At 40.0% G+C, this 233,960-nt stretch overlaps 7 protein-coding genes across 10 annotated transcripts; 5 read left to right on the top strand and 2 right to left on the bottom strand.

Annotated features, from left to right (window-relative positions):
• Positions 1-17,234: 17,234 nt before the first annotated feature.
• LOC130082534 (voltage-gated potassium channel subunit beta-3) lies at positions 17,235-96,457 on the bottom strand. Of its 3 annotated transcripts, none has more exons than XM_056247401.1 (15): positions 96,373-96,457; positions 95,467-95,829; positions 40,341-40,384; positions 40,042-40,079; positions 38,873-38,952; positions 25,384-25,428; positions 25,072-25,116; positions 23,142-23,185; positions 22,968-23,054; positions 22,783-22,868; positions 19,830-19,950; positions 19,209-19,303; positions 18,952-19,072; positions 18,632-18,720; positions 17,235-17,468 (listed from the first exon to the last, which is right to left on the bottom strand). In XM_056247401.1, the coding sequence occupies exons 2-15, from the start codon at positions 95,754-95,756 to the stop codon at positions 17,379-17,381; spliced, it is 1,275 nt and encodes a 424-aa protein (XP_056103376.1). In that variant the 5' UTR covers positions 95,757-95,829; positions 96,373-96,457; the 3' UTR covers positions 17,235-17,378. The 3 variants fall into 3 exon arrangements, with proteins under 3 accessions (XP_056103376.1, XP_056103378.1, XP_056103377.1); XM_056247403.1 differs by lacking the exons at positions 95,467-95,829; positions 96,373-96,457 and adding exons at positions 70,922-71,167; positions 71,725-72,101; XM_056247402.1 differs by lacking the exons at positions 95,467-95,829; positions 96,373-96,457 and adding an exon at positions 70,922-71,357.
• Positions 21,279-142,841, top strand: rnf167 (ring finger protein 167). Of its 2 annotated transcripts, XM_056247405.1 has the most exons (11): positions 21,279-21,288; positions 134,023-134,127; positions 136,238-136,345; positions 136,551-136,631; positions 136,737-136,883; positions 137,076-137,163; positions 137,505-137,595; positions 139,144-139,249; positions 139,724-139,817; positions 140,226-140,306; positions 142,061-142,841. In XM_056247405.1, the coding sequence occupies exons 3-11, from the start codon at positions 136,256-136,258 to the stop codon at positions 142,498-142,500; spliced, it is 1,218 nt and encodes a 405-aa protein (XP_056103380.1). In that variant the 5' UTR covers positions 21,279-21,288; positions 134,023-134,127; positions 136,238-136,255; the 3' UTR covers positions 142,501-142,841. The 2 variants fall into 2 exon arrangements, with proteins under 2 accessions (XP_056103380.1, XP_056103379.1); XM_056247404.1 differs by lacking the exon at positions 21,279-21,288 and having other exon boundaries at positions 133,862-134,127.
• slc25a11 (solute carrier family 25 member 11) lies at positions 107,639-126,577 on the top strand. Its single transcript, XM_056247406.1, has 8 exons — positions 107,639-107,825; positions 109,387-109,539; positions 109,867-110,073; positions 114,159-114,249; positions 114,889-114,979; positions 117,516-117,615; positions 124,329-124,380; positions 125,990-126,577. The coding sequence occupies exons 1-8, from the start codon at positions 107,749-107,751 to the stop codon at positions 126,143-126,145; spliced, it is 927 nt and encodes a 308-aa protein (XP_056103381.1). The 5' UTR covers positions 107,639-107,748; the 3' UTR covers positions 126,146-126,577.
• Positions 127,557-133,591, top strand: spag7 (sperm associated antigen 7). The gene is made up of 7 exons (XM_056247407.1): positions 127,557-127,693; positions 128,158-128,225; positions 128,312-128,400; positions 129,095-129,179; positions 130,528-130,617; positions 130,806-130,962; positions 132,733-133,591. Exons 1-7 carry the CDS (start codon positions 127,564-127,566, stop codon positions 132,849-132,851), a joined length of 738 nt encoding a protein of 245 aa, XP_056103382.1. The 5' UTR covers positions 127,557-127,563; the 3' UTR covers positions 132,852-133,591.
• An 8,073-nt stretch (positions 142,842-150,914) lies between the features above and the next one.
• On the top strand, positions 150,915-165,763 carry wasf3a (WASP family member 3a). Its single transcript, XM_056247400.1, has 9 exons — positions 150,915-151,075; positions 153,570-153,748; positions 156,116-156,250; positions 157,050-157,203; positions 158,885-159,002; positions 159,235-159,419; positions 160,388-160,651; positions 162,180-162,481; positions 165,500-165,763. The coding sequence occupies exons 2-9, from the start codon at positions 153,616-153,618 to the stop codon at positions 165,655-165,657; spliced, it is 1,449 nt and encodes a 482-aa protein (XP_056103375.1). The 5' UTR covers positions 150,915-151,075; positions 153,570-153,615; the 3' UTR covers positions 165,658-165,763.
• Positions 165,764-177,175: 11,412 nt separating this feature from the next.
• On the top strand, positions 177,176-182,853 carry gtf3aa (general transcription factor IIIAa). The gene is made up of 9 exons (XM_056247398.1): positions 177,176-177,370; positions 177,595-177,695; positions 177,770-177,866; positions 178,864-178,952; positions 179,096-179,169; positions 179,819-179,899; positions 179,978-180,207; positions 182,264-182,311; positions 182,431-182,853. The coding sequence occupies exons 1-9, from the start codon at positions 177,248-177,250 to the stop codon at positions 182,776-182,778; spliced, it is 1,191 nt and encodes a 396-aa protein (XP_056103373.1). The 5' UTR covers positions 177,176-177,247; the 3' UTR covers positions 182,779-182,853.
• A 47-nt stretch (positions 182,854-182,900) lies between these two features.
• mtif3 (mitochondrial translational initiation factor 3) lies at positions 182,901-188,617 on the bottom strand. The gene is made up of 4 exons (XM_056247399.1): positions 188,466-188,617; positions 187,225-187,700; positions 186,970-187,121; positions 182,901-183,137 (listed from the first exon to the last, which is right to left on the bottom strand). Exons 2-4 carry the CDS (start codon positions 187,697-187,699, stop codon positions 182,901-182,903), a joined length of 864 nt encoding a protein of 287 aa, XP_056103374.1. The 5' UTR covers position 187,700; positions 188,466-188,617.
• Between the last annotated feature and the right edge of the window lie 45,343 nt (positions 188,618-233,960).

Below are 233,960 nucleotides of genomic sequence, written 5' to 3'. Positions count from 1 at the left end.
CCTTCCACGAGATGGCGCTCATCACCTGTGCTTCCCTCTAAAGCCTGCAGAGCCACTTCAAGCTTTCACGCCCGCGCTTACTCAGCCGCCGGCCAAGCAGCCTCTGCACTTCACTCCATGTCCGTCCTTCAGATACTACAGGGTGATTTACTTCGTGAATGGGACGAGAGTGGAAAAAATCCCCCCACAGTCGCGGATTTGAGGAGTGCCACGGACATTGCTCTTCGCGCTACAAAATCTGCTGCTCAAGCCCTGGGGAAATGCATGGCCGCCATTTGTGTGTCTGAAAGACATTTGTGGCTCACACTCGCCGACATGGGAGATTCTGAGCGCGCCGCCTTTCTCAACGCCCCGCTCTCTCCATCCGGCCTCTTCGGATCTGCTGTCACGGGTATCGTTGACCGTTTCTCCGAAGTGCAGAAAGCCTCCCAGGCCATGAATCTTTTTCTGCCTCGTCGCGCTAGCTCCTCTGCAGGCCGCTCACGTGACCAGCCTCCTGCACGAGCCCCACTCCAGCGCCCAGCTCAGCACAGTCAGACTTCTCAGCGACGCCAGGGCGGCCGCCCTCGTTCTCGCTCTGACAGCCGCCACAGACCGCCGCCTCCTCGGGGGCCTCGGCCTAGGACCACCCTGAAACCTGATCACTCGAAGTCTGCCTAGCACAGCTGAGGAAAAGACGGCGCTCTCCCGCCGCGGCCGGACCGCCGTCAAAGTTTCGCCCTCTGTTAGTCCCCGCTCACGCGGCTACTACAGCAGTGTACCCCGCCATTACCAAGCCGGTCCCCTTTCCCGCTTGCATGAGCACAAACGCCGTTTTCACGGCGACCCAGAGAAATCTCAAAAAGAGCATAAAAGCCTCCTGTGTAGAAAATGTGCCCACAACACTGTGTTCACTCATACACAAAAGCATTTCAGTTCCCGTGTTTCTCACAGAGCCCACTCTCATAAAGCGGTTCCAACCCGCTCGAGTTTCAGAGTGCATAAGCGCGCCCTCTGCTCACTCTGTTACACGGCCCTTAAACTCCTCTCTGAGTGTAAGTCCCGCTGTCATAAACACTATGAGCGCGCCCGCGCAGCCCGCTATGTGCAGCAACGGGGACCATGTAGCCATTCACCCCTTAGCGTTACGCTTCAAAGCGTGGGAAGCTATTCCGGGAATTTCCCAGTGGGTGCTAAACACAATAAGGCTAGGCTATCGTTTACAGTTTCACCGCCGCCCTCCACATTTCCGAGCGCGGCTAGAAACTATTGTGAACCCAGAAGCAGTGACACTGCTCCGTTCAGAGATAGCAAAACTATTGTGCAAAAGGGCTATAGAGAGAGTTCCTCTATCTATGAGCGAGTCGGGGTTTTACGGCCGTTATTTTCTGGTTCCAAAGACAGACGGCGGCCTCAGACCAATTTTAGACCTCAGATTTCTGAACAAAGTTCTCATGAAGAGACCGTTCAAAATGCTCACTATCAGAAAACTCCTCGCGCATGTGCGCCAGGGGGACTGGTTCATTTCACTAGATCTGAAAGATGCTTACTTTCAGATTCAGATAAATCCCCTTCACAGGCCATTCTTAAGTTTCGCCTTCGAAGGCCAGGTTTATCAATACACCGTCCTTCCGTTCGGCCTATCCCTAGCACCCGCCACGTTCACAAAGTGCATGGATGCGGCGCTCGCCCCCCTGCGGAGTCAGGGGCTGCGAATACTGAACTATTTGGACGACTAGCTGATTTTGGCGCCATCACAGAGAGAGCTACTGTCTCATCGTACAGTTCTCCTCGACCATCTGAAAGCTTTGGGCCTCTCTGTCAACTGGACAAAGAGCGCACTACAACCCAGTCAGACTATCTCCTTCTTGGGTATAGAGCTAGACTCGGTCACGATGACGGCTCGTCTGTCAACACAGCGCGCGCGCCGTGTTCAGCGTCTCGCCGCATCTTTTCAGATGAACAGACTCACACCTCTGAAAACTTTTCAGAAGGCGTTGGGTTACATGGCCTCAGCCTCCGCGGTGCTCCAGCTGGGGTTACTGCGCATGCGCCCGCTTCAGCTCTGGTTGAAGAGCCGTGTGTCTCACCGTGCGTGGACCACGGGCCGCCAGCTGATAAAATTAACGCAGACCTGTATCACAGCTCTGCAGCCATGGACTGTGGCAGAATGGTTTCAGCGGGGCGTTTCCATGGGGACCTTTTCTCACGGAAAAGTCATCTCGACAGACGCATCCAACACAGGTTGGGGTGCGGTCTGCGAGGGCTCACCGGCCTTCGGCCCCTGGTCAGCTCAGGGGAGCCTTCTCCACATAAACTGTTTGGAGATGCTGGCGGTCGAGAACGCACTCACGCGCTTTCTTCCGCGCATTCACGGTCACCACGTGCTGATCCGTTCGGACAATATAGCCGTGGTCTCCTATCTAAACCGTCAGGGCGGAGTCAGATCCAGGAATCTCTTCCGGCTGACAGAACGCATCTTAGTTTGGTCTCAGTGTCACCTGCTCTCGCTCAAAGCGACGCACGTGCCGGGTCATCTGAACGACGGTCCAGACAGTCTGTCCAGGAACCGGGAATGGTCCCTGCACACTCTTACAGTCCAAAAGCTGTGGCGAATATTCGGCAGAGCAGAGGTGGACCTCTTCGCTTCAGATGAGAACACCCACTGCCCAATATTTTTCTCAAAGAGCGAGGACGCGCTAGCCCAGACCTGGCCCAGCCGCCCGCTTTATGCATTCCCTCCGGTTTCTCTGCTACCACAGGTGCTTCAGAGAATCAGGGAAACACGCCACTCGGTGCTCCTCATAGCCCAGCGTTGGGAGGGTCAGACTTGGTTTCCGGAGCTCACTCAGCTGTCACAGACAGCCCCGTGGCCCATTCCAATCAGAGCAGATCTCCTCTCCCAAGCTCGCGGCACGATCTGGCATCCCCACCCAGAGCGCTGGGCGTTACATGCATGGGTGATCAACAACTACCCGTTGCTTTGCCAGAGGGAGTGTTAAACACGATCATACAGGCTAGAGCGGCTTCTACTAGAAGGCTCTATGCGTCTAAATGGTCTGTGTTCTCTAAATGGTGCACCGACAGAAACTTGGACCCACGGTTATGCGAGGTTCCTTCCTTGCTAGTTTTTCTCCAATAGATGTTGGACAAGGGCAGGTCCCCGTCCACTCTCAAGGTGTATGTGGCAGCCGTCGCAGCGTTGGTTGAACCCCGGCGCGGCCAGTCACTGGGCAAAGATGGCTTGGTCATCCGCTTCCTCAGAGGAGCTAGGAGGATGAACCCCCCACGCCCCCCTTCGGTGCCGATTTGGGACCTTTCCATAGTTCTCGAAGCTATAAAAGCCCCTCCATTCGAACCGCTAAACACCGTGGACCTCAAATACCTTTCGCTCAAAACAGTCTTTCTGCTCACGCTCGCGTCAGTAAAACGTGTGGGAGACCTTCACGCGCTGTCCATTAGCGCTTCCTGTCTCGAGTTTGGGCCCAATGACTCCTTAGTCGTTCTCAAACCTAGACATGGTTATGTCCCAAAAGCGATTGGTACCCCGTTCAGGGCACAAGTTATTTCCCTATCGGCTCTGCCGGCATCCGATAGCGAATCTGACTCTAATCTCCTGTGTCCGGTCAGGGCCCTGAGATTATACATTACTCGCACTGCTCCGGTCAGACGATCCGAGCAGCTTTTTGTTTCGTTCGGTGGGCGCACCAAGGGGTTGGCAGCCTCGAAACAGACTCTATCCAGATGGATAGTTGATGCCATTGCAGCCGCATACGCATCAAAAGACCTGCCATGCCCTCTGGGCATCAGGGCTCATTCCACTAGAGGCATGGCCTCATCGTGGTCGTGGTCCAGCGGAATTTCCATTCATGACATTTGTGTGGCAGCGGGATGGGCTTCCCCCTCCACCTTTGTCAGATTTTACAATCTGGAAGTTCCCGCCTTGCAGGCTAAACTACCAGCAGTCTAGTATGTTACAGCTCTTCTGGTTGAGCTGCACTATGGGGAGTCATTCACACAGACCGGTTTCGCTCTGTCCCTCTCTATCATGTGCTTATGTACTACACAATCTCCGGCCCGCTTTGCTGGCCTTTGTCACAGGTACATATAATTATTCCCACTCATAAGGGTTCCCTGGGGTCTCCCCTGGGACTCATAGTGGATGCTTAGCACGCACAGCGTTGACCAGGTGTTCCCGTAGCGCAGCGTTTCTCAAAGTGTGGGGCGCGCCCCACTGGTGGGGAATAGAAACATGACAAGTGGGGCGCGACAAACGGGAGAAAATGTGGTAATTGTTGTGCCCATCTCTATTAATTCCTTTATTTATTGAGCATAAACTCAAAACAAAACAACGACACATTTAAATGGAAGCCTTACTTAACCTTTTCACGCGTAAGTTTAAAAGTTTTTAGAGGCGCCCGTTATTTAGATCGTATCCCTTTATGGTTTCCATGGTGACGCGTCATTGCTTGTCACACCGCAGCCATGCTGAATGACTGATTATCTGCTTTTATTTTACAAGTGTTGGCTATAGCAGGAAATATCTGATATTCCGATTGTCAAATATGAGCAAGTGGATGTGTTTTGTTGTTTAAACACCTTAGTTGAGCTATACGCGATGGGCGTTAGTTTATGCCGGATTTTAGAGAATCGGCTCATTTGGATTTAACAAACGTCAATTTATCCACTTCTCCCGAAATGAAAGTATGAAAGTAAGTGGCTGGTGAACTGAGAGAAGCATAGAGTAAACTTGAAATTTACTTACACGATGTGTTTTGATATGAATAATACGTGTCATCTAATTATAATGGAAATAATTATTATTCCCGCTTCCATAGACATTAGTGTGTATTTGACAAACTCTAAATGTATTGCTTTTTTAATAACTTACTTATGTGAATTTAAATGTCTGAAACCTAAAATAAACATTATGTGGTTGAAAACACTGAATAGTTGTGATGTCAAGCGGTGAGCGGCGATTTTCTGGTTCAGAAAATATGTGTAGCCTACTAAAAAACAGGCTCATTGCAGACACTAAATTAGTTAATCACTTAATTTTGAACTTTCAAAGTGCACCATATTTATGAATTTATCTTTAAAACGTACAAACTTTTCTTCCGGGGAGCATGCCCCCGGACCCCCCTAGGGGTGCAGAGGTCCACACCACACACAAAATACTGTGGGAAACACAGTAGCTTATATGATAGTCTTCGAAAAATACAAAATACAATTATTATTATAAAAATACCTAAAATACGTACATTATTATGATTTGACCACTTCTGCCTCGTTTTGAGCCAGGAAAAACCCTGAGATTTTTATTATTCTTTTTCAATTTTGTTTGTTCTTTTTGGATGCAGTTTGCGAAGTGACAAAATAAAGCAAAGCACATTTAGTCCACACTTTTATTTTCTCCGTTTCTGAATTTGATGTTATCAGAGGCAAAATACAAACACAATTGCATTATTATTTTTATCTACTGTCATGTTTATGTTTTTAAAATGTCATGATAATAAAATACATTTTAACTTAAAGCTTAGTTTATTAACATTTTGTTGGGGCGATTGCATGAGGACAGGTGGGGCACGAACCCTTCCCTACCTTCAAAGTGGGGAATGGCAGAAAAAGTTTGAGAAACACTGCCGTAGCGTAAGCTAGCTTACGCAATACGAGAGAACCTCTCGTAAGAGAACGAATCGGTTACCTAATGTAACCTCGGTTCTCTCTAGATGAGGGAACGAGTATTGCGTTTCTGGCGGTGCTTGTGCTCCTAGCGTTCTCGCTTCATTCTATAACCAGAGTTTACAGCCTGGGACGCTATTTATACTCTCTGACCACGCCCGTTTCGGCGGGTTCTGACGCAATGAGAGCAGCTCAGACTCTCATTGGCCGAGAGTTCATTCGCGTCTCCTCATAGGCTTAAGCAGTTCTCTGTGAGCGAACCAATGAGCTGCTAGCTAGCCCGTTCATGGTCTGCTGCAGCTGAACTGCGTTGACAATGGATACAAAATTATAGGATAATTTTTTGGCTTCAAATTCTCAGAAAAGATGAATCTTTCCCGTAGCGTAAGCTAGCTTACGCAATACTCGTTCCCTCATCTAGAGAGAACCGAGGTTACGTTAGGTAACCGATTCGTTAAAGGTGCAAAAGGTGGTCTAGGAAATGCTAACTTTAGCCTGCTAGCATTGAAAGCATGAGATCCCACCCTCTATGGATCCCACCCTTACTGCTAATCGCCGTCCAAAGCCACGGTTCTCAAAACACATGAACACACACACAGACCAGAACCGAGACGACACGAGACCACGTTATTGGAGTACATGTGTCATTCACCGGTGAGAAAACATTACTGTACTCGGTGCCAATACTACAATAATGAATGTAAACAACGCGCTGATGACGTGTAATGTCTGCGTGAACAGGCTGCTCTGTGGTGGTGTGCAAACATGTGACTGAAAGGAAACACGTTATTATTATTTATTCGGACCGAATGCAATGATTGAACGAACATTTTATGGTCACATGCCTTCCACAGACGATACAAATACATTTAGACCGCTTAACATAGTGATTGCTATCGGGATATGAAACTTTAAACCACCATAACAAAATGTTTTTGTGGAAAATCACTAATTGCACCTTAAGCATCCGATCGTGATGTGGATGTTTGCACGATCTGTGCAATGCAGCACTCCAGTCATGCCATGTCACGTTTATTTATAGCACACAATAGATCACTTTAATGGTGAAGTATGCACACTTTTTTTTGTTAAATGCATTTTCTTAACCCAGTTTATTGTTCATTGACTAATATTACTATGCCATTCATTTATCTCCACAAAAGTGTAATCATTGTGCCTCATAGGCGCCATCAAAACTTTGAGAACTGTGTGCTTAGCAGGCGATCTATGCATTTACCATTCAAAGGGATGGAAACCGACACAAAAAGATCCTTATCCAACATTAATATCTTTTGGTTGAAATGGGTGGTAGTTTAGAATTTGCTGTTAACCAGAGAATCATAAATAATAAAACTAAGCATGTTTGATCAGAACATGCGCTTCTCTGTCCATATATTCACCCAGTTTTGAGAACTGGACTGCACATAGAAATAATAGTATAATAGTCATAAAAAAAAAAAAAAAAAAATTTTTAGAATGGTGGATAACTTTTACAGAAAAACATGAACATGATGAATACTTGTTATGAAATAAAGCAAGGATTCAGAGAAAAAAAAATCTTACTATCATTTTACGAATTTTGATACCATCATGCAATTATTATCATTTAGCGAAGTTGCTTATTATAGCGCCACCTTGTGGCCGATTTCCATAACATTTGGTGCGCATATTCATTTTCACACGATGTATGAATGTGTGTCTATTTTAAAATAGGCCATTCAGATTTAACGTTATTAGACGCTGGAATTAGCCTACAGGTGAGCTAAGAATGCTGTTGCTATAGTAGCCTATACCATCTTTACCATAATGCTGTTTAAAGAGTAGACAAAGTACGATGCAATTTTAAATTATAAACCTTACAAAGTTAAACTGTTTTGTTAACAACCCTCTGTCGATCCGACTGTCTGTGGGAAGAGGTACAAAAATGCGGAAGGACAGAAGGGCGTAGATTTGGTTTGAACATTGGGGGGGTTGAAGTTTGGGTATGCCTCCTGATATTGTGATCATGGTATAAATAATGGGGGGGGGGGGGGGGTTGTAATGCATAGACTTAAATATTGGGGGGGTTATATCCCCCCCATCCCCCCCACAATTTACGCCCCTGGTCTAGTCTTCAAGAAAGCTGGAGCTGTCAAAAGTTTTGCTGACAAATAAACAGTAATTTCTCGGTTCAGGTAACACGGAAAAAGAGTAAAGGTTGATTTACATATAGCTACTGTAATATATGATGGCTGCCAATCTGAACACACATCCACTCGCACTCTATAGAGCCAAAGCTCAAGAAACTGTTCATTAATAAAGCAATGGGCCACCGTGACCTTCATTTTAGAATTAATTATACATTATGCATTATTCACGTTAATTATGAACATGTATATGGTAGTTCTTAGTAGTCCTCTGGGAGGTATAAAAAATAAATAGTATGCCTAGTAGTTAGCTAATAGTGAACTACGGCATTCAAATGAGCGCTGTTACTTACTAAGCCGTTAATCAGAGTTTCTTGTTAGTTATTAGTTATTACTTGAATGTTAATATTGCGTTACATTTGTTCTTGGTGTAGTTATTTATTAATGATGGAACAGTATTTTAAAGTGTATAATGCTGCATACTAATGCACATACATAGAACCATTCTTGCTAACCCTCTTTCTCTACTGTAAAAGGCACGAAATTCTGCACAATAATCTGTAGGCCTAATTTATTTATTTAGGTGATTTTTTAGTGTCTAAAGCTGTGTTAGCGTGAGTGTGTCTGTGTGTGTACTGTATATGTAGGCTAGGCCTACTGTACCGTATTATGCACATTCAGCACATTATGAGACGCAATGATCATCATAACAACTGACTCTCATGGGACATGAGGCACATATTTTACACCAAACTCACAGCACACATTCATCTACCCACTCTCTGCTTTCTGCATGGCTATTTTCAACCCTTCGCGAAAGAACGGGGTCAACTGTGTCATCTGGGGCTGATCACATTCAAGCTGAATATTCACTGATATATACACTCACCGGCCACTTTATTAGGTACCCCATGCTAGTAACGGGTTGGACCCCCTTTTGCCTTCAGAACTGCCTCAATTCTTCGTGGCATAGATTCAACAAGGTGCTGGAAGCATTCCTCAGGGAGTTTGGTCCATATTGACATGATGGCATCACACAGTTGCCGCAGATTTGTCGGCTGCACATCCATGATGCGAATCTCCCGTTCCACCACATCCCAAAGATGCTCTATTGGGTTGAGATCTGGTGACTGTGGAGGCCATTTTAGTACAGTGAACTCATTGTCATGTTCAAGAAACCAATTTGAAATGATTAGAGCTTTGTGACATGGTGGAAGTAGCCATCAGAGGATGGGTACATGGTGGCCATAAAGGGATGGACATGGTCAGAAACAATGCTCAGGTAGGCCGTGGCATTTAAACGATGCCCAATTGGCACTAAGGGGCCTAAAGTGTGCCAGGAAAACATCCCCCACACCATTACACCACCACCACCAGCCTGCACAGTGGTAACAAGGCATGATGGTTCCATGTTCTCATTCTGTTTACGCCAAATTCTGACTCTAACATCTGAATGTCTCAACAGAAATCAAGACTCATCAGACCAGGCAACATTTTTCCAGTCTTCAACTGTTCAATTTTGGTGAGCTCTTGCAAATTGTAGCCTCTGTTTCCTATTTGTAGTGGAGATGAGTGGTACCCGGTGGAGTCTTCTGCTGTTGTAGCCCATCCGCCTCAAGGTTGTGCGTGTTGTGGCTTCACAAATGCTTTGCTGCATACCTCGGTTGTAACGAGTGGTTATTTCAGTCACTGTTGCCCTTCTATCAGCTCGAACCAGTCTGGCCATTCTCCTCTGACCTCTGGCATCAACAAGGCATTTCCGCCCACAGAACTGCCGCTCACTGGATGTTTTTTCTTTTTCGGACCATTCTCTGTAAACCCTAGAGATGGTTGTGCGTGAAAATCCCAGTAGATTAGCAGTTTCTGAAATACTCAGACCAGAACTTCGGGCACCAACAATCATGCCACGTTCAAAGTCACTCAAATCAACTTTCTTCCCCATACTGATGCTTGGTTTGAACTGCAGGAGATTGTCTTGACCATGTCTACATGCCTAAATGCACTGAGTTGCCGCCATGTGATTGGCTGCTTAGAAATTAAGTGTTAACGAGCAGTTGGACAGGTGTACCTAATAAAGTGGCCGGTGAGTGTATATCTGCTACTCGTTGCACAAACTACACAATGTTTATCATTGTTTTGTAAGGGATTTGAAAAAGCTTTTTTTCCCGCTACGATCCTGATGACGCTCTTTGATGTAAGAGATATTTATACTGTACTGTATATTCAACAAGACAAAATAACCTTTTATAATATAAGTAAACATGCAGGTTTTTGAATCCCTCATGAAACAATAATAAATATGGATGTAGTTTCTCCACGGGGTTTGTAAACTTCTTCGATGAATTCGGTCTAATGTCTAATGTGTTAGAGGTTCAAGTATGCAGTTGTGTATTTGTTTCATCAGATAAAATCAGTTGTATGTTTTTTATCACAGCTGCTTCATACAGTCTGACAATTTTTTTTCTTTTGATAGGCTATATCTAATTTTTATGGAAGCTTGTTTCCACCACAGAATAAAAAATATGAAAATATGAAATGGTTTCATTCCGTGGAAGAGACAAGCTTCGCGGTAACACTTTACTTGAAGGGGTGTGCATAAGACTGACATGACACCTTCACAAGGGCGTAGATTTGGTTTGAACATTGGGGGGGTTGAAGTTTGGGTATGCCTCCTGATATTGTGATCATGGTATAAATAATGGGGGGGTTGTAATGCATAGATTTAAATATTGGGGGGGTTATATCCCCCCATCCCCCCCACAAATTACGCCCCTGCACCTTCATAATCATGACATGACACATGTTATGAATATGAAGGAAGTTTCATGCATGTTTATGACAACTGTCATTAAGTGTCATTCGCTCAATTATGACATTTTTAATGCAAATATGACATTGTTTGAGATGTCTTTGTTATGACAACTTGACATAAACCAATACATCATAACCTGTCAGTGTCTTTGTCATGACAACTTGACATTACTAAGACAACACAACCTGTCATAAACATGACATAGCAGATTAATTATCAAACTTAAGAAAGCACTTAGCTTTATGGGTTAACATTACATTAAACTCATATGTGGTTGGTTTTGACATTGGCTGTCATGAAGCCATTATAACTGTTTAATGACAAATTCAATTTGTACCACTGTAGTTGAGGTCAAGAAAAATATTCATGACACAGTTATAATGCCTCATGACAGCCAATGTAAAAACCAACCACATACGAGTTTAATGTAATGTTAACCCATAAAGCTAAGTGCTTTCTTAAGTTTGATCATTAATCTGCTATGTCATGTTTATGACATATTTATGACAGATTGTGTTGTCTTAGTAATGTTAAGGTGTCATAACAAAGACATCTCAAACAATCTCATATTTGCATAAAATAAAATGTCATAATTGAGCGAATGACACTTAATGACAGTTGTCATAAACATGCATAAAAACCTCTTACATATTCATGACATGTGTCATGTCATGATTATGAAGGTGTCATGTCAGTCTTATGCACACCCCCAAATAGGTTTTTGATTGGGATTGGCACTAAAAGTCTTCCTTTATTTTCTGGATTATGGGATGAAATTTATCTATAACATGTTTTGGGCAGTTTTTGCAAGATTCACTCAGCCAGAGAATATCCTGAATATCATATCACTTTTAAAATGTTGGATTTCTTCAAATGACATTTTACATGTGAATCTAAAACGACAGTGTGCTTTAATTATATGAGTATTGTGTGCTGTGAATTTATCCTGTTGGATGACATTCACAACATACTTCAACGTGTGTGTGTGTGTGTGTGTGTGTGTGTGTGTCATGCAAGTGTTGCTGTGATTTTCATGACATAAATGACACCTGTGACAATAGTTTTCTCCACACATTTTAAAGGCAAGCAAGATACATTCAGTACAGGGCATGTTTCTTGTTTGTTTGTTGTTGTTTTTTGTTCTTTTTCATTTTTTCTTGTTGCATGACAAATTTAACATATTCAGGCAAAATTACCATATGAGGGAGTGCACTAAATGTATATATACATTAGTTCAGGTTAACTAATGATAGTTCAGTCTTACTAATGATTATGCATGTTGATTTAAAAAGATCAATCATTTCGATGCCTTTCCATCTTGCCAAAAAATGTTTCATGAACCAACTCAGGAGCAGAACTTACAGAAGTCATTGAGCACGATAAATACAAAGAGACATTAGAAACAACCAAAGCTGAATACAGAAGTGAACTTGGATTAGCACTAACCCCATTCAGAAGTGACACAGGACCAGCTTGACCATTCGCCCTTTACCTTTAAATATGCTGAGAAAAACTGATCTCAGATCTGACATGCTCTGCGTTCTCTGTTTCACAGAGTAAAGCTGCGTTCACAATACCAGCGACACAATACCATTCATTTAAATTTTTGGGCGACACATTTCTTTGTAAGCGTGTCCAGCGATGCGACAAAGTTGAGATATGGTCTGAAACACTTTTGTAGGCCCAAACCCTGAAACGAGTTAACAATTTAGCACTTCCATTGTCCTGAAGTAAATGGTTTTTTTTGGTTAAATGGCTGAAATAAGGTCAGCGGTTAAGACACTTTCATGTTTTATTCTACGACATAAAATACATCAATATTACCCCACTCGTCGTGATTTTTTTAAGCTGTTACTTGTCTTGAAAAAGACGGTTGCTAACAAGTGTCTAAATGTGACTCCAGAGGTTGTGGAGGAGATTAAACGTCATACAAAACGTTTTACAGCATCGTTATGTACGGAAGGGGATTAGGGCCAAGCAATAATAAAAAAATAAAACCATCTCGAGATTAAAGTTATTATAATGCGAAATTAAACTCGTTACATTTTCGAGAAAAAAGTCGAAATACAATCTTGAGAATAAACTCACTTTTAATGCAATACATTACTGCTAAAGTTGATAGTATTTCTTTGTTACTGAAATAAAGTCTAAAATATAGCTTGACTAAGTGATCCAACTCTGCCATGTCCTCTATCAGTAGGCTATGCAATGAACACTGATCGAATGCGTTATTCTCTACATTTCATTTCGACTTTTTTTCTCGAAACACAACGACTTTATTCTCGATATTTAATGAGTTTATTCTCAAGATTGTATTTCGACTTTTTTCTCGAAATTTAACGAGTTTAATTTCGCATTATAATGACTTTAATCTCAAGATGGTTTTATTTTGTTATTATTGCTTGGCCCTAATCCTCTTCCGTACTCTTCCGTACATTTTTGCTGATCACAGAGCTTTTTTTGTTGTTGTTGCGATAATCCAAAAGCATATGGGGAAATCCTATTGGGTTTTTAGCGAGGGAGGGAACCAGTGCGATGCTAACTTTCAGGTTGGCCTACACATTTTCGTCATTCCTGTAGCACTCTATATGTTTAATTTTATGCAAATGAAGAGCGACATCTGGGAGTGACAACCAATAGGAGTGAAGTCAGTGAATGCCTGCTAAAGTCTGTGTGATTTCAGCAATACGATCATTACAAATCACACTGTACGACATGGATCTAATAAACTTGTGTACGACATGTATGTAGACTCTACGATGATGACACCTATTGAATCTTAGGCGACGAATAAAACGTTATCAGCATGAGCTAGTGGTAAACAAATAGAGCAAGTCGAGATGAACTGCACTTTGGCATCAGAGGAACCGAAAGAGGAGAATATGGACGTGGTCATGGCTAGGGAAAAGAGGCAATGCCAATTTTGCAAATGGAGCTTGAGGAAAGTAGATTTAAGTTTTAGCGCCATCATGTCGTGTTGATCAATACACAGTTTCATGTTGCATTTTCATTTGCTAGTCAGGAGATGTAGACAGCCATCTTTGAACCTATCTCACTGTATGACGAAGAACCACCGTTTAGGAGCCGCGACTACAGAAATCTCCACGATTGGTCATCTTTCGTCTGGGACAGCCCAAAATCACACAATGAGTACCGGGCATAAGGCCATGTTCAGACTGCAAGCAAAAATTTCATTTTTTGCATATCCAGATTTTATTCATATGGGTTTTTGAAAGTCTGGACAGAAAGAAAAAAACAAATGAAATTGGATTTTTTTTCCAAATCTGATTAAAAGCACATATGGAGGCGGATTTGAAATGCGATTCCAATCAGATTTTTACAGATGCGTCTCAGTCTGGACACTCTGGCTGCTTTTGTGTCACTATGTCTGGACACACAAATCTTATTTGATCACTTAATAGTGCGGACTGTCTGCCTGAAAATATCAGATTTGAGAAGAAATCTGATTGGCCTGCAGTCTGAATATAGCCGCTGGCGCTGGCAGTGTGAACGCAGCACGTAGAGGTTTCCAATAAAATTTCAAAAAAAAAAAAAAAAAAAAAAATTGTAAGTGTAACAAATACAGAATCTTGCTAACTTGCGGGTCTGGTTTCTCAAATGCAATGCATATTACTCATATTAAAAGATTGCAAAACTGATCTCAGTTCAATATAAAGGGTCTCTGTCTGTGCCTGTTGTTTGGGCTGAACTAAATGTTTTTGTCTTTTTGTTTTGACTGGGTACTATGGAAGCTTGTTTCTGCCACGGAATAAAAAAATAAAAAAGGTAATTACGATTTATAACTCACAATTCGGACTTTCTCAGAATTCTCAAGCCAGAATTGTGAGTTATAAGCTCGCAATTGCAAGGGAAAAGTCTGAACAGTTGTAAAAAAAAGTTGGTCAACTTTTGAAAATGCGAATTTGTATCTCACAATTCAGACTTTTTTTCTCGCAATTCTCAGTTTATCTCTCACACTTCTGAGAAATTGCAAGTTATAAACTCTAAAGTGCGAGATATAAACTTACAATGGCGAGATATAAAGTCAGAATTACGAGATAAAAAGTCGCAATTAAATTCTTTATTTTTTATTCTGTAGCAGAAACAAGTTTCCATGGGGTTCGGCACGTGCTGTCAATTACAACAGAAAATAGTTTGAGCTTATGATTTAGTTTGCATTTTTTTACAAATGCAATTGTGTTTTTACAGTAATGCACTCGCAATAGTGGAAGTGTATGGGGCAAGGCATTGTACTATGGTAAATGTTAAAATAAATACCATTTTGAAAATGTAACGACAAGACTAGACAAAACTAATGCGAGAAAATCACTTCTCTGTGCAAAGAATCTGATTTTTCAGCTGAGCTTCACATTTTAGCTTTAAACCTTGCGTTGCGTTTGCCCCCAGATGTCATTTCAAATGCATTACTGTAAAGAACATTTTTATTTTTACAAGCTGAGATCGGTCCAAATGATTTTCTGTGGTAACTGACAGCATACCATGCGATGAGTTTTGGGTTATGGAATCATTTTGGTTCTGAGACACTGCACATTGTGATATTCAGTAATGACTGATGGGAAATTAACAATAGATATTAAATCTAGCAAATCTGTGTCTTTCTCTCTGAAATAATGGAATGACACAAACACTTTAAAAGTGAAGCGCTTCGCTTTTCATTGTCACTGACGCAGCTTGTATTTGTCAAACACACAAAGCAACACTAGCACAGTTCTCTGGTCATGTTAACCTATGACCCTTCATGACTATTTGTGAACTATGATATTAAAATTATGACTCTGTCCACTTAGTGCAAAGGATGCTGACCGCTCAAGCCAAGCCCCACACATATGATGCCTTGCAAAAGTATTCAGACCAGGAACCAAGTTTTAAATTATGATGAATCACAAATCCTGCATATAAAGGTGAAGTATGTATCTTCTGCACCACCAAACAGAAAAACAGATTTGCAAAATTAACAGTCCCTGCTATATCAGCTCAGTCATTCCCAAACACGTATATGAGTGAAATGGAACAAGAACAAAAAAATGTAGGGTGGCACTTGATTTTGTTGTGGAAATTGATTTGATGTTTGGATGGGTGTGGTTTGCTATTGGTGGATCTCATGTGAGTGACAGGTTCCCCCGCCCTCGAGCCAGTAAACACTAGAGAATGTTACTACTTTCTTTTTATCAGACTTTAACAGTGTTCAAGATTTTTTTTTTTTTTGATTTCGAACTAGAGTAGGCAAACGCTGTTGCTATACTGTTGCTACAACCCATTCTCATGGCATTTTATAACTTTTTTGCCAAATTATGATTAATTCATTCATGTTGTCATACGATCTGCTTAGGTTTAGGGGTGGGGTGGGGTTAGGGATCATGCTTATGCTTTTTCTAAAAAATACATAGCAATAGTAATACTGACTAAAAGACTTGTTTTTAAACAAGTGAATTGGTGAAGGTCTAAATATGTTTGCAAGGTACCGTATACACACTCGCACGCCCCTCCCATAACTGCACGGGTTCTCTTAAAGGGACAGGTGCACTGTTGTAAACACAAGGAGAGATGGAAAGGAGGGAAATGGAGGAAGACTTGTGATGTGTCCAAACAGCTGTTTGCAGTTGCTGCATGTTGTTCCCGTCACGCGCCGGAGTCTTTGCCACGCTCTCCTGCACCGCGAGAATGAAACGTGACAGGCAGCGAACAACGCCCCAACACACGGGGACAGGCACCTCAGAAACTGCTTCGCTCGCGTCAAGTCCATTTTTCCGAGTCACTCAGGTGCAACACCAGCAACCGAGAGTTGGATCGAAAGAGTCACTGCATGCACACACACAAACACTCGCTCATACTTTCTTGAACACACATCCGCACATCCAGGCCCACGCGGAATCTGCGCAGAGTTCGGCAGGATTCAGAAACTGCTACACATCGTTCGCCCCGCACATCTTGGTTTAATAAATATTTGATAAAGTTTCCAGCTGCCAATAATAATGTAGCACTCTTAGCTTCCTTTAACTCATTTTATCACGTTTGATCCATTGCACAGAATTCCGTAGTGGAAACAGTGGAATTCCGTAGTGGAAACTGGAATTCCGTAGTGGAAACTGGAATTCTGCAGTGGAAACTGGAATTCCGTAGTGGAAACTGGAATTCTGCAGTGGAAACTGGAATTCCGTAGTGGAAACAGTGGAATTCTGCAGTGGAAACTGGAATTTTGCAGTGGAAACTGGAATTCCGTCGTGGAAACAGTGGAATTCTGCAGTGGAAACTGGAATTCTGCAGTGGAAACTGGAATTCCGTAGTGGAAACAGTGGAATTCTGCAGTGGAAACTGGAATTTTGCAGTGGAAACTGGAATTCCGTAGTGGAAACAGTGGAATTCCAGAGTGGAAACTGCAAGAAAGTCCAGATTCCGTCTGGGCCTGCTGATAAAGAAGATTTGTGACACTCATTCACCTCCTTCAATCGGCAGTACTTCCTCCTGGAAGACTGAAACTTCAGTCTCTCCGAATAAGGAAATGAAAAAGTTGTTGTTCGTGGCATTTCTGTGATGACAGCCGTGTCCATGTTTAATTGGTAGGTTATGTTGGGATATTTGAGTAGGGTTACAGAGAGCGGTGTGGTATCGGTATGGGCTGGAAGCATGTTGCAGAAGGCATGCAGGTGTTGTAATATACGGGAGAGCAGGAAAGCAATGGTACGCCGTGTTCCGTCTTTTCCACCTTGCTTTCTTTGTCTTTTCAGGCTGCACATGTTCATGTCATCTCTCTAGTTCCCTCACGCACGTGACTCTTTCTTGGAGTGAGGCTTGTTGCCCAGGAGAGCATCCATCTCGCTCACAGTCTGAGGTGTCATTTGAGACAGCACCTGAAGAGAATATGAAAATAATGTTATGAAGGCTGAGTCTCATTGTTCAAAAGTGTCAGTAAAAACATGCTATTTGAAATCAATGCTGTTCTTTTGAACTCTCCAATCAGTCATCGAGGAAATGTATCGCAGTTTCCACAGAAATATCAGGCAACACTAATATTTTCAACATGGGTAGTAATAAGAAATGCTTCTTGAAGATCAAATCAGAATATTAGAACACTTGTAAAAAAAAGAACACTTTAGCACTTTATTTATTGATGTAAATAATATACTTCAAAAGAATATACTCAAGTGTGAATTGAATGTAACGCCTTCTGACACTAAATTGCATGTTATTTACAATTAAATGAAAATATATTATAGTTTACATTTATATTAAATGCAATTAGTTGAGCTTAATGGTGTTTTTACCCACTTTAGTACAGCTTAAGTACATCTTCAGTATGTCAACATACTCATAATTGTCTTTGAAATATGGTTAAAGTGTACTGATTAGCATTCATGGTAAACCAAAATATCCTTTAATGTCATGTCTATTGAAACTTAAATGTCATGTATTTAAATATATTTGTAATTACACATTTATGTGTAATGATAAGGTTGCAATTTAGTACATTAAAAAATATTTACAAATAACACGCTACAGTTAAAATCTTAATCCAGTACTTTACATGTGCTAGTATGTTAGTTGCTTCTTTAAAGCACCACAAAATACTTAACTTTTAATTTTACGTTATTATAAAACTGTACTTAAGTGTGTTAATAAAGACACAGTAGTCATGAATGTGAACTTTCTTTACGTACACTTAAGAGGACTTTAATTTAATATTATATCACCTGCAAATAGTATAGTATAGTAGAAAAAAGTTACACGTTTTTGTTTTAATTTACTTTTAAGATTTAAAGTGCACTACGAGTGCACATGTAATACAACTAAGCACACTTCTTTTTTCACAAGGGAATGATTTCTGAAGGATCATTTGACTGAAGACTGGAGTAATTACAATTATACTGTAAACATTCCTTCCTTGACCTTCTTTCAAAAAACATTACAAAAAAACTTTTGAGCGGTTGTGTGTGTGTGTGTGTGTGTGTGTGTGTGTGTGTGTGTGTGTGTGTGTGTGTGTGTGTGTGTGTGTGTGTGTGTGTGTGTTTATTACCCGCAGGGCTCCGAGGTTCTCAATAAGCTGGTCTGTATTGGAGACACCAAGAAGTACAGAACTAACCCCTTCACTGCGCAAACACCATGCTGAGTGAGAGATTTCACAATATCTTTTTTTTATTAAAGACATTTGAATGAACAAACCGTTTAATGACTGACTTTATTAAAATGGCAAGCACTTTCTCAGTCTGGCATGCTCCAATATTGACTCCAACTTAGCACATATACATGGATGATTCTTGGCCCGAATAAGCCTGAAAGTCGATCAGACCATTAGCAACAATAGTCAAAATCCAGGCTGAGCCGAGAGACACTCACCAATGGCGAGTTGAGCAGCCGTGCAGCCCAGCCTGTCAGCCACCAGGTGGAGCTCTTTGATTTTTGCAAGCTGTCTGCGCCCTTCTTCACTGTACACTCGCTCCTTTAGCCACTGATATCCCTAATACACAATCAAACATTGAGATATAATATCAATGTCATTGCATTAGATGACAAAATATCAAATCAACTGACAATGAGAAATTGAAAAGAGGGAGGAGAGAAAATCTACTGCTGACAAATTCTTCATGACTCACTTTCATTGCGGCTCTTGAACAGTCTGGAACGCCATCGCTGTATTTTCCTGTGATCAGCCCACATGCGAGAGGAGACCAGGTCATCGCTCCAACGCCTGGCAGGACATGTGACAGTCACAAGACATGGGGTTTGAGTTGACATCTGTCCTAATTAAACCTCAAATCCAACAATTAAAATCATGAAATTAAGTAATTATTAAAAAAAATAATCATAATTTAAGAAGTTGGGCGTCGCAAAAGTCATAGTACTGTGGTATGAACGACTTCTTCAGTACATTTTGTCCTTCAGCACAGCTATTTTCATGCTGAAACTTGAGGTTAGTGTCATTAAACAGCCCTTGCCGGTAGATTATGTACTAACAAAATATATTTTTATAGCATAAAATGTTTAAAAACCAAAAAAATATTTCATTATATCATGGTAGATGCTTCATCAGTGACTGAGCTCTTAATAGCGTGAAAAAGACTGCAAAGCGCGCTAATATACAGTAGAGTGACTACGGCCCGTGCCACGTTGCATACTACATATAACCTACAATCTGAGCAACTTCCATATGGTTTAATGGCACATTTTTTTTTTTGGTATAATGAATGATTTGAAGGTAACTTTTGTGGACTGACCGATCTTGTGGTAGAGCTCTGGCAGCTGCACCTCCACTTTATCCCTCTGGAAATAGTGATACTCGGCCTGCTCGCATACTGGTGGGATTAAGTTAAACTGCCTCGCTACGGAGTATGCCTCCTAAACACACAAACACACACACAGAAGACAAGAAAAGGTTAGACTGTCCTTTCTGTGGCCGAGATGCTAACAACCAGTGATGTATAAAAGAAGTGACATTACAAATTTAAAGGTATTTAAACAAAATTTAAATAATGCATCAATAATCCTTCTTCCAAAAGGTGTTTTGTCTTACCCTGATTGACTATGGTAAGCTTATTATATAAGTGTTTATGTTTTAGACCAGTCAGGATGGTTTTCATGGGAAATTGCGCACATCATTACTCACATTACTCGTCATATCTAGCCTGGGTTTCCCCATACTACCTTGCCGCAGCGCAATTTTATTCACGCTGCTAGGTAGTCTGGATACCATGGACCAAATTTTCGCCTCATTTAGGGAACCAATCACAGAACGGGGAGGGAGCAGCAAGACGATGACGCGTCTATGCGACACACCGAAGCAGTTTGTTTATACCTATGGATCCAACATGGCAGCAGACGCGAAGTTACCTTTCGATGCAGCTTTACGGCCGTTTCACACATAGATTTCACACCGCGAGCGTGAGCGGCACTTGAGCAGCGCGTCAGCGTAACTACATCGTCACGGCAGCTGCAGACGCGCGAGAGTATTCACACTGGAAGCGTTTGTACAGTCACAGCGCGGCTCCAAAGCTACATAAGCGAGCAATTCTTTACAAAGACAACTAGACATTTGTTTTTAGAAGTTGGTAATTTATAACATTGATAGTCTTGAAAGTTTGTAATGGGGAGGTGTACAACATTCGCATATAAATGTTAAACTACAAAACAACCCAGAAAACGGCTCCTATCTATTAGTTTCAGTCATACTTTCGATATGTTTACAAGACTGCAACTCCGCGGATAAAAAACAAAACACAAATAAACCACACACTCGGGTTTGATTTGGGTTGTGCTAGCCTATAGCTAGCTGTCTGTGTGTTACATAAACTAAAAGAACGTTTATATATAATATTTTCTGGCTAGTTTATTTTAGTTTTTTTATATATATAATACACAACTTTCACCCAAACTGAATAATTAAAAACAAGTTTTTACCGGGTAGCCTAAATCTTCTATAAATATTTCTGAGTCTTTATTTTCTTTTATTTGCTAAAACTCACTAGACATGCTTATTCTGTGCATTTTGGGCACTTTTTGTGTGAAATCATATTTATTTTTGTCCATCAAAAGTGTACTTTCACTTTAGTTGAGCGTGAGCAGTGCAAAAACAGATTCGACGCCGAAACCCCCGCTTCACTGCTGCTCACGCGCCGCTCCTGCTCCCGGTGTGAATGCACTCATTTATTAACATGCATGCCGAAAAAAATAAGCGCCGCTCACGCATGCGGTGTGAAACGGCCGTTAGATACACGCCATCGTGTACACATAAATCTCTGACCCATCGTCTTCTTCCTCGTCTAATTTCTGTCGCTCTACATACGTCATCTGGTATAATTGAAACGATTGGCTATGAGCTACGTACAGGCGCATTTGATAGACATTCGTAACACCCAATAAACGGCTCTGGGTATTCGTAAACCACGCCTCAAATACGAGAAAATGAACATGTGGTTCCCAGACCCAAGTCTCAATGAGACTTGGGTCTGACGTTAGCCAGGCTACGTCATATCCGTAAATAGAGAAAAGATGCTCCGGTTACTTTGATGTGTGTGTGTTACGAGCGAGAAAGGTTGACATGGAGTCACTAAATCTCCAACCTCACCCGTGTTACAAAATAACAGCGAACAGAGGAGAGTCTGCTGGCAAAAAGAGAACGAGACAGAGCTCGTAATAAAACAAGAATCAACATCGGCTTGGCTTTTCGTGGATGGAAAGAACTAAGGAAACTGAAATGCGGAGATTGCGTTTGTATTACTCAACAAGTGTGTAAGGTATTTTATTGAACAGATAAATTGCCATATGTATCTCTCTAACAGAGTTGATTGTAAAGCATCATCTATTGTGAAGGGTCATTTCATTATGGTTGTTGTAACGCTGTGCTGGAATTTATTCTCAAGGAAGTAGCGTGTGTATTAATGGGTAAAGCTACAGTAACGTCTTCAGCTCGTCAGCTTGAGATCCTTTCCATCTAAACTGGTTAAATCTTAAGCCTATATGTTTTATGAGCAGCAGAATAACTATATTCATCCGCACAGTCACGCAGAGCCGACGCACAACCAAAACAATGTTCTTCCACAAAATGCATGCAGTTTTGTTTTTAACCACTAGAGGGCCAAAAGTTACACAGTGTACCTTTAATCAAATTTTATATTGTGTGACAGTAGTTCATTTATATTCATAATAGTGTAGTGTTTCCAGTAACAGTATACTTTTTTTTCAGTGAGTAGAAGTGTCACAAACAAATGTTACATTGCTTTTAATAATCAAACACATTCTCCTACATTGTTTTTTCATATGTAGCGTTTGAAAGTCCAATGGACCCGGTAAATTGGACAAAAACAAAAACGTTTTGAGTTCCCGAATCTTCTTATTCATAGACAGCGAAATTTTTAGTTTATGTATAAATATGTTTGTTCAAGTTGCAGATGCATGTAATATAATTGAGAAACTTATAAAATAAAATTATAAATGATATTGCTGGATAGCCTTATATTTCAAATGCCATTATGCCCTTGGGTCTTGGTGGCTTGTAGTGTAACAAGCTTTCTTTTATAGTTGAACTACTATAAATTGACAAGCTACAGATTCAATGTTGCCCAACACTGGTATCCACTTATTTCATTACAATGGCAAATGTGATATATTATGAAGAACAGATGGTATGCTTATGGAATGAACTTTGGTATATTAAGGGGCGATAGATCCTACCATGATCTCCATGGCGCTCCAGCGGGACGTGCCCCAGTACATGGCCATACCCTGGTTTATAACAAATGTCATCGCACGTACTACCTCTGAAAGAACACACACACAACAGTGCTCGTGATAAGCCATATAGCATAAATTATTCATTCATAACACATGCCATAAAAGATGTAAAAGCGAAGATAGACCTTCCATGGGGCTGTTGACATCGTTTCGGTTGGCAAAGACAATATCCACGTAATCCAGCTGTAGTCTAGACAGGGAACCTCTGAGACCTGTGGATACATCACCATCACTGTCTCTCCGATTAATTATTATCGTCATAATCGAGAGAGAGAGAGGTGGGGAGAGCAGCACTTTACCTTCTATGATGTGTTTTCTAGACAGGCCTCTCTCTGTCTCTGCCCTGAGGATTATGAATGCAGATGTCAGAGAGGAGAAGATATGGAGATATGAAGAAAATGACTAAGTATATTCACTGAGTATTAGCATGCTGGAGTACAAGAAGTTAATATCGAATAACTTACATTTTAAACACAATATCTTAACTGTACACTTACATAATTATATATTCTATATACATATATAGAATTAACAATTAATAAATGTAAAAAAAGAATATAAACAATTTTACAGATATTTATATATTAGTGCTGTCAAAACGATTAATCGTTTTTTTTTGTATAATGTGTATCTATATATTATATATATATGTGTGTGTGTGTGTGTCATGTGTGTGTGTATAATATATGCATATACATATACACACACACATATAGAGTATATATATTTATATATATGTACACACACATATAGAGTATATATCTATATATATATATTTATATATGTACTCACACATATTATATAAACACAAACTTCTATTTTAGATGTGATTAATCGGGATTAATCATTTTGACAGCACTAATATACACTCACCGGCCACTTTATTAGGTACAGCTGTCCAACTGCTCGTTAACACTTAACTTCTAAGCAGCCAATCACATGGCGGCAACTCAGTGCATTTAGGCATGTAGACATGGTCAAGACAATCTCCTGCAGTTCAAACCGAGCATCAGTATGGGGAAGAAAGTTGATTTGAGTGACTTTGAACGTGGCATGATTGTTGGTGCCAGAAGGGCTGGTCTGAGTATTTCAGAAACTGCTAATCTACTGGGATTTTCACGCACAACCATCTCTAGGGTTTACAGAGAATGGTCCGAAAAAGAAAAAACATCCAGTGAGCGGCAGTTCTGTGGGCGGAAATGCCTTGTTGATGCCAGAGGTCAGAGGAGAATGGCCAGACTGGTTCGAGCTGATAGAAGGGCAACAGTGACTGAAATAACCACTCGTTACAACCGAGGTATGCAGCAAAGCATTTGTGAAGCCACAACACGCACAACCTTGAGGCGGATGGGCTACAACAGCAGAAGACTCCACCGGGTACCACTCATCTCCACTACAAATAGGAAAAAGAGGCTACAATTTGCAAGAGCTCACCAAAATTGAACAGTTGAAGACTGGAAAAATGTTGCCTGGTCTGATGAGTCTCGATTTCTGTTGAGACATTCAGATGTTAGAGTCAGAATTTGGCGTAAACAGAATGAGAACATGGAACCATCATGCCTTGTTACCACTGTGCAGGCTGGTGGTGGTGGTGTAATGGTGTGGGGGATGTTTTCCTGGCACACTTTAGGCCCCTTAGTGCCAATTGGGCATCGTTTAAATGCCACGGCCTACCTGAGCATTGTTTCTGACCATGTCCATCCCTTTATGGCCACCATGTACCCATCCTCTGATGGCTACTTCCACCATGTCACAAAGCTCTAATCATTTCAAATTGGTTTCTTGAACATGACAATGAGTTCACTGTACTAAAATGGCCTCCACAGTCACCAGATCTCAACCCAATAGAGCATCTTTGGGATGTGGTGGAACGGGAGATTCGCATCATGGATGTGCAGCCGACAAATCTGCGGCAACTGTGTGATGCCATCATGTCAATATGGACCAAACTCCCTGAGGAATGCTTCCAGCACCTTGTTGAATCTATGCCACGAAGAATTGAGGCAGTTCTGAAGGCAAAAGGGGGTCCAACCCGTTACTAGCATGGGGTACCTAATAAAGTGGCCGGTGAGTGTATATATATATATATACAGTATATATATATATATATATTATATATATCTGCAAATATAAATGTCATTTGTAAATTACTTTTAGTTTATATGTTCATTTTGACACTATTCTGATTTATTCATGTTAATCTATATGATTGTAGAACTGAATACTCACTGTCCTCCCCAGTAGATCTTAGTCGTTACTACATAACTGGACCGTCTGAAACAGATTTTTTTGGGGGGACAATGTTGGTTATTATAGTGAGATCAAGCCAAATCCTGTCCTATAATTTTGTTCCATTGAATCCAGATAGCAGCCACATTTACTCTGAACTCAACCTGACAAAACCCAGAGCACAGGAAGAAATACAAGATATGATGTAAAAACTTTTTCCATGATTAATGTCTGAGAAGAAGAATATGTACACTCAAACTGATTTGCCACAAAATTAATCCAAAATGAGAAGCATAAGAATAAAACGGTCACCTCCAGCCTTTCTTCTTAATGATGTTGCCTAGAGTGATTTCAGCCCTGCAGGAAAAGAAGGACACAAAATCTGAAAACCTATTTTTATTATTATTATTTATACACTTGAAAAAAATACAGGTGAAACGCGAAAAATTTGAATATCGTGCAAAAGTTCATTTATTTCAGTAATTCAACTTAAAAGGTGAAACTAATATATTATTTAGACTCAGTACATGCAAAGTGCAATATTTCAAGCCTTTATTTGTTATAATTTTGATGATTATGGCTTACAGCTTATGAAAACCCCAAAGTCAAAATTAGAATATTGTGAAAAGGTTTTCATAAGCTGTAAGCCATAATCATCAAAATTATAACAAATAAAGGCTTGAAATATTGCACTTTGCATGTAATGAGTCTATATAATATATTAGTTTCACCTTTTAAGTTGAATTCAAATTATTCAATAAATTCATATATATATTCATACATATTCATCATATATTCAAATTTGTCAAGTTTCACCTGCATCTAAACATCCTTAAAGCACTTTTTTATTTTTTACCTGAGAACCAAAACTGCTTAAATATATTACATAAATATATTACAATGGTCATATAATGTTTTTAATATTATTATATTATATTATATTACTCATAAATATCACACCATATTAATTTATTTCTTATTCTCCATACATATTTTTTCAGTATATTAACTCGTATTTATACTGTAAGTGAGGAAAAAGAGACGAAAAAGAATGTGGGAAAGACTGAGAATGAAAGAAATGAGAGAGGGGCAACAACATGATATGAACAAACTCTATTAAACTTAAGCATGTAACTTGTCCCACATTGCTTGTGCATGGGAATGATAGCTTATTAAAGGCAGATAAAAAAAATGTATTTCAATAAAACATACTAAATGTGTTGAAAATGAAAGCTTCTAACATGAAATAAGAAGTAAAGGTACATGTAAACCAACGACCTTGTGATTACTTTTAGAATTTTGTAATATTCGTTCTTATATTTAGAGTGATTATGTTTTTGATAAATCTGTATTTTGTGTTATTTGTATTGTATCACGTGACTTTGACTAGTTTCATACATGATACGCATGCGTAACAATTTTGAAGAAGAATAAGGAAGAAAGAAGGGTTGGTGCTAGACAGTCTTTTGACCGTGGAAAAATTCATGTTTTTGGAACGTGAACAAGTGTAAAGTAGTTCTGAGTTTGATCTGTCTTATAATGTAACAAGACAAAGAAAAAGTAAAGCTTTACAAGACAAGTTATGGATTCAAGCGTTAAATCCTTTGTGCAACACCCTTATGGAAATGGCAGAGAACGAAAAATGGCTTAGATTGCCATGACCCTTGTGGAAAAAGTGTGCTCTTTTGTATTGAGTGTGCACTTAAAATCGTATACATATACATAAAACAAAGAAAGTACTTAATTCCTACTTAAGTGGGTCAAAAAACACTCTTAAGTTCAGCTAAATGCATTTAATAAAAATTGAATCTATAATACATTTTCATTTAAAGGGGTCATATAATGGTACATGCACTTTTACAAGTTGATTGTACTGAAATGTGTGTTGGCAGTGCCTGTACTCAACCATCATATAATGATAAAAATCCATCCAGTGGTTTTGTTTTAATCTCCTTATATGTTTTCCCCTGTCTCAAATTGAGCCGTTCGACTGTGTGACGTCACACACTCGGAAGCCCCTCCCACGATTGTTGATTGACAGGAGCGTTTCAACACAGACCCGCCCTCGCTCGTGAGCCAGCTGTCAATCATAGTGCGCGCGGACCGGCGCGGTCATTGTTGATATGCTGGAGCACTGTCTATGAGCAGAATGGCGTCTAAGCGATTGTGGTGTTCTGTTCTTGGGTGTAATAACGAACACAGTCATTTTAATGTTCCTAAATCCGAACCGCTGAAGACGCAGTGGCTGTGTTTGTTTTCGAAGGGAATATTCCCCACGAGCAACGTCAATGCTCTCATGTTTGCGCGAATCATTTCACACACCAGACTGCTTTATAAACGAGCGTCAAGTATAAAGCTGGATTTGCTAAGAAGCTGCTCCTGAAAAAAGAATCGGTACCAGATATTCGTGTTCCTGCTGAACCTCTTGAACAACTGAAGTGAGTGTAACGTTTTATTAAATTTTATATTAATATTTATATTAATCTTTGCAAATCGCTAGCTGCACGCTTCACAATGAATGCGTCTAAGGTTTACACTCAGGGTAATGTTACATTACGGCATGTTTTCTATGTATGATGTTCTCAATATAATTCATAATCCCACGTTTAAACTGAACAACGCGTTATGGTTATTGTGTTACAAACGGTGTACGCACAGAACAGAGAGGCGGGGTGAGCAAAGCTCATTATCATTTAAAGTCATATGCACTGAAACGGCGTGCTGAAAACAGAGCTGTTTTTGACCAAGTAAAATAAGTGTTTTCTTACAATACTAAAGAGAATTTTTAATTAAAGTATATTACAAACTTTTAATTTATACCCTAAAGAATCATACTAGCTTGTACAAAAATGGCATTATATGACCCCTTTAATTTCAATTACCATGCAATAAAGTGTTAAAAACATTACATTTAGTTCACAATTAAGTATATTCTTAAAGCCCCCCTGTGGTGAAAATCTAGCTTTTAATGTTGTTTATATGTATATGTGTGTGTTTTAATATGCTTTAAGATAAACCATGAGTAAATTCATAAGTCGACAGTATTTTCTCCTTAAAGGTGACCTATAATTCAAAATTGAATTTACCTTGGTATAGTCAAATAACAAGAGTTCAGTGCATGGACATAACATAGAGTGAATCTCAAACTGGACTGTTTTCGCGTTCTCATTTAATTCACGTTTATGAAAAACACCCCTGAAAAACGGTCGGTTCTCCACACAATACCGACTGTGACGCAATAGTCGGGATCATTAATATGTACGCCTTCAAATATTTGCATAATGCCAGCCCTCAATGCCAGGCGGAACTGCGCAGCCGAAGCATGGCAGTTGCTCAGTGTGGATGTACACATGAACACAAAAGTATTTTTTAGTTCCTTCATCTGAGCCTCTGAAGAAACAATGGGTTCATTTTATTTTCTCTGGAAATTTCCAAACATTTCACCGACTGTTTCCTCAACTTGGGCCAATACAGAGCTGGCCTCGGATCGAGCTACCAAGCAACACTTTCTGATGTGTAATTGTTCAAGTTCAGACAGGTAATCTTTCTCTCAAAATCGTTCAATACTGTTTATGCATCAGTAAGTCAAGCCAGTGACTAAAATATCAGCTTCACACCGTTTCTTTTAGCAGGATGAAAATAATCGTATTTAAATTGTGAACAAATTATATACAGAAAGCGATCAAAGAACAATCTTTCCACACAGCGCGAGTTTATCTGGACACTTGCCAAACTCGTTATGAAATCAATGACGCACGTTACTGCACAACGAAGCTCTTACTGTATTTACATCATCGTGTTTGCATTGGTGAAAGCCTTAGAGAGAGTGCAGAAACTGCTTTGCAATGATAAGATCTTCATTCTCGCGATCAACACACTGTCATCTGCTCAATGCTCATCACGGCAACATTTTATGTGATGGGAATAGATCTAAATACTTTAAAAACATCTCACGATTCGTTAATCTCGATAGCTGTTATAGTAAAAACGTATAATAGCAGTAGTAAAAGTATTCGGGAGAGAGTTTCACATGTAATGCGTAGCTATTTCATATGCAAGCATGTCAGCCAATCACAGCAGTGGCCGCGGTTACACTGAATCCCACAGCAGACACGCCCCTTCAAACAGAGTGTTCAAATCAGAGGCTAATAGCAGGCTAGGAAAAATGCCATTTATTTCTAAATTATGATTATTTTTTATCTAAAAAACATACTAACATTATAAGGGTAACCCAGGAAACATTATAAAATAATAAAAAAAAACATTCTAGGGCACCTTTAAAACTGCAGTGAACCAAAGACAGTCTCAAACACACGGTTTGAAATCGCTGGTGTTTCTGACGTCACAAACGACCTTGTAACCAATCAGATCAACGTGTGATCATCAACCAGTGGATCTCTGAGCTGAGTGAGTGAGTGGAGACGGGGCTCATTCGCATATTCATAGAGCCGCGTATACTAAATGAGGCAAGAGTGTAGAGTTACATTCAAGCTGTTTTAAAGCATTCAAGGAAAAAACAATTAAATATGTCATTTCGGTGATCAAAGATGAGTTTTAAGGGATACAATTATTGACTACAGGGGGACTTTAAGTATATTATTTTTGTAATAAGCTTTTTTTTTTTTTTAAGTTAGAAAAGGGGAAAAAGTATGTGTACAGGTAAACCAATGACCTTGTGATTAGAGAGGAATGTTCTATCCAGGTTTCTTGCATTATTTGCGGTACTAATATCTGATATTAAACGGTGCCTTTCAGGAGCGAGTTTGATTCAATTACAGTTCAATTTGTGAGGCAAATTCACTAGATTCTTTTAAAAAAAAACTATAACGTCAGCACATTCCTGAAATTAGCTGATGTGAAAACAGAAGTGAGTATGTGAGCATGTAAGTGGTGATGTAGGTCACCAGAGCCGTATGCCAGCCAGATGCCCGCTGCACGCAGGACTCTAGAAGCGTGAAATGGAAAGACATGCTTCTTCATGTGGAGTGACCCTGCATTTAAAAGTGACCAGGGGCACGTTCAAGTTCAAAACGGTGCGCAACGTTTTGCTACGGTTTCCGGGTTGAACGTCATGTTTCCTGGAAACGGCGTGCACCGGTGTGCAACGGGGTTTGAGATGCGTTTTCTCTTGTTTGGTGGGCGTGTCAGAACTGCAGTCCAATCAGCAGCAACATGTATATAACGCACGCGGTATTAAAGTGAACTCGCACCAATGGGTTCAAGGAAAGTTATTTACAAATGTGTTCGATGCAGCTCGGTATACGCAACAACTGAGGATATTAGAAGACATGTTTGTCGTAAGTTTTATTGTAAAAATATAGGATATCAACATAATGATGTAGTTGTTTATATTTTTAGCTTCATTGCAAGTGTATGACATTTGGTATAGAAATAAACAATGGTAATTAAGTGCTTTTCCTAAAAATGAGAAATAAAATACAGGGTATTAAAACTGTCACGGTTCATGGATTCACATTCTCGCCCTCGCGCTGTGAGTATGGTTGTGTGTGTGTGTATTGGTAGGCGTGGCTCGTTATTGCGGTTGATGAGCGGATCAGCGTCAGCTGTTTCTCATCACGGCACCCTATTTATTGTGTGTGAGTTTGTCCTGTCTTTGTCAGATCGTTGTCGAGGCTCTCTGGAGTCACCCTTGTCTTCTTTCCAGTTCTCCTGTCTGATCGTTTGCCCGGATCGCCTGTTTCCCTGCCTGATTGCTTGGAGTCTGCCCATCTGCGTCCCTGCGTTGCCAGTGTCCTGTCAGAGACTGAGACTTCCGTCTGAACCTACTACTTCTATTCTTTTGTGAATAAACAGTTGTTCATTGCACTTGAATCCTATCGTTCTTTCTGGCCCGGACTGACAGAACGATCTGACCACTATGGATTCAGCAAGCACAACGGAGCTACAGAATTTCCTCACGAGCAGTGCTGCACGGATGGATCATCAAGAGGAACAAGCGACGGCGACTGGTCGTGCCATGCAAGCACTGGTAACGCAGGTGTCCGAGCTCACCACTCAGATCCAACAAATGAGAGCGTCCCCTGTGCCACCCCCGCCGACCGTTCCCCAGGACCCTCCGAACTTCCATCTGCACGAGCCGCGCATCCCTACCCCTGAGAGATATGCGGGTGAGCCCAATCTATGTAGAGCATTTTTAACGAAATGTTCAATTTTTTTCTCTCTTCAGCCACTTACCTTCGCCACTGAACGATCTAAAGTGGCCTTGGTGATGACACTGTTGTCCGGACGCGCGGCTCAATGGGAAACGGCGGTGTGGGAGAATCAACATCACTGCTGTTCTTCGTTCCAGGGACTCGCGGACGAGATGAGAGGGGTGTTTGACCGCGCGATCGTGGGCCACGAGGCAGGCGCGCAGACTTACTGAGTTGCGTCAAAACAAACAACCGTCTCGGACTATTCCATCGAATTCCGCACCCTGGCGGCCGAGTGCCACTGGAACGAAGAGGCGCAGTGGGACGTCTTCCTGCATGGGTTGGCTGACCGTGTTCAAAGAGAAATTTACACCCTGGAGTTACCGAGGAGTCTCGATGAACTTATCAGCTTGGCGTTACGCGTGGACGCTCGTCTTCAACAAGGAGGGAATCGTTCACGTCAGGGTTTGGTTCCGGAGTTTCCGGAGTTCGCCAGCGCCAGAGAGGAGAACACGGTCAGCTCCTCATTCGATCAAGAACCCATGCAGGTTGGTCGAGCTCGGCTTTCCCGGGAGGAGAAGGAACGTCGGAGAGCTAGAGGGTTATGCATCTACTGTGGCAAGGCTGGACACTTTCTCGTCAACTGTCCAGTAAAAGACCCAGCCCGACAGTAGAACGGAGGTTACTGTTGGGTGGGCTTTCAGGTATTAAATCCTCATCAGCGACTCTCCTCCCGGTAAGACTGCAATGGGCAGACCAAGACCACACCTGCCAGGCCCTGGTGGATTCTGGAGCGGAGGGCAATCTGATGGACTATGCTCTGGCTAGACGTCTCCAGATTCCTATCATCACACACCAGCCCCGCATCACCGTTAACGCCCTGAACGGATAGATACTTCCAGGGATTACTGAGGAGACTGGTGTCCTTACTATCATTACCTCTGGTAACCATACCGAGAGAACTTCATTTTTACTCACTAACTCTCCTTTTGCACCTGTGGTTTTGGGTCTTGGCTAGTTCGGCATCAACCTAGGATCGAGTGGGGTCAGAATTCTGTGTCGGCTTGGAGTAATCAGTGTTATGCCTCTTGTCTTGTGTCTGCGTGTCCGTCTGTCTCTTGTTCTATGTTGCAGGAGGAGTCGGTGAATCTGTCTAAAGTGCCCCCGGAGTATCTCGACCTGAAGGAAGTGTTCAGTAAGCCTCGGGCTGCTTCTCTTCCTCCACATCGTCCCTATGACTGTGCTATAGATTTAATGCCAAGTACGTCTCCGCCTAAGGGCAAGTTATACTCGCTCTCCGTACCTGAGAGGGAGGTCATGGAGAAATATATTTCTGATTCTCTGACAGCCGGGATCATCCGTCCTTCTTCATCTCCCGCGGGCGCAGGTTTTTTTTTCTTGGGTAAGAAGGATGGCTCTCTGCGACCGTGTATTGACTATCGGGGGCTGAACAACATCACGGTAAAGACTACTTATCCTTTGCCGTTGATGTCTTCAGCTTTCGAGCGGCTACAGGGAGCGTCTCTTTTCACGAAATTGGATCTGCGCAACGCTTACCATTTGGTCCGGATAAGAAGGGGGGATGAGTGGAAGACGGCATTTAATACCCCCAGGGGGCACTTTGAATACTTGGTTATGCCGTTCGGCCTGTCCAACTCCCCCGCCGTCTTCCAAGCACTCGTCAATGACGTGTTGAGAGACATGGTCGATCAGTTCATTTATGTTTACCTGGATGACATATTGATATTTTCTTCGTCTCTCCAGGAACACGTTCAACACGTCAGACGAGTACTCCAGAGGCTTTTTGTCAAGGCGGAGAAGTGCGCGTTCCATGCACAGTCGGTTCCATTCTTGGGGTATATCGTCTCGTCCGAGGGAATACGCATGGATCCTGACAAGGTTAAGGCTGTGGTCGATTGGCCAATTCCGGATTCCCGCAGGGCCCTGCAGAGGTTTCTGGGGTTCACCAATTTTTACCGACGTTTCATTCGTAATTTCAGCCAACTAGCCGCTCCTCTGACCGCCTTAACCTCCACCAAGACGACGTTCAGGTGGTCTAATGCTGCTGAAGTGGCATTTACCAACCTCAAGAGCCGCTTCGTTTCACCTCCCATTCTCGTAGCCCCTGATCCTTCACGTCAGTTTGTGGTGGAGGTTGATGCGTCGGAGGTGGGGGTAGGTGCAGTTCTATCCCAGCGTTCTTCCTCGGACGACAAGATGCACCCTTGCGCGTTTTTTTCTCATCGCTTATCGACTGCCGAAAGTAATTATGATATTGGTAACAGAGAGTTGTTGGCTCGCGCTGTAGCAAATTGGTGGTGCTCGTGCTGTAACTGTGCGCCTATGGACACCGAGCTAGAGTCTGTCTGCTGCAAAGAATCTCTAAAATGCCAATTCCTTCTAGAAGAAATGTCAGAGGCAGACACGGACATGGAGTTTTGTGCACACGGACGTTTGTGTTGTGATGTGAACCATCCTAGTGTCGCACCGCATATGTACTGACTGGAACATCCAGGTATCATGCAATAATTCACCATATAGAAAGAAATACAAACGAGGAGTAGCTGCTAATTCGCTAATGAGTTTGCCAATGTAACGGGGTTCGTTGTTGTGGGAAGAATGAGACGGGAATCGGCGAACATTTAAACATTTTAATAGTAAAATAAACAAATACAAAACAAAAGTATAAGCCAGCAGCCCCTCAATGCTGGCCACACACAACAGAAGCAAAACACACCATAAAATCAGGCCTGTTCCTCTCTCGATCTGCCCTGTCGCTCCTCGTTTTATGCGTCCGCTCCTCGGTGAGAGACGCGAGAGAGACCAGTGCGTCTCACAGGTGTCGTTCATTATCACTCACGCCACCGGCCTCGCGCCGCTCTCACGTCCCTCGTCCTGCTCGCCACAGCCAACTAACTATACATTTTGTGTGAAATGAATTTCTAACTCTGGTGGCAGCTAACGTTAGCCCTGTAGAGTAGACGGAAGAGTGATTTCTCTGATGTTTGCGACTTTGCGCTGTTCTGGATTAGTGGGAGTGGCTTGCGGAGCTGTGCAACGTGGTGCATTCTGGGAGTTGTGGTCTTACACACAAATGCGCCCTAAAGTTATTTTCTGTCTTTTCTCGGTCAAGAGGGCACCAAATTCAAAATTTCTTTTACATTTCGACTACATATATGACCCACTTTCAATAAAGATTAATGTTGAAATGGGTGAAGTGCTCCTTTAAAATGCAGATGAAAATGCATTAAGGAAAGTGTATATTTGGTCAACATTAGTTTACATTTCACAATTTGTAATCAGTCCTACAGTGTATGGATTTTTAAATATTCATGCATAGTAATTATAAAAGAACTAGCAGTTTGAGGATGGAGTAAAGCATGTCACACTACAGGACACGTGGACTTCTCAGAGCTGATTCATGTAATCTACACATGCTGCTCCAAATGACGATGAGCGTGTTCGTATAATCCCTCCAATAATCACGAAGATCTACTAACATCTGTTCAGTTCACACAACCTTTATTTCAAACTACGGTTATCACATTACATCAGCACTGTCCAGTCCTGCTCACAGAGAGCCTCCATCCTGCAACGCTCAGCTCCGCTCCAACACACACACGCTTAACTGGGACTGAAGCTAAACCCTGCTGGCAGGAGGCTCGCTCTCTCTCTCTCTCTCTCCGGGATAAGGACTGGAAAGCCCTGCTCAACAACACTGTCTACAAATACAGCTCTCAATTCTGTTTAGTCAGAAAGAGATGTAAAAAGAAACAACCAATCTTGTCACAAAAAAAAAACATCCTTAAGAATATAATTATGTAAGTGACTTATTCACGATACAGCACTAGCCTTGAGTACCTTATTGCTTTTATAAAACGGTTACCACACAATGCAAATATTAAAGCAAAAAAAAAAAAAATTTATCATTGCAACTTTCATGAAGGAAAATCACTAAAAGTCTTCCTTCCGCTGGAAAAAATAGTCCCTGGCCGTGAATAGCAACAGAAGTTACATACATTATTTGGCCATGAGATGGAGGCAAAGACTGTCTTTATGAGTGAGTTTGTCAGTGGAGAAGACTTTTATATTGAAAGGACTGAAACTTGTGAACATGGAGAAGCAAGACGCAACTGACAGATGACTAGGGCACGGGAAAACTTGACTGTTTAAAGCATAGATATCCATAATAAAGGCTAGATGTCTTACGGCAGAGTCTCTATCGTCATCACCGGCGGCCATCTTGTCACAGGCAAGCTTTCTGGCGGGCTCTGTGGTGCCTGATGTAAGATGAGTGATCAGCACGAACACAAATACTCTTATCTCGTTGAAATCTTGACGGATTTACAAACGGTTTGGTTTCTTACAAACGTTATTAACGTGGCTATAATTCTGGATGATTATTTATTGATACACTGATTATTCATAAGTATGCAGTGTCATAACTACATCTCTGACGTTTATAACAAACCAAACCGTTTGAAAATCGGTAGAAAATTGAGCAAGTACATGCACCATTAAAACACAATGTTACGAGTGACGAGCTGACTGTGACAAGATGGCCGCCAGGTGCGGACGTCGACCTCCATTGGCCAGTAGCGCGGACGAGACATCTAGCCTTTATTATGGATATCTATGGTTTAAAGGACAAGATATGGCAGCGGAGATTCAAACGGATTTTTTATTACGAATATAGTACTGATCTGAAGGAAAATGCTCTATCTACTGTAAATGCAGGTACACTCGCTTACTCGATCTCTCACAATATAGGTTACTCTATTCCATAAGCTTCAATGAACAATATCAATGAGAACAAACTTATGTTTACGTTGCTAGAGGTGTTGTGTAGTGATACATAGAACCGTTGGGTGAAGCGGTCATAGCCGTGTTTTATGGTTTTATCGTGAATAAAACACAGCTATTGACCAATCAGAATCAAGGACTGTAACTAAATGTTTTATATAAATAATATACTTAAGTGCAGACAAATTGTAATGTTTGGACACCTAATTGCATGCTAATTGCAATTAAATGAAAATGAATTATAGTTACGATTTATTTTATTTATTTATATTAGGGCCGGGACTTTAACGCGTTAATTAAGATTAATTAATTACACACTTTAACGGGTTAATTAATTACACAAAAAATTATTTTTAATCGCACTTATTTTTGCACCGCGGAACGTTTCTCACTGGATGAGTTTCGGCGGACTGATTATACTGGCGCACCAACTAGCGTTCATGACGAAGAAGCTGACGAGATCGCTTTGGTTGGCCGGTGGCTGGGAAATGTTTTTACAAAAAACGAACGGATGGACGCGTCGATAAGAGCATGGTTGTGTGCAAGCTATGCAACAAGGAATTCGCTATTGCTATTAGTGTAGTGTAGCAATATGCTATTTTGTTGCAATATGCTATTGCTACACTTAATGGCTATTATGTACGGTGGCCGAGAAAGCTCAATGCGCTGCAACTGAAGAAAACACATGCAAATACAAAAAAAACACATGCAAATAAAATAAAACGCATGCAAATACAAAAAAAACGCGTGCAAATAAAAAAAACACCCGCAAATTAAGAAAACATCTTCATCAGTTTCACAACACACGTGTGCTCCAAATACTCACAACACCACCAAATACAAACGCGCTGCAAAAGCTCACAACACAAATACATAAACGCGCTGCAAATAACACAGACCACAACGGAAATGTTTCCAGAGGAACCAAATAAGTGACGAACCCGGCTGGGACGTGCTGGCATAGATATCCATAAATCTATGCGTCCATACATATAGTTTTATGTCTATATGTATGGACACTCTTGAAAATGAGATGTTGCATCTCAAGGGGCTATCCATTAATAAAATTGAAATTGAAATTAATTTCCTCATTATTTTCACCTGGGATGTTCCCATGACAACGCAGCACAGCGTCCATCAGCTGAAGAGCTGTTCTTACCACAGAAATATAATGCTGTCAACATAACGGATGCAAATACATTTTTAGTTTTAGTTTACAAAAAAGCTTTTAAAATATGCGTTATATCTGTGTGTCTCAACTTAAAAATTTTGGACCCTACATTACCTAACATTTCTTACGAAACTTTTCTTTATGAAAATGCAATAACATGAAACAATTTGTACAGTGTAACTGATGTATAGATAAATATCTTTCCTTCATGATTTTCTTCTTTATCTTTTTTATTTATTTATTTTAGTTTCCAGCTCATTGTTCTTTTCTCATTTGTATTCTGATGACATTGAACACATTGTTAATACATTTTGTACATTGTATACAAGTTGTATGTCATAAAAAAAATGTAATCTCTGTATGTTTTGCACAAATAAATAAATAAAGTATAATTTTAAGCTGTAAGCACCAGCACACATAGATTTATGGATATCTATGCCACTGCCAGCACGCACGTCCCAGCCGGGTTCGTCACTTATTTGGTTCCTCTGGAAACATTTCCGTTGTGGTCTGTGTTATTTGCAGCGCCTTTTCTGTATTTGTGTTGTGAGCTTTTGCAGCGCGTTTGTATTTGGTGGTGTTGTGAGTATTTGGAGCACACGTGTGTTGTGAAACTGATGAAGATGTTTTCTTAATTTGCGGGTGGTTTTTTTTATTTGCACGCGTTTTTTTCTATTTGCATGCGTTTTATTTTATTTGCATGTGTTTTTTTGTATTTGCATGTGTTTTCTTCAGTTGCAGCGCGTTGAGCTCTCTCGGCCACCGTAATTATGGCTATTAGTGTAGTGCTATTAGTGTAGTGTAGCAATATGCTATTTTGTTGCAATATGCTATTGCTACACTTAATGACAAAAATTGCACTGGTCTGCTGGACTTGGTTGAACAAAAATAAACAATATTTTGTTGCTTAAGCTTATGTATGCAGTCATTATTCAATGGTATACTAAAAATCCATGTGAAAAAAATTACTTCTCACAGTTCTCAGGTCAAATATTTATGCGATTAAAATGCGATTAATTTCGATTAATTAATTACAAAGCCTCTAATTAATTCGATTAATTTTTTTAATCGAGTCCCGGCCCTAATTTATATTTATATCATGCAATTAGCTGAACTTTAGAGTGCTTTTTTTGACCCACTTAAGTAGGAGTTACAGTAAGTAGCCTACATCTTTACTTGTAATGTCATAATTACTGCTATTTTATTTGAAATATGGTTCAAGCGTACTGCTGAATGTACTGACAAGCATTTATGGTTAACTAAAACTAAAATATACTTTAATGTCATTTCTATTCAAACCTGTATGTCATTCACTTCCAACATTTCTTATGATGGAAGTTGCAATTTAGTCCATTTAAAATATATTAAATGTAAAATTGAATAATTTTACAAAAAAAGCACAAAAAAATGAATGATTTAAAATGCACTTTCATGAAAGTGTGCTGTATTTAAGTACATGTAAGTGGCCTTTTTATCATTAATATTATATTATTCACAAGCACAAGAATTGAAGTACACAACAAGTGCACATTCAATACAATTAAACGCACTTCTTTTTCACAAAACACATCCAGAAATGTATTGGTAGGAACAAAATCCACACCTGTGGTCCAGTGCAGAATGGCAGAGAAAACTACATGGAATCTCTTATCCAATATATAGTTGTGAATCCTACCTGCCTGAAGCATAGACTTCTGCTGTGTCGAACAGATTCACTCCGTTCTCATACGCTATCGTCATCAGACTCTCTGCCATCTACGGAAGAAAACATCCACACACAAACACATGCATAAACTGACAGAGATCTGGCCATTTACATATAGTACATGCTCTTGGTGCAAAAGATGCTTCAGTTACCACAGAAAAATAATTCAAACTCATGCAGATTAACTTTAACTTTCTAACTTTGCACAGACATGGTAACACATGATCCCTGTGCAATGCCGTTCCCTATCGCGAGTGTGATGGTGTAAAAGTTTATTTTTTTTGCTTTGATTTTACAGTGTTTGACAAGTTGAAAAAATTCAGATGATGCTGTAAATGCAGTGTAAATTGTACTATACACAGAATATTCCTTTAAAGGTTTAAAATCTCATCATTTACTCTGGCGTTGCAAACCTGTATGACTTTCTTTCTTTTTTTTCTTTTTTTTTTTGGTTACCATTGATTTACATTGTATCACAAAAAACAGACGTTTCCATATTATCTTCTTTTATGTTCCATTGTAGAAAAAAAGTCATATAGATTTGGAATGACGTGAGAGTGAGTACATAATGACAGATTCATCAGTTTCTTTTGTTTGAACAAAAGTGTATCTCTTTATTAAATTACACTGCAGAACGACACTGGAAGTTATAGAGCTGCACGATTCTGGATAAATTGAGAATCACAATTTTTTTGTTTAAAATAGAGAACACGAAGTAAACAAATAACATTTAGGGACTAATTCACTCAACGTTCTGACAAAATGTTAATTGCAGTAGTCGATTTAAAAATATATGTAATTCATTTGAATTAACATTTTATTTAAATAAGTTTGAATGAATGATTCAATGACAAATCAATTTTTTAAGTCACTTGTCGCCACCTACTGGAGTAACCGATACTATCTTTATTTGAAGGTACATTCAAAAGGTGATTTCCTCTGTTTTAATCGCTACCGTAGAATGCTTGCTGCGATCATACTAGTCAAAGGTTTAATAGACATAGCCGAATCATTGTCATTTTGGAATAAGATCACGTGGGTGTTTGAATCGAGATGGCGATCTTTTAACGATTAATCGTGCAGCTCTAGGAGGTGATCGTGTGAGGTAACGTAAAACTATCCTGAACATTACAGTTCACCTCGTCAGAGATCTGAGATCCAAATGTCACCCAGGTGCCTGTGAACAGAAAGAGAGTGAGCGAGAGAGAAGGATGCAGAAGTTGGAAGATGGATAGGAGTAGCCTTTTATTTAATTAACATTATATTTTCTGCAAGTCCAGTTTTTTAAAATATACTTTTAAGATTTGAAGTGCACATTCAATACAATTAAGCAGAATTCTTTTTCACAAGAGTAAACTGGGTTAAATTAAAGTATTTTTAACATTGAAAAGATAGACACTTCCGCTTTAAATAAATGACCGACTCTCTGGATACTCACCAAGACCCAAGCAAGAAACACGTAGACCCGACTTTCCAAGGTTCCTGAGAGAAAAGATGAGAGAGAAAGAGTATTTAGAACTCCTTAGTACTCCAATCCTTATCATTTTTCTTCTAATCATTCATATTAATTATGCCTGAAAGTATACCAAAAATACCGGATATAGTAAAAGTAATGATACGAAAAAGCTATTCGCTGTATGGATTTGTGTCCAATAAGAAATGGACACAATCCCAGGGAATGTTCTCAAAACTTCGGCTATAACATTCTGGCAAAAGTTATGAGCAAACGTTCTTCCAGTAGTGCTAATAGAACGTTATCGTTCAAAATGATCTGGTCTTTAATAATGTTATCAAAACATTAGCACAAAAATATGATCATTCATGGAACATTTTTCAGAAACATTTTAATTGGACATTAGTGTAATATTTTTTTATATCGAGAAAACATTCCCATCAAGGTGCAATAAGCACGTGTCCACTCATGATGGGGGAGGAGAAAGAGTGAGCCAATCAGCAGTAGGGGGCGTGTCCACTAATGATGGGGGAGGAGAAAGAGTGAGCCAATCAGCAGTAGGGGGCGTGTCCACTCATAATGGGGGAGGAGAAAGAGTGAGCTAATCAGAAGTAGGGGCGTGTCCACACATGATGGGGGAGGAGACAGAGTGAGCCAATCAGCAGTAGGGGGCGTGTCCACTCATGATGGGGGAGGAGAAAGAGTGAGCTAATCAGAAGTAGGGGCGTGTCCACACATGATGGGGAGAAAGAGTGAGCCAATCAGCAGTAGGGGCGTGTCCACACATGATGGGAGAGAAAGAGTGAGCCAATCAGCAGTAGGGGCGTGTCCACTCATGATGGGGGAGGAGAAAGAGTGAGCCAATCAGAAGTAGGGGCGTGTCCACTCATGATGGGGGAGGAGAAAGAGTGAGCTAATCAGAAGAAGGGGCGTGTCCACACATGATGGGGAGAAAGAGTGAGCCAATCAACAGTAGGGGCGTGTCCACACATGATGGGGGAGAAAGAGTGAGCCAATCAGCAGTAGGGGCGTGTCCACACATGATGGGAGAGAAAGAGTGAGCCAATCAGCAGTAGGGGCGTGTCCACTCATGATGGGGGAGGAGAAAGAGTGAGCCAATCAGAAGTAGGGGCGTGTCCACTCATGATGGGGGAGGAGAAAGAGTGAGCCAATCAGAAGTAGGGGCGTGTCCACTCATGATGGGGGAGGAGAAAGAGTGAGCTAATCAGAAGTAGGGGCGTGTCCACACATGATGGGGGAGAAAGAGTGAGCCAATCAACAGTAGGGGTGTGTCCACTCATGATGAAGGGAGGAGACAGAGTGAGCCAATCAGCAGTAGGGGGCGTGTCCACTCATGATGGGGGAGAAAGAGTGAGCCAATCAACAGTAGGGGTGTGTCCACACATGATGGGGGAGAAAGAGTGAGCCAATCAACAGTAGGGGTGTGTCCACTCATGATGAAAGGAGGAGACAGAGTGAGCCAATCAACAGTAGGGGGCGTGTCCACTCATGATGGGGGAGGAGACAGAGTGAGCCAATCAGCAGTAGGGGGCGTGTCCACTCATGATGGGGGAGGAGAAAGAGTGAGCTAATCAGAAGTAGGGGCGTGTCCACTCATGATGGGGGAGAAAGAGTGAGCTAATCAGAAGTAGGGGCGTGTCCACTCATGATGGGGGAGAAAGAGTGAGCCAATTAACAGTAAGGGCGTGTCCACTCATGATGAAGGGAGGAGACAGAGTGAGCCAATCAGCAGTAGGGGGCGTGTCCATTCATGACGGGGAGGAGAAAGAGTGAGCCAATCAGCAGTAGGAGGGGTGTCCACTCATGATGGGGGAGGAGACAGAGTGAGCCAATCAGCAGTAGGGGGCGTGTCCACTCATGATGGGGGAGGAGACAGAGTGAGCCAATCAGCAGTAGGGGGCGTGTCCACTCATGATGGGGGAGGAGAAAGAGTGAGCTAATCAGAAGTAGGGGCGTGTCCACACATGATGGGGGAGAAAGAGTGAGCCAATCAACAGTAGGGGCGTGTCCACACATGATGGGGGAGAAAGAGTGAGCCAATCAGCAGTAGGGGGCGTGTTCACACATGACGGGGGAGGAGAAAGAGTGAGCCAATCAACAGTAGGGGCGTGTCCACACTCCACACATGATGGGGGAGACAGAGTGAGCTAATCAGAAGTAGGGGCGTGTCCACTCATGATGGGGGAGAAAGAGTGAGCCAATCAGCAGCAGGGGGCGTGTCCACACATGATGGGGGAGAAAGAGTGAGCCAATCAGCAGTAGGGGGTGTGTCCACACATGATGGGGGAGAAAGAGTGAGCCAATCAGCAGTAGGGGGCGTATCCACACATAACGGGGGAGAAAGAGTGAACCAATCAACAGTAGGGGCGTGTCCACACATGATGGGGGAGAAAGAGTGAACCAATCAGCAGTAGGGGGCGTGTCCACATATGACAGGGGAGGAGAAAGAGTGAGCCAATCAACAGTAGGGGGTGTGTCTGAAAAATGAGGTTGCGTTATTTCTGCTCCATACGTGAGTATCATTGGGTTTGCTGTTTTACAGAACCAATATATACTCTTGTCGTAATGTTAGCTATATTAAGAGGACAGTTTTGAGTGGCATTGTCTGGAGATGCCGTGCTGCTGGCAAATAACAACTAACTCATACTCTCTTATACTATATATACTCTTGTGCACTATATGTCATTTTTTTGTCCGTTAATCATTTTGATTAAGAGATATCTGCTCTTGCATTGCAAGTTTGTGAATTTTGGGGGCGAAGCGATGAAAGGAAGGGTGTTTGTTTGGGTTGATCTTAATTATCAACAGTGTTCCTCATAAATCGTCTAGACCTTTAATGTTTTCTCTAGCATTCACATAACTAAGAAAAAAACTGGAAAAACGGGATGTTTGAACATTCTGAGAATATTCATGTGTTCATAACTTAATGTGAATGTTAGCAAAACATATAACATATATAACACAAATAATTGTATAGCAGTAATAGGAAAGTTACTGTTGTAAACTGGGGTAAAGATGCAATATAATTACTATGTTCAGACGAGTGAATGTGTATGTTTGTATGTCTGTGCAGTTGTATTTTTCACTAAATTAGTTTCCAAAACCTTTCATTTACACGTTGTTTGGAAACAACACTGAGCAGGATATAGAATAACTTTTTATAAAAATATACAAATATAAAATTTGGCTTTTTAATGTGATTATTCGAAAACATAACTGACCGATTAATAGGATATCTGAACAATTTGTTACTTGCAGCCCTATATACATTTATATAGATATCAACTTTTCATATTAACATCAGATTGCATATATTGGCTAATGGATATGGAGCTGTGTTCAAAACCATTGTAAATAAAAAAGATAGGAACGTTTGAAAGCTAGAGTAGCACCCGTGGCTGCTTTAATTACAGATGGATGAACACCAGTTGAAGATCAGCGATGTGTCACCCGTGCCTGCTTCTCATCTGAGCTGCTGCTCACTTACGTGGCCAATAGAGACGGAGAGATAGAAAGAGACAGATTGTCAGTGTCTTTAGATCCAGGCGGCTGAACCACGCTTTCTCTTCTCTGCATCTATTTTTGTTTGCCCGGCTAGTCTATTTATAGAAATGTTGCAACTGTGCATTTGTTTGTGTCCAGTGTGTCCAGTGTGTGTAATGGACTCTTCATTATATTGATACTGACATATTACTAGCCAAGACTGTGAGAAATAACTAAATTAATAGCATGAATCATTAATTTGATCTAAAAAAGTAGCGAGAAAAGGCACATCTATTCATCACACGAGAGGAATGGGTGAGAGAGAAAACTGCAAAGCTCTTTCTCGCTGACACAAATATTTTCACTTTCTCTGTCATCCTTCATTTTTATCTTTCTCCATCCTTTCCTCTTTTCCACAGCGCTGCATTAGAGTGCTGAATCACACACACACACATCGTTATGCATGTATGACGAGAAGCCGCAGGGAAGAAAATGTGAAGATCATGCGCTGAATATTCACAGTCGATGCTGGATGTTTACATCCACATGTACACACACACACACACACACACGCACGTTGGGTTTCCATGTTTTATGGGGACTCTCCATAGACGTATTGGTTTTTTTACTGTACAAACTGTATAGTCTCTCCCCTTACACTAACCCGAGACCTAAACCTACCCATCACACAACACTTTCTGCATTTTTACATTTTCAGAAAACATAATTTATTATTACTATTATTTATAAGCTGTTTTCCTCTTGGGGACCAAAACATGTCCCCACAAGGACAAGGATTTCAGATATTGCCATTTTTGTGGGATTTTGTCCCCATAAAGGTTTACCAGGCCACACACACACACACACACGTGTATTTCCATCATGGTGAGGACTTTCCATAACATTTTCAATCCTTAGAGGCAACCCTCACAAAAACCTTTTTGCAATATTATTAGTTAATAGTATTATTAGAATACGAAGCTGCACAAAGCTCTATTCCATTGTTATTTTAGTATCATTCAGAATCTTTTTTAGTTACTATTAATTCTATACTTTAATATTTTGAATGATTTTTATATCTTCCATTTTCATTTTCATTTTAGTTCGCTAACTGTGATTTTGTATATGTAAATTTCTGAAATACACAACTTAGACAGTTACCTCTGATAACAGATCAACTCTAAATTGTAGTATGGACTCATGCATTTTCTGTAAAGCTGCTTTGAAATGATGTGTATTGTGAAAAGCGCTATACAAATAAATATGAATTTTATATATATATTTATTTAAATATGTCTAAAGTTTTCATTGATTTTTATTTCAGTTTTAGTTATTGTAATAAGTTAAATTGAATGAAAATAAGAAATGTTGCCTTGGGAACTAGCAGAAATAAAATAAGTTATTTTTGTAAAAAAAAAAAAGTTTGGTTTCATTGTGTTTTAGGGTACATTTGCTAAAAATGGAAACGTTCTTTTATTTGTAAAGACGACAACGTTGTCAAAACTATCCCTTTCACACGGATCCATGAAAACGACTAAATCGCCGTATTATGCCGCCAGGCCAGTAGATGGCGATGTCACTTTGTAAAGAAACACTACGCACCTATAGACTGAACACGTAATACACATGACGTTTTCACAAATTCAAGTTTTTGTACTTTACACAGAGACGATAACAGTATCATTTTCAAAAACTTACACTTTGAAACCTGTTTTCAATAGTTTGCGGGAAAAAAATGTTGTTGAAAAAAGTTTGGAGTTCCAGGGCTGCTTCTCTTTTCCGATTTGTGCATCCTCCTTTCCTCGCGTCTCAGCTCCACCCCCTGTAGGACGCGAGGAAAGGATGAAAGGGGAAATATGAGGACGGAGGAATCAAAGGAAAGCTTATTAGTATATTGGAATATTCTTGATCACTCGCGCGTCACTTCAAAGCGTCATCAGCTGCGCTCAAGGGATCTGCTCTTATGTGTGTGATATATGTTTTAAATATGTGTGATATATGTTTTATTTAAACTGCAAAGGTGAAGCATAAATTAACCTTCCACATGGGATACACCTGTGTCGTCGCTCATGGCTCTTCCGGAAGCTTCTTTGCTCCTCTTCCTCGCAGTGCAATTACACTGTCAGAAAAGGGGGTACAGTAGGAGTCCATTTTTGTCCCCCAAGGTACAATCTACACTAATGTACCCCATAGGGCTTATTATTGGACCTCAAGGTACATATATGTACCTTTTTGAGGGTCAAATATATGTTCCCAAGCATTAAAAGGTACATATATGTACCCTTTCTTTTAAAGGTTAAGGTACAAAGCAAAAACTCCAGTGTTAAATGAACTCTCCTGTGTTCAAGTGTGTAAAAGTTAATGAGCTAATTAAGTGATTCATTGAGTGATGATTGACCATTATTGAAGACACCTGATGTTAACAAGCAGAATCACTGAAGGAGAAAATCTATTTTTTTAAGACACCATTATGGTGATCAGTGTTTGCTTTAGTTGGGCTCTTGACTCTTAAACTGATAACACTAAATGTTTTGTTTGGCTGTTGTATCTGAATTATAACTGCCAGATGAACAAAGAGAAAAGTTGATCAGATGGTGTTGATTATGTTTTGACATAATCATAATTTGATCTGAATCACAAATCTCATTTAGAGAGTTATGTCTACCTTGTTGATTACAGCAGACTGTAATTCTACAGTAAATGGTTTTCAATATAATAAAAAATATTTCTTAAAAGTTGTTCCGATCAGAAGACTTTGAAATTGTATTTTATTTAGACACACTGACATCAATAATCAGCCTGTGAATCTCAACAATGGTGACAATAATAAAGCATGTTGCAGTGCATTCTGGGTAACCTGACTCCGCCAGATGGATTTGCTCCGCATATCCATCTGGAAACCTTCCGTTGAAGTAGTTTTGGTAAGGGGCGAAAATACTGGTTAGCTGATTGGCCTATGTTGGTGATAGACGGGCCAAATCAACCAATCAGATCAACGAAGCATATGACGTACTAACAGAGCGTATCTTTTCCTCTGAGAAAAGCCTCCAGAGCAGTGTTTTGCTCTTCTTTCAGTGAAGAAATACTCTGTAATTCCGATAAAACTTGCTCGATAGCCACGCTGATGCTAGTTTCATCCGCTGAAGCCGACATGTTCTTTAGACTGAACTGACGCGCTTCTCGTTGCGTCACACCTCAACCCGCCTCAAAGCCAACGCTGATTGGACGTTCGTTTGGTGAACTGCTCCCAAATTTTCTTTAACGGAAAGTATCCAGACTGATCTGCGAGTGAAACCTTGAAAGCTCGCGAGATCAGGATGGTCTTACGAGGCTACATTCTGGGTGCCAACAATCAAAACTCATTCATGGCTCCCATCATGCATTGCGGTATGAATAAATTATTATCTGAATTGTCTAAGTAATTTTCTTTCCCTAATGGCATATTCTGTTTGTCACCATTGTTGAGATTCATACACTGATTCTTGATGTCTGTGTGTGCCTAAAAGAAAGATTTTGTTTTATCAGAACAACTTTTTTGGAAATCCTTTAGATTATTTAGAAAATTCTGGATCTTATGCTGTAAAATCACAGTGATACTGTAACCAACAATATACATCAGTCAGAGTCAGAGATTAGACTCTAAATTAGTTCAGGACAAATTATGATTATGTCAAAACATAATCAACACCACTTGATCAACTTGTATCTTTGTTCATCTGGCAGTTATATCTAATGTTAACAGTTTAAGGCCCAACTAAAGCAAACACTGATCACCATAACAGTGTCTCAAAAAAATAGATTTTCTCCTTCAGGTGTCTTCAATAATGGTCAATCATCACTCAATGAATCACTTAATGAGCTCATTAACTTTAACACTCTTGAATGTTAATTTAACACTCATATTTTACCATTTTAACACTCTTGAGTCTGGAGCCATATTTAACACTGGAGTTTTTGTTGTGTACAATATCAAGAGACAGACTCTGCTAAGCCATTTTTTTTTTTTTTTTTTTTTGTAAAAGTTGTTGTTTAAAGGTTTTAATGATACCTTAATTATTTAAGGTAGATTTTAACTTATCACTTTATCTGAGTAGCCTTGAAATAACCTTGAAATAAAGGAAATAAAAGTTTTGGCACAAGGGTACAAATATGTACCCTATGCCAAGGGTACAAAATCTGTACCCTCCCCAGTGACAAGCCTTTTTTTCCCTCTAAAGGTACAATTATGTACTTTATTTTCTTAGAGTGTAGACCATCGAGATGTCCTTCAACATGGCTGAATTTGAGTATTGAGAAGCAACCTTGTTCCTTGTTTGTTCCCATGGTTTCATTAAGTGGCACACCTGTTCCCCGTTCTGTTGATTATCTTCCCGTGAGTATTTAAGCCCTGAGTTTTCCTTAGCTACTTGTCCAGTGTTAACGTTTAGTTGGAAGCGTAGTGTGCTCTTGCATTTTCTGTTTAATAAAGATATTGTTCATTTGATCCACTCATTCCTGTGGATTTACTACAGCCAACCGTGACAATTTTATTTAAAGCAACAAAAAAACTGTTAAATGGTTTTTATGGTATAGTTTTAGTTAACTATAATAGCTCTGCTGTATGCCTAAGGGCTTTCAAGCTTCAAAAAGAACACAAAAGCACCGCTTGTATTATTAATAATCCATGTTTACACTGTTCCACATTTTCCGAAGCCATGATAACGGAATACATGTGTGAAAAACAGACTGAAACTTAACTTTCAGTGGGTTGATAAATGTTTCGAGTCTGAAGTAGATCAACTGACTGAAAGAGCTCAGGATAGAATGGCATAAATGTCCAAACGCCCATTCATTTTAAAGATATGGAAGAGTGACTATACAGGTGAAACTCGAAAAATTAGAATATCGTGGAAAAGTTCATTTATTTCAGTAATTCAACTTAAAAGGTGAAACTAATATATTATATAGACTCATTACATGCAAAGTGCGATATTTCAAGCCTTTATTTGTTATATTTTTTATGATTATAGCTTACAGCTTTTGAAAACTTTTCACAATATTCTAATTTTGACTTTGGGGTTTTCATAAGCTGGAAGTCATAATCATCAAAATTATAACAAATAAAGGCTTGAAATATCTCACTTTGCATGTAATGAGTCTATAAAATATATATTTGTTTCACCTTTTAAGTTGAATTACTGAAATAAATGAACTTTTGCACGATATTCTAATTTTTCGAGTTTCACCTGTACACTATACCATTCAAAAGTTTGGGGTCAATAAGATTTGACAAGAATAAAAAAAAAAAAACTATATTCAGCAAAAGGTGCATTTAATTGAATTGATTGACATTTATAATGTCACAAAAGATTTCTCTTTCAAATAAATGCTGTTCTTTTGAAATTCCTATTTAGCAAAGAGTTTGGGCTTCTGAATAATATCAAGGTGTATTTTCTTCCTCAAGTATGAGCTCAATATTCTCCCTATATCAGACTATATGAACCATAAAAGCCTGATGTATCAAATTTGGAAAAAAAGTGCAAACTTTTTTTTGTCTAAATGTTCAAAACACTGTTCCGTTTTAAAAATTGTAAACATCTCACTCAAATTGTTGTCAAATAGGTTTATATTAAACCACTTTCTGATTGCTTCTGACTGTGTTATGTGAAGCAGCATTTGGAAAGACAAATGACTTGTCGCCTGGTCATCATCAGAGAAGGCTTTTTATTGTCTTTATTTAGACATTTGCTAAAGACTTTTAGAAGTCATAGATACCTTCTATGTTGCTTTCTTTTCTCACTCTCTTATGAACACAAGCTTTTTGTGTGAAAGAAAGAGGTTAATGATGCTGAGATTTTGGCTGATTCTCGTTTTCCTACCACAAGCCTGACTATAAATCATCCTGTTCACACACAAACACATGCTGTAACACTGGCCTCCGCAACAACCATGCTGTTCTATTTACTGCTGTGTTTACATAGCCACTATGGTGTATGTATAGACATGTAGTTTGTGAAGTCAGCACTGTAAGGATCCATGTTACTGTGTGCTTTTGCACCCTTATGTTATTGCTGTAGCCTATTGAATTAGTGGGGATTTCTAAGACCTCTAAAACTTTGCTAAAAAAAAACTGTTACACACAATCTACTGCAAGCCTTCTGCCGTCTGATTGATAGTTCACACTTTTTAGCACGTAAAAGGCCTTTTAATATAATTGTAAAAATGTCAGACTTCAGGTCGTGGTTCACGTGTCTTTTTGCTGTGAATCTTTACTGATTTCTATAAAGTAAACGCAATAACTTTTATATTTTTAGTAATATTCCAAGATGAACACTTACTGGACTGAAGCAACTTAGGTTAACTTGATTATCAATAAAACATTTAAAAAAAAATAATAATAATCTGAGTATCAGAAATGTGAGTATCAATTATGACACATCAGACGTTTATTTGTTCATCTCAATCATTGTATTGCATATTTTCCCCTACAATAAAATGAAGCATTTAAATATCATCTTACTAAGACATATTATTGGAACATTAAGAGTCACTACTGTTATTTATATGCATTTTATGTTAGTAAGTCTGCTATACATTAATAAAGATCTCACTGATTTATATTAGTAGCTATAAAAATTTCATCTTATTTTTTGTCTATATAAATATCAGCAACTGCACAAAATTGCATATTTTTTGCTCAGTGTGGGCTTCTGAATAATATCAAGGTGTATTTTCTTCCTCAAATATGAGCTTAATATTCTCCCTATATCAGACTATATGAGCCATAAAAGCCTGATGTATCAAAAAAAAAAAAAAAAAAAATAAAAAAAAGGCAACTTTTTTTTGTCTAAATGTTCAAAACACTGTTCTGTTTCCAAAAATGTAAACATCTCACTCAAATTTTTGTGCTGACATTTGTAATGACATTACACATTTATTTTCACGTGTAGTCTTAGACTTTTGGACACCACTGAATATGATCACATCATACATCAGCGGAGACATCAGGCAGATTCATAAAAATCAGAAATGCAGAGCACACACACCGTCCAGAGTCAGACACACTCCTCTCAGAATACTGCAGTGCACCACAACAGGGTGGAGAGAGAGAGAGAGAGAGAGAGAGAGAGAGAGAGAGAGAGAGAGAGAGAGAGAGAGAGAGAGAGAGAGAGAGAGAGAGAGAGAGAGAGAGAGAGAGAGAGAGAGAGAGAGAGAGAGAGAGAGAGAGAGAGAGAGAGAGAGAGAGAGAGAGAGAGAGAGAGAGAGAGAGAGAGAGAGAGAGAGAGAGAGAGAGACAAACAAATGTGAAAATGAGAGTGAAGGCAGATAAAGTGGAAATGAAATAATGACAAGCACAGGCAACATTGAGAAAATAGAAATCGGTAGAGAACAAAGAGCGAAAAACAATGATATAGAAAGAAAGAGGGAACGATTTTGAAGGAATGTGGTGAATAGTGAAAGAGAGAAAACAGAATGAACAGAAGTGTTTCTCCACAGAGTGTCTGTGGGTGCAAGCCGTAAAAAGGCCCATTCTGATTAATGTACTTTATAATGAGTTAGCATAGGCAATTATTGCACATGCTGAGATGTGAGGGGGGGAAAAACGAGTGAGTGAGCAGAAGAGAGAGTTATGTGCAGAATGGCATACTTCTGCATACTACATATGTATATAGTGTGCAAAAGAGAATATTGTATAATGTAATATTAATGCATAAGCTTCACCTTCTATTTCCGGTGTGACGAATGAACCCAATACTTTATTATTTGATTGGACTGCCAAAAGTTACGATGAACCAACAAAACTGGAATAATGGAAAACAATGTATTTATTTCTGAAATGAAAATTAGATGCCACTTGCCGAATTAAAGATATAACAAAGTAAGGTCACACATCATTGAAATTTTGATCTCACTTAGTGTCTTTACTATGTACTGGTATTTAAATTAATCATTTGATACGATGTACTTATTTATTGTGTTCATGTATGTTTTTACATTTGCACTTATATTTAAAAAAAATCCCTGGATTTGATTACAGCTGTAATTCATTTCTGTAATTAAGTCAATAATTACACTGTTGACCTTCCCTTACACATTAACCCACCCGTAAACTTAATCTAATGTCAGTATCGACACCAGTCTTTAAAATAATTAAACTTTAGTAAATTAATAAAAGTTAAATCCCTGGTGACGGACTGGGATGGCAGGAGGAGCCAGGGTGGAGCTGTGGCGGAAGGTCTGGTACCCCTTTTCCACCAAAGCATTTTGAGAGCCGGTTCGGAGTCGGTGCCTACTCGCGAACCAGTTCTTTGTGTTTCGAAAGCCAAAGAACCGGTTCTCGACCAGGAAAATTGGTTCCAAAGCAGCACCAACTCACTGCTGGACTAGAACCGTTCTTTAACCACGCCATGCTTACATCAGGCTAAGACGTATGGCGACGTACACAGTGATGTAACGACCTCGTTCGCTGGACTCTCTACTCAGTGGTAAAACAAACAGATTCTGAGAAGGTTCGCAAGTTGAACCAACTTTGAACCAGCACCAGTTCCGAATCAGTTCTTTTTTGGTGGAAACGAACCTGGGGACCAACTGATGGAGCCGGAGGCGATGGAGACCCAGGCGGAGCCTGTAGGCCGACGAACCAGGGTGGAGCCACTGGCGGGAGGAGAACCAAGCCGGGAGGAGTGAGTAGCCGAGGCGCACCTGGAGAGCCGGAAGTTCGTGGTGGAGACAGAGCGACTACTGACAGAGGCTGAGCCGGATGAACGAGGAAGTCCGGATGAGCCCTAGGGCAGACGGACCATGGTGGAGCCGACGGGCTGATAGGCTGAGGTGGAGACATGGGCCTGGAGGCCCGAGTTGAAGCCGGGGAATCCGTAACACTGGGCCGAGCTGGTGATCGGGAGGCCTGAGGCAGAGCCGGAGAGTTGCGTAGATCTAGCGGCAGGGCAGAGGAGCTAGACAGCGGAGGTGGCGGATCCAGGGAACTGGACAGAACCAGGTGGGGGGTGGGAGCAGAGAGTCTGGCAGGAACATCGGAGCAGGGAGGTCTCCAGAAAGACAGCCAGATGGGACCTCCTTCAGGCTACGGTATGGACCGGGCAGCTGACACGAGACTGACATGGCGGCCGGCACTGACTCCGGGACGGACACGGTGGCTGCCTCTGGCTCTGTAGTGGGCTCTTGCGCTCGGTCCGTGGCGGGCACGGGCTCTGGCTCAGGATCCGTGCTGAGCGTGGGGCTAACGGGCCGAGAACGGCGCGAGTCATGTTTACTGTGGCGAGCAGGACAAGTGAGGGCCGCGGGAGAACGGCACGAGGCCGGTGGCGTGATTACCGATGAGCGACACCTGTGAGACGCACCGGTCTCGTATCTCTCATGGAGGAGCGGGAATTTTCTTAGCAATGTTATGCCGTGTTCCAGGCAACCTGTAACCTGTGTTTTTCAAACTCGTAACTGGGAGTACATCGTTCCAGGCAACCTGTAACCCGTGTTTTTCCAACCTTATACCCGTGAAAGTGCACTGGAACGGCAGTCAAACCCGTGACTTCCCACCCGTGAACTCGTACTAGATCGATGTACTCCCAGTTACGAGTTGGAAAAACATGGGTTACGGGTTGCCTGGAACGCGGCATCAAAACACACATCAACCGACCACTTGTTTTAGCGTTCATCATGTAAACACTACATTCAGATTCACCAATGGAATGAATTCAGTTAGATTGAAACAAAAGGTGTGTATGTAAACAACGAATGGCGACTGCAGAAAGCAAAAGCTGAATCCCGGACATTTTGTACGATCTCGACGACCGGACATGTCCGGAAAAAAGAGGATGAATGGTAACCCCTACTACTCAGCTTTCTCCTACTAAGTTACTCAGCTTTCTCCACAGAACAAGAGCCTGCTAGCTTAGCTTCCAAAAAAAGATGGCTGACACTATGTGTACATTCTGTGAGTGAGATCCCACCCTCTATGGGCGGGTTGAGAACATGCGGGACAGCCCCTACTACTGACTGTAGTCTTTAGCCTCTGGCCGAAAAATCCTCCGATGACGCAAAATGACGATTTTTGCGTCATCTGAGGATTTTTTCCAGACAAAAAATACATAAATCTCTCGTCTCAGGGGGATATGAGGGTGGAAATTTGAAAATACTACAGGTTTTCTACTAATACAAAGCTTAATGCTAAATCCTGAAGTATCCCTTTAAAAAGACAAATAGCGAAGGTATTCCAAACTGTCTCTCATCTCACAAAAATGTTCAAACGAAAGAAGTAGTACTTATGCATTTTAAGAAAAGGTCCATTCCCTGGAATGCCTCACCCTTCAAAAATTGTATATAGGCATCTTTTAGCAACATGAGTTTCTCCACAGTTGACAGCATAAAGCAGCTATTCGCTAACTTAAGCTGTTGCTGGGGCAGTGATAACTGCAATACTGTGATGCAATGTCTAAAGCTACAGCAGACATAACAGAGGAATATGATTAACAATATAGGACAGGAATGAGACTGGAAGATATTCCATGACATTATACAACATTAAAAAAATCTTATGCAGTTAAATATGAGTCACCATATGCCTGTGAGAAGAATGTGATAAGATTAATTTGCTTAATGTGATAAAACAGATCTGTTTCATTAACATGACTGTTAACACCCAGGAGCTAGAACAACAACTGAAAACACTAAAACACAAACATAAATGTGTAAAGAGAGATCAGAGTTGAGTACTGGTCTTGTGGTGCACTCTGGAGGTTTTGGTCTTGGGGTTAAGTCAGGGTCTAGTTCTGGACCTCAAGGGTTCTAGTCTTGGTCTGAGTCGCAGTGGGTCTGATTTTGACTCCATCCCTTGTATAGACACACACATACAGGGAAATAAACAAATCAAATTCACTCTGTTCTGTTACCTCTCCACCCTTATGAAAGAGAAGTGTGCTTAATTGTATTGAATGTGCAGTCGTTCACACATACTGTTCGAAAACCTACACTGGGATAGTATTAAGTGTGATTTTCATACTGTTACTGATGGAAAGTCTGAGTAACTTTCTGTCCTTTTGTCTTTCTTCTGCTGAAGTGGCACACTGAAAGGGGAGATTCGTGTCACCTTCATCAGTCCTTTCTTTAATCACTGGAAACATTAAGGGAAAGACCCTCAGATGCAGGTAAAATTATTTGATGGGGTTTGGGTTATTTGATTTTGGTGTACCAACTGGCATTTTTTGTGTGTGTGCTTCCCTTTCTATGATACACATTTCTGACGGGATTGCCATGCTTTGTGTGTATGTTTACATTTTTAATCATGTAACAACTAACAGTCTCAAAGATGACATTACTCAAAGATAACATTTTTACAAATGAAATAAATTTCATATACATAATATATATATATATATATATATATATATTTATGTTTCCTCACAATGTCAAATGTGCTTGTTAAGTGCGGCAGCTTTTATACATTTTACAATTTTAATATGCAAGTTAACATTGTCGAGTCAGCAGGGCTAACGTTAAAACTCGCCGTTTGTTACATTATGTATTAACCTTATAAAAGTCTGTCTAGCTTTAGCAAATGTAACATTATTCTGGTCCTAATAAAGTTAAACCGTTATTAACGTTAGCCCTGAATGTGAAACATGCATCAGCCATCATAACATTAACGTTAAATACCTTTGGTTGACTAACATTAATTTAATAACGTTAGCTGTTAACTTAACGTTACATCTTACAAGTTACTGTTGCCTCTTGCAAACACGTAACAGTAGGGGTGTGAAGGTTATTATATAACCGTGAGACCGACGGTTATAATTGAACACCGTCATTAGAACTCTATAACCGCCAAAACCGTTATTCAAATATTTTTACAAAAAAAAGTTTATCATAGAGAATGTTTAAATACTATTCTCAGCTTACGAGGGAAACAGAGGTGGAGAGTTAGTGGTGCTTCAGAGGCTGAGTGCTGGAGATGATTCGGGAGAGGTCTGTGCACCTTTACCGATCAGAGCGCGCGCTGACACAGAGTAAAGCCTTGTTTATACTCGACGCGTCCGTTTCTTTTACTGTCTATGGTCCGCGCGCACCTTGCAAAAATGACGCGTTGGGTGCGCAAGACCCCATTTCGCTTGGCTGTGTGCACAGGGTTTTTTGTAACAGTGCGCACGGCGCCGCATCCGAGGATGAACGACTTCATTGCAAAGTTTTTTTTTGTTAAAGGAGAACTCCGGCGCAAAATGAACCTTTGGTCTAATAAAACATTGTTACCTAGTCAACCGTTCTCTGAGATTTGTTTTCATGATAATCGAATGTAAAGAGTTTTATCTCTAAAAACTGTTTAGCCTATAACGCTAGTAATGGGGGCATTTAATAAGTAAAAAGAAATCGCTAGTTAATACCACTAACAAGGCTCAAAATAGCCCCACACTAACACAGTAACATAATGAGGGTCCCTACATGCAAAACGAAGCATTGAGAACTTTGTAAGTGTACAGACCGTTTAATAAGAAGATATTTTATGAAGACAGTCCACTTCGTGTATACAGACAGGAGCCATCTTTGGAAAACAGTCTCGACTAATCAAACCACGAACGACGTGCTAAGTGAGCTGAACTGTATGAAGTTCAGTGAACTTCTGAACTGTATGAATGGCGTTCGTGGTTTGATTAGTCGAGTCTGTTTTCCAAAGATGGCTCCTGTCTGTATACTCGAAAAGGACTGTCTTTATCTTTATCTTCTTATTAAATGGTCTGTACACTTACAAAGTTCTCAATGCTTCGTTTTGCATGTAGGGACCCTCATTATGTTACTGTGTTAGTGTGGGGCTATTTTGAGCCTTGTTAGTGGTATTAACTAGCGATTTCTTTTTACTTATTAAATGCCCCCATTACTAGCGTTATACGCTAAACAGTTTTTAGAGATAAAACTCTTTACATCGATTATCATGAAAACAAATCTCAGAGAACGGTTGACTAGGTACCAATGTGTTATTAGACCAAAGGTTCATTTTGCGCCGGAGTTCTCCTTTAAGGGTTTGTTTACTGTGCAATGAACGTGTTTTGTTTTAAATAAATCACACAAAGTTTTTTTTTTTTCTTAAGGATTTGTTTACTGTGTGTGATTCATTTAATGGAAAGCACATTCACTTCTAGTTGTCTTGCTGTTAATTTTAAATAAACGTAGAGCAAGTAGCTAATCAGTGTCTGCTCGTTTTTTCAAACTAAGTTGTCCTATAACAGACGAACGTCGCAACGCATACAGTTCAATTTTCATTCAAGCTCCAAACTGCAATTATTGTTAAGGGGCAACCTAATGGCTCTGCTCTGGCGATTTTTACAAGCATGATACATCTTATCTATTTTTCAGGACAATGCCTGGTGAGAGCCACTACAGAGGATCATAGCCATCGTTGGAATTTTGAAAGGACGTGGGTGAATATCAATCTGCCAAATGAACTTTTTTAGCATGCACATTCACATCTGTATATTAATACTGATTATATATTAACTTTGTTTCTTACTGGAAAGAACTTAGCTTCTGAACTAAGAACAAAGAACTTTTTGACTGAAGGACTTGACCGTATTTTATGTGCATTTTAGCCTATGTGCATTTTAAAGTAAACCCCATGCCGTAATGGAAAAAGTATGTACATATATTGGACAGTTGCTTGTAATTGCTATCAACTATTGTTTACATAAAATAAACATGTGTATTTTTACATATATTGGAGAAATGCTTGTAATTACTGTCTATTAATGTGTATATAAAGTTAACCCATACATTGAGTAAATGTCATGTTGATATATTGGAAAGTTGATTTTAATTAGTATAAAGCAATGTTTATATAAAGTATACCTCATACATTGATGTTAAAAGTATATAGAAGGTAAAGCCCCATACATTAAAGGTACAAATATGTAGAAATATTGGAGAGTTGCCTGTAATTATTGTCAAATAATGTTTATATAAAGTAAACCCCCTTATTTAAATGGTAAACATTTAGAAATATTGGAGAGTTGCTTGTTATTACTGTCAAATAATGTTTATATAAAGTAAACCTGCATACATTAATGGTAAAAGCTTGTAAATTTATTGGAGATGTGTCTGTAATTACTGTCAAATAATGTTTTAATAAAGCAATAACTGTTAAAAATATGTTTCTGAAACTTAATATCACAAGATCTTGTTTTTTTGTACAGGATAAAACCAATATTTAACAGGAATTTACTGTAAATAGATTGAATAATGACATAAAATAAAAGTTTAAATCGATCAATATACTGGTATTAGGCTTTAAATTAGGGTATCTGAAGGTAATTATACAACATTTTCTGTGTGTTTTACATAGAAAAGTCTTTACTTTGACAAGGAGTTCTTGTAGATGGATTGGATTATCCTAAAAATATACCAAATAATTCTGTATTAAAACAGAAGTCTTTGTTTTAATTATAAAAATTTTAAGGTATTTCTGCAATATTTGTAAGTTTTTATACAGATTTATACATTCGTTTAACATTCAACAGACATTTTTTTTATGAGATTTTTTTTTTTCTACAGCAGTTTGACTGTAAAAATACAGAAAATATTTACGGTAAATATCCGTTTTCAAAAAACTAAATTTTTCTGTAAAATAATTTACGTTTTTTTACTGTAATTTGACGGTAAGTGGTTGGCAACTTTGCTGCCAGACTTTTTACCGTTATTTTACGGAAAAATTTTTTACAGTGTAGTGTAGGCCTACTTCAAATCTTAAGTATGTTCTTTTTAAAAAACTGCACTTGCAGATAATATATTAATGAAACTGCACTTTATAATAATGTCAAATTAAAAGTTCTTTAAAATCATGTTTTAATAATATTTTGTCATGCTTTAAATAACTACACATATTTTGATGTATTGACTACTAAAGCACATGTAAAATACTTGATTATAACTTAAACTATAGTGTGTTAATCAACATTACATTTGACGTGAATTTATTTTATATTTTGAAATTGCAACTTCATCGTTACAAATGTGTAATTACAAATTTTTAAATGAATTACATACAAATTTCTGTAGAAATGACATTAAAGTATATTTTAACCATAAATGCTTGTCAGTACATTCAGCAGTGCATTTTTACCATATTTCAAAGTCAATACTAGTCATAGTGAAATTACATACTAAGATGTACTTAAGTCTTACTTAAGTGGGCCAAAAAAATAATAATAATTCTGTCATCATTTATTCACCCTCATGTCTTTCCAAACCCATTAGACTTTAGATAATTTTCGAATCACAACTGAATATGTTTTTAATGAAATCTAAGAGATTTCTGTCCCTCCACTGAAAGTCTATTTCTCAAAACTTTGAGACTTTAAAAAGCTCATAAAAAAGAACGTAAAAGTTTTCTGAAGAGACACAATCAATGTATATGATGAACAGATTTAATCTACACTTTTTTACACATATAAACATTGATCAATGCACATACAAAGAGCAAATCAAATATGGCAAACAGGAGCTCAGACATGCATTTCTGCAGGTATTATAACCTCCTCGGTTCGGATCATTTGAAATATAGGGCATGAAACACATGGAAAACTTTTATGGTGCATTTTGTCCTTTTTGGAGCCTAACTTTTCATATATGAAAAGTGAAACATGGATGTTCTACTAAACATCTTTTGTGTCCCTATAGGATAAAAGTCATACAGATTTAGAACAAGGGCGAGTTATTTATAACAAATAAAAATTTTCATTGAACTGACACTTTAAAAAAACGTTTCACAATGAATCAGACCCTTGTAAAAAACATACTTTTAAAAAGAGTATTAATTATGGACATAAGATACTTAAAACTAATATACGCCAGAACTGAATGTAATGTTTTAGGACTACAAAAAATTATAACCCACTAAAGTAGGACTTAAATACGTATTTTTATAATTACTTTGAAATAAGATTAAAGTGTAGAATGTACTGACAAGCATTTATGGTAAACTAAAATAACTTTGATGTAATTTCTATTGAAACTTGAATGTCATGCATTTAAATATGTTTTTAATTACACATTTACGGGATGAAGATTGTTACGTCCAAGGACGTATTCATTGTGTGTCTGTAACATACCGAGAGTGTCATGTGTATGTGTATGTTTCTTCTCTCTTTCTTTCTCTTTTCTTGTGTCTTTATTAGGATTAAGTGCTACCACCTGTGCTCGTTAACCCTTGAGTGTTGTCCGCGCACTGATTGGTGCGTGTCCTGAGGAGTCTGATGCAATTAAGTGCATTTTTAAAATATCAAAAAACACACTACAGTTATAACCAAGTTAAAATTATAACCACGTGCTTTAGTATGTTAGTCAACACATCAAAATAAGTGGACTTCTTTAAAGCACCACAAAAGATTATAAAAAAACATATTCAGTTTTTAATAAAAAAAAAGTTAAAACAATGATTTAAAATGTACACTGAAGTAAAACCTTGAAGAAAAAAAAAGACTATATTATCTGCAATTACGGTACATATACTTACTATGAGTGCACATTCAATACAATTAAGTGCACTTCTTTTTCACCAGAACCTTCTAGTGTTAACATGTTTGCCTGACAGCAGACACAGCTAAACCAACACCCGTTATACTGACACAATGATGAATGTCAATCACTGTCAGCCACTTCAACCAGGAACTGATATAAAAAATAATGTAACATTTTGTTTGTGAATATTCTTAGGCTAATACAGAGGACGTTGCTGTATAACCTCTCAAGCACAGCCATATTCACAGATGATCTGTCGTCAGATGCGTATGTTTCTTAATGGCCTCCATCTCCCAGTGCATGAAAATTAAATGGTACATAGGAGTAATTAGCATAATTATAGCTATTGTTATTCTGAATGCCATTAATGGTCTTGCAAAGCAAGTATACATGTTTGTATACATGCCTTACATTTCGAAAACTGCAAGCGGGTGCAATTAAATGCATTTATGTGGGGATGTTCTGAATAACATCTATTAACAAAACCAGAATAAAAGGCTGTTGCACACTGTACATGCTGTTTAGAAAATATTAGGCGGTATGCAGTGTATACTGCGTAAAATGCAGTAAGCAGTACGCTATACTCCATTCTTAAAGGGGTCATATAATGGTACATGCACTTTTTCCAAGTTGATTGTACTGAAATCTGTGTTGGCAGTGCCTGTACACAACCATCATAAAATGATAAAAATCATTCCAGTGTTTTTTTTTAATCTCCTTATATGTTTTCCCCTGCCTCAAATCAAGCCGTTCGACCGTGTGATGTCACACAGTCCGACACCCCTCCCCCGATTGTTGATTGACAGCAGCGTTTCAACACAGACCCGCCCTGAGCGAGCGCCGAGCTGTCATCATAGTCCGTCATTGTTGATACGCTGGAGCACTGTCTATGAGCAGAATGGCGTCTATGCGATTGTGGTGTTCTGTTCTTGGGTGTAATAACGAACACAGTCATTTTTATGTTCCTAAATCGGAACCGCTGAAGACGCAGTGGCTGAGTTTTGTTTTTGAAGGGAATATTCGCACGATCAACGTCAATGTTTTCATGTTTGCGCGAATCATTTCTCAGCAGACTGCTTTATAAACGAGGGTCAGTATGAGCTGGTTTTGCTAAGAAGCTGCTCATGAAAAAAGAATCTGTACCAACTATTCGTGTCCCTGCTGCACCTCCAGAAGAAGTGAGTGTAAAGTTTTATTAATTAACCTTTATATTAATCTTTGCAAATCGCTTGCACGCTTCACGATGAATGCGGCTAAGGTTTACACTCAGGGTAATGTTACATTACGGCATGTTTTCTGTACGATGTTCTCAATATAATTCATAATCCCACGTTTATAATGAACAACGCGTTATGGTTATTGTGTTATTACAAACTGTGTACGTATACATCAGTAAACGCATAGCGTTCGTATCTCACTACTCTACCCTGCCAGTACATACAAAGATAGATCAAAGTAACATTACGTTAACCAACCATTCAGAAACGTCCTGTTCGAGCCTTAATTGTCGAACTTCTTCGGGCTGTCATCTTGTTTCCGGGTCCGACTCTGGTTCAAATGATACGGTTGCAGGGTTCTCAAGTCTCACGCATTGGCCGTGAGACACACGCAATTCAACCAGTTCACACGCTCACACGCCACACCGTGTATATCTCACGCTGAAAAGGCAATGCCAACCAAGTTGTTCTGCAAGCTTTATATATAACGTTGTATACGAGGCGCAGGCACACAAAGATAAGTTTCCTGCCGCCAGCGCGTCCGCATCTCGGCCAGATTGCGTTCGTTACTAGGCAACTTATAGACGCGCGAAGTCCGCGAACACACACGGAAGTTCGGCCACCGCGACATCGCGCGAAAAACACGTCGTGATGGAGAAAGTAAGTTGGAAGAAAGCTCGTCTAACATTTTTAGACTAGAACATTTAATATATAGCCCATCGTATACATTATTGATGCAGTCAAAAACTCTACAACTGCTTTGCAACCAGGCCAAAAGCTTTGGCTCAGTTTGGCTAAGGAAATGTTATTGGGTATGGGAAGGAATGAAGATGTATTTCTTCAGTTTATTTTAAATTCTATATTATACTGTATTAATAGTATTTCTAGTTACATTAAGGCTAAAGCAGAGTGCTCTTGGTAATATTGTATATCCTGTCAAAACATACATTAGCCTAATCATTGCCATTGCATTTGTATTTTTCAAAGATGTCAGGGAAAAATGCAAAAATATTGTTTTTCCAAACATTTTGGAGCAATTTGTTATATATTTGTAGCCTAATTTTGAAATTTAACATTAAAGAGTAGGCCTATATTTGATGTGATAAATTGCTCTGTCATTTATCAGATTTACCAATTGTTATAATTTCAAATTTTGCTGGTTAATTATGAACAATGGATAAAATTGGGGGCGGGGATAGGCGGGGGCGGGGCTCCATTTAGGCCCCTCCCCTAACCGCATGTGATCTCACTCCAAGCTTTTGATAAAACTTGAGAACCCTGCGGTTGCACAAAAGTGTATATATCTATGAGATGTGTCCTCAGAGACTCCCGCTGCCATTCTCTCTCCAAAATATACTCTCAACTGTTGTCAAACCCTCCACGTGTGTTGTGTCAAAACGCCCCGCAGAACAGAGGGGCGGAGTCATTATCATTTAAAGGCATATGCACTGAAACGGTGTGCTGAAAACCGAGCTGTTTTTGACCAGGTAAAATGAGTGTGTTCTTACAATACTAATCAGAATTTTTAATTAAAGTATACTATTACAAACATTTAATTTAGACCCTAAAGAATCAAATTAACTTGTATGAAAATGGCATTATATGACCCCTTTAACATGTCACCCATCATGCTATTCATCAGTGAGAGAGAGAGAGAGAGAGAGAGAGAGAGAGAGAGAGAGAGAGAGAGAGAGAGAGAGAGAGAGAGAGAGAGAGAGAGAGAGAGAGAGAGAGAGAGAGAGAGAGAGAGAGAGAGAGAGAGAGATTTGGTTGAGAGAAAGGAATGAGTGCACTTGAAACAGGTTTTGGTATAAAAATACATTGACCACTAACTAGGTTACAGTGCTTTTGAGTCTATATTAACTGAAAACTGAGATGACATTTTATTGAGGAAAACTCCAGAAACACAATCTTTCTATTTTTACCAGCAAGCTTCCACCCTCTAACAAATAATCTCTGTCTTTTATACACCACGGCACAGCTCAGCAGAGATGACTCCAATAATAACACAAAGTAAACTAGATTAAAAAAAAGTTTGTCGAGACAAACTTTGATGTTGGCTTTAGAAAGTCTGGCTAAAAGCTTGAAGTCTTAAGAGATAGATAGATAGATAGATAGATAGATAGATAGATAGATAGATAGATAGATAGATAGATAGATAGATAGATAGATAGATAGATAGATAGATAGATAGATAGATAGATAGATAGATAGATAGATAGAGTGATAGATAGATAGATAGATAGATAGATAGATAGATAGATAGATAGATAGATAGATAGATAGATAGATAGATAGATAGATAGATAGATAGATAGATAGATAGATAGATAGATAGACAGACAGACAGACAGACAGACAGACAGACAGACAGACAGACAGACAGACAGACAGACAGACAGACAGACAGACAGACAGACAGACAGACAGACAGACAGACAGACAGACAGACAGACAGACAGACAGACAGACAGACAGACAGACAGACAGACAGACAGACAGACAGACAGACAGACAGACAGACAGACAGACAGACAGATAGATAGATAGATAGATAGAGTGAGTGAGTGAGTGAGTGAGTGAGTGAGTGAGTGAGTGAGTGAGTGAGTGAGTGAGTGAGTGATAGATAGATAGATAGATAGATAGATAGATAGATAGATAGATAGATAGATAGATAGATAGATAGATAGATAGATAGATAGATAGATAGAGTGATAGATAGATAGATAGATAGATAGAGTGATAGAGTGATAGATAGATAGATAGATAGATAGATAGATAGATAGATAGATAGATAGATAGATAGATAGATAGATAGATAGATAGATAGATAGATAGATAGATAGATAGATAGATAGTGTATGTGTGCGTGCATGCATGTGTGTGTGTGGGTGCGTGTAGACTATGTGATTTGCGTGTGCGCATGGGTGCGTGTGTGGGTGCATGCGAGCGTGTGATTGATTGCGTGTGTGTGTGTGTATGGGTGCCCGGTGCCGTGTGTGTATGTGTGTGTGTGTGCATGTGTGGTGCATGTGTGTATGTACCCGACCGTGTGTATGTGGTGTGTGTGAGTGGTGCGTTTGTGCATGGGTGTGTGCGTGGTGCGTGTGTGCATGTGTGTGCACATGTGTGGTGCGTGTGTGTGCATGTGTGTGATGCCCAGGAGGTGGCCACAGTCTGTCTACTGGTATAAGTAGACTTTGTTGCTTATTCTGGTCAAGCACCAGCACATAGGAAGGGAGTGTCTGTCCAATTTGAAGAATTATCATCCAGAGTTTGCTTTCAGGGCCAGGTAGATCGAACAGACTGAAGTGCAGCAGAGTGGTAACTCGTTTAAATAATGGCTCAGCAATCACTGAGAAAGTGGGTGTGCAGTCTGACGCTGAGATTAGTACAACACAAACACACACAGACTCATACAAATGTATTGAAGTCAACATGATATTTTGAAACTGATTTCAGAGTGAAGCTAGATATTCAATGAGAAGAAAATAGGGTGTGGAACTGGATTTTATCCACCCGGAATGGATTGGCTCAAGAAAAGAAGGCATTCCACACTGGCATGAAACAGATCTGAATGCAGTGGATTGTGAAGAGCGACTTCCCCTCTGAAACAACGCGGCATTTTTGGGGTGTGGAGTCTTCTCGCCTCCACCCGGAAAGGAAAGTAATTTCAGCAGTAGAGCGAGTAGCATTTTTTTTTCTTTAGGATAACATCTGCTGATATTTGTTTGTGTGTTATTTGTAGGTTATGTGTATTCTGTGGAATGCAATTATACAGCGCACACATGCACATATTTCACAGTTGGACAATCCATGCTGTCCATTAAGTCTTTAAAGGTCACGTTTTACTGTCTGAGGGAAGCTATTATTAGAACATGGAGCATTACTGATTTATCCATTAAAGTTAACATGGACTCAAAATTGACCCTAATACACATTACTGTGCAGGACTCTATGGAGGCTTGTTTTTGTCAAGGAATAAAAAAAATTAATAATAAGTAATCTGACAATAACTGCAAGAAATAGACTCAGAATTCTGACTTTATTTCTCACAATTCAGTTTAGTTATATATTTTTGCAAGAAATAAAGTCTGAATTGTGAGATAAAAAGTCCCAATTACCTTTTTTATTTTGTTATTTCTTGACAAAAACAAGCCTCCATAGAGTCCTGCACAGTCAGACCTGTAATGTGTATTAGGGTCAATTTTGAGTCCATGTTGACTCTAATGGATAAATCAGTAATGCTCCATGTTCTAATAATAGCTTCCCTCAGACAGTAAAACATGACCTTTAAAGCAACACTAAGTATTATTTTTTACCTTAAAATAATGTTTCCAAAATGGTTTCAGTGGTTCATTAAGTCGTAACAGGGTGAAAGGCACTTATGCCTCCGCTTTGCGGTCCTATATCTGCTATAACCACGCTATGTAAGATTGCCAGATCGGGTCGAGTTTCTGTAGTTCTAATTAGACATAAGAAAACTACAAATTTGACTTGCTTTACGTCAAGCGTTACAATAGTCATTATTTAGTTTTTCTTCGTTTCTGATGTCGCAATACATCATACTTTCATGAAATCATGCAACATACTCTACCTTGTCTGTGACGGACATCGTTCACTTCAAAGCCGGTGCTGGATAAACAGCGAGCGCGCGTGCGACAGTAGGAAGCGGTGGGCTAAATTATTTACCACAGCGGTAATGGACAATTCCGCTTCCAACCTGTAGGGCGACCGCAGAGGAAAAGTTACTTGGTGTTGCTTTAAAGGGTCACTCCACCCATTTCAACATTAATCTTTATTGAAAGTGGGTTATATATGTAGTCGAAATGTAAAAGAAATTTTAAATTTGGTGCCCTCTTGACCGAGAAAAGACAGAAAATAACTTTGGGGCGCATTTGTATGTAAGACAACAACTCCCACAATGCACCATGTTGCACAGCTCCGCAAGCCACTCCCACTAATCCAGAACAGCGCAAACATCAGAGAAATCGCTCTTCCGTCTACAAGAAGGCTAGCTGCCAAATGAGTTTAAAATTCATTTCACAAAAAATGTCTAGTTAGTTGTGGCGAGCAGGACGAGGGCGAGGGACGTGAGAGGACGACGCGAGTGATAATGAATGACACCTGTGCAGCGGTCTCATATCTCTCACGGAGGAGCGGAAGCACAAAAGGAACAGGCCTGATTTTATGTTTTGTTTCTGTTGTGTGTGGCCAGCTGGCTTATACTTTTGTTTTGTATTTGTTTATTTTACTATTAAAACGTTTAAATGTTCGCCGGTTCCAGCCTCCTTCTTCCCACAACAACGAACCCCGTTACATTGGCAAACTCATTAGTGAATTACTCGTTTGTATTTCTTTCTATATGGTGAATTATTGCATGATACCTGCATGTTCAGTCAGGCGAAACTAGGATGGTTCACATCACAACACAAACGTCCGTGTGGTCGTCTGATTCAGAGATTTCGTCCAGGAGAAACTGCCTTGTTGAAATTCTCTGCAGCAGACGGACTCTATCTGTGTCCGTAGCGCACAGCGAGAGCACACGCACCAGCAGTCCGCCCAGCTCAAGCCAGCCCGGGCTCCTCGTCCGCGACAGGCAGCCGCCTCCTGTTCCACCATCAGCCTCAGCTGCTCTTCACTATATTGCGGCTCGTAAAGATAGCCACGAACAGCGGATTCGAGCAGCAGAATTTCAAAATCCTCTTCTTCCATATCATGTTTAGTTTCTTCCGTCATTGTCGTAACTTCCTATATCCACAGCGCTTGTTAGCTTAGCTTATAAACAAGATGGCTGATATTGCTTTCAGTATCTGCAAGTGAAGTCCCACCCACTGATCTGTGATAGCTCTGTTAGCGCATTAGGTCCAACCCCCTATGGGCGGGTTTGAAAGGGTGGGAATTTGTGCTTGTAGTCTATACAGAAATCCCCCCTTTTTACACTTCCTCCTACAATGACGTCAAATGACGATTTTTGCGTCATTGTAGGAGGAAGTGAAAAAGGTAAATAGTAGATTTCTCTCGTCTCAGGGGAAAATGAAAGAATGTTGCACGACCATTCAATAGTATGACTGGTTGTCTAACAATGGACCTCTTAATGCAAATGGGTGGAGTGTCCCTTTAAAGACTTAATGGACAGCATGGATTGTCCAACTGTGAAATATGTGCATGTGTGCGCTGTATAATTGCATTCCACAATATACACACAACCTACAAATAAAACTTTCAATGCAAAGTTCTGTCATGAAACTCTAAATGGCACAGGCTGATCGGTCCTTAACTCAATCTGCTTTAAATTACACCATTCTCTATAAGGCGCAGCTGATTTGTTCCTGCTGTATCAGTAGCCGATGAGCTCGCTGCTCAACCTTCAAATACCTGGTCAGCGTCTAATATAGCAGTTTGCAGCTCGCTTTCAGAAACCCTCCACCTTCCCCAGCTCCACCTGTATAGATCAGTTATGGGTAATTCATGTATGTATGCTGTATTGTTCAGCAGCAGCATGTCTTTCTTGCTCACGGCAGTGTTTTCGGCTGTAGCAAGTCCCAAACTTTCTCAGCAATAACAGCAGCAGTGTAGAAGACCAAACATATCAACATTGACATTACCATGCCAAACATGCCATAGACTTCCACTGATTTTATATCAGTTTAATGTTATTTTCTATGGCCTAAACCAAACCCTACCCCTAAACCTAGCCATCACAGAAACATGTGCAAAACACTCCAGGCCAAATCTAGCCTTTTTAACTACCAGTAAAATGTCCTCACTAGTCGGTTGTCATAATATTTCACTACGTAAGTGAGGACATTTGGCCCTCACAAGTATAGCCAAACCTGTACACACACACACACACACACAAATAGTTATGCTACAGGAGAGAACTCCATTACCCAACTAAATGTTTACATTTCCTGATGGAAATGTGAGTGGCACTTGTCTGTGCAAAACTCACTGGCACAATTGCTGGATCATTGAAGGTGACTGCCAGAGTGTTGCTATGCTGTTGCTAAGGTGTTTGGAGTAGCGCATTGTTGTGTGGTAGCTAGAGATTTCTGAGAGTTTTCCAGAGCCTTGATAGATGGTTGTCAGATGGTTGATTACAAATTTAAAAGAGTCACTTTAATTTTAATTCAATTTAACCACATTATATGTCATTTTACTTTAAAATGCAATCGGATATCTGGGTTTTGCTAATAAAAACTATGAATTACCATATAATTAGTAAAACATATAACAGTCCCAGAAATTACTGTGACATCATATATGAATATATTGTCTTTAAACAGTTTCGTTTCTTCTCATTTTTGTTCTCAGTGTGTACGTTGGGGTGCTTTGTGTTACATATTCTGTTGTTTAGTTAATGTTTGTTGCATTATATTAAGTGTTGTGTGTTACTAGTGGTGTTTTGTCTTTGTGCATGTGTATGATTATGTTCACCACGTTTCATTTCGGGAAGTGGTTTCCCCAAATTCAACTGAAAATGTAACTTTTAATGACTTTTGCAGCCTCAAAATTATTCAACCCTTTCATGGCAAGCATCTTTAGTACTTAGTTGAACACCCTTTTGCTGTTATGACCGGCTGCAAACGAGATGTATAACCAGACACCAGCTCCTGGCAGCGTTTCTGAGGAATCTTAGCCCGTTCCTTATGAGTAATGGCCTTTAGTGCAGTAATATTCTTGGGTTTTATATACTAATTATAACTACAGATTTTTAATATACAATAATTATTATATGCAGGTGTGGCTTGTGTATAGGCAGGCAGGCAGGGCAAAACCCTACCAAAATGTTCATTAACTCGAAAACACAGATCCATACAATAGACTTCCAATAATGTAATTATAATCATAAATGCATTCGAAATAAACAGATTTGTGTTGGCCCTGAGTTATGGAAATGACATGTAGGAGCTTTAAACACAGTGCATGCCATTGTAAAGACTGTTGGTCTGTCCCCTCACAGCCTCATTTTCATTCACGAAAATAAAAAATGTTGAAATCTACCCTGACTGAGGTCTAACCACCTGTCATATAAAACCCACAGCCTCAAACAGAGAGAAAAGAGGTGCGTTTTCGGCTCTTCAGCAGGTCCCAATAGACTGTACCATTCACCTCACTACCACCCCCTGCCTCGAATTCATACATTTATATCGATGTATAAGTCAAGTCCCGCCCTTTTTACATTCGAAAAGCTGTTTCACTCACTCACATATGTCACAATACAGAAATCAAGTCAGGCCATAACAACCAAGTAGTTTAAGTTTAAAACGAAACACTTAATGCGCTTAAGGTGATTTGTTTTTAAGAAAATCTTTTTGTAATGCTGGTTGAAAGTCTCTTCACATCCTGATAGCAATCATTTAGTTAACTGGTCTAAACGCATTTATACTGTATGTATATGTGTTTAGGACCATAAAATATTTGTCCACATGAAGGATAAATGGTACGATGTCCTACCAGCCTGTCAACGTATGTATTTCCATTCCTCCACGCACACAGACATCACACGTCATCAGAGCGTTTCATGCAGAGTTACACAGACGTCAGTCACTAAGTGCCATAAACAAACAGTAGCCGCCTTTTACAGTTCCTCCTGAACCAAAACAACAAGCTCATGCTGTTCACACTATAACTACTGTCATTTGGAAGAGGTGGAAAACCGTGACGTTACACTCGTGATTTGAATTTATGCGTTTCAATGCCAACACTCAACGCTGAAATGAATCTGCAGCTGTCAGGTGGTACAGGTCAGTGTTTTTTAAGTGCTTTATGTTCATTATTATTGTAATGTTATGTGCTTGGAGACATAAGGTAGATTAACACAGTCTCTCGTCTCGTGACGCTTTGCAGACTCTGCTGTGTGTGTTCATGTGTTTTGAAGGAGGCGTGGCCTTTCTGAAGGGAGGGTGGGATCTTATGCTTTCAAGGCTAACTCGCTATTGCTTGTCTCTCTGAAATTGCCTACCCTACCTTTAATGAAATACAATATTGTTTAGTTGGACTCGGACTCTACCCCTTTTGGACTCGGACTTGACTCAGACTCTATTGGTTAAAGACTCGGACTCGACTAAGGTGGACTCTAACCCAGCACTAGAACTGGTCAGAAAATGTAAGTAAAAGATGCGATTTAATGCCTGGCCCTTTGACTTCCAGTTAGCCATTCATTCAACTCACCCACAACACAAGCATTCAAGTGAGCACAAACACACTGTCAGCGGCCCCTTATGAATCTTTAAAGAAGCCATAAAACATCAGCCAGGGCCGAATAACCCAGTCCCAGACTGAGCTGCCACCCAACAGGTGGCGTTACACACACATACACACACACACCAGTTCCACCTGTCTCACCTGTATTTCATGGTACTGTGCCGTCCGAACGCCTCCTTCATGTGGGCGTGGCCTTGAGGCAGGGGCCGTGTTTTGACTGAGCTCTGGGGGGGGTAGTTGCCGTTTCCTCCCTGTCCTCCTCCTCCTCCACTACTGCCCCCTGGTGGAGGGGCAGTTCGCAGGCCACACAGCCGGTCCTCGCTCCGGCTCTTCAGATTGTGCTCCGTACAAGCAAATGAGACCTGCATCCTGACCAGCTCTCACACACTGTGTGTTAGAGTTTATCAGATTGAATCACTTTAGAATATGTTTGTGGTAGTCTCACAGTACGTGCCAGACAGATAGACAGATAGACAGACAGAGAGATAGATAGATAGATAGATAGATAGATAGATAGATAGATAGATAGATAGATAGATAGATAGATAGATAGATAGATAGATAGATAGATAGATAGATAGATAGATAGATAGATAGATGCACAGGGCAAACCTGCACTCAAGTCAGGTCTTGCACCTGCTGGCACAAACTTGCTAGATAGACAAATGGATAGATAGATAGATAGATAGATAGATAGATAGATAGATAGATAGATAGATAGATAGATAGATAGATAGACAGACAGACAGACAGACAGACAGACAGACAGACAGACAGACAGACAGACAGACAGACAGACAGACAGACAGACAGATAGATAGATAGATAGATAGATAGATAGATAGATAGATAGATAGATAGATAGATAGATAGATAGATAGATAGATAGATAGATAGATAGATAGATGCACAGGGCAAACCTGCACTCAAGTCAGGTCTTGCACCTGCTGGCACAAACTTGCAGCTGTTGCGCGGAAGGCGCACGTCCAAACGCAACCCTAACGTGGTGGTGTGCGTGTTTATGTCGCCAGGCAAAAAGTCACGACTGGCTGCTGTCCAGGCCTTTAATGTGCTGTTGCGTGCACAGTCTGTCTTTGCATTCTCCCACTGCACTTCTCCAATGCCTGGATCGACGCGACTTGAAGACGCTCCTCACCGTGTTGAGGCATTCCTCCGCAGAATCCGGGTGGTCTCTCTGTGCGAGGCGGGGGACCTCCTCAAAATGCGGAACCACCCATTCACGCCGGCTTTCCACCGACTGGATGCGCAACAGCCGGTGCCGCTTTACCAAATGGCAGTGAAGCCCAGCTAGGCGAAGGGCGAACGCGAATGCAGAAACGCACGTTTAGGCGCACGCTTGTGTTCACGCGCGCCTGGCCATCTCCTCGTCTACAGTCGTAGGACCACAAAATCACGCATACACCCCTTTCACGCACTATAGTGACGGTCACTATCTGACACACAGCGCGCCCTCACGCGCTCGACACAAGGCAGCGAATGTCGCGCTGTTTTTCTGACGCGTAATTATTGCCATGGTGATCATCGAACGCGATCAAAAGAGAGTTTGACAGCTCCGCGGCGTCCAAATTCCATCGTCTTACTTAAGTACCCGATATGTCACATCATGAAGGCGTTATAACGGCGGAATGCTGTCGATGGAGATGTGAAGGGAATTGTGCATCCGTTCAGAGCAACAGAGCCATCAAACGCGAGACTGCCAACTCAGAATCAAATGAAACCCTCAGTGAACCCCCACCCTCTCTCTCTCTCTCTCTCTCTCTCTCTCTCTCTTGGATTTCCATTGTGATTAATGTGTGAATTGAGCAGGACCACTGCGGAATAATCATGTTATTGTTTGGGTCTCACTCTCTCTCTCACACACACACACACACACACACATTATTTTACATTGTGGTTGCTTAAATATAGCCTACGTAGCTGCAAGATTTAAAAAACAAAAAACAATACTAAAATAAAACATAAAATAAAAGGTTCTAAATATTATAAAACATAATGAATATGTGGGGGGATAATCTGAATTTTAGTAGATAATTAAGTAGATAAATCAACCTATATTTCACTTATAATCTACTGTAGGCCTATATTACATTTTAGCAACTACATCAGTTTCTTTTAACCATAAATTTACCAAAATTGATTAAAAAACTGCAATAAAATGATAGAATATATTTATGTTTTGAAAGAAATTTCATCCACAGACACCCGAAGTATTCCGTGAATATTAGAACAGTAGAATATTATCTAATCAAAACACAAAACACAAGTTCCATAAAGTAGCTATATTTTTCCTTAAGTAAGACATGAGGTCATCACTTTTATCCTTTGAGAAAGCTCACAACTTTCTGGACTCAACCACACTTCAATCACATAAGCCATGAGAAAGAGCAAGGAAAATATTAAAGTCACAATGAAACGGAAGTAGTGATAGGCATTAAGTAATCAACCAATCAGATTTGAGGGACAATTTGACAGTTTATGTCAAGTTTAGGGTTACAGCCAGGGTTAGATGCTTCTACATCAGTGTTATTCACCATCATTTCTGATTTTAGGGGTAATTTAGGGTTAGGTTTAGGGGTAGGGATAGGATTAAACTACATTTTCAGACAGGAATGTTCTTCCAGGATCAACAAAATATGATGATCCGGGAACATGTCATACTTTGCAAAATCACGGTGACACACAGGATTATTGAAAAAGAAAACAATGTAGGGCTGGGATTTGGTTTTGTGCATCAGTTGTTGATTGGATGTTGAGATGTGGGCGTGGCACTCAAAAGTGGAGGCAGATGAACAATTTTAAATGGACTAAATTAATGGAGAATTCCTGCATACGACTGTTGTTTCAATGGAAGATCCAGTTATGACATTTTGATTAAACATAACAAGGTCCGAACATTATAAAAATGAAACGTGCACAGATGAATTGTTCACATTAAAGTCTATAACGTGCTTATAGAAAATACACAGTGTGAATTTTCATTTCATACTGTCTTTAAGGTGGCGTGATGATGAAAACCAGGGCAAAAATATCACATAAACATGGAAACAATAAAAATAACTCAAATATACGAAATATATACGAAATATAACTCACACACACTTTGCTTTAAACAGGTTGAACCAAACTGCAATAACCTCTCAGACTAGTTCAATGAGTGAATTGTATCCTTAACACAAATATGAATAATAGAAATGTGCTCTCGGTTTCCCTCAAAACGGGCCAGGGGTGGTTTTCTTTTCAGAGCCAGATGGTTGTGCTTCTGTTGCTGGTGACGCTACTGTTGAACATCTGCACTGAACCAGCTCTCTGATAGCAGGTACAAGAGATTAAAACCTCAAAATGATTCACACCAAAGCATCCCGAATAATACCTTATCCTGAATCAATGTGAAACTTTGTTTAAGGAGACATGTAAGTGTTTCTTCATTCTGAGTCATGGGAGTTCTTCCTCAACGGACTGTTCAGATGGATCAACATTTGTACACTGTCATGCAGCTAAAGCATGTTTTTTCAAAGCTGTTTCAGTGCACTCAGAGACTGCTGCTAGCCAATCAGAGCGAGGCAGTGCAGAGGAGGCAGCCAGTGACAGCGAAGCCGTGCTGTGTAGCGAACATGGGGGAAAAGAACAAATCTGCTCTCATCAGAGAACATCTGCATGCTGAGACAGAGAGAGAGATGGGAGTGTAACTGTCACTCAATGCATGTGGTTTCTGACAATGCAACTGAATCAATCAAGAATCCTCTTTTATCATTTGCTGACTATAAATGTCTCTAACCAGACCAGTATTGCAGGAACTGTCCGTGGTTCTGAAATGCTCCAATAATGCAGGATCAGCAAGAATGAACAATTAATCCGAAATTAGGGCATCATACTAATTAACGTGTGTATACATACACACACACACATACGTACATGCTTTATATTTGTGGAAACCTTTTTTTTTTCAGGATTTTTTCTGATGAATACAAAGTACAAAAGAACAGCTTTTATTTGAACTAGAAAATCTTCTGTAACATTTTTGATCAGTTTAATGCATCCTTGTATTTAATTGATCAAACACCAAATAAAAGTTTTAATTTCTTTCAAACAAAAAAGTCTTTTAAATGGGAAACTTTCAAATGGTAGTGTAGAGAGAAAACAAAGCCTATTTTGAGTGCCATACGATCAAAACATCTTTGCATTATTTCATGGCAGTTAAGTACACTCCACCTTTATTCTCATCTAAATATATTACTACTTTTTTTATTATGATCTCATTATCACCTCATTATGCTCCATGATGATTCTCTTAAATTTCTCAATACTGAAAATCATCTGGAGACTATTTTAATCAGCTCGTGCAACAAATACTATCATCACTAATGAACATTACATAATTGTAATAAGAAACCAATTATTTAGATTCTTAACGGTGATGAGAATTGTGGGGTGATGATGCACTGACACTTTATTTCGATGGTCCACTTTAGACATTCTACTAACTATAAGTAACTTTGCAACTACATGTCAACTAACAGTATATTAGTAGACTGTCTGCTTAAAGGAACACTCCGAGTTTTTGGGACTTTAGCCTATTCACCTTATCCCCCAGAGTTAGATAAGTCCATACATACCTTTTTAACCGCAGCACCTGAAACGCGCTCTCTGCTCCTCACCACGGCGCGTCTCAGGTGCTGCGGTTATCACTCCGCCCAAGTAGCAGTGCTTCGCCTTCAGAGAATATAGTACCCAGTATTTATTCGGGTTTTAAAATATGTCTGTGTCTCATGTGACTTTGTTTTTTGTACACTCTGTGACTATACAAATCACAACATGTAAATAGGAAAATGTTTGTGTTATTTTGTCACTTATTTGGATTAGTATTGTTTGGAAGTTTCCTGTCTGTCCTGCAGTTGCCACGCCCATTTTTTCTTTGCCACTCAGTTCCCCATGCAGTTCACCACACCTTCAACTAATTAGCTCCAATCAGCCACAGACTTTATTAGACAGCACCTGTGCACAGCCCTTTCTCTTTGTTCCTGCCACATGGAGGAATTCTTTGTGTGTTGCTTCTGGAAATGCCTTGTCTCCTGCTCTGTGTGCGTTATTGAACTATGTAAGTTCCATACGTTTCTCTTTTGATTGTATGTTAATTGAATTATGAGACTGTTCCTTTCTGTCTGTTTAAATGTACAAATGTTTGATTGTCATTCAAATGGATTGTGGCCTTGTATTGTGGCATTATGTAGCTAATTGTATTCCATATCATTTCCCTTTTAGAAACCACACATACACACACACATTACACAAACATACCTAATAAAGAAAGGCATTGTGGAATTAAAGTGACTGGACTAGACTGTTCTTACCGACACCTCCACTGGTCTCAAGCCAGCTACCTGCACATCCCTCTCAAACCTCCTTTTCATGGTCCTTCGAGCCGGAGCCCATTGATGATCGGTGGATATGTCCAGTCACTCCTTGCCTTCGTTACTTCAGCGTCCTCACCGCCAAGCCCAGCGTCCTGTACGCTATGATGACTACGTCATGGAATATGGTCAGCAGCCACGGCATCCTGCTGAAGCACCAGAGCCACCACCGCTTCACTCTGCAGACATCTTCGGTGTTGGACCTCAGTATCAACCACAGCATGAGTCTGAGGAGGATGAAGAGCCACCTCAACTACCCAGTGAGGAAGAGGAAGAGCCAGCAACAGAGCCTCCCTCACCTGTCTCTTCTGGGAGAGCCCTAGCCCCTGAGTACCCACATGACCCTCATGTAGCCCCAATTCCTGACCCTCAAACTGAGCTCTTACAGCAGTTACTAGAAGAAGTAAGAAATCAAGGTAGACTAATCCAGCGCTGTATGCTTGGTGAAGGCCGCCACCCACGGTCTCTTTCAGGACCATCCCCTGAAAACCTCGGCCCTCAGTTGGTAGCATCACAAGCCCAGGATGCTGCAATACCACCCCAGGCTACCACAAGTGACTATAAGCCCTTTTCTTCCCCACCTCGGCAGCAGCTTCCTTATCCACCTCCTGTAAGCCGTGCCCCTGCCATTCAGCCCTTAGCTCAGCCCTGGCAGCACACGAATCTTTCTGACCATAGTCAGTTCCTTGCCACCTGTCAAGTCCCAGTCTCACGTAACCCCTTGCTCCCAGGCTACATGTTGTCACCTCAAATTTCGCCTAGAGCTATGGCCCACTCTGCCCAGCCAGCATACCAGCCCAGCAATGTGCAGCCTCACCAGCTTATTTCTGCAGCACCACCAAGCCATTTAGCTCCCCCTTCTGGCCGATTGCAGTCATATAGCAAGGTAGAAGGTCCCTCATTCCCTGATCTTAATAGAGAGGATGAAAGTCAGTATATGATGTTAAAGATGGCCCTATCCAACCTGTTGGACCCAAGAGAGTCGGAGCAGTATAAATATCATATCTTACTGGATCACTTAAAGGTAGATCAGGCGAAGCGACTTGCCTTAGCTTATGTTTATGCCCAAGATCCCTACACTCAAGCTATTCGGGCCCTAGATGAGCGTTATGGCCAACCCAGACAGCTTGCCCTGAGAGAGCTCCGGGCTATAATGGAGATGCCTGCTATCCGGCTAGGGGATGGGAGAGGCCTAGATCAGTTTTCCCTTAGAGTACAAGCCTTAGTGGGTCTCCTCCAGTCCATGGGCCGTGAAGGTCTCTCCGAGCTTACCTGTGGCTCACATGTCGAGCGGCTACTAGAAAAACTACCCAGTGAGCACTTTTGTCAGTTTAAGAGAAGCATGAGTTTGACCAAACCAGGTCCCCTTACCTATAACCTCCTAGATTTCTCCTCCTGGCTGCAACAGGAAACTCGCTGCCAGCCCAGAAGGGAGAGAACCCTTCAGCCTGTCCGACCAAGGCCACCACCCTCTCACCCATTCAGAGCTACAGCTATACTCCATGGTAGCAAGACTTCCCAAATGACCTCCCCTAAAGTCCAGATAGCTCCTCCTAGAGCCAGTCAGTTTCCCCCCAACATCACATCCACACGCTGTCCAGTGTGTGCTTACTGTAACTCCCCTGAACATCATGTCAGTAAATGTGATGACTTCCTCCAGCTCACTGAAGATCAGAGGACTAGTTGGATCAAAGGACAGAAACGCTGCTGGCGATGTGCACGAGACCACTTTGCAGACCAGTGTGATCTGAAGGGACGCTGCAACCAATGCAATGGGAAACATCTGCAGGTCCTATGCAACATCAACCAGAGGCAAGTGCAGAACTTCTACCTAGACCATCCTAGCGATTGCAATAAAGTGCTGCTGAAGGTAGTTGAAGTGACCCTACGTAATGGAAACAAGTCTTTAGACACGTATGCCATATTGGATGATGGGTCAGAACGTACGATCCTCCTGCATCCTGCCGCCCAGAAACTCCAGCTGGTAGGAGAGTCTGAGAGCTTGAAGCTGAGGACTGTGAGACAGGATGTCCAGACTCTAAACGGTGCCGCCGTGTCCTTCACCCTCATTCCAAAGGCCCATCCAGAGAAATCCTATGCCATCAGGCATGCCTTCACTGCTGATCAGCTTTCCTTGTCCGAACATTCTCATCCTGTGAAATCCCTCCAGCGGCGCTACACTCATCTCCGGCAGATTCCCTTGAAGCAGCATGATAACGTAAGCCCCCTTCTACTCATAGGAGCTGATCATACCCATCTTATCACTCCAACACTGCCTGTAAAGTTAGGCCCCCCCGGAGCCCCTGTAGCAATCAAAACCCGTCTCGGCTGGACGTTACAGGGCCCTGCTAGAGATCTTGTTAGCTCTCCCTCCACCAAGTGTCACTATATCTCCTTTAAATGCCCACCTGATGACATCCACCACAATGTGCAAAAACTGTGGCAGCTGGACACAGTGCCTCCGACGAACACAAAATTGGTTGTCCGCTCTAAACAGGACCAAGATGCAATTCATCAGCTGGAGACTCAAACCATCCGAATTCCTGTTGATGACGTCCTACGGTATGCCACACCTCTCCTCCGAGCAGATCCCTGGCCCCCCCTAAAGGCACCTAAGGAAGCAGTTATGTCCCGTCTTCGCAGCTGTGAGAGGCGACTGCTCCAAAACCCCTCACAGGCGGAGACCTATACCAGAGAGATCCAGAAGTTGGTTGATGCTGGGTATGTCAAGAAGTTAACCTTATCTGAAGTAGCAGATGCTCCTGAGTCTTGGTACATACCTCATCACATTGTGCATCATAATGGAAAGGACCGCATTGTGTTTGATTGTTCTTTCTCCTATCAGAATCAATGCCTGAATTCACAATTGCTCCCTGGTCCAACCCTTGGGCCTTCCCTCCTTGGAGTTCTCCTCCGTTTCAGGCAGCATAGGATTGCCATCAGCGGAGACGTTAAGTCCATGTTCCACCAGGTGCGCCTGCTACCCCGAGATAAACCCCTTCTGCGCTTCCTCTGGCGTAACCTAGACATAAGATCCCCTCCGACTGTATATGAATGGCAAGTCATCCCATTTGGTACCACCGCCAGCCCATGCTGTGCCATTTACGCCCTACAGAGGATCGCCAAGGATGCACAGGCAGATGAGCGCATTACCTATTCCATACAGCATTGTTTCTATGTGGATAACTGCCTTCAAAGTCTCCCCACACAAGAGGAAGCTAAGGACCTCCTTCACTGCATGCGTGCAACCCTCTCCTCTGGTGGCTTTGAGATTAGACAATGGGCCAGTAATGACCCCAAGGTCATCTGTGATCTCCCTCCCGATGCTAGGTCAGACCAGGCAGAGCTCTGGCTGTCACACCATCCTTCCCTTGATCCCATGGAATCTACTCTAGGCCTCCACTGGAATTGCCATACGGACACCCTGAAATACAGGCACAGAGCCATTGAAGCTACTACTCCCACCATGCGTCACATCTATAGAGTTCTTGCAAGCCAGTACGATCCTCTTGGCTACATCCTCCCCTACACAACAAGAGCCAAGATCATTGTCCAGCACCTGTGGGCAAAGGCGAGAGAATGGGATGATCCAAACCTTCCCCACAACATCCTAGAAGCCTGGCTTTCCTGGGAAGGAGAACTCCCTAATCTCTCCTCAATAGTACTGCCCCGTTGTCTTATCCATTGGACAGTAAACACCCCCTCAGCCATCCAAGACCTGCACATCTTCTGCGATGCATCAGAGCAGTCTTATGGTGCAGTCGCCTACATGCGCACTGAAGATGGTCAACAGGTGAATGTGTCCTTCCTAATGGCAAGGTCCCGTGTTGCGCCCAAAAAACAACTATCTATCCCTCGACTTGAACTGTGCGCAGCCCTCATTGGAGCTCAACTGTTCAACCTCCTCCGAACAGAGCTCACCCTCAACATCAGACGGGCTACTTTATGGAGTGACTCTACCACTGTCCTCTATTGGCTTCTCTCAGACTCATGCCGCTATAAGGTCTTTGTTGGAACCAGGGTGGCTGAAATCCAGGAACTCACCAAAAGCCAGGAATGGCGCTATGTGGATTCCCGAAACAACCCAGCTGACGATCTGACTAGAGGGAAGCAGCTGTCTGATCTAAGTAAGCCTTGCAGGTGGAACCAAGGACCTGCCTTCCTCCTGCAACCCCCTGACCTGTGGCCAACTAACCCCACAATAGATCAGGCCGAAGATCCTGTCGAGCTACGTAAGCCCAGTTTCTGTGGTGCTGTATTTCTTTGCCAAAATCCCTCGATCTCTGACCCTACCCAGTTCACCACCTTTCAGGATCTCCTTGACTCTACTGCTGCATCCCATCATGGGGTGGCAGAACCTCCTGCAACACCATCGGCAGAAACCTACCTTGACGCAGAGATTGCAATCCTGAGACAGACCCAGCTGGATTCCTTTGGAAATGATTTGGCATGCCTTCAGACCCACAAACCCCTTCCACATTCCAGTCGTCTTCTTTTCCTTGCTCCAGAACTAGATCCAGTGTCAGGTCTCATTCGAGTAGGCGGAAGGTTACGACAAAGCAATGACCTGCCCCCTGATGCCATACATCCAGTTGTCCTGGACCCTGCCCATCCGACCACGAAACTTATAATTAAACATTGTGATGACCACCTACATCATTCTGGTCCCGAGAGGCTATTCGCTGAGCTGAGGAGGCGATTCTGGATCCTGAGGGGTCGTGAGGCTGTCAGGAAACACCAGCACAGATGTGCTAAGTGCAGGCAGTTCCGTGCCAAACCCCTTATCCCCCAAATGGCCGATCTTCCTCCTGCTCGCCTACGCCTCCGCAAACCTCCCTTCTATTCCACCGGGATAGATTGTTTCGGGCCCTACACTGTGAAAGTTGGACGGCGAGTTGAGAAAAGGTGGGGAATTATTTTCAAATGTCTGACAACTAGGTGTGTACATCTAGATCTACTCAGTCACATGAATACCGATTCCTTTTTAATGGCACTAAGGCGCTTTATAGCTCGCAGAGGCAAACCTTTTGAGCTGCTTTCTGACAGAGGTACCAATTTCATCGGAGGCAACAGAGAGCTACAGGAAGTCTACCAATCCCTGACCCCTGACCTCCAGGAAATCCTGGCCAAACAGAGGATCTCCTTCAAGTTCAACCCCCCACACGCACCCCACTTCGGCGGGACGTGGGAGCGTGAAATACGTTCCATCAAGATTGCCCTGCAGACCACTCTAGGTGCCCAAGCTGTCACTGAAGAGGTGCTACGCACAGTGATGATTGAAATTGAAGGTACCCTCAATTCAAAGCCCCTAGGTTATGTCTCTTCTGACATTGCAGATCCTGATCCGGTGACTCCTAACCTGTTGCTCATGGGGCGGCATGACTCTTCCCTTCCTTTGGTAACATATCCTGACTCTGAGCTGCGCAGCCGCCGTCAGTGGCGTCATAGTCAGATTCTTTCTGATCATTTTTGGGCCCACTTCATCAGAAATTATCTTCCTTCTCTCCAGTCTAGACAGAAGTGGCGCACTGATAATCCTAACCTCCAACTAAACACTGTTGTTCTCATTCTTGACCCTCAGCTCCCTCGGTCCCTCTGGCCAGTAGGTAAAGTGATTTCCCTTCATCCCGGCAAGGATGGCCATTGTAGGGTTGCAGATGTCCAGGTGGGGGACAAACAGTACACGAGACCTGTTGCCCGCCTCATCCCACTCCCTGCCCTACCTGAACCCCCATGACCTTCCACTCAAGCAAATTTGCAAGACAAATTTGGGGGCGGCTGTTTGGAAGTTTCCTGTCTGTCCTGCAGTTGCCACGCCCATTTTTTCTTTGCCACTCAGTTCCCCATGCAGTTCACCACACCTTCAACTAATTAGCTCCAATCAGCCACAGACTTTATTAGACAGCACCTGTGCACAGCCCTTTCTCTTTGTTCCTGCCACATGGAGGAATTCTTTGTGTGTTGCTTCTGGAAATGCCTTGTCTCCTGCTCTGTGTGCGTTATTGAACTATGTAAGTTCCATACGTTTCTCTTTTGATTGTATGTTAATTGAATTATGAGACTGTTCCTTTCTGTCTGTTTAAATGTACAAATGTTTGATTGTCATTCAAATGGATTGTGGCCTTGTATTGTGGCATTATGTAGCTAATTGTATTCCATATCATTTCCCTTTTAGAAACCACACATACACACACACATTACACAAACATACCTAATAAAGAAAGGCATTGTGGAATTAAAGTGACTGGACTAGACTGTTCTTACCGACACCTCCACTGGTCTCAAGCCAGCTACCTGCACATCCCTCTCAAACCTCCTTTTCAAGTATGCTAGCTGCAACCATTTACATCCAGTCTTTGTGCTAAGCTAGGCTAGCAGTGGGTGCGTCAAACAGACTTATAGCACGCACGGAGATGAAAAAGGTATGTGTGGACTTATCTAACTCTGGGGGATAAGGTGAATAGGCTAAAGTCCCAAAAAGTCGGAGTGTTCCTTTAATATCTGCTAATACTTTATTTTGATGCTCCTCAACAAACATTATACTGACTATAAGTACCTTTGCGACTACAAGTCTTGTCATCTTATTCTAACCCTAACCCTACCAGTCTACTTGACGTGTAATTACTTATAGTTAGTAGAATGTCTAAAGTGGACTATCGAAGTAAAGTGTGACTGAAATAGGCCTAATTTTCTTCATGCTAAATATATTACCTTTTTTATTTCTTATTCTGAGGTGAAACATGATATGGACGTGTTCTTGACAAGCTTTGTGAGATTCACTCTCAAAAATAACATTAGCGTTGATATAATATTAACGTTATGCTCGAACTGGTCGTATAATAAGTGAAGCAATACTGTGTTCTCAGGGTGGTCACATCTGTGTCAGAGACGGCTGTGTTCCTGAGCAAAGCTCTGAAATAAAGCTTAATACATTAGATTGACCTCCTGTTTAGCTTCAATAGTTGTCTCAGCTGCAAACAACGTGAGGTGCAGCGACTGAACATGTGCTTTGTGAATCCAGAGCACAAACCACCTGGAGTCCATATGGCGGCAGAAAGAAAGACAGAATATGCCCTCTTATTTGCCTGTAAGGTGTGTCCTACTAAAAGCATAATTAAGATATAATTGCAAATTAATTGGCTGAAAATGACAAAAGTAGGTCTCGGACGATAGTGTGAAGGGATTTATCAGAGGACGAAAAGCTCTACTTTCGCTCTTGCTCCAATTTCATGAAGAAAAAAACACACAGTGGAAAACAGTTTAGCTTTTTTTCTTCAATAAATCTGTTGCATGGCCTCCAGTGGACAGCGAAGAGAACTGCACTTCAATTATTCATGGAAGTAAGAATATGTTTTACGAAAGAGGAAACCTGGAAACAGATCGCTGTCCCCCCTGGAGAGACAGAGCTTTTAAGTGCTTCCATCTGGAGAAAACGCAATATGCGATAACATAAAAGTGTACACAGATACACACACACACACACACACACACACACACGTGCACGGACACTTCTAACAGCAGTTTGTGTATTCAGACAAACACAAACTGAAGACATGAGTTTGTTCTTCCTCTGTACTTTTCTTCTTTTACTTATCTTGTTGCCATCTCTCAGTGTTTTTTCTCTTTAAGCTGCTGAGCATATAAGCTTCCTCGCCATCTTTATCTTCACAGAAGCAATATGTCCCAAATTTCAGGCAACACATTGGAAAACATGAGAAAACACACAATATCAGGTATTAATAGCCCCTTTCACACAGCAATCGCGGTAAATACCGTAAAATTACCAGAATAATACACAAATACACTCACCTAAAGGATTATTAGGAACACCTGTTCAATTTCTCATTAATGCAATTATCTAATCACCCAATCACATGGAAGTTGCTTCAATGCATTTAGGGGTGTGGTCCTGGTCAAGACAATCTCCTGAACTCCAAACTGAATGTCAGAATGGGAAAGAAAAGTGATTTAAGCAATTTTGAGCGTGGCATGGTTGTTGGTGCCAGACGGGCCGGTCTGAGTATTTCACAATCTGCTCAGTTACTGGGATTTTCACGCACAACCATTTCTAGGGTTTACAAAGAATGGTGTGAAAAGGGAAAAACATCCAGTATGCGGCAGTCCTGTGGGCGAAAATGCCTTGTTAATGCTAGAGGTCAGAGGAGAATGGGCCGACTGATTCAAGCTGATAGAAGAGCAACTTTGACTGAAATAACCACTCGTTACAACCGAGGTATGCAGCAAAGCATTTGTGAAGCCACAACACGCACAACCTTGAGGCGGATGGGCTACAACAGCAGAAGACCCCACCGGGTACCACTCATCTCCACTACAAATAGGAAAAAGAGGCTACAATTTGCAAGAGCTCACCAAAATTGGACAGTTGAAGACTGGAAAAATGTTGCCTGGTCTGATGAGTCTCGATTTCTGTTGAGACATTCAGATGGTAGAGTCAGAATTTGTCGTAAACAGAATGAGAACATGCATCCATCATGCCTTGTTACCACTGTGCAGGCTGGTGGTGGTGGTGTAATGGTGTGGGGGATGTTTTCTTGGCACACTTTAGGCCCCTTAGTGCCAATTGGGCATCGTTTAAATGCCACGGCCTATCTGAGCATTGTTTCTGACCATATCAATCCTTTTATGGCCACCATGTACACATCCTCTGATGGCTACTTCCAGCAGGATAATGCACCATGTCACAAAGCTCGAATCATTTCAAATTGGTTTCTTGAACATGACAATGAGTTCACTGTACTAAAATGGCCCCCACAGTCACCAGATCTCAACCCAATAGAGCATCTTTGGGATGTGGTGGAACGGGAGCTTCGTGCCCTGGATGTGCATCCCACAAATCTCCATCAACTGCAAGATGCTATCCTATCAATATGGGCCAACATTTCTAAAGAATGCTTTCAGCACCTTGTTGAATCAATGCCACGTAGAATTAAGGCAGTTCTGAAGGCGAAAGGCGGTCAAACACAGTATTAGTATGGTGTTCCTAATAATCCTTTAGGTGAGTGTATGTTGTTCACACAACGGCGTTCAAAGGTTCAACGCCTCCTTCAAATGCGGCCACTAAATGCGTCTTTGTTTTCCCGTGAAATGAAGGATAAAACAGATGGATCCTTCTTGGCCTTGTCTACCCCAGAATTAATTGCGCACCAGTCACGACAGGATTTTATTTTTGAGAGAGAAATTGCCGAATTACACTTTAAACATAAGTGTAGGGTTTCAACTTACTCAAATATCTAATGATACAAATGCAAAAAAATAAAATAAAACTTTAAAGCAGTTGAAATGTTGACTTGTATGCAATTACATATAGTTTATACTCTTTATTATACAGAAATGGACCATGGTGAACATATTTAGACAGTTTCAAGTCCCCCTGTGGTGAAAATCAGCCTTTTAATGTTGTTTATATGTCTGTGGTTATTCTGTCCTAGATGCGCGTTCCATCTACGCAACACTGACAGATAGATAACATGAGTCAGAAAAGAGAAGACGCAGGAGTAAAGTTGAAAGTTTTACTGTTATATTCTTTCCTCTTCTTTCTCTTTTTTTTTTTGTAAAAAGGCAAAGCCTTTCCGAGGCACAAAAATGAAAAGGAAACAGAGAGAAGAGACTTGTTGACCAACCGCATGGAAAGATACTGGAACACTGCGGTTATTTCCTGGTTAACCTCTAACCCAAGAGTCACATGATCTAAACCAACCACTAAGAAACCATCTTACAGTCATCAATTTCTTTGTTGTAACACCAAACTACCAGAAGATGGTGCTAAGAAATAAAAAAAAATGTGTGCTATGACAGTGGTGTTTTTAATGTGCTTTAAAGGAACACTCCAACTTTTTGGGACTTTAGCCTATTCACCTTATCCCCCAGAGTTAGATAAGTCCATACATACCTTTTTCATCTCCGTGCGTGCTATAAGTCTGTTTGACACACCCACCGCTAGCCTAGCTTAGCACAAAGACTGGATGTAAATGGTTGCAGCTAGCATACTAATCCAAATAAGTGACAAAATAACGCAAACATTTTCCTATTTACATGTTGGGATTTGTATAGTCACAGAGTGTACAAAAAACAAAGTCACATGAGACACAGACATATTTTAAAACCCGAATAAATACTGGGAACTATATTCTCTGAAGGCGAAGCACTGCTACTTGGGCGGAGTGATAACCGCAGCACCTGAGACGCGCTCTCTGCTCCTCACCACGGCGCGTCTCAGGTGCTGCGATTATCACTCCGCCCAAGTAGCAGTGCTTCGCCTTCAGAAAATATAGTTCCCAGTATTTATACGGTTAAAATATGTCTGTCTCATGTGACTTTGTTTTTTGTACACTCTGTGACTATACAAATCACAACATGTAAATAGGAAAATGTTTGCGTTATTTGGTCACTTATTTTGATTAGTATGCTAGCTGCAACCATTTACATCCAGTCTTTGTGCTAAGCTAGGCTAGCGGTGGGTGTGTCAAACAGACTTATAGCACGCACGGAGATGAAAAAGGTATGTATGGACTTATCTAACTCTGGGGGATAAGGTGAATAGGCTAAAGTCCCAAAAAGTCGGAGTGTTCCTTTAAGACAAACCATGTGCAATTCATGTCAACACCATTGCTGAGTATTTTCTTAAAACTGCAGTGAAAAAAAAGACAGTCGTTGGTGTTTCTGACGTCACAAACTATCTTGTTGTAACCAATCATGTTAACGTACAGGCGGGCTTTAGCATAATATTAACAGAGAACTAGCAGGGGAGTCTCGAGACATGCTAGGTTATCCCGGTATATTTTTTGTTGATATGAAAAATCGGGTAGATTTAGCAATATAGCAGGTGTTATGATGTATATTACGATGTTATGTTATGATAAACTACATGTCTCTGATGATTGTTATAAAAGCAGACTGAGATGGCGAATGGGAACATGGTTTGTGTAACATTAGCAACACATTATTAGCTGTTTGATAACGTAGTCAAGCAAAAGGCTAATCATATTTACCGTTGGGTGTCTGACTTTGTAAAGAGGGATAGCATTGTGCAGCATTTACCTCAGTAAATTGGCCAATTGAATCTCTGAGCTGGATTGAGCGAGTGGAGGCGGGGCTAATTAGCATATTCATAGTTCTAAAAGTTGCATTCAAGCTATTTTAAGGCATGAAGATTTTTTTTACACAGGAAAAAAAACGTTTAAATATATCATTTTGGTGATCAAAGATGAGTTTTAAGGGATACAATTATGGACTACAGGGGGACTTTAAAATGAAGTCTAGCAAATACTGTCGCTCATCAATGGCAGCTGTCACAGTTGCTAGGCGACAAGAACAGTCCCATTCAACAACGCTCAGTCCGACATGGTTCGAAGGTGTGGCCTTTGAGTCCTTCGGAGGATGCAGACTTTGAATTGGGAGGGACAGCCTTTAGCACCAAAATACTGGAAATTTCTGTGACGTCTGAAATGATATTTAAACGCTGCGCCGTTGTCTTCATTCGCTCGCATGAGGAGAAGCACTTCAGTTTCACTAACCGTTCGATTTGAAAACATATTTTTTCGATTTGAAAACATATTTTGAGTTTGAGTAACATGCATAGGGGGATGATGATCAAACAGTGCTGATGAGTGGAAAAGAAGGCTGGGTCTCAAGCTCGACACGCTGAGGACTGGCGCAATAATCGTTTAATCAATTACCCTAATTATCAATTATTATGTCATGACGCTAATTAAACAGAGTTTGATTTTGTTTACACTTTTCAGGCAAATATAAATGACTTCTTTATCGTTAATTGTCTCTGCATATTTTGAGCAGGGACGGAAGAATCAAAACAATCTGTTTTGCACGGTGCACCTATATTCTTATTGTGATTTGTGAATCCGTATTGAAGTGAGATCACTGGTCAAGCCATAGAGGACCTTTGTTCTTTTTCTCTCTCACACACACACACACACACGCACACACACACACACACACACACACACACACACACACACACACACGCACACAAACAAACACTCTTGAGTTCTCTCATGCTATTTAAAGATACTGTAGCCCCTGTGCCTCAAATCAGCGAACCTTGAGCACGGCCGGCAGTTCCCATGGCAACCCGCATAGAGCCAATCACCCTGGGACACAGAACAGCCTCATGGGATTTGTGGTGCAATTATAACAGGATTATAAGTATTATAAACTTCAGGAAATGTCTACTATGCCATAAGTCTCCAAATGTATATATTTATTATTGATAAAGATATTGTGGATATTTGAAATATAAACTATATTACTCTGCAGTAAGTGTACTGTTAAAGCTGCAGTAGGGAGTTTTGAGAAAACGTTGACTTAGCCTGAAAATTTGAACAAGCACAACTTACAGGTCCCACCCCCTTGCTCTCTGCTGCGCTACAGCCCTCCCTCCACAGCGGAGCCTGTCGTGAACGCGCAGGCTAGTAAACAGGGCCACTGATAACAGCGGATAAAAAGTTATATGGCACATTCACTAATAGGGACTAATTTAACGTCAATAATATGCTTTACATTGACTATGGCCTGCCCATACTTTGACTACAAACTTGGTCCTCAAATCATTATGTATTTTGCAATAGCCTACATGTAACTTTATAGCGTTGCACTCTTTCTTTAAGTTATAAATAGCTAGTAAGATAACGTTAATATAACGGTAACTAACGTTACAGTATGTAAGTAATTATTCTAGCGATATATAATGCTAGATAAGGTGTGCTAGTACATTATTTCAGCAACAAGACAAGCCAGTGAATTAGCAGGTTTCAATTGTTGCTTAGCAGAGTGCGTGACATTTTATCTACATGTAATGCGGCTAGAGTTTTGACACCGAGTCAATGGGCTCTGTGTAATTCTTTCTTTTTCGCTTGTTTATCGTCATCGGTCTTTTTCCTTTTACCTCTTTGTTTTATGAGCTGGTGTCACTCGAGAATTGGCAGTTTAGGTTGTTTCTCCGTCATAAGCACAGCTGCAGCACGCCGGCAATCTCGAGTTTGAACGACGCCTCGCGCTGTGCAAGAGAGGGGTGTGATCAGCGCGTACACGAGCATGATTGACACTGCTAAGACATTCCTCCTGGCTCTGATTGGTTGTTTCTGACCGGGAGCGTGTATTTCTGCAAATGGCAATAGGACCACTGGGAGGAGCCAGAAGAGCTTGATTTTTTTCACAGATTATCTGTCTCATATTCTACTGTCAGGACATAATGACAGTTTTAACAAATATGTAAAAAATATTTTTTACAAAAGTTACCTACAGCAGCTTTAATTGCATGAAAAGCACTGATGACTTATACATTTGCCAAAAATCTGTAATATACAACCAAACACCCTGTGTAATCCACTGCATCCCAGAAAGTGCTAAACTTGACCTTCTACAGTACACTGTCAGAAAAAAAGTACTTAAAAAGTGCCCCTATTATGCTTTTTCGGTTATTGTCTCAATCATCAGTAATTTCAGAACGTATTACTTTCTGCATGAACCTACATAGGTTTGTAACAATTTTGCATAATGCCAGTCTATGCTCTTCATTTGTTGCCCGTGAACAACGTCTACTTTGACCCTCAAACACTGTAGTTGTAGCTACGACTGGAAGATTTTGGTTTGTGTCGACGTGTTAAGAAGAAGCTGTTTTCTGCTGCCAAAGCAAATCCACTTTGATGCACTTCTAAAGGATGAGACTCACGCTGGAATTGATACGGTAAAACTGATGCCAGCATTACTCTTCGTATCACTGTGTATCAAATGGAGAGGAAGATCTGGAGCTGAATATTCAGATGAGCGTTTGGTTTCCGACAGGCACTGTAAGCAGTTGACTCAGGTTCTCAGAAAGGCGGAGTTTAGAGAGACTGAATCCTTTATTGAACTGTTTCAGACACTGTGAGAATATAGGCGATACTGCAATGTATATTATAAGAAAATTAAAGTGTAAACCGAGACTCCAGAACAAAATTAGAAGCCTTTAAAACAGCATAACAGGGGCAACAATGACACTGAAACAATACCCTTAAAAAGGAACAACTTTGTAACATGCATATTAAAGGGGTCATATTATGTGATTTCTTGTTTTCCTTTTCTTTAGTGTGTTATGTAGCTGTTAGTGCAAGTATAAGATCTGCAGAGTTACAAAGCTCAAAGTGTCAAACCTAAAGAGATATACTTTATAAAAATTAAGGCTCAGCCACACCTTAAGTCAGTGTGTGGGGAAAGAGTTTCATAACACCGTCCAAATGTATACGAAAAGAAAGAAAGGCGTAACTTTTCGTAAAGCTGTATTATTGTAGCCGTGGAGAAGCTGTGTTTTTCGTTGCAAAAGCCAAACTACTTAGTTTGGCCTTCCAAAAGAGGACACAATTACACATTCTGGCGCTTCTGACTCAGCCTGTAAGTATGTTTTCATATTTTAAGAATTCGCTACTGACTATTCAAACGCGAGTTTTGAGCAGTATAGAGTAGCGCTTGCATGTCGTTTCTACGATCACAAATGCAGACAAGGTTTTATGTTTACATAGTGTTCTCACACCCGTAGTGCGGCGCGATGTGTAAAAAGACAGTAAAGTCATTATAATCAGTAATTATGTCCACAATGAAATACAACTTTTCCAATCTGATACAATCTGGTCCAGTCGCGCTGGCAAAGTTGATCAATTAGCATGGTCATCTGCATTTTCTGGATCAGATTTGGGCTCGAATTGATAAGGTAGTACCGACATTATCACCTGTCATCATTGCTTTGGGAGCTAATGTGCCAAATTGTCACGATGCAGTAGAAACAAGGAAGAAGCAGGATCCACATGCAGCACACTTTATTCCATAAACTGAAAACAATACAAAGACTCAGACCAGGAACAAGACTCAGGCGCAGTAAAACCAACATCGACAGTAACACAAGAACTGGACTGAAACACAGGGCTTAAATACAAGGGCAAACAAGCTAAACAAGATGACAAGGGGGCGTGGTTAATCGGGGACACCTGTGAAGACTAATAGAGATAACGGGGAGCGGGAAAACAGGGAACAGGACTGAACCAAGTGCACAAAGACAGGGGGAAACACAGACAGACATCACAACATAGCCCCCCCACTATGGGCGGCTCCCGACGCCCAACAAAACAGGACACAAGACTATTCGGGAGGGCGGTGGAGCGGAGGCGGTCCCGGGGGAGGGACGGAGGGCCAGGTCCACGCAGAGAATGGGACCAGGGCCTAGCAATGACGGGCATGGGCCATGGAACGTGGGCGGAGCTGGACGTGCAGGCGGCCAGGGCGGAGCAGGACGAACAGGCTGCCAGAGCGGAGCAGGCTGTGGGCGTGTCCATGACAGAGCAGGCTGAGGGCGTGGCCACGGCGGAGCAGGCTGTGGGCGTGTCCACGACGGAGCAGGCTGTGGGCAGGCTGAGGGCGTGGCCACGGCGGAGCAGGTTGTGGACCCTCGGGCGTCCAGGGTGGAGCTGTCGGACCCTCGGGCGTCCAGGGCGGAGCTGTCGGACCCTCGGGCGTCCAGGGCGGAGCTGTCTGACCCTCGGGCGTCCAGGGCGGAGCTGTCGGGCAGCCACGGCGGTGAAGACCCCTCGGGCGGCCACGGCGGTGAAGACCCCTCGGGCGGCCACGGCGGTGAAGACCCCTCGGGCGGCCACGGCGGTGAAGACCCTTCGGGCGGCCACGGCAGTGGCCTACTGCCCCCCCCAAACAATTTCTTGGGGGTAGCTACGGGGTTGTAGCCTGGAGCAGGCACCGGCTCAGGACCGAACCCCGGCTCAAGAGATTCGGGCAGAACCAGGGGTGAAGAGGGCTTTAGGCTGGGCAGGACCAGCGGCGAAGGAAACTCTGGGCTGAACAGGACTGGCGCAGGATCAGTGGGCTCTGGCGCAGGATCAGTGGGCTCTGGCGCAGGATCAGTGGGCTCTGGCGCAGGATCAGTGGGCTCTGGCGCAGGATCAGTGGGCTCTGGCGCAGGATCAGTGGGCTCTGGCGCAGGATCAGTGGGCTCTGGCGCAGGATCAGTGGGCTCTGGCGCAGGATCAGTGGGCTCTGGCGCAGGATCAGTGGGCTCTGGCGCAGGATCAGTGGGCTCTGGCGCAGGATCAGTGGGCTCTGGCGCAGGATCAGTGGGCTCTGGCGCAGGATCAGTGGGCTCTGGCGCAGGATCAGTGGGCTCTGGCGCAGGATCAGTGGGCTCTGGCGCAGGATCAGTGGGCTCTGGCGCAGGATCAGTGGGCTCTGGCGCAGGATCAGTGGGCTCTGGCGCAGGATCAGTGGGCTCTGGCGCAGGATCAGTGGGCTCTGGCGCAGGATCAGTGGGCTCTGGCGCAGGATCAGTGGGCTCTGGCGCAGGATCAGTGGGCTCTGGCGCAGGATCAGTGGCCCCTGGCGCAGGATCAGTGGCCCCTGGCGCAGGATCAGTGGCCCCTGGCGCAGGATCAGTGGCCCCTGGCGCAGGATCAGCGGGCTCTGGCGCAGAATCAGCAGACACTGGCTCAAGTGTGTGCGCAGCCCACACACACCACATGGCTGTGGCCATAATGGCCAGTGTTGCGGTCACTGAGGGCTCAGGCATAGCGGTGGCCATTTCTGCTGAGGGCTCAGGCGGCGCTTGCGTGGCGTGAACAGTCTCTGGCTGGGAAGACGTGACGTGAACGGTCTCTGGCTGGGCAGACGAGACGTGAACGGTCTCTGGCTGGGCGGTCTCTGTAAGGCTGACGTGAAGGAACTCAGGCTGGACGGGGCTGACGTAAACTGACTCAGGGGGTACTGTGAGCTTGCGGGGTGTTTCATCGGCCAAGCCCACAGTAAAAGCTGAACCGCTCAAGTAAAGGGCCAGGTCGATATACCCTTTAAGGGTCCAGCCGGTATAGTCGTCCGGCATCCGCTGAGCAATATCCGCATCCAGCCCGCTCCAGAACAGGTCCAAGACCTGGGTGTCATCCAAGGATCCCAAATGACAGCAATTCACAAAGTCCCTCACATACCACTCTATCGGCTGTCCGTCTTGGAACATTGAAGAAAGCATTCTTATTAGCACTCCATTGCTGGCAACTGCTGGATCCATCTTTCGGTGACTTCTTCTGTCACGATGCAGTAGAAACAAGGAGGAAGCAGCATCCACATGCAGCACACTTTATTCCATAAACTGAAAACAATACAAAGACTCAGACCAGGAACAAGACTCAGGCGCAGTAAAACCAACATCGACAGTTACAACACAAGAACTCACAAGGACTGGACTGAAACACAGGGCTTAAATACAAGGGCAAACAAGCTAAACAAGATGACAAGGGGGCGAGGTTAATCGGGGACACCTGTGAAGACTAATAGAGATAACGGGGAGCGGGAAAACAGGGAACAGGACTGAACCAAGTGCACAAAGACAGGGGGAACACAGACAGACATCACAACACAAATATGGTAAGGGGCGTCACATTTCCGTCACACGCTTAAAGGGTTAGTTCACCCAAAAATGAAAATTATGAAGCATCATGCACCCATTACACAATTTGTGTACTGCTCTGACCCGTCACATGCTTTCGTTTACAATTGCCAGCATAGTCCCTCCTCCCACACACACCATATAACCATGTTAAGCCATATAACATGTGTAGTGTAGTTTATATGATAAATATAGTCTACAACTTTAGTCTACTCTATGACTATTTCTAATGCAAAAGTTTCTGTTGCAGTTTTTCTCTTCAATTAAAAAAACAAAAACATTAGTTAAATGCTTTTATGGTGAATTTTGTTCTGCTCCTTGTGTAAAAGAAGTGCACTTAATAGTATTGAATGTGCAATTGTTCTATACTTCAGATCTTACGAGTATATTTAAAATAACTGTACTTATATACACTGTACACACAGTGGGCCAATCACAATGCACCGGATCGCTGGCCAATCAGAGCACACCGCGCTTTTCAGAACGATGAGCTTTGTAAAAATCGATGCGTTTCAGGAAGGCGGGGCGTAGAGGAGCAACAATAATGTACAGTATGTGTAAAATAATGACTTTTTTTTTTTTTTACCTAAAACCACGTAAACTCATTGCATAATACACAAAATAATGTTCTTTTTAGAACCGTTATATGACCCCTTTATTACAAGTGACTCATAATATGTACCCTTAAGGTACTAATATGCACCTTTTAGTGGAGATAAGTTACAAAGAACACCTTTACATACACCTAACAAAAGTTAGGGGGTGGTAAGATTTGTTAATGTTTTTGAAAGAAGTTTTTTTATGCTCACCAAGACTGCATTTATATGATCAAACACAAAAAAAAAAAAAAAACGTAATATTGTGAAATATTTCTACAATTTAAAATAACTGTTTTCTATTTGAACATATTTTAGTATGTAATTTATTCCTGTGATCAAAGCTGAATTTTCAGCATCATTACTCCAGTCTTCAGTGTCACATGATCCCTTCATTAATCATTCTAATATGATGATTTGCTGCTCAAGAAACATTTATTATAAATATCAATGTTGAAAACACTTGTGCTGCTTCATGTTTTTGTGGAAACTTTTAAATTTTTTCAGGATTCTTTTTTAGAACAGCGCTTTTAGTCGTTTCCCGGATCTGTGTAAATGGGGAAGTTTTGACAAGGGTGTCGTCTGTACGCGGAAAACTCAAAGGAAAAACTTCTCCGTTTTAACTTTTAAGCATATCGTTGTCATGTAAACGTACCCTAAAAGTCCATGAAAATAAAACTAAACACACAGACCAGAAGCAATGTCACTTTGTAAAGAAACACTATGTGCCTATAGACTAAACACGTAGCCTAATACACATGTGCATGTCACCGTTTTCACAAATTTGTGTTTTTTGTAGTTTACAAGGAGACAAGAACGGTTCATTTTCAAAAAATGTGCACTCTGAAACCCATTTTCAAAAGTTTGTGATTTCAGGCCCCCAAAAATGCCATTGTCGTGTAAATGAACGGCCAAAACGCATAAAAAGTTTTACGTTTTGAGTTGAAACCGCGGTGTTGTGTAAACGGCCCCTGAACTTGAAACCAAAAACACAAGACATAACCTGACATAAATGTCTTTATTGTCACTTTTGGTCAAATAAACGCATCCTTGCTGAATAAAAATATTAATTTCTTATTCTATCTTCTGTTCCGAATGTAGCTTCTGTTCTGCTACTGCCATCTTCATTTATTATCCTTTCACATTTGCTTTATCAGGTTTGACACCATTGAGAGAGTGCATTTCCCAACACACACACACACACACACTCACCGGTACAGCATGGCTTGTCTCTCTGATTGGCAGTCATTGATGCTGAGTCCACACTCCCTCAGGTAAAGCTCAAGACGCCGGCGCTCGACCAGTCTGTGTGCCGCCTCCAAAATCTGCGAAGCCAGGGCATTCGTTTCTCCTTTCTGCCCCTTTCCACGGCTTTGCACATTTACTTTTGCCCCAGTGCTGCTCGCTGCCCCTGACGAGGCTTTAGGCTTCTTGCTGATCCCGTACAGGTCCTCAACGGAGAACTTGCCCCCCTTCGCCCCACGACCCCCAAACATGGCCATTTTCCAGGGGTTTTGTTCGGTCTCTCGTCGTCTTCGGTTTGAGCTCTCAGTTGAGCATTTAGACACACTCCAACTGGCAGGACTAAGTGAAAGAAGATAAAAGAAAGGCAAAAAAAAGCAAAGAACAAAGTTTCAGCATGCAGGTACCAAATTAAATATATCATTTGGAGATGCCACATTTATCAGAGTAAAGAAGAAAAAAAACTCCCATCCTTTGATGTTTGTTCTTTTACACAGTGAAAATCATTAAATAAAGAACATCGGCACACATCACTGTCAAAACTCACACACACACATTCCTTTTTATAACATCATCTCTTTCACTGCAAAAAAGTGTATTTTCTTAAACAATTTTGGGGTTTTATACTTTTTTATTTTCTAGTAAATATATCTAAACATTCTAAAAAAACAAGATGCATTTACTTGACGAAAATTGTAAGATTTTTGCTTTCATAGAATATCTCCTGATTTAAGATTATTTTTCTTACACCAAATAGTTTTTTGTTGTAGTTGTTGTTGCTTAAAGCATAAACCTTTAGTTTGAATTATGCTTAAAATAAATAAAAACAACCCAGACAAATTAAAAAAAGTTTACAAAATTCAATTTCTTTCTTACTTTTGTCTCTTTTGCTTTCTCCTCTCTTTTTCCCAGTCTCTTTCGCTCTTTGGAATGAAAGATGACAGAGGATTTACAGTGAGGTTGTAGATTTAGATTCAAAACACACACACACACACACTAATGCTCAATCTGCTTGCATTGGGCTTGATTTAAAAAAAAAAAAACACACAGATAAAAAGTGCCCAGGTCGCCCCTCCCTCATCCAACAGCTCAAACTAATGATGTGGAAAAAGAAACGCTAAAAATGACACAATAAATCTAAGGACAGATATCCAAAAGGAAGCCAAAAATACCACACCAAGATCTAATAATAAAAGGGAATAGTTGACAGGCATAACAATCATCATAACATCATTTTCAAACAGAGCGCTATAAACAGAATATGCTGTTATTCAGTACAGTAGATACAAGTTTATAGTCCTTTTTCAGGTGTGTATGAAGAAAAAATCACAAATTAGATCTGTTTTATATATTTGTTTCTAGCAATGAGACTACATGATGATCTGATGGAGACTTCTGCGATCAAAGTCATGAATTAAGCACTCGATATTTCATATTTGATGAGAAACTTGATATTTCTCATCAAACTCTTTTGAGACTGAATGATCTGTTCTGAACTGTGATACACATTCATTTTTATAGCTATGCCTATTCTTATTATATGTAACATTTCACTTAATATATACAAAAGTTAGTATCCAAGAGTGCTGATATTTTCAACGTTTCACTCCACTTGCCATGTGTTTTCTCTGCTTCAGTAATTCATCTGTGTGTTATTTGGCGATACGAAACGGGTTGAATCTGCTTTGACTTCATTTTAGGATGTAAAATGCTAAAGTGAGTTGATACAAATTTGTTGTGCAATATCACAATTTATCGATCACAATCTTGCTGTTGTTGTAATGAATGTCAGCATAAATGTGATTACATGCAGCCTCGTGTCTATGGCTCAGTCAAAACTGAGAAACATCTGAAACAAAATTGAGATTAAAATGAGACATGAAAAATCAACATCTACACCATATAATCTACTGGGTTGTTTCTCTCTCTTTCTCTTTCTCACACACACACACACACACACACACACACACACACACACACGCACGCAGCCAGATGTGTTGCTCTCTGTCCCATTTGTGTCAGAGGAGCACAGAAGGGATTGAGGATAGAGATGAGGGAATAGAGAGTCGTGTAATGGATTCACAGTCATTAATCTGTTGCTCTCAGCACAGCTCCAGCTTTAAGCATTGCATTCTTTAACACTGCGCTATTCATCCATCAGAAAAATACAAAAAAGAAGAATATATTTTTATCTTTTATTATTTTAAACATAAATCTATTTAGATAAAAGAAGTGCACTTATAGCACAATTTTAAAAAAAAGAGTACTTATTATGGAAATAAAATACTCTAAAATAAGGGCACACTGAATGGAATGTTTCCAGACATGTAATATGCAATGTATTATAGTTTTTTTTTTTAAATTAACTAAGGTTAATGAAATAAAACAAAAACAAAAGGTTAATAAAAGAATGAACTTTAAGTGTAGGCTACTTTTTCAAAGTGTTCTAAAGAATCATAGTCATGAAAGTGCCCTAAAGGGTAGTTGATTATGATTGAACTTTTTTTAAAGTTAATATGACGCTCAAAGTTCAAAGCAAAGGGAGATGTTTTATTTTACAGAAATCGCTTTTTAAGGACTACAACAAACGGTGGTCATCACGAACCCTAAAATTTACATAAACCCAGCTCCCAGAAACGCGATTTATAGATTATCATGACAGAATATACTAATCAATGACTATACTAGAAGATAGTTAACGTCAGCAGCATACATTCATCAACTAACCATTCAGAAGTGTCCTGTTGCATTCTACATGTTGTCACTTCTTGCTGTCACTTGAGTCTCTCCATCATTGTCCGACTCTGGTTTGAACAATAGAGGGGTTTCACTAGTGATGGGCGGATCGATCCTGAAGTATCGATACTTCGATACTGACGTGGTATCGAAAAGGATCAATCCTCACATAAAAATATCGATCCAAATGTGTATTTTTTTTACCAGTAATTTTTTATTAATTTTTGTAAGAGTTTTGTAAAAGTTTTGTAAGAGTTTTGTAAAAGTCACTGACTAATTAAAGGGGAGTTGAGAGCACAATTCACAAAATATTTAGGCCTAGTAGTCATGAAAAAGTGTTCAGATTTAGCATATTAATGATGCATTCACCTCATAAATCATGACACACAGGAAAGTGCATACAAGTTCAAATGCATGCTTTTAAAATGAAAAAGTATCGGTATCGGCATCGATATTGGCGATACTGGCCCTGTTTTTACTTGGTATCGGATCGATACAGAAATTTGCAGTATCGCCCATCACTAGGTTTCACGACGCGTCATCAATCCGGAAGTCGGCCATTTTGGAGGCACAGAACGTGAATAATGCCACTGAACTGAATGGACTCGCAAATTTGGCTGATTATTGCTGCTGAAAAATGGTCGAGTTTTTGTCTGTACCAATCGGTCACATCGGGAAAAAACATGTCGAGTGCTATAGACTGTCAAAAGTTAAAGAGAAGAGTGCAAAAAACTGATGAAAGAAGGCGTTTGTGGTTGAGAGAGGTACAGCATCAGACACATGTAAATGAAGCGTTGACTATGGCTAAAATGTCGACGCAGTTAATGTTAACTATGGCTACATTCACACTGTCAGTCCAAATCCGATTATCTTTGTATCAAATTGGAATCTGATCTAAAATGATGTCCACACTGTGTATCGCAACTGTTCAGATCCGACGTGTGTGTCCATGCATGTTATTTGGTAATATGGCAATGACTTTGCGTTGATGGAGGGGTTGCATTTGCAATATAATGTTAGATGTTGTCTTTTTTAAATGTTACAACATGGAAATGTGTAGCCGCCGCGCTGGACTACTGCGGCAGAACTGTAGGAGGCTGGTATATAACGTTAGCTACTGCTTTTTTCCCACGCTCGTCTGCGCCGGTTTCAGAAATAATATTTTTCTGCTCGTCCGGCACTTTGCAACAACACAGCATTGTTTCGGCAGTGACTTTCAGCATGTTTCCTATAAATTACGTTTGCATTTTAAGACATACCACGCGAAATCCGATCGTTCAGACTGAGGCTGATGTCCTGATATGTGATTTGAATAGGATTTCAAACCACATATGGATGTAACTTGAAACGAATTTCATGTGCTTTTTTGGACTGACAATCTGAACGTATCTTATTTCGGGATAATAAATAGATGGAAGAATTGCAGTAATGTTACGTGCTAGAGAAGCTAACTCGTTCGGATCTTTAGCAGCTACCACATAATGTGACCACATAAAACATATTAACTTTAGTTTGTCAAAATGTTTCGCTCTGTCCTGCTTCCCAAGTCCTTCTCTATATGATTTCGCACCTACCACGTGTTTTTTCCGTGGTTTATTAGTGTAACAATGTGTTCAGTAGTACATGAACAGTGCAATCCATGCTGTTGTTTACATCCGAGTGCCTCCATAATGGCCGCGCATCCGGGTTACCGCCCAGAACGTGACGTTGGTGAAACCCCTCTATAAAGGCTAAAAGTTTTTGAAATGTTCAGTGTGTCACACAGTCTGACTGTGTGAGGTAATCGGAGCTGCTAACACACATGAGCTCTTGAAGCTCCGCCCCCTGTGCCAGGAGCAGCAGCTCATTTGCATTTAAAGGGACATACACAAAAACGGTGCGTTTTGCTCACCCTCAAAAAGTGACAATTTTAACATGCAATAAAAAAAAATAACTATGGGGGATATTTTGTGCTTAAACTTCACATACACACTCTGGGGACATCAAAGACTTATTTTACATCTTGGCAAAGGACATTATAGGACCCTTTTTAACATTTTGAAGTATACTATAAGTGCACATTTAATACAATTAAGTACACTTACGTTTTCCACACAAATAAAGACTTATGTTACCCAATTTTGTTTGTTAGGTACATTATTTTTATTTTGAGGACATTTTTTAAAACCTGTATTTTTGCGAAAGAAATTCATGGGATTGTCCATATTCTTGTGAACTGTGAAGTGGAAGTGATAAAGTCTAAGCACTTTGATCTTCATATAGTTCATATTACATCCTTGGAGACGCGCTGTGGCTGTGGGAATACCCATAATCCCTTGCACTTGAATAATTTATTTAAATGTGGTCAAGGGTACGGCACTGATTTATGAGGATATGTACAACATTCTTATTTAAAATTAATCATGTTTTTAGCTATACATTTTGTTGATGTTTTTACAAAGCTGTGGTTGCACCATTAGGTTGGATTAATGTATTTATATTAGTAAATCTGTGTCATGCATCTCCTTAACACCAGCATTTACCTGACAGAATGCTTTGCAGATGGTTATGTCATTTAAAAAAAAAAAGATCTATCTTTAGAAGAATTTATTTCAACATATCTGTCAGACCAGTGTTCAGCTGTGACTCAGAAACACACACGGGATGTGACAGCGGTCGCAGAGCTGCCCTTGATCCATCCGCTGTAAGAGGGTCAGATTATCAGGGATTAAACTCTTGCCTAAAAGACTGCGATTGACTGCAGTCTCTCTGGGCACAGCTGTTTCGTCTCATCTCTTCTCTTTCATTCCATCAATCACTCTCTCTTCATGCCTTCATTCAAGAACACTGGGTTCTGTCCAAAGCGAGATAAATGTTTATGATGTGTGTGGGTAGCAAAAAAAAGATATTCCAAAATTCTGCTCCTTTGCCTTCACATGTTTTTCTAGTAAATATCCCATTACCTGCTAGTCTTTACAGGGCAAATTCACGTGCTTGCTTGAGAAAGTACACAGTGAATCTACATTACAACTTCTTTGCTATAAGGAACTGAAATCCCTCAAATGATCTTGCTTAAAGGTGCTAAATGATCAGGGACATGTCAACCCCAGTAATCCACAATACTATATAGAGGCGAAGTCAGTGTTACTCCAGCATCCCCAGAGCTCATGCGCTGATATCACGGCTATTACATAAATCCAAGTGCAAAACAAGGGGCCAAGGTTTACCTGGTTATAGCATGGTCCCTTTAGCCCCTGCTGGTAGATACCGTAATTACAATGTCTGGCGGCAAACAATCGTTCTCCGTTGAAGGACATTAAAAAGAAGCCATGCATTATGACTGTCAGCATCCAATTTTGTGAGTGAAAAATAAATCACATATCATTATATCATTGCCAATGACTGATTTTCTTTGGCGTTTCATTTAAAAGCTTTTATTCACATATAAAAATTCATCAACTCACATCAGTCACATCTCAAGCATGTTGAGGTTCATTCTCGTGTTACGCAGCACGTTTGAGCTTCAGCAAGAACCAATGAGGTTTGTTCTCGCACATCAAGCAGGTTCAGTTGAGATTCTGTTTATGTTTAGGATTAATGTTTATATGTGAATATAAAAGCCTAAATTCCATCTGTTCATCAAAAGCGGTCAAGTCTATTCAGAAAATTTGTACTAAACCGCTCAATTAATTTGGATTAGTTTTACAATATCTTTATGAACGTTTTGAAATGTCAAAGTGGCAATGGCGCCACCAGGGGTGGCCAGGGGTGGCCACGGCCACCCCTGGCCGACTCCTGGCCACCCCACTGGCCACCCCAATGGCCAGAATAAAATTTAGTAGCATCAGTTATGCATTTCATAAATAAGTCAAAAATATTCTTTAGTAAAAGAAGACGGGGCATTATGTGTCGTGACGTGCTTTTTAAGTGCCAAATGGTTACAGTATTCTGTGACAGCAGCTTTTTGATGTGTCTTTGCCACGTTTTGACAAGCAGGGATACAACAGCGCGCCTCCCGCTTTTTTTTTTACGTCAGTTTGGGTGACAAACGTCATCTGAAGTCATTCCATAGCTTAATGTGAGGGACAGAAGTCTATTTACATCATTAAAGTATATGGAAACTCCTTTTCCCTTCTCTGCGGCTGTCAATCATTCTCCATTCATATTCAAACAGCGCGCGCGCCTCTTGGATGCACGGTAAAACTCTCTCCGCACTTAAAATGCGCAATAAGTGCGCAAAATAAATGCGCACTTATGCAGCGCAGCGCTGCACACATAGAGTCACCATGTTGCTTTGAGCACATCATTCTGCACCCGAGATGCGCATACACGCTGTGTGCGCTCTGTTTTTCATGTTATCATGGGTTTGAGCACTGAAATATTATTAAAAGCCAATATTTTGTTATACCTAGCCTGCTCAATACATTTAAAATAAGCATAATTTAATTGTATATTTTTTCTTTGTAGTGTAGGTTATATGCACTTCTGAATTCTTGACATTAATATATAATTATAAAATTGTGAAATGTATGATTGCCTGATTGAATTTTATAAGAGAACTAATAGTAATTTGTTTTTATTAACATATTTAGATTTTATAAAAATTACTTTGCAGATTTTTTCAAGAATTACTTTTTGCTGCTGATTTATACACTCATTAAGTTTATTAAACATTCATAGTACATTTATGCAATATTTAAAGGTGTTAACTGTAATCTTACACTGCAAAATAATAACTTAAAAAGGATTAAATTCATCACAATTATGTAAGTATCTGGAAATTTGCCGCGGGGCGAGGGCCCTTATATATATATATATCATATATGTATAATATATATCATTATATATAATATAATATATATTAATAGGGCCCTACTAATATCATTAGTAAGCTAACATTAAATATAACACAATAAACCAAAGTATATCAGTAGGAGTTTCCTTAAGTCTTTCTGATAGTTTTCTACAGGCCGGTTTACTACAACAGTAGAATCAAATTCTGAAATTATGGTTTATAGTTTTGGTGTGCCACCCCAAGATTTTAAGTGGCCCCATCTGGCCACCCCTATGAAAAATTTCTGGAGGCGCCACTGCAAAGTGGTAGTTGCGTAGCTGTCAATGGAGGGACAGAAAGCTCTCAGATTTCATCAAAAAGATCTTCATTTGTGTTCTGAAGATGAACGAAAGTCTTATGGGTTTGGAACGGACATGAGAGTGAGTAATTAACGAAAGAATTTTCATTTTTGGGTGAACTAACACTTACTCTCTTTAAGTATACTTACTAAGTATTTCTTGAATATTATATTATCTGCAAGTACATTTAAAAAAAATAAATGCTTCTATGATTTGAAACACATCACAAGTGCACATCAATACAATTAAGTGCACTTCTTTTTCACAAGGGAGCCTTTAGTAAGGTTTCTGGACCCTGTCCACATTTCGATTTCCTGGGTTGCAGCAATTCACCTATCGAGAGGTTTATCAGTGTGTCCTGGTGTGTCAACAGTTTAATAACAAATGTAAATATGTTCTTTTCCTCTTTAAAGTTGATGGTTCTTTCATTCTAGAATGTCTTTCAGCAAATCTGGTTCTCATAACAATTACATACATTGTTTATGCAGGACTGACTTGGCTTTCCTTCTCCACACAATATCTGATAAATTTCCAGCCAAACACAAACACTACGTGTTGGGAATTGAATCAGAGTCAGTGGTCAGCAGCAAAACTCAACAACATGATCTTAGCTGAGCATCTTGACAGGCTGCTGTGACCCCTGTGAAATCATTTGTCTATTTATATCTCCAGTGGGTGATGTCATAAAGCGGTCTGTAAAAACAAGGGAGGGCATATCTAGAGCACATCTACATGACAGAAAATAATATAATGGTAAAACGAAGGTCATTTGAACTTACGCATCAGAGACTTTAAAAACACGCCCACTGTCCAATTCTCAGGCATATACAGTGACACACACATGAATGAGTTATATGTCATAATGCATTGTGACAGAGAGACGCCAAAGGCATGCATATAGCCTTCAGGAGAAACCGTGATGATGGGTTATCATGTTTCGCCAAAGGAAAAGTGCCAACCAATACTGTCAGAGGAGCAGGGCTTGAACTGTACACAATCATAAAATACACACAAAGAATAATCTATATAGGGTCTTTACTAACCTGATATGAACACAGATGTCAAATGGGTTTGTGCAGGGCAAATTTCCTCATTGGTTACACACATGGCTGAAAACATACATAATTGTACTCTTTATATTTCTACAAATAAACTACATTTTTCATGCCTTAGGCATCTAAACATAATCAGGATTTCTAATGTATTCACACATGTTTACACAGAAATAAAAGTGCCTCATCTGCTATGCTAATTTCACTCAATCTACCAGAATATGCTATTGTTCCACTACATATGATTTACACACATCACATTATTTCTTATTGTTGCATTACAAGGACCAATCCTTGCACATTATATACTGCCTCAATATCTCATGTACTCCACTCTTGTTTTATCGTATTTGTATGTGCACAGAGAGATTCTCTTAAATTTTGCGCAATTTTCTCACAGATTCTATAAGTACAATAAATAAAAGTAAACAAAAAAGAGAAATGAAATATGTCCATGCAGCCTCAGCCCACCTCCACCTTGTCAGTTCTGTGCTTGTTTCATCACATCTTTAGACAATGAACGAATGATCTTCGTCATGAAACAATGTCAGATCACTGCAATAGGATGCCCCCTGTTGTCATGCTATGTCTGAACACCATATTATATTTATTAAATTGGCTAAATATAGATCAATCGTTGCATACATTTATCTCTCTTGGATAAAAGCTGTGATCTTTCCTGGATGCTCTTAGAAAATGGCATTAAAATCTCAGACGACTTTACCATTTTAATTTGAAATGCACCACAGGACTGAATCATCATGATAATATTCTCAAAAGAGTTCCAGAGTTTTACCAAAATGCATGTCCAAAAAATATGGTGCCATGTGCAAAAAGTTAAACTTTTTTTTTCTGATAAGCAGTGAAAAGTGGCACAAGTATATTTTCATCTCCTTCATAGACATTTAAGGGTTATTGCTTTCTTCTTTCAAAGGTTTAAAAGCTGTGATATTCAAAAAAGAAAAGTCAAATCATATATCTAGAGAAAAATAACATATCATGTCGAAGACAAAACTACTTCTTTTCAACAGGAGGCGATATTGGAATATTTTAAGTGGAAAAAATTGGCAATTGGCGAAACATATGAAGTGTTATTCCTTCAGGAGGATCGAAAGCCGAGTGTTGCGGGTAACGCATTACAAGTAACGCAAGTTATGTAATTAGATTACTTTTCAAGCAACTACTAAAGTAAAGCATTTCTTTTCAATTTAATACAAAATATCTGAGTTACTTTTTCAAATAAACATCGCAAGTTACTTTGTTTTCAGATTTATTGACCAACAACAGCTCTCCCGTCCTCATGTTGAGAGAAATAAGGAGTGCAGGGACATCGTGTGCGCTGTGTGAACCTGATGGGTATTGTAGCTCTGGATTAAATGTAAGCATGCATTTACTTATCTCACTTGCACAAAAACAGATTCAGTATTCCTCAAAATGAATAAAAACATTACGCATTACTTCTGAATATTATGCAAACCTGCAATAATTAAAGGGGATTGCCCCTATTATGCAAAATTCACTTTTATAAGGTGTTTGAACACAGATATGTGTCCACAGTGCATGTGTGTAAACAACCAGCCGATAATGTTAAAATCCACCCTTTTTTATAATCCCCATAAATCCGAAACTGTCTCTCCAAACCTGTTCTCGATTTCCCCTTATTCTTACATAAGAGTTTGGGGAAGCCCCGCCCATGACTGGTGACCATCTGCCCAATTAGCATAGATCCCTGAGTGATCCTCACCAGTCACCAATTCTGTGTCCTTGCATTAGCAGCTGGAGATATACAATGTCTGAGCAAAAAAACATTACAAATGTTCTGTCACTGGATGTACCAACGAACATACGAGACGAGTCTCCATAGACTCCCGGCATCTGAGCCACTGAGGACACCGTGGTTGAATTTTATTTATGAAGGAAATGTGCCGAAGAAAGTCGGAAGAGTGTTATATTTTTGCGCAAATCCTTTTTTTGCCGGACTGCTTCACAAACGAGGGTCAGTTCAATGCTGGATTTGCGCAAAAGATTAACATTTAAAGGGACACACACAAAAACTGTGTTTTTGCTCACACCCAAATAGGGACAAATTTGTCAAGCTATAATAAATTATCTGTGGGGTATTTTGAGCTGAGACTTCACAGTCACATCCCGGGGACACCAGAGACTTATATTTGCCGACATCTTGTGAAAAAGGCCATAATAGGTCCCATAAAATAGACGTTATGTATTTAACATTGCTTTATTAACTAATGCCTTTGCTGCTGACCTTTGATGATCCAATTCAACCAAACCAATAAGCACAAATTACTTGAGATAAACGTCACATTTGTGTACATTGTATGACTTGTGTCTTATTTAGGTTATGAGCTTATGACTATGATTGGGTCATCCTTATCAGAACTTTTTTATCTAATATTACAATTCTTTTCGCTATTTCGTTCAAACGTGTCAGAATCACAGGGCAGCCATTGTTGCTTGATCTTCGATACACAAGGTGTTTATTCCTCAAGGGGGCGCAAGACAGCTCAGAAAACCGTGCACAGAATCGCATTCAGGACGTTTTTGTCTTACTGGAGAGAAACTATAATCGTTTAAATCCATTAATACCAAGAGCTGGTGCCTGACATAACATGGAAATCAACCCATGGATGTAATCCCTAATTGAAGAAAAAAATGTATGGACCAATCACAGCCATCTGTGATTACTGTATACATATTTTTCTTCAATTAGGGATTACATCTGTGGGTTGATTTCCATGTATATAGTCTGCTTCAGCAGCGGTTTGGACCTATTGATCAGAACAAACTATTTCAGCATTGACTCTGAGAAACACAATAATTCGTTAAAAAAATAATGTCTTAGTAATAGTTATAAATATAGTAATAACAATATACAATACAACCTAAATAAAGTAAAATAATTATTCAACAAGACAGCCTATTAACATCAATTAACACAAGTAAATGGTAAATAAAGCAATTAAGGAGCTTTTTGAAGGTATAAAATATGTTATGCATATGACAGATGCATAACTATTCTCTTCCAGTAGCATTTGCATTTATTTTTGGTGTTGCTGTTGATGTTAAATTACCATTAGACCTCTGCAGTAGATTGAATTCTCTCTTTTTAAAAGCTCACTGACAGCTGAAAAGGCGTGTCTGTCTCTTTAAGACACAAAATTACACGTCACGTACGTACTCGGCCCCGCGAGTGAAAACTCGTATGTCATTGGTCCATGCGTGTTCCGCTTGTCGTGCGCGTTCCAGGCGAGTCACCTTGCTGTACACAACAGCAGAAGTATATCAGCAGAAGCGAAGGTGTCCTACAGAAACCCGAACCAGCACTGCAGCCATGGCAGCCGCAGCGCACACGGGCAAACCCAAAACCTCACCCAAATCTGTTAAGTTTCTCTTCGGTGGCTTGGCAGGGTATGTATGCGCCTATGCGTTACTTCAGCGGCGCTCTCTGTTGCATGGGTTTGGATTGAATGAGCAACTGATGAGAGAGTGAGATTATTGATAAGGGTCATCTGTTATCCGCTGCGCGAGCTAGTGGTCAGAATCAGCATAAGGAGTTTATGTGGTGTGTTATGGATTTTCTTGTCTATTTCTGCGAGGTCTGTAGTGAATGATTTTGCAGGCCCAGAGAAAGCCTGGTAACCCCGTGTCAAAATTTGAACTTCAGTTTAAATGTCACGCGTCGTCATGTGTCACTGAGGAATGTACGTTTGTAGACCCTGTTTTGTAACTTATTTGTTGCCAAAAGACTTGTCTCAAACCTTTAAATATTAAAATTCCATCCTTAAATATATTACTACACATTTAAGACAGTTCCCTCACGCATGGACTCTCTGAAACAAATACAAGACCTGTAAATCAATGCTATTTCTTATACAAGTTGTCCTTAGGCAAATGTTAAAGTCACCATGAAATCAACACGGACAATTCTTGTTGTTTTTTTATTATTGTTTTTTAATGGAATTTTGCTGTATTTATTATAAAAGATTTATCCGTGCACATAGCCTAATTACTTTCCTTAAATGAACGTGCCCTCCTAATCTTTATTCAGAATATCTTCCCTACCCTCAACATCTCTGCTCTTTTCTGATGACGTGTTTACTGGCATGGGGGCGGAGCAACCTGTCACTCACACGAGATCCACCAATAGCAAACCACAGCCACCCAATCAATTCCCCACGAGATTTTTTTTTTTCTTGACCGAGAAGCCTTTTCACTCAGATATAGGGAAGAAAAGACTATCTCAACTTCTGTTTCATGCACACTTTTTTTCATGTTTAACTGAGCCAAAGTCTAAAGGACACCATAAATGCACTAGTTTAAAAGTAATTTCATTTATTAATTTTCTTTAAAAAGAAACCACAGCTGTTGTAGGATCCTCAGTCAAAAAAAGCACTCCTGTTGAAATTCTAAATACATTTCAATCATTATTTGGAAATACTCTTAAAGATCCTGATACGATTAAAAAGGTACAGGATGAACAGATACTGGATGGACTGAGATTCCTACCAGTTCCAGTTTTGTGATTCTTCTGAATTTTCCAACTGGGATATTTTATCCTATTGGGGGATCATATTGGTCCTGTAGAGAAAAATTATGTGTCCTTATGTTTTTTTAATTTTTGCTCATTTTAACAGGATTCCTTCAGGATGAGAACAGGGCTTTAAAGTAAATAAATGATTTAGCGATAACACTTTACAATAAGGTTCATTAGTTAATGTATTAACAAACATGAAATAACCATGAGCAATACATTTGTCAATGATGTGTTTATCTTTGTTAACATAAGTTAATAAAAATACAGCTGTACATGTTAGTTCACAGTGCATTAACTAATATTTTAATAAAGTATTAGTAAATGTTGAAATTAACAAAGATTGATAAATGCTGTATAAGTGTAGTTAACTAATGAACCTTATTGTAAAGTGTTACCGATTTAGCTAACATGCATGCATTCTCTCTGACTTTCCAGGATGGGTGCGACAGTGTTTGTGCAGCCGCTGGACCTGGTGAAGAACCGGATGCAGTTGAGCGGTCAGGGCTCCAAGGCTCGCGAGTACAAGACTAGCTTGCACGCCTTGGCTAGTATCCTGCGCAACGAGGGCGTCGGGGGCATCTACACCGGGTAAGAAGGAAAACAACTGCGCTAGGAAACCAGCGTTGTAGATTAGTGAGGTACCGGTACACTTTCTCACAACAAGGCGAGAATGTTCAAGTACAGAGTAAAGAATTTGAATGAATTAATGTTTTTTTGTTTTTTTAACATTAATTTTACCAGACACTGGATGTGAGAAACTAGGGAGCTCTAGCTGGACATCCTTACTGAGTGACTGTAGATGGAGCCCGTAGCTTTACACAAGCAGTAAATATCTGATTAGGATTATATCTGATACATATATCTCGTATATCTCTTGTCTCACGCATTTATTCTGTCCCGTGTTTTTAATTGCAGGCTTTCGGCGGGTCTGTTGAGACAGGCTACCTACACCACGACCCGCTTGGGCATCTACACGGTCCTGTTTGAGCGCATGTCTAAAGCGGATGGCACACCTCCCAACTTCTTGATGAAGGCTTTGATCGGAATGACGGCTGGGGCCACGGGGGCGTTCGTCGGGACTCCGGCTGAGGTGGCGCTCATTCGAATGACGGCTGATGGGAGGTAGAAGAATATCATTACACTTCACCATAATTCACCTAAAAGTGACTAAATAAATCACTTGGGCTACGTTCAGACTGTCAGTCCAAATCCGATTTTTGTGCATATCCGATTGAAGATTTCAAGTGTGAACGGCAACACATGAAATGTGATTTTTACAAATCCGTTTCAAGCTACATCCAAATGTGGTGGTTTGAAATCCTATTCAAATCGCATTTCTGGAAATCCGTCTCAGTCTGACTCAGTCTGATTTCACATGCTTTATGTGACTTTCTCACGCCATTTACAGGGCTTAAAGTATTCCGGCACCGTGCCGGATCTCCGGCGTGCGGCCGTGAGGAAAAAATGATTATTTTCGCATGCGATTGATTTTTGTCCAGCTTTAACGTGTTAAAATATTTAACGCAATTAACGCAGAATCCGTTCTTTCTGTCATCCTCTAGCTAGAGTTATAATCATGCTCTTATTCACGCAAATGCTTTAAACCACTTATGCGCGACAAGAAAAAAAAACCGCGCTGTCAGTGAATGTCCTCCTGACACATGCGCGCACACACACGACGCACAGAAAGACGAGTTCTCTTTCGTGCTTGAACGAACAATAATACACACATTTATGCCAAAATGTCAGTTTTGTCGAGTATCCTCAGAAGAACAGTCTTAAATGAGTTAAATAAAATCTTAAATGGAAGTAAATAGTAGTGAGAGAATGAGATGCGTGAGATCTTGTCTGCAGCGGCAGATCTTAAAGTGACAGGAGCCATTAATTCTCTGTCAGTAAAGTTAACCTAAAGAACAGAGGGAACAGAGAAAATGACTCTATTAGGATAAGGATTAATCTATATTCCATTTATAATTTATGCAGTGCGGACTGTTTTATAACCTTATTCAATTTCTGTATGGTACAGGTAAATGACATTTATTATGGGTTTAAGTGAGGATTGTTTTAAGTTCACTTAAATTAAACGTTTTTATATTTTTTGAGGCCTAATGTTTAAAATTTTGGGGAAAATCATTTTCATCGAGACATCAGTAGCTATAATATTAGTGATACTGGCTTTCTTTCATAAAAAGATGGCATTAAGATACAGCTGTAATACTTGAAAATAAATGGTGCCATTGAAGATTAGTCCAAAAGTTCAGGCTCAGGAATTTTTTTCACTTTAACCCCTGCATTTAAAATGCAAACGCCAGACGTTGTTATAGCAAACATGCTGAAAGTCGCTGCCGAAACAAGGCTGTGTTGTTCCAAAGTGCCGGACAAGCAGAAAATGGCAATATGACGGAGACATGTTTGTAAACCGACGGAGACAACAGCGCGGGAAAAAGCTGTGTATACCAATCTCCTACGGTTCTGCTGCTGCCTCAGAAGACGCATAGTCCAGTGCATGGCATGTACAGAAATACATACATGCATACATACAGTACGATGGTTCGTTATTATTATAATCGTTATTATTTGATTCACACCAGTTATCTTGCCAAGAAAGATCTTTATTCTTATATGTCAGGAGAGAAACTCTGAGAAGATGTTATATTCATGCCAGGTCTATGCGTTTCCGTGTTTCTCTGCTATAGTACAGTAAGATTGGGCTTAAATACACAACTGAGCGACTTTCAACTTCCTTGTAAGGTAGAAAAACATATTGCTTATGTTTTAAAATACATAATCCTCCTTGTGTCTAAAATATGTTCCTTAAAGGGATGGTTCACTTTGAAATTAATTTTTGGTATGTTTTAGCTTACCTCAAGGGCATCCAAGATGTAGGTGTCTTTGTTTCCGCAGTAGTTTCAATTTTGATATTTTTAGGTCAAACCGTTCGTGTCTGTCAGTCATATAATGCAGGTCTATGGTCACCACCTCAAAGAGCATGCACAGAGAAGTCCAAACTAAACATGATTTAATGACTCGTAAATGTAAGTACACATTGATGGCCTAAGACACGAAACGAGCGGTTTGTGTGAGAAAACGAACAGTATTTATATCGTTTTTACCTCTTGTAAACACAGCCACGTCCAAGTGATCTGAGGGTGCCGGCGCTTCGGTCTTTTCCGGAAAACACCGGAAGTGATCTCTCTCGCGCGTGTACGTCTGTACATTGACTGACAGACAAGAACAGTTTGACCTAAAAATTTCAAAATTGAAACTACTGCGGAAACAAAGACACCTGCATCTTGGATGCCCTTGAGGTAAGCTAAAACATACCAAAAATTAATTTCAAAGTGAACTATCCCTTTAAAACATATAACTCATGCATTTTAAACTTCATAAGATAATACAACTGATTATGAATACTAATAAAGAATAATAATACAGATACATAATATTAAATAATGAAATTATATTCAAAGATGAAATTTTAGTCTTCAATGGTATATTTCCAAGCTGAGAACTCAAAGAGATTAGAAAATGTGTAAAGGAGTCAAATGAACAGCAGGAAATCCTCCATCATACACACAAACCAAGATTTGCTGCAAGACGACGCAGTTCTGACGCCTGTACCGAACTATAATGGGCAACGTCGCGGAAAAAACCAAGGGTGTGTCCGAAATCCCACAATCTCTTGAGTAGGTGCTTATTTTCAATAAGTAATTACTTCACAAATGCTAAATACTGTACATTCTAAATAGTATGAATGTGTGTATGAATGTAATACGGATGTACTACATCTGCCATATTATTATCATGTGACCTCCCAGCATCAGTTGCTTCACTTCACAGCCATTCACAAATCCTCTCCCATGGCATCATGGGATAGTAAAGTGTCCATCGGATGCACACTTCAGAATCTCACCAGAAGTAGTAGATCATCCGGGTACTTTTTGCCCACTCCTTTATGAGTGAATAGAGGGAATGCATTAACGTCACTTCCCCGCCGGAACACGCCCCCCTCAGCGGGACTGAGTGGCAGAAGAGCTGCTGCGTGACTGGAGTTAATAGGGGAAACTGCGTTAACGCGAGTAAAACAAACTATTATCAGTTTAAACTAAAAGTTGGACTCGATATAGTGTTCCTTACAACTTATCAAAGATCCAGTGATCCATGGATATTGACATGCAGCCAGGAATCGTGTTTCCTGACATTTATATGTGCCTGATTTCGACGCCGGGGAAAGAAAATTTGCCTGTAAACGTTTTATATAAATACAATATAGATAGGTCTAAATCCAAGTGATCACTTACATTAATGTTATACTGTATATCATCATATCGTCCAGCCCTAAAACTTGTATAGTTTTTTGTCAGTGTTTATTTAAAAACATCCAATTATGTAGAATATAGTCTGTTCTTTAGCTTTTTGCAGTCTGTAAAAATATACAGTACCTCAGATTTCTGGTCAAATCTAGTTGTACAGTCAATCGCAAAGCTCTTTCCCGTTTTAGATGTGTTTTGTGTGATTTTCACGGCGTTCACGCTGAAAACAAATGCTGCCGCTCAGTCTTTTTGCCACTTGTGGGCGTGACCGCATTCACTCCGGCCGACGCTGACGTCATGCGCATACCCTCTATTCAGACATACTACTTTTGTCACATACTGTTTTTCGCCTACTATGTAGTAGTATTCTTTCTGTCCTTTTTAGGGATGCATCTTGTGACGTCACGTCCTGTTTTTGGTTCTTTTAGATGTCTTTGGTCCGTGTTGCGTTCATATTTTAGTTGAACAGCACCAGAGTTCGTTTGGAACCACTTGTTTAGTGAGCACTTGTCCCCATGTTCGGTGACCACCAAGGTTCAAATGTTCTCACTTATTCAAATGAAGCACACTAACAGAATTTGTTTTAATCAAACCGAACCTGTCAAGTATAAACACACCCTTAGATTCGTGAAACAAAACTGGCATGTAAAGTGACCAGCCAACCAAACAACAGATAATGTTGTTTTTATGTGCCATTTAATAAAATAAAATAAATTTTATTAAAAATAAATGTTCAATTTTAAGAAATTAGTAAATTCTATAATAGTACATAAATAATACTAAACTGTTAGTATTATTTGATTGTGTTACTATTAATATCAATCATCGTTATCTTATTAAAATATTGAAATTTTAATAAAGTATCACTCACTCCTTTATCTCTTTCTTGTCCAGGTTGCCTCCAGAGCAAAGGAGGGGTTACTCAAACGTCTTCAATGCCCTCATCAGAATCACTAGGGAGGAAGGAGTCACCACACTCTGGAGGGTAAGTGTGTGTGTTAGAAGAATATGGTTTGTGTGTAATCCTGTGCGCTAATAATGTAGATGCATTTGAGTTTTATGTTTTTTCCTACATCTTGCTTGTGTTTTACAGTCATGTATTTGTGAGACTTAAGCGCCTTTCACACAGATATGCCAGAAAATACACTGATAATGTGTGCAGGGATTTGTCCCGGGATCAATCGATTTTGGTTCATTCACACTGCCCGTGATTTTTCGGAATCTGTGTGTGCGTTCACACACATCTCATAAAGATCCAGTAAAGAAACGTGACATCGATGTGATGTGTAATGTCTCCGCAGCGTCTTAAGTTTGCTTATGATCTCGACACACTCGTGCATTTTTTCGATCATAAATTAGCGATTGGCAATGATCCGGGATCAATGCGCTGTGTGAAAGGGGCTTTAGACTATTATTGGGATTTGAATAAGACTGGCTCGATTTGAAAGAAATCCTGAAACTAAATGAATTTTCATGATCTTTGATTCTTTTACCAATGCGTACTGAAATGCTGGGATGCTGTGCCGCTACCACTGTAAATGCACATAAATTGCAGACAAAAAATGGGTGCCTCAAAATCATACAAAGACTAATGATGTGTGTTTTTGTTTTATTTCTAATGTAGGGCTGCATACCCACCATGGCCAGAGCAGTTGTTGTGAACGCAGCCCAACTTGCTTCATATTCCCAGTCCAAACAAGCGCTGTTGGACTCTGGTATGGGCCTTCTTTTATCTTATCAGTCACAAACATGTAGTATCAGCCCTTCTAGAAAATCTAGCTAATTCCAGATTCTGATGGTATCTTGATGTACATGGTTAGCTGATCTTGGTGGTTAATTAGTTGGACTACCAGTTGGACTTAGCACAAATCAACCTGGTAGACCATCTCGGTCAATATGGTTAGGGTTGAAAGAACAATCTAGACCAGCAAGAAACCATCTCCCATGCTCCAAAAACCTGCTCGACTGTCCACAATCTTTCCCTTTTTTTGTTTGTGATTTGCTTGTTTCTTACCGAGAACAGCTTTGTCTGTGTTTGCAGGTCATAATTTAGTTTTTTGGTGCTTGGTTTTTGATTGTAATAAAAGAAAAAGCATTTCTGGCATCTGCAAGTACCTGACGGGTGAACCGCTATTATTTGATGTAACAGGTGGACTAATATTTACGTTGTCTTTTGCGATGCAGGTCGGGAATCATGAGGCTCAGGCGGACTGCGGTCCAATCGGCAAGACTATTTTGAATTCGGCACATGTTGATAGGCAGCTGCTTTCAAACGGTCTAGTGCATATTGGGTTCACACTCTGAAGACAGTCAAAGGTTTATATTTACAACGTGTTTTGCAGCGTTTAGCATTGAAGTGATTGACAGCTTCAGTTATTTTATAGGGATCGCTCTTTGCTCGCTTTCTGTATAGAATCTACTCATAATACAAGTGTTTTTTTTTTATGCTGCTAGGTGGACCAATGGCCTCATATATACTGCGGAGTTTCAGAAGAGACAATCATATTTTAATGCGGGCGCAGTTCAGGTTTCGGTCTTTGTCAAACGGGTCGGGTCGGGTAAGGAATTAAATGAGTGAGTTTAATTAGCGTTAAGTTTACCAAACAGGACCCGCCGTGTGGGACTCTGCCTGGCATTGCTAAGTAGTTTTGGGTGAGGGTTATAAATATTTGCGGTAACACTTTACAATATGGTTCTATTGGTTAACGTTAGTTAATGCATAAAGTGACATTAACTAACAATGAGCAATATATTTGTTAGTTTTTACAGTATGTGTTAATCTTTATGAACATTACTTTATAAGAATAGAATATCATTGTTAGCTCAGGTTCGATAAATAATATTAACAGAAACAACTTTTGATTAATAAATGCTTTAGAGATATTTATCATTGTTGATGTTAAGTGTTGGGAAAGTTTACTTTCTACGTGAACTAGTTCAAAGTTCAGTTCACAAATTTTAAAATGAACTAGTTCAGTTCATAGTTCATACTTCACAATTTTGAAATAAGTTCACGGTTCCAAAAAATGAACTAGTTCATAGGTCTTTTTTTCCATATGTTGTTGCGAGCTATTTTATTTTTTTATTATTATTGCCACAACCCATATACAAACACAGACAGCAATTACCTATCGGCGGGCAAAGTTTGCACAGAAATGTAAGATTTTTCCCATCCTCACTGACCTTGTCTTAAAACTGATCATACGATACGACGCATCCTTGATGCTTTGTCGACTACATGCTGCTTCTTGTCTTGGTGACGCATGCGGCGGCCGCGGTGCGACACTGGTGGTTGGTGTTGCCAGATTGGGTGTTTTTTTCGCTACATATTAAGGCCTGTTTACGGTGTGTTTTAGCCGGGTTTTCGCCTGGAAGGCTCTATAGAAATCTGGCACCCTATTGAACACAGTTAAACTGAGAGAGCGTGCGTTCACAGACTCCATAATGAACACGTTCACAGTATCGTTCATCAGGCAATAATTCAGTACGTTCAGTTCACGTTCGCCCAAAATATGAACGAGTTCATGAACTATCGTTCAATGAACGTGTTCAGGCACAACACTGATGTTAACTAATGTTAAGAAATGAAACATTGTTTGCTAAGGGTGCATTGACACTGACAGTGATTTGCAGCAGCAAATCTTTCGTTTTCCAATAGAGTTGATGATATGATGAGATGGTGGCCATTGGGAATGCAGATGGTGGCAAAGTAGACGGTTTTCTTTTTTTTCTTTTTTTTTACAAATTAACAGAAACATGATGCAGCACTTAATATGATCTTGCATGATCCGCGTCCTATGGGATAACTTTGTTGATTGCATAATGGAGAATGAAATCTTGGATTTTACCAGCAATTCATCCTTTTTGTGATGAAATTAGATGTGGGTTGCGTTTCCCATAAGCATTGTATGGCTAAATGGATCTTAAAGACCATTAGTGCAAATGGGTTCTACATTTAGACTTATTATGTCTTTGGAAAAACTAGTCCAGATCAGTTTTGCAGCCCACCAATAACATGACATCCAGTAGTAGCACTATTAGCAACACCTATGAGTTTTTCATAATTCAGTTTTCACGTGTTTTTTGTGAATTTTTTTCAGTGATTAACCAATCACTAACTGTTATTTATTTACCCAAGTGTGGATGTATCGACGTGTGTTCTTCTGATTGAATGAGTTGTAGAACTGAGGTCAATCTGAAATGTACTGCAATGATCCATTTAAAATATCTCTCGACTTTCTGTTTGTGCAGGATATTTCGGAGATGATATTTTGTGTCATTTCTGTGCCAGTATGATCAGTGGACTGGTCACCACCGCTGCCTCCATGCCAGTTGATATTGTTAAGACCAGGTACAGCTTTACTTCCTAATGAAAATTGTAATTTATTCACCCTTGTGTCGTTCCAAACCCAAATGACTTTCTGTCCCTCCATTGAATGTGAAAAACATTCATAAAGAGAAATCAATATGAATCGAGTGGTTTAATCTAAGTCTTATGAAGCAACATGATTGCTTTAAAGGTGCAGTGTGTGACTTTTAGCGACATCTAGCGGTTCGGTTTCGAGTTACACTAAGGGCTCAGCCCACTGCTCACCCCTCCCTTTCGAAGAATCTACGGTGGCTAAAACGGGACAAACATCGTCGTCTGAGACAGCAGAGAATAGCCAGCGTAAACCAAGTTTCTGTACCACAGTCCATTATAAACCACATCATGGATAAAGTTTCAGGTGAGGATCAAGGGTCTTAATACATAATATAATAATAGTAATCAGCTGATTGTCTCACGAACCTAACCAGCACATTTCTCCCCGCATAGCAAACCCATAATACAGCGAGGGAGAAGAACCACATGAAACTATGCAACTATATATTTTTTCTAACTGGGTAGTAAAAGTTTAGCTGGCTAATATGAGCTGTTACTGTGGCTGAGCTCGTTAAAGCGTAAAGCCTTGTTTAAACTCGACGCGTTCGCATGAGCCCAAAGGTGCGTGCGGCAAAAATTACGTGATTGTAACAGCGCGCGCGCCTCCGCATCCCCTAGACCAGCCTTTCTCAAACTTTTTTCAGTCGGGGCACCTTTCAAAACTGCATAAAATCTCAAGGCACCCCAGTGTAAAATATAAATTAAAAACACTGCATAACCCAAATGTAAATGCAAATGTCCTGTTTATTTAGACAGAACAGTAATGAACAGAGCATAATACGAACTGTAAATAACAATAACAATAATAATAACAACTTTACTGGGCTATCACTTTTGTGAAAAAATCCTGATCGATTTTTGAGACATAAACGTTCATTGAATCGATTGTAAAATCGATTTTCCATGTCTAAAGACGTTTCCATTTTCAGCGCCAAATACAGGCAAATCCACGGACAACTAACAGGCATTAGCACGAGCGTAATAAAGAGTGCGCTTGAGACGCGCACAAGTCAGCAATATTTCTGATGATTTATTGGCATGAAGTTTCGTGCACAATGACAAACAGGAGTGCAAGATTCTCGAAAAACAATAAGCAGAGTGGACTGCCATAACATCAATGAAAAACATTACTGCAGGCTTCAACATGGCTGTGTTTACGATTAGAAATGTCAAACAAATTTCGCGATTGTAGGCCGGATCTGTATCTGTATGCATGGGACTGTCTGAATACCGGCAGAATTCACATTTTTGTTGTAAAAAGAGACACGTTATGCAGAAGTATAGTATAGTTTGTATGTGTGTTTGTCAGAGCCTGCAGTTGCTGTGTGACGCGCGTTCGCGCGGTCGGTGTTGTTGCTATAACGCGGTGCTATGGGTTGCGTCACTTGCGTCAAGTTGTGTGTGTGTCTTGCTTCGGTCTTGTGAGACGGATTTTTATGGTTAATTTTATATATATATATTTATCTAAAATGAATTTTCAATTTTATTAATACGTTCATATGTTTAAAAAGAAGAAGAATGTATTTATGTAAATTCAAATATATATATATATATATTTTTAGCCTACGTAATTTTTTGGCGGCACCCCTGACAAAGTCAGGGGGCACCCCAGTGTGCCGCGGCACCCACTTTGAGAAAGGCTGCCCTAGACACCACTTACTACACACAATAGGCTTTTTTTCTCTGATTTTGGAAACTCGATCGACTTAAAATGCTTCCAAGATCGACGGGTTGGTGATTCCTGTAACTGTTTTACGGTCAATGACAAGAGTAGCCTACTAATCAGCTGTCTCACGAACGTAACCAGCACATTTATCCCCACATAGCAAAGCCATAACACAGCGAGGGAGAAGAATTAAGTTAAATCAGTGTTTCTCAAACTTTTTCTGCCATTCCCCACTTTGAAGGTAGGGAAGGGTTCGTGCCCCACCTGTCCTCATGCAATCGCCCCAACAAAATGTTAATAAACTAGGCTTTAAGTTAAAATGTATTTTATTAACATGACATTTTAAAAACATGAACATGACAGTAGATAAAAATAATAATGCAATTGTGTTTGTATTTTGCCTCTGATAACATCAAATTCAGAAACGGAGAAAATAAAAGTGTGGACTAGTTGTGCTTTGCTTTACTATTTTGTCACTTCGCAAACTGCATGCAAAAAGAACAAACAAAATTGAAAAAGAATAATAATAATCTCAGGGTTTTTCCTGGCTCAAAACGAGGCGGAGGTGGTAAAATCCTAATGTACGTATTTTAGGTATTTTTATAATAATAATTGTATTTTGTATTTTTCGAAGACTATCATATAAGCTACTGTGTTTCCCACAGTATTTTGCGTGGTGTGGACCTCTCCACCCCTAGGGGGATCCGGGGGCATGCTCCCCCGGAAGAAAAGTTTGTACGTTTTAAAGATAAATTCATAAATCTGGTGCACTTTGAAAGTTCAACATTAAGTGATTAACTAATTTAGTGTCTGCAATGTGCCTGTTTTGTAGTATGCTATATTTTCTGAGCCAGAGACAGAGAGCGCTCACCGCTTGACATCACAACTATTCAGTGTTTTCAACCACATAATGTTTATTTTAGGTTTCAGACATTTAAATTCACATAAGTCCTAAAAAAGCAATACATTTAGAGTTTGTCAAATACACACTTATGTCTATGGAAGCGGCAATAATAATTATTTCCATTATAATTAGACGACACGTATTATTCATATCAAAAACACATCGTGTAAGTAACTTTCAAGTTTACTCTATGCTTCTCCCAGTTCACCGGCCACTTACTTTCATGTATTTCGGGAGAAGTGGATAAATTGACATTTGTTAAATCCAACAGATCCGATTCTCTAAAATCCGGCATAAACTAACGCCCATCGCGTATAGCTCAACTAAGGTGTTTAAACAACAAAACGCATCCACTTGCTCATATTTGACAATCGGAATATCAGATATTTCCTGCTATAGCCAACAAATTTGTGAAATAAAAGCAGATAGTCAGTCATTGATTCAGCGCTATTGTGGCTGCGGTGTGACAAGCAATGACGCGCCACCATGGAAACCATAAAGGGATACGATCTAAATAACGGGCGCCTCTAAAAACTTTTAAACTTACGTGTGAAAAGGTTAAGTAAGGCTTACATTTAAATGTGTCGTTGTTTTGTTTTGAGTTTATGCTCAATAAATAAAGAAATTAATAGAGATGGGCACAAAAATTACCACATTTTCTCCGTTTGTCGCGCCCCACTTGTCATGTTTCCATTCCCCACCAGTGGGGCGCCCCCCACACTTTGAGAAACGCTGAGTTAAATGAAACAATCCAACTACATATTTACACCACTGACAAGGGAAAAGTCACTACTCACGGTGTTTATGACTAGCTTCTTCTAGCTTCCTGCAGCTTCTCTTTCAAGGTAGTGACGAAACGCGCTCTGTAGCGCTGTGTGTTCGCTGTCGGCTACGGTAGAAACATGACGTCACAATATGGCGACCTTCATAGAAGGGGATGCTCGCGGTTATGTAGATATAAATGCCTCATTCTAAGGTAATAAAAACATAACGGTTTATTAAAGGAGAACTCCGGCGCAAAATGAACCTTTGGTCTAATTACACATTGTTACCTAGTCAACCGTTATCTGAGATTTGTTTTCATGATTATCGAATGTAAATAGTTTTATCTCTAAAAACAGTTTAGCCTATAAAGCTAGTATAACGCTAGTATATTGGGCATAGATCAATGACAAATAAAAATCGCTTGTTAATACCACTAACAAGGCTCAAAATAGCCCCACACTAGCACGGTAGCATAATGAGGGTCCCTACCTTCAAACCGAAGCATTGAGAACTTTGTCAGTGTCCAGACAGTTTAATAAGAAGATATTTAATACATACAGTCAACTTCGCGTATACAGGCAGAAGCCATCTTTGAAATACAGTCTTTACCAGTCGATCTACGAACGCCGATCCAAGTGCGCTGGTGAGATGTGAACGAGCTATAAGTTGTGATAAGGTGAGCGCGAACAGCAGGCTTGGATCGGCGTTCGTAGATTGACTGGTAGAGACTGTATTTCAAAGATGGCTTGTGCCTGTATACGCGAAGTTGACTATGTATTAAATATCTTCTTATTAAACTGTCTGGACACTGACAAAGTTCTCAATGCTTTTAGAGCTAAAACTATTTACATTCGATAATCATGAAAACAAATCTCAGATAACGGTTGACTAGGTAACAATGTGTAATTAGACCAAAGGTTCATTTTGCGCCGGAGTTCTCCTTTAAGTAAGTTCTTTATACACCACTGAACACATAGTTATGGATGTCATATTGCATTTCTGTTAATAGATACTCAAAAATGTTACACATTGCACCTTTAAATGATGAATGTATTTAATTTGGGCTTTTATTTACATATTTATTCGCATGCTTGCTTAATGTGCGAGAACCAATGAGGTTCATCATCACGCGTCACGCAAATATGCTTGAGCTTCTGTTTATTTACGCTGATCAATGTTTATATGTGAATAAAAGCCTAAAGTCAATCTGTTCGTCATATAAAGTGACTTTGGATTAAACCACTCGATTTATATGGATTTCTTTTACGATCTTTATGAAAGTTGTGGGTGAATAGATTTTGAATAAAGGGACAGAACAGAAATCTCTCAGATTTCGTTAAAAATATCTTCAATTGTGTTTTTAAGATGAACCGAAGTCTTATGGGTTTAGAACGACATAAGAGTAATTGATGTCAGAATTTTATCTCTTTAAACAACTATTACATGCATGATAACTAGCGATGAATATGTTGACTGAAGCCGACAGTTAGTTAATAATTAATTTCCATTTTATGGTCCAACACCAATGTGACAGATTTCAAACCTGTGATTGCGTTCACAATAAAGGCTTGAATCTAATATTGATTGTATGACCGATAAATTGTGCATCCCTAATGATAACCATATCAGCATTACTTTTATTTGCCATGTGGTTTATAAACATGTTTATAAGGAACTGGCTTGATATCAGTATTGCAGAAACATCATAAACGGTATAAAGTTCTCATATGCATTCCTATTAATACCATGTTGGTAACACTTTACTTGAAGGGGTGTGCATAAGACTTACATGACACCTTCATAATCATGACATGACACATGTTATGAATATGAAGGAAGTTTTATGCATGTTTGTGACAACTATCATTAGCTCAATTATGACATTTTTAATGCAAATATGACATTGTTTGAGATGTCTTTGTTATGACACCTTGACATAAACCAATACATCATAACCTGTCAGTGTCTTTGTCATGACAACTTGACATTACTAAGACAACACAACCTGTCATAAACATGACATAGCAGATTAATTATCAAACTTAAGAAAGCACTTAGCTTTATTGGTTAACATTACATTAAACTGTCAGGTGGTTGGTTTTGACATTGGCTGTCATGAAGCCATTATAACTGTTTAATGACAAATTCAATTTGTACCACTGTAGTTGAGGTCACGAAAAATATTCATGACACAGTTATAATGCCTCATGACAGCCAATGTCAAAACCAACCACATGACAGTTTAACTTAATTTAATGTCAAGTTGTCATGACAAAGACACTGACAAGTTATGATGTTATGGTTTATGTCAAGGTGTCATAACAAAGACATCTTAAACAATGTCATATTTGCATTCAAAATGTCATTATTGAGCGAAAGACACTTAATGACAGTTGTCATAAACATGCATAAACCCTACTTCATATTCATGACATATGTCATGTCATGGTTATGAAGGTGTCATGTCAGTCTTATGTACACCCCTTCAAGTAAAGTGTTACCAAATGTTTCTGGAAATTGTGCATTGGTGTGCTTTGGGTACCAAAACTATCAAAATATAACATTGTATGGTGGAAGGATGAGTGCAGGTCAACGAAGGTAGTTGACAGAGTACATTTTGTTCAGATGTGTGCAGGTAAAGGTTGTAAATTCTGGAGCTGATAAGTAAGCTAACTGCTTTAAGGGACCATCATTATTTATTATCTTATAACGTATACATGCTAGTGGTCAAAGGGTTTTTCAATGGCTGATACAGCTACTCGTATGTAGAGAGCAAGGTGGCCAATACACACATCACAGAATATACATGCTGTATAAAAGATAATGAATTAGGTTGGAATGGTCAAAATCACAGCAATATTTCACAATTGTTGTTGCTGGAAATTCAACATTTATGTTAACCATTTTAATACTATATATAATAATGTTAATTTTAAAATATTATATGACATTCTTATAATAGAGCATGGCACTAACACTACGTTCATTAATGATAAAATGGATAACTTGATTTCAATGTAACTTACTTTGTATTAAAAGCATCTGCCAAATGCATAAATGTCCAAGGTACTTCATCTCATTTCGATTATTATTATTTCCATTTTTACAACTTGGACGCAACCCAAAAGATAAGATTGCACATAACAAATGAGTCACTCATTAAATAAGACCCGACTTAAAAACAGAAGACTCAAAACATTCATTCAAATCATTCATTTTTGCTGATTCTGGTTGTTTTCTGTGCAGCAGGTTTGGGATATTGTGCTGATTATCCAATGCTAACGTATATCTCATTCTTTTCTAAAGAATCCAGAACATGAGAATGATTGATGGGAAGCCGGAGTACAAGAATGGTTTGGTATGTTCTTAACTCACTCATAGTCAATCTCTTGCTGCTTTCCTCTGTTGCTCTGTCTGTTTTAAGATACTGATCTCAGCCAGCCAGAGATGTGACCTTTCAGTCACGGTGGTGTAGGGAGAAATCAGAAATGGATCAAGTTTCAGGGAAAGCTTACACAAAATAAAAATAGGTAGTTGAAATGTTTTTATATACCAATTCTGATTTTTTTTTCTTTTTTAAATTTTATTCTAAGTAAGTTCTATAAAGTTCTAAGTTTTGTAAATTCTAATAAGTTTATGTCTGCTGGAAACTCTGAGCAATTTTGACTTTTTCTCATAATTCTAGGTTTACATCTCACAATTCTAATTTTTCCCCCCAGAATTCTCAGTTTACATCTCACAATTCTAATTTTTTCCTCAATTCAGTTTACATCTCACAATTCTAATCCCCCCCAGAATTCTCAGTTTACCTCTCACAATTCTATTTTCCCCCCAGAATTCTCAGTTTACATCTCACAATTCTAATTTTTTCCTCAATTCAGTTTACATCTCACAATTCTAACCCCCCCCCCCAGAATTCTCAGTTTACATCTCACAATTCTAATTTTTTCCTCAATTCAGTTTACATCTCACAATTCTAACCCCTATCCCCCCCCCCCCCAGAATTCTCAGTTTACATCTCACAATTCTGACTTTTTCCCTCAGAATACTGATTTACGTCTCACAATTCTAATTTTTCCCCCCAGAATTCTCAGTTTACATCTCACAATTCTAATTTTTTACTCAATTCAGTTTACATCTCACAATTCTAATCCCCCCCCCAGAATTCTCAGTTTACCTCTCACAATTCTAATCCCCCCCCCAGAATTCTCAGTTTACATCTCACAATTCTAATCCCCCCCCAGAATTCTCAGTTTACATCTCACAATTCTAATCCCCCCCCAGAATTCTCAGTTTACATCTCACAATTCTAATCCCCCCCCCCAGAATTCTCAGTTTACCTCTCACAATTCTAATCCCCCCCCCCCCAGAATTCTCAGTTTACATCTCACAATTCTAATCCCCCCCCAGAATTCTCAGTTTACATCTCACAATTCTAATCACCCCCCAGAATTCTCAGTTTACATCTCACAATTCTAATCCCCCCCCCCCCCCAGAATTCTCAGTTTACCTCTCACAATTCTAATTTTTTCCTCAATTCAGTTTACATCTCACAATTCTAATCCCCCCCCCCCCAGAATTCTCAGTTTACATCTCACAATTCTATTCCCCCCCCCCCCAGAATTCTAAGTTTACATCTCACAATTCATTTTTTTTCCACCAGAAATAGGCTTCCATGAAAACTTATCTTGGAGGAAACCAAAAGACTTGGTAAACAATTGATTTGCTCTGAGTTGCAGGTATTAGAGCACCAACAGTAACGTTTAATCAGCAGGTCCGTCGGGATGGCATGACTTTTTCAGTACCACTGTAATGGTTACACTGGATAAAATACTAAGTAAAGTGAAAATACACTTGTGCAATAATTAAATATCCTTTATTATTATTTTTGCTGTTAGTGGTATAGTCCTCTGACACTTCCAGCCTTTCCCTCATTCTTTTTCACTTTTTCTTTTTCTTTTTTTTAGGAGGTATTGGTGAAGGTCATAAGAAACGAAGGATTCTTCAGTCTGTGGAAGGGTTTCACTCCTTATTACGCTCGTCTTGGGCCGCACACAGTTCTTACCTTCATCTTCCTGGAGCAGATGAACAAGTTCTACAAGATCTATTTCCTTGACTCCTAGATATGTCCATAGGGTCATCAGGGGACAGCACAGGCCATACTTCCACATTGTTTTTCTCCCACATCTGGTTTCCCAGTATAGTTTCGGGTTTTGATGGTTGGTAACAGAACCAATGTATGCACTGGATTGTGGCCCTTTGCTGTGGTGGTAACTGTGAAGACCATTTGGACTCTTATATTGCATAGACTGACTGACTGACTGACTGACCACATTATAGATTGAATTAAATGAAGGTATCGCTCACTCCAGTAAGACCCCTGTTTTAGTTTTAAATTATATTTATGTAATCCCCTCCACCACACAAACTTTTCATCCTTGAAGGTCAACAAATGTACTGACCTATCAACAGGCTTAGTTGTAACTTGTGAGGAATCTTTGTCAATACAGATGCGAACCTGTATTCTGAGTGAATCATAAAAGACTTTTCTCTTTCTTCTCATAATTACTTTGAATCTAACCAGCATACACACAATTGTGTGCAAAACACTAATGATCACAATGCAGTGACAACTTAGCCTCACATCAGCATGTTCTACCATAAAGACTGCTTTGCATTGATCATTTGGTGATGTTTGCTTGCTTTGAGCACAATTAACTGGAAGCTGTTACTGTGTAATAAAGATAATGAGGTGTGTAAAGGCCAATACCACACCAGCTAGCTGCTGTATTACAGTTTGAGGTATTCATTTTCCCAGTCTGAGGAACTGTTCGAAAGTAATAGTGGAATTATTGTGTTCTAAAATTTCGGGATGAAAAAGAATTCAGAATTTTCAACACTTGATATTTTCTTCCTAGTATGTAAGGCATTAATTGCATTTTTGTTTTTAAACAGAAACAACTCTGCAGAAACAACAAATTATACAATTTAACAAAACTAGTAAATTAAACAGCGCTGTTTTAAGTAATACTTCATTAGTAAACTTGAAAAAAAAAAAAAAAAAATATTTATATACTTTGTTGTTGTACTGCTGGGTTTAGAACAATAGTTTATTCTTGCTTAATTTCTATACATGACATGCACCTAAAAAGAACAAATTGATAATTAACCAAATATTATTATTTTTTCTAAATATTCCATTTAGAAACGTAATTAATAAAACCTTTTAAAATATACATATTCTAAACTGATAGTAAAGAGTCAATACGTGAATAAATGAGCAGAATAAACGAAATACTGTTTCTGAATGTGAAGAAGTCATCAAGAAACATAATATGCATAACATCAAAAGCATTTTTGTAGTTTTTGTAAAAGTTCTTACATGATAAAACCTATGTAGCAAGCATTTGCTCAACTATACAAAGACTATTAATCGTACGCCTGGGTGTTTTACTTCAGATTCAGCCCATTTATTTGGATTTAATTACGTCATTGTGTAATCCGCTGGTTGGACCCCATTACCCAGAATGCAATTTCAAGAATGCAGCATGCAGCGAGTTTCCGGTCAGAATTAGACAGTCCAAAGATGGCGGACCTCCTGGGCTCGATCTTGAGCTCGATGGAAAAGCCTCCAACCGTTCACAACCAAGAAAGCCGACGGAAAGCTAGAGGTATAACGTTTTAATTCTACAAATACGCGTCCTTGTAGCTAAGAATATGAAACTGAGAATGCTTGTAGATTTGCAAGCGGAAATAAACAAATATCCGAGTGCCCTCTGCGACACTAACTCTGCAATAAATATAACCAATCACCGCTTGAGAAATAATACATGAACGTACATACGTCATCTGTCGTTGAAAATCCTCTCGACGTCATATCTAGTTTGTTGATGCCTTTTGTGGTTGGTATTAAACTGTTTTATAAATATCCCAGCCGTAACGTACATTTGCTTAAAAGCGTGTCTTAAAAACACGAATAATCTATTGCAAGATAGCAGTTCAACAATAATAGCTAAGCTTTAATAATATTACAGCCACAGCAATTTCATAAACAATGTTGACAATGTTGAATAAATTGAAATCATTTTTGTAATGTTTAGTGTATATTCTGATGATTTTTGTTCTTATTGTGCAGAACAAGCAGCCAGACTGAAGAAGCTCGAGGAGGATGAGAAGAGAAAAAAAACTGAGTTTAGGAGAAAGGTACTGGCTTTATTTGTCTCACATAAACAGGAGCCTATGACATCGTAAGCTTTTGTTCATGAAAATGAGTGTGATTTTTGCTTTAGATGGAGAAAGAGGTGTCAGACTTCATTCAGGACAGCAAACTGCAGAAGAAGAAATATGACCCGATGGGAAAGATCGAGAGAAGCATATTGTGAGTTCAACACAGTGTAATTTTAGTATCATTGATATACTATTATAGTTTTTAAGTAATATTTTGAATTGGCTTTTATTATAATATTTTTCAGTGTGCATTTTAAATTTAGTTGACATTTTAGTAATTTGTGTGTTTTTGTTATTATTGTTGTTTATATGTTTTCTGTTATTATTATTTTTCATTTTAGTTATTTTAGTACATAAAATTAAATTAGTCATTCTTAATGCTTTATGTATTATTGCAGTATTTATTATAAATGATTTATCCATGCACATAGCAATCACAACTTCTGTTTCATGCTGACTTTAAACTAAATGAAAATGAAAAATATTGTCTGCAGCTCGCGCTTAAAATAAACAGAATGATATCGTCCTTTACTCTGTATTTTTGTTATAATTTCTTAAGACATGAAGTCTTCTGCAAACTACATGCTTATAGAAGCGTGTTTGCAGATACTTTTGATTATCGAGTTCAGTTCCTAGATTAGGGTTAAATTTGATGCCCGTCAGAATGGCATAAGATCTTCTCAGAGTCTAACATTACCAGCTGTGATTAATCAATGTCAAAATAGATTTATTTTAAATGCATTCTGCTATTCTAGTTTAATATTAAGAAACAACTATATAAGCCATGGCTTGTTTTTTTTATTGTTGTACCGTACAGTTCATGCTAACGCCTCCACTTCTCTCAGGCATGATGTAGCCGAGGTCGCAGGGCTGTCGTCCTTTTCCTTTGGTGAGGATGAAGAGAGCAGATACGTCATGCTGTTTAAAAAGGTATGTATTGGAGACAAGGATCTTTGTAAATATGTTTTATTGTGTTTAGTATACTGTACATCGAAAAAAAAATTATTCTGTTTGCACCAGAGTTATTATAGTTAACTGAAATGAAAAAATAAAATAAATTTAAGTTTTTTATATCATTTATATTTCAGCTCAATATTTCTCATTTTCATTGTTTAACTTGATGTGCAAAAATAACTCAAACAAAAAATAATAAAAACTATATAGATATTTAAAAAGTGGCAAAAATTCTAAACAAAATAATAAAAATTCAAATGGAAAATAAAACAAATTCTCTCATTTATTTCTGCAGCGCACTATGCTATACAGATTTTTTCAAAGCGGCTTCATAGCTATAAACAGGAAAACTGTACATTATGCAAAATACATAAATTATGTAATGACTTAAATTTCAGCTGTAAAGCAGCTTTACAGAAGGAAATAGTGTCATGATCTAGTTCAAGTCAGTTCAATGTTGATTCAATTCACTTCAGTAATTGTGTTAATTTTGCAAAGTTTGTCAATTATGAAACAAATATGATTAGGCTATAAAGCAGCTCTACAGAAGACAATAGTGCCATCATCCAGCTCAATTTAGTTCAAGTTTTGTCCTCTGAATATTAACGGTCTTTTAAACCCCAACTGACTAAGCCAAAAGGGACAGTGGTAAGGGGTGTAACAATATCGTGTCACAATACTGTATATCACAATACAAAATATGTATCATGGATAGTATTAGTGACAATATTTATTGTGTACAGTTCACCCAAAATAAAACTGTGTGAGAAAAAAAATCTAGTTTTTCGAGTTTAAGTGTCAGTACTACATTAAACTGCTATATATAATGTATAATAATGCAATGGGGGGGATATTTGTGGGTCCTGATAATGCCAAATGTCTGATGTTACCAGTAAAAAGTGACCAAGATTATTTTAAATATATCTAGTCAGTGAATCAAGCATATTCGTCTAAAATAATTATGTATTTTCAGCTTCAGAATCATGAATATTTTTATTCTGGTGTCTCTATTGTCCTGTGCATTGGGTTTCCAGCACCAAATCCAAGCCTATTCATTTACACACACAATGGAATACCAAATTTAGCATTTTAATCAACAGTAAATTTAAACAAATCATATGTCTTGGAGTATCGCAATAATATCGTATCGTGAGTTCAGTATCGTGATATGTTTTGAATTGTGACATGAGGGTATAATTACACCCCTAAAAACTACCTCAGGTGTGACAGTAGTGAGAAAATAAAAACAACTCAGGACTCCAACTCATTACCGAACACTGTATTAATGCTTAGTGTGTTTGATTATGTGTGTTTGGTTTTGAAGGAGTTTGCACCATCAGATGAAGAACTGGAGGCTTATCGCAAAGGTGAGGAGTGGGACCCGCAGAAAGCTGAGGAGAGGCGTCGACTAAAGGTAAGAGGACGTCCATACAGAATACTGTGCAAGAGCAGCAGTCTGTTAGGCTTTGAAACCTCAAATAAGCAGCATTCATAATCTTATAGAGCTTTGTTATGAATTAATATTTCTGTTGGGAAGTATCTGTCTAATTGTCGTCTTGTTCTTCGAACACATATTTACATGTTTTACTGCACTCTCTTCAGGAAAAGGCTGCACTGGAGATGGAAGCAGCCAGTCACAGTGTGAAGAGGCCCGCGTCGCCCAACTCAAACTACAGAGACAAATACAGCCATCTGATAGGAACGTCTGCTGCTAAAGACGCCGCACACACGCTGGAAGCCAACCAGGCATATGGCTGTGGTGTGTATATTTAAAGGATCTAAAAACTTAGTAAAACACTTTAAATCTGTATCACACAGCTCTGTGTCCCTTAAATAACTAACGAGTGAAGTATTGCACATTTAGTGCATTTTACACTTGAATAAGTTATCCCCGGGTAAATATAATCCTGGGTTATCTTGTCTCACGTTTCACACTGCTCATGCTTTACCCGGGGTTAACAAGTAATCCTGGTTATTCATAAGATGCTATTTCAGACTGTACACTCCTAAACCCCGGGTTAACTTTCTTCTTGCATTTTTGCTGTGTCCGTGCCACTGATTGGATATTGTTATAAAAAGACTCTAGAATTGTGCATCCTCTATATATTGCTGACTATACCATCAAGTTTTTCCTGAATGGACTTTTTGTACTATAAAGGTAAACTAGAAACAATGTTGCGCTCCAAATAGACAATCGTTTTGCTTCTGGTGCGCAGAGCCAAGGGAATACTTGAAAACGAGCAAGAAGGTTGTTGGCCACAGACTGAAGAAGTCTAGCAAAAAAAAATTTATTTTATAAGTTGCATCGTGCAAAAAGTGCATGTGCATGTGAGTTGATGCATTTTCCGTCACCATTTGACATTTTTCCCCACAAACACCGAAACTACTGTTTATACAACACTGTGTTTCTGTGACTGCCCAAAGCAGTACTGTAATATGAGGCACGCAGAGATGCAAATAAGCTGTTTAAACTGGACGTGTCAAAACAAGTGAACAGTCTTTCACTTGTCCTGTTCTCGACAGACTCAAGTGTGTGGAATACGTCAGAAACTGAAGTCCAGTGTAGACAGCGTCAGTCATTATAATGGGTTTTATTTGCTTTTGACGCAACGCTCACATCCAGAGTAGATAAAGTCTCAGCCGTTAAGGGACTGAATGCCAGTGGGCGGGGCCTGTGGTGTGATGATGTATAACTTTTCATTGATGTCTTGCTCTGGAGGCGGTCATATGCAGATGTATTAGCCTGTGTGATGTCAGCAGTCACACGATATCAAAACAAGCCGGTTTTGGAGCTTGATTAAATAAATGCTTTGTTTTTACAGTAATGAGGAGGATGTTTTAAGCTATGAGACCATTATGCGTAAAAAAATCCATGCAAATTTGATTTCTCATGTCATGGCCCCTTTTAAATATAGAAACTGGAGAGCTTTTTAACACAGTGGTGTAGCAAGTGACGTAAAATCTTCAAATATCCTTCAGATTCAATCACAAGTGGTCACAGGAGATGCATGTTACTGCCAGGTAGAAACATGGGTAACACGTTTGTTTAGTTTCAGTTCTCACTATTAACTAGCTGCGTATTAGCATGCATATTACAAGGATACTGGCTGTTTATTAGTACTTGTAAAGCACATATTAATGCCTTTTTATGCATGACCTTATTCCTAATCCTACCCAATACCTAAACTTAACCACTACCTTACTAACTAATAATAAGCAGTAATTAGGAGTCTATTGAGGCAGAAGTCATAGTTAATAGTGAGACCCTAATCTAAAGTGTGACCAGAAACATGTAACCGACTCGCCTGGTCTCTTGCCATGAGATCACAACACTGGTCGTTTACCAGACGTAAACGGCATATACAATAATTAGCACATTCCCTGTATCAAAAGAAGTAAATCAATTTTGGTTTCATACTGACTTTAAACCTTTTGCCTTTATGGAAGTAAAATAGCCCAGGGTGATTTCTGTCCTACATGCCTTTGCCTTGATTTTTTTTACCATGAGTGTTTACTCTCATTGTTACAGTTCCTGTGGCCAATAAGAGAGACACTCGCTCCATCGAGGAAGCCATGAACGAGATCCGAGCCAAAAAAAGGCAGAAGAAAGGCGAGGAAGAAGGAGCTGGCAGCGGCAGCGGTGTGTGAGAGGCGTGTGTGTGTGTATGATCAGCTGGGTGATAGAACAGTATTTTACTCATATGACAATGTTTTACATAAACAGAAGGGTTCGGTAAAGATGAATTTATGCACATAAAGGCAGTCCAGAACTGCCACAGTATAAGCGCACTGTTCAAAAATGCTTTGAACTCTATATTACTGTCCCAAATAATGTGTTTTTAAAGGTCATTATTAGAATAAACAGAAACATGTTGTTTAATATAGCAAATCCCTGTGTATTTTGGCATGGTGATCTCTATTTAATCTAAGTTATCTGTTAAAACACATTTGGTTTTATTATAGTTTTCATTTGCATTTCCATTGATTAAAACAGTCATATTTATTGCCTTGACATAACTGGTAGTTTTGACTCCATGGATATTTTAATCGTGTTTATTTTAAGTCATGAGACAGCATGTCCTTAAACTAGTAGTTGTTTCTTGTAACTGTTTGTTTTAAATAAATTTGGTTAAGGATATGTTTTAAGTGTACATTGTGTCTTTTATATACAGGTGTTGAATTCAGTCTGTTTGCTTTGAGCTCTAATAAGCATATGTATCTCATCTGTATCTAGCATATTTTGTCCATTTACACTGGCTAATCATCATTCTGGGTCATGGACCATGACTAGATGGATCAAATATGATGCTAAATTGTATGTAAGCCTACTGTAATGTCATAAAAACGTTTCAAAATAAAGATTCAGAATCAGTTGTGCTAAAGGCAAATCGTATTCCCCGTCTCTTTACTGACTGATGGTTTACCCTTTATTTACCCTTCAAAAAAACGTGCATATAAACCATGAAGTGTAATTTTCCTAGTTATTTATAATATTTACTACAATTTTAAACCCTTGCCATATTTAATTTTTTTTAAATATTTGATTTAAATTAATTTGCCACTAGAACTTCCATCACACTGCACTTCCTTCATGAATCCCCAGGTGGATCCGCGCACCCTCATTTGAAATCTCAGTCATCGATATCGCGATACTTGCAGTTCTCACACTTCCTGTTGGCCTTGCAGGATTGTAAACAAACGTGAGATCGTAGTCCCAAGAAGGATCGAATCAGCCAAGCATCCTGAGAAACCGACACAAATCAATGAGCTATGAGCTTCGAGAAGGATCTTTTGGAGGAATAAGCGCCGTGTCACAACGATTACAGCTGAATCAAAGCAACGACGCGAGTGGAAGACTAACGTTAGCTGTCCGCTAAGGAATACGAGTGATTAACCAGCTAGCTGGCAGTCGCTTGTACAGTGAGTAAACAATTACAAACTAACTGACACCTTGCCATTGTTACATTACAAACGACACTGTAACGTTAGCGCTCCTATGTACTTTCCAAATATAATTAGGTTTTTCAGAAATAGTTTATTCAATGAGACCGAAGGAGTCGGGAAGTAACGTTAGCTTCCTCCAAGTCGATTCATGACGCAATTATTATATTTCGTACATTATCATAGTTACCAGAGGGGAAGATGGAGATTTTATTTTAGTCTCTGTTTGATGTCTGTGTGTGTCAAATGACTCACGGGTTGTAATTAAGTTGTAATTGTTGGTTATAAAGTCTGTGCTGTTGCTCACTAGCGATAAAGTCTGCTAAAACATTACTAGTTTTATGATCTATGAGTGCTGACTTGTGCGACAAACAGCTATTTTGTTTTACTATTCCCCATAATTTTCTAGGGCTTGACAATACATTGTGTAAAGCAAGTCACATGTCAGTCTTGAAGTCAGCAGTCAACAACACTAACAGAAAAATAAGGCCATGGTATTGCAAGCAATAAGCATTAGGAGATTAACATTATTTTAAGTAGAATAATGTTGATGATTAAATGGCAAACTGATGTTAAATCTTCAATGAAAAATAAATTCCTATACTTCTAATTGGCTGGTGACAATAATCGCCAAACGGTTGAATGCTAGGCGATTAATCAGACTGAGTGAAGCAGAATCACATCTGAAAAAATTGCATGCCTGGTTTCTTGTTTAATCAGAAAACAACACAAATATACCATTTGCAAATCTAGAAAGATTGCTCTTCATTTGAGCCACCAGATACTAAACATGTTGGGTGACTCAGGCACACCTTGCATACATGTCTTATCTATTGTTTTTTATTGAATTGAAATGAATGCTTACAATGTGGTTCCACCAATACATGTTTATGAATTAACCCCATTAAAAGTAGATCTTTACATTGGCATTAAACCTCTGTTGTTGTAATTTGAACTAGGCCTAGAGAGATTAGTCTTAAGTTTATAGGCTAGTTTCCAGAATATGCTTATTCTTCCTGTAGTTGGTTTCACTTCCCGTGACTCATTTAAACAGCAGGTTTCTCTCAGTGTAGTAACACTTGAAATTGCTGAATGTGCTCAGTGTGTTTTACAGGCAGGATTATTTATTTATTGGAAAGCTGAGTAGATTCTCGAAATGTTCAAACTTTTTTGACAGAGAACTGCAGGAAGCCCTAAAAGCTTCTCTGTTGATAATCACTTCTCATTACAAGTATGTGAAGATGGCTGGTACATGTTGCGTTCTTAAATGCAGGTTAAAGTGACCCAGATGCAGAGATGGGGTTTGTGTTGAGCAGCATTTACTGCGAATCGAGACGCTGCAAACACTGGCCTATTTAGTTAGTTAAACCGCAGCCTTTGCAATTTAATAATAGCTCTAAGGTTTGAATAGGAAACTATTTAAAAACAGGAAACTGTTTAAAAAGTAAGAAACTGTTTTTGTCAGAACATTGAAGTCGGCATGAAATGAAAATTCACCCTATCTAATTTGCAAATGCATGTTATATATCGTATTGTGAATAATTCATCTGTGCATGTTTTCATTTTAAAAAACGTATTTATTTTCTTAAATGATAATGTATACTCAAAATGTCACAACTCCTCCTTCTCTCTGGTGACGTATGCTGGACTTTAGTCATTTAGTCCACTAAACTCCATCTTTTCATCAGTAATAATCCGTTACGCTCGGATATACATCACAAAATAGAAGAAAAGTTCAGTTTCATCAGCGACTTTAAAAGCTCATTAGCAGTAATATTAATCAAACAGATAAAATCATTCATAGTTCCATTCATGTTATTATTAGCACAGATCAGGCACTTACAAAACTGCTGATAGTCATGACTTCATCCTGAGGGTAGAAATGTTTTATTATTTGATATAGAGTTGATATGTGCTTTCTTAGAAGTAAAAGCTATATAAAAAGTGATATATGTATTTAACAGATTGAACTGTTTCATACTTTTCTTTGTCTAATTTCTTTAGACATTGCTCACTGAACAATTTGGTCATTGATGTTGAAGTTTGTTAACTCGTCATGAATCTGTATGCAGGTCTTCATCGCCCCTCATCAGGGCTCGGCCTAATTCAGGATGGTGTGTGTGGGGACTCGACTGGGCGTCTCGCTCCTGGTCTTATGCTTCACTCTGGCACCCTCTCCTGGTCAGGCATATATATATGCTGTAAGTGTCTGGTTTCAGAATTATTAAGGCTTTTATTGGTTTTATAAACTGTATGGCACAGTACATTTATTGAGTATTTGGTTGCATGAAATCTACACGCTTCACCTTTTTACAATCAATATTCATTTATTAATGTGGGTTGTTTGATTGCTCTATAATGTTTTTATACTGCATTAGCTAATGGACTCTATTTTATTCCATACAGCATTACAGTAACATGACCTCCATGCTGTTTGAAGATCTGCCTTCTCTCTTTGGCTCTCCCCTGCCAAAAGATGGACTCATGGTAATGAATCCCTGCTTCTGGACTTGTAGTTGTACCCAGTAACTAACTAATGTTACTGCATTAGTGTGACTGACTTTTCTCTCTCTCTCTCTCTGTCTCCCCCAGGGTGTGCTGGTTGAAGCTCGTCCTCAGAACGCTTGCACACCTATAGATCCTCCTCCAGTTTCTCCCACACCCTCAGATCCCACTACAAACAGCTCTACAAAATACATTGTCCTTATTCGACGCTACGACTGTAACTTTGATATCAAGGTTAATGCACAGCAAGGCTATTCTAATAAATAAAAAATATATTGTTTAAATGTACATATGCACATAAGTGCTAATTATGTCGCAGACTGATTTGGCCAAAGAAATGTCATGCATCCACACTTTGATTAGTCGATAATGAACAACAGAAAAAGTGAGTAATATTATTTATGTTTTGATTTTTGGGTCTTATAGGTGCTCCATGCACAGCAGGCCGGTTACAGTGCAGCCATAGTTCACAACATGTTCTCTAATTCACTTCTCAGTATGGGATCCAGCAATGGTGAGATTGACACACACATGCACACATGCACTGCTTGTATTGAACAATTATGGGAAATAAAGTGTGGGTGAAATGTTATTGAGAATACTACACTCTAATAAGAGATAGCTGAAAATCAGATTAGACATCTTCGTAAAATTTCATTTCGATTGTCCACTTGAGACATTTTACAAACTATAAGTAACTTTGCAACTACATGTCAACTAGCAGAGTATTAGTAGACTGTCTGCTTAATATCTGCTAATACTTTATTTTGATACAGTCCTATTCAAAATGGTTTGAGACATTTGTTGCGAGACACATACTTTATCATCCTCAGAATCTGTTTTGTTTCTTTTTAGACACCATCGCGGATGGGATCGAGATTCCCTCTGTGTTTACAAGCTACTATGCCTCTCAAATACTGCGCAGCTTTATCATACCAGAGAAAGGGTGAGAATAAAACAGCCTACACACATTCTTACACACAAATTTAATACAGATGCATAAATACAACCAGTCATTTGGACACACCTACTCCTTTATATTTAGGCAAGGCAAGTTTATTTATATAGCACATTTCATACACAATGGCAATTCAAAGTGCTTTACATAGAAGAAATTAAAATAATCAAAACAAATAAGAATAATTAAAACAGTTTAGAATAAAAAATCAAATAAAGTAGTACTGGTCCACCCCTATCTGAGATGGAAGAATAATTTATTATTATTCTTGTATTTTGTTTAATATTTAGTGACCAAAGCTATGAAATAACAAAAATGGACATGTGCAGGGGCACTTACTTTTTTTTCCCCATTGAGCAAGTTTGAATTTGAATTTGAAAAATTTAGGAGCACATAAAAAACTTGAGGCACAATGAAAATATATCAAATCATTTGTTTTTCCTTAATGTAGGGATACAAGGGGAACTTTACAAAATGGTTACATTTATTTGAATACAAAATATATATTTTTGCTTCAAACTGTATTTAATAATTATGGAATTCTGTATACTCTAAACATTGAGTTAAATGCCAGATAGAGTTTATTTTGTTACCGAAATACCAATAATAACCAGAAAAAAAAAAATTCTGCATAATGTGGGACTTTTATTATAAACAAGTCCAAAATACTCTGGGACTCTTATTTTGAAATGTCTTTATTACTTCCATCATCATTCAAACATATGAGTGAAATAAAATATGCGCTCTTACAACTATCTAAAACATTACAAAACAAACACCATAAAGTAAACATTGTAATATATATAAAATACATAATTCACAATTCCATTCATTATGAATACATAATATGAATGGATAATTCATCAACAGTAGATCATAAGCAATCTCTTGACTTAAATGCACAGTATTCATTGATTGCAAACTGCTCTAAAACCTCAAACCTGTAGAACAGCAACATTTTTACTTTGAAAGTGCAGATCTCACTTTTTTTTTTATGTAATCATCGCCTTTTGAAATAATTAATAATCACATTAAAGTGTTTCGCAATTCCTGTTTTCCAGCCCCAAAATGACCTCTTCAAATGATAATTAAGACTTTTGTTACACCATATAAGATACTTAAAACTGAATTCTTAAAGACCCGCAGGAACCTGATTTTTATGTTCTCCTAAATAGATTTTATAGTTCGCGCACACATCTATTTTTAGTTGCAAATGCGAGTGAAATGCCTGCACTGTTCAGCCCGATTATGTAGCGACCGTCAACAAATAAATAAATAAAAATTGTATATATTAACACTTTCAAACTCTTTGGGTAGTTTACTTTACAGTATGAGAGAAGTTCCAGTGAAAATGACTTGTTTGCTTTTCTTTAACTATATTCTCCAAGTCATTCACTTATTAAGAAGGAAAAAAGTGGTATATACACACTCATTTTGAATGACTTTATTCAGCTTGCCAGCCTCAGGGGCATAGGTTCATGGGTTCATGTATGTTATCGTGTGTGTAACTTTTGTTGCTGACTCACTTTGCTGCAGGGCCTTTGTGATTCTGAAGCCCGAGTTCTCCTTTCCTCTGTCCTACTATCTCATCCCCTTCACTGGAGTCGTCGGCATGATCATCATTGTCATGGTCGTCATACTGGTCAGTGCTGCCTTGACTTCTTTATAAATGTGTACAAGAATCATGCATGGGATTACAGGTGTCTAGAACATAATCCACATATATTCTAGTGATAATATGGTATTCTGTGTATATTCTTACACTAGTATTTTTATATTAGGAAAGTCACATCGAATGAACATGGTCAACTCACCTAAACCCACATTTATTTATTTTTTCTAATGGAACACAAAAAGAGAAGATTTACTAGTGTACCAGATGTTTTCAGTTTCCATTACAGTGAATGGAGATTGCAGCTTTTAGGCTTTAGAAAGTATGAAAAAAAGTGTAGAGCATAGTTTTTCTTTCTACTGTTTGGAATAGTTTCACATCCGGAGTGCCTTCATGATGGCAAAAAATGTTGTCTAGGTTGGCATCTATGTTGGATTTGTAAAAGAGCCGATGATACGTTCATTGGTGGGTGTTGATACATGTTTTTCCCTCTAACTGGTCCAGGTTGTGCGGTGCGTGCAGCACAGGAAGAGACTTCGGAAAAACAGACTCTCCAAAGAACAGCTGAAGAAAATCCCCACTCACAAGTTTGTTAAAGGTGAGCAAAAGAGAGTTTGTTAATAATCTAAGGTTTCAATGCAATATAAGCTCTGCCTCCAACAAAAACACCTTTACTGTAATGCACACTTTTTACTGACGAATATGGTCAGGCTTGCAAACCAATCATGAGTTGTTGGAGTCTAAGAAAAAATCCATAGCATAGCTAAAGAAATGCATTACAACTGCTAGTTGCAAATAATAGAGGTTCAGCTTTTTTTCATAAAATCATGTTTGGCTGCTCTAAAGATGATAATAAACAGCACTGGATGTCAGCACATCTCATATGTAGGAGTTTGCACCACATACTCGAACAAAGAAAACTCACTGATCACTGATGGGTTCTGATAGCAAGCATGATTGTTCTACCGGAACATCTAACACTTCAATAATGCCATATTTTTCTCAGGTGACGAGTATGATGTGTGCGCGATTTGCCTAGATGAATATGAAGAGGGAGATAAGCTGAGAGTGCTGCCGTGTTCACATGGTAAGTGAGCTGCTCCATCATCTGTGTGAGCAATGTGTGTGTGTTTTAGTGTGTTGTCTTTATCCTTTCTCTCTAATAAGCATATCTAAAGTATATAGAAGTAATTAAATGTTTCAGGTCAGGTTTTTTTTTTTTTTTACTAGTATTATAAAAAATATAGTATATCATAAAAACCTTATTTAAAGGAAAAATAACTATATCGTTTTATATATATATATATATATATATATATATATATATATATATATATATATATATATATATATATATATATATATATATATATATTAGGGCTGTCAAATGATTAATCACGATTAATCACATCCAAAATAAAAGTTTTTTTTACATAATATATGTGGGTGCACTGTGTATAATTATTTTATATATATAAATACACACACATGCTTGTATATATTTTGTAATATTTTCATGTATATACTGTATATAGTTTTATATATAATTTATATTATATATAAATATAAATATTTTATATATAAATAATATTTTTTTCTTAAATATACATGCATGTGTGTGTATTTATATATATATACAAAATAATTATACACAGTGCACCCACATATATTATGTAAAAAAAACTTTTATTTTGGATGTGATTAATCGTGATTAATCATTTGACAGCCCTAATATATATATTAGGGCTGTCAGTTAAACGCGTTATTAACGGCGGTAACGCAAACCCATTTTAACGGCGTTAATTTTTTATCGCGCGATTAACGGTCTTTTTGGCCTAGCAAACTAGTTTTTTTCACATGCTTTTGCAACAGGACGTGGCATGCGTGGCGCTGCGCTATGAAACCCATTCATTTCAATGGCTTGCGCCGCGCGACGACGTTTTGTTGCAAGCGGATCTAGCTAGACCGGAAACAAAACAACAGGCACGCCGCACACACTTGTTTGGGCTTGCGAGCCGGCCAAATAGTAGGTTAACGTTACGTTTTGAGTGGATGACGAGCGCGAGACGCCGAAATGGATGCCAATAAGATTCTGAATGGAAAGTTTACTTTTGGAAAGTTGCCAAATGGTTCCATTGACGAGACCAAAGTGATCTGTGTGTTTTGTCGTTGTGAACTGAGCTATCATCATCGCAGCACGTCCAGTCTGAAATACCACTTGATGATGGCCAAGCACACACGCACACACACACACACACACACACACACACACAGCTGATGCGAATCCTCCGCCCCCTCGTCAATATCAGGACCTAGTCAGTATTTCTTTCACCCTTTTATTAATGGACAGTGTTACATTGTGTGAGAGATTATTTGCTCAAAGTGAGAATGTTAGTGTGAAATTAAACACTGTATATGCCAATGGTGTTTTCAATAAAAAACATTTGCACAAAGCAAGCCGATCCACTTTTCCATGTTGATAAGAGCATTAAAATGAGAAAAAAGAATGGGACAAAAAGAAATAAAGAGACATTTAGAATAGATAAAATCATGAGTTAACTATGACATTAATGCGATTAATCACGATTAAATATTTGAATCGTTTGACAGCACTAATATATACATATATCATTATCGTGATATAAGATTTTGGTTATGTCGGCCACCCCGAGTGGCTGGGCGTCTGGCTTGAATTTGGTACAGCCAAGGGAGGAAATGATATTCATTGTTTTCCACACATATGCAGAAAACAGCGAAACGACATGCATATTTTTTTATAGAGTTCATTTTTGTCCCTGTTCAGAATACCATAACATGATGATTTTTGCTTCCATCATTCAGCTTACCACTGCAAGTGTGTGGACCCCTGGCTCACCCTAACCAAGAAAACCTGCCCAGTGTGCAAGCAGCGCGTGACCCGTCCCAACCCAGAAACCTCTGAGTCTTCAGATTCGGAGGAAGAGGCGGGGCCGCGCGAGGCTGGCGGGGAAGAGGACGGAGCGATCAGTGAGGCTGATTCTGAACGCACCCCTCTCCTCCGCTCGTCCAACCCCGCGTCCCCTGCCTCCTCCAGCCCGCCTCCCAACTACTCCTCCACAGTGACGTCCAGCGAAGCCGTGGCTACGGTCACAACCTCCGCTCAGTGCTTGCCACACACACCGCAGCACGACGAGTACTGCACACCCGTAGAGGACTCGGATGAAGGTACTGATGATGAGGAGGGTCACCCCTCGGATAGCGACACCACAGAGCTCATCGGACGCGGCGCATTACGAGTCTGATTAAAAACTACCCCTTTATCTCGGTCACTTTGGTTGTTATAGGGATCTGTTTTCTCTGATGTATATGGCAGAGGTGGATTTTTACACCCCTTATTTTGAGATGCATTTTGTCCAGTCTCACTGAGATTACACGTCCATCCCACTTTTAGTTCTAGCTAGTGCATCCAACACTAAACGGCATATGTGCAACGTTTTACAGTTCCTGACAAAAATACAGATTGGCGTGGTTCACAAAATCATGTGTTGTCCTAAAATGTCCAAATCACAGTTAAAGGTCATGTAAAAACTATTTGAGGTTAATGAAACCATCCTTAGATAAATAGAAACGCATCTTTTACTCACCTTCATGTCATTCCAAACCCATATTCATTTCTTCCTTCTGTGGAACACGTATGACAACACTGCACCCTTTTTATTTTATTGGCACCTATTTCAGGTTTTTGGAGTCTCTACTAATGAGCTGATTAGGGGAACATGCAAAACACTGTTCTACAAGAGAAAAAAAAGAAAAAAAAAAGGGTCAAACCTAGACATGTTTGAAGCCTGAATATGAGTAAGTCTAAGATTTCCTAAGCTGTGGTGCAGGGGCAGATTTTCAGTCATTGATGATATAAGGACTAGTTCATCCAAAAATTAAAACTCTGTCATCAATGACTCGCCCTCATGTCGTTCCAAACCAATAAGACTTAACACAAATTAAGATCTTTTTAGTATTCTCTCATTCTTCTAGTGAAAGTCCACACAACCAAAACTTTCATGCATTGCAACAAAAAGATATTGTGAACATAATCCATATGAATCGAGTGGTTTAATCCAAATCCAAGTCTAGGCTTTTATTCAGATATAAATGTTGTATTAATGCACATACATAGAGCACATCAAATATGGTGAACAAAAACATACTTGATTAAAACGCGAGCATCATGTTGAGTTTTGTTTGCCATATTTGATGTGCATGTATGTGTGTTGATCAATGTAAAAGCAATCCATATGCAAAAATCATTCTCATTAAACAATCTCTTTATGAACTTTTTGAAGTGGAGGGACGGAAATCTTTCAGGTTTCATTAAAACTCTTCATTTGTGTTTCAAAGATGAACAAAAGTCTTACAGGTTTATGAGTAATTAATGACAGAATTAACATTTTTGGGTGAATTCTGCTGTGTTCCACGTACAATGCTGTCGCATGGCTTCACAAGATATAGAATATAGCGCATAAGTCATATGGGTTATTATTATGGTTTTTAATTGCGATTTATTGTCTTTTCATAGCTTATGAAAAAGAGCATCCTCCTTATTCTGTTAAGTTTCTCTGTTTCGCTGAAGAAAAAACCTCAACCTTGACGATTTAGTAAATAAAAGTTTGGGGAAACTATTCCTGTAAGTTGGTGATTCTGGTCACCATTTATGTGCAATACGGACAGGTTGCCAGTTTGTAAATGAATACTAATCATTTATTTATACCTACAGAGGTCGCACAGAAATGATTGCAGACTTCTGAATTAGCGTCTTTGATAAGTAAATCCTTTTATGTTATTTTTAGTAAACACCTGCATTGATCAACCTGAAATCATACCATTCTCACAGGATTCACTTTTTGACTAATAATTTAGAATGTGTTATTACAACAACATCCTTTATAATCGGTTATTTTTTTTGTTATTTTCAATACATAAACTGACTTTCTGAAGCAGTTCCTTGCAGATCTCTCTCTCTACATAATGTAAAGGCATTATTCTCTCTCATATAGAAAGATTGCAGTTGAAAGAGTTTTATTATCGTTATTGATGCAAGCTAAATGGACTATTCTTTGTTTAATATAGACATTTACCATTTAAATGCTAGCTGCTGTTTCAGGTTTAAATTTACTTTGATCATGGCTGACAGTGTATAGACATAATGGCAATGTTTATTACCTTTTCCTCTTAGATCACATCTTTCATCTCAAATGAATAAGAAGTTGTGTTGTCTATACTAAATAAACATGTGCCTACTTCAAATTTTCATTTGTAAATGTAACGCCATCCATCTCTTCCTCTAAACCACTAATCAGTCACATGTCTGTTTTTCTTTCCCGAGTTTTATCATTGTGATTTTAGTTTCAGTTCTTTGACATCAGGCATTCAGATATATTTGTGTCTCCTTTCAAAAAATATAAAGCAAAGAAGAAAGAACACTATAAAGAATCATAGGGTTTTGCACCTGTAGTTTGCCGGAGCAGTAGCTTTTATTATTATTTCTACTCCATATATAATTTTGGTTCGTGTCTGTGTAGTGCTGCATTCTAATTGACTTTACAGAAGATTTATTTAGGACTGTAACATTGTTTAATTCTGTGCCATAAAAACAATTTTACTATTTCCTGAGTCAAATCTTATATTATGAACCCTCATTGAAAGATTAAACAAATGCCGTTTCATGCCATTAAAAGTCTTGATTCTGTATAGTTTAAAGCCGGTAGGTAAGCGACTGAACGCCGGTGGGCGGGGCCTATAGTGTGATGATGTAAAACTATTCGCCAGGTTCACACTGTACGATTTTGGCCGTGTGCTATACAATTTTGTGATTCCTCTGATCCTGGGCCATAATCTGAAGTCTTTGAGCGTTAGTTTGACGGGTTCTCCGACAGCCGATTAAAGGGATAGTTCACTTTGAAATTAATTTTTGGTATGTTTTAGCTTACCTCAAGGGCATCTAAGATGTAGGTGTCTTTGTTTCCGCAGAAGTTTCAATTTTGATATTTTTAGGTCAAACCGTTCTTGTCTGTCAGTCATATAATGCAGGTCTATGGTCACCACCTCAAAGAGCATGCACAGAGAAGTCCAAATTAAACATGATTTAATGACTCGTAAATGTAAGTACACACTGATGGCCTAAGACACGAAACGAGCGGTTTGTGTGAGAAAACGAACAGTATTTATATCGTTTTTACCTCTTGTAACGCACATCCCTTTAATGACCACTGTGCCAGAATTTTGATCAGTGTGACCTCCTACAACAACCATCAAATCGGAAACCAATAGTAGCGCAGAACCCGATGACACGATTAGTGTGACATCAATAAACCACGGCTGCATCCCAAATCTCACACTTCCGTACTATATAGTATGCGAAAACAGTATGTGACAAAGCAAGTATGTCTGAATTCACAGTACTCATAAAAGAGTGGGCAAAAAGTACTACTTCTGGTGAGATTCTGAAGTGTGCATCCGATGGACACATTACTATCCCATGATGCCACGGGAGAGGATTTATGAATGGCAGTGAGGCGACGCAACTGACGCTGGGAGGTCACATGATAATAACAGTATGGCGAATGTAGTACATCTGGATTACATTCATACTATATACCGTAAAACTTCAAATAATAGCCCACTCAAGCCGAGTCCCAAATACACGCCCGGTGTGGCTGCAGGTTTGGGTAAATAAAGGCCGCTCTCAAATAGAGGCCGGGTCTTTTTAGCAAATTGTTGTCCCTCCAAAGCCTTTTTTGATCGATGAGAGAGAGAGAGCGCGCGAGAGAGAGAGACCGCGCGCGCACTCTCACGTCTTCAAACAACACGAGCGCTGTCTTGCTAGACCGCAGTTTCACGTGGAGCATTTGGAGATTTTTTAGAGAGTAGAGACAGACAGGCCTTTATACACTCAATGAACAACATCTCAACACTAAATTATAAAGGCCTGTCTCATGTAGACGCCTGTCTCAAATACAAGCCGGTGCAGTTCGACGATTTGGGAAAATAAAAGCCCGGGCTACTATTTGAAGTTTTACGGTAGAACATACTTTTTACTGGTTGTGAAGTAATGACTTATTCAGAATAAGTACCTACTCAAGAGAGTATGCCATTTCGGAGACCCACCACTTCCTCCACAAACACCTCGTCGTTTTTGCCATTTCTTTCCATCGTTTTTTTTTTTTTTTGGAAAGCCATGATCAAAATTAATGCTAGAGATAGTACAGTGTGACAAGCAACATTCGCAAAGGACTATTATAAATTGTACAGGGTTCACCCGGCTTTATAAGCAGTCATATCCACACACAATGTTTTTGAAGCTTGATAAAAAAAAAAAAAAAAATTGTTTTGAGGAAGATATTTTAAGCCATGAAACTTAGACAACTTTAAAGGGTAAATTTGATTTCTCATGTCTTGACCACTATAGAAAAAACCCATTGTTTTTTTCATGCACTGGTCAATTATAAGATGCTAAGCTAATTTTCAATACACATTTAAGTGTTTGAATTTTTTACACTTTATCTAATTCTGTCTGTAGATTTCAGTTACAATACATAAATACTGTTTTCTCAAAATTAGTTTTTTAATTTTTTCAAACTTCACATTTTTCTATATTCTGCGAGTTTTTACTCAGGGGTAATTGACATTTTATTCCTAAAACATGGGATCTTATTTTTTATGGCTGTTGAAACTTTTCCTTCTGATTTATGGAGTGATAAAAAGAATTGTAAATAAATTGTAGCCTACACATCTTTTTTTGATATTTAATGTTAAATTATTTCCTGCGGCAAATGCGAATAGATTCTTTAATGTAAATGATTTCTGGTTTTGTTTAGATTTTTGCCTTTTGCCTGTTGAAATACAAGAAAGTTCGCAAAATTCAACCCGTACTATAGAGCAGTCTTGTAGGATTGCAGAAAAAAAGCAGGCCTATGTATACAAAAGCATTACAATTAGAACAGGTTTATAAAAAAGTATTATATTATTTGTAATTATTCACAACATTTTAAGGTCGTTAAGGTTTATCTGACAAAAAGGTTTTCAATTGTTAACAAACTAATGATTCATTAATACACTGCATATAAAGCTTGTATACTTTCACTACATGTCAATATGGCTCCATCAGTCTTTTAATGGTCAATACTTCATTTAAAAGTGGTTTGTGCCTGGAGTCAAGCCAACTTGTTCCTTGTCCTTCTCCAGATGTCACCGCTGCCCCAAATAAAGCCTTTATCAAGCCACACCAACAGCTTATTTGACATTTTTGCAATGACTTTTAATCAACTGGTACCTCCGTGATTTTAAGTGGATGAAGTCGCTTCTCAAGTTCACATAGAAGTCCTTTGAGAGTAACTGCAGTTCATCACAGTCATTTTTTTCCACAAAATGTAATAACCAGAAAGCGTTTAAATTTGCTTGAAAAGTGTCTTGCTATATTTATTTAAAAAAATAAATGCCACTGATATTTTGTTATTATATACATCTAATGCAAAGATATTCATATTCAAGCCCCCATACTTTTTCGGGCCACTGTATAGATAGACAGAGTAGTAATTTAAATCACAATATAACATTGTTTATATCATTTTGTATTTAAGAATTTATGTAATCCAGCTGAAGACCATTGTGTTACACCATATTTCAACCAGATATTCCCAGGTTTTCAGTTCCTAAAATTAGAATTGGGTGCAAATTAGCAGAACATCGTTAAAAAGCAAGGGCACCTTTTATTAACGTCAATGCACTGGTCTGGTTTCATCATAAATATTAATGCATGTGGCAGCATTAGTATACATTTGTATATGAATATTAACAGATATTTCCTTCTGAAAGGTCAACAGCCTGTTGTTAACATGTTAACATTTAGTTTTGCCCTACATTTGAATGACATTGACATATTGATCTGGACTTCTGTGTGATTACCGCAGGCCAATGGCAGATGATGGATCCGCGTGTAAAACAATAGTGAGCGAATCGAAGGACCCACATAAATAATACAATGGGCAAAATGACAACAGCAATCATAGTGATTATAAAGCAGCTCTAAGACAATTAAACTAATACTATCTGTCAAGTCAAGAGCTGAATAGTTGTTACACTTTTTGCCCATGCGATATTTTTCAGGGTAGGATTATTTTAGCCTTAAAAACATATACATTAAAGCCATGCCTACAAATAAGCTATTTAAACATTTACGAAGTTAGCCTATTCCCTAGGAATACATTCATGTAACCCACAATGACCTTTTGTGGGAAGATGTCCAACAGCAAAACGGTAAGATAATTAGCCTATTGTTTTGGCCTAAAGACATTATGATTAATACTGCATACAATCACAGCACTCAAAACAAATGAGACAACCTGCAGCACAGTCTGTTAACGTGTTTACTCAAGAGCTATACAAAAATATGATGATATTGGGATTTGAGATTGCCCTCTTAAAAATAAAGGTTCTTTATTGACATTTAAAGGGATAGTTCACCCAAAAAATGGAAAATTTTTATCATTAAAGGGTTAGTTCACCCAAAAATGAAAATTCTTTCAGTAATTACTCTCCCTCATGTTGTTCCAACCCCGTAAGACTTTCCTTCATCTTCAGAACACGAATTAAGGTATTTTTGATTAAATCTGAGAGCTGGATCACTCCTCCATAGGCTTCTTAAGGGATCGAAACTGGCCGGCCCAAAAGTAATGAAAGACATCGTTAAAATAGTCCGAGTGACTACAGTGGCTCAACCTTAAGTTTATCAAGCGACGAGAATACTTTTTGTGCGCAAAAAAACAAACAAAAATAACGACTTTATTCAACTATTCATTTCCTTCTCTGTACGCCCGTGAGATTTCACGTAGTGAAACAGCGCAAAGCTTGGTTGTACGTCACGCATCACACACATGACCAGCGTCGGCCAATAGTGAGCCTGCGTGTGACTGCGTTAATTTGTGTTCTGAAGATGAACAAAAGTCTAGCGGGGTTGGAACAACATGAGGGTGAGTAATTACTGACAGAATTTTAATTTTTGGGTGAACTATCCCTTTAATTACTCTCCGTCATGTCGTTCTAAACCCGTAACGGTGCGTGTCCACTGGCACGAAGCGAGCGTTTTCAGTTCATTTCTACGGAAGATGAGCTTCATGCTCGCGCAGTGCATTGTGGGATTGACAGCAGACCAGAGAGAAAGAGTTGAGAGCGTGAAAACATTTTATGGAAATATCAAGCGATAAACGCGGCCGGCAGCCAATCGCTGTGCGGTTCAGGTGTTCAGCTCGTGTCTCGAGCATTTAAAAAATATGCAGGTTGTGCCGTTTATGCTGAATTTGGTGTGTAAATCATATTGTTTACACATTGGACATTATATGCAGATGTTACATATATGTTAAATATTGCATTTTGAATGCTTTCATTGTGATTAGGGTTTACAAAAGTTTATATAATTGACGCGTTCATGCAACAACGTCTATGCATGCATCAGTGCTCTTGTGGATGCGTGTTGGAGATTCATATTTTGTAAATAAAGTGGTAAGTTATGTTTTTTTGTGTGTGTGTGTGCAAACAAAGCACTCACATCGCTTCATAAAATTGAGATTAAACCACTGGAGTCGCATGGAATACTTTAATGATGTCTTTACTACCTTTCTGGAGCTTGAAAGTGATAGTTGCGTAGCTGTCAATCTCTCAGATTTCATTAAAAAGATCTTCATTTGTGTTCTGAAGAGGAACAAAAGTCTTACGGGTTTTGGAATGACATGAGGGCGAGTAAGACAGAAAATTCATTTTTGTGTGAACTATAATAATAATAATTCATTACATTTATATAGCGCTTTTCTAGGCACTCAAAGCGCTTTACATAGAGGGGGGGATCTCCTCAACCACCACCAATGTGCAGCATCCACTTGGATGATGCGACGGCAGCCATATTGCTATCCCTTTAATGCTTCCATAAAGAACCTTTAACATCTATGGAACCTTCTCAATGCACAAAAGATTCTTTATAGTGAAAACATGTTATAGTTTTCGGCCTTTTAGAAGCCACGGACCCCCAAATATGATTATCCCTGTGAGGGGCCCCCATCGTAAAATTTATAAGGCATCTGGCTTTTATAAACCCTCAATTTATATTAAAAATTAATATTATAAATCTTAAATTAGTTTCAGTTACATTATCATATATTTTGTATATGTATTATTTTTTATATATATATATATTTATTTAATATTAATCTAATATTAAACTAATTTTTACTTATTTATATTAATAATTTTTTTATTTTATCTAATTTAATCTATTTAATAGATTAATAACTAATCACATTATTTATTTATTATTTATTTTATTTTAATCACAAAATGTATTTATTTATTTAGGTCTAATTTATTGCTTTACTAATTTATTTTAATCTAATTATTATTATCATTATTTTTTATTTTATTTTATTTTTAACAGTTTTTCTCTAGATTTTTGGTTCTTCAGTGGCATCTCTGCGAGTGTGGAGGATATAATTCACACACGCACACAAAAAAAAAACAATTATTTAGCCTACCATTTGATACAGCTTTGAACTAAATCTAAAGAAAGAATTACGCTTACATTTTTATAGCTCACCTTTCCTAATTCCTATCCTGAAACCGTCCCATTACAGCCCTGCGCTTCTCTTCATCCACACGCGACTGCTTGATTGGTCCTCACAGTTGTAATCTCAAAAGAAGCTTCCCGATCGTGAAATGCAATTGGTGCACAGAACTGTCAATCAACATGATAATCCCGCCCTAATGCGCGATCCCTTGATGGAAGAGTGACCAGACCTCCGTCTCATCTGACGTGCGTCTGCATTCCACACACTTTTGGTAAGCGAACATGTTTTGAAATACATACTCAAAACTTTGTGAAGTGCTTCGTTATTATAATATAACTAATTTTACATGTCTACATAGTTTATTTAGGGCATAGGTTGGGAGATTAATGGTCCTCTATAATAAACTCTCGTAGTTGTCAGCGTCGACGCGACTCACGGAGCAGCGCGTCATTAATGCTGGACGCTACATTCATTAAGTAAGTCCTCAACTTTGCAATCTATCAGCGTTTCGGAGTTGAGAGCGCTTTGACAACTCCAATTCCGTTTACAAAAAGTACTGGTGATGATGGTACAGGGATGTTATGTTAGTGATGCCACGGTACCATGTACTGAATTATTGTCATAAATGATGTTGATTTTTACATGGTAGTACATCAAAAATACCATGCTACTACCAAGGCACATTTAAATAAATAAATAAAACTTTTAAAAAGAAGTAATTTCTTATACTACCGGTATTTGTATCTACATTCTCTGTTTGCCTCTGGTGATGATGGCATATAATTAAACCAAATCAATAGTATATTGCTGATTTAGTATTTTACTTGTTTGTCACATTTCTACACCTAATAAGGTCTTTAATCATTTTAACTGTAGCTTGCAATTACTTTAACAGAAATACAAAGTTCTGTCATGAAATGGTGATGGCACAGGCTGGTTGGTCCTCAATTTGTTAGCAAGCGATGACATCGTTATCTATAGTGCAGCTGATTGGTTGCTGAGGCTCGCCGCTCAACATTCAGATACTTGGCATTGTTGCTTGCTTCAGAAACCCTCCACCTTCCCCAGCTCCACCTGTATAGATCTACTACGGGCTTAATCATGTATGTTACATACAAAATACATTAACTTTGCCACATCCATAACCGTGTCAATCTCTCCGAGAGTTGACATGAAAGAAATGTATTTTCCTCATTTGTTTAATCCTTAACAGATAATTAGTGTCATGTAGTACAATGTGATATTGTGTGTGCTGTGCTTTTGCTAGTGAAATGGAGCACTGTTGAGTAGTGAGCCATTGATTTCCATTTGAGTTAATGGACCTTTCCACTAGTCGCTAACAGAGAGATGCTGAGCAATTACATGTGGTTAGCTTCTCCTGAAACATGAAACCTAAATATAACTATTATGAGAATGTGACTTCAAACCTGTGTTATTTATAAAATATCCAATAGCGCAAAGCAAACCTTGAGCCTTGGATTGAAATAAACTAACATCCATGTCTCAGCACTGATATGTTCTGCAGGAAGGTGAATCTATGTTGTGGATTTAATGGTTTTAGATTAAGATCATTCATTTTATTCTACACACATTATTAGTTTCATGCATTAAGAGTAACAAATGTGTGAAATCTTTTGCAGTGTTCTCTCTCAAATGTGTCATTGGGAGTTAATGTGACAGCGGGTGTAATCCAGAGAGCAGTGTGTGTGTGTGTGTGTGTGTGTGTGTGTGTGTGTGTGTGTGTGTGTGTGTGTGTGTGTGTGTGTGTGTGTGTGTGTGTGTGTGTGTGTGTGTGTGTGTGTGTGTGTGTGTGTGTGTGTGTGTGTGTGTGTGTGTGTGTTTGCGTGCGCATCTAATAACTTAATCCCCTGTATAATCTTCTGGTGACACACAGTTACCTTACTTGTTTCTGGATAGCAGGCCACAGAATGAAACTAACATTACACATGCAAGCTATGAAAAGAACTGGTGAGGTGTTTATAACTGTTTACCAAACTTGAGTACACTTTAACAAAGTGCACTTGTGTAATAATGTCATATTAAAAGTTTTACCAATGTGTTTTAATTTTTTTTGTCATGTTTGTACTGTTATTTTAATGTGTTGATTAACATACTGAAGTACATGTAAAGTACTTGATTATAATTTAACCGTAGTGTTTTAAAATGTCATCATTACAGATGTCATACAAGTTTCAATAGAAATGACGTTAAAATATATTTATTAACTTGCAATTAAGGGTCCAAAAACATTACATTCAAGTTTCACTTAAGCCTTTTTTTAAAGTATGTTATTTCCACAAGTAGTATTTTTTGTAAAACTATAAAGTGTGTGTGTGTGTGTGTGTGTGATCATTATTACCTTATTTTGATTAGTTTTTAACATAAATTATATTAAATTGGGTTATTAATGGCACTTGCAAACTGTCAGGTTCATATTTTAGTCTTCATTATGTGACAAATGTATTTATTAACATGCAATTAAAGGTCCAACATTACATTTAATTTTCACTTAAGCCTTTTTTTAAAAAAGTATATTATTTCCACAAGTAATATTCTTTTTAAAACTATAAAGCGTGTGTGTGTGTGTGTGTGTGTGTGTGATCATTATTAACTTATATTGATTCGTTTTTAACATAAATTATATTAAATTGGGTTATTAATGCCACTTTCAATCTGTCGTGTTCATATTTTAGTCTTCATTATGTGACATTGTGAATGATGTGTGAGGATATTTGGTCTAACTGACTGTGTTTGTGTACTTCCAGGTGCTGAAGTTTGTTGGTGTGTGTGTGTGTGTGGTGAGGTGAAGCCATGCCGCTGGTCAAGAGAAACATCGAGCCAAGGCATCTGTGCAGAGGAGCTTTACCTGAGACCATCAGCAATGAACTGGAGTGTGTGACCAACAACACACTCTCTGCCATCATACGCCAACTCAGCAGCCTCAGTAAGACCTACTCTATCATGTTAGATGGGCTCAAATAGATTTTGAATTTTTTAAGCTGCCTTTACAATACCATCATGTAATATGTACGCTTATTTTCTGATGTCAATATGTTTTCTTTTCAATCATTTTTGACAATTTACCCAAACAGCTGGACAACAAAACAAAAGCAAAACTAAACAAAAAACCCAAGCAAAACAAAGCAAAACAAAACAAAAAACCCAAGCAAAACAAAGCAAAACAAAAAACCCAGGCAAAACAAAGCAACAAAATAAAAACAAGCAAAACTAAACAAAAAACCCAAGCAAAATAAAGCAAAACAAGCAAAACAAAACAAAAAAAACCCAAGCAAAACAAAACAAAAAACCCAGGCAAAACAAAGCAACAAAATAAAAACAAGCAAAACTAAACAAAAAACCCAAGCAAAACTAAACAAAAAACCCAAGCAAAACAAAGCGAAACAAAACAAAAAACCCAAGCAAAACAAAACAAAAAAACCCAAGCAAAACAAAGCAAAACAAAACAAAAAACCCAGGCAAAACAAAGCAACAAAATAAAAACAAGCAAAACTAAACAAAAAACCCAAGCAAAACAAAGCAAAACAAAACAAAAAAAACCAAGCAAAACAAAGCAAAACTAAACAAAAAACCCAAGCAAAACAAAGCAAAACAAAACAAAAAAACCCAAGCAAAACAAAGCAAAACTAAACAAAAAACCCAAGCAAAACAAAGCAAAACAAAACAAAAAAACCCAAGCAAAACAAAGCAAAACAAAACAAAAAACCCAGGCAAAACAAATCAACAAAATAAAAACAAGCAAAACAAAACAAAAAACCCAAGCAAAACAAGCAAAACTAAACAAAAAACCCAAGCAAAACAAAACAAAAAACCCAAGCAAAACAAAACAAAAAAACCCAAGCTAAACAAAACAAAAAAAAACCCAAGCAAAACAAAGCAAAACAAAACAAAAAACCCAGGCAAAACAAAGCAACAAAACAAAAACAAGCAAAACTAAACAAAAACCCCAAGCAAAACAAAGCAAAACAAAACTAAAAAAAACAAGCAAAACAAAGCAAAACTAAACAAAAAACCCAAGCAAAACAAAACAAAAAACCCAAGCAAAACAAAACAAAAAAACCCAAGCAAAACAAAGCAAAACAAAACAAAAAACCCAGGCAAAACAAAGCAACAAAATAAAAACAAGCAAAACTAAACAAAAACCCCAAGCAAAACAAAGCAAAACAAAACAAAAAAACCAAGCAAAACAAAGCAAAACTAAACAAAAATCCCAAGCAAAACAAAGCAAAACAAAACAAAAAAACCAAGCAAAACAAAGCAAAACAAAACAAAAAACCCAGGCAAAACAAAGCAACAAAATAAAAACAAGCAAAACTAAACAAAATACCCAAGCAAAACAAAGCAAAACAAAACAAAAAACCCAAGCAAAACAAAACAAAAAAACCCAAGCAAAACAAAGCAACAAAATAAAAACAAGCAAAACTAAACAAAAAACCCAAGCAAAACAAAACTAAAAAACCCAAGCAAAACAAAGCAACAAAATAAAAACAAGCAAAACTAAACAAAAAACCCAAGCAAAACAAAGCAAAACAAAAAATACCAATTAAACATTTCTACAAATATTGCCTAAAAAACAATAACAAAAAGTCACAAAGTTCTGCATTGACACTAATTGTAGAAGTTTTTTTTATATATATATTAGAAGTAATATAAATGATTAATTGTATACATTTATAAATAAATAAATAAATAAAAACATATGCAGCCTGACATTTATTCAAGACAGCCTTGTTCTGAGAACACATTTTAGCGTTCTGGTTAAAATCATAATAGAGTTGAATCTATATGCAAGTAGTTCTGTTTTACACAAACACCCTATAACTCAATAGACGGAATGAGATTAGAGATAACAATGCTTTTTGTCCGCTGGCTTCCAGCAAATGCTCTAAAGCATTAATCCCATCAAGTGCAGAGAGAGATCGACAGATGTGGACGCCGAGTGTATGCATGTTCTGTGGGGTCAAAGATCCTGCGTTGGTGAATTCATGTTGCCTGTAATTTCCTGTGTGTGTGTGTGTGTGTGTGTGTGTGTGTGTGTGTGTGTGTGTGAATCTATGGAATGAGACCTGTCATTTGATTTGGAGTGAATATGTATGTGTTGCAGTTCTCCAATATATTAGATCATGCACCATAATTATGTAGGAGTGGACATACTGTAATGTTGAAATAGCTTGGCCTCAGCTTGCATCAAGAGGATTGTTCCTAATGTTCCTGATGGTTTCTGCATTCTCTAAAGGACTATTTCAAAGCTCATGATGTCCGATCTTCTGTCTGTTTCCCTCATCTTCTACAGGTAAACATGCCGAGGACGTGTTTGGTGAGCTCTTTAATGAAGCCAATACATTCTACCTGCGTGCTAATTCTCTACAGGACCGCGTAGACCGTCTTGCAATCAAGGTCACTGAGTTGGACTCTAGTGTGGAGGAAGGTCAGTCAAAGGTCAAAGGTCAAGGATGACATACATTTGATCAGAGGGGGGGCGGGTGCTTTTCTAACAGGATACGCGGTTCAAAATGACCCGTGGATCCCCTTTCTTGGGTGTATTTTAATGTCACCATGAAATTAAAATGACAATTCTTTTTAATGAAATATCGCAGTATATATTATAAATGATTTATCCGTGCACATCATTATTATTATCATGTTGTGTTTACTGATGTGAGGGCGGGGCAACCTGTCCTACATTTTTCCATATGTCATAATAGAGGGGAAAAAGGACCTTATATTTCATGCGACTTTAATCATGTTAACTATGTTTCTCATTTAATTAGTTGTTTTTTAAATTGTAACAAAATTTGTACCAGTGCCCCATGACTGCATATGCATATAAATTATTTATAAATAAAAATGACTCTCTGTGGTAAGTAACCACAAGTTATTGCTTAAAATATCAAAGGTTAACCAAACGATAGTATTAAACCAGTACCAGTGAAATATTAATAGCAACATACATGAATGATGGGCATGCCCTGGCATAATCTGTAGATTATCAATTTATTTTTAACCATTTTGTCACTATTCTTTTTTAGAAAATCTGTAAAATTGATGGTAAATGTGTTAAATGGAACTACTATAACATCAAAAAATACAACTCATATTATACAGGGCATGTATAGAACTTTGTAAATGGTGTGTTTTCTAATTCTGTGGAGAGCAGAAGATATTGTGTGCCTAGAGATAACTGATGTACTTTGTGTAAAAATCTCTCTGTCTCCTTTTTGCCACAGTATCACTTCAGGACATTAACATGCGTAAAGCCTTCAAGAGTTCTACTGTTCAAGACCAGCAGGCGGTGACAAAGAGCAGCACTCCAAACCCCATCACAGAGATGTACAACACCAGCGACAAACCACCACCTCTGAACATACTGTCTGCTTACAGGTGTGTGTGTGTGTGTGTGTGCGTGTGTGTGTGTGTGTGTGTGTGTGCACCCAAATTCACCCAAATATTAAAATTCTGTCATTAATTCATCACCCTCATGTTGTTCCAAACCTGTAAGACTTTCGTTCATCTTCAGAACACAAATGAAGATGTTTTTGATGAAATCTGAAAGCTTTCTGTCCCTCCATTGACAGATACGCAACTACCACTTTGACGTTCAAAAAGTTCATAAAGAGATCGTAAAACTAATCCATATGAATTGTGCGGTTTAGTCCCATTTTCTGAAGAGACTCGATCGCTTTATATGACGAACAGATTTATTTTAGGCTTTTATTCACATTAAAGGTGCATTGCGCAACTTTTCATGTTAAAAATACCTGTTTTTCTATCCTATACATGCTTAAAGAACTGCCTGATGGGCTGAATGAGCCCTTCTCTGCGCACTGAGATTGCCTCTATAATCCTGTACAGTAAAATTTAAGAGGGATTCGGGCTCGAATTTGAGACTGGGCGTGACGTCATGTGCGTTCACGCTCACCAGGCTATGTCTCGCAGGTTTGTGTATTCGCCGGCGCCGCTATTCTCCGCATCAGCGAAGACAACTCGTGCGTCAAAGGTAGAAGATGGATTCAAAGAGACCGGCTTGTAGTCCATTCCAAACCCCAACGCAAACTCCACGTAAAGTAAAGAATAGAAACATTTTGTCTAGTGCCACCAAAAGGTCCAAATTGGAGTCAGACAGGCGTCGGAGTAAGACGAGAGTCAACCTCGGGAAGGCATTCAACAAATGGAGAGATCTCCGGTCTGCTCTTGGTCTTAAACGGGATCCTCAGTTGGCTTTTTTCTTGATAAAACTGTAAGATATAGCCCAGTCTCTAATGTTTGATACGGCCAATCTACCGTATGTATGACAACAAATGACGATGCGTAAAATGTGTAATGCTTTAGCGTAAGCTAGATACATGTACAATCAGAATTGGTTTTACTACCATTGTTAGTGAACAGTTTCATAAACTAGGAATTGTGTTCGGAAGAATAGTACAACATGAAACATAAAACATATCCAATAAAAGATGCGTGTGGTCCATGAGCGTGCACAACTCTGGTTGCAGTTTCGCTTGTCGCCAGAGGGGGCGTAGTTCTGCAAAAACTCAGACACTTGCGTTTTGCACCTTTAAACATTGATCAGCGAACATAAACAGAAGCTCAACCAAACCTCACTGGTTCTTGCAGAAGCTCAAACGTGATGCGTAACACGAGAATGAACCTCATTGGTTCTTGCACATCAAGCGAACATGTTTGAGCTTCTGTTTACCACTGATGTGTGAGTTGATCAATGTTTATATGTGAATAAAAGCCTAAATTTAATCTGTTAATCATATAAAGCGATCGAGTCTCATCAGAAAATGGGACTAAACCGCTCAATTCATATGGATTAGTTTTACGATCTCCTTTTGAACGTCAAAGTGGTAGTTGCGTATCTGTCAATGGAGGGACAGAAATCTCTCAGATTTCCTGTAAAAAGATCTTCATGTGTTCTGAAGATGAACGAAAGTCTTACAGGTTTGGAACGACACGAGGGTGAGGAATTAATGACAGAATTTAAATGTTTAGGCGAACTATCCCTTTAAGATACTTATTGTGTACAAATGTGTTGTGTTTGTTTGTTTGTTTGATCCAGGGATGACCATATTGATGGAATCAAGTTCTACACAGACCCCTCATATTTCTTTGACTTGTGGAAGGAGAAAATGCTTCAAGACACAGAAGACAAGAGAAAAGAGAAGAGGAAATATAGGGTAAAATAATCACTCCGTTGAATGTTTTGAATGACTATAAATCTGGTAACGTTTTTGCAAATGTAGTTGGGTTTGCAGCAGAATGAGTTTTGCTTATTTGACCCATTCACACACAGTTCCTTTAAGTAAAAACTCACTCAAATGGATCCTCTCCCTGAGGAAAATCATATTGCTCAGAATGAACGAGTTTTTAGAAGCTGAAAGCTCAGATAGTTTACATCTTCTGGCACAGGAGCAGAAGCGGGGAGTTGATGGGACGCTGCCTCGTGAGGTGAAGAAGGTTCGTAAGGCTCATAACCGCAGACAGGAATGGAACATGATGGCTTTTGATAAAGAGCTACGGCCGGACCATCGTCATCATCATCATACACTTCGCAGGGGTGTATCGTCTGAGGGCTCGCTGTCTCCAGAGTACAGGTCTGATATTTTAAACCGCATTTATGCCATAATAATCACATTGCTACAAAAAATTATTTCAACTCATCACTCAGGTTTAAAAAAAAAAAAAAAAATAATATGAATGGTTACAGTGATGTACTTAGTAATATAATAAGTGAATGGGACAATTAACATTAAAATACACACCGGCATGATATGCACAAGGATACGATACAAGAATTTTAAGGCATTCATTTAAAGGCATAATGAAATCAAAATTAACAATTCTTTTTTTTTTTATAGAATATTATAGTGGTTATTATAAATGATTTATCCATGCAAATAATATATATTATTTGCATGGATAAATAATTTATATATAAAAGTGTTCATAAGTTTTTGAAAGACGTTTATTGTGCTCATCAAGGCTGCATTTATTTAATAAAAAAAACACAGTAATATTGTGAAATATTATTAAAATTTAAAATGTGAATATTTTAAAAGGTTATTGTGTTCAAAGCTGAATTTTCAGTGTCACATGATCCTTCAGAAATCATTCTAATATGCTGATTTTTACTGCCTAATATATATATATTTTTTTTGTGGAAACCATAATACACTACCAATTAGAGGTTTGGGGTAAGTAAGATTTTAAAAATAATTTGAACAATAATAAATGAATACTTTTATTCAGCAAGGACACATTAAATTGAAGTGACAGTAAATACATCTATCATAGTTTCCACCAAAATATTAAGCAGCCAAAACTTCCAACATTAATACATTTAAGAACCATTATTAATAATTGAGCACAAAATAAGTATATTAAAATGATTTCTGAAGGATCGTGTGACACATTTTAAATTTGAATTATTCCAAACTTTTGACCGGTTAAGTATTTACATAAAGTACTTAGTAATTCTTTTAATGAAGCAAACTAGATTTCTTATGATTCGGTTCCTCAGAAATCATTATTGCATGATTAGCATGAATCATCTTTTCAACAGACCACATCCAAACAGCTCCGACTACCCAGTCCCAGCATGCCACGCTCCAGCCCGAGCACATCCCGTGGACACAGCATCACAGGGTGCTAATGGAGGGGTGGAGCACGAGTACCACAGCATCGGAGGGCCTGCAGGGGTAACTGTGGCTGCTGATGGAGGTTACAGAGTGGCTTTACTCGCTCGAACACATCCAGCTCCTCCACAGTACCTGCCCCGGGAAAACGGGGTCAATGGAGCCGTCATGCTTCCACCAACAGACTATGGGTAACAGCAAACATGCATGACTCGGCTATTTTAAATAAACAAGATATTGTAGTTTTCTGTTTCTGAATTTGTCAGAATGCTGAAAAAAACGTTAGTATTTCCATGCTAATTAGTGCTGGTCTAGTCTCACACTGGACGCGCAAGCAGAGGCGAAGCATCATGCACCCATTACACAATTTGTGTAGCTCTGACTCGTCACATGCTTTCGTTTACAATTGCCAGCATAGTCTCTCCTCCCACACACACCATATAACCATGTTAAGCCATATAACATGTGTAGTGTAGCTTATATGATAAATATAGTCTACAACTTTAGTCTACTCTTTGACTATTTCTAATGCAAAACTTTCTGTTGCAGTTTTTCTCTTCAATTAAAAAAAAACACATATTAGTTAAATGCTTTTATGGTGAATTTTGTTCTGCTCCTTGTGTAAAATAAGTGCACTTAATTGTATTGAATGTGCAATTGTAGTGTACTTCAGATCTTATGACTATATTTAAAATAACTGTACTTATATACACTGTACACGCAATTTTTTTTATCACACACACACATACAAACCACACTCTGACATACATACCAACACACCCACGCAACTATAGCTATATAATTTATCCAATTGGCTCATATTTAGAAGCATAAAGTGGGTATTTGCTTTATAGGCCCAACCTGAGAAAATTGCACCATCTGGTAAAAAAAATAGTATTTTTTTTTATTTTGAGGCCTTGGCAACAGAATGAAAGTCTATTAAGAAAGACTGCATAATTTTATAGTTAAATGGCACTGGGATTAAAAATTGCCGTTTCAATGGGGGCAATTAAGGTCCTTAGTGTAACTATTTTGTGTTACTTGTGTAAACTAGATTTATTAAAGGAAGTAGGGGTGAAAAAAAACACTTGTGGCAAAATGTATGCTGTTGGCATAAACACAGGCAAAATTATCAACAAAAAAAACAAAGCTGAATAAGACAAAAATGTTCATAAGGGGTTAAATGAGTCAAAAGAGCACTCTAAAGTTCAGCTAATTGCATTTAAACTATAACACGATTTCACTTAATTGCAATTGACATGCAGTTATATGTCCGAAAACATTACATTTAGTTAGCACTGAAATATATTCTTTTAAAATTATTTACGTTATAATTAACTTTTTAAAAGTACAAGCGATGTGAATGCTGCTCTAACTTGTTAACATGGGAGTCGGAAATAAATATGCTTTGCTTGTTGAGACTCAACTTTTCACCGTCTCGATCCTTGGGTTCAGATGGCAGCGTTCAGACTTATTCAAGTGAACCGCACTAACAGAGCAATCGCACCAGGGTTCGTTTTAATCCAACCAAGCGTGAACATCTATAAGGTTTACTGGAATGATACAGTGAGCACTGGAAAAAGCTACAATGTGGACCAGACTTTTATGCTAATAGTCAAAAGCCTCTATCCAATGACCATGTATGCTGGCCCATGTAGAGGTTACTTGGAGAGGTTTCCAAATACTCTATTTTTCAGCTTCTCTCTGTCTCTCTTGTAGTTTGATGGAGTACTATGCCAGTTCAGGCCCGCCGCCTCCTCCACTGGCTCTCCTCATTCCCTCTGCACAGACGGCGTTTGCCTCACCTCCAGCTACTCCTCATCCTGGACCAATCACATCATCCCTACGGTGTCCTCTTCCACCTGTCCCACCTCCCGGACCGGTTTCAGCTTCGCCTCCTGGAGGTCCTCCTCCTCCTCCAGCGCCTCCACCTCATCCCGGTGCACTCGGAGAGGGACGGAGACGCTGTCTGAAGCCCGTCGCAGACGCTCGCAGTGACCTACTCTCAGCAATACGCATGGGTGAGTCGAGTGCTTTCTGCATATTTGTAAACATCAGCAGGAGAGTGCTGTACATTAACATGACTACAGTACACTTGTGAAAAAGAAGTACAATTTAGGATGCTTAAGGAAATAATATACTTAAAGAGTTAGTTCACCCAAAAATTAAAATTATGTCATTAATGACTCGCCCTCATGTCGTTCCAAGCCCGTAAGACCTCCGTTCATCTTCGGAACACAGTTTAAGATATTTTAGATTTAGTCCGAGAGCTTTCTGTCCCTCCATTGGAAATGTATGTACGGTATACTGTCCTTGTCCAGAAAGGAAATAAAGACATCATCAAAGTAGTCCATGTGACATCAGTGGGTTAGTTAGAATGTTTTGAAGCATCGAAAATACATTTTGGTCCAAAAATAACAAAAACTAGGACTTTATTCAGCATTGTATTGTCTTCCGGTTCTGTTGTGGATCCGCGTTCAGTGCCGCCGCTGACGTAAGACGCTGCTGACGTGTGTCTGGTGTGTGTGTGTGTGTGTGTGTGTGTATTCTGGTTCTGTTGTGGATCCGCGTTCAGTGCCGCCGCTGACGTAAGACGCTGCTGACGTGTGTCTGGTGTGTGTGTGTGTGTGTGACGTAAGACGCTGCTGACGTGTGTCTGGTGCGCCCGAGCTTCGTTTACAGTCTGAGGGAGACGCACGCTGGAAACAAAACAATCTTCGCAAACATGTCTAAGGATTTCCACACAGAGGAAGACTTGCATTTTTTTGCCAAGCCATATTTATTTGAACCCGAATACACGGACGCACCAGACACACGTCAGCAGCGTCTTACGTCAGCGGCGGCACTGAACGCGGATCCACAACAGAACCGGAATACACACACACACACACACCAGACACACGTCAGCAGCGTCTTACGTCAGCGGCGGCACTGAACGCGGATCCACAACAGAACCGGAAGACAATACAATGCTGAATAAAGTCCTAGTTTTTGTTATTTTTGGACCAAAATGTATTTTCGATGCTTCAAAACATTCTAACTAACCCACTGATGTCACATGGACTACTTTGATGATGTCTTTATTTCCTTTCTGGACAAGGACAGTATACCGTACATACATTTTCAATGGAGGGACAGAAAGCTCTCGGACTAAATCTAAAATATCTTAAACTGTGTTCCGAAGATGAACAGAGGTCTTACGGGCTTGGGACGACATGAGGGAGAGTCATTAATGACATCATTTTTGGGTGAACTAACCCTTTAAGTTCAAACTGAGTGTAATGTTTTCGTACACTTCATTGGAGACACTACAGGTAAAAACAGTGTTTTGACTAGACAAGGGACACCTGTGAACAATAGAGGGGTTTCACCAACGTCACGTTCTGGGCGGTAACCCGGATGCGCGGCCATTATGGAGGCACTCGGATGTAAACAACAGCATTGATTGCACTGTTTATGTACTACTGAACACATTGTTACACTAATAAACCACGGAAAAAACACGTGGTAGGTGCGAAATCATATAGAGAAGGACTTGGGAAGCAGGAGAGAGCGCAACATTTTGACAAACTAAAGTTAATATGTGGTAAAGATCCGAACGAGTTAGGTTCTCTAGCACGTAACATTACTGCAATTCTTCCATCTATTTATTATAATCCCGACATAGGATACGTTCAGATTGTCAGTCCAAAAAAGCACATGAAATCCGTTTCAAGTTACATCCATATGTGGTTTGAAATCCTATTCAAATCACATATCAGGACATCAGCCTCAGTCTGAACGATCGGATTTCGCGTGGTATGTCTTAAAATGCAAACGTCATTTATAGGATACATGCTGAAAGTCACTGCCGAAACAATGCTGTGTTGTTGCAAAGTGCCGGACGAGCAGAAAAGTATTATTTCTGAAACCGGCGCAGACGAGCGTGGGAAAAAAGCAGTAACGTTACGTATACCAGCCTCCTACAGTTCTGCCGCAGTTGTCCAGCGCGGCGGCTACACATTTCCATTTGTAGCATTTAAAAAAGACAACATCTAACATTATATTGCAAATGCAACCCCCCTTATCAACGCAAAGTCATTGCCATATTACCAAATAACATGCATGGACACACGTCGGATCTGAACAGTTGAGATACACAGTGTGGACATCATTTTAGATCAGATTCCAATTTGATACAAAGATAATCGGATTTGGACTGACAGTGTGAATGTAGCCATAGTTAACATTAACTGCGTCGACATTTTAGCCATAGTCAACGCTTCATCATTTAGCAGCTACATGTGTCTGATGCTGTACCTCTCTCAACCCCAAACGCCTTCTTTCATCAGTTTTTTGCACTCTTCTCTTTAACTTTTGACAGTCTATAGCACTCGACATGTTTTTCCCGATGTGACCGATTGGTACAGACCAAAACTCGACCATTTTTTTTAGCAGCAATAACCAGCCAAATTTGCGAATCCATTCAGTTCAGTGGCATTATTTACGTTCTGTGCCTCCAAAATGGCCGACTTCCGGATTGATGACGCGTCGTGAAACCCCTCTATAAATCCATGACACATCAGACAAGGGAACACATGGCAGGATCACATGACTATAACAGGGAATCACATGACAACAGGAAACATGAGACATGACCAAAACAAGACGTGACAATTATAACAAAGTGCACTTTTTAAGCGCAAGCGTCTTTTATATCATATATTATTCGCAAGTACAGATTTTTTACAAGTACAAAACAAGTGCACGTTCAATACAATTAACTTGAGCACTTCTTTATCACAAAGGCACATACAATACAGTACGTAATTGGAATTAATTTGGATTAACCAACCATTAATATTGTAATATTCTTGTAGCTTGGATGTAAATGTAGATGTCTATGTTGAGTCGTATGATTCATTTAATTTTTAATGCTTTTTTTTTTGTCCAAACTCAGCAGCTACTATATAAGATTTTAAGAGTGTCAATGCTAACACAAAACAAGTTGGCCCTGTGTACTGTATAGGCTATTGTACATGTTTTGTGTGTGTGTTCAGGCATCCAACTAAAGAAAGTACAGGAGCAACAGGAACAGCAGGCTAAACGAGAGCCGGTGGGGAATGACGTGGCCACTATACTCTCTCGCCGCATAGCCGTGGAGTACAGCGACTCAGAAGACGACTCAGAGCTTGATGAGAATGAATGGTCTGACTGATTATGGTCAGCCACACACACAATGGTAGAATAGAGACCTTCCTTGTAAATAAATACGTTCACCTTCAGACACCCACATATAGTTGATTATTAACTCTTTCCACGCCAATGACGATTTTTCCATCGTTTATGACACAACGCTTCCTTGCCAATGACCGAATTTTCCAGCAATCCATGTATACGGGGCGCTATTACACATCTTCTGATAGAGTACAAAATATCTGTATCAAAACACAGATGAAGGAGAAGCAGAAACAAGCGATAGAAGCATTGCTTACGCACATGTAAGATAAAGCGATCATTAAACAGCATAATTTCGACCCAGGACGAGATATAGGACTGTGATGCTTTGGGGGTGTTGATGGACTCCATCATTGTTTTGATCATTGTTCTGAATCCGAATCCGTTTAGATATTCATACAACAAAATGTTCTGGAGGCCATGAACATTTTGTGAAAATTATCAAAAATCCTGGCACTGACTGGCAACTTTTCTTTTAAAAAAAAACCTGGCAGGGAAAGAGTTAAGAATGATGTAAATTTCTTAAAGAATGCTATGCAATATAAAGGGAAGCACAGAACAAAACACAGAACATTTTTTTTGTACAGAAAATGACAATTATTCAGAATTTCTTAATTAAACTATTAGCAATCAAGGTCTTGTAGTATTTTCTATATTTATTATTTCAGTTTTATTTCAATTGAATGATCTGCTAATGTTATTTATGTTTATTATATATTACTTTTTCTGTTACCTCTTGTACCACAAAATGTGTGTGTGGGAAAAGCTGTGTGAATATCTCTCTCTATCTCTCTCTCTCTCTCTCTCTCTCTCTCTCTCTCAAAATAATATAATTTTTTGATTAACAAATGAATTCAAATGTGCTTTCAAACAATAAATATGACATCTAAGCAGAATATGACTTCTGTCCCATTTATGCCAAAGTCAATTCTTTTTTGAGTGATTAAAATGTTAAATCTCCAAGGCAAATAACCAGCTGTGGACTTGCTGTTGAGCTCCAGTCTGGTCCAGTCCAGTCCAGTCTCCATTAAATTAAGCCTTAAAGTTCTGCGTAATTAGGGCGTGGCCACTTGAGTGACAGGTGGATTGCCGGTGCTGTCACTACTAGCCGTTTGTCTGCTGTCTGTTAGCTGTCACGTCACCTCAGCTAATCCCACCTCTTTGCCCATTTTCGGTGACGCGCTGCCAAGATGGCGACAGCCGGCTCCATACATTTTGGGCTTCAAAAATGCGCTTCAGAAACCTATGGGTGACGTCACAGACACTACGTCCATATTTTTTTACAGTCTATGCACCACACACACACTTTGAGATGATTGCAGCTGAATAGATTGAATGACAGTCTTACACTTTCTTTACAGATCTTAGGAGATTACCATTGGAGGAATTGGAGACAGGAGATAATACCAGGAGGTAGCGGAGATGAAGAAACACACGGGTAGGAAACCACAGGTAAGCAGTCCAAATAATGTTTGACGGAGTCCTAGTCGTGGACCAGACCATCTCTGTGCGTGTGGTGCTGGCTTATGTAGAGCGCTAGATAATGATGGGAGACAGGTGTGTTGATTGAAAAGTGCGGGTGATGGCCAGGGAGGATTATGGGAAATGTAGTGCGCAGAGGTGACAAGTATGGTGATCCTGACGGTACTCCCCCTTCCGGAAGGCACGACCTCCCGCACAACAGAATCCAGCCAGGGTGAGAAGGAGGGTATCCAGGAGCTGTGGCAGGTGAATAGGACAGGGGCCCAGGGAGGATCGGCCCCCGTGGCTTTGACCCGGAAGCTAGTCTGGGCCACTATGCTCCCCCCCCCCCCCAAAACGTTTTCTTGGGAGGAGCTATGGGGTTGTGAACCGGAGCGGACTCTTGCTCACTCTGGACTGTGCTCATGGACCGGAGTGGACTCTTGAGCGGGTTCATGGGCTGAAGCCATCACTGGACTGTGCTCATGGACTGGTGTGGAGCTGTGTGTGGCCCAGACACACATAGGGCCCTATTTTGCACCCAGCGCAATTGACTTTGTACACCGACGCATGTATCATTCGTATTTTGCACCCGTGCAAAGCGGACTTTTCCCTCCACAGACGCACGCCGGCAAACTAGGGAATGAACTTGGGCTCCCTGGGCGGTTCAGCGCAAAAGAGGAGGCGTGTTCCAGCGCAAACAATCCCTGGTGCTAATTTGCAGTTCCAGAAAACAATTGCGCCACTGACCAGAAAAAACCTAGTCTAAAGTCAGTGGCGCTTTGCGCGTACATTCAGATGCTATTTTAAGTGCGCATGCTTGGCCATAATACAGAATGTGAACAACGCGCATTCACTGTAGATGATTCTCTCATCTACACAGATGCATTTTACTTTTTGCAAATGAGACATTATTATAAGGAAAAATATTAAAACACGAGGGAAATCATTGTTGTGTCCATGACGATGGGAAAAATAGGCATAAAGCTTACACATTTACACAAATTTTTATATGCATGTTTAACCGAAGCTAATTTGGGTGGGTTTGTCCCATCCCCAATGTCACTTCTCTTTCTTTTACGGCCTTGACGAGAACCTCGATCTCCTTGGCTGTGAACCGATTCTGAAGCGCACATGGTAAATGCGCCGTTATATTGCGCCATGGAACAAGCGCACCTTGTTCATCATGCTCTTAAAGGGAATGTGATATGATGCTCTTATTGGTTTGTTTCCCGTTACGCCCAAACCACACCTATGAATAATGAAGCTATTTCAGACCAACCCCTTTTAGATTTGCGTTGAGCGCAAGAGTCATTTATCCCGCCGGTTAAAGAGCAACTGCGCCGAGATCCGCCCACAAAGTTACTTGCGCTTTGTGCTTGACACTTCCGTTTTAGATCGTTAAAATAGGGCCCATAGAGGTTAGAGCCATAATGGACGGTGCAATAGCTCTCCGAATTGGGCTCTGGAATTTCCCTCACTGGAGCGGATTCAGGGGTTTCACTTTTTGGAGCGGATTTGGGGATTTCACTCTCTGGAGCGGATTCTCGGTCTGGGGAAAACTCTCCTACGGAATCAAGGACTGAAAGGAAATTTAACTGGCCGTAATGGGATTGATTCCGAACTCTGGGTCTGGAACGGGCTTGAGGGAACGAAAAACTGGAACGAAAAACGAAACAAAAACGCTGGTACCAGGAGGGCTGGAGTAGATTGGGGAGACAGCGACTGAGTGGGGCTGGCGTCTTCAACAACCTCGCCAACAGTGAAGGACAAACCACAGCACGTAATCTATGTATTGAGCTAGAGTACCTGTGGTAGCACTTGCTGGTCCTTGTAGAAACAGCAGGTCATCCAAACCACTCCAGAAGACCATTTTCATTGTCTCATCGTTCCATGGTACCTGGTGGGCGAGCTGAAGGAACTCCAACATAGAACTCTATCGGGCGGCCATCTTGGGTTATGGAGAGAAGCAAAGTGGCTGGATCGAACGAAATGGAGCTCATGGTTGTTGTTTATCCGTTAGGGTCTGGTCTTCTGTCAGGAAATCACAGACTCATAGATATACGGTGATACACAAAAGTGGTTTATTGATGAACAAATGTGCACACAGTGAGTAAGGGGAGGATATTGCAAACAGTCCAGGTGAGTTGCAGCACACCAAGCGGCAACCTTCCGGTCTCTCTCTTAAATCCAACACGGAAGTGACTTAAACTGCAATTCATCACCTGCCCGTTTTTACAGTCTATGCACCACACACACACTTTAAGATGATTGCAGCTGAATAGATTAAATGAGAGTCTTACACTTTCTTTTACAGGTCTTTGGAGATTACCATTGGAAGAACTGGAGACAGGAGATATTATCAGGAGGTAGCGCCACAAAGCAGCACACAGGTAGGAAACCACAGGTAAGCAGTCCATACGTTTGATGGAGTCCTAGTCATAGACCCGACCATCTCTGTGCGTGTGGTGCTGGCTTATGTAGAGCGGTAGATGAGGATGATGGCAGACAGGTGTGTTGATTGAAAAGAGTGTGCAGGTGATGGCCAGGGAGGATTATGGGAAACGTAATGCGCAGAGGTGATTGGCATGGTGATAGGTGATCCTGAGAGGTATATCCGTATTTTAAAGTTTTAAATAATTTGTTCTAGGAATCAAACATCTCTTCAGTGTTTCGACTGGCTTCATTTTTCACTCTGCCTCAGTTCACTTCAAGGCACAATATGTACAAATTTTTTATTAAAATATCCAAAAACCACTAGAACAACGCATATTTTGTTGACGTGTGTACTAACATTATACCAAATGTTTCCAACCATGTTTAAATCCAGATAAATCAGCAATTTTAACCAGTGTTACGGACTGTGCCTTGCGTCGTCTATCAGTGACGTCATACCCGTGTTACCCTCAATTTCCGTATAACCATGGAAACACCAAAGATACTTTAATATATTATGCATTTTATTAGACAAGTGAGCAACTGTTTGGATACTTTTATCGACAGAAATCTATTCATTGTTTTATAGCTCAACACGGTTAGTCTTATTTTTGATATCGCTTGTTTTCTTGATTTACCGCGAGTAACATGTTTGTACCTCACAGAGACAACACTATTGTCAAGTGGCTAACATAGCATAATCAGAGAGAGCTTTCTCAATCATACAATATATTTTTTAAACGAATTGCATGTCATTTAACAACACAAGTCCAGTTTTTAATATTACGATATTGTAATATTGATCTAGATTACTGCAAAGTGCAACAAGTGTCTCATACCAGCCACCGAGCGAACGCACCACAGAGTAACACTATAACAACTTTCAACACACTCAAATGTATTTAGTATGATTGTTTTAACCATGTAAAACAGCGCTGTGCTACCCCACATACGCAACGAAAAGAGTGGAAACAGTCGTCTGCATCATTAAAGATCCGTTGGAAAAGAGACATTAGCATTCGCTCCAGCTGCCTCGTTTTGCTCCACGACTCTCGGCCCAACCTGCTTCATACGTTAAGTAAGGGTTAATGCCCTCCGAGGTGACCATTGTCAGGTTTTAATGGACGACGGCGAGGTGTGAACCGGCCGACGCTCAGTGGAGGACGGTTGCCTCCGCCGAAGTCCATTAAAACCTGACAATGGACACCTCGGAGGGCATTAACCCGCTTATACCATGGTCACTTGCCAAATAAAACATTTTTAAAACATTAGTTTATATTTTAATTAGGCTAAATCTAGTTTTTACAAATAATAACTTGCCTGACGGTTTATTTAGCAACCGGAGATATTTATAGTCCGCTCAGCTTGTAGAACCCTTCAGGTTCAAAAATGCTTTTTTTTTTTTTCATGAAACACAAAGGTAGGCATAGTTATTTTTTTATTACACATAAAACAATCTCCGTTTTATTTACATTTTTTCTTTCTTCAACAGCATCCAACGTCAAAGTAGTCATATTCTCCATAAATGTTAAAAGAAATAACGAAGTCGCTCATTGTTGTATTAGTAGGCTATGTGTAATATCTAACTAACGTTAGATGTTTGTTTGATAGAGCAAATTGTAAACGGATACTTTGACTGCCTGTTGCTATGGTTACTCACAGCTGTTGTAGGCAGCGCATTTATTTATTAATTTCGAATGGTAAACAGTCAGTTTCACCAGAACTACTTTACTAGGTGTCCTCTATTACTTTTTAACGGACACCCTGCAGCCAATCAGAATCGAGTATTCACCCAGACCATGGTATAATAAAACTGTAATACATTAGCTCATCCATGAATATGATTTCTGCCTGAGTCCCATCGGGTTACTTTTCTATCGGTTGTGGAGGTGAAGACAACTCCCATGATTCCACACTCATTCACAGCGTCATCAAGGTACATCTTTGTTTTGAATAAGCGACCTCTAGTGGCGAAAATTACATATTGTGCCTTTCACTTCTTAGTTAAGGACTACAAATATAATTGAAATGACACAAGAGGTCAGGAAATGCATTCTGGATATTCCTTATTGAAGAACTTGCTGTTTTGAAACCTAAAACGCAGCATTGTTTGAACACAATAGTGGGGGATTACAATCTTTTAATGATTCAAACCCACTGGCGGGTGCATTAGGCCTCATGAATGGGATAGGTTAACAAATCACAATGGCATTAGTGCTCATTTTTTTCAGAATTCCAGAAATGTAACATACTTCACTTACTTTTGGTGTTGTACATCTGAATATGATGGAATGACATTTTATGAAAGTCTTATAGAGTTCCACCTATTGCAGCACAGATTTTACCTGTCAACTGTTCAAATTGGATTTATTTGTCCTTCTCACATTAACAAAAGAATAAAGTATTTGTTCATTAAATGCCTTAAAAGAATGTCTTTTAATCCTGATCATCAGAGGAGAATTAAATTATACAGACTGAAACAAGCGACTCTAAATCTAACGATTTAGATTGGATGATGCGGTCATCCGCAGTATAATTGATTTAAAGCTGAGCATTATTGTGATGAAAGGTTAGCACAACATAATACATGGCAAAGTGAAAAGCAGTCTGGTGAGCGGATGCATCCCTTTCTTACATTGTTTTGTTTACTGTCTGCATCACACACACAGAGCACCTGGTGGGCTGTCTGTTGTTTTTCCTGAGAACATTCTTTCTCACACTCAGGACTGTTGTTTTCAAGTATTTGAAATTGTTTTTAGTCGAATTAAAAACCCATAGCCTCAAAAGCCTTTGCCCCTGTTTCCATATGGCTCAGAAAAGTTCCCATAGCGATCTCCCACTGGCCCTGCTCATTTGCGATGGTGGTTGAAGTGCAGCATGCTGCCATGCAAAGTTCATTAAATCACTATTTTACCACTTAAGCTTAATCCCTATACCAATACAACAGTATACAATCCAGAAAGACAAGAGAGAGACAGACAGAAGAAGAGGGCTTAAAGACTTGACGGATCAGGTCTGACGTTTTGTTTTCCCACCGTTGCCAGGGAGTGCAAGGAATCTTTGCTTCTGTGCACTTCTCTCGAGGAAGAACGTGGGGATGCGGGACATGTCCTCCCATCCGCCCCATGAAACGCCTTGTCAATCTAGGAGGACTGTCCTTGATTGTGGCCATCTGCCAGTGAATTCAGCAGGGCATCGGCTTCATAGAGCGCATCCTATTGTCCTGTTCTTGTATTAAGTTTGCATTAAGGTTGAACTCGGGTGCAGGAACAAATCACAGATAAAGCTAGTCCTATGTTTTTGGAAGCACTGCCCCCTCTCTATCCAATTCACACACAGCAGCTCCTACTGTAGAGGACGTCTTCACCAGTGGGGAGTCAAAGAGGGTCTTATGGAATGCCTGTCCTCGGTTTAGTTTTGTTTTGTTTATACATTGACAATGTGTAATGGCGCCTTACTGTGGGGAGATGGGGAGGGTGGGATGTTGCGAGATGGTGTTAAGAAAAGAAAAAAAGCAGTGGTACGTGCCAAGTGCCAATTGTCTCCTTGTAATAGGCATCAAAAGACCAACTTCTGTGTGTTACCATACAGGTGAACTCACTCCTGGGAAAGTAGGGTTTTTCTCAGCCTCCGCAGAGAGCCAGCGTCGCTCTTTTCTCTCTCAGCAGTAACGGGATTAGTCGTGCCATTGCTCTCCCGGCTTTCACGCCACTGTCTACTTCCCATCTTCCACTAATGTGATTATCCCAGCCCCTGTGGTCCAAGCAGAAGGACGAGGGACTCCTCTTCAGTTGCACATTCACGGTGCCTCACAGAACCCCCCTCCAGTAACACCACCCAAATTCTCTAGTGGTGGTGGTGTTAATGATGGAGACCTGTTGGGCACAATTTAGATGCCATCTTAGTTAGAGGAAGACATGGTAGCAAAAGACAAATATTGCATTATGCTTCTATGCCTTGAAAATCACTATATCTCAACAACTCTTACGCAAACTGTGCAGTCCGAAGATTAGTAAATTACTAATGACCTCCTAATACCGACTACGTTATTTCACATCCACGTGCTTCATGTCAAGTTAAAATAAATTCAACATAATTGTTAGTGTGTGGAGTACAAGTACAGAGATATCAATATGTCTGAAGAGTTTTGGCCATACGTTTACATATAGGCCTACCTTGCAAAATTTGCAATTTGTTAAAATGTTTTACTAATTAAGGGATCATAAAAATGACTTGTTCTCTCCTGAATAAGCTGTTTCACATAGCCTACATTTAGTACACAAGACAAAATAACTGAATTCAATCATGGGAACCTTCTGAACAGTTTTTGCATTAATGGAAATGACAATGTTAATGTAGGCTATTTGGTCTTTGCGGACTTTTGTCTTCTGCTACGCTGCTGCTGCAGAGCAATGGACTTGCTACTGCTAATATATACACATACACGCTGATGTGAGCATGTAAGATATGCTGCTGCTGCTGGATGAATAGGCATAAATCCCAGGTGGAGCTGGGGGAGGTGGAGGGTTTCTGAGGACAGGACATCTGCTGGACCAGCTTATGGCGAACACTGAACCTGACTATTTAAATGTTGAGCAAGCAAGCTCATTGGCTGCAGAATCAGCAGAGGCCAAACAGTTTGGGGCTGTGTTGTAAGTTATGTGATTGCTATCAGATTGCAAGTAAAGGACCTATCCGCCTGTGCCTTCTAGAGTTCATCTGTGCCGTCTAGAGTTTCATGACTGAACTAGATATTCACACAAATTTTACAGAGAAAGACAGGACCAACTCAGTGCATTGTACATTTGTACAGAGTCATTTGAACAATGGCACAGACTTGCTTTGATGTTAGGCGGTGATACCTGAGGAATGGAGGCTTCATCCTTTTTGGATATTCAGGAGTATTTTGGACATTCAGAAGAGTGAGCGCTGATATGTTTGTCTCTGTAGAGACCACTCACATGCAGTCCCCTATGGCACTCCCTTATGCAAGCCCTTTTAGGGGAGAATGCTCTAGAAAATTGGGTTTCCCAATCCTGTTCCTGGAGATCTACCTACCTGCAAAGTTCAGCTTCAACCCTGATCCAACACACCTGTCTGTAATTATCAAGTGCTCCTGAAGATCTCAATTAGCTGCTTCAGTTGTGTTTGATCAGAGTTGGAACTGAACTTTGCAGGAAGGTAAATCTCCAGGAACCGGATTGAGCAGCCCTGCTCTAGAACATAAGTGGTCGACAACGCAAAAATATGCATTCCCTCCCGTGTGCCTTCTCCATCTTGACATCTGCGAGATTCTAAAGAGCAGGGAGTCTGTCTGACTAGTGGCTCCGAAGTGGCCCTACTGGCCCTAATTGCAGCGATACTAAATTAAACTAAACAAAATAGTATAATACAATTAGAGAAAACACAACATAACAGTGTGTTATGACATAACTATGCACATCCAACACAAAGAACAAACTATACTGAGGGCAGGGATGTAGTGGAGGCTAAACTCACGTAAACGCCGTTTACGCACCTCCCAATATTCGGAAATAGCGTTTACCCACCTCCAAAGTGCGTTTATCCACCTCTAAATTGCGTTTATCCACCTCTAAATAGCTATAAATTAAGCTTATGTCGTTTTAGTTTCATATTGTTAATTATTAGTTTCATAGGTTGTTAAACCTAAGACGAACTCTTTCATATTGCGCTGCATTACTGTCAGTGTTGTTGACTATTACTGACGGTGAGGTTGCGCTGTTGACGCTCGCGCAGCCTCTCGAGGAGAAATCTACACAAATGAGCGCACACACACACTCAGTTAACAACATACTGCCTATAAAAAATCTAAATGTGGAGTTTTTATATTTATATTTTTTACACGAAACCACCTACTGGCGGTTTCGTGTAATGTTTAAAAGTAGATCATTCTTTCCAACGTTTCTTATTTGTAAATTTAAATCAATTTCATAACATTATTTTATGCAATTGTAATTTTTCAGTGTAAATGATTTAATTTGATCAGCCCTATAGTGTCTTATTATTCGAAATAATTGAATTTATTGATCAAATTTAGGAATTTAAAATGAAAGATGAAGCATACATTTAATAATATTGGGGGAGGGGATGCCCTTTAAAGGTGCAAATATTACAATATGCCGATTTAAATATCAAAGCTAATTGAATACTGATGAGAATATTGTTTCAGAATAAATTAACACACACACACACAAAAAAAAAAATCCGGACAAGAAACTTTTTTACTCGGACAAGTGAATGACAGATTTACTTGTCCGAAGGACAAGCGTATGAAAAGGCTTAATGTCGAGCCCTGCCTATAGCAATGTCATCAGGATACACATACACCGGTCCGGTAGGCAGTGGCCCACTTTACCGGGTGACCACGTCGTGGTCCACCAGAATTTATAGTTTACCCACCTCTTTTTTTACCACTACACCTCTGACTGAGGGCAATATATACACAGAGGTCTGATTATCTAAACAAGGAACAGGTGGATGAAATCAATGAAACAATGAATTACCAAGACAACCAATGAACACAAGCCAGAAACAATGACAATTGTATGACAATTTTACTTTACTGTACTGAAAGGCTTAATTGGTAACCCAATGTCTTCTAATTTATTACTTTATTGGTTAAACTAATCAAGTTAATCTAATCAAGAACATATATGTGTGTGTGGGCCGGCCGGGCTGGGTACTGTGTACAAATATGACATACAAAAATACATAGGCTATAAGTCCATATGTACGATGAATCATTAAAAGATCACGATCTCAATTCAAATGCACACGCAAACTTATTCCTAAATTACAATGATTCCACTATGTCTAAACATTTGAAATTATGATCACACTGGAATATAACCTGCTTTCGCGCTGCCGCTGACCCAGAAAGTGCAGCGGTCATGTAAGCTATATGTTTGTAACAGCTTCACAAACAGTTTTCAACTAAACTATCTATTTCTATGTTGCAAACATCAAATAATAACGAATGTAATGGAATAAAAGTTTATAGTCCAAATGTAAACACTGATGTTGCGGCAGCGATCAAATGAGTAAATAGAATCAAATTTCTATTGCATGGTTATGGCAGAAGATGGCGACCAGTGACTAAAATGTTAAATGTTTAAAATATTTTTTATCTATATCATTGAATCATTCATTCAAGAGATTCCTATAAAAACTGGATGAAACAAGTCTTCATTCAGTAATATCAAACGATTTTTTACATAATACATTTATTTAAATTAATACATATTTTTATTGGATTAATTTAAAACATTTTTGACATTTATAAATAGACTTGTACAACAAAAACAGACTAGGATGAAGTTATGTACATTAACAATGATTTGGGGCAATTATAATGCATTAAAATGCAGGAATCTGTCATTTTTTCTTATTTTAAAGATGTGGTGCTTCTCGTCCAGTGTGCAAAGTTCTCCAACCCACTTTAGGTATGCCCCTCTAGCACTAACCCCCTTCCTTTGGCACTTCCCGCGGTCCATAATAGCAACCATTCGTGTTTTATGCATTTGTCTTTGCTTTTTGGCCTCACTGGCGTTCCATACTGGATGGTTCGTGGTAGTGTTGACGTTCGTTGTGACGTCAGAAGTTTCGTTGACGATCAAAATGAAGGCGCACACGTGGTAACTCAAAGCCGAAAAATGACAAAGCGTGAAAATAATGTTCCATCCAGCGCAACATTTATTTGTTCCTTTCCTGACTGTCAAGCGTCATATAACAAAGGATGGAAGCTAGAAGCGCACCTCTGCAAACATACAGGGGAGGTAAGTAATGCGCAGGGCCAACATGCGAGGGAAGATTGTGTGAATAAACCCATATAAATAAAACGGAAACGTCCTCAGGTAACGGTGTTTGCGCATGTAAGGCGCGTTCTGAAAGCGGTTTTCAATTGAATGAGTGTTTATCAATTATTTAAACTGTATGGCATTTGTCGTGCTCAACACGACTCTATGCAGTTTAATGTTAAAGTGTACATTTTCTTTCGCAGAGGCCATTTAAGTGCGAATATAACGACTGCAGCAAATCTTTCTGCACGAAATATCACCTTGCTCGTCACACGCTGACACATACCGGAGACAGACCTTACATGTAAGTGACTTTTCTTTAGATTAAGTTTAATAGGATGGCAGGCTGTCATTTACTCGTGCCATGTCTGTTAACAGATGCTCGGAGGACGGATGCAAAGAAGGATTCACCACAAACACCAACCTGAAGAAACATATTTCACGTATTCACAGACAAGAGACAAAACAGTACATAGTAAGTCAAAGTAAACCTATGTAAGATGTCTACAGAAAAAAGAAATTTAGTTTTGAATTTATGTTGTTGGCTTGAAGTAACACATTTTAAATGTAACTCGATGATGGCTATATTAAGTTATATTTAAACACTTTTGCTGGAAAACAGTGGCATACAATGCAAAACAATGCACACATCTATGATATACTGTGGTGTAAAGTAGCAAGTGTCAGTTCTGGCCCCAGTCTCTCAGTTGTATTGAGCACTGAAACATTAATATTATATTGTGTATAAATCATTCAGTACCATTATTTTATGATATTACCTTCACTGTAGTGTATCATAATACCACTAATGTTAAAGGGTTACTTCACCCAAAAATGAAAATTCTGTCATTAATTACTCACCCTCGTGTCATTCCAAATCTGTATGACTTGCGTTCATCTTCGGAACACAAATGAAGATCATTTTGATGAAATCTGAGAGATTTCTGTCACTCCATTGACAGCTACACAACTAACTCTTCAAAAAGCTCATAAAGAGATCGTAAAACGAATCCATATGAATTGAGAGGTTCAGTCCAAATTTTCTGAAGACTCGATCGCTTTATGATGAACAGATTTAATTTAGGCTTTTATTTACAGAAAAACATTGATCAGCGAACATAAGCAGAAGCTCAACCGAACCTGCTTGATGCGAGAGAACAAACCTCATTGGTTCTCACTGGTCAAGCAAACATCTTTAAGCTTCCGTTTACCACAACTGATGTGTGAGTTGATGAAAGTTTCTGTGAATAAAAGCCTCATTTTAAATCTGTTCATCATATAAAGATCAAGTCTCTTCAGAAAATTTTGACTAAACCGCTTAATTCGTTTTACGATCTCTTTATGAACTTTTTGAAGCGTTCCGGAGATGAACGAAATGTTCATATTTGGGTGAACTAACCCTTTCTGCTGTGGGTATATGTTATATATGTGCATTTGTGTTGTCTAAATGTTTATAAAAATGTTTTTTTTAGTGCACATTTGAAGGATGTGGCAAAGCATTCAAGAAGAATAACCAGCTGAAAACCCATGAGTGTACACACACCCAGCTGCTACCGTTCTTGTAAGACTTTTTCCACTTTTTTGTCAGTAATTGAAGTCTTTCTCAGTAAAGCAACATAATACAAGATTTGATTTAGAAACTGAGACGTGTCTGACTCCCTTCAGTTGATGTTGTGTTATACCCTGCATTGCTCTGATCATCAGATGCTCATATGATGGCTGCGGGAGACGTTTCTCACAGCGTGGTAAACTGAAGCGCCATGAGAAGGTACACAATGGTATGTTCTCTGCTTGTTCTGTTGTTCATAAAGGAATAGTTCAGTGGTTAATTTCAAATGTTGATGTTGAATGCGAGGTGAATTTTTGAAGAATACCCTGGCCTCTCCAGAAAAAAACCCATAACATGGTCCACAAATCATGTGATAGGTTATCCACTTTATTTTAAAGTAAAGTAAAGCAAGCTGTATTTAACTTTAATGTTTGAGGCTTCCAGTGTCATTCACTTCCACTTATTTTAGTTCTACAAAGACGGTTAATTTTGCCGCTTGATATTGCAAACTGGACTGGTATTTATCATATTATTTGAATTTATTATAGTAATCAAACACACTGGTTTCGTGGTTTGTATCACATAATATTTACTGGACTTCGTTAATTGTTCTTTTAGTTATTTATCTATTGTGGCTAAAGAATCAGATTCAGAGGAAATAGCTTATTTCTGCATTGCAAAAAAAAGTGTACAGTCTCCTGATCCCCAATAGACAGTAGCTTTATGAGATGAACCGGTCGAAACTCAGGTTTGATGCTGTTGTGACAAGTAAAAATCGTAGCATATTTGAATCAAAACAAAGTAAAGGTGTTTTTTGTGGCTCTTTAAGTCACTGGATGTGCATCACCCTACCTTTCATGTGTTATATCCCGATCCAGGCTATTCCTGCACGGCTGCGGGCTGCTCGTTTGTGGGAAAGAACTGGACAGAGATGACAAACCACAACAAAGTTCATATAGGTAAGCCTAATAGCCTAACAATAGCATGCAACCTCATAGAAAGTTACAAAATATATAACTTGGTGTGTGTGTATTCAGTCCGGGTACAGTGTGATCAGTGTAAGAAAACATTCAGGGATAGCTGGTTCCTGAAGCAGCATCAGCATGTTCACTCTAAAGAGCGCCTGGTCTTCCACTGCCCCAGAGACGGATGTTCCCGCTCATACACCACTGCGTTCAACCTGCAGAGCCACATACTGTCCTTCCATGAAGAGCAGCGCTTCTTCAACTGCACTCACCCTGGCTGTGGCAAGTCCTTTTCCATGAAGGTAACGTTACGGTGCTTTCCTATCGTCTGCCTCACTAACCAAAATCCAAGGAGTTGTTTCGCTGATTGAAATGCTAAGAACTTGTGAATTAACTTCGTAACTCCAGCGGATCCTCAAACTGTCAGCAAAACCTCATACAGTAGTTCACACTTTTTTTTGGACTATACTTTATATGAAAACGTAATGCGATGCACTTGCTGCCTTGGATGGTGCAGTTCTAATGATGGACAAAACACAAATCTCCGACATTTGCTGGTAAAAAAACTCAATTTTAGCTTGATTTTGGTACAAAGGTAATAGTATAGTGACACATGCAAGTGTCTGACCATACGTAAAGCCACAATACTTTGACAACGTTTAAAAAATACAGTTTTTTTTTTTTTGCTTTTAATTTCCTGAATAGTAGTGGTTCTACACTAATTTCCGCTGGTTTCAAAACGTACACCACGCTCGATATTACTTGCCATTCATTTTTAAAAACTCCTGAGATCCAAAGCTAATTGACTCAGAACAAAAAAATAACGTTAAGATTACATTAATATTAAGCACTGTTTTTCAGTAATGCTCAAAGAGTGTTAAATATATTCAGGTTTCATACAAAATGGAGTGTATGAAACGGAACCTAAAAGTGTTTCACCGTATCGATATATTTTATGGTCCCATGAACTTCACATTGTATATCGAGCTGTTGGCCGGACTCCTCGTATTTCCAAAACCGCTAATTTTCTGGAAATGGAAAAAAACGGTATTTTTTAAATTAAACACTGTGTTGTCAAAGTTAATATTGTGGCTTTATATATGGTCAGACACGTGCATGTGTCATTACAAGGTTTTTGACCAGCGAATATCCAACATGTTTTTTCCCCCATCATTGGAATGGCCACATCTGAGGCAGTAAGTGCATCACATTACTTTCTCCTCATCTTGCAGGTTATACATTTTATTGTAGCTATGTGTGGGCGCTCAGTTTTTCTGTAATTTGGTCAAAATCTCATGTTATAAAAGATGAAGAGCTATTTAAGACAGTTATGGCTTTAACTCTGTGACAAAGGCTCCTCACATACATAAACCATTAGCATTTATACGTTTAGCCCTGGTTTTACAGACCAGGCTTAAGTCTAGTCTCAGACTAAAATGCACGTTTGAGCCGTTTTAACTGAAAGTAATTTGCACACTGATATATCTTAAAATATGTCAGTTTTATTATTTTGTCTCAAGTGTCTAAGGCACGTTTATAAAAGGTGCTTAAATGTCCTAATTGAACTAAGGCCTAATCTAAGGTCTGTCAGTGAAACCGGGCCATGGGGTGGTTTCCCGGACAGTTAAAGCCTAGTCCTAGACTAAAATGGCCTTGGTATAGTCCAGAGTCTAATAAGATGATTTCCTGGAGGAAGACTAGAGCTACTCAAGAACTAAATTTAGACTTAAACTAAACCTACCGGGAGGCAGTGTTTCTTGAGTAAAGAAAAGGCTGTACTTATTCAAACAACCTGTTTTTTTGTCCTTGCATTGCAATCAAGCAGAGATGACGATCAAAACTGTGTGTGGCACTTCATTCACGATAGAGGCGGGTGGAGTTATGAGGTTTGACTGACAGTTTGAGGATCCAATGGAGTTAAAAGGTTTAGTCACTAGCTCTTTTTAATGCTTTTCATTGGTTAAATATTTGCAAAACCCACAGACAGACATAAAGGGTGACCAAAATTATTTATGAACAAAGTCCATTCGCCTCTATTCAATATTAAAGTTGAATGAGCCAAGTCATTTCAGGGCAGCCTTTCTCAGCCATGTCTGGCTTGACTGCATGTTATGAAGTGCATTAAAGACTGTTGCTAATTTTTCACAGTATCCTGCACCTGCTCCATTTCATTGTCTTCTCATATTTCTTAATACTTCCTAATTGAATCATATTAAATAGTTAAATTAGTAAGCTGACCAATTTCAGTTGTCTTATTTGTGGACATCTGGGATGTAAAATATTCAGGATTTGTGATTAAATCAGTGTACCTTAAGAACTTTCTTAAAATATGCCTAATTTTATTTTTTATTGCCACAGCAAAGTTTACAGCGCCATGGTGTGGTTCATGATCCTGAAAAGAAACAGGTAACTACTTATTGACATTTTTGTTTTTGTTATGACTTGGTCATTATGTTGTAACTGAGTGGTTGATATTTAGGGAAACACAATGTGTTGATAATAACGGCCCTCTTTGTCTCTTTCAGCTCAAGCCTCGTCCAAAACGTTCCCTGGCATCTCGTTTGAGTGGTCACAAACCAAAAAAGAAACGTCAAGCAAAAACTTCAAATTCAGATGAATCTTCAATGCCACAGATTAGCCAGTCCGAGTCAACCACAAATCCTCAATTAATAGGTCAGCTGCAATCATTCAGCTCTCAAGGTTTTACAATCCTAAAAGCAGACATCCCAGAAACCTGCACCCAGAGTTTAAAAAGTTCTGATTTAGAGACCATTAAACCTGAGAGTGTTGTCAGCCAATCAAAAAACATTTATTCTGAGTTCAACAACACTGCAAATCCAGTGGTCAACCTTTTAGAGCCCCTCTTACTGTAGAGTCAATTTCCAGTGAACCCAATAGTTTCCATTTCACCCCACAGGACAATTTCTAAAGCAAAATTTTTTTGGAGGCTTGCTCCAATGTAAATATACTTTTGCATTGAAAGTTGCATAGATTTTTACTGTTGCTTTAAGTCTTTTGGCTCCTCTGTAGTGGAGGTACCAGGAGATGTTGGGGTCTCAAAGTCAGGTTTTAAATTCTTGTTCGAAGTCTCTGCTTCCTTTTTCTGCAGTTCTTTAGCAGAGGCAAGCCGAAGGACGCACATGGCAGCACGACCTCCACGAACCACAGAGGGTTTTGATACAAAGCCAATGGGCACTGATATCTTCTCCAACATCTGAGTTAAGACTTTATCCTGTTTAGAAAAAACAAAACAACAACTGAAGAAAATCCTGAAATCTAGGTACCAGTGAATTGTACCTGTCTTCATTTTCAAAGCATTTTAGTGTTATGGTAAAAGCAAATGTAACTTTTGTTGCTTGTTAATTTAAATGTATACAATGAATTCATGTATAAATAAACTAATTATGTGTAAACTTGGATCACTGTTTCAAATCCCAATATTTCCAGTATTTAAGCTCTGGCTGTGTCCTACTTTTCAAGGAATGTTCCAGGGTCAATACAAGCTCTATTGACGACATCTGTGATTTTAAAAGCAAGCAAAAACGATGCAATTACAATGGAATTCTATGGTGCAAGATAACATAGTGGAAAAAACATTAAAATACAGACATTTCTAGCCACTAGTCTTGACAACATTTTATAATCTAAAACTAAAATTGATGCAATACTGTTTATATCGATATAGCGGAGGAGACAGTGAGCTGGTGCACAGAAAGTGCATAATGCAATTTGTCCTAAACATGTGACATGCTTTATATTGAGGGGCTTTAAAATAACTTGTAAGATATAGTTAACATGTAGTTTAGCGCAGCTTGCCCCATCAGATGCTCTAAACAGATACTTGTGCGTTTCCTGCGTTTGAGATGTGGTGTCATAACTCAGTTCATAACTCAGATATTCTCCATCTGTAAATGTAAGAGTTTTCCATTTTGCTGTCAGGAGTGGATGAGTCTCCGCTAAACTAAACAAACTTGAGCGTTGTTTGGTGCATGCACGCCAAACAAACCGAGCACCGTAAATCTGACAAATATAGATTTTGCTAAAATATTTGTTGTTGGACATTATGGCCTGGTTTCACAGACAGGGCTTAGTCTAGGCCAGGATTAGTCCTTAGTTTAATTAGGGCATTTAAGTAGCTTTTATAAACGTGCCTTAGAAAAGAAAATATTACTGATGTGCATCTTGACTGTGAGACACAATGGCACTGACATATTTAAAGATATATCAGTGCAAGTTGCTTTCAGTTAAAACAGCTCAATATGCATTTTAGTCTGGAATTAGGTTTAAGCCTGGTCTGTGAAACCAGGGGTAAATGTGCCATACGTAGTACAGGTCCTTCTCAAAAAATTAGCATATTGTGATAGTTCATTATTTTCCATAATGTAATGATAAAAATGAAACTTTCATATATTTTAGATTCATTGCACACCAACTGAAATATTTCAGGTCTTTTATTGTTTTAATACTGATGATTTTGGCATACAGCTCATGAAAACCCAAAATTCCTGTCTCAAAAAATTAGCATATCATGAAAAGGGTCTCTAATAACCTAATCATCTGAATCAACTAATTAACTCTAAACACCTGCAAAAGATTCCTGAGGCTTTTAAAAACTCCCAGCCTGTTTCATTACTCAAAACCGCAATCATGGGTAAGACTGCCGACCTGACTGCTGTCCAGAAGGCCATCATTGACACCCTCAAGCAAGAGGGTAAGACAGAAAGAAATTTCTGAACAAATAGGCTGTTCCCAGAGTGCTGTATCAAGGCACCTCAGTGGGAAGTCTGTGGGAAGGAAAAAGTGTGGCAAAAAAACGCTGCACAACGAGAAGAGGTGACCGGACCCTGAGGGAGATTGTGGAGAAGGACCGATTCCAGACCTTGGGGGACCTGCGGAAGCAGTGGACTGAGTCTGGAGTAGAAACATCCAGAGCCACCATGCACAGGCGTGTGCAGGACATGGGCTACAGGTGCCGCATTACCCAGGTCAAGCCACTTTTGAACCAGAAACAGCGGCAGAAGCGCCTGACCTGGGCTATAGAGAAGCAGCACTGGACTGTTGCTCAGTTTTGCATGTCATTCGGAAATCAAGGTGCCAGAGTCTGGAGGAAGACTGGGGAGAAGGAAATGCCAAAATGCCTGAAGTCCAGTGTCAAGTCAGTGATGGTCTGGGGTGCCATGTCAGCTGCTGGTGTTGGTGCACTGTGTTTTATCAAGGGCAGGGTCAATGCAGCTAGCTATCAGGAGATTTTGGAGCACTTCATGCTTCCATCTGCTGAAAAGCTTTATGGAGATGAAGATTTAATTTTTCAGCACGACCTGGCACCTGCTCACAGTGCCAAAACCACTGGTAAATGGTTTACTGACCATGGTATTACTGTGCTCAATTGGCCTGCCAGCTCTCCTGACCTGAACCCCATAGAGAATCTGTGGGATATTGTGAAGAGAAAGTTGAGAGACGCAAGACCCAACACTCTGGATGAGCTTAAGGCCGCTATCGAAGCATCCTGGGCCTCCATAACACCTCCGCAGTGCCACAGGCTGATTGCCTCCATGCCACGCCGCATTGAAGGAGTCATTTCTGCAAAAGGATTCCCGACCAAGTATTGAGTGCATAACTGAACATAATTATTTGAAGGTTGACTTTTTTTGTATTAAAAACACTTCTTTTATTGGTCGGATGAAATATGCTAATTTTTTGAGATTTTGGGTTTTCATGAGCTGTATGCCAAAATCATCAGTATTAAAACAATAAAAGACCTGAAATATTTCAGTTGGTGTGCAATGAATCTAAAATATATGAAAGTTTAATTTTTATCATTACATTATGGAAAATAATGAACTTTATCACAATATGCTAATTTTTTGAGAAGGACCTGTATTTAAAACATTCAAGGAAATATATAAAAACAGTACATGTAAAATGACTACTGTTTTGGGGTAATCAAATGTAGGCTAATAGACGGTTTAACATTTTGTCTGTTTTAATTTATTTTTAATTTAGTGATTGTAACTTCTGCTTTACTTATGTTTTAGGGTACGTTTACACGACAACGACGTGTTTCCTTTGCGTTTTTCACGTACAGACGACAATGCTGTCAAACTGATCCCGTTCACACGCTTTCTGCTGCCAGGCCAGTGGTTGGCGATGTCACTTTGTAAAGAAACATTTTCAAAAGTTTGCGTTTTCAGGCCCCCAAAACGCCATCGTAGTTTTACGTTTTCAGTTGAAAACGGTCTCATGTAAACGGCCCCTTAGATTGTAATGTGATTTTAACACATAATATATAGCATAGATAGACTACATGGTTACATTTATTATATTTTCAAAGCCTTCAATATGAACATTGTTTGTAGGAAATTGGGAAGGATCTGAAATAAATGTTTTATATATATATATAAAGAGAGAAATTGTTTTTTGAACCAAATAGACTAAAACAAAAAAATAGATATGATTTTTTTGGCCATATCGCCCAGCCCCTACAACATGCTAGTATAACTAAATGATTAACTATACTAATTAACTAGTGTATTGCTTTACATCAGTCAGAGTGGAAGTCTCACAGCTCATCTACACCACACATTTTTGTATAGAAGAATTAATATAAGCAATATTAATGTATGAGCTTCTTATTTTGGCTAATAAAACACAGCAGGTATAAAGACATTTTCCAGGACCTTCACCCTCTCTGTTATTCTGTAGTGGAACAAGCTGCCAAAACCTAGCATGTTGTTGTTGGCTCTTATAAATTGTTCACGCTGTTCCTCATTTGTTAGTCACTTTGGATAAAAGTGTCTGCTAAATGTAAATATGATAAACAGTCTGGTAAACTTATCCCATAGACATCCATCATACGCATATTACTGTTATTACTATATTTACAACCTCAGGTAAAATAATCATAAAACTTGTTCTGAACCTGGAACATTTCTTTAACACAAAACTGACAACATTATTCACTTTAAACAACACCAGCACAGAAATGAAATGTGCAGCCATTCAACCAACACACTGATTTACCAATCAAACACAAGTTAAAGGAAATAGATCATTTGTTTCCATACCGGAAGTGGTGCGCCACTGGCAGTTCTTGCTTTGATAGTGAGTCTGACGTGGTTCTTCTTTTCCAGCCAGCTGACAACCTGCCGCAGTTTAGTATCTAAATCATGAAGGGAAATATCTGAGGAGAAACTGAGCTCCTTTGACTGGACGGGCCCTGCAGGTAGACCAAAACAGTGTAAGGTTAGGTTTAACACGAAATGCAATCACTAGTACGAAGGAGTATAATATAGCAGCATTGATATGTGCATGAAACGCACCTTTCTTGGCTTTCTGTGCATCTCTAAGTTTCATCTGCTCTTCGTGGATCTGTTTCCCTTTCATCAGTCTGTATAATGGAGGATCACAATTGTCATTTATGGCAACAAGCTTCAGCCCTGTTTGGTCCATCAGTCGTATCACATCGGCACGGTGCATTGTACCCAATTCCTCACCATCCTCACCCAGTAACTGTATATGGCGCAGGCCAATCTTCCTACCCACGCTGCCAAAAGTGACTCGTGCTTTCGGGTCCAGCTTTTTAGTCTCCTTCTGGATATCTGTTATGTCTGTGCCCCCACTCTCAGTGTCTGTGGAGAAGGACATACTTAGCCAGGATGGGGCAATATGGCAACACCATGCTGGCCTGAGGGTTGATGGTTTGGTTGCCAGTGGAAAGCTGACCATGCTGATGGGTCGACGAAGACTGCGGCTCAGTGCCTGACTCAAAACAAACCTCAGGAAACCCAGAGACATCCTAGAAGACAGTGTCATGGATGTTACACAGACGTGTCTGAGTCCTTAATGATGTTTTGACGTACAGCTAAAATAACAATACTTAGCATACCCATGATTATAATGTTAACCATTCATTTATTAACCATTTCATTCATATCCGACTCTTGGTGATTCTATGGACGAGAGACTGTCTGTGAATTTTTTGGTGATGATTTTTCAGGAGTAGGTCTTCATGTTTTTCCCCAACCCTCCCCATTATATGGCTTGGGACAGAGTCAGACACACACAAACTTGTTTTTATCTTTACGTGGACTCTCCATAGACGTAATGGTTTTTATATATTGTACAAACTGTAACTTATATTCTATCCCCCTTCGCTAACCCTACCATCACAGAAAACTTTCTGCATTTTAAAAAAACAATCACTTTAATAATAATTTATAAGCTGTTTTTCCAAATGACCCCACAATGTCAAAATTTGCACATTTGCCTATCTTTGAGGGGACATTTGGACCTCTCAGTGTAGGTTAAACAAGAACACACATTCACACCAACGAACAATTTAGCAATAATGTCAATATATACCATAAGAGCAAATAAGATGTGAACAAAATTGGTGCAACGAGACAAACACTTATTCATTATACACGATATATAAAACATACAACATTTACTCAAAACGGACAAAAAAGAAGCAGAGGTTGTTCCTCCGTTTTTAAGGTTTTTGACAGCTTTCTTCAGAACTTCGACAAACACCAAACTGACGAAAGCTAACGTTACTTACTCTAGAGTGACACGGAACCGACGTCGAGGACGAAGTAAGTGGATCAGTAGGCTATCTGTCAGGTAAAGATTTCAAGACAGACATCTGTGTCATAAACACAACATAAATAATGTTACAACTAGAAAGCCAGGTGACTTTCCTAACTGATAAATGAATCTTATTCTTGGCGCACACATGTGACGTCACGCAAACGCGCCGCTGCTGCTTTTTTTTATTATTGAACAAAAATCACAGGGGATCATACTACACACACACACACACACACACTTAAGAAAACAGCATAAGAAACAGCAAGGTAGAGCAAGATACAGTAAACAGAGATAGTCTACTAAAAAAGCAATTCACAAAGCATCAGAATTTAATTAATACAAATAAATATAAAAAAATAACATGTAAACAAAAAGGTCAGGCAGAGAGTCCAGCATTGCTTAATAGAAAAATGTGCTTTCTCAGTTCCTTTTGAAGATATAAAATATGCCATGAAGAAAGATGAAACTCCATTTATTTCCAGATTAAGAATGAAAAGTTGTTTCATTTGTTTAAAGGGTCATTCCTGGCATTTGGTCCCTTTTGGCCATTTCTGTGTGATCATGATAGGGTGATGTAAAACATTTGAAAACATATTCTGGTCAAGCTTGGGTAAATAAATTTAACCATTTATTAAAGAAAATAAATAAAAGTGGAAGATTTTTTTCACCCTGTTAGGGACAGTTATAAATGCCTAAAAGACAGTTTTGTTTACATTTACATTTACATTTAGTCATTTAGCAGACGCTTTTATCCAAAGCGACTTACATCTGAGGACTAACCAAACGAATCATCGTGAAGAGACAATAACAACCCAAGAAGTGCTCAAAATACAAAGTTCAAACATTGCTCAGAGTAGCATAAACCAGACAAGTGAGGATTTAAGTTTTTATTAGGGCCCAAGCCTTGAAAAGGCGAAGGCCCTATTGTTTTCCTTAGGATTATTATTATTATTATTATTATTATTATTCTTATTAGGGCCCAAGCCTTGAAAAGGCGAAGGCCCTATTGTTTTCCTTAGGATTATTTTTTTTTTTTTTTTTTAGGGCCCAAGCCTTGAAAAGGCGAAGGCCCTATTGTTTTCCTTAGGATTATTATTATTATTATTATTATTATTTTATCGACTATTCGGGTACTTTTGGGGCTCTTAACGTGCACGAAAACTCTTGAAACTTTGCACACTGGTCAGAACCCGCGGCCATCAGGGCCGGGCTGAAGCTGGTACCCGGGCGTGGCAGGGGGGCTCGACAGCGCCCCCTGGAACGGGGTCCGAAAACTTGGTCCATAAATCAAACACGCTTCCATGTAATAATATGAAACTCGGTACACATATAGATCTCATCGGTTCATATATCCTTTGTACTTTTACTTTTTACCCCAGCCCAACAGGAAGTCGGCTATTATGGTTTGTTTGGAAGCGTATGCCCCTGGAATTCGATATACTCCTCCTAGAGAATTCAACCAATCGCAAGGAAACTCGGTCAGCATGATGTCAAGACATTGAGGATGAAAAATTGCCAGGGGATTTTTCATATCTCGAACGGTTTGGCCGTGGCGAGGAAACGAATTTATGGCGAATAATGGAAACAGGAAGTGTGTTATAACTTCTGCATACATTAACTGATCTTGATGAAACTTCAACAGTATGTTCGCTGTAAGAGGCCGATCACATGGATGTGACTATTGTGAGTCAAAGTTATAGCGCCACCAACTGGCAGCAGGAAGTGTGTCACTTTCTAAATGCTTTTGACAAAAGTGGGGGGGTTAGTTTTATCTACAGTTACAAAACCCAGCGTGTATATTCTTCTCCTCAAGCCAAACAACTTTCTAATTTAAAGTAATTAGCTCCGACCCTCAGAAAGTCAGATATTGTGGTTTGAATAGGGTCATTTTCTCTCTCTCTCTCTCTGAGCCAATATGGCAAGCCGCTTTAACATTTAATCATTTTAACCTACTAGTCTCTATTTTCATGCTACTAGTACTTATTTTTAGATACTAGTATCTATTCCATTAAGTACTGGTACTTATTCATTAGCGACTAGTGCTTATTCTTTAGTACTAGTGCCTATTCTTTAGATACTAGTGCTTATTCTTTAGATATTCTTTTGAATACGTATTAGTAGCTAATGAATAAGTACTGGTATCTATTTAATAGGTACTAGTATCTAATGACTTAGTACTAGTATTTATTGAATAAATACTAGTATCTATTAATAGGTACTAGTATCTAAAAGGTCATTTTCTCTTTCTCTCTCTCTGAGCCAATATGGCAAGCCGTTTTAACATTTAATCATTTTAACCTACTAGTCTCTATTTTCATGCTACTAGTACTTATTTTTTAGATACTAGTATCTATTCCATTAAGTACTAGTACTTATTCATTAGCGACTAGTGCTTATTCTGTTTAGAATATTCAAAGTGCTTATTCAATTTTTTTGCTTATTTATATTTTCAGAGCAGAAAATCCGATTTTTCTGCTTATTCAATATTGCATCTAAAAATGTAAGTGACTTGACGTGTGTGTGTGTGTGTGTGAGAGAGAGAGATGTGTCTGTTACAGTGACAAGAGTTTAACCCTTTAAGGCCTTGTCTTTTTGGATATATATTTTTTTTATTTAAAAAAATGTGCATACAACCCATATATTTTAAATGTATCGTTTGCTTTAAATTAAATTAAGATTGTATGTTTGGTAATTGAACCTAAATAAATTTTAAATTAATGTGCTATATTTCAGATCAATATATTTGTTTTCCTTCATTTTAATCAACACTAACTTTTAGGGCTGCAACAACGAATCGATTAAATCGATTAAAATCGATTTTTGAAAGAGTTGGCAACGAATTACATAATCGATTCGTTGCATCGCGCGACACGGAAATGTTTGAGTATAAAAAAAAAATTGGAGTTGAGCGCGGAGCACTGTCGCTCAATCGCGGAGCGAGCGCGAGAGAGACCGAGTGTGTCCGAGATCGCGCGCACGAGAGAGAGAGAGACCGAGTGTGTCCGAGATCGCGCGCACGAGAGAGAGAGAGACCGAGTGTGTCCGAGATCCCGCGCACGAGAGAGAGAGAGAGAGAGAGAGAGAGAGAGAGAGACCGAGTGTGTCCGAGATCGCGCGCACGAGAGAGAGAGACCGAGTGTGTCCGAGATCGCGCGCACGAGAGAGAGAGACCGAGTGTGTCCGAGCATTGGTAATTTGGTACATACTACAGTAATATATAATTAGGCCTACTATATAAGATATAAATAAAAATAACAATTACATTCTTACCACTGAATTAGCTGACTGTGATTTGAATCAGATAGACAGACGATGAAAACAGTTTCTTTTCTGTCCAAATAGCCTACCACTACAAGGGCAGGGGAATATTTTTTCCACAATTTGCAGCACTGATTTTTTCGATCTTTACTCTAATGACTCAGAGAAACACTATACGTATCTAAACAAAATACCTTACACACCATAGGAGATGGTCAATCCATTGTATTTGTTTTTAAAATATTATTTAATATTGTATTTATATTTTATATACATTGTATTTATAATTAATATTAGGATAGACTACAGATATTATCTTCTCTTATAATTATTATTATTGCTATTATTATTACCTATTATAGGTAATATGATAATAGGTGCATTTGCTTGTTAAAAAATGTCAAACATTTTGTTAAAGATTATAACATCTTTGACTAAAACAAAACACAAGTTTGTGAGTGTGTGCATCTGTGAGTGTGAGAGTTTGTGAGTGTGTGCTAGTGTGGTGTAGAGAACAAGTTCTGACGTTCAAACAAATCCTGTTAAGTTTTCTGATTGGTATTTTTCTTTATTTTTTATCAATTATTTATTGTTCTGACAGCAGCTCACTTAATTTTTAAAAAGCATATATTATTTGGCAGATGTAAAGCATACATGTGTATGTTTTTGGTTAGTCTATTTTTTTGCACTGGACTTTTTTTCACGGTGAATTTGCACTGTCAGTTCTGTTTTTTAATAAAGGATTGGAAATTAATGCTTTTTTTTATTATCCGATTCATCGATTAATCGTAAAAATAATCGACAGATTAATCGATTATTAAAATAATCGTTAGTTGCAGCCCTACTAACTTTATTCTCATCTGAATTATAAAGAATTTATTTCTGTATAAAATAAAAAATCCCGAATAATCCAGACCAACCAGAGCGCACTATTTCTACAACATCATCAGTGCTGAAGCGAAACTACCAGAGCCGTTCGGCAGATAGCAAGCAGATATTTTGTGTCACGTCGTGCACAATAACCCTAAAGGCACCAGGGTGGCGGTGCCACCGGCTTTATATATATATATATATATATATATATATATATAAATATAGCTGCGAGCAGCGATGAAGGGCCCAAGCCGGCGGCACCGCCACCCTGGTGCCTTTAGGTAACTAAAGGCACCGGGGTTGCGGTGCCACCGGCTTGGGCCCGTAATCGCTGCTCGCAGCTATATTTATATTTTTCTCTTTTATTTTTCTTACGACTATTCGGGCACTTTTGGGGCTCTTAACGTGCACGAAAACTCTTGAAACTTTGCACGCGGGTCAGAACCCGCGGCCATCAGGGTCGGGGTGAAGATGGTACCCGGGCGTGGCAGGGGGGCTCGACAGCGCCCCCTGGAACGGGGTCCGAAAACTTGGTCCATAAATCAAACACGCTTGTATGTAAGAATATGAAACTCGGTACACATATAGATCTCATCGGTTCATATATACTTCATGCTCTTACTTTTTACCCCAGCCCAACAGGAAGTCGGCTATTTAGGGTTGTTTGTAAAACGCATGCAATGGAATTTAAAGTACTTCTCCTAGAGAATTCAAAGAAATGCCTCGAAACTCGGTCAGCATGAAGTCAAGACATTGAGGATGAAAAATTGCGAGGGGATTTTTGATATCTCGAACGGTTTGGCCGTGGCGGGGAAACGAAATTATGGCGAGAAACGTGAAACAGGAAGTGTGTTATAACTTCTGCATACATTAACTGATCTTGATGAAACTTCAGCAGTGTGTTCGCTGTAAGAGGCCGATCACATGGATGTGACTATTGTGAGTCAAAGTTATAGCGCCACCAACTGGCAGCAGGAAGTGTGTCACTTTCAAAATGCTTCGAAATCACCCTCTTATTTTAACCCAATTTGCTTCAAACTTCATCTGTATAATGTAAACATACGCCAGATGTAGACCTGTGAATGGATTCTTGATATCTTTGATACTGTTGCCGTGGCAACACATCAAACTTTAAAATTCTTTTTTGATGCTTTTGAGACTCTTAGCATGCTTGAAATTGCATGAAACTCGACAGACATGTCACATATATTAGCCAGTAGACATGTGCAAAGTTTCAGGAACGGGCGTGGTGCAGGGACTCAGTAGCGCCACCTTTTGACAAAAGTGAGAGGGTTAGTTTCATAGTTTTACCTGCAATCTTAAAACTCGGTAGGCATATTGTTCAGATCAAGCCGGACAACTTTCTAATTTACAGTTTTTGGTTCCGAACAACAGGAAGTCAGATATTTTGGTTTGAATGGGATGCTTTGGAGTAATCTCTGTCCCTCTCTCCCTCTCTCTGCATACCTCTGTGTCTGTGGGGGGAGGGGGATGTGTCTGTTTGAGTGACAAAGCTTTTAATTATTGTTGATCAAGGTTTCGGGGGCTTTTGGGGCCCTTAACATCCTCTAAAACTCTTGAAACTTTGCACACGGGTCAGAACCCGTGGCCATCAGGGCCGGACTGAAGCTGGTACCCGGGCGTGGCAGGGCGGACCGACAGCGCCCCCTGGACTGGGATTCGAACACTTGTCCATAAATCAAAGACACTTGCATGTAATAATATGAAACTGTGTACACTTATAGATCTCATTGGGTTAAACAACTTTCGTGCTCTAAGTTTTACGACATCCCAACAGGAAGCCGGCTATCATGGTTTGTTTGGAAACGCATACCCCTGAAATTCTATTTAATTCTCCTTGGGAATTGATCGGATTTCAAGCAAACTCGGTCAGCATGACGTCAAGACATTGATGATGCTAAATTCCGGAGGGATTTTTGATATCTCGAACGGTTTGGCCGTGGCGAGGAAATTAATTTTATGACTAAAAAAGGACACATAAAGTGTGTTATAACTTTGCTCGTTTTACCTACAGTTACAAAACTTGCCACGCATATTGTTCTCATCAAGCCAATCGACTTTCTAATTTAAAGTCATTAGCTCAGAGCAACAGAAAGTCAGATATTGTAGTTTGAATGGATTTCTTGTCCCCCTGCCATTCTGTTTGTGTGTGTGTCTGTGTGGGGAGGGGAGCAGAGGGGAGGGGAGGGAGGGAGGGTTGGTGTCTGTGTTTATGTGTGTGTGTGTGTGTGTGTGGCTGGCTGTATGATTTTTCCTGCATTAAAGGATAAAGAAATCTCTAAGTCCTTGTCTTTTCGCATAACAATTTTTGTATTTTTTTTTAAATGACAAAATATGCATCACTCCTCTTAAGTGGTTTATTTTATTCCCACCAAACTTTTTCAACATGATGAAAATACATTAAAGAAGCATAATTGTGAATATCTATTGAATATCTCTAATTGTTTTGCTATGGCGAGGGATTAAAGTCATGTAAAAAAAAAAAAAAAACACTAAAAGCTTCATATCTTCTAAAAATGTAATTATACACCATTTATTTCTAGATAAAATTATACAAATATCAGAACTAAACCCATTTTATTCTTGTTTTCAATTTAAGAATAATGTACAAGTTTAAAAACAGCCAGGATGCACTATTCAGTTAAAAAATAAATATATCAAATAATACATAGGGCTATACTGCCCTCTTGTGTTCAAAATCAGGTAGGCCTGTTGTATTTAAATATAGGTAGCTGCTATGTGACTCCGAGAATTTTTTCTCACCGGTTATTTGACGTGTAACACCGGGGGCTTTTATATCGCTAAGTTAAAAGTGAAAGTAAAGTAAGGACATTTATAGTGGTGGCGCTCGCAGTGCGCTCGAATGAATTTCTATGGAAGTAGAAATGAAAAAACGTTCGCTCTGTTTTGCTCGCTCGTCGCCATGGATGCGCACTGTAATGAATGCCACTGCAGCCGCATACTTTTTAGTGTCACTTTAAAATTAGTGCAATATCGGGGGCCAATTGCTTGAATTGTGAGTTCAATAGTCTATTATTTTTCACGGAAAACACAACAACAAAAGAGTACAATGACAGATTCGCTTAAATAGGCGCTTTTACATAAAATAGCCTATTCCGTCATCATCTTTTCAGTCAGCACTTCACTCTCGTGATTAATGAAATTTATTGCTGATATTTGCTGCAACTTTCGTTCCGCTCACAATTTAGTAAGCAAACACGCTTCAAATGTGTTTTTATTTTATTTTTGTGTATATATATGTGTGTGTATATATATATATATAGCTTATGTTTCAAATATGAGTTAATTAACAATCGTTTGAAAGAATGATACTTTTAAACATATCACTAAACCATCATTAGGTGTCGCCAGGCGACCGTCTTAATGAGCGAGTCATTGATTCATTTGTTCGAACGATTCGTTCGAACGGCTGAGTCATTCATGAATGAGACAGATTATGGATTGGTCATTGAATCTTTGAGTCAACCGATTCGTTCAAAATGCTGAATCATTCAGTAATGAGAACGCGTTGCTGTGAGATGCTCGATGGTTCTGCTGTGATCTTTGTTTAACTATTTTCGCTGCTGAAACAGAAAAAAGTCAATATTGCATCTAAAATGTAAGTGATTTGACTTGTCTGTGTCTGTGTCTGTGTGTGTGTGTGTGTGTGTGTGTGTGTGTGTGTGTGTATGATTGTGTCTGTTACAGTGATTGTTTAACCCTTGTTAAAGTTTAGGCTGTCTTTTTGGATATATATCTTTTTATATAAAAAAAATAGGCATACAACCCATATATTTTAAATGTATTGTTTGCTTTAAATTACATTAAGATTTGTATGTTTGGTAATTGAACCTGAATGAATTTTAAATGAATGTGCTATATTTCAGAGTTTTCCTTAAAATTTGAACTAACTTTATTCTCATCTGAATGATAGACTATTTATTTTTGTATAAAATAAAAAAGAGATTTTGGTTGGGTGACAGTTGTAGTTTACAGTTTGACAAAAGCACAATGTTGTGTTTTATTGCGATTGTACACAAATATAAGTAAACACTTTGCAGTTTGAATAATGTCCTGTATGAACAAAAGGACGGAGTATGTTTTAATGTCTACATTGTTCAATCACGTTTCACACACACACACACACACACATACACACACACAAACTTTTTTCTAATCAGATCAGGCAAGTAATATTCTGTCTTGGCACACTTGATTTAACTTTCAATCTTGTGTACTTATTTCATGTGTCCATTAAGTCCATTAAGTAGGGTGTCTCATTTTTCATTTTAGGTTTCAGAAGGTTGCTCACGCATATGATATGTGCCCTCAATGCACACTTTTGCAGAGCCCACACCAATGCAAGCTCTACAGTACACATCTTCTCAACAGTCAAAGCGGGGTTAAGTTATTGCCCGTCATGCACAGTAACCCTAAAGGCACCAGGGTGGCGGTGCCACCGGCTTGTTTATATATATATATATATATATATATATATATATAAATATAGCTGCGAGCAGCGATGAAGGGCCAAAGCCGGTGGCACCGCCACTCCGGTGCCTTTAGGTAACTAAAGGCACCGGGGTTGCGGTGCCACCGGCTTGGGCCCGTAATCGCTGCTCGCAGCTATATTTATTATTATTATTATTATTTTATCGACTATTCGGGCACTTTTGGGGCTCTTAACGTGCACGAAAACTCTTGAAACTTTGCACACTGGTCAGAACCCGCGGCCATCAGGGCCGGGCTGAAGCTGGTACCCGGGCGTGGCAGGGGGGCTCGACAGCGCCCCCTGGAACGGGGTCCGAAAACTTGGTCCATAAATCAAACACGCTTCCATGTAATAATATGAAACTCGGTACACATATAGATCTCATCGGTTCATATATCCTTTGTACTTTTACTTTTTACCCCAGCCCAACAGGAAGTCGGCTATTATGGTTTGTTTGGAAGCGTATGCCCCTGGAATTCGATATACTCCTCCTAGAGAATTCAACCAATCGCAAGGAAACTCGGTCAGCATGATGTCAAGACATTGAGGATGAAAAATTGCCAGGGGATTTTTCATATCTCGAACGGTTTGGCCGTGGCCAGGAAACAAATTTATGGCGAATAATGGAAACAGGAAGTGTGTTATAACTTCTGCATACATTAACTGATCTTGATGAAACTTCAACAGTATGTTCGCTGTAAGAGGCCGATCACATGGATGTGACTATTGTGAGTCAAAGTTATAGCGCCACCAACTGGCAGCAGGAAGTGTGTCACTTTCTAAATGCTTTTGACAAAAGTGGGGGGGGTTAGTTTTATCTACAGTTACAAAACTCAGCGTGTATATTCTTCTCCTCAAGCCAAACAACTTTCGGTAACACTTTACAATACGGGTGCACTAATATGCATTAATTCATGTTTAACTAATGCATAGATAATCATGAGTTAATGTATGATTCATGAAGAACTAAACCATTAATTAATGATTACTGCATCAGCAACTAATAAAGAGTCTATATGATTAATAGATTAAGTAATACATGAATTGCTATTAATTCAATGTGTCATTGTGTATTAATTCCTTAATAACATATGTTATTAACTAATAGTGTAAATTAATGTGTTAATTACCACAATTAGTCAAAGCTATGCACTTCAACTTCCAGTTGTCTGCTTTAATTAATCATTAGCTAATGATTTGCAAAGGTATCATTATGTTATGACTTTACTTGTTGAGGCACATCGTTATTAACTAGTTATTTAGTAATTGTAGTAATTTACACATGAATTTGCACTAACAATAAAGTAATTAATCATGTATTATTGCATATTAGTGTACCTGTATTATCTGGAAGTTGAAATACAAGGCTTTGGCTCATTCTGGTAATTAACATATTAATTAACACTATTAGTTAAAAAAATGAGTTATTAGGGAATTAATTCACAATTACATATTTAATTAATAACAATTCATGTATGAACTAATACATTAACCATACAGACTCTTAATTAGTTCCTAATGTGGTAATCATTAATGAATAGCTTAGATAATCATTAGTTACACATTAATTCAGTATTATCTGTGCATTAGTTAAGCATGAATTAATGCTTATTAGTGCACCCGTATTGTAAAGTGTTACCCAACTTTCTAATTTAAAGTAATTAGCTCCGACCCTCAGAAAGTCAGATATTGTGGTTTGAATAGGGTCATTTTCTCTCTCTCTCTCTCTGAGCCAATATGGCAAGCCGCTTTAACATTTAATCATTTTAACCTACTAGTCTCTATTTTCATGCTACTAGTACTTATTTTTAGATACTAGTATCTATTCCATTAAGTACTGGTACTTATTCATTAGCAACTAGTGCTTATTCTTTAGTACTAGTGCCTATTCTTTAGATACTAGTGCTTATTCTTTAGATATTCGTTTGAATACGTATTAGTAGCTAATGAATAAGTACTGGTATCTATTTAATAGGTACTAGTATCTAATGACTTAGTACTAGTATTTATTGAATAAATACTAGTATCTATTAATAGGTACTAGTATCTAAAAGGTCATTTTCTCTTTCTCTCTCTCTGAGCCAATATGGCAAGCCGTTTTAACATTTAATTATTTTAACCTACTAGTCTCTATTTTCATGCTACTAGTACTTATTTTTTAGATACTAGTATCTATTCCATTAAGTACTAGTACTTATTCATTAGCGACTAGTGCTTATTCTGTTTAGAATATTCAAAGTGCTTATTCAATTTTTTTGCTTATTTATATTTTCAGAGCAGAAAATCCGATTTTTCTGCTTATTCAATATTGCATCTAAAAATGTAAGTGACTTGACGTGTGTGTGTGTGTGTGTGTGTGTGTGTGTGTGTGTGTGAGAGAGAGAGAGATGTGTCTGTTACAGTGACAAGAGTTTAACCCTTTAAGGCCTTGTCTTTTTGGATATATATTTTTTTTATTAAAAAAAATGTGCATACAACCCATATATTTTAAATGTATTGTTTGCTTTAAATTAAATTAAGATTGTATGTTTGGTAATTGAACCTAAATAAATTTTAAATTAATGTGCTATATTTCAGATCAATATATTTGTTTTCCTTCATTTTAATCAACACTAACTTTATTCTCATCTGAATTATAAAGAATTTATTTCTGTATAAAATAAAAAATCCCGAATAATCCAGACCAACCAGAGCGCACTATTTCTACAACATCATCAGTGCTGAAGCGAAACTACCAGAGCCGTTCGGCAGATAGCAAGCAGATATTTTGTGTCACGTCGTGCACAATAACCCTAAAGGCACCAGGGTGGCGGGGCCACCGGCTTTATATATATATATATATATATATATATATATATATATAAATATAGCTGCGAGCAGCGATGAAGGGCCCAAGCCGGCGGCACCGCCACCCTGGTGCCTTTAGGTAACTAAAGGCACCGGGGTTGCGGTGCCACCGGCTTGGGCCCGTAATCGCTGCTCGCAGCTATATTTTTTTTTATTTTTTTATGTTAAGTGCTCACGGAAAAGATGAGTTTTCAGTTGTCTTTTAAATGCTGTCAGGGATTCTGCATTCCGAATGAGGGTGGGCAGATCGTTCCAAAAGCATGGAACCATGAATGAGAATGTTCTGGAGAGTGATTTTGTGGCTCTTTGTGAAGGTACCATGAGCCGTCGCTCATTGATTGATCGTAGGCTTCTGGTAGGGATGTAGACTCGTAGGAGCGAGTGAAAGTAGGAGGGAGCTGAGCCTGTGGTCAATATGTAAGCAAGTGTCAATGCCTTGAACTTGATGCGAGCAGCGAGTGGTAGCCAGTGCAGAGAGATGAACAGAGGAGTGACGTGGGCCCTTTTGGGCTCGTTGAAGATAAGACGAGCAGCAGCATTCTGGATCATTTGTAGAGGTTTGGTTGCACAAGATGGAAGTCCAGCCAGAAGAGCATTGCAGTAATCAAGCTTAGAGATAGCCAGGGCCTGGACAAGAAGTTGTGTTGCATGCTCAGTTAGGAAAGGCCCGATCTTCCTGATGTTGTGCATTGCAAACCTGCATGATCGAGCTGTCTTTGTAATGTGGTCTGTGAAGGTCAGCTGGTCATCAAAGATTACACCAAGATTTCTGACCGACTTTGATGGGGTGATTGAGGAAGAATCTAGCTGGATAGTGAAGTCGTGCTGTGGAGACAGATTAGCAGGGAGGACGAGAAGCTCAGTTTTTGTCAGGTTGAGCTGCAGGTGATGTTCCTTCATCCATGCTAAAATGTCAGCCAGTTTGCTCTTTAAGTACTACATTACTGATACTCTAGTACATTTTTATTGGTATTGAATTATTAGTAAGTTTGTTGTTGTTGCTGATTTTATGAAATTATTGTGAAAAAACTGCTTAACAGGGTGGACAGATGGTTAACAGGGGGGTCAAGTGGTATAAAGAACGGATGGAAGGATGATTTCCTAGCTCACATCCAACCAATGTTACAATTTTTGAACTGGATTTAGATGGGAAACAATATGTAAAACATTGCCAACGAACTTTAAATGCACTACTTCTTCAACTTTAACCATAAATTACTTTCACAGTCAAGTACACTCTCGGTGTCCACTCTGTTAGCTCTTCAGATATAATAGGATGAACACTAATGTAAAATTTAAATTAATGCCTTAAATTATTAAGAACAATAAACTTGGATATTTAAGTAATTAAGCCAACTTCAATCACATTAAACTGACTTAAAAATTAGTTGACGCTTGTATAACTTATATAGACAAAATTTAAAATGGCTTAACTTATTTTGATGAGTTAAAGCAATGTAAAAACATATGTTGTCATAACTTGTTGATCATATATTTTTTTACTGTGAACAGGGTGGACATTCTTCAATAAAGCAGCATGGTCTTTAAAACTGTAATTTTAAAAATATGATTTTTCTTTAAAAAAAATCATATTTCCCTTAACAGGGTGGACGTACTAAGTTTGGCCACATCAAATTTGAAAGATAAAATTGGTCAAAATAATCAAGGATCTCACTCCCAAGTTGTTTTCCCTCCATATGATGTCATTTAATTTTTCCAACTTTCATTCAAAGGGAGAGTAGTCAAAAATAACAGGGTGGACAATAAATCGAGGGACAAGCTAAAAACGAATCGGTTACCTAACGTAACCTCGGTTCTCTCTAGATGAGGGAACGAGTATTGCGTAAGCTAGCTTACGCTACGGGAAAGATTAATCTTTTCTGAGAATTTGAAGCCAAAAAATTATCCTATAATTTTGTATCCATTGTCAACGCAGTTCAGCTGCAGCAGACCATGAGCGGGCTAGCTAGCAGCTCATTGGTTCGCTCACAGAGAACTGCTTAAGCCTATGAGGAGACGCAAAAGAACTCTCGGCCAATGAGAGTCTGAGCTGCTCTCATTGCGTCAGAGCCCGCTGAAACGGGCGTGGTCAGAGGGTATAAATTAGCGTCCCAGGCTGTAAACTCTGGTTTTCATAGAATGAAGCGAGAACGCTAGGAGCACAAGAACGGCCAGGAACGCAATACTCGTTCCCTCATCTAAAGAGAACCGAGGTTATGTTAGGTAACCGATTCGTTCTCTTACGAGAGGTTCTCTCGTATTGGGTAAGCTAGCTTACGCTACGGGAACACCTGGTCAACGCCGTGCGTGCTAAGCATCCACTATGAGTCCCAGGGGAGACCCCGGGGAACCCTTATGAGTGGGAATAATTATATGTACCTGTGACAAAGGCCAGCAGAGCGGCCGGAGATTGTGTAGTACATAAGCACATGATAGAGAGGGACAGAGCGAAACCGGTCTGTGTGAATGACTCCCTATAGTGCAGCTCAACCAGAAGAGCTGTAACATACTAGACTGCTAGTAGTTTAGCCTGCAAGGCGGGAACTTCCAGATTGTAAAATCTGACAAAGGTGGAGGGGGAAGCCCATCCCACTGCCACACAAATGTCATGAATGGAAATTCCGCTGGACCATGCCCACGATGAGGCTATGCCTCTAGTGGAATGAGCCCTGATGCCTAGAGGACATGGCAGGTCTTTTGATGCGTATGCGGCTGCAATGGCATCAACTATCCATCTGGATAGAGTCTGTTTCGAGGCGGCCAACCCCTTGGTGCGCCCACCGAACGAAACAAAAAGCTGCTTGGATCGTCTGACCGGAGCAGTGCGAGTAATGTATAATCTCAGGGCCTTGACCGGACACAGGAGATTAGAGTCAGATTCGCTATCGGATGCCGGCAGAGCCGATAGGGAAAGAACTTGTGCCCTGAACGGGATACCAATCGCTTTTGGGACATAACCATGTCTAGGTTTGAGAACGACTAAGGAGTCATTGGGCCCAAACTCGAGACAGGAAGCGCTAATGGACAGTGCGTGAAGGTCTCCCACACGTTTTACTGATGCGAGCGCGAGCAGAAAAACTGTTTTGAGCGAAAGGTATTTGAGGCTTTCATAGCGTCGAGAACTATGGAAAGGTCCCAAATCGGCACCGAAGGGGGGCGTGGGGGGTTCATCCTTCTAGCTCCTCTGAGGAAGCGGATGACCAAGCCATCTTTGCCCAGTGACTGGTCGCGCCGGGGTTCAACGAACGCTGCGACGGCTGCCACATACACCTTGAGAGTGGACGGGGACCTGCCCTTGTCCAACATCTCTTGGAGAAAAACTAGCAAGGAAGGAACCTCGCATAACCGTGGGTCCAAGTTTCTGTCGGTGCACCATTTAGAGAACACAGACCATTTAGACGCATAGAGCCTTCTAGTAGAAGCTGCTCTAGCCTGTATGATCGTGTTTAACACTCCCTCTGGCAAAGCAACGGGTAGTTGTTGATCACCCGCGCATGTAGCGCCCAGCGCTCTGGGTGGGGATGGCAGATCGTGCCGCGAGCTTGGGAGAGGAGATCTGCTCTGACTGGAATGGGCCACGGGGCTGTCTGTGACAGCTGAGTGAGCTCCGGAAACCAAGTCTGACCCTCTCAACGCGGGGCTATGAGGAGCACCGAGTGGCGTGTTTCCCTGATTCTCTGAAGCACCTGTGGTAGCAGAGAAACCGGAGGGAATGCATAAAGCGGGCGGCTGGGCCAGGTCTGGGCTAGCGCGTCCTCGCTCTTTGAGAAAAATATTGGGCAGTGGGTGTTCTCTTCTGAGGCGAAGAGGTCCACATATGCTCTGCAGAATATTCGCCACAGCTTTTGGACTGTAAGAGTGTGCAGGGACCATTCCCCGGGGGGAATGGGGTTCCTGGACAGACTGTCTGGACCGTCGTTCAGATGACCCGGCACGTGCGTCGCTCTGAGCGAGAGCAGGTGACACTGAGACCAAACTAAGATGCGTTCTGTCAGCCGGAAGAGATTCCTGGATCTGACTCCGCCCTGACGGTTTAGATAGGAGACCACGGCTATATTGTCCGAACGGATCAGCACGTGGTGACCGTGAATGCGTGGAAGAAAGCGCGTGAGCGCGTTCTCGACCACCAGCATCTCCAAACAGTTTATGTGGAGGAGGCTCTCCTGAGCTGACCAGTGGCCGAAGGCCGGTGAGCCCTTGCAGACCGCACCCCAACCCGTGTTGGATGCGTCTGTCGAGATGACTTTTCGGCGAGAAAGGGTCCCCATGGAAACGCCCCGCTGAAACCATTCTGCCACAGTTCATGGCTGCAGAGCTGTGATACAGGTCTGCGTTACTTTTATCAGCTGGCGGCCCGTGGTCCACGCACGGTGAGACACACGGCTCTTCAACCAGAGCTGAAGCGGGTGCATGCGCAGTAACCCCAGCTGGAGCACCGCGGAGGCTGAGGCCATGTAACCCAACGCCTTCTGAAAAGTTTTCAGAGGTGTGAGTCTGTTCATCTGAAAAGATGCGGCGAGACGCTGAACACGGCGCGCGCGCTGTGTTGACAGACGAGCCGTCGTCGTGGCCGAGTCTAGCTCTATACCCAAAAAGGAGATAGTCTGACTGGGTTGTAGTGCGCTCTTTGTCCAGTTGACAGAGAGGCCCAAAGCTTTCAGATGGTCGAGGAGAACTGTACGATGAGACAGTAGCTCTCTCTGTGATTGTGCCAAAATCAGCCAGTCGTCCAAATAGTTCAGTATTCGCAGCCCCTGACTCCGCAGGGGGGGCAAGCGCCGCATCCATGCACTTCGTGAACGTGGCGGGTGCTAGGGATAGGCCGAACGGAAGGACGGTGTATTGATAAACCTGGCCTTCGAAGGCGAAACGTAAGAATGGCCTGTGAAGGGGATTTATCTGAATCTGAAAGTAAGCATCTTACAGATCTAGTGAAATGAACTAGTCCCCCTGGCGCACATGCGCGAGGAGTTTTCTGATAGTGAGCATTTTGAACGGTCTCTTCATGAGAACTTTGTTCAGAGATCTGAGGTCTAAGATTGGTCTGAGGCCGCTGTCTTTCTTTGGAACCAGAAAATAACGGCCGTAAAACCCCGACGAAGAGAGCGGCGTCTTTTCCTCAGCTGTGCTAGGCGGACTTCGAGTGATCAGGTTTCAGCGTGATCCTAGGCCGAGGCCCCCGAGGAGGCGGCGGTCTGTGGCGGCTGTCAGAGCGAGAACGAGGGCGGCCGCCCTGGCGTCGCTGAGAAGTCTGACTGTGCTGAGCTGGGCGCTGGAGTGGGGCTCGTGCAGGAGTCTGGTCACGTGAGCGGCCTGCAGAGGAGCTAGCGCGACGAGGCAGAAAAAGATTCATGGCCTGGGAGGCTTTCTGCACTTCGGAGAAACGGTCAACGATACCCGTGACAGCGGATCCGAAGGGGCCGGATGGAGAGAGCGGGGCGTTGAGAAAGGCGGCGTGCTCAGAATCTCCCATGTCGGCGAGTGTGAGCCACAAATGTCTTTCAGACACACAAATGGCGGCCATGCATTTCCCCAGGGCTTGAGCAGCAGATTTTGTAGCGCGAAGGGCAATGTCCGTGGCGCTCCTCAAATCCGCGACTGTGGGGGGATTTTTTCCGCTCTCGTCCCATTCACGAAGTAAATCACCCTGTAGTATCTGAAGGACGGACATGGAGTGAAGTGCAGAGGCTGCTTGGCCGGCGGCTGAGTAAGCGCGGGAGTGAAAGCTTTAAGTCGCTCTGCAGGCTTTAGAGGGAAGCACAGGTGATGAGCGCTATCTCGTGGAAGGCGGGCATAAATGTACGGCGACCAGGTCTTCTACAGGGGGAATGGAGAGATAGCCCTTTTCTGCGGCTCCGTCCACAACGCGAAGCAGGGTGGAAGAGTCAGAGCGAGTTCTAGCAGAGAGCGGGGCGTTCCAGGACTTCGTGAGTTCCGCGTGCAGTTCAGGCAGGAAGGGCGCGGCCCGTTTAGTGACGGGAGTCGAGCATTGGCGGAAGTAGTTGCCGTCCATATGGTTGATGGTCTGCTCGGGGGGAGGGGACCAATCGAGCCCGAGGCGTTCGACGGCCTGTGAGAGGAGGCGCACTAATTCCTCCTCGATTCCAGCGCGGGTCCCAGAGGATTCTCGGGCCGAGGAGGTGTGAGAACCGGACCATTCCTCACTGTCTGAAGCAAGAAGCGAACAGGTTTCCTTAATGTCCGCGGTGTCATCGGAGGCGACAGAGCGGCCACTGGGCGGCAACTGTATGTCCGGAAGCGGCGGAGAAGGAGAGCGGGAGGCGACAGGCTCCGGCGGGATGAACGCTTCTAGCTGGGGTTCCGGCGGCCTCTGAGAGCGGCGTTTCTTCTTCCGCGGCGAAGTCAGAGGTGGCGCGGAAGCAACTTTAGTGGCCTGAAGTCGAGCCCGCAGGGTCGACAACGGCATGTCCTCGCAGAGATCGCAGCCGCCATCGGCGAGGGCGAGCTCGGCGTGCTCCAATCCGAGGCAGAGAGCGCAGATGACGTGGCGATCTCCTGTCTCGAGGGGAGCGTGGCAAGAACTGCTGGAGGATTTACGAGACATCTTTAAAAAGACGCTCGGCTCTTTTAGATACAAATAAGTATAGGAAGCTTTTTGTAAAAAGGATACAAATCCGTCGGATGGCGCTAGCTTGCAGGACGGCTGAAGGTGGCGAAGACGGCCGGCTTCCTCAGTCTCCCAGATGCTCGCTAGAGTTGCCTTTTCAACGACGGCGGCTTCTCTCAGGATCAGCAGATGCGTGTAGCCTCGCTGAAGAGATGAAAATCAGAGTTTACAGCCTGGGACGCTAATTTATACTCTCTGACCACGCCCGTTTCGGCGGGCTCTGACGCAATGAGAGCAGGTCAGACTCTCATTGGTCGAGAGTTCATTCGCGTCTCCTCATAGGCTTAAGCAGTTCTCTGTGAGCGAACCAATGAGCTGCTAGCTAGCCCGCTCATGGTCTGGTGCAGCTGAACTGCGTTGACAATGGATACAAAATTATAGCATAATTTTTTGGCTTCAAATTCTCAGAAAAGATTAATCTTTCCCGTAGCGTAAACTAGCTTACGCAATACGAGAGAACCTCTCGTAAGAGAACCTTGCTTATATGTATAAAAAAAAAAAAAAAAATTTGAAAAAAAATAGCTCACATTAGAGAGAATTACTGATATATCCAACAATGTAATCATGTAAAAAATCATGTACCGTATAGTAAGTGTTGTATTTATCATGAAATTGGGATACACAGGCCTGGGGACATAGGAAAAATGGTGATATGAGGTGTCAAATAAAAATGATTTTTTTTTATCAAGTTCAATATGCTTAAAGTTCAAATGGTGTTATTTATGACAAGGCATAAATAAGGCAGTAAGATCATGATATTTACTGGGTACACAAAAGGCACCGAATCCCAGCAATGACCCTTAAATATGTTAATATAATAAATAAAACATTTGTTTGTAGAATGAGATGCCGCATTATTTTTCACTTTTTAATTCTTTTAAAAAATTGTATGCTTTGTTGCATTATTGTACTCTGCATTTCACAGGCGGGCGTTTTCAATATGGCATTACGGATGAAATTTTTCATTTCAATAAACAAAACAAAAGTGTAGGTTAATTAAAAGTTTTGAGTTCCTTGTAATGTAATCTAATGCAATGTAAGACAACAGCACTGTAAGTAGATATCTCCTAATTCGCATGGTTATAGACACGCCAGATATATCAAATGTAAATAATATTAATAGCATAATTATAATAACAACAACAGTTTTTCCATTTTTAACATGTTTATTTACATTTTAACAAACTAATAAAGACTTCTTAAAGAGTTTTGAATAAAAGACTGAGCTTAGAGGACACGTGGGTCAGTTTCTGTGCGCTCGTCTGTGCTTAACTCGAGTTGACACGATTTGACCCGGACCATAACGCTCACTGCTTCTCTTTACACTGCTCTCCTGCTACTTCTACAAACCTCCATTCGCTGAATCCCCCAAAAAAACTACTGCATAATCAACTATATAAAAGTAATAACCTCTGTCCTACATTTTTATTCTATCCTATACCTGGTCAAACAGCACTGCAGTTTTTAATATAGTATGCCAAATGGGACAATACTGTAGATTTATATGTTATTGATTGATTGATTGATTGTATACCCTTTTAAAAAACATGTTTGGGGGGGAAAGATGAATCCTCCTTTAATACCCACACACATAAGCTCTTTTTATATACTAACTCCTAAAAAGCAGACAAAAACTCTGTAAAGGCTTTCTAATATGTGTTTTAGACATTGTGGGAAAGGCAGCATGGGTTGACCCTGTGGCTTAGGCCTTGAAACAGTAAATCTAGAGATTTTACAGTCAGCTGAGCAGCAATAGATTAATTTGTTTAACGCTGATGGGTACAAAGAGCCTCTAATCTTTGCTGCTCTCAATGGCTTTAACCCTCGTGTCAGAGAGAAGCTGCTGTGTTTTCTAAGACTGCATTTCTCCCAGAATTCCTACGTCACCTGCCCAAGCGCAGGTGCAGCGACAGATCCCTCCCATCAGAGAGTGGGCACAGGAAGTGCACAGAGCCTGAGGTCAAAGGTCATCGCGGAGGCGGTTGTTATGTTTCCATCAACAAGGTTTGAGTTTCAAAGAGCAGAGGCAGGGGTGGAGAGAAAGGCGAAGAAGAAAGAGTTTGAATTCATTTAAAAGGGAACAGTAGAACAGGACTATTCCTTTTCTTATTTTGTGGGGGTTGGGTAACTGTGTATGGCTCTCCGCATAAAAAGTCTCGAGTTGCATTTTATTATTAATTGCATTGTTTGATTTATTTGCTAATGCTTGCGTTCCATACATAGCACATATGATGTAATGCTCTTATTTAACGGTATTTTTAAAAGTTAGATTGACACAGAAACGAACAATGCCGCTCTTTATTACAGAGCTAAAGTGCATAATGATGAAGCTCCAGTCTATTCAGCAAATGAGACCCTAGATTAAGGAAGCCGCGAGGGCATGAACCACAAATGTTTGGAGAAAGAACTTTGTTGCAAAGGAGATTGCTGACAAAAAAAAAAGTGTGGTCTGCGAGCAGCAGGTGGATAATTGTACACGCTTGACTGCGCCTAGAGAAAGATGCGCTTGCAGAAAGAGCATTCATGAACAAGACTTGGGAGCTTCCTAGTTTGCTAATTAGCACAAGGATACCACTTCTTCTGTCAGGCACCCTGCATAGTGGCACACCTTTCAAACAAAAAGCATGTTACCATACAGAAGTTACACAGTATCTTCTCCGAGGGGAATCTGACTACCCTAAACAGTGCCTTCTTTTCAGCATCTCGCTATTTTTGGGCTATATGTGTCTGTGAGGGAGTCTTTGTTTGTTACTCATGGAGCGCGTCTTTGTTTGACTATTAACAGTACTTTGAGTGACATGTCTAAAGCTAAAGAGGCTCAGATATTTCTCTGGATACCTATTGAACAAATTATACATTGTATTTTTAAAAGTTGATTGAACTATCAAATGTAGAAAAGGTTGACATTAACTAAAAAATAATAATTATAGGCAATTTAGCATGAGCAACTTAAGATATTAAAAAGCAAGGTGAGCTATGTAACTTTTTTTTTGTTCAAAATTAAAAAAGAAAAAAGAAAAAGGTCAATACATAATCAACTCTTCTTCCAAAATATGTTTTTGACTTGATTCACTATGGTAACCCTATTATAAGTGTTTATGTTTTAGGCCCGTCGGGATTGTTTTCATGGGAAATTGCGTATACATGCCTCACTCGCCCGTGTGTGTCTCGTCGTATCCGTAAATAGAGAACAGAAACTCCGGCTACTTTGATGTGTGTCTGGTGTGAGAGTGGCAGAGGTTAGTTTAAAAAACCAGCGAGAAAGTTTGATACGGAGCAGCTCGATCTCCAACCTCACATGCGCTACAAAATAACAGAGTCTGCTGGCAAAAAGAGAACGAGACAGAGCTCGTAATAAAACAAGAATCAACATAAATGGCGAGAACTGAGGGATTTAAAATGTTGTAGCGATGCGTTTGTATTACTCAAAGGTATTTTATTGAACAGATAAATTGCCATATGGATCTCTCTAACAGAGTTGATTGTAAAGCATCATCTATTGTGAAGGGTCATTTCATTATGGTTGTTGTAACGCTGTGCTGGAATTTATTCTCAAGGAAGTAGCGTGTGTATTAATGGCAGGGCTGCCAACTCTCACGCATTCACCGTGAGACTCACGCAATTGAGCCAATTCTCACGCTCTCACGCCACACCCCCGATTTCTCACGCTGAAGTGTCAACCCGGTCGGTCAAATGCCTGAAATATAAGTTTATCTATAGATCTACCAGTTGAGCCATTCGTGATCGACTAGTTTTACCGCAAATTAGTTAAAATATCCTGTAATCTATAGTGAGCGTGCGTGCATCCGAGATAGATGTGTTGAGCTCCTAACCGCGCGCTCCTAACCGCGCACGCGCACGACGACAGAGAGGTGATTAAGCGAGCTTGCGTGTCTTTCGCAACACAACCCAGTGGACAGTTACACTGTATTGAGACAGTTGAGAAATAATAATATTTTTACTGTTTTCAACAATAATTGTCATTGTTGAACCCTTGCTCTTATTGTATTTCTGATTTCTCAGTTTTGTCATTATTTTAGCAAATCATTTATTTTATATGTTTTGAGACAGTTTGTTTTAAGAAGTTTTAAAGAGTTAGTAAAAGAGTAAAGTAAAAGTTAAAACTTTTTTATTTAAGTAGGCATCTATTTTTTATTAAGTAGGCCTATTTATTTTGTATTAATACATAACCTTACTGTATTCATTCACAATGTATCATTATTGCGTGACATTTGTGTCAATAATCGTCAAGCACAGGGGACTTCGCGTAGTGGGAGGGGGCCCCCAAATCAAATTCTGCTTAGGGCCCCCAAAAGGCTCGGACCGGCTCTGGAGACCAGACAGTGTGAGTTTTTTGTGACAATTGTGAGGGAAATATACACAATTTATTCCCATAAACTGTGTAGTCAGCCGTTCTCCCTCCCATCTGCACCGTGTGAATTGTGAATGTAGGCAGGTCAGTGAGTTACAGGGCGCTCCTTGTCTCCATCCAGTTTAGGCTGGTAATAGGCCTGTTATATAATTTATATAGAATTAAGTTAGCAATAGCAGAGTTGTTTGTTTTGCAGCACTGAGCAGTTATTTTACATAACTTTATCATAAAAACAGTACAAAAGCATTTCCAGATGACAAATATCTGGACATGCCTAGTAGTTAATGTTGATTATTGTTTTCTAAGAACAGAATGTCAATTAAAATGTTAAATGTAAAATTAAATGTAATGTAAATCTCCCAAGAAATTCTGTACAGATACCAAATACTTTGACAATCAATATATACTTAATACACTTCTGCTAATGCAAGGATTTTGTGTTTGTATTTTTCCCCACACCAAGCCACGCCCCTCAATAAGCCCCTCCCCCATAACCCAAGCCCCGCCCCCCAAAATCTCACTCTAAGCTGAACTCAAAAGTTGGCAGCCCTATAATGGGTAAAGCTACAGTAACGTCTTCAGCTCGTCAGCTTGAGATCCTTTCCATCTAAACTGGTTAAATCTCTTACGCCTATAGTGAATGTTTTATGAGCAGCAGGATAACGACTCGGTTACTAACGTAACCTCGGTTCCCTGAGAGGAGGGAACGAGTATTGCGTAATAGCTTTACGCTATGGGAAAACTCCTTTTCTCGAGAAATATTGAAGTCTTTATGTAAAACGCATTGCAGCTGCACAGCATACAGCAATGAGCGAGGCAGCTCGGTCATTGGCTGTGCTGCAGCAACTTGCACGAACCAATGACGGGGCGACTCTGAACCCGCTTCCAATGAGCGTGCTTCGCGCCCACGCGCGTCAGAGCCCGCCAAGATGGGCGTGGCCAAGGGCTATATATTGGGCGCCCCGTTGTCTGAGTTCTTTAGGTTCAATCGACTGAAGCAAACTGACCAAGCACAAGCACGGCAGATTACGCAATACTCGTTCCCTCCTCTCAGGGAACCGAGGTTACGTTAGTAACCGAGTCGTTCCCTTTCGAGAGGTTCCTCCTATTGCGTAATAGCTTTACGCTATGGGAACGCCATGTAAAACGCCGTGCGTGCTGACTTCGCTCTATTAAGCCGGAGGCAGATGTCTGAGCCTTCGAGCAAAGTAATTATCCAACGAGCCAGCCGAAGGCGGGCTTTATAAAAGGACAACTTGGAACGGCCCCGATGGGTGTCCAGAGACACACACACAAGCACATTTTCATGTACTGTCGTGTATGAAAAATTCCTCTACATCAGTCAGAGACGGATTCTATGAGGGAGGGGACAATGCTCAGCATGTACACACACCTCAGCCTATGCATAGTTAGACCGACAGTATGTTAGAGTGCAATGAAGGGACCTGTAGGTTATAAAACCTGATAAATGTGGACGGTGAGGCCCAGCCTGCAGCCGCACAAATATCTTGAATGGGTATCCCACTCGACCACGCCCACGAGGAAGCCATGCCTCTCGTAGAGTGAGCTCTGATGCCAAAGGGGCACTAAAGGCCCTTGGCTTCATAAGCCAGCGCTATAGCATCAACTATCCAGCGCGATATTCTTTGCTTTGAAACAGCGAGACCTTTAGTGCGGCCGCCAAAGCATACGAACAACTGCTCTGTCTGTCTGAACAGGGCAGAACGTTCCAAATATACTCTGAGTGCCCTGACCGGGCAGAGTAAATTAGCGTCACTTTCGTCTGCTGGGGACGATAGCGCGGCCAAAGATATCACCTGTGCTCTGAAAGGAGTAGAGAGCACCTTAGGAATATACCCGTGTTTTGGTCTGAGGACCACCCTGCTGTCGTTAGGTCCAAACTCCAGGCAGGCAGCGCTTGATGACAGCGCGTGCAGGTCGCCCACTCTCTTGACCGAGGCGAGAGCCAGCAAGAGAGCAGTTTTGAGCGAAAGCTGTTTAAGGTGCACAGTTCGGAGGGGTTCGAACGGGGCATGCTTAAGTGCGTCCAGGACCGTGGCCAGGTCCCAAATCGGCACCGAGGGGGGGCGTGGGGGATTCATCCTCCTGGCGCCCCTCAGGAAACGAACAACTAGGTAGTTTTTCCCTAGTGTGCGTCCTTCGACCGGTTCATGTGATGCCGCTATGGCAGCCACATATACTTTGAGCGTGGAGGGGGTGCGGCCTGCCTCCAACAGCTCTTGTAAGAAAACGAGCACACTCGGTACTTCGCATGTCTCAGGATTCAGGTTCCTGGATTTACACCAGTCACTGAACACCTTCCATTTCTGGGCATATAAGCGCCTCGTAGAGGGCGCTCGCGCCTCAGTGATGGTTCTCAACACTCCACTGGGGAGGTTCCCGGGAATCCGTTGAGGGGCCACGCATGGAGGGCCCACAGATCGGGGCGGGGATGGAGGATCATCCCATTGGCCTGCCTGAGGAGATCTAGCCTCAGTGGAATCGGCCATGGGGCAGATTGCGTCATCTGCATCAGTTCTGGAAACCACGTCTGGTTCTTCCAAAGTGGGGCTACCAGGAGCACTGCACATTTTTCCTCCCTGATCCGACTGATGACCTGAGGTAGCATCGCGACCGGAGGGAAGGCATACAGCGGGCGGCTCGGCCAGACTTGGGCGAGCGCGTCTGTGCTTTTTGAAAAGAAGAGAGGGCAGTGCGCATTTTCCTTGGAGGCAAAGAGGTCGACCTCTGCTCTGCCAAAGGTTTGCCATAACCACTGAATCGTCAGGGGGTGGAGAGACCATTCTCCTGGGAGAACTTTGTCTCTGGACAGCATGTCCGCTCCCTGGTTCAGAACACCTGGCACATGCGCTGCTCTCAGCGAGCGCAGGTTGCGCTGGGACCATAGGAGGAGCTCCCTGGCCATCGAGTGCAGGGAGCTCGATCTGAGTCCACCCTGACGATTTATATGCGAGACTACCGTCATGTTGTCCGTTCGGACTAGGACGTGCTCGTCCTTCAGGTACGGGAGCAGGGCTCTGAGAGCCAAAGCTCCCGCTTTCAATTCCAGACAGTTTATATGTAGGCGCTTCTCCGGGTTTGACCACAAACCGGAGACAGGCCTGCCCTCGTAAAGGGCCCCCCAACCTATTTTGGAGGCATCTGTCGTGATCATTTTTCTCCTTGTGTTCACGCCCAAACTCACGCCGGACTGATACCAGTCGACAGCTTTCCAGGGCGTCAGGGCTTTTATGCAGCCGTGATTTGCTCTGATTAAAAAGTGGCCCGAGCGCCACGCGTGAGTGGGGACACGGCTTTTGAGCCAGCGTTGGAGAGGACGCATGTGCAACAATCCTAGCTGGAGTACAGCTGATGCTGAGGCCATGAGACCGAGCATCCTCTGAAATCGCTTGACGGGGGCGCGCGCACCCGCTCTGAACGATGTTGCAAGGCGCCGGATAGTGAGCGCGCGCTCTGATGAGAGGCGCGCTGTCATCTGCACTGAGTCTAGCACTATTCCCAGAAAAGAAATATTCTGGCTGGGGGATAGCATGCTCTTTGCAAAATTGATCTTTAGACCTAGGCACTCTAGATGACTGATAATCCAAGACCTGTGTGTCACTAACTGGCTCTCTGATTGTGCTAGTATTAGCCAATCGTCGAGATAATTTAGTATTCGCACTTCCCGCTGTCTCAGGGGGGAAAGTGCTGCATCCATACATTTCGTAAATGTACGGGGTGCCAGTGACAGGCCGAATGGTAGTACTGTGTACTGGTATGACTGTCCCTCGAAAGCGAATCTCAGAAATGGCCTGTGATGAGGCGCTATTGGAATGTGAAAGTAAGCATCTTTCAGATCCACTGACAGAAACCAATCCCCCGGGCGAACTTGCGCGAGGATATGCTTGGTTGTTATCATTCTGAATGAGCGAATCATTAAAGCTTTGTTCAGATGTCTGAGATCTAGAATGGGGCGGAGACCGCCATCCTTTTTCGGGACGAGAAAATAGCGGCTGTAAAAACCTGCCTCGCTCATAGAGGGGGGAACTGTTTCTATAGCGCCTTTCTCAATCAGTTTGAGCATCTCGGTGCGTAGAACATGTGAAACATCTTTTCTCACTTTCGTCTCTACCACTGCTGTGAAGCGGGGCGGCCTGCGAGCGAATTGGAGCGAGTAACCGTGTTTTATTATGTTCAAAACCCATTTCGGCATGTCGGGGATATTTTCCCAAGCTTTCGCTCGCACAGATATGGGCTGAATGCTGGCCGGGGGCGTGTCGCAGTGACGTATGGCTCCCGCCAGCGAATCGCCCTGTGCTAATACCGAGCTTACAGCTCTCAGCGGCGCGGCCGCGCGCTGAGCAGCTCTGTTGAATGCCGAGTGCAGGGGTGCGTGTGAGATTACAGGCACGCTCGCTGTAATGCTCACAGAGTGAGATGGGGAAATGTTTAACACTGTGTGTATAGTGCTTATGGGTGGGGGTGCATAGACTGTGGTAGGCACGCGCGCCACTTTCATAAAACTTCCCGCTCGTGGCGGGAGGTTTTTGGCCATATAAACAGTGTTTGTGAGTTGGGGTGCGTGCATAACAGCGGGCACACGCGCTACTCTTATACAACTTCCCGCTTTTACTGGGGAAGTGTTTATAACTGTGGGAACAGTGCTTGTGTGTAGTGGTGCATACGTGACAGTTGGCACACAATCTACATTTATGGGGCGTCCAGCCTGAGCTGGGAAAACATTTGGCACTGTGTTTACAGTTTTGATATGTGGGAATGCGCACTTTGGTGTGGACACGTGACCCTTTAATGACACAGGCAGAAAATAGCTCTTTATGTGATTTCTGTGTGTCGCTGTAAAAACGGCGTTTGTTTGCAGGTGGGCGAGCTGTGTGGCTGGCACATTGGCTGCTGTATAGACATTTCCAGCCGCCTGGAATGGGACTGGGTAATGCTTTAAACGTTTTGGAGAGAACGGTCCGGCTCTTGCGAGACATGCGCTCTCCCTTTTTCTCCCTGTAGCTAGGAGGACTTACGAGGCTCTGGGTTCAGCACAATCTTGGGCCGAGGTCCCCGTCGCTCGGGCGGTTGTCTCCTGTTGGCAGAGCGCGAGCGGCGTCGAAAATCCGTTTCAGGTTTGGGCTGAGAGACGGGGGGCGCCGTCTTAGCTCGCTGCTGCTGAGGCGGCCGTTGGCGGCTCTGCGATGAGCTAGATCGCTTGGGCAGGAAGTGACGCATAGCCTGTGAGTCCTTACGGGCTTCGGTGAAGCGCTCGGCGAACTCCTTCACCGCTGGTCCAAACAGGCCGCTTTGGGAGATAGGCGCGTCGAGAAATGACGCCTTATCTGCATCCTTCATCTCTGTTAGCGTCAGCCACAGATGGCGCTCAAGGACAGTCAGGTTAGCCATAGCACGGCCGATGGATTGGGCGGTGGCTTTTGTAGCTCGCAGCGCTATGTCAGTGGCGCTGCGTAGGTCCTTAAATGCCTCAGGATCGGGTCCAGACTCGTCCATACTGCGGAGAAGTTTGGCTTGAAACACCTGGAGGACAGCCATTGAGTGAAGCGCGGATGCAGCTTGGCTGGCGGCGGCGTATGCGCGACCGGCGAGAGCTGAAGTAGACCGGCAAGGCTTCGAGGGATGAGAAGCTTTAGCTTTCCATCCAGCGTTGGAGGGTGGACACAGATGATTGGCCACAGCCTCCTCGAGGGGCGGAGTCCCCTCATAGCCTCTTTCTTTCGCGCCGTCCACAGAGGAGAGCGACAAAGAAAAAGAAGGCTTCAGGCGAGCGGAGTGCGGGGCTTTCCACGACTTCGTGAGTTCGTCGTGAACTTCCGGGAAGAAGGGGGAGGGTCTTTGTCGAGGGGCCTGTCGGCGCCCCTGCAGGAACCACTCGTCCAGTCGGCTGCGGGCGGGTTCTTCCGGGGAAGACCAATCGAGCCCGAGGTCTTCCACGGCCTTAGAGAGAATGCGGACGATCTCCGAGTCCATGCTGGAGCCCGCGCTCGTGCCCGCTAATGTCGATGGCGCGGGGTCGAAGGACGAGCCCGGCCAGTCGTCGGATGCAACATCACAGGAAAATCTGTCATCCTTATCATCGTCATCCCCTGACGCGCCAAACGAGACGAGCCCCATCGCTCCGCTGGAGGGGTGCTGGTCCGCCTGTGTGAACTGGACTGGCGGCGGGGAGTCTTCGGGTGGTGGTGAAGCACGCGGGGATTGGCATCACTGCAAACCGCGTGCTCCGGCGGCCTCTGTGGGCGGCGTTTTTTCTTACGCGGCTCGACTAGAGGAGATGGCAGCACGGAAGAGGTGGGCTCTTTCGCGGTGAAAACGGCGAAGCGAGCGCGCAGCTCGGTGAGGCCCAGGGCGTCACACTCGGGACATCCGCCTCGAGTAAGGGCAGCCTCTGCGTGGTCCGGTCCCAAGCAGCGGGCGCAAATGATGTGACGATCCCCGTCCTGAAGAGGGCCTCGACACGAGGCGCAGGAAGGCATTTGAAACAACGCCTTGTTAAATTTGCTCTTTTAGAAAAGTGTCGCGGGGGCGAACACTGAAAGCTTTTGAAAAAGGATATAGATGATGCGCGCCGGATGGCATAGCAGAAGGCGATCGAAGGCGGCTGAAGGCGCCGGCGTCCTCGAAGCAGTCCTGCTGTAGGCTTGTCGACGGCGGCGGCGAAAAGACTCCAACAAATCCGGAGGATCCAGCAAAGAGAAGGTTCTTTGCTGAAGGAGATTAAATCTGAAGAACTCAGACAACAGGGCGCCCAATATATAGCCCTTGGCCACGCCCATCTTGGCGGGCTCTGACGCGCGTGGGCGCGAAGCACGCTCATTGGAAGCGGGTTCAGAGTCGCCCCGTCATTGGTTCGTGCAAGTTGCCGCAGCACAGCCAATGACCGAGCTGCCTCGCTCATTGCTGTATGCTGTGCAGCTGCAATGCGTTTTACATAAAGACTTCAATATTTCTCGAGAAAAGGAGTTTTCCCATAGCGTAAAGCTATTACGCAATAGGAGGAACCTCTCGAAAGGGAACTATATTCATCCGCACAGTCACGAAGAGCCGACGCACAACCAAAACAATGTTCTTCCACAAAATTCATGCATTATGCTTAATTGTGGTAAATAATGGGATATTTTTTATATGATCCCATACAGTGAAATACATAGCAGTTTTCGCATATGATTTAACAGTTTATTTGAATAAAGATAAAAAAAATATAAAAGTGTGCATCATACCTGACACCTAGATGAACACTTTACTGTTGGTTTATGACTTTACTGTTGGTTTATGACTGTAAGTCATTCTCTTCAAATGCTTTTGAAGTCAGAAACGTGCAATGCAACTTTACAGACGGTCCCTAAATTTGCGGATATCCAACGTCAAACCAACTTTATGCCAGTCGGATGGCGCCAATTTCAAACCAATGCAAGCCTGATTTAGACTGAAGAATGTAAACAAACAAACAAACACGAGGATCGTCCAGAACGGATTTGATGCACCGACTTTGCAAGCACGTATTTCACAAAACGTTTCAGAGTGGTATGTTGTTGTTTTTTTTGTTATTTTATTATACATTTTGGATACGGAGTAGGCTAATACACCATTTAATCGTGAATTTTGTCGGGAACTATGGTCAGTAATCGATTACAAAATGTAATTTTCCCACGGGGAGGTGAACAGCCTTCAAAAGCGAGAGTTTACAAACGCTTCAGAAAACACTACATCAACACTAATGTTGGCCAGTAGGCGAGCAAACTGTTAACAGAAAACACAACTGGAAATAATAAGCCATAGGCCTACTTACAAGTTGTGATCCACAAACACCAGATTGTCCCGACAAAGTGGGAACTGCTCCATTTCAGGAGACGGTTTTGTGCGTAGCCTGCATCGTAGGGGAGACCGGGGGTTAATTTTAACATCGCAAATTACACCAATCAGAAACGAGACCGAATCTTGAACCTCATTTTGCACTATGATTTTGCACAAGCTCTGTGTAGATGGAGATCCCTCACTGCCTGCCGAAGGACTGTAAGCTGCCGAGTCATCATTTGTGAAGTTTTTCTGCAAAGACTCATTTTTGAGGTATGAAAGTATTTTTTTTCATCTACAGTATTTTCCTCATACTGTCTTAACCATCAATGTCTATGAATTTAAATCTGTCTTGTTTTGATGACCATTCTGATGTCTAACATTTGATATCTTGGGGTGGTATAGTCGGGGGCAATTGTAACACTGTGGTACAGTTGCCCCCGACACCATCAAAATAGATAGTTTTTTCCAATAATTTAAGAAAAGTGTTTTGTGTTCAGTTTAAAGGAGGTTTGGTATTTTTATAATAGGTACATGTTTTTCCTGTGTATCATGCAACGCCTGGGCATGTGGGGGCAGATGTAACATTTGACTTCTAATGTTTCAATCAATATTGTGACTCTAACATTGCTTGTAAAAACATTTGGTGACTGTTAACAAGAACACAGATGCAAGTTACCAACATAAAAATTTTATCCAAATATTTCAACAGGTTTATGAGTAGGTATATAATGACAACATGACCAACATTTTTTACAATTGCCCCCGGTCTCCTACTCTCTTTTCTGGAAGCTGTTCTCCATAAAATGTTCAGTTGAGGTTATAATGTTCAGGAACAGTGTTTAAAATACATTTTTTTAACTGACAAGTTGGTCAGCCTTAGGAAGGTCAAACAAATGAGTTTCAAATGAGAAAAAAACAGTCTCTCTTTGAGTCTTTGACATAGCAACTACACTTCTTCTCTAATGCAGCTCAGCCAGGCCTTTTTTGTGCATATTCTGTGGGCGGGGACTATTTAAATTAGTAACATTGTGACTTCACAAAGATCCGGAAAAAACGCGTTGTAGTCCAAATGAGTCCTTAGTTGTAGTTCTTGAAAAGTGGATGCTGTTAAATAAAATATCTCCCTTTGGAGTGGACTTTGAGCTTTGTGACCTTGCAGATCTTTTTTCATGCTCAAACAGCAACATTACACACTAACTAAAGTTGAAAAAGTGAAAAAGCATAATAGGACCCCTTTAAGCAATTTTCAGCTTTTTTTAGACAACATTAGACGTGTTAAATCCACTATTGTTTTATATAGAATTGTTCTATAGTCTAGAGTTTATAGACTATAAACTGTAATTAAATTACAGAAAAATTAAGAGTAATCCCTTACTTTACTTGTTACTTTACGTTTTAAATTACAGTAATTAATCAATTACTTAGTAATCAATTACACTTCACACTGTTCAGAATTATTATGGTTTAGCTCTATGTAATGTTTTTTTTTGGTCAATATTGTGCTTTTCTTATGAGTTACCAGTATCTATTGACAAACATTCACCAAACCTTTTCAGTGTCAAAACTGATAACAAATTTAAAACAGAAATACACAGTAAACTATTTACACAATTTTTTGATTGAATGAAAAAAGAAGTGTAATAATGGGAGTAATAATTGGCAACATTTTCATAATAGTAATATTAATATTTCACAGATATTGATTTATAATATCTTTCCCTATTCACATTGTCACCCTCAAGCCATATATGACTTTCTTCTTTCAACCAAACATAAACAGAGTTATATTAAAAAATATCCTTCCAAGCTTTATAATAGGAGGACATAAGATTTTGAAACCAAAAAAAAGGGCATCCATCCATCCATCATAAAAGTAATCCATGCGGCTCCAGGAGTTTAAAAAAGGGCTTCTGAAGCGAAACGATGCATTTTTGTAAGAAACATATCCATATTTACAACTTTATAATAACTGGCTTTCAATAACGGTCCAGCGGAGGAGTGACCTCTGACCCGCGATGCAATGTAAATGGAAAGCACGTTGTTTCTGCTCCTCATTGTCTCTCATCAACCAAAACTCTTATATACAAAAAGTGAAAAAGAATGAATCCCCTTCTGAAATTCTAAAGAAATGGGAAAGAAATTCTTCCTTGCCAATCACTATCATTACACCATTGTGCCTCTAACTGTTTTAATCCAAATAAAATCAAAGGTAATGTTTCATAAGCTGTTATTTTTACATAATGATCCTTTTTTTTTTGTATTAACATAATTAGCCAGCTCTCAGCGGCTTGTGGGGTCCGCAAGGTCTAATTGGCCCTGTGGCATGATGGGAAATAGCACAAGGTGGCGCGTTGAGCAGGTGTTGATGGTGGAGGTGAGTGGCAAACGTGGGGCAACGCAGAGGCGGGTAATTACAGGATGAATTTCACTTTAATAAATGTGGGAGATGCAGATAGCAGGGCTTTCTACTTAATGGCTTCTGCCTCTGGAGCCACTTTAGACAGCGAATGATCTGAAAGAGTGTTTAATTAACACATGCTCTCTGATCCAGAGAGAGAAAGAGGGAGAGCGAGAGGATGAGAGAAAATGTAAAACGAGTAAATACAAAGAAAGGATAAAAAATCTAAACGGGAGCAGATAGAAAGGCAATGAATGAAAGAAAGGGACAATAAAGAGATGTCGAGAGGGAGATGACAAGACATGATGAATTAAGGAGACCAACTTTTGTTGTGTTGCTTGTTTGCCGAATATGTATATGTTATGTTTAGTGCTCCCTATATTGTTCACGCCGTTTTTTTTTTCTTTACACTGTGTGTGTTTCGAGAAGCGGACAGTAAGATTTTACACTGTATTAGTAGGCCTACATCAGTTTAGGGGCGAGTGCCACCCCTTGTACTTTTAGTTTTTGATAGAGGCTGTAGTTTAGTTATAGGACATCATTGACAACACCAAAACTCCCAAACATTGACAGCTGCCTAAAGCCCTATTCGGTCGGGATTACTTTAACATGGAGAGCTGGGGTAAAGTAATTATTACTAGAGTTTCGCAGTGATTTTAGTCCCGTCCGATTGTGTCATCTCAGTACACTCTAAAAAATGCTGGGTTGTTTCAACCCAACATTTGGGTTTGTCCATATTTGACCCAAATTTGGGTTGAAACAACCCAGCATTTTTTAGAGTGTACTGAGATGACACAATGTAATTAAAAAATTTACAGTTGAAAGTGAAAGTTGAAGTTGGGTTAAAATTTTAAATTACATTTTTAACCCAACATTTGGGTTTGTCCATATTTGACCCAAATTTGGGTTAAAACAACCCAGGATCGTTTAGAGTGTAATCATTGCGGACGCTGTCAGTAAAGATTACGGCGACTTTAACCTTTTGGAAAAAGGTCTGGAAAAATTACCTCAGGTAATACTAATCCCGTGCGAATAGACCTGCTGTAAATATGTACGTAAATATCCCATCATTTCCTGTTTAAAAGTAGTTTTCCACGGTTTCTAGGCGGTGGGACGTACGTCAAGTCTGTGGTAAAACTCAAGTGTTTTCCACATGCCATTCAGATCAAAAAGAAGGTCGAAACTTCTTTTAGTGTTAGGCAAGTGCCTATTACCAACATAATCCATCCTGAATTGAATTAATACATGCTAGTTTTACTGAGATTTCTTATCCCGTGCAAATTGGCCATTATTATTACAGACGTCCTGTGGTAAAATGACATTACTCCATCTACCCTTGTAAAACTAATCCTGTCCGAATAGGGCTCAAGTGTTGAGATCCCACTGTCCTGAAGAGTTCAGCTCCAACCCTTATCAAACACACCTGAACCAGCTAATCAAGCTCTTGCTTGGAAATCACAGGTGTGCTGAGGAATAAACTTTGCAGGGCGGTGACGCTGCCTCCGAAATCGAATACTTCCCTATACTATGCGGAACACAGTACGCCAACATTTACTATCCCAGGAGGCCATGGGACATGTGAATGCGGTGAAGCAATGCAACTAAACCCGTAGGTCGCATGATGGACATACTAGACACATTCATAATTATACTATATAGAGCTTTTTAATGGTCGTGAAGTACGTTTCAAACCCTGCTATATGAGATTTGGGCGCAGGGTGAGTCTCCAGGAGCGGAGTTGAAGACCTCTGTGTTAATGGAGGCAACTTCAGATCTTTTCTTTCGTAATGTGAAGTACATCCGAGAGAAACAGATTATTGAAAAAGGAAATAAGTATGACGCAGTCTATCGGGGTTTGATCCAGCATCGGTTGTTTGATCCATCGGTTGTTTATTGGCTGGAGGCAGATCTGATTTTAGGAATGTTTATGATGACAAAATGATTGTAGAAGTCGCCATAGGCCTACGTTAGAGAGAAGTTTGGCTAATCTAAGGTACCATTCACTCCTATCCCATTGAAGAGCCAAGATATTTTTTAATATAACTCCGATTGTGTTGGGCTGAAAGAAGAAAATCATATACGCCTTAGGGTAAGTAGCCTACATTATGGAATAATTTTCATTTTTGGGGGATTTACTAACCCTTTAAGTTAACTGCAGTTTCACTTTTTTACAGTGAAGGTCAGTTCCTTCATTATTATACATTATTGTTACAAAACAGTAGGCTTAGTGCTATTTTGAAAGTGAAACGCAAGTTTACTTCGCCTGACACGGGTGCTTATAAGGTGTCTCTATTATCAGCGTCCTATGCAGACTTTTATGTGGGTGTGGTGATGATGATGATGATGATGGTGGCGTTCGCGTGTCTCACTCTCTGTTGGCGTCTGTCTGTGTGAGTATCTGAGAGTGCGCGCGCGCTCTGTGTGTGTGTGTGTGTGTGTGTGTGGCTCCGTGGAGTACTGCGGGCCGCGCGCTCGCTCTCCCCACTCAGCTCGAGCTAAAAGCCCTGGAACGGGACGGTAATTGCCCAATTAGGCCTCTCTCTCGGCGGCCCGTACCGCTCTCTCCGCGCCTCCACGCCACCGCTCGCACCGATAATTGAGCTGAAAGCAAACGAACGGCCGGCAGACAAACAAGCTACTAGAAAATAATTACTTGGAGTGTTTCTTTTCAGTAGCTGTACAGCGGATTTCATTATCGTGAATAGCCACTAAAGCTGCTCGAAACGCCGGTAGTTGTCATTTTCATAGGGACTTGATAATGACATTAATTTGTCTTAATGGCTGGTTCTATTGTTATAAATAGGAAAATGAGCCGAAATTGTCTTGCTGTGGCGAGGCGAAGAGGACTCCGTCGAGCTCCCGGCAGACATGAGGAGTTAAATTGGTGTGCTTGTCAAATTTCCAATAATTTGTTATATGGAACACGAGTAATGCCAGTGCCATTAGGGTTCATTTTCCCTTAATTCATTACTGCCCTTGTTTCCCCTTTATGTTTCTAATGCCCAATCACATTTCTCTCTGCTTCAAGTGGTTTTATAAGGATTGCACTGACTGACAGACAAAAACACACGTGCGCGCGCGCATGTCTTCTTGTGCAGTTATGCGCTCATGCACTCACTCACTCACTCTCTCACAAATAGATATGCATACTGACACATAGACACTATCGCAAAACTACGATATTCATAGTAGCAGATGTTGTCAGATTACTTTGGTGCTGCTGCTGCTGCTGATGATGTGGATGAGAACTGTCAAGTGTGTATTTCAGTGCTGTTAGCGCACTAATGCAGCTGTTTCGGGGATGCTGGAACCTTTCCCCCAATAATTTAAAATGACATTACAGCAAAGTAGACCTAATGGTGAATCAGTCCTGCGGAGATGACTGCGAGCATTAGCTTCAACAGAGTCCCACGATCCGGGACCTGCTGTTGCTGTTGCTTTGGTTTATCAACAGGGGGCGACGTAGTTACATTCAGTTTGCCGACATCAACACACACATTTGTTTAACTTTTATAAAATACATTATTAAAGAAACACAATCACATTGTAAAATGTTTCCATGCATTCAGATCTTCACAAAGGATTTATTTAATTTATAGGAGTTTACATTGATGCATCTTTTTAAAGTTTTACATGTTGTCTATAGGCTATATAAATTGCAGTTAGATGACAGGAGTGTCAATAATAGAAAAAAAAAAAAGTAATATAAGTAGCAGGCTAGAAAGTCTGATAATATGGACCCGTTCAAATGTTATCATTAAAGCTTATCTGTGCATGAAATAGTTTTGATAATGCATAGGGTTTATCATTATTGGCAAGGATGATTTTAGCACGTTCATCTACACTGAAAATAAGCATTATTCAAATTCAAAAGTTACTGTGTATTAGCTAATTCATATTTCACGAGTAATGGTTAAATAAAGAGATGAAAAAGTGAAATTAATTTAAGATATATTCCATTAATATCATTAAAAATATCATCTATCACCCACCTTTCTCTCTGTATTTCATTCAAATGCAACACAAAATGTCAAATGAAAAAGTGCTTAGTCTAATTACCAACCCACAACATTTTAAAGTGGGTTGTAATAGTTCTAATTATCTTAATTTCTCTAATTATCTACTTCATTCTCTACTTAATTCTCAATTTTTTTATATTATAATTTTCTCAAGAATGCTCACCCTAAGAAACATTTGGCACGTCTGTGTTGTCAAAGACTATGAAAGCTTGTCATTGTTATCTTAAATACATTATGAATCATATGGAAAATTGTTTACTTTGCAATGTGAATTAAATCAAATATAGTGAGTAATTCCTATAATGCTGTGCATTTTTACATGTCTCTGTCACATGCTGTTTGTCTTTATATATTGAATAAAATAGGCCTATAGGGGAAAAAAATGAAATCATAATATCGAAATTACACATGGCATTAAACCTCATACATTTAAAACCAACTCTGACCTCACATTTATCACTGTTTTTAAACGTTTTTAAAAATTAATCCATTGATTTTACACACTAATTATTCTATTCTAATCTCACTTACTGAAGAAGATGGAAAATATGAGAAAGCATGCAGACTGCAGCTATCAAAAAGAAATCTATTTTGCTTTATTTCTCCATCAATATACAATGAAGAGGTATTGAAAGGATGGGACGTACAAACTATTCAAGCATGTTTGACTTGGAATGAACTCCACCCACAGAACTACAATAGTCCAGCATGCACATAAAAACATCTGCTGAAAATAAACTGGCATTTAACTCTTGTACTTTAGCAGTCTTTACTCATGAAGGCCTGCCAAATATGCATTTTGTACTTTTAATGTCTTAATGAAATTGCTAAGACTAAAAGAAGGGTATTTTCTCTTGTAAATGTTAGTGAGTAAACATTTGTATAACATACACTATTTTTTAGTATGCAATATCAATAGTACTTAAAATAATAATCATACTTAATTATAATAATAAAGTAGTATAGTATAGTACTCCTATATTTAATTGGTTATCAATTCATAGAACGTTTTTGGCCGCCCTGTTAGTCTTCTATAATATACCTTTAAATAAAATAAAAGACACAATAAAAGGATTTCAATTGCTTTAAATAAAAGAAAAAGACGTGAGAAAGATCCAAGAAACCGAGTAGCAGTGGATTGTGGGGAATTCTGTGATGCTTTTTAAAAAATGCATGACATTTCACTCTTACATTGTACATTTTACTCTTTTGTTTTAGAGACAAAGCAAGTTGATTTATTTCGAAAGATTACAAAGACAAACTTTTATTTTGGAATAACCTGCACTGATTCACTGCTGACTTAAACCTCTCCCAAATCAATCATTTGCATTTTTATTTTACGCCTAAATGAGACATTTCTTAATTTAACAATGTCTCATTACAATCACCCATATTCCTTCTAAATAAAGCTCTTCTTAAGCATCTTTTGAAAAGCCAGTTTTTCAAAATCGTAGGGCATACATGCCATGCATGATAACAGAAGACATTCTGCCAAAATGCCTGTTATTATTACTCATTAATAATAATAATTAAGTAATAATTTAATAAGAGTGGCATTTTTGTTATATAATAACATGCATATGTAAAATATGACATTCAGCATTACATGTGCGTGTGTGTGTGTGTGTGTGTGTGTGTGTGTGTGTGTGCGTGTGTGTGGATGCACTCTGAGGCTTTTGGTTCAGTGTGACTCACTGATACGAGTGCTTTGACTCTGGTGGGAATGTTGTGCTCTTGTGAGCTGTGTGTTGTGTAACCGCTCTCTAATAATACTTTTTAAACAACTCTCTTTAAACTTCCCAGCGGAACTGTCAGCCAACAGAACCGACCTGATGCTCAATAAAACACCGTTTTATATCCAGAGGGTCACGCCGGTGCCACATTAAAGCCCAGCAAAGCTGAATTCAGCATATTAGTCGCCCACTGGGCCAAAGCATTAGATTTGAATGTTATGATGATTTTACATAAACGATTTAAACTCTTGTGGATTGTACTGAATGGTAGGACCTCGTTTTTAATTGTGCGTTACGATTTGAATTAATCTTGCCAGGGTATTAGAAGGTTCATATTTAGATAGATGTATTCAGTGGTCCTAAACAGTACTTAAGCCACACTTAAAAATGTATGAATTTCATTGCATTAGATAAAAAATGTCAATCCTAGTAACATTTGCAAATAAAATATGCTCGAGTATTTCCTAAGCTTTTTTGCTATTAACCAAATCAAGTCAAATAAATGCATTCAGTAGTTTGGGCTACTGTTAAAATTTTTACAGATTAAGAAATATATTGCATGATGTACACTCATGAGATGAAGACTCGTAATGGTTTTCTACAAGATTTCCATTACACGAGAGTAGATGTTAAAACTTCATGCTGATTTGTACTCGGCTTTCGCCAAGATAAGCAAAACTAAGACGTAGCTTTACAGTAAACTATGCTTCTCCATCCATTTACGCTTCTTTTCATATGGTGGTGTGACTCCCCTTCTGTCCGGCGTTAACGGCTGCAGTGTACTTGGCGCGTCAGCACACGCGACGGCTGCAACTACAGGACCAGCACGACAACCGTCTGGATTGAGCCGAGTAGGGGACATCTCTAGGGTCTTCAAGTGGGCACCTTCCGTCCTCAGTGTTTCGTCGACTAGCCCACGACACCTCAAGAGGGCTCGACAGTGACTCTGGCGTCCCAGAGTCACCCCCCTCCGTCCCCCACTCAACTCAGCCCAGCTTACTGACCTCTACATCCCTCCTGCTGCTGAGACCTAACCACAATCTCACAATCTCTCCGCAACCCAACTATACACGCCAACCCGGTTGACTAAGGCTGTCGAGCCCCACTGGTGCGTTAATGCAGTTTCAGTGGCAACGGTTCCGTATGGCTTACCACCTACCGCAAAACACAATATCTGCCCAACCACCCGTCATTCACGCAATATCCACAGGAACGTATACAAATAAACCAACAGACTCTTCAAGTTTTCTACGAAACCGTAGCGTGGCGGCCTGTACACAGCCAGCTAGAATTTTTCCGTCTCAACCACAGCCAGTTGCTGCTCCTTTCTGCTGCTTCAGATAAGTTCTTTACTGTGTGACGCAACTCTTGGCCGCTGAATCCTATGTCTCTGAGGAACCGGGTTGTAGAGTGTGCCACAAAACCTCAACAACCCACTTCCACTGGATAAACCTGGACTCTCCATCCTCGCTGTTCTGCTTCAAGAAGTGTTTTAATGATGGATGGTGCATTTCTGAAATACATTTGGAGCACAAATTAGACTAAAATGAGAGAATCAGTTAATGTCCATTTGAAAATTTGACAACTAGTTGAGGCATTTTGCACTTAGTGAACAAACAAATTCCAGTTGACAAAACATTAAAGTACACTCTTAGGGGGAAAAAAAGGTTTAATGTTGTTTTACACTCACCTAGAGGATTATTAGGAACACCATACTAATACTGTGTTTGACCCCCTTTCACCTTCAGAACTGCCTTAATTCTATGTGGCATTGATTTAACAAGGTGCGGAAAGCATTCTTTAGAAATGTTGGCCCAGATTGATAGGATAGCATCTTGCAGTTGATGGAGATTTGTGGGATGCACATCCAGGGCATGAAGCTCCCGTTCCACCACATCCCAAAGATGCTCTATTGGGTTGAGATCTGGTGACTGTGGGGGCCATTTTAGTACAGTGAACTCATTGTCATGTTCAAGAAACCAATTTGAAATGATTCGAGCTTTGTGACATGGTGCATTATCCTGCTGGAAGTAGCCATCAGAGGATGGGTACATGGTGGCCATAAAGGGATGGACATGGTCAGAAACAATTCTCAGGTAGGCCGTGGCATTTAAACGATGCCCAATTGGCACCAAGGGGCCTAAAGTGTGCCAAGAAAACATCCCCCACACCATTACACCACCACCACCAGCCTGCACAGTGGTAACAAGGCATGATGGATCCATGTTCTCATTCTGTTTACGCCAAATTCTGACTCTACCATCTGAATGTCTCAACAGAAATCGAGACTCATCAGACCAGGCAACATTTTTCCAGTCTTCAACTGTTCAATTTTGGTGAGCTCTTGCAAATTGTAGCCTCTTTTTCCTATTTGTAGTGGAGATGAGTGGTACCCGGTGGGGTCTTCTGCTGTTGTAGCCCATCCGCCTCAAGGTTGTGCGTGTTGTGGCTTCACAAATGCTTTGCTGCATACCTCGGTTGTAACGAGTGGTTATTTCAGTCAAAGTTGCTCTTCTATCAGCTTGAATCAGTCGGCCCATTCTCCTCTGACCTCTAGCATCAACAAGGCATTTTCGCCCACAGGACTGCCGCATACTGGATGTTTTTCCCTTTTCACACCATTCTTTGTAAACCCTAGAAATGGTTGTGCGTGAAAATCCCAGTAACTGAGCAGATTGTGAAATACTCAGACCGGCCCGTCTGGCACCAACAACCATGCCACGCTCAAAATTGCTTAAATCACCTTTCTTTCCCATTCTGACATTCAGTTTGGAGTTCAGGAGATTGTCTTGACCAGGACCACACCCCTAAATGCATTGAAGCAACTGCCATGTGATTGGTTGATTAGATAATTGCATTAAAGAGAAATTGAACAGGTGTTCCTAATAATTCTTTAGGTGAGTGTATATAAAACCCTAGGGTTCTCGACTCAATTTTAAAGAACCCTAAATGCCAAAAAGGTTCCTGTGACCCTCTTTTTCCTCTGCAGGGGATATTATATTTTTGAACATTTCTTTGAGACCATATAAGCCACAGTTTAAAGTCCTGTAAAGAACACATTCGGCCGGGGCTTTTCGGAGATACCAAATGTTTGGAGGTTTCAACATGACATCTCCCTCTCCTTGGTTTTTCAATATGACTGAATGACTAAAATAAATATTTTGCAAATTATTTAAACCTGACTAATTTTCATATTGTTTAACATCTCAAGACAGGGGTTTCAAATCAGAATATGACTGTCTGTTATGAGACATGCATCAGTTTCATAGGACTTACAGCATCAGGCATTTTAGGGAGACATAATAAGTGAAAAGGGAAGAAATATTATATCAATATTTCTATGAAATATGGGATATTATGACAATGTTACCATGTCATTACTCTCATTATTATTACTACTTTTTTTATTACAAGTTGCCCACAAATTAGAGACAATGAGTAGATACACTGTATGGGTAAAATGCCTTTTTGGCAATGTTTAAACACATATTGTGTAATAGTATATCAAATCATTATATCTTTCATACCATAGTTGAGAATCTTTGTACAATGGTTTGATTCAGGTGGAAGTTTCCTGGAGCTGCTGAAGTCCTGAAAACCCTGATTTACATTAAACGCCTATTAAATGCAGAAGCTATGCATACAAAATCCAAAATATAAACATTTTCTAAGCATCTTTATCCAACATTATTCTCATATCTGTTTTTACAAGTTATAGAAACATTTTTACTGAAACCTAAAAATGAACTGTTATAGGCTAAATATATATATATATATATATTAAAAAACATTGTTTAGTAGGGTCTTGTTTTCATTTTCTTATTAACTATCATAGTTAAGTCCTATTATAAAATCTGATTGCATTTTTTTGCCATTTTTATTCGATGTATACAATACAAACAATGTAATGATGTAAAAATATAAAAACAATTTTTACAAAACCATTCCTTTTCTATGGGAGCATAAGGAGAAATGTCTGGATTGTTTGCATAATAGTTTCATGTTTAACCGGTTATTCACTCAGTGATAAAGTTATATTTTATTTCAATGTTTAGACATTCTACTAAGTAACTCTGCAACTACATGTCAACTAACTCTCATTAGAGTATTAGTAGACTGTTAGGTGTTAGTAGAATAAGTTTGCATAAAGTTACTTATAGTTAGTAGAATATCTAAAGTGGACCATCGAAATAAAATGTTATCTTAGATCTTGCTATATTGTATTTTTACTGTATTATATCATGTAGTTGCAAAGCCATATAATGTCTGTTGAGGAGCATCAAAATAAAGTATTAGCAGAAGCAGACAGACTACTAATACTCTAATGACTGCTAGTTGACATGTAGTTGCAAAGAATGTCTAAAGTGGACAATCGAAATAAAGTGTTACCGCATGTTAACAAGCTGTTCGATGAAAAAAACAAAAAACATTTGATTTAAAAATTAACTAAAACAATTAATTCATTAAAAATAAATGTATAAAATGGTCCCATGATGCAAACCCCTAAAAAAGATTGTATATATGAAGTGCCTTTAGGACAATTTTTAAGATAAAGAACCTCAAAAATCAGAATGCATTGAATTTTTAAGGTTTCTCAACTATTCCTTTTTTTACAGTGAGACATACGAGTGTAAACATCGTTCACAGCGTAGAAAGATTCGATGACGGAGAAAGTCATGTGCAGTGATGCCCAAGTTGCATCTTTTTATGTTGGACAGGTAAAGGAATAAGTCATTTACTGATACAACAATCATGCTGATCCACGTCGATACTGACACCATTGTGGTATCGTTACTTAAAGTACACGACAAACAGAGTTGACAATGCATGCACATTTAATAGTTTGCACCTAATGCAGTTTGCACACTTTTTTTGGTATCTTGAGGGTCCAAATAGGGTCCAAATACTTAACGGGGCTTCTGTCCTTGAGTTTTCATTTCATGAATTCGTGTAGGTGTTTGTATGCACAGGACACACTCTCCGTCCAGCCCTCATCTCCAAGACACAACACACACACTCAAATACGCGAAAAAGTGAGGGATGGGTGACTTTTATTGGTCCAGCAATAAAAGAGTCTGATGAAAGGAGAGAGGGTCCAAAAGAGAGAAAGAGGCATTCAGAGGGAGGGGCGGAGGAGTGTGAAACAAGGTCTCATCCATCAGTGGTGTGGAGGAGCGACATTCCAGCACTGTTAAACGGGAGGACACACTCACTCACTGCCACAATGGAGGGGGGGCAGCTGGGCTGCAGCTGGGAGGAGCGAGGAGTCAAAGCACAACCTCCCTCACCTCCTTCTTTAGCTTTCTGTTCTTCTCACAGCCGATTCAGCTAACTCTATGGCCATGACCAATGTAAATTTCAGACGCTCAAAGCATGCATACCAGCAATAGGCTCTTTGAAGACTTTGATATTTGGCTTTTTGGCTATCTTTGCTGAAGATTCTGACTTTCAGTCAATGGGATTGCGGCTCGTTGATTGGCTTGGTGCTTCTTATGCAGCTGTTTGTGTGTGTTTTTAGAAGTACCTTTTGGACAAATGTCCTCCCATCTCTCCGACTGTTGCATTTGCAACCGAGATTCCTCGTTTCTCCTCGTCTCACTCTCTTTAGCTCCCGTCCATCGTTTGGAAAGCCGATTCAGCCAACTCTATGGCCATGACCAATGTAAATTTAGGATGCTCGAAGCGTGCATACTAGCGACAAGCTCTTTGAAGACTTTGATATTTAAGCGAGCATTCTGGTCAATTGTATTGGGGTTTGATGATTTAAAGTTTTTAAAAAGGTTTGTCGCAGTATTGTGCGGCTGTTTGCATGTTTTCTAGATCGAGAATTGGAAAATGACATCCCATATCTGCAACTGTTGCATTTGCGACCAAGATTATTCTTATTTGTCCTGATTTCTCTCTTCCATCATTCGGTTAAGACTATAGACGTGACAGTGAAGTCAATTTCAGACATTCAGACGTGCTTGCCTTTGAAGACTTTGGTATTTGACTGTTTTTAAAGAGTATTGTGGTGTGATGAGTGGTTTTTAGGTGAGGTTCTGTTGAAAAACTGTGACAGTCATTGTAGGAGTCTATGTTGGGTTATTGTAGAACCAACACAGGACAATTTCATTCCATCTCTATATGTGTTTTCTTTGTGATCAAGATTTGTCTCGTTTGTAACTCTTGGGCCCAGTTGTTTAAAAAGTGGAAATCTCATGTTTTGCTATACAGGATCAGGTTATCCATCTATACTTTTTTTGCTGGTTTTTCAAAGTGATATTAGATTGGAAAACGCTGATCCAGATACAAACTTTTGCAAATTTAGCTCATCTGGATTACCAGTGCTCTAATGAAACTACATATCATAATACAGGATGAAGAACAACAGGTAGAATAGTCAGAGTTGAGTCACATTAAATATTTTTCTTTAAAGAGACAGAAAACAGCACAATATAACAATACAAACATGTGAGTATAGTGGTCATGGAAATGCTCAAATAATGCATTGAGGGGCTCTTAAAAGACTGTTTTTTTAGTTTGGTGATTTTCTGTAAAAAAAAAAAAAACTTAAACCAACTTTTACCAAGTTATATCATGCTATTATACAGTTGCTTGTGTAAAAATGATCTTGGAAAAGGTCAGTCTTCTGCACTGCCATGGGACCAAGTTTCCTCATGTTTGTCCTTGTTTGTCGCTCCTTAACTCATGTCCGTGACCGTGTGTGTGTGTTAATGTTTTGCCAATCTGAAGTGTGATTGCTCAGCTCTTGGCGAGTAGGGATTGGTGGATGTATGTCTGTGCATATTTAAGCGAGTGTTTGGTCAAATTGTAGGGAGCAGGTGATGGCTTTTTGGAGTGCACCCTTTCACACCCCTCTTATTTTGCGGTTGAGCAGCGTGAAGAGGTGGGAGAGGCAAAGGGCCTCCATCCCTCACTCTCAGGGGCTGCACCTGCCCAAAGAGAGAGAGAGAGTGTGTGTGTGTGTGTGTGTGTGTGTGTGTGTGTGTGTGTGTGTGTGTGTG

The sequence above is a fragment of the Rhinichthys klamathensis genome, unplaced genomic scaffold (assembly GCF_029890125.1).
Source record: "Rhinichthys klamathensis goyatoka isolate OS25496 unplaced genomic scaffold, OSU_Roscu_1.1 h1tg000046l_1, whole genome shotgun sequence".
NCBI lineage: Eukaryota > Metazoa > Chordata > Actinopteri > Cypriniformes > Leuciscidae > Rhinichthys > Rhinichthys klamathensis.
The sequence above is the reverse complement of the archived record's forward strand: the minus strand, read 5'-3'. Positions and strand labels throughout refer to the sequence as shown.

Bases quoted from the DNA above. Each gene is read 5' to 3' on its own strand.
- LOC130082534 (XM_056247401.1), bottom strand. From the start codon at position 95,756: ATGGCCATGTTTGGGGGTCGTGGGGCGAAGGGGGGCAAGTTCTCCGTT. The intron at 23,055-23,141 runs GTAAAGTGCTGC...ATGTATCCACAG, and splicing joins TAGAAAACACATCATAGAAG to GTCTCAGAGGTTCCCTGTCT. The intron at 17,469-18,631 runs GTAATAAACACA...TATTCTCTTCAG, and splicing joins AGAACCTCGGAGCCCTGCGG to GTGCTGTCTCAAATGACACC.
- slc25a11 (XM_056247406.1), top strand. From the start codon at position 107,749: ATGGCAGCCGCAGCGCACACGGGCAAACCCAAAACCTCACCCAAATCT. The intron at 114,250-114,888 runs GTAAGTGTGTGT...TTTCTAATGTAG, and splicing joins GAGTCACCACACTCTGGAGG to GGCTGCATACCCACCATGGC. The intron at 114,980-117,515 runs GTATGGGCCTTC...CTGTTTGTGCAG, and splicing joins ACAAGCGCTGTTGGACTCTG to GATATTTCGGAGATGATATT.
- spag7 (XM_056247407.1), top strand. From the start codon at position 127,564: ATGCAGCATGCAGCGAGTTTCCGGTCAGAATTAGACAGTCCAAAGATG. The intron at 127,694-128,157 runs GTATAACGTTTT...CTTATTGTGCAG, and splicing joins AAGCCGACGGAAAGCTAGAG to AACAAGCAGCCAGACTGAAG. The intron at 129,180-130,527 runs GTATGTATTGGA...TTGGTTTTGAAG, and splicing joins ACGTCATGCTGTTTAAAAAG to GAGTTTGCACCATCAGATGA.
- rnf167 (XM_056247405.1), top strand. From the start codon at position 136,256: ATGGTGTGTGTGGGGACTCGACTGGGCGTCTCGCTCCTGGTCTTATGC. The intron at 137,164-137,504 runs GTGAGATTGACA...GTTTCTTTTTAG, and splicing joins CAGTATGGGATCCAGCAATG to ACACCATCGCGGATGGGATC. The intron at 139,818-140,225 runs GTGAGCAAAAGA...TATTTTTCTCAG, and splicing joins CACTCACAAGTTTGTTAAAG to GTGACGAGTATGATGTGTGC.
- wasf3a (XM_056247400.1), top strand. From the start codon at position 153,616: ATGCCGCTGGTCAAGAGAAACATCGAGCCAAGGCATCTGTGCAGAGGA. The intron at 157,204-158,884 runs GTGTGTGTGTGT...TGTTTGATCCAG, and splicing joins AACATACTGTCTGCTTACAG to GGATGACCATATTGATGGAA. The intron at 159,420-160,387 runs GTCTGATATTTT...TCTTTTCAACAG, and splicing joins TCGCTGTCTCCAGAGTACAG to ACCACATCCAAACAGCTCCG.
- gtf3aa (XM_056247398.1), top strand. From the start codon at position 177,248: ATGACAAAGCGTGAAAATAATGTTCCATCCAGCGCAACATTTATTTGT. The intron at 177,371-177,594 runs GTAAGTAATGCG...TTTCTTTCGCAG, and splicing joins TCTGCAAACATACAGGGGAG to AGGCCATTTAAGTGCGAATA. The intron at 177,867-178,863 runs GTAAGTCAAAGT...TGTTTTTTTTAG, and splicing joins AAGAGACAAAACAGTACATA to TGCACATTTGAAGGATGTGG.
- mtif3 (XM_056247399.1), bottom strand. From the start codon at position 187,699: ATGTCTCTGGGTTTCCTGAGGTTTGTTTTGAGTCAGGCACTGAGCCGC. The intron at 187,122-187,224 runs GTGCGTTTCATG...GTCTACCTGCAG, and splicing joins TGCACAGAAAGCCAAGAAAG to GGCCCGTCCAGTCAAAGGAG. The intron at 183,138-186,969 runs GTATGGAAACAA...TTTTCTAAACAG, and splicing joins CCAGTGGCGCACCACTTCCG to GATAAAGTCTTAACTCAGAT.